Here is a 288,358-nt window from a genome sequence, read left to right as displayed (position 1 = left end):
CACTGAGCTTGCCCATTTCAAACCCCACCATCATCTCACTGACCAAAGTACATGGCATGGTCAAAGTCAAGGGTGAAGATGTGCAGTCTGTCTTTAGTAGGAGGGACCACAAAGTCGTGTTGCAAAGGGTGTGGGGAAGGGTAAAGAATTGGGGCCATTTATTACCATGTGCCATACTTAATTCTGTTCTGTTTTAGAACTCTCTCTGTATGACTGTGTTAAGCTCAAATAATACCACAACACAGCATTGCCCAGTGTTGGCCTCTTTTAAGTGACCATTAAATACTGGCTGATTAGTTTCTTAAATCTCAAGACTACCCTGGGGTTCTGAGAAAGTGTTTTCTTGGACAGCTTAGGCTGGAAGACAATTTGGGTGCAGCTTCATCCACATGGGTCTGGCTTGACCCTCCTTTGTCCTCTCCCCCCTCTGTGTAGTTAAGACTGTCTTCAGGTGGTGTGTAGACAGCGAGTTGCTACGGAAACATCATTTGATCAGCCCAGAAGATTACTACAATGATACCTTGCCATTTTGCCCTGCACCTAAAGGTAATGCTTGTTCTCCCCAAGCTTCAGGTATCATTCCAGGGACATTCCATAGTAGCAGGGCCACATCAGCCACCTTCATTGCCATTTCTTCATTCATAGGGTTTTATTTCCCTTTAATTTTTATAGTGATAATTGGGAGGGTCAAATCTGAGTGTGCCACTTTTTCCCTCTCTCACTGCCTGCAAGACAGAAGTTTCAGCTCTTTCACATGGATTATGATGTCCTCATCAGTTGCCCAAACACCCAGATACCCCCAAATTTTTAGATGTAATTGAGTAGATCTAAAAAGGGAGGGACTAAAGGCATTGATAAGCAGGAGAGCAAGTTCCTGATGAGGCAGGAGCAGTTTTTTACCCACTGAAAATGGGAAGGAGGATGAGTTGGGAGGAAGAGAAGGTGTATGTTTGTGTGATGTTGGGGCCAGTTTCCTGTGATCAGGGAGGCAAGATCTTCTGATAATGGAAGAGTCATTCTCTGAATCCTGTGGCCAGGCATTAGGATTGCCTAGTGGTGCCATGCTCTCCAGCAGCCCCAGTTAGTGGGAGTGTGTGATGATGTCTGGGGGTTTTGGAGCTTAGAAGGCATTTGGGGTGGGAGTTCCTGATCCAGGAAGGGTTAGTAGAATCAAGTGTCATGGGTACTAGGACACTCAGTATTTTAATTAGTTGGATACTCACTATTTTATGCATGTAAATAAGGATGGAGTTGGTGCATATGAAGGATTTGTGCTCAGAAGTGGGATGGGGGAACCAATTTTCATTGTATTCTTGCTGCAACGAATGTTCTCATTTAGCTTTTTGGGGATGATCTTATTGATGTTAAGAAGCTAATGCAAAACTTGATTCCTCATGTCAGCTTTTTAAAAGGCACGTTCTGGGTTATGTGTATGTGACAATGGTCCACTCATGTTCTTTGGGTTGGAAAATTGAAAGATATTTTAACCCTCTAGTTCTAAATTGGAAGTACAAGGAATAAGTTCCAAGAGTAATTCATATGTTGACGAGCAATTACTTCTGGGGCAGGAGTCAGCCAAGCTGACTGTGGCTTTGGTGGTGTGGTCATCTCAGAAGCACCCACCTCCTCATCTCAGTTAGGGTAGGTAACTCAATTTGTTTCTTTGGTGCCCTAGGCACCTCCGTCCCAGAATGTTCGAAACTGAGGTTCAGGTGTGAGAAGAATTTTACCCCCAAAGGAGTGCAGGGCAAGAAGCTTGCAGTGCCCTTCAGGGAGAAGCTTGCTGCATTTGGAGATGAGTTTGACTACACCATGGACAGCCTGGAGTGGGACTCAATTCCTAAGGGCAAACAAAGGACCAAAGACACTGTCAAGGTTAGTTTTCAGACCTGTGCACAGCAGTGCATGTGGGCAGTGGAGACAGGGAGGTGGTAAGGGGAAGGGAGTTCAGATGATGCCAAAAGTTGTGATGAATCCACAGCAAATTAGAGTTTGGGTTGGCCTTGGTGTTTCATGCCAAGATGTCAACATGCACAGTCCCTTTGCCTGTTGTTGACTATTCTTCTGTGTGTTTCAAAGAAAACAAGACCACCAAAGAATAAAAACTGGATGAAACACTTACATGTGCCCCAGAGAGAACTAGAGCGACTTCTTCTCGCCAGAATGGAGAGTCGAAACCACTTCCTAAGAAACCCTCGCTTTTTCCCTCCTAACACTCCACATGGGGGCAAGTCTCTTATTTTTCCTCCAGTTAAGCCGGCACTGATGGGAGATCCCCCGAGTCCAGAGCTGGAACAGAGGTACGTCTTTCCCGGACTTACACTCTCAGACAACCTGACTCTCAGTAGTAAAACCCGGAAGGTCCTGGGTCTGGTCTGGCTGTGGTGGCCCCTAGAGTTTTGGAGAGGGTAGCAGTATCTGTACAGAGCAGGGGCTCTCTCCAGAGTCTTGGTCTTATACTTTTCTGACCTGTCAGAGTCATAAATAGGGGCACGGAGAAAATGGAGGTTGGTGTTGGTTCTCTGTTGACAATGGAACAGTCTGGGTCCCTAAGAGGCATCGCCATAGCTATGCACTCCTTCCGTGGAATTCATGTGTCTTGGATAATACCAATGCTTACAATTTGATTAGTTAAAGGCAATTAGTGCAAATTGTGATGCTTTCTTCAAGAGAGTACCTTCGCCTATATTTTCAGTCACTGTCCTAATGAAGGGAACAAATTGCTTCATAGGTATGTAATTTTAATGGACTTAAAACTATTAGCATTTTTTAAATTAGACAACTCATATTTTTGTATAAAAAATACTGGCAAAGACTAACATTTGAAAATAAAAACTGTGTTAAAAACCTAGTTAACATATTGACATTTAAGCTTCCAGAGTTTTCCCTGTGCATTTTGAAAGCCACATACATGGCTACGTATGTCTTCACAAGGATTGGATCATGTGTTAAAATGATTTTCTAACCTGTTTAAACAACAACAATCAAAAACCCCAAGAAGCGACATACTATGAATCTTTGCTGGCCGTGTGTGTTTGTCTTTGCATCAATGTCACTGCATAATATTTTGTCATGTAGAAGAAACTCACAGCCTTTCTCTCCCCTGTTTCCTTCCCACAGTTACATGGATGCTCCAGTGTTTCTAGCTAAACCATCAATTGGATTTTTCACAGATTATGAAATTGGACCAGTTTATGAGGTAGAAATGTTGATTCTTTATCGATCCCACCTCATTTCTTTCCTTATTAAAAAAATCCTTATGGAATTTAAAAAATATGAACCATACACATAACTAGGAAAAATATGGTAATGAACCATACACATAACTAGGGAAAATATGGTAATGAACCCTCATGTGCCCATTACCCAGTGTAGATAACTTCAGCAGTTATCTGCATATTGCAAATTTGGTTTCATCTGTCACCCCTACAGCTTCTTCATGTGTGTGTCCACGTGCACGCTCACAAGCTGGCATATTGTGAGAGGAAGCTTACACAGCACATTCTTCTTCAATTAATAATTAAGTATCTCTAACAGACAAGGACTTTTAAAAAGCAACCATAATTTCATTATCACACTCAGCCATACTAGCCATGATTCCTTAATATAGACTAATAACCCATCAATGTTTGATCTTCCTCCAGTTGATTAAAAAGTCAGTTGATTTATTTGAACCAGAATCTAAACATTGCTTTTGGCTGAAGATGATTCTTTGTTCTCCCTTAGTTGAGAATAATTTCTCCCCCCTATCTAACTTTTTTAAAATGCCATTTATTTGTTGAAGGAACTTAATTTTTTGCATTCTAGATTTGGCCAATTGCCTTCTTATTGGTGACATTCAACCTGTTCCTTTATTCTCTACCTTTTACATAAACTGGTAATTAAATGTAGAGGTTTGATTAGATGATTACATTCAGATTCTTTTTCTTGGTCAAGAATACTTCTTTGGTGGTACCATGTATTTCTTATTGCTGAGGAGGAAACATTCTCTCTGGGGTCAGGTGTAAGCCTCTCTAAAGTTCTTATCAGCCTCTGACTTCCTGTTTAGCAGCACTGGATGATTGTTGCCTACGTTTCTCTTAATTGGGGGGTTACAAAATAGCCATTTCTAGTTTTGTTTTTCCTTTTGCATTCATTAGCTATGATTTTCTATTAAAAAGACAAAACAGAACAAAACAACTTTCCCTCTAACTTCTATTCCCACCTCCTCTTCATTGTACTCTCTTTACCTTGGCAGGTAATGATTTCTATTGGTATAGTTTCCTTTTGGAGCCATAAGCAAATATGTATGTATCTTTTTTTTTTTTTTTTTCTACAGAAAACATACAGAGACTTTTTATCTCTGAGCCCCTTTCCTTCTTACTCTCCTCTGCCCCTTAACAGCACAGCCAGTAATTCCTCTAAGAGCCACACATTGAGATTTCCTTATCTCTTTTCCCAACTTCTGTCTTAATGCTGGCCTCCCACCACTCTGGGGAATCAGGTCAAGACCGCACTTAGCTCCACCCACTAGGTGCAAATGCAACGGGGGCCTGGGGACAACAGCCCCTTCACAGGCAGCGGATTGCATGTTAGAGTTTAAAGAGCTTGTGCATGTCCATAATCTTTAGGAACTTCTCAACCATTCATGGCAAAAGCACACACAGGAGCACACACACCTTAGTGACTGGGTGTAGCAAGGTTCTAGAAGAGCGTGGGGGACCAGAAGTATCACTGTAGCCATTTGTGGAAAATATAATCGGCCAATCTGAATTTTATCTAGTGAGGCCCCTTGAGAATCATCATGTGTCCATTGGGCCTATGACTGTGCACATCAGTATTAACCAGCTACACTATGAAGTTTAAGGATGTTTCAGATTTTCAGAACCTTTTTAAAAAATGTATGTCCCATGCACACTGAAACTCCCAGAGAACATGCCTCAAAGAAGTGAGTGAACCAAGGCAGATGAAGACATGGAACATGGAAAGAGATCCAACACAGGGCAGGGGTAAGGGAATCCCCAGTTTAAAAATTATCTGGGAATTTTGGGGGTGGTCATTGTTGCTACAAAGCAGATTTCTCGAAATTTATAGACAAATGCTCATGGGTTCTTTGGGTCAGAAATTTGGGCAGGACACAGTGGGAATGATTTATTCTATAATGTTTTAAGACCATACCTGGCAAGTCAGTGCTTAGGGGTGACTTGAAAGTTCGGGGGGCTGGAATTATTGGAGGATTTCACTCACATGGGTGGTGATGCTGAGGTCGGCGACCAGAGCACTGACCCGGAACTTGTCTACCCAGCCTGGGCTTCCTCACAGGGTAGTGACCTCAGATAATCAGACTTTTACACAACAACATGAAGTGAGCATCCTAGTAAGCCAGATGACTTTTATGACATAACCTTGGCAGCTACACAGCACTTCTTCCTCTGCATGCTTTGGGTTGCAAGCAAGTCACCATATTTGGTCCAGATTCAAGAGGAAGATACCTAGATCTCAAGTCTCAATGGGAGGAGTGTCAGAGAACCTGTGTGTGTCTCAAAAACTGCTATGGGGGTCATCCTGTTTGAAAGCTTACAAGTGGGCAACCAGCCCAGATTAGAAGAGGTCAGAAGGCCCTAGGAGAGGTTAATTTATGGAGGAGACATGGCTAATCAGAGTCCCTGATACATCTGGGTGTATTGGGAAGAGATTTGTGGAGTAGTGGAGAGGGACTGAGTTATTGATTAAGTAGACAACAAAGAAAATAATTAGTTGATTATTAACTTCAGAAAAAAATTTGCACGAGGTAGGGAAAGGATACGGCTTGACTCTTGCTGAGCTGGGAATAGCATTTAAAGAGGACCTTTAATGCACTCATTACTGACCTAACCAGTAATACGATGAGACTATATTGGGAAGATGAGGGAAGGGAAAGTCACGCATCGAACTGGGAGAAGAAAGAGAGCATATCCATATCATCCATCTACTGTTAATACCTAAAACTTAAGGGGGAAAACCTTCAGAGACGTGGAAATAAATAAGAGAATAATCAGCTGAGGGTGGAAAATGGCAGGGTGGAGACCAGGGGAAGAGGAAGGATTTCTATTTTTAAAACCTTGTAGAACTTTCTGTCTCTTCAAACTATGAGACTGTTCAACTCTGATGAAAATAACTTTGAAAAGCACTTTCCATATAAAATAAAACAAAAACACCAGGCCTAGATCATTGTACAGATGTATGCTACCATTCAAGTGACTGCCTACGGTGTATAAATTTGAATTATAAATTTTAAAATTAATTTATATAAATTTTATATAAATTGTTTTAGAGGCTAGAAAAAGAGGGACCCTGCCTTCATTTTAGATAATGAGCCTAAGATTGCCTTGGCACTAAATGAGAAAGCATAATCTTTCTGAAGAACGTAGATACAGAAATAGTAGGTAAAAAGCAGCAAACCAGATCAAGCAGGAGTTAAAAAACAAGCACACACACAGGAGCAAGTGTAACTCAGGAATGCAAAGAATGTCTTGGTGGGGCTGAGTCGTATTTTTCCCTACAAGCCTTCTAGTGCTGATAAGGAAAGCCAACCCACTTCACACTCCATATCATTATCACTGCCTCAGACCTTCCAGCCTCCCAGCTACCACTTGTCACTGCCTGACCATCTACCTGTTCCCATCCCAGCTGATCACTGGTAGAAACATTAATAATTGGGATGTCACCGTGTTAGGAGCCTCACACCCTTTTTCCTGCCAGCTAGAGTTCTTTCTGCCACCAGACTGGTGAGTAAGCCAACTCCAGAATGGCATGCTAAGGGTCTACTATTTTAGGACTCTTTGTTCTGACTGTATCGGCTTAGATTTCCTTAAAGCAGAGCCTGAGATGGTGAGATTATTTATTATCATTTACAATTCCAATGAGGAAAGAAGGAAAGGGGATAAAGGAGGGAGAGCTAATTTGAGAATGTACTATAGAGCTGACCACCATTAAGCACAATTGATTATTTTGTCTTGTGGGACATCCCCTGAGAAGCCTATAACCCCCCAGCTCTTGCCTTTCCCTAGTGGGAGGTTTGCCTCGTGTGGCTGGAAGCAAAGCATGACTCAGCTGATGTGAACAGGTCCTGCCAGGAGCACCTCAATGTATAATGACAGGAGTAGCTGCAACTAGCTCTGTGACTGAGGGATCAGTACATGCTCTTGCCAGGGCACATCCGTGGATGTGTGCAGACCTGCCAATGGAAAATAAGTTAATCCCTACCTCACTCCATACTCCAAACCAAGAGTTTTCAGTAAAGCTCTCAAGGTAAAAGAGCTATTTTTTAGTAAAAAATATAGGGTTTATGCAAAGATTTCTTGAAACTAAAGCACAAACCATAAAAGGTTGATAAATTACATATTAAAATTTTAGAAACTGAGGCTGAGGGTGTAGCTCAGAGGTTAAGTGTGCACTTAGCATGCATAAGGCCCTGGGTTCAGTTCCTAGCACGTGTGCATGCGCACGCGCACACACACACACACACACCAATAAAATACAAAATAAAAAATAAATAAAATTTGAAAAACCATACATCAAAAGATAATGCAAGTTTGTAAACTGGTAGATGTTTGTAACATCTACTTTAGAAAGAATTAGTTTCCAGCATATATAAAAAACCCTTACAAGTCAACAAGAAAAAAAAAAAAAAATCTCTGCAGTGGCAAGAGGTAAGAAGATATGAATAAACAATTCACAAAAGAGTAAACCCAAATAGCAAATAAACATGAAAAGGTGCTCACTATCATTAATAACAGAGGAATGAAAACTAAAAACATAAAATGGTTCTCTCCAAATTATGGCCTGGTTCACAGGTGAATTGATCCAAAATGTTGTACTGGTCAACAGTGAACTTAAGGAGCTAGGGATGTAGCACCCAGCACCTGCCTAGCATATTACAAGACCTGGATTCAATCCCAAGCACTGGGAAAAAAAACTTAGATGCAATATATACCTGTGACTTAAAATACGAAGACATATTTCAAATCTGTGTAGATGCTATCTGATGGGGAGCTGGTAGAGGGCTTCAACTGAATTTATAATGTTTTGTTTCTTAAGTTAGGTAATGGAAACATGGCTTTTATTATGTTATAATTGATACATTTTTTTCTAGTATTATATTTCACAAAATCGAAGCAAAAGATGTGTACATGTTCCCTCCAGTGCTAGGCAGTGTGCTGGGTGCTGTTGTGGTTTAGTTTCAAGCTTACCCTTAGGGACCTCCCACTGTGAGGCAGGGAGAGAAGGCTGGGTTTAACAGGGGCTGGATAGGTTGAATGGTGGAGAGAGGCCCAGTTGCAACCCTGACACACAGGTGCCCGTGATATCCCTTGACTGGGCCTATGGGAAGACGTAGCTCAAAGGACAATGTGGGGAAGAGACAATACATGAGGTGAGGTGGTCAAAACGCTGGAGCCAGATGTCCTGGGCTTGAATCTCTACATTGTTGCTCATGGGTGAAGGAGCCTCTTTGCACTTCATGTTCTTCAGCTGTCAAATAGAGACAGTGCCCACCTTTCCTGGTTGTTGAGAAGTTGAGGAGGCACAGAGTAAATGCTCAACAATGAGTGCGATCAGCCTTCTGCATCTGTAAGTTCCATATCCATGGATTCAGCCAAGAATGGATTGAAATATCACTCCCCCTAAATTTTTGAAAGTTCCATAAAACCAAACTTGAATTTGCTGCGTGCTGAGCACAGCGCTGAATCCTTGCATATGCAGGGATAGATAGATAGGCGGATCTTGCCATAGCATCCCATCATTTCACTTTGAGCATTGTTCACCTTGAGTCTTGTTCACATACTATTTAATTAGGCCTACAAGGTTGCATTCGTACTGAACACACAGATGTTTTTCTTGTCATTGTTCCCTAAATAATATAGTGTACTATTTTACATAGACCTTACGTTGTATGAAGTGCCATAAGTAATCTAGAGATGATGTGCACTTGATCCTAGCCCAAAGGCCGAGAAGTGATAGAGATGGCTAAAAGTGTAGGGGAGGATATGTGTAGGTCATATGTCAGTATATAAAATACTGAGCCATTTTATAAAAGGGATCTGATAAAGGATCTGCAGGGTTTAGTTATCCACTGGGGTCCTGGAACCAACCCCCAAGGATACAGAGAGGCAATAGGACATTTTTACCTTTTTTTGTTTGTTTTGTTTTTACTGTGGAAACTTCCTGAAACAAACAAAAATAGACAGAGTAACATAATGAATCCCATATGCCTATCTCCGAACTCCACTAGTCACTTACACGTGGCCAGGTTTATTTCATTTATGCCTCCTCCCTTTCCATATTATTTAAAGTAAGTCCCAGCACCATATTGCCATGTCCTTAAATGGTGCTGCCTAACAGAGATTGCCCTTGCCTTTGAACAGATGGTCATCTCCCTGCAGAACACCACCTCTGCCAGCCGCTACCTGCGAGTCCTCCCACCTTCTACTCCACACTTTGCTCTGGGATTGGGTGAGTTCAGCATAGTAACTTTCTAGACGGCTTCAAAATTATGTGCTGGGCTGGCTGCCCCTCCCGAGCTACCTGGTCCTCCTGACTCCCTGTCCTGGGCTCAGGGCTTCTCCCTCAGCCATCACTGGAGGCCCTCCTGCTAGGCTGACAGCCTCCCAGGGATACCCCAGCGCCTCTTTCCTGATCTCCTCCCTCAAGGCACAGGTTCTGCCACCTCCCACCCTTCCTGCTGTCACTGCCCTTAGTCAGGCCCTCCTCTTGCTCATGTCCCCACAGCAGCTGCCCAGCTTCAATGTGAGTGTTGGTCTCAATAACAACCCCAGCATGTCACTCCTGCTCAGAATCTCAAAGGACTCCCTGCCTCCCACAAAATAAATTTCAAGCCATATGAGCCAGGCTGACCATTCCAGATGGGTCATGGCACTCCCCCTTGGACCCTAGCATTTTTGCCTGAAGTCCCTACCCTCGAAGCCTGACCCTTCGCATACCCTGGTGGTTCTGCCATCAGCCTGGCCTTGACCTGGAAGGGATTCCCTCACAGAGCCAGTCCCAGCCGTGGCTGGTCTGAGGCAGCCAGGCTCAGCTAGGGTGGTTGGTCACTGGTGGCTTTTGTCGTGCACAGGGATGTTCCCAGGAAAAGGCGGAATGGTGGCTCCTGGAATGACTTGCCAGTACACGATACAGTTTATCCCCGACTGTCTCGGGGATTTTGATGATTTCATTCTAGTCGAGACCCAGTCCCCCCACACGCTCCTGATTCCCCTGCAGGCCCGGAGGCCACCCCCCGTGCTGACCTGTGAGTGTGTGCTGCTGTTCCCAGGGATTCAGTCAGGGCCAAGGGATCCCCGCCCATCCCTTAGCAACACAGAGCTTGGTCCTCCTGGGCTTCTGGGTGGGGAACTGCCAAGCAGCTTCCACACCACCTTCCAGAATGTCAGGTTCTGATTTTACTGCTTGCTTTTGGATGCCCCCTGAAGGTTGATTCATACCAGGGTGGGAAGGCCTGCAGCCAGCTAACCCCATCAGAGAGGTAGCCAGCTGCTGAACACCCTGAAGCCATAGTGAGGCAAGGAGCAGGTGCCTGGGCACCCTGAGAGCCTGCAGTAGATGTCTCTGTGGCCATGGGGTGGGCTCCGGTGGAAGAACTTCTATTGGGCACGCTCCCTTATGAGCCTTTTCAGCTCGGTGCAGGTGGAATTTGGGACTCTGACCCCCCTCACTTCTGCTACAACCCCTAGGGTCATGCTGGGTGGCCCTGGACAAGGCAGGAGTCCACAGCGTGTGCGGCTCCCACAGCTCTGGCTGGGAGTAGACAGAGTAGACATGGTGCTACTGCCATGTGGCCCAGAGCAGCCTGAGCAGAACCCAAGTGGTACAGGGTCAGGTGTGTCCCCTTTATACTCTCTGCTTGGGGTGCTGGCCTGGGGGCCTCCAGGTCCTTCTGCCACTGCTCTCAGCTCTGGCTGACCCTCAGGACAACAAGGACAAGGCCCACTCTTCGTGACCTGTTGCCTCTCTTGTGCATCTTCTCCTGTGACTGCAGTGTCACCAGTGTTGGACTGTGGTTACTGCCTCATTGGGGGAGTAAAGATAACCAGGTTCATCTGCAAAAATGTAGGCTTCAGCACTGGCAAATTCTGCATTATGCCCAAGAAGAGTTGGCCACCGCCAAGTTTCAGGGTGAGTGATAATAGATTGCTACCTCTAAAAAGAACAAATCCTCAAAAGAAATAACCCCCTAGAGGGAGTTGCTAGACTTGCCCATAGTTGGAAACACACAAAAGCAGAATGGTGTAACACCGTGGCTGAGTCAGAATGGACGTGTATGGAGACCAGGGAGGTAATTCTGGTCATGGCACTAACACTATGACCCTGTCAGCCAGGGCTGAGAGGCAGGGTCTGTGCACTCTGTTCCATTGGCCTGGCTTCACCATTGTCCAGGTAGCTCCAGCCCAACACCATTTGATCATCATGAGCACACTGTTATTTGTATTTTAGTGGAGAGAGACCTCTGTACTCTTATGTCCCAAAAACGTGGTAGATCCAGAGGAGCTCATATCCCAAGAAGCATATTTTACTCCCTCCAGATACCTGCCAGGGTCTTCAGGCATGGGTTTGTATCCCTGGCATGCTCAGTAGCTTCTTGTGTAGGCACCAGGGCTGCAGCTCTGCTAACAAGATGGCGGCTGCCCCCCATGAGCCAGAAGCATAGAGCCAGGGGTGTGATGGGAATGGAGGCCAACACACAGGCACCACCAATAGGAGGCTGTGGCAGGGAAAGGACGATGTACCTTGGGAGGACCTTCTCACACACCTCCTGCTTCTGTCCCAGGCACTTGTCCATGGCATTCCTTGTACCTGCTGCCAGCAGTCAGCTCTTTAAAGATGCTTTATGACTAACTCATCTTTAACCTTCAGAATCTTGTACCTGGCACCTGGTAAAAGGCAAGAAAATGCATGCTGAATGAGGGAGTCAGAGATTCTTTGCTGACATGACACTGGATGATCCTTAAGATCCCTCAGATAGCAAAATGAATGATAGGAGAGAAGTTTGCAATGTGAGCACTGGGTTTTACACTTTTCCCCTCACCTTGGTGTGATCTGCTTTTCTTTAAGGCGGTTGCAACCACCGGCTTTGTTGAGCAGCCTCCCTTTGGAGTCATGCCATCTGTGTTTGAGCTGGCCCCAGGTTTTGCCGTGTTAGTGGAGGTAGGTAATGAGACACTGGCTCATGGTCCTTCCGCTCTATGATTGCTCATGGCTATTTTCCTCCACTGCTCTATGATTGTGTTTGCCTGTGATTTCATGACCCAAGTGTCCACTGCTGTCCCAAGTTCCAGCCTTAGTGGGTTCTGGATAAGTGCATGTTCCTGCATCTTGTAGGGTGTTGTATTTGGCTGTCCTTTGACCTCTCTTGCAAAGCAGATGGAGCTGCCATTTCCATTGCAGTCCCTGAACATCTCTTGTCAGCTCTGTTAGTTGGAATTCACCTCCACCAAGGTCTCAGCTGCCTCCAGGAGTTGACAGTGGCTTTGTTCTCACTCTCATGTTTATGTAGTCAGCAAGGCCCATCTGCCTTTGGTCTTCTAAACCTCTTCAGAATCATCCAGAGGTCTGATCCCCTGTCCCCTTTCAGCATTCCTTTGGGTTCATCGTACCTCCTTGCTGGTTTCTAGAAGTGCCTGTGAGAAATGGTGATGCTTTCTGCCCTGTGGTTCCACGTTGCCACCCTCCCCATCTCCCTGGTCCCAGAGTCATTCTGTGCCATCATGTGACTTGGTGTGGGGGCTGTGACACACATACTTGGGCTTCCTCACTAGCTTGTTAAGGATAGTCCAGGCAGAAAAACTGGCAGATCCAAGAACCACAGGTTCTTAAACTCAACCACACTTCGCATTCTCCCAGGGAACTTGGAAACGTGCCTCTGTCTGGGCTTCAGCCCTGAGGTTCTGAGTCCATTGGTCTGGAGTGTGGCCTGGTGCAGGACTTTTAAAACTTTTTAGATGATGCTGCGTGAGGCTGACAGCCCTTCGCTTCTTTGTCGTGGTGTAAGCAATGGCTCCCTTTGGCCAGCGCCGTTCAAGTGTCGAGTGCAGGTTAGCACTGGGCTGTGGTTCTCCAGTTTATGCTCATGCTGACCCGATCCCCCTTGAGAGCCTAGTTCTCAGGGTTGGGACTGGGGCAATTCAGGGGCACTGTAGGGCTTTGTCGGCCCTTGCCTGCTGTTGAGGGGCAGGTAGGCTCTGCAAGGCTTCAGGCTCTCTCTGCTCTGGGCCTGGTGCAGTCTAGGCCTTGATGGAGCCTTGAAGTGGCTTTAAAGAATTGGGGCTCGAATCCCCCGTTTCCTCTCATCCTGACCTCCTGTGATCTCCAAGGAGGTAATGAGAGCAATGAGACTCCAGGGAGCAGTGAGGCAGTAGGGGGGTTTTCCCCACCGGAGGCATTTGAAGAGATAACCTATGAGTGGATAAAAGATTTGCAAATTATACATCTGATAAGGGGTTAATGTTTAAAGTATATAAGGAATTCAAACAACTTCATAGCAAGAAAAAATGTTTGTTTATTTGTTTGTTTGTTTCATTACTGGGGATGAAACCCAGAGACTCACTCATGTTAGACAAGTGCTCTATCCCTGAGCTACCTCCCCAGTTCTTTTTATTTTAATTTGAGACAGTATCTTGCTGAATTGCCCAGGTGGTCCTTGAACTTGTAATCCTTCTGCCTCGGCATCTGGGATTACAACTGGGATTACAACCATGCCCAGATATCAATCTGATTTTTTGTATGGCAAAGGACCTATGTAGACTAATCATCAGGGAAATAACAATTAAAACCACAATGAGCTATCATCTCATACCTGTTGGAATAGCTGTTGTCAAACAGATGAAAGGCAAACAGCATTGGTGAAGATGTAGAGAAAGGGAAAGCTAGCATACTGTTGCTGAGGATGTAAATTAATGTAGCCACTATAGAAAACAGTATGCAGGTTTCTCCAAAATTAACAATAGAACTACCTGTGCTCTAGCAGTCCCACTGCTGGGTATATACACAAAGAAATGAACTCAGTATGTCGAAGAGGCATCTGCGCTCCCATGTCCTGGGCAGCACTAGTCACAAAAACCAAGATAGGGAATCAACCTAAGCGCTCATCGATGGATGAATGGATAAAGAAAATGTGGTATATATATATGCAAAGGAATATTATCCAGCCTTTAAAAAAAGGAGCAAAGTCGGTCATTTGGGATAACGTGGATGAACCTGGGAGACGTTATGCTGAGTGGCATGAACCAAGCATAGAAGGACAAGTACTGCATGATCTCACTTAACTGTTGACTCTTAAATAAGTAGAGCTTGGAGTAACAAAAGAGTAGAATGGGGGTTATCAGGGCCTCGGGCTGGAGAGAAGCTGGGGAAAATATAGGGCACAACGAATCACAGAGTGAACTTTCTGCTCTGTGCCAGTATCATGAGGAAAAAAAAAAAAAAACTGTCCTGGGTGGTTTTCATTTATGTTTCTTTTATTTGAAGTGAGGTCACATATTGTCCTTTGTTTTTTGAACTTTCTTTTCACACCCTTTCATTCTGCTTCCTGCATTACTCTGGGCTGGAGCCTGGACTGAAACCTCTAGGCTTGGGTCAAGTGGGGAGGTTGGGGAGCAGAGAGCAAAGGGAGGGTGCGTACCTGAGGAAAGGAAGAAGGGAAGTGGGGGTGGCAGCCCCTGATGGCGGGTGACAGGGCACCCTCTCCTCCCCCAGGTCTTGTTCCTCCCAGTGAGCCTAGAAAAGGCAGAGCAGACCTTCATCATCGTGTGTGACAACTGCCAAGTCAAGGAGCTGGTGATCACAGGTGGGCTTGTGTGCGCTGCCGGTGCCTGGTGGGCACAGACGCTGCGCTAGGCACTACTCTTGATGCACTAGCACCAGCAGCGGCCCGGCTTCACGCTTCAGCACCCTGTGTCAGGCAGCCATGGGGGATGCTGGGGTCACCAGGTGCCAGGCGCTGGCTTTTGGCCCTTCACTCTTGGGAGTACCCAAACCAGTGTGGCCTCCAGGACAATCCAAGGAACCTTTTAGTGAGGAACAGATGGAAACCTGGGGTGAAATCTCATAATTTCACTTTGGAACTCACTGTGATCTCATTTGGGGATTTGCCAGCAACACACAGAAACCACCAGAGGCACCTCTAGGTTTCTGGAAGGTTAGAAGGGGCTTCCTGCTGAACTGCCCTCCCTCCCTTCCTCCCTCCCTCCCTCCCTCCCTCCTTCCTTCCTTCCTTCCTTCCTTCCTTCCTTCCTTCCTTCCTTCCTTCCTTCCTTCCTTCCTTCCTTCCTTCCTTCTTCCTTCCTTCCCCCCTTCCTCCCTTCCCCTTCCTCCCTTCCTTCCCTCCCTCCCTCCCTCCCTCCCTCCCTTCCTCCCTTCCTCCCTCCCTCCCTCCCTTCCTCCCTTCCTCCCTTCCTTCCTTCCTTCCTTCCTTCCTTCCTTCCTTCCTTCCTTCCCTCCTTCCCTCCTTCCCCCCTCCCTTCCTTCCTTCCTTCCTTCCTTCCTTCCTTCCTTCCCTCCCTCCCTCCCTCCCTCCCTCCCTCCCTTCCTCCCTTCCTTCCTTCCTTCCTTCCTTCCTTCCCTCCTTCCCCCCTTCCCTCCTTCCTTCCTTCCTTCCTTCCTTCCTTCCCTCCCTCCCTCCCTCCCTCCCTTCCTTCCCTCCTTCCTCCCTCCCTTCCTCCCTTCCTCCCTTCCTTCCTTCCTTCCCTCCTTCCTCCCTTCCTTCCTTCCTTCCTTCCTTCCTTCCTTCCTTCCTTCTTTCCTCCCAGTTTCACTTGGCAGGCATTAACTGAGTGCTTGCTGTATTCAAAGTTCTCAAAATCCCCTCCTTTTTGTCTGTGAAGAGGAGGGGACATGGGTAAGTGTGCTAATGGCTCTTTCCCCTCTTGTGTATGCTTCTGGGAATCAGGGTCAAGGCCACAGTGAGTGTGGGTGGTGGTGTGATCCTGTGGCAGCCTTTGACCACAGTCCTGCCTTCAGCCTCCTGGAGCATCTCTAAACTCACTACCCTACTTGGTCAGGAACAGGGCAGCTGATTGCTTTGGATCTAATCTATATTTCTGGTGAAAAAAGTCAACCCGACCCTGGAGAGCTCACAGACTTAACAGCTCAGCACTTCATACGCTTCAAGCCTGAAAACCTTCGATCCACAGCGAGGAAACAGCTGATTATCCGAAATGCTACGTGAGCTGCCCTTGGGCATGTCCTCATCACATACCCCTTGTCCTTCCTCACCTGGCCCTGAATTCCTAGTGAGCCAGGAGCTTCCTTCCAAGGGCCGAGGGATTCTGATCCCAGAATGGATCCAGATTGGATGGAAAGATCCAGATTTACACTGTCCATCATGGTAGTCACTAGGCACATATGGATTTTAAATCTAAATCAGTTAAAATTAAATAAAATTATAGTCTCCTTCTAGGGGCACTAGCCACATTTTAAGAGCTCAATATCCACAGGTTAGGTAGTGGCTACCCTATTGGAGAGTGCAGCTCTCTAAGACTTCTATTGCTTTAGGAAGCTCACTCTCACAGTGCTGCTCTGAGCCATTTCAGACCACCCTGAGCCAAGAATAGTTTTCCAGAGAGATCTGGCGGTGCCTATGCTGGGGAAGAAATCTTGATCCCCAGCAGTACGTATGTGGATTCAGCTCTCATTGTCATTTATTTCCCGACCAGCCTCTGAGCACCACCATTGGTCAGGACCAACTTTAGGGACCCTCCAGCCCAGGCTACCTGGTAACCCCAGATGCTGACACCTGCCTGTCCACAACATGCCTACAGTCCTGCCCCTCCTACTGCCAGGGGGTTTTCACTGTTCCTATTGGCAGTCAAGAGGCACATATCTCTTAGGACATAGCTGTCCTGGGAGGCAATAGCTGGAGGCAGCGGGCAGGGATGGGTGGATATGGCAAACAGTGGAAACTCTCATGTGATCGAAGATAGTGCCGAGGATTTTCCTAATATTTTACAGGGGTGGAGGGTCAGGGTGGGCTAGATTGCTTCAGTTTAATGGTTAGAGCACGATTTCCTGAGTTGTCCATTTCCCCTGATTTGCTGTGGGTCCAGCCTCCAGAGCTGTGGGTAGGAAGAAGTGGATCTCTTACATGGCCTCTAGCTTGGACACCCTGACCCATCGACTATCCTTATGTAGTTTTCCCTAGGCTCCTTCATGGGAAGGGCTTGAAGACTGACCTGGTTACTTCCTGTTTCTGGATGTTTTCCTGGAGCAAGGCAGGCCAAGCATGGGGTGGGAGGACCTGGTCCTGGAAGAACTGGAACATAGCCTTGTATCTGCTGCCCACTGTCATGATTGCCCCCATAGACACGTGGAGCTGGCTTTCCACTGGCAGATCATGAAGCCCAACCTGCAGCCCCTGATGCCTGGAGAAACCTACAGCATGGACAGCATCAAGTACCACCCTGACAGGGAGACCGCCTTCTCCATCATGCCTGAGAAGGGGGTTCTGTGCCCCCACACTGACCAGGAGTTCGTCCTGAGCTTTTCTCCTTCTAAGGTTAAAATGCTATCATCTCGTTAGCCACACATGATTGTGTCATGATGTTTTGTCCCTGAATCCACGTTCTTTAATGACATCAAAGCCATAACTGGGCCTGACCAAGGTACCTGGGCATCCTGCAGAGGTTGGCACATGGATGGCTAAGAGTGTCACTGGAGCATGTGCCTGGTGAGCAGGACAAAGCAGATCATATTGCCTGGTCCTGATCCCAGACACCCCATGCGGCAGGGCCCTAGGCTTGTTCCACAGCCCCAGTGTCTTCCACAGTTTTGTTGTATCGAAGCGCATTACCATCCCTACCCATGTTACATCAGCATCTAGACAGAGTGAGGTGCAGGTTCCCAAGAGCCAGGTTAGCCCAGGGGCAGTCCTGAGCCCTTGCTGCTGGTCCTTGGACCTGGGTGAGCAGGGCTGCCTCCAGAGCCAGCATGCAGCCACCTCGCCGTCTGTCTGGGAGTCTGTGGTGCTTCAGACATCATGGCCCTGCCCAGGGCTCATGTCAGCCTCGGGGAACCTTTTCTTCTTGTTCCCTGAGTCAGGTTCCTGAGTCATGGCTCCTGTCCTGGCAGCAACCCCATTTTCTCTAGAGTGGGCAGGAGGTGGCAAGGAAGCAGCCCGAGTCTTTTGGAGGGCATTTCTAGCACTGGCTAAGGGGAGGAGAAGCTCCTGCCAGCTCCTGCCTTCTCCAGGTAACCTGCTGTGTTTTCAGGGTGCTGTTTTTCCTTGCAGCTGGGGAGCTTCCACAGTGTGCTGCAGATGGTGCTGGAAGAAGTTCCCGAGCCCTTGAAGTGAGCAGGGCCTAGGCTGAAGTCAGCGGGGCCTGACCTCCCCTGGGGACGCTTCGGAGGAAGGTTCCAGACAGGGTGGATAAGCAACTTGGTCCCAGCAGGCTTTGGGGGCCATGAGCATTTTGCATTGCCCTGTCGATCCAGCTTAGTTAGAACGGGCACAGGATACAGGGAGCAGAGGGTGCTATGAGTGCCACAGGCCTCCCCAGGAACCTCGGGGCTCCAGGCTCACTGCCAACCCTTGGATAACCAAGCTGGAGGCACCTAGGTGGTGCTGAGGAAAGGTTTTGCCATGATGCACTGGCCAGGTATGGGGCTCCAGTCAGCCTAGTACAGAGATCCCAGGCTGGGACTACGGTCTCATCCCTGGAGGCAGCAGGGCAGTGCCCTGTCTTGAGGCCTGCTGTCACAGCACAGGCATTCCTAGCCCTCCAGGGCACTGACTGACAGTCCTGACTGTAGCAGGTTGGAAGCTGTGGGTAGGAGAGAATTTTCTTTTCACAAGGCTGACGATGTGGGACAAAGGCAGGGACAAGCAGAGATGTGCTCCCAGGCTGTGTCAGCGCCGAGCTCATGGAGGGTTCGTGTTCAGTTCAGAGGTGAAGAACCTGGAGGACTACACGTACTCTGTGGATGACGTGATTGTCTTGGAGGTTGAGGTGAAAGGCTCAGCAGAACCCTTCCAGGTTCTCTTAGAACCCTACGCCCTCATCATACCAGGGGAGAACTACATTGGCATAAATGTGAAGAAGGATTTTAAGGTATGTCATCATCTGTCCCCTGTGTGGACTAACTGAAGTGGTGTGGCACTTGGGAAGGACAGAGCTGGAATAGTCACTATATGGAACCTGAGACTATCCCCAGGGCCCTGAACCCAACATGGTTCGCATACGTGCCTGGAGCCAGGCGAGTCTGTTTTATTTTATCAGTGTTCCAGAATCCTCTGAAGTCAGGGCTGTGGAACCTTTTCCCAGGTTCACAAATGGCAGGTACCCTCATCCTGCAGCATGGGGTGAGGGTGCCATGAGTTGGGAAGGCTGTGGCTTTTGATGGCCAGGAGTTAGTCAGGAGGGTGTCAAGTGGACCCTTTGTGACCCCCTCAATCCCACAGTCCTTCAGCAGTACAGATTTGACATGAAAGAGCAGTACTGCGGCAGCCCACATTGGGGTGTATCTTTCAGATGTGGAACAACAGCAAGTCACCCATCAGTTACACGTGGGGGAAGATCAGCCACTGCCACATCATTGAAGTGGAACCCTGCACAGGGGTCATAGGTACCTTGGGGACTGCAGGGGGTACATTCTACCTTGGGTGACTGCAGGAGGTTTTAGAGTTTAAGGGGCCTGCACAAGGCCCTTGGTGTTCTGTGATCAGCTCCAGCGTGGCCTGGGGCGCAGAGTAGACAAGAAATGAGTGAAGGCCAGACGTCTGGGCCCAGCCACAGAAGGAAGCTGCCCTGCTTCTGTTCTCCACCTCACTTTCCCCTCTCTCCAGAGCCCAACGAGGTTGGGGATTTTGAGTTGAACTTCACCGGGGGTGTCCCTGGTCCAGCAAGCCAGGACCTGCTGTGTGAGATCAGAGACTCACCCTCGCCAGTGGTGTTACACATCGAGGCGGCCTTTAAGGTGCTGCAGATGGGGGCTGGGCTGCAGGTTGGGCCCAGAGAGGGGGCAGGGGTAGGACACAGAGCCAACTACTGGCAGCTCAGTAACAGGCCCCTCCGGGTGTCTCAGGGACCTGCACTCGTCATCAACGTCTCAGCCCTTCAGTTTGGTCTGCTCCGCCTGGGGCAGAAAGTCACCAACTGTATCCAGATCCAGAATGTCAGCCAGCTCTCAGCTGTGTGGCACATGAGAGAGAGTCCCATCTGCCTGGAAGAAAGGCATGACGATGTAAGTCAGCAGCTGCTGGCTCCTGGGGTGCCACCTCCCCGCCAGGCCACTTCACCTTGGCTCAGGTCTGAACTGGGACCTGTGCACTGTGCTTTCCAATCAGAGCCCTGGGGTTGCAAGAGAAAGACACACCTGGCAACTGCCCCCTGGCAGTGTCTCCATTTCTCCCCACCAGGAGGAAGCTCTTCTCCCCAGAATGAATTCCCCCACCAGTCCAACGGGTGGCTCTGTTCCTTTTCTACCGGCAGATGCAGAACAGGACATGAGCTTCTGCCCTGACTGAGCAGTCTGAGTTGGGAAGCACAGGGACAGCTGCTTTGGGCAGAGGTCATGTTCTGCCTGGCTCCCCCAGGGCTCTGATCCTTCTGGGGCCTGTGCCTGCAGTGGGTACTACCAGCAGGTGGCGCTCGGGCACAGGCGTGGGGCCCGAATCTGAAGACTTAAAAAAAAGAAAAATCTAGATTTATTTGCATTCCTTAGCCTTTTCTTTAGCTGAACTTGAACCCCAAACGCCAATGCCTGAACTCTAATGAGCACAAAGACTTCTTTTCTATGACAGAGAGTCCTGCGCAGCCCCCACTAAGGGCCAGGGAGGTGGGAGCTCAGAAGCAGGAGGCCACAGCACCAGGCCAACCCTGAGGGCATGGCAGCCTGGGTGGGGTGGGGGAGGGAGAGGGCAAGTCAGACCGCTTGGCACCTTCAGGCAGGTGCGGGCCCTTGTGAGGTTCTCATGGAAGGGAGAGACCCAAGAGAAGGATAAAGTCCCTTTCCATGTAACACTTTCAATGTCCAGTAACACCCTGCTATCCAGTGTGACCCACCCTGGGTCCCAGGGTTACTCAGTCAAAAGAGTGCCCCATTTCTCATGAGACAGGAAGAACAGAATGGAGAGAGCCCCTTCCTAGGTTCTTCCCTTCCACTCTCCATCTGTCCAGGTCAACATACCTGCTGTGAGGGGAGGGACAGACCTGCCAGGTGAAGGAGCCCAATCCTCCAAGGGAGGAGAGGGTGGAGAACAGGCCATCTGGGTGCAAAGGAGAAATCTGTGACTTCATGGTAGTTTTCTCCTCCAATCTAGTGACCTGATGGCTCTTCTCAATTGAAGCTGTCAGGGTCCTGACCTAGGGCTGCTGCCTCTCCCTGCAGGGCTCACAGGCTCTCCTCCTGCTCCCCAGCTGGAGTATCCATCTACCTTCTCTCCTCTCCCCACTTCCCAGGCTCCTCCCTCTGCCTTCCGCCTCTCAGATCTGGGCCAGAGTGTGGGCACCTGTCTCTGCATTCCTGTGCTTGGAGACTCACTTGTTATCTTCAGTCTTAAGACCCTTGCCCAGCCGTAGTCCCCCACATGCTTGCCCCCTTCTGGATCCCAGATGACTCTGAGAGCCAGGGGCTCTTGGAGGAAGCAAGTTGGGCATGGCTGGCCCCCAGGGCCTCTGCAATGTCACACATCCTTACTCCTCATCCTTCTGGATTGCCACCAGGCATCTCCCTTCAACATTGAGCCTTCAAGTGGTTACCTTCACCCTCTGGGGGAGTGCCAGGTGACCGTCACCTTGGAGGCCTTGTGCTGCCAGCGTCTGCAGACTGTACTGGAGCTGGAAGTGGAAAAAGGGACCTGGAGGTATGGGATGGGGGGGCATGGGAAGATTACAACAGACCGTGCCCTTTTACAGCATGTTTATTTATAGTATGTGCAAGGATGCAGTTATCTAGAGGCATTTCTGAATTTAAAACAATGGACACATGTTTTTTCCTATAAAATTTAGAAATTGCCCAAAAGAAAATAATGAAGATGACCCATAATCCGTTACCTAGAAATAGTGCACTGATAATATTTTGGGGTGTGTCTTTCTAGGATGTGTGTGCTGAAGGAATGTACATTAGTTCACCTACCTTCCAAACCACTTTATTATTTCCTGGTAAGGTGTGACATAACATGAAAACCTAGAAACCCCCAATGTTCATCAACAGGAGAAGGAGCACAAAAATAGTGACATGTCTCAATGTGCAAATACTTTTGTCTTTTGGGAGGGACATACTAAGGTTTCAAAGGTAGTGGTAGTCCTTTTCTTTCTTTCTTTCTTTCTTTCTTTCTTTCTTTCTTTCTTTCTTTCTTTCTTTCTTTCTTTCTTTCTTTCTTTCTTTCTTTCTTTTTCTTTCTTTCCTTCTTTCTTTCTCTCTCTCTCTCTCTCTCTCTCTCTCTCTCTCTCTCTTTCTTTCTTTTTTGTACCGAGCCACATCCCCAACCCCCCCCCCCTTTTTTTTTAACTGCTAACATATTTTATTTTTATTGTAAACAAATGGGATACATGTTGTTTCTCTGTTTGTACATGGAGTCAAGGCATACCATTTGTGTAATCATAAATTTACATAGGGTAATGTTGTTTGATTCATTCTGTTATTTTTTTCCCTTCCCCCCCACCCCTCCCACCCCTCTTTTCCCTCTATACAGTCCTTCCTTTCTCCATTCTTACCACCCTCCTTATCCCTAACCCTAAACCTAACCCTAACCCTAACGTTAACCCCTCCCACCCCCCATTATATGCCCTCATCCGCTTATCAGTGAGATCATTCGTCCTTTAGTTTTTTGAGATTGGCTTATCTCACTTAGCATGATATCCTCCAATTTCATCCATTTGCCTGCAAATGCCATAATTTTATCATTCTTCATGGTGAAGTAATATTCCATTGTATATATATGCCACAGTTTCTTTATCCATTCATCAACTGAAGGTCATCTAGGTTGGTTCCATAATCTGGCTATTGTGAATTGAGCAGCTATGAACATTGATGTGGCTGTTTCTCTGTAGTATGCTGACTTTAAGTCCTTTGGGTATAGGCCAAGGAGTGGGATAGCTGGGTCAAATGGTGGTTCCATTCCAAGCTTTCTGAGGAATCTCCATACTGCTTTCCAGAGTGGCTGCACTAATTGGCAACCCCACCAGCAATGCATGAGTGTACCTTTTTCCCCACATCCTCGCCAACACCTATCCCAACCCTTTTTATATTTTATTTAGAGACAGGGTCTCGCTAAGTTGCTTAGAGCCTCACTAAATTACTCAGGCTGGCTTTGAATTCATGATCCTCCTACTTCAGCCTCCTGAGCAGCTGGGATTACAGGCACGGTACCAACTCCTCTGCCCTTTTCCCTCCCCCCTCTCTTTCTTGCTTTCTAGTGGAAAATTTCTCACCTATATAAAAATAGAGAGAATAGTATAATAAGCACCCATGAACTCGTCACCTACCTTCAAAAGTTACCAGCTCACTGCAAATAACATTTCCTTCACATCCCCCATCCACTCCTACCAAAATTACTTTCCCAAATTACTCAGAAGTAAAATATTTTCTTAAGCCTGGTGGTAATATTTGGTGTCTGAAGCTGGGCAGGGGTGCACCTAAGTCTTCTTTTCACTATTATTCTTTATATATAGCTGTATATGTTTAAGCTGTGCATGTTTAATACTCATTTTTGCATGTATTTTTGTATTCATTATAAAAACATTTCAATGCTCATTTAAAACCTGTATAGACACTCTGGAATTCTCCTCCAAAAAAACTCTGTCCCACTTGACACTTCCTCCTGCAGGGCAGAGACGGGGCCTTACCCCACACTTTCACGATGACAGATATTATCTGGCTTTTGTACTTTGCCTATCTGATGGGGAGGGGTGATGCCACCAGGGTCCCGTTGGAAGTCCTTTACTCTGATGACCAGTGTGGGTCTGAGTGTGACTCTTTTTCCCTGCTGGTCCTGCAGGGCACTTTGTGGGCTTCCGGGAACATGGCTTCCTTGGAGTCTTTGCTTATTCCCTTTCCTTCCCTGTCTCTGTTCTTTCTTCTGAAAGGCCCTCGTAGGAACCAAAACCTTCACAGTTGCAGGTGATGGAGCTGCAGGCTGCGCCAGCTTGGGCAAGGAAGGAAAAGCATCCCTGCCTTGCCATTCTGAGGGCCAAAACTCTTCCCTTTGTCTGCTCTTCTGCTTCCTCCTGTCCTCCATCCTCCTTCCCTCTCGCAACCTCCAACCCAGTCCCAACCCTCAACTCTGCTTCTCTTTGTTGGCCTTTCCCTTCCCTGCTGGTAGAGGCCCTTAGCCTCTTTGCCTGGGGAGGCACACCTTAGAGCTCCAGGCTCCCCCTGTGCAAAGTGAACCTGCTTTTTCCAGAGATGGGCCCTGATGGGTCCTCTCCTTCCTCAGGGTGGGGGTTTAGGATGGAGGTGAGGGGTGGGGATCTGTCTCCAGAAGAAGAAAGAGTGGAAAGCTTGCTGGGCTCCCACAGCCCACCCAACACCTGCCAGAAACTTGCGACATGATTTTAACCGACTTCCCATATTCCCGTTTCTCAGGGGATTGCTCCTCACTCGGGGAAGATGCCCTTGACCTTGCAGCTCACTCTGTCTGTCTTTGGTGATATGCCCTTCTTTTGGCAATCATGCTTTTAAATTTTAGGTTTTTGGTTTGGGGATTTTGGGGTGTTTTTTTTTTTTTGTACTTGGGATTGAACCCAGGGGCACTTACCCACTGAGTCACATCCCCAGCCCATTTTTTAAAAATTTTAATTTATTTTTATTGTAAACAAATGGGATACATGTTGTTTCTGTTTGTACATGGAGTAACAGCATACCATTTGTGTAATCATACATTTACATAGAGTAATGATGTTTGATTCATTCAGTTATATTTTTCCTTTCCCCTTCACCCCTCCCACCTCTCTTTTCCCTCTATATAGTCCCTCCTTCCTCCATTCTTGCTCCCCTCCCACCCCCCATTATGTGTCATCATCAGCTTATCAGTGAGATCATTCACCTTTTGGATTTTTGAGATTGACTTATCTCACTTAGCATGATATTTTCCAATTTCATCCATTTGCCTGCAAATGCCATAATTTTATTATTCTTTATAGCTGAGTAATATTCCATTGTATATATATACCACAGTTTCTTTATCCATTCATTAGTTGAAGGACATCTAGGTTGGTTCCACATTCTGGCTATTGTGAATTGAGCAGCTATGAACATTGATGTGGCTGTATCTCTGTAGTATGCTGATTTTAAGTCCTTTGGGTATAGGCCGAGGAGTGGGATAGCTGGGTCAAATGGTGGGTCCATTCCAAGTTTTCTAAGGAATCTCCACACTGCTTTCCAGAGTGCCCAGTCCTTTTTTGTATTTTATTTAGAGACAGAGTTGCTTAGGGCCTTGCTTATTTGCTGAGGCTGGCTTTGAACTCTCAATCCTCCTGCCTCAGCCTCCTGAGCCAGTGGGATTACAGGCATGTTTCACTGCACTGGGCTCTGGGGGATGTTCTTTTCTAATAGAAATCTGTTAGTGTCTTGTGCATACAAAGTCTCACACGTTCCCCCAAGGAACCTAATTTCTCTTTTCTTGGGTGTTTGGAGGCCTTCTCCCTCTGTTTTTTAGTTTTCTTCTATAATGGCTGTCCATTACTATTTCTGAGGATCTAGCTGATTTGCACACAGAACTGGTGGCATCAGTTTCTCTGAGCACGTGGGTATAGGCATGGCAAGTGCCCCTCTTCCAAGGAGTGGAGAGTAGGTGAGCGTGTTGCCCCAGAGCACACTAATAGCCCCAATCCCCTGAGATCAAGGGGCCTTCGGAGGAAGCAGCCAAGACAGACAGCAGAGGAAGCCCCCATTGGCTGGCCACACAAAGCAGTCCATTCCTTCCTTCATAAATAGAAATGAGGGGCTGGGATCAATTTGGTTGTTTTCCCTCCTGGACAGTCGAGAGGCCCAGGGGTACTGCAGGCTCTGCTCTGGCCTCTCTCCAGCCCACACCCATGTTCTCCAGGGGTGGCAAGTACTATAGCCCGTCTCCGATGTGTGGCCTGAGCTAGGGGAGTGGGCAGGCCCACTCAGGCCAAGCTGATCACGCTCCCAGCCATCCGTGCGTGGTCCCAGTTCTTTGCCAGAGTCCACTCCTGCCCTTTGACTCCTCTCAGTGGCAGCTTCACCTGTGGAGGGCCTCTGTTCAGGGGTTTTGGAAAGCAGCGTTGTTCTCCTCTGTTTTGTCAGTGAATCTGATCACCTCTCCCTCTGCTCCTTCTCTTTCTTTCCATGGAATGGCTTTACACTTACCCCACCCCCCTCTTCCTTCTGTGCTGGGTGTTGAACCCAGGGCCTCACTCATACTAAGCACATGCCCTCCCACTGACCCACAACACTCTCTTTTCCCTCCATTTGTAAACTTTCACAGGTGGTGCATGTGCTGGATATCTCGGCTGCTGGTCCTAACCACTCTCTGTCCTCCCCGCTGCTCTTCTGATCCTCCACATCCTTACTGATAGCTTTCCAGTGAATTCTTCCCAGTGACAGAACCACCCCTGGAAAGGAAGCCAAAGCATTGGCCTTCCCCAAATACACGCTTTCCCAGTGACAGGAGGATGGGACCCTGAAGAGGGGAGGAGATAAACTCTGAGCACTGACCCTCGGCCCTCCATTCTTCTCCAAGTAAAAATATTGCCCAGTAAAAACAAATTTTCAAATTCTCACAAACCCGTTTCCTGAGTGCCCAAACTGATATGTTCACTAGACAGCCCCTCAAAACAACCTATATAAACCCACTTCCTATCTTTGTTCAGTGGCTCATTTTCTACCAGGAAAGTGGGTCCACCGGCACCATTTCATCCCTGCATCCCCTGTTGTGGTGTGGAACTTTGGTCCTGAACAAATAGCTGAGACGATTCGTGACGTTTGCGTCCTGCCGGATCTTTCTGTGCTAACACTTGCCTGCACTTGAGATTCTCTCTTTCTGGTGGCTGTCATCCCAGCATGAGAGGCGGTATTTCCCTGAGGATTTGATTTGCATTTTCCTTTGGCCAGTGATGCTGAGCATCTTTTCACGCACTCTTAGGTCGTCTGTGTCAATTCTGGAGAAACATCCTGATCCATTTCAAGTTAATTTTTGTATATGGTGCAAAAAAAAAAAAGGGGGGGTGTCCAATTTTATTCCTTTCCATGTAGATAACCAGTTGTCCCAGCACCATTTCTTAAAAACACTATTCTTTCCCCCCACTGACTTGTTTTGACACACTTGTCAAAAATCAACTGATGTATGCGTGAGGGTTTATTTCTGGACTCTTGGTTCTGTTTCACTGATCTATATGTCTGTCCTTGTGCCAAGTGCCACACTGTGGATCGCTCTGACTTTGTAGTAAATTTGAAAATTGGGAAATATGAATTCTTCAACTTTTTCTTTTTTAGGATTGTTTTGGCCATTCTGGGTCCTTTGAATTTCCATATGAATTTTATGCCATCTCCATGTGAATCAGTTTCAATTGCTGTGAAAAGCCAGCTGGGGAGTGTCACCATCTCTGCAGTATTCTCATCCATGACGACAAAGTGTCTTGCCACTTAGCTTCTTGTTCATTTACTTCTATGATATTTTGTTGTTTTCAGTGTACAGACTCTTATATCTCTTTTATTAAATTTTTCCTAAGTATTTTATGCTTTTCACTGCTTTTTGGAAATAGAACTATTTTCTCGATTTCGTTTTCTGATTGTTCATCACTGCTGCATAGAAATACAAATGTTCTAGCATATTGGACATCTATCCTGCAACCATGCTAACCTCATTTATTAGTTGTAATATTTTTCTAAAAGGAAGGTCATGTTATTTGCATAGAGATAATTTATTTTATTATTTCTTCCTCTTTGGGTTTCATTTGCTCTTTCTCTAGTTTTTTAGATGGGAGCTTAGGCATTGATATTTTTTAAAAATATTGGCATTCAGAAATGTAAATTTTCCTCTGTGTGTTGCTTTAGCTGCATCCTATCAGCTTTCAGAGGCTGTTTTCAATTTCATTGACATAAAATATTTTCTAACTTCTTTTGTGATTTTTTTTGACCCTAGATTTTTTACTTGTTTGTTTATAAGTGTGTTGTTTGATTTACAATATTTTTTTTTCTCTGATTTCTTTCTGTTGTTGATATCTAACTGAATTCCGTTGTTATTAGAGAATATACTTTATATGATTACAGTCCTTTAAAGCTCACTTAAACTTGTTTTATGGGCTATCTTGTTCTCCATTCTGGAAATGTTTTATATGCCCTTAAGAAAAATATGTATTCTGCTATTGTTGGGCAAAGTGTTATATATGTCCATTGGGTCTATTTGGTAATTGTGTTGTTTAACTCTTTCCTTTCCTTCCTTTGTACAATTGCTGTCATACAGATTTCATTTTCATACACTGAAATCCCAACACAGTTTTACAGTTGCTGGTTTATGCAATTGTCTTTTAAATCAGAAGGAAAGAATTTCAATAAAATATATTTATTCTATCTTTTATAGCTACCTGTGTATTACTATAACGCAGTTGTAACAGTCAGGGTTCCACCAGAAATTTATCGCAAAGATTTGGCTTACATGACTGTGACTGGCCAGGCAATTCTGGAATCCACAGGGCAGGTCTTCAGGAACCAGGAGCTGAGGCTGCTTAGCACACACAGAATGTCTTTCTCTGGGTAATTTAATTTCAACTGATGAACTCAGGCCCACCCACATTACCTAGTAAAATCTCCTTTGTTTGCTCTAGATTGAATGTTAATCATGCTGACAAAATATCTTCAGATGTCCATCCATGTAGAACACCTATTTGTTGACCTTTGCCCTCACCACAAGAAGAAACTAAACCAACTGAAAATCATTGACTTCTTAGATCCATCAGAGAATTGAGGTCATAGGATAAATAACAACCCCCAGACCTAGAGGGAGAGGCAAATACAGAATACAGATCAATTGACCTGAAGCAGAAGCTATTGGGGTCATCAATGGAAGGAACCCTTAAAAAGTAGCTTCAGCAAATTTTAGAAGCTAAATGTGGACTAGCTATAGGTTCACTAGGTTCTCATGGAGACTGGAAAAATTCCCTTTTGTTTTGCCAGGGTAGTGCAGGGACATGAAGTGAGCATTCTGGAAAATTAACCACTTTAAAATAAGCCTGGCGTATTCTCTATATGATTTCTCTTACACCTCAGCATTTCAATTTGGAGCAATTATAAATGGTATTGTATTTTCACTCCAGTCCTTGTGTTCATTATTAGTATGTAAACTCATGGTTGGTCTTCATGTGTTGATCTTATCCCCTGTAACTTTGCTGAACTTAGTTCTAGGTGTTTTTAAAACAGAGTCCTCCGAATTTTCTACATAGACCATCATGTCATCTGTAAACAGGGGCAGTTTTGTTCTTCTTTTCTAATGGGTATGCCTTTTGTCCCCTTGCGTTCCAGCTACCTTCCTGTGTATGCTGAGGTACAGGAGCCCCATGTGTACCTGCAGAGCAGCCAGGTGGAGTTCAGCAACCTCTACGTGGGGGTGCCCACAAAGTCAACCATCACGCTCGTCAACGGCACGCTCCTGTTCACACGGTTTCACTGGGGCAAGGTGCGTGGGCCTGTACCATCCAGCAGCAGTCTGCAGCCCTCAGACCTAGGTGGCCCCCCAAATCCTTCCCACAGCCTATGTCAGCCTCCCTCCCGCAGCCTGTCCGTAACTCCAGAGCCCACACCTCTGGTCTGGCTCTTCATGATCATGCCTTCAGGGAACTCCAGCTCCTGCCCGAGAAGGAGTTTCTGGTAAACACAGCTGGAGCCTCCAGCCAGCATAGTCTGCGGCTGCTCCACACAGCCGTTGGAGCCCAGCTGGGGTACTGCTCTGAGATCTGGGGAACATGGAGCCGCATTCACGAACATCAGAGGCAACTGCCTTCTGCTCCCCCTCACTCTGGCCTCTCAGGGCAGCTTATTTAGCCCATGGAACCCCCTGACAGGTGGTGAAGACCCTCCAGGGTTGGGGAGGAAAGAAGGGACCTGTGGGATCTGCTGGGGGTCCCAGGCTCAGCCAGCAGTGAGCACTCTGGACTCTGGTCCCTCTGGGAGCCTCATACGACAGGCCCACCCCTGTGTCTGTCTGCCAGCTCCTGGGGCACCAAGCAGACTCCTGCACAGCAACAGTCTCTCCCAAACGTGGCCTGCTGGGCCCCGGTGAGGAGTGCCAGCTCAACTTGGAGTTGACCACCCACACCAAGGTGAGTACAGTGATGTGAGGGCCTGAGTGACTAAGATACCTGCCAGCAGTTTGCGCCTGTGCCTCAGGGAGGTCCTGCCCCTGGCTCCTGGTCCTTGTGGGTAGGAGGGAAGGGATTTCTTGCATTTGGGTGTAGGATCCCATTTGGGTGTAGGGTTCAAGCTGGGCCTACTTTCTAAGAACACAAGGTCAGAGAGCCTGAAGCAGGCCTACGTGGGCCCTGAGAACTGCTATTTTGGCACTAGCTTTAACCTCCTCCAGACCATTCTTTGTGTCTGAGGTGGGTCCAGCTTTCCAATATGCCCAGAGGCCCAGGGCAGGGCTACTGCTCAAGGCAAACATTGTGCCAGAAGCTGCTGTAGGAGGCCACTGGGGAGCCAAGACCCACCTGGGGGAGGCACAACTTTTCTCTGGAGTGGCCCAGAAGGAGACCCTCAGGGTGGAACATGCTTAGTACTTGGGCATTGCTGGTTATTTCTGAGTGGTTCCTCTGGGGGAGAAATTTCTTCCTTGCAAAGACTTGCAGACTCATATCCCAGTTCCTTACTGGCAAACATGGGGACAATGAACTTTCCTGCACAACTAATCCTGACAGACCAGGCCTGGCATGGTGGAGACCGCACTTAGGAAGGCTGTTACATCTATTGTAGTAGCAGCATCAGAAAGGAGGCACAGCTCTCCAGAGGTCACTTTGAGGGATCTTCCTTTCTGTGGACATGCACGGAGTTTCAGGAAGACTCAGACAGCCATAAGTCCTGGGGAAGGGGCCAGGCCTCTGGGGACTGGCTGGGCTTACTAGAGGCACCTGAGAGCCCTTTCTCAGAGATGAGCCTGGTCAAAAGTCAAGGCCTTCACGTCAAGCCCCTCACAGAAACCACCTCTACTGTTGAAGACCATCTGGACCTACCTCTGAGGCCTTGGGTCTGAGTCTGACCCCTGGATGGGTTTTCTTGTAGGAAGAACTGACAGATCTGGCCCTCCCTTGTCACGTGTCAGGAATGAAAAAGCCACTAGCCCTCGGTATCTCTGGGAAACCCCAGGGACTGCACGTGACCATCACTGTCTCTGTGAAGGGCTCTGATATCAGGTGAGCCCAGGGTGGGAGCAGCTACACAAAGGACCAGCATCGTATTAAGTGTCCACTCCCAGCTGATTCCTGCCACAGGAAGAGGCCATAGCATTGTCATGGGTCCTCACTACTTCTGCAGGAGCAGACCCTTCATCCCACCCCTATCCTCCGTGTGTCCGGGCAGGCAGGACATGGCAGGCAACAGGGCTGCAGGCTCCTTGGGCTTTCCCATACGAGGCCCAATAACCTGGAGACCTGCCAGTCTGTCCCCAGACAGGGACTGTTGATAGGGCTCCAGGCCTCTCTTAGCACAGTGGTAGACATTTAGAAGGGTGGACTCGGGCTTCCAGCTCCATGAGGAAGGAGTTGAAGATGAAGCCAGGTTCCTGGGCAGCTCTGTACCCCTACTCAGGGTGGCTCTCTGAGTAGGTCTAAGGATGGTGGGTAACATAGTGCCCATGCACGTGGGGCAATGTTTTCAGCACAAAGCGGTGGCCAGGCGACCTGGAGGAGCTACACCTGGACTTTGGCTTGACGGTGCCACTGAGGACCCAAGTGAACGGCCAGCTCATTCTGACCAATTGCTCCCCAGTGCAGACCTCTTTCACCCTCAATTTTGAGTACTTTGGGAGCCCCCCAAACAGCCTGACCACAAACACCAGCCTGTAAGTCTTGTTTCTTTTGGAGACTGTTCCCAGGGTGGGTGTGGCCCCGTGGAGCTTACTCCGTTGGGCCTCCTGTGGCTTAGGTGACCAGAGGCTGATTGGCATGAGAAGAGAGCATGTGTGACTTCACAGGTAGATGTAGGGAACACAGAGAGGAGATGACTTTTTGCTACCCACTTCTCTGATCTTGACTGGGCCTGTGAGAAAGGCTGGGAACAACACCCCCTCCTCCTCAGCCTGGCCTGTGACATGGGGAGCTTTAGAGACCAGGCAGGAGGAGCCCATGGATGAGGGAGAAGTTACTGTGGAGCAAGAACCAGGCAAAGGTGTGTGAGTGAGGAGTCAAGAATGGGGAGTGTTTTGGGGACATTGAATAGTGTGGTTGGACTGACATGTGGAGAAGTGAGCTGGGGAAGATGTTCAGTAGAGGAGACAGATCAGCAGAGTCGTGTCCCCCCCCCCCCCCCGTCTTGATCGCGCGCGCACACACACACACGCTGGTGTGCCAGAATCAGCTGGTACTGGCTCAGGAGAGCCAATTGTTAAATAGTCAGGCATTTTACAAGGATGTTACTTAAAACAATCTGGGATGAAAGTATTTACACCACAGATATTGGCCACAACTTTGGTTTAGGACATCTTTTTTTGGAGGCAATTTGCCAGCACACCTCTATGTGAAACCTCCCTGCCTCATCTTTGAGGAAGGGGAGCCCAACTTAAAACCACTGCCATGGGGGTGGCAGGAGAGCCATGAACAGTGTCTAATCCATTGACTCTCTACAGTGTGCATCCAGCACTGGACAGAGGTCAGCAGGGTAGACTGGAAGTGGGCCTGTTGCAGAAGTCTGGGCAAGAGAGTGGACACTGGGCTGGGTTTACATCCCAGGTAACCAGGGCACAGCCTGGTGCAAGGTTATCACTGCCCCAGAGCCCTCCCGGATTTCTTGGGGGATAATCTGTTTGACTTGGGGTGTAGCCTGCAGCTGGGGATACTTTCAGTGGTAGAGGTGCAGTAAGGGCAAAGACAAGAGAAGGAGGTAAAGAAAGGACTTGACCAGCTCTTCCCTGGGAGGAGCAGGCAGGGCTTGCTTCCTCTACTGGGTATAGTGCTGGTTGCCTTGGGACATGGCTCAGGTCCTGGGAAAGGCATAGCTGTTTTCATGCTGGTTGTTTGTTTGCCTCCATTTGTAAAGCCCGGATTTGCCTCCTGCCCTACTAAAGACATCGCGGATCCGAGAGCACTTGGCCAAGCAAGAACAGCTGGGTAAGAGCCACCAGGGTGGAGGCTGCAGGCCCAGGCCTGGCCTTCTGAGATGTGGGCCAGCAGCTGCCATGGAAGGGGACCAGGACCAGGCAGGCCCTTCTCAGTGTCTCTCCTAGCTAGATCCTCAAGATGGCAATGGCTCTTCACATAACAGTCTCCTGCTCTTGAATGAGGTCATTTTCTTGCTAGGGCATAACCTCATGTACAGGGTCTGAACTAGATTTGGGCTACATGGTGGCTTATAAAGGAGGGCTCCTGCTGAGCTCTGGACTCTCAGGAGAGAAGAGAGGTGGCCAGGCAGGGCTCTGAGCTGCTGGCCCCTGAGCTAGCCTACTGACCAAGGAGAGGCTGTGGGGTGACTTGTCTGGGACAGTGGATTACTAACACCTGAGGGTTTGGACCTCACTCTACCCCAGCCTCATGAGTCCTCATTCCTGATTCTCCCCCAGATTTTATGGAAAGCATGTTATCTCCAGGGAAAGGAGCTGCATTCTTCCCCCACACTTCCAAGGGCACGCTGGGGGCCTACCAGAAGCTGAGCATCAACATCACAGGCTGTGCCAACATGTGGGGCGAGTACTGGGACAACCTGATTTGCCAGGTAAGGGCACACAGGCGGGCACACCCCTTCGGGCTTCTTTTCCTCCAACCTCTAGTCCTCAGTCGCTCAAAGCTCACCAAGTTGCAAGGTGCCTACTGATCCTGGGACCCCTGCTGCAACCTCTGGGATAGAGGCTGGGATGGTTTAGCAGGAGGGGCCCTTGTGAGCAGTAGAACCTTCTGCACTTTCCCCTTGAGGTGCAGGGCTGGGATGACAGCAAGGACAGAGGCATTAGCAGGCTGCCTGGCTATGCCAGGACCCAAGACCTGGAGAGAGGAGTAAGGAATAGAGGGAGTAACAGCCCCCCAGAGCCACGCCCTCGCCTGGCCTTCTGTGCATTCCTTCATTACTCCATGGTCCATTCATCTGCTCCTTCACTCAGCACACATGGAGCCCCTACTGTGTACCGGTTCCTGGACAGCCCGTGATACTGTGGCGGATACAAGGGTGAATGCAACCATCAGCCAGGAGACAATGCCAGCAAGGAGCCCCCTGGTTTCCCATGGCAGGATGAAACACGTGTACATTACTCTACACTGTTCAGTTGTTGCATAGATTTTCAAGAACTCGTTAGAAGTGGAACAGGTTCATTATAGTAGATATTTGCTTTAAGTTGCTTATATCATTTATGACAAATGGTTGCTTACATGAATACACAGATAACACTAAGGGGGAAATAAAGCATTCCAAGTGGGCAAAGGGTTTGAATAGGTGATTTGAAGAAAGACAAATCCAAATCGCCAATACATACTTTAAAAATGTTGTCATCACAGAAGTTAAAGAAATGCAAAGAGCAATAATCACAAAATTCTGTTTTCTTTTTCTTTTCTTTTTTTTTTTTTCAGATTAGCAAGGTTTAAAAGCTGTTGGTGAAGGTGAGGGAAAGGGCACTTCTTCTCAGCCCAGTAGGTGGAGAGGTGGTAAATACCACTGATCCTTGGGAGCACTTGAGACTGTGCCATGTACTTGTTTAAAGTGTCTCCAAGAACACATCTGTAGATTGTGTACAAAGGACTTCACATTAGGCTTCCTTTTCTTCTCAGCATTACTTGTAATTGGGGGTGGGAGGAAACAACCTATGGGTTTGTGTCCAGCTGCAGAAGATTAGACAAACTGTTGGGCTACATCCCTACTGTGGAATTCTGCAAAGCCTAATCTGTGATGTTGTGAATCTGTTTTAGTAGAATTATGTCATTCAGAGAAAAGAGAAGGTTATAAAAGAAAAACATGCCTGGCATGCTGCCTCTCCGTACCTGTGTCTTATGAACACAAAGGAAGGGTGGAAAGAGAGGTGCTAAGATGGCAGCCATGAGTCCAGCAGGGGAAGGATTATGGGTGGTTAGTACACCAAGTTTTTTCTAGAAATAAGTATTTATTAAGTAACAGAGAAGAATAAGTTTCTCCTTTTCCCATTTAAAAGATATAGAGGTCTGTGAGGTGGCAGGCTGGGAGGGAAGCCCAGGCAGGGCTGTCTGGAGAGGGAGTCAGTGGGGAATGAGGCTGGGCCCACCAAGCTTGGTGTCCTTGAGCTGGTTGGAGGGAATGCAGTGGCAGCTGGTAACAGGGGTGACAAAGGGTGTGTTTGCAGGTGGGAGACCTGCCACCAGCAGTGATCCCCGTGCACATGGCAGTGGTGGGCTGCCCCATCAGCTCTCGGCGGGCCACCTCCTACACGGCTGACAAGTTTCAGAAGGAGCCCGTCATCAGGTGCCCACCCTTGTTCTCATCCTCTCCTCCCTGGCGGCTCCCCAAACCCTCTGACCTCCAGCCTGGACTTCCCATTCAGCTCAGTGTTCTCCACATGGCCTGGGGCCACCTGGTGCTGCCCACAAGGAGTTCCCAAGTTAGGTTATCACGGGGGCAGAGAGGCCTCAAGGGACGTGGCCACCACGTACGAGTCTCTGAGGGATTTGCGGGGGCAGAAATAGTGAGTAGTCAGTGTAACTCAAGGTCAGTACACAGATGAGCTGGGATCAATTTGATCAGCACAATTCAGGGGATTTCCAGAGCATGAGCTGCCCCTGGTCACAGGCCATCAGTCACTGCACAGCCCCTCCAGCCCTGGGTCTCAGGGTCACCAAGGTAAGGACAGCCCACTGTGGAGCTCCCGCGGCCTGGGTCCTTATCCTGCACCCCTCTCTGCAGTGCCCCTGCCCGTTAGGCGTATACTGGCTGTGGCTGTGCTGAATCCCATCTCTTGCCTCCAGGTTCGGGACCCAGGTCTCTGGAGGAGCCACAGTCATGCGGAAACTTCGCCTGAATAACTCCAGCCCCTGTGGTGAGACGGTCACGAGATAACCTGGGGTGATGCTGGGGGAACCTGAGGCCCTGAACAGGATGTGGGGGCCTGTGGCTACTGAGGGAGGCCCACAAGGATCAAGAAGGAGCAGTGACCATGGCGGTCCAGGGTTGCCAGAGAGCCACTTCCGTCATTGAGGACAGGATTGGCTCTTACCCAGCCTTTGGTCTCCCAGTATCCAAGGAACCACAGAGCCCTGCTGTCATTGGAGTCACTGGGCCTAGGGACACTTCCAGGGGACCCCACTACTCATTCCTTCAACCAGCAGGACCTGAACTCTATCCAGGATCTGTGCAAGGGTCTGGGGATGCAGAAGGAACAGGACAAAAGGGTCTCTGCCTAGGACCACTGTCCTGTGACTGAGTATGACCAAGTGTGCAGGCCAGCACCTGAGGATCAAGGGGCCTGCACATCCTCATGGAGGAGCACTTAGCTGGGTCTGGAAGGAAAGTGAGCCAGTGTCACCTGGGGCAGTGTGTGGTGACAGAGTATTCTGGGCCATCGGAAGAGCTGTAGGTAGCTCAGAGACTGGAGGGAGACTGCAGGATCAGCGTGGCCTCAGTGAATCTTCTGGGAGGTGTTTGAGGCGTCCCCAGGTTGGGCCCCCCTGGGCCGACGGAGCCTGTGGCCAGTGGCAGGGCCTGGTGCTCTCGGGTGTAAGCTGCCTGCAGGAGATGTGCTGTTCTAGAACGGCTAGATCTCTGCAGCTCTGAAGGTGTTGGCAGTCTACCCTCTCACCATGTTTTAAATCAGTGTCCCCTTGTGTTTCTACTAGTTTCTCTTTACGTTTTTAGCTGCTGGTTTGGTCAGTGCATTTGAACCCAGGATGTTCTTCTCAAATTGAATCTTTTACCATCTGTTTTGTTCCTCTGACCCATGGAGTTGAGCCCCACTGGCTAAATTGCAGTTGCCCTCTATAGCGCTGCTCTCCTTGGTGTCTTTCATTGGCATTCACTGGCAGCTCCTTGCCCATTCCTTCATTGTCACCCTTTATGACTTTGATGTGTATTTTTGTGAACAATGGACAGCTGAGTTTTTTTTTAAAACACAACCTGACATTCTCTAGTTAATGGGAAAAGTCAGTCTATCCATAAATTTCATCCATCTTATTTTAAGATTGATTTTGCTTTATTTGTTTTTCTAGTTCCTTCTTTTTGCGGCCTTTGTCTATCTTCCCTGTTCACTTTGGAATTTTGCTTCAGCTTCCCTTCCCTCTGGTGGTCCCTTCCCTTCCTTGGGCTTGTAATCACATGCACATTTCTCTATCTTTACCTGAAAGGTTGTCCACTGGGCTTCAGGGTTGTGGTGTAATGGATGACCTTGGTAAGAGGCAGGTGCTAAGTAGGGAGTAAACATAAGACACGAGATCAGGAACCCCGGGTGTGTTTCTGCCAGGTATTCACCAGGGCCCAGCCCAGTGGCTGGCATTGTAAGTTCAAATAAATCAAGTGCTAACAGGGGAGTGGGTGAGAGAGAGAGGGCAGAGACGGCGTGTGGGTAACTGGTCCTAGCGGCTGTGAGAGGGAGAAGGGGAACTGAGGAGGTGGGCGGGCAGAGGGCAGCTTGTTCATCTTTTTTTTTTTTGGCGGTGCTGGGGATTGAACCCAGGGCCCTGTGCTTATAAGGCAAGCACTTTACCAACTGAGCTCTCTCCCCAGCCCTGCAGCTTGTTCATGATGGTGGACCTGAACTTGTTTCAATGCTGTCGAAAAGCAGTTAGATGTGATACAAGTTGGTTATACAGGAGAGGGGATACTCGACATGGCGGGTCCCTAGTTAAGGGGGTTAGGAGCAGGGTTGAAGGAGGAGCAGGGGAGGGTGGGACAGATGCAGACAGACATGTAGTGTGGGGACAGGTCTTCAGGGAACTTCTGGGAGATGAGGTAGGGTATCGGGTTCAGATGGAGGTGTCGTGGGAGAGCAGGGACAACTTGTTGTCATGGTTGGGAGGGAAGGCAGTGGGGGGGCAAATTTACAGGTGTGGCAATCTCTTCAACTTGGAGACTTTCTCCAGTGGTGCCCAGGAGGGGACAGTGCAGTTCAGTTTTTCCAGGACTCGGCCTTGCCAGGTGAATGGGAAGATGCAGGAGTAGACAGGAGATCGTCATCAAGGCAGAGGTTGAAATGGAGGCTCCCAAAGACTCACCTGACTGGGGAAGGAAGTGAAAGCAAACAGAGGCTGATAGATGGAGGGAGAGAAGGTAGCGGGTACACGGGGTCGGAGGGCCCATCCTGACAGCAAACAGGCTGTGGTACCACAAACCGCTGCTTGCCCCAGCGCTGCTTCAAGCGGCTCCAGTTACGGAGGAAAACCGCGGCTTCTTTGCCCAGCTTGCTCCAAGCGGTTTGGCACGGCTTCTTGCTCCTTTCGCTTACCTAAAACCGCTGCTTCTCGGGCTTATGGCCGGACCAGCGGGACAGAAGACGCCTACACTTCAAAGGTTCATCAAGCAGCTTCCCGTTTATTCAAATAACACCCTCAATATATAAGCAGTCTCATGCCTAAGCAATTGTAACCAGATATGTCCATCCAATCCTGTTAAAGGTCAAGCAGTCACTTGCTCAAGCATACATGTAAAGTATATCTGTCCACGCGCTAGGCGGCTGAACTGATTATAATACAGCCAATTGTAAACGCCTTCTGCTTTTCTCCATGCATAATCAGAACGCCGTTTGCTCTCTGCCAGTCGCCATCTTTAGATGCACGTGGCGTAACCCTGGGCCCCGGGTTCCGCCCACCACACTGTGGTGAGAGTGGAGTGTCTGGGTCCATGCAGGTGGACATGAAGTTCTGGTATTGTGATCATGAGGGCTTCAGATGATTGAACCAGATGGCGTAAGTGTGTGAAGACTATTTTTTTAAAGCAAGAAGTGCCTGGAGGTGGTATTAGAAAGACAGTGAGGTCCCCTCCACCATGGGCATGGGAGAACAGGAAGGTGGAGGCTCCAGGGAGACCCCTGGCTCCTCCTTTGTTCCTTGCTCTCTCCCCATGTCTGCCCCAGACATCCGCCTAGACTGGGTCACCTATGTTCCAGAAGAGAAGGAGGACAAACTGGTGGATCTGCTAGTGTTTTATGGACCACCATTCCCACTGTGGGACCAAGCCGGAAATGAGGTCACATATCCTGAGACCCCTGAGAGTAGCAGCTTACTCTGGTCCCCAAGTCCCTCCAGTGTGTCAGATTCCAGCCATGCAGCTACTTCATTGGTGAGCAGGGGTATGGGGGCAGGGGAGTTGGTCACTCAGGGTTGCTGTATAGCCCAGGGTCCAGCCGAGCCTGTGCGAGCGACTCTTGGTGACAGGTGGAGACCCACTCCAGTGCCAGCAACAGGGCTGCAGAGCCGATCATCTCAGTCATACTGCAGGGGCATGAGGGGGTGCCCTCCAACCTCCCATACTATGTCAGCCCCAAGCAGGTGGTGAGTGAGTCTAGATGGACCTATTTCTGTGGGTTTGCCCTGACATCTCAGCAGGTACAGGGCAGTGCTAAAGCTGCTATATCCATGCAGGTGGTCCCTGCTGGAGGAAATTGTACCATCTGCATCTCCTTCACACCCATGGTGCTCAGCCCCCACATCCAGCAGAAGGTGAAGTGTACTGGCTATGCCCTGGGTTTCATGAGCTTGGACAATGAGGTGAGCCTCCTGGCCTGGGATGGGGGCCATAGCCACTGTTTCTCTCCTGGGTGAGGAGAGAGACAGGTCCAGGGACCACGATAGTGATCAATGGTGAATTGGGCTTGGTAGGTAGAAAGAGAGATTCCCGGAAGGATGCGTCGCCTACAGGACTTTGCCGTGGGACCCCTGAGACTGGACCTGCATGGGCACGTGAGGCGTGCGCAGTGAGTGGCTGGGTGGTCCCTTTCCTCTCCATCCCCCTGTGGGGACGCCCTCACTGTCACTGGTGGGGCCTCAAGGTTATTGGAATCAAAGGATAAAACTTCTTCTTGGGCTTCTAGAGTAAACTATGCTAGGATATTCCCAGGAGTAGAACAGGAATCCACTCCTAGAGTAGAACTCCCTGAGAAAGCTCCCACCCAGGCTGACTCCCCTCCTGCTGGGGGCTGAGGGGAGGAGAAGCCAGCTGGGAAGCCCAGGGAAAGGCTGGTCAGAGACCAGGTGAGCAGAGAGGAGCAGCCTAGAGGCCCCAGATACCTGCTGCCCCAGCAGTGTCTGTTGCTGGGCAGACTAAGCGTGGAGCTGGACAGCAGTGGCAACTTGGAGTTCTGGTGTCAGGCCAGTGACCTCATCCCCGAGCAGCCCTGCTCTGGGGTAAGTGTGCTGCTTCCCCACCCCTGGCCCAGCCAGTTGACCTGGACCCTGCTGGGGCACTGGCCTTACAGCCCCAAATCCCCTCCCCAGAGCCGCAGGGTCAGATGAACCCCAGCTTTCCCACTTCTGTGGCCACCCAGGTGCTGAGTGAGCTGCTGACGACCCGCCACCTGAAGCTGATCAACACTACGGAAATTCCACAATACTTCCAGCTCCTGGTCTCCAGGCCCTTCTTTGTTTCTCAAGGCCAGGCTAGCCAGGGCCACAGAGCTGGCTCTGGCCAGGAGCAGGAGTATGGGGAGACAGTGTCGGAGGTCATGCCACTGGAGCTCCACCCACAGGAGAACATGCTGGTCAGTGGAGGGATGCATGGCTCTGGCCTCACTACGTGCTCGCGCTGCACAGCCGGCACCTGCATACCACCCCAGGCACACGTCCTCTGCACAGATGGCTTTCGCATGTGTGGAGAGGCTGGACAGAGCACACCAGCCACACGCCTTCTCCAGACACACCCAGACTCTCCCTCCATCCCTCACACTGCTGTGTCCTGGGGGAGGCCCACGCATTCCTATGAGCACCTTCTCTTCACACCCGACTCCCTCCCTTCTCATGTGCCCCCAAGAACCTCCTCACGGAAGTAGAGGAGCCAGACACAGATCTGCGGAAGATGGTGGGTGAGCTCCTTGGTCATTCCTCCTTCTGGGACTGCTTGGAGGGGAGATAGGGAGACCAGGGCACAGCTACAGGTCCCCTCCACCACAGCCCCAGAGCTCTGCCAGAAGACTCTGGGCTTAAGTATTTAAAAACCCTTGGGTGGCTCTGAGGAGGCCCCACAGCTCCCGGAAAAGGACATTACACAGTGGCACTGCCTCTCACACTGTGTGCAGATATGCTCAGGCATCTGACTCCTGGGCAGAACACTCTCCTCAGTTCTAGATCCAAACTCAAACTGTAAAACCAAATTCCCCATAACCCTCCAGACCCTGCCCCACTCCAAACTCCAGCCTTCCTTTTGCAGTGGCTTTTCATCTCAGCAAGTACTACCTGCCCCCAGTGCCCAGGTCAGAGCTCTCTGTCCCCTTCTTGAACCAATTGCCAAGCCCTATGGATGCCCCTAACTCTCAGTGCTTCTCAATTGTCCTCATCTCTACATGCATATCTTGTTCTATAAGAATGGTTTCCAAGTCTGGCAACACATCAGTGGCCTTTAAAAATCTTGTTAAAAATACAAGCTCTCAGGCTGTACTTCCAGAGAGGTCATGATCTTGGCTAAGGTCCAGCAATCTATGTTTATAAAAAGTGCCTCAGTTGATGCTTATAAGCTGGCACCAAGGAACTGTCTGGGAGCCAGGAGTTCAAGCCCCATCCTGCTGGCCTCAACCCACGAGTGCTCCTGAAGCCCATCTCCCCACAGCAGCCAGAGTGACCCTGTGGGAGGCAAAGCTGACTTGGGCACACCCTTGCATGAAACCCATTATGTCCTCACTGTCCTCAACCAGAACCCAGCCCTAGTCATGCTGGGAAGGGGCAATCTGCTTATTGTCCCTCACTCTAACCTCTGACTCCTGAGGGCACCAACAGGGGAGTGCTGGATGCATGCAGCACAGGTGCAAGGCAGCACTTGTGGGAACAAATGTGCCAGGCGGGGACACTGCGGAGCTGTTTGAGGGGCAGCCTGGACCAGGCTGGGCCCTGCAGGCTGCACTAAGCCAGGGCTGAAGAGACAGATCTTGCTGGGCCTTCAGAGGCTCAGGGGTTGGGGGAGCAGGATACAGCTCCAGATGGGGAAGCAGTGCCTGCCTGCAGCAGCTTGAGGTGATGGCTGTCCATGTCTGTACAGGTAGATGTGTCCTTCTCGCTGTCCCTGGAGCTGCTCTCCTACCAGAGACTTCCGCTTGACCAGATGCTGCCTGGAGTGGACATCCAGCAGAGCACAAGTGGAGAGAAAGAGATGGTGTTTACTCAGGATCTGCTCCTGGCGTTTACTAACCAGACCACTCAGGCTAGTCCCAGAGGGTTCCCCAGGGCAGCGGAAGGGGTGGGACCTAGCTGGGAGCTGCTCCCTGGAATGAGGAAGATACCACCAGGCAGGGCCCTCATGTACGAGGAGCTCAATCCACTGCCCTGAGGGCACAGTCTGCATGGAGAGAGAAGTCCTTATCCTCACCTGTCTCAGGAGTGCAGAGTCAGGTGAGGGGCTGGAGGGTGGGAAATGAGGGAAGGCTCCCTGGAGGAGGCGACAAGTGAAGCCTCTCTTTGAGGGAGAAGAGAAACCACATGAATAGTCAGGCTGAAGAAGTGGCCTGAGGCTGTTGTGAAGGCTCCTGTGGGGCTCCCCTGGCCAGAAGGTCATGGGCCATGGTGTCGAGCCGAGGGGAGCAGGGAGCCCAGGTGTAAGAAGGAATGGTGGGGGTGCCGGAGTCCAGAGAGGTCAGAAGCCAGGGACAGAGCAGGAAAGTCAGAGCACTCCTGCGCAGAGCTGGGCAGCTGCTGGGGCGAGGGCTCTGGCAGGCAGGGCACGGGTGGGGAACCTGAAGGTCAGGGCCAAGGCGGGATGGCTCAGGATCTGAAGAACTGAAGGCTGGGGAGGGAAGAGGAAGAGCGGAGGAAAGAGGCTGACCTCCAAGGGAGCAAGGCTGGCACCAATGGAAGGAGAGCCGAGAGTGCTGTTATGGCCTGTCACTGTGCAGAACCCCACCAGCAACCCCTGGCTTCTGATGGCAGTGCCAGCCCCTGCTGCCCACTGTGCTTCTGCCACTGCTCTGCTCAGAGGCATTGGTGCTTGGGGGCACCAGTGTTCCCTGTGATCCAGTGACCCTGGCTCAGACCAGTGGGCAAGGCCACTTCATTCCCCACCAAGTTGGAGTCTCTGTTCCCCAGGTTGTGCCCCTGCGGGCCACTGTGGCAGTGCCTGAGCTGCAGCTCTCCAGCAGCTGGGTGGACTTTGGAACCTGCTTTGTGAACCAGCAGGCAGCCCGAGAGATCTATCTGATGAACCTCAGTGGCTGCCGGAGCTACTGGGCTGTGCTGATGGGTATGTCGGGCCACATATTTGCCCCCTGTTCCCACTATAGACTGGCACTTCCGGGCTCATATCACCTAGAATTTCTAGAGACAGCCAGTCCCCCAAACTTGTGACCACAGGCTTCCCTGTCCTATGGTGGTGGCAAGACCAGAGGCGACTGCTGAGATGGGCTGACTGGGGACAAGTGAAGCCTTCTGGCGTAACACATGGATTTGCCTGTGCCCATGTGTGTCTTCCCTTCCCCTTGATGCAGGACAGCAGAGTGCCACCGAGGAGGCTAAAGAATTTGGGGTCTCCCCAGGCAGTGGGTTGCTAGAGGCACGACCCACCAATGCACCCCCAACCTCTATCACCCTGCAGGTGTTCTTCACTCCCAGGTACAGCCCCTCCCCACCTTCTGGCACTACCCCCGGGGCTGCCCAGGGCCCTGTGAATCTCACCCCCTCCTCTCCCACAGGAGCAATGAGCTCTATGAGTCCACGATGGTGGTTGAAGGCATGATGGGCGAGAAGTCCTGCGCCCTACGGCTCCGGGGCCAAGGCTCTTACGATGAGACATTCATGGAACCTAAGCAGCTCTGAGGCTCATCCCGCCCCACAGCCCCAGACCCAGCCGAGGGAATGAGATGGCACAGGTTGAGGAATAGGCGTGCTGGGCAGGGGCACGGACTGGGGAGTTCTGAGCAGGTCCTGGTACGGAGGAGCCCCCTCCAGGGTAATGGTCTTGGCCTAGGCCCTGCATCGTAAGTCCCCATAGCTAACACAAAAAACAGCCCAAGCCACCGTGGAAACCATGGCAGTTCAGACGCACTACTCAGATGGAGCACACCGAGGTCCAGCAAGGAAAACACAAACCCTTGGAAAAATCCAGAGCCACCAAGATGAGGTAACACACGTTTATTATGTCCATTGTACCTCATTCATGAGGCCACAGTTCCCTACGATTTGCATGATCGCCTTGTAGCCTGGGTGACCCAGAAGACTTTGTCTGGCCCAGCTAGAGGAGGCCGGGTCGTATGGCCCAACACGCTGCCTGTTCCTGTACTGCATCATCAGTGTTCACAGTTTCCAAATTAGTGGACGTGCTTTCATTTGTCACCACCATGCTGAATGTCCCAGGTGGATTTGTTCCCTAGAGTCACTCTCTGGCGGCCAGAGCAGGGCCATCTGGGTAGTGCCTTGAGCGAGGGACTCAGTTCCCAGGGTATTCGAAGACAGCGGCGGCTCCCATTCCAGTGCCGATGCACATGGACACCACTCCATATGCCCTGGCAAAGGGAACTGCGTTGGCGGCACAGGCACTCTGGGCCCAACCACCAAACCCCCCACCAAGGCCTCCTGACAGGGGATGCAAAACCAGAAGATCAGATCTGTGGGAAATCAGTCCCCTGACACCCCACCTCGGCACACAATCACAGTGGCAGATGCCCTCTGAGACCAGAGGCTCTTTCAAGGCTGACCCTCAGGGACACCAGGGATCATGCCCCTGTATGCCCAGTTCAAAGTGCATATGCGTGAATGTTGACCTCCCCAGCCCCCCGTGTCGACACCCCAGTTCAGCATCCCCCACAACACCCCAGGACACCCCATGGGGAGCAGCCTCACCTCTTCCCACGGCGCTTCAGCTCATTGAGCAGCGTGATGACCTGTCGTGCCCCAGTGCAGCCCAGCGGGTGGCCCAGAGCCACGGCACCTCCCAGAGGGTTCACCTTCTCAGGGGGGATTCCTAGCTTCTCCACACAGTAGACAGCCTGGAAGGAGCCAGAGCAGTGCCTAGAGACTCTGGCCGCCTCCGCTGAGCAACTTGTCCACTGGCTCCCACTGGGTGCCCAGGGCCCAAGCAATGATGAGACTAAGACTCACCTGGCTTGCAAAGGCCTCATTGATCTCAAAGATGTCCACATCATTCACTGTCAGCCCTGCAGGCAAGGTACAGACCTGAGGTGATAGAGGTACCTGGCAGGCATCTGAGTCTCCCCAGACCCATGCAGGCCCACAATTGCCTAGTGTGCTTGGAACTTTGGGACAGGTGAATGGGTCCCAGCTATGGGTCACGAAGGCCTTGGGTATAGGGTGCCAGTCTGTCCCACCTTCACTCTGCAGCACCCACAGGGCCTCCCCCAGTACCGAGCAGCAGGACATGAGGGGACTCAGGCCTAGGGTGGGAAGGAGAGGACTGACCTGCTTTCTCCAAGGCTGCAGGGATGGCATATGCAGGTCCAATGCCCATGATGTCAGGTGGGACCCCAACCACTGCATAGGACCTCAGGACTCCGAGGATGGGGAGGCCCAACTCTTCTGCCTTGGACCGCCGGGCCAGCAAGATGGCAGCCGCCCCATCGCTCACCTGGCTAGAGTTTCCTGGGGAGGAAGTATTGGGGTGAGGAGGCATCAGGGCCAAACAGAGGAGAATCTGACCTCCCATGCGTCCTTGCTGAGGGACCTGGTCTACTCCAGGCTCCACAGTAGAAGAGCTAGCCCAGTGGCAGTGCCTGGTGGCAGCCCCTGTTCCAGCCATGGCCCAGTCCGGGTCTGGCCCATGCTCACCAGCTGTGGTGGAGCCCCCATCCTTGAATGCGGGCTTCAGTTTGGCCAGGCCCTCCATGGTGGTGTTGGGGCGGATTCCCTCATCCTGGGACACAGTGATGCTCCTCTTGGTGCCCTTGTCATCGTGGATGGTGGTGGTCACAGGCACAATCTCAGCACGGAAACAGCCCCTGCTCTGGGCTCTTGCTGCCCTGCCAGCAGCAGACAGCAGGCTCAGCTCCCTGGAGCTCCCTTCCTCATGTCCCCACTCTGGCCCACTGTGGCAGACACGCAACTTTAGCCTGCTGAATTCAGGGACATGTCTAGTCCTAGGGGACACCTGAGGAACTGGCTGGACGTCCTGAGGAAACCCTGCCCTAGGGAGGGGGAGGCTTGCCTGGGGTAATCCGGCGCCTCCTTTGCTGCCGACCCCAGGTACCCACATCATGGCCAATGCCAAACTCAAGTGGGAGAAGGGAGCCCTTCGTCCAAGAACTGAGCCTGTCGGTTGCCTCTGCTCCACTGAGGTTGGAGCCTCAGGAACATTCGTGATGGCTTCTGCCAGCTTTCCTGGTTGACCCCAACATCTGAATTGCACCCCTTCCCTAGGACCCCCAAATCGAAAGTGACGTATTCCATACTCCTTGACTTCTTTTCCAATTCAAACAGAGTTGAACCCCAAGGCATTTAGGGTTACCCTTAACAACCCTATGAAACTACAACACCTAGGGGCATTTCAATGGGAGGAACCCAGAGCTTCCAACAAAGCCCACATGCCTACCTGACCCAAGAGGCTAACTGTCCCTGCCTTGGAGAAGCCCACCCGGCCGGGGCACCACTCCATCTCTGCTGTCCTTCCTCAGCCTTGTCAGGGTTGCCCACCCAGTCTGTTGCTGCCCCAAAGGCCTGAGCCCCTGGGATCCTGTGATGTCAGCACCTGCCCTGGGCTCGGGATGCTCAGGCTGACCCAGGCCTGCTCAAGAAGCTAACAGAGCAAGTCCACGGCATCGTTGGTCCCACACTCCAGGTCCCCAGGAAGCCTCTAGCTACCACGTTCAGTTCCCGCGCAGTGGCTAATTAGAGAGGAGTTCTGGTTCTAATGCCCCTAAGAACAGAGGGGGAACTGAGGCCCAGATAGGGAGAAGGCACTCAGCACGGGCAGTCAGCTAGGCAACAGGGAAAGGCCACCAGCTCAGAATGGCACTGCTTCCTTTCCATTTTCCAGCTAGAGGAGACTTGCAACCCCCTAGTACGCTACTGTACCCTTGGGACCAGTCCACCTCAGACCTCAGACCACTCAGGATGGCCTCACAATCTCACCCTCCAGCCCTGGCAAGGTCCCACCCCAAGCAGCACTCACTTCTGCTGGGAGGCCAGCGCAAAGGTATCCTGCTTCTCCCGTGAAATGCCAAACCGCTCAGCCACATTCTCCGAGGTTATCCTAGGACAAAATAGTACCCCAGCTGGGCATAGCTCTGGCATCCTGGGGACCAGGGTCATGCATGCCACAGAGACAGTAGTGAGGAATCAGGCAATGTCACCCCACTCCCAGCATGGGCATGGGGCAGATAGGAGTCACCACTGCTGGCCAGATGCTCAGAGTTCATACATCAAAGACACCCTCTCACAAAAGAGGGAGGGCAGCCTGCATTTGCAGCACAGCTGGGTGAGCTGCCTCAGCACAGAGGAGAGGGGAAGGAAGGTTTATTGGGGCACTCACTGCCACACTTGGCCAGCTTCCCCTATGCCTCAAGGGCAAGCGCTTTCACATGGGGTGATGAGAATGCCACCTGGCCTTTGGAAAGGCCAAACCTTGGCTTTCTGCTCCCCATGGCTGGGCCTGTCCTGATCCTAGGAGCCCAGATCCATAGCTAGGCCTTGGAGCCTGAGCTTCTGCTTTTCAGACTGTCCTTGGAGATTCAGTGTGTGGACCAAGACAGAGTCCTCTCCAGCCTCAATCTCCTCATACATCCATGGGAGGCAGGCCTCCCTGCCCACAGGCCCTGTAGATGCACAGAATTTAATGGCACTGGCTGCTGACCAAGGTGCTGGACCAATGCAGCGTACTTCACAGGTTGCATCTGACAGGCCCTAGGTCCCTCACCAGCATGTTCAGGGATCAAAAGCTCCCAGCTTTCAACACTCTAGGCTCCCAAGGATTGGAGGGATACTGCTATCTGCCTACTTGTCACTGAGCACCTCAGAGGGGGCATGACAGGGTGGGCTATGTTTGGAAACTCAGGTTCAGAGATTTGGGGGCCTGAGGAACAGGAAGCATAAACAACATCAAGTGCCATATTCAGAGTCCCTAAAGAGCAGATGCCAAAAACAGGAAGTAGGCCAAGCCTTGGCACTGCCAGTCACAGATGAGAAAGTTCTTCAGTACCTGCACATACATGGCCAAATAAGACTGTTCAGGGGTTGAAGATACTCTGCAGGAATGAGATTAGACTCCCAAAGTCTACTACTGACATATGCCCTGCTTGACTATCTAGTGCCTGCTCCTAGAGAGACAGAGCCTGGGGGCACAGGTACATGGAGCTACAGATGGGCACTCACCCCATGGGGATCAAGCAATCTCTGGCCTTCTCATTCTCCAGCAAGCGTGAAGTAATATTTCCAGGGTTCCCTCTGTCAGCCAGGGACATGGACTCCACCCTAAGAAGGAGGAGGAGGAGGAGGGAGCTGAGTTCCAACAGAAGCATACCCAAGGATACAGGGCATGTGGCAAGTATTGAGAAATAGCCAGGAAGTGCAGTGCCCACGAGACAAGCAAGGCAGAGCTGGGTCTGGGTGTCTGTCTCTACCTCCACCCCAGACCACACTCCAAGGGGCATACTTCCCTATATGTCTATTGAACCAGCCAATTGGTAGTTCCCACAGAAAGCTTTGAAATATACATCACAGTCCAGAAAACATATGCAATAAGTGCAGGCCTTGCCCCCAAAGTCCACAATTCAGATGGAAAAGAGAAAAATATATTTAAAGTCAGGACAAAGATCACATCTAAGAGCAAACTGATTTGCAATGCAGGAGATATGATGGGGTTGAGAGGAAAGCCAGGTAGCCTCTATAAGTGCTGTGAGGAGGGAGGCATAAATCTTCAAGACTAATACCAGATGACCTTGACAGAGTGGTGCTCACACCACTAGTTTCAAATCTTTTTCAGGCATGAAAGCTCTGTAGTATCAGCCACAGGGCACACATCCTGTGGTGTTAGAGATGTTTCTGATTCCATTTAATCCTCTTAAAATCCTTGACAGAGCTGAGGTAGGTATCCCCTTTTAGAGATGGTAACACTGAGGTCCTGTGTGCTAAGGAATTGAGGATTGTCACCTAGCTTGGATTCCATCTTAGGCACTCTGGCTCCAGAGTTCACTCCCAAGCCCAATGCTAAGGCCCAAATCATCAGTCTCCTAGTGCCACATTCCATAACCTGATTGGGAACAGATGCTCCCGTAGGAACTTGTGAGGACAACACCACTTCTCCTCAATTTACTTCCCCTCACCCGCTGCTCTACCCCAGTAAGAAAGGGACACGAAAAACATCAAAGGGCAGGCTGGGATGTGGCTCTTGCCCTGTCAAAGTCCCTGGTTCTGGTGTTGGCTCTCATCCAACTAGGACATAGGTCAGGAAAACTCCAGTACAGGTCAGCATGAACCTGGATAGGGGCCAGCAATGTTTCCTGTCAATAAACACAGAAAAGCAGTCGAAACATGTCAACCCGGGCTGGTCACCTCCTGAGCCTGCCAAGGCCTACCTCAGCCTGTCTTAAAAGCATCAGAAACCCCCATCCCCTGGCCCAAACCTGCAGGCACTAAAAAAAAATTCTGGAGTTACATTTCCTGCAAGAAAAGATGGAGACATGGTTTGGGTGTTGGAGACAGTGACCATATCATTAGATATCTGACTATGTCCCTCAGAAGTCAGTATGGAGCCAGAAACCTAGGTAAGTACAAGGGGACAGACACCTGAGAAAATGAACAAATAATCAAAAATGAAGGACTGTTCCCAGTTTTAGGGAACTAAAACTTCCACTTCTCCCAGTATAATCAAAAATCAGTAAGAGCTGGAGAAGAAAGTCCAATGGCTATATGTTCCCATTATTCTGCCCACACACTCCAGCCAGACAAATTTCCAAGAGAGAGAGAGCTTGGAGGCTACCTGCCCTCCCTTGCTAGTGTTCAGATGTGAGCTTTTCCTGAGCAGTAAGAGTTGGGGGCCACTCCTAGACTGCATCCAGAGGGACCCACACCAAGCCAGCTGCCTAAAGGAGCCAGAGGATGATCCTGAAATCAAGGCCTCTGCGAACTGAGGACAGGGAAATTAGTTTGATTGTCATTGTTGGTTAAGGAGCTCTGGCAGAAAGAAATTCTTACCCACAGGCCATGCCAATGTCATAAGACCCATTTCTGATGCCACCTGCAACAAAAGCATTTTATAACCATCCTTGACCAAGGTCTGTCTGTCCTGGGAGCAGCAGAGCCCCTGTCCCACCTGCTCTCTAGGTGACACTCAGCCCAGCCCCAGAGACAAACACCCAAGAGGGTCCTGGAGATGTGGGACAGTGGCGAGGGAAGCTCCTGCAAGTGTTTTGGGCTCAGAGTCCTCTCAGAAATGCTCACTGCTGGCCCAGGGGACAGCAACATCACTGACCCTAACCCTCAGGGGCAGGACCAGGCCCTGGCTCTGGCCGAGGGCGCCACCCAGTCCCAACTTACCAGCTATGTTGGCCACTGCCTGCAGCCCTGATGAGCACTGTCTGTTGACAGTGGACAGAGGCACAGTCTCTGGGATGCCACTGGAACAGAAGATGAGAGGCGCAATCAGCAACCCTGCCTGCCAAGCTCTCATGGACAGCAGGCCTGTGCTCCAGGACCATGTGACTGCCCCATTCAGAGGGTGCAAAGATCAGGGGAACAACCTGGTAACCCTGAGCCCATGCCAGGCCGATCCAGGGGACAGGGGTGGACAGAACTCATCTTTACAGGTGCATGACTCGCCCCACCAGGCCCCACAAGCACATCCTTCAATCTTATGATTCTCCTTAAGCCGAGGCACAGAAGCCTGATCAGGCCATAGAGGTCCTACTTTTTCTCTCTCTGATGATTGAACAAATACAACTAGACCTCTCTGCTTCCCCCAGAGAACAGAGCAGTGGACTTGTTGCTGGGACAGGCCACCAGAGTAAAAGCCAAGTCTCAAATATAGGCCAGCAACCATCCCCACCCTCCCCAGCCTTACTAGTAACCACAAGGTTGAACTTGCATGTCCCATTCTCTCCTCTTGGGCCTGTTCCCATCTGGATGGGCACCACTGTTCTAATATCCCTTGCCCCAGGACTCCCATGCTCTCACACTGGGCTCAGCTTGGGGCTAGGAGGGCTGGTCTTTCAGGTGAAACCTGCCTAGGCCAACAATACAAAGACCTGGGGACATTTCCAGGCCCTCCTCATACATAACTAGAACTTTAGAAAGTGAATGCACCTGGTGATTCTGGGGTGCAGCTTGGAAAGTCCTGAGATACTGCCCAGGCCAGACTCTGCAGAGGGCCTCCCAGGTGGATGGCTCTCTAGGCCTGTGCAACCCAGCCCAGCTCCACTCATCCCATAACACCAGTTACCACTCTTCACTGATTCCACCAAGTTTTCCCAAAATCCCTACTGAGTATGGGGATCCACTGGTGTCATGCTGAGGTGCTACAGTACCATGCCCTAGAGGAGGTCTGACCAACACACAGAGCATATATACTAGTGGAGAAGAAGAGCAAGGCCAGATGTCACAGCAGCATCACAGGGAAACACAAGGCTACCTACTGGAGAGGAAGGTCTCTCACTGTAAGCCTGAGAGCTTAGGGAAGCCATGTCCAAGTGGTGAGGCTGTGTTTTGGGCAGGATTTAGCTGGGGCAGAGACAGGAGGTAGGGGCAGCACTCCATGGGGACAGAATGGGCAGAGCAGGGAGGACAGGAAGCAGATAGTTTAACTGACTGAGGAAAAGTCAAGGAGTGAGCAGCTGGGAGATGAGGCTGGGGGTTGTTCTGGAGACAGGCAGTGGGAGACCCTGAACTACAGGCTCAGCAGTGTGAGCCTCTGCCAGTTCCTAGAGGTTTGGTTTCTTTTCCTGTTCTGTCCCTATTATTTCAACTCCATACAGACTCGAAGGACAAAGACAATGGGGTCAGAGGCTACAGGTAGAAACAATGGAACACCCCCGGCCCATCTGGGAGAGCAAGTGGTGAGGGGCCAGATGATCAGGGCTCTGCCCAGGCTCCCCCTTCCCCAGAGTCCTCCAAATCTCCCAGTCTCTACTGATGGGATGGGTCTGTAGTTCCCAGCTTGCTCAACTAGCTAGGAAGCAAAGTCACTGTTCAAGGTGTTCACGTGGTCACGTACCTAACAGAGGAGGAGAGTCCACACTGCCAAAAAGTACGCAACAGATTGTTCTGAATAAAAATCAGGCCACAGAAAACCTTTGCTCCAGTCCCACAGACCTGTATGTCTTGGCTCTGATCTGCATAACACACCCTTTCCCCTCCCAAAGAAGGGGAAAGTTTGGGTCCAAAGAGCAGGATCCCAAGCATTCTGGTTGCCCTGACATCTTTTGACATCTGGTTTCCATCCTGATCCCCACTCCCAATGGGCTGAATTTTCAGGGTCCAGGACCCACTAAGGAGTCACAATGGCCAACCCAGAGGTAAAAGTAGAAAGGGTTACCTCAGAAACTGGGCAATTCGTGCCATGATGGCCCCAGCTCCAGGTTGAAGCACATTTCCTGTGGGAGGGAAAAAAGAAAACCTTTATTGAATGAGACTGGTGTCCTGGGAATTGGGGCGCTGCTGTGAACCAGAGAGAAAACATTCCAAATCTTTCTTTCTAGTCATTGGTAGGCTCACTTGAGACTTTGGAATTTCCAAGTATGGAGTAGGGGGAGTCAGACATACAATTTATTCAGGTCATATATAAGCCTACATGTTGTAGGGTTCCAAGCTCACTGGTCAGTGCAAATTGCTGTTCCAAAATCAGCACAAGCTGGGTAGTTGTCCTCTTCCACATAACATGGAAGATATAAGGGAAAGAGGGACACAGTGCAAAGCTTAAGGCCACATTGGTGTTTGGGCAAGGGAAATATTCTGAATATGTACACTTCCCCCAAGTCATCCTGCTCCAAGAACTATTGTCACTGTGAAGAGGAGGAACGGTAATTAGTGGCTTAAGTGAAGAATCATTGGATGAAATGGCGTCATATACTATGTTGCTATAGTTCAAGGGAAGAGCTGTAGGGGTGGAAAGCAATGTTGGATCACAGCTCAAGGCCCTATGTTCAATACTGTGTTGCAAAATTTGCAACTCCCATCCCAGTGTCTCCATCTGCAAATAAGGTGCTGAACTTGATAGGTTTTGGCATTCCCTCATCTCTGTTCTGGCACAGAGCATATAGAGAACCTTGGCTTCAGGTCTCCTGAGAGTTCTGGAATCCCTTGACACTAGAATTTCTGCACTTGGGACACCTACTTTTCTCATACTTATTAGGCAGAATACATGAGGAGGAGCAAAATGTGTGCGGTTGGGGCTGTACTGGCTCACAGGAGGAGATCACATTGAAGTCAGTGGACTTCAATAGTTCCCTTCGGTGACAAGATAACTCGGGAACTGGAAGACAGGACTTTGGAGGGACAGGAAGACCAGGAGGCCCCAGCGCAGCGTCTGGGTGGTGCACTCACCCACGGAGATGTCCCCCAGCTGCTCAGGCCTCAGCTTTACGTCCTGGAGAACCGCAGTCAAGACGGCCGACAGAAGCTCATCTGGGGTGGTGTCCTGCAGCGAAACGCGCAGCTGCGGTGAGCCTGGCTCGCTACATCCACCGCAGCGAGAGAAAGAGACTGCAGCTTTCGTGCCGACCGCCTCCGGCCCAGGGCTACCGAGTTTACGACCCGGCCCCAACTCCCACCGTCTCACCCCAGGGGCCAACCCCGGAGGCCTCACCTTGAAGCCGCCGCGGCCCGCTTTGCCGATGGCAGTCCGCCGTCCGTGCACCACCACCACGTCTGCGGCGGAGGCTTGCGGGAAGCTACCGAAGCACGGCGCGGCCTGCGGCGCAGGGCGCCACTCAGGTCGGCCCTTGAGGTGGCCCAGAACAACCTGCAGCCTGAACATCACACCGCCAGGATCGTTCGACTAGTCTTGGGCCTCGCCGGCAGACAGTAGGAAATAAAACTCTCCCGCGCAGGCGCGGATCCGCCCCTGGGTCTTTAGAGCCTCAATGCCACCGACAGCACTGCCCGACGGATGCGATAGGTCCTCCCAGGGTCCCGCCCACTCTGCTTCAGCCAACCAGAAGGGGCGTCTCCTGAGGACGCGCCCTCGCCTTCTACCCGGCCCTCCAAAGCAGAGCCCAGAGGCACCGGGAGGAACCGCCTTCTGCTCAAGGTCCCATCTATTATTTCAGGACCAGTCAGGATGCGGACAATTGTAAAGCTCCGTCCATAGATACTCTGGAAACCTTTCCACCTTTGTCAAGATTTTTGCAGCCAAACCGGAGGCGTGTCCCTAACACCCTGTATTTTTCTTGAAATAAACTGGACCTCAACAGGAGTCCCTTCCTCCAAATCTCTGCCCACTGCCGCCTGTCAGTTAGAAGGCCAGATCACCTGGAGCCCCCTTCGTGGTCTTTTGCTTTGGTTAGAGCTAGTCGTGAATTTCTGTTCCCCCATCCCAGTTAATCTGCTCTGCTGAGCTCTGGATCCCAGCACCCAATCCTGAGGACCTGAATATTTCTGATACCTAGTCCTCCTCCAGAGAACTCAGGTTTTTCCAAAAAGTCTTTCCAGAAGAAAGCAGGCAGTCTGCTTACTTGGATTCCTGGCCAACGCAGAAAAAGGATTTTATGAAGTGCTGACGTGTGACAAGCTCTCTGGACAGAGGACATCCCTTCCCACACTTAAACGCCAATTTGACATCCGTTTGGAATGATTCGATTGGTGCCTATCCTCTCCTTCGGGAGGGGTCCACACTAAGGCAGAGAGGATCCGTTGTCCCTGGAACCTTCAATGTGCTTGACACTTAGTAGGTGATCAATAAAGACCTGATTAACTATTGAGCAAACCAGGGCTCCTCCAGTATGTACTATGTCTTAAACCCTAAAGGGCAAGGTCAGGTGAATTCCTACTCTGGAGGTGAAAGCTGGCCCATTGGGTGGGTTCCAAGGGGTTTGGCAGAGGCTTCCAGACAGCTGGGCCCCTCCTTGTGGGCTCAGGCCTCAGTAGACAGAACCAGGAGTACCAGCTTCAGCTGCAGCTGCTTAGGAGCCTGCTGCCCACCACCAGGTTGGGGTGACCATGGGTGTGCCACATCCCAGGTCCTGGCCTTGCCAGTGGACTGCTCTTCTCGAATCTGAGAACCTGATTCCAGCCACACATCTTCTGATATGTGGAGATCAGTTGTGTCCTGACATCTTCCTTAGGATTATCTGTTGATCTAAAGCTATTGATCTGTTTTTAAGGAAAGTACATTGTTTTTGCACTTTTCATTCTAGAAAAATTGAGAAGTATATTTGTAAAAAGCATCTATTATCCTAACCCCAGAAACAAACTCTAGTGGCATTTCAGCATGCTCAGACATTATCAGTGACTGCAGCTTTCTCGCAGTGTCAATGTGTTATGTCAGACTGGTTCCTGGGCCACTTAGCTTCTGAGAGCTCCCCAGCCTTACTCTGCGTGGGTTCTGGATATGCAAGATAGCCCTGAGGTATGACATTCCTCTCCAGCATCCCCTGAGCAGCAGAGCCCCAGTATGACAGTGCCCCCAGGATCTGCCCAATTCTTCCCAGGAGGCAGTCCTGGCTCTGCTTGCAAAGGGAAAAGTCATAGTTGGAAAGTAGATTGGTGGGGGTTGGCGGCAGGGAAGGAATGAGAAGTTATTGTTCAATGGATACGGTTTGAGTTTTACAAGCTGAAAAGACTTCTAGAGGCTGTCAAAACATGTGAATAGGAGCTGACGGAGAGGGCCGCCGCCCAGCAGTAGACACTGTGTGAGTCCGCGGAGCTGCACTTTCAGCAGAGTGTGAGAGAGCCCGGGTCCGGTTCCCTCTCCCGCCGCTGCCAAGGACTGCACGTTGAGCGCCAAAGACAAGGCGGCGGTGGAGCGGAGCAAGTTGATCGACCGCGATTTGCGGGAGGACGGGGAGAAAGCGACCAAAGAAGTGAAGCTGCTGCTACTCGGTGCTGGAGAATCTGGTAAAAGTACCATTGTGAAACACATGAAAATCATTCATGAGGATGGTTATTCAGAGGAAGAACGTAAACAGTATAAAATCGTTGTCTACAGCAATGCTATACAGTCTATCATTGCGATCATCAGAGCCAGGGGGCCGCTAAAGATTGATTTTGGGGAAACTGCCAGAGCAGATGATGCTCGCCAATTATTTGTTTTAGCTGGCAGTGCTGAAGAAGGAGTCATGACTTCAGAACTAGCAGGAGTAATTAAACGGTTATGGCGAGATGGTGGGGTGCAGGCATGCTTCAACAGGTCCAGGGAGTATCAGCTTAATGATTCTGCTTCATATTACCTAAATGATCTGGATAGAATAAACCAAACCAACTACATTCCAACTCAGCAAGATGTTCTTCGGACAAGAGTAAAGACTGCAGGCATTGTGGAAACACATTTCACCTTCAAAGATTTATACTTCGAGATGTTTGATGTAGGTAGCCAAAGATCAGAATGAAAACAGTGGATTCACTGTTTTGAGGGGGTAACAGCAATTATCTTCTGTGTGGCCCTCAGTGATTATGACCTTGTTTTGGCTGAGGATGAGGAGATGAACCGAATGCATGAAAGCATGAAACTGTTTGACAGCATTTGTAACAACAAATGGTTCACAGACACTTCAATCATTCTCTTCCTTAACAAGAAAGACCTTTTTGAAGAAAAAATAAAGAGGAGTCCATTAACTATCTGTTATCCAGAATATACAGGTTCTAATACATATGAAGAGGCAGCTGCTTACATCCAGTGCCAGTTTGAAGATCTGAACAGAAGAAAAGATACCAAGGAGATCTACACTCACTTCACCTGTGCCACAGACACCAAAAACGTGCAGTTTGTTTTTGATGCTGTTACAGATGTCATCATTAAAAGCAACTTAAAGGAATGTGGACTTTATTGAAGAGGGTGGATGTTAGTAAAAGCTACAGCAGTATGGAGTGTTGAGACCAGACATCTTTTGCTGTCTCATGGGGCAGCTGCAAGCATGACGGGACCAGGGAATGGCAGAAGCATGCAGAATCTTAGCACTCTTTAGCACAATCTTCTGTATTAGGGAACATTTAATTGACATGAGATACTCAATTCAGACATTGGAATTGGAACAGCTATACAGCATGGTTTCCTCATCAAGACATCACTTGGATTTTATAATCTCAAATGTTTAGGGCAGATCTGAAGTTGAGGTGCTGCATTCTAGAACAATATGTGGCTTAACTTTTTTTTTTTCCTTCTTAACAAATCACCAGTAGTTCATTTCTAAAATTTTTTTCATCAAGAGAAGAATAACTCATCTACTAAATTTTACTTCTTTATTTGCAAATAATCTTTATTAAAACACAGTCTTAACTATGTATATGATGTCACCAGATCATCTTGAAAATATTCCTTTTAGTAGGAACTCTTCGTTTTTAACTCTTGGTGTGCTCAGAATATATATCCATAATTACTTAAAATTCTCTCCAGTTATAGGGGCTATAAATGCAGCTTTTTTAAAAATAAATTTATGTTACTATTATGTTGAAAGTAAACCGTGGTGGTTTCTAAATGGTAATTACATTTGAGAGGTCTGCAATAAAAAAAATGTGAATATATAACACTATTGATCTTTACACATAAAAATGGTTAAGGTGATGAATGTTATGCCATGTATATTTTGCTACAACAATAAAAAGACATTATTGAGACAAATGGAGAAATTGAGTATTAAATGATGCAAAAGCATGACAGATTTTGCTAAACATGATAGCATACTCAGAGTTCAATTGGTCTGTCAAAGACCAATTCTAAAGCATATTGGTATGAAATGACCCTGTGACTTGGGCATTTGAAATACCTAAGCAAATCAGGAGAGAAAAATTTAAAAGGATATAGGAAGTAAATGTGACCATATATTATTAGTTGCTAAATCAGAGATCATCTCTTCTATATTTTTAATCATAATAAAAACTGTTACACAGCACACTACCCGGGTCGGAACCACTCCCCTCGCCATGCCCACCATGGCCACCATTCAGCAGCCGGAAGGAAGATGGCACCTGGTGGACAGCAAAGGCTTGGATGACTACATGGAAGAACTAGGAGTGGGATGGACTATGCGGAAATGGGCACAATGCCAAACCAGATTGTGTCACTACCCTTGAAGGCCAGAAGCTCAACATAAAAACTGAAAGCACTTTGAAAACAACACAGTTTTCTTGTACCCTGGGAGAGAAGTTTGAAGAAACTACAGCTGATGGCAGAAAAACTCAGACGGTGCATTGGTTCAGCATCAGGAATGGGATGGGAAGGAAAGCACAATAAAGAGAAAATCGAAAGATGGGAAGTTAGTGGTGGAGTGTGTCATGAATAATATCACCTGTACTCAGGTCTATGAGAAATTAGAATAAAAATTCCATCTTCAATGGCGGGGCCCAAATGATGCATCCTTAGACTGGCTTTCCATCATCGTTCCCTATTTTTCTCTTTCCTACATCCCACTTCTGTTTCATGGGTCAGCTCCTAAAAAAGCAGTCTGTGCATACAAGATATCTTCTTCTTTTCTTTTTCTTTCTTTCTTTCTTTTTTCTTTTTTTTTTTTTTTTTTTGCTTTGATACATATTGCCTAATTTCCTAGTTTTTTTTTTTTTTTTTGGAAGAGGGGAGGACTTATTTTCTGGTTTCTATCCATCACCCATTGGCCAGGGGATGTGAACTTCTTCACACTCCCAGGTTTGTGCGAACATCACAGCAATGAGTGTTCTAAGAGGCATCCCATGGGGTGACAATGGAGACTCCCCAGAGGAAGAGATAAAAGGAACTAGACAGCTGAGATGGGTTGTTATCAGGATACACAAGTTAAACCCATGTGGAACAGGCTGCCATGAAACTGGAATGAAATGGTGGATTAGCATGATGGAAATCTGGATGCGAGAGTTGTGTGATAGAAGCATGGATAGGAAGTGAAATTAAGATGGTAGAAATAAACCCGAATTTAGTAGAATCCACAACAATGCAAAAAGGCTCAACCCTTCAATTAAAAGAGATTTAAACATTAAAAAAAAAAAAATTCCATCTTCAGTTTGGACCGGAATTAGCTGCAAGAATGAAGAAGCTCAGTTCAATGAGCAAATCTCCACATTGCTGCTGCTGCTGCTGCTGCTTCTTCTTCTTCTTCTTTTTTTACTGTGTTCAATTATCTCTATCACAAATATTTTACATGCAACTATTTCAAAGTGTTGGTTTAACTAAGCTTATCCCTTTGGTTAGTAAATAAATGTGTTTGTGCTAATAATAATAATAATAAAGAACTGTTTTAGCCAGGTAGGGTGGCATATGCCTATAATCTCAGTGACTCTGGAGGCTGAGGCCAATCTCAGGAAAGCAACTTAGTGAAATTCTGTCTCAAATAAAATAATAATAATAGAAAAATTTAAAAGCCTGGGGATGTGCCTCTAGGCTAATCCCCAGTACCCCCCACCAAATGTTTTAAATTGAAAAGTACAAGCACATAGTCCCTTTGGACAAACATCTCGCTTGCTGACTTTCTCTAAAGTAGTTAGTCTAAAATTATGAATTAGGAATGAAAAAAATAAAAAATAATCTTTTCCTACCTGGGTGGGGAAATAGAGGGGAAGTTTGAAAATATCTTGAGACATCTGAATATCTCACGGCAATTGTTTTTTCATTCAAAAAATTTTTTTAGAAAAAAATGTCCCCAAATACATTTTTTCAGTCAAAATCTTTCCAACTTTAGCTTAGACTCTCAGAAATAAGAACAGGGAGCCAGAAGAACCAGATCCCCTGGTCCCAGAGCAGTCACTCTGGGAGCCTCACATGTAACCAAGGATAATTCTGCTCCTCAGCTGGTCCTCGTACCAGGAATGGACTTCTCTTCCTCACCAAAGCCTTTGGGCCTCTGGTGGATGGAGAAATTTGAGTGGTGGGACTGGGTATTGGTAAACAGTGGCAGTTAGAGAATGCCTGTTCAGACCAGGCGAGAGTGACTCCCAATTTCCCCAAGGTGCACTTAGAATCACTGAGCACAGCACAGCCAGGGCCACTGGGCTATGAAGGAAGAAGAGAGGACTCACTATCAGTTCAGCACAAGTTGTTTCCAAATGGCCAGCTGCCATGTGCTGAATGATGCAGAACAAATGCTTTCCAACCCCACAGGACAATCCCTGTTTCCTCTGATATGTACTATGAAACACCTTCAACATTATTATAATACAAACAATCCCTGAAAGGAGGAGAGAAGATGGAATGGTTAGAGAAGCTGGACCTGTGAGATGACCAGGCACTGTTCCCAGGTTTTCTTTTCTCCTCATATATCTCAGAGTGCACTGCAAAAAGTAGCAACCCAGAAACTAATGAGTACAAAGAAAAAAAAGGAAAGCCTGCTCTCTCTAGCCAAAGGACCAGAAAATAACTGTGAAGAGAGGAAGGAAGAGAGAAAATTTTAGACAATAACAATTCTACTCCAGCAGAGCCACAGAAGAAAATGGCCCTACTACCCACTTCCAGGCAGCAAAAGCTGAATGGGGAGCCGACACTTTGCTCTGCTCCCCCTGCTGGAGTGTCAGAGGAAGGCTTGGGGAGAGCAGACTTTCACCTCCGCTCAGCGGTAGCACGCTGCCCCAAGGCTCAATGGAGCCCACTTGGGGAGCAATGGCCCCTCTGCCAGGCTGGTGCCATCGGGGACATAGTTGGTCCAATGCACCACCCTACTCCAGCAGGAAAGAGGCACCTTTCCCTCTGCTTTGCACCCCTGACCTGGGATGTTACCTGAAGAACCTGACCCTCTCCCTGACCTGACAGAGACCACTAGCAAAAACAGAACATAGAAATAAGCTCCAGAGACTCAGAATAGAGTAAAACAGGGCCTGGGTTCAATCTCCAGTACCATAAAAACACAAACATGACAAAACAACCAAGCCAGGTGTAGTGGTGCAGGCCTGTAATCCCAACTACTTGGAGGCTGAGGTAGGAGGATACATGTTTGAAAGCAGCCAGGGCAACTTAGTGAGACCCTGTCCCAGAAGAACATAGAAAGGCTGAGGATGTAGTTCAATTCCTGCCTGGCACATGGGAAGTTGTGGGTTCAATCACTAGTACCAGGAATCATCATCATCATCAATTCAGCAAAGAAATAGAAGGTGGAAAGAACTAAATTGAAATTTTAGAACTTAGAGTAAAATAAGCAAAATAAAAGCCTCACAGGATGGGGTTCTACTGCATATGGACACAGAGGAAAAAATCTATGAACTTGAGGATAGAACAGTAGGAAGAATGCAATCAAAACAACAGAAAGAATATAGATTGAAAAAATAATAATAACAGTCTGTAGCATGTGTGCCATCAGAGTCCCAAAAGGAGAGGAGAAAGACATTGGACCTAAAAAAGTGCTCAAAGAAATACAACAGAGGATGTGGAAATATTATAAGAGAGAGAAATATTCAAGCTGAGCAAATTTCAACCATGATGAAGTCAAAGAAATCCACACCAAGACCCATCATCGTCCAGCTCTGAAAACTGAAGACAAAAAAAAAAAAAAAAAATCTTGAAAGCAGCTTGGGACAAATGGTGTCTTAGAAATATTTTAACAACCTCATATTTCCATTCATCAGCTGTGGGGGTGAGAAAGCAGGGACTCAACCTCACTCAAGTGCCGTGAAGAAAGAACTGTCCCTCAAAATTCTTCACCCAGTGAAAACAGTGCTCAGAAATGAAGAGGAAATCAAGATGTTCTCAGATGGAAATCTCCAAGACTTGTCAACAGCAGACCTACCCTAAGAGAAGAACTACAGGAAGTTCTTGAAACAGAAAAGAGAAGAGGAGGAATCTTAGAACACTAAGAAAGAAGAACTAAAGAAAGAGTAAAAAGAGGAGCAAGTCCAAAGTCTTGCCTTCTTAGATGTTTTGGAAGTTCTACTTGTTAATTCTTTTCCAGTCTTTTTTCTGTCTACTGTTCAGATTAGGGGCTGTTTTACTATTCTATACAAAAGAATAGTTAGCAGTTGTGCTCAAGATAGATTAAGGAACAGGAAAAGTATAGTGGTAATTTCTGCCTCAGGTGACTTCACTAATGAAAAGGGAAAGGAAATGACTGATTGTGGGATCCCCAGAATTTCCTTCTTCCTCAGAAGATCGAACCCCACCAGCTCCCCTGTCCTAAGCACTGTGCATTGTGCTGTGGCTTCAGTTTGTGTAGAGGAAATATTTAAGATGATTACAGGATACATGGAGCGGTGGGTGTGGGGACTTTGCAGTGTGACCCTATCTACCCATGTGATAAAATGGCCCAGAGCTACACATGCATTCTACCAGTGTCACCTTCCTGGTCTTGATATTGTCCGCAGTTACAGTCAATGGTTCACTGGGGGAGACGTAATGAAGAATACAATGTTTGCGATTTCCTGCAAATTCTCCAATTATCTAAAAATGAAAAGGGTTTTTAAAAAAATGTTATTATAAAGCTAAAAACCAAGCCCCTGGGTGCCTAAGCAATCACTAAAGTCTAGTTTTCTATCCTGTTTTTTTTAATGAACATTTCATTATAAAAGTTATCACTGACAACTCATCTCATTTCATGAACTCATTTCTGGAGGACCTGCTTCTTTTATTGGTCTAAACCAGGCAGACTATGAAGGAAAACCAAGCATGGCCCTGTCCTCAAGGAATTTAAGACCCGATGGAAGAATCAAGACACGAAGCAGGAACCTGAGTGACTCAAGAAGTCAGATAGCAGAGGCCTGGGCAGCAAGTCCTACCAGTCCTGAGGACAGGCCTCTGTGGGCCACTTGCCTGGAAAGGGCCCCTGAAAGCAGATGACCCTGAGGTGGGCTATGACAGGCGGTGGAATGGGCAGGGTGGACCAAGAGGGGAGAAGGAGATTCAAGCAGAAAGGGAATCATTTAAGTGAATGAGAAAACAAGAGGCACAGCTGGAGAGGAGAATAGACTGGTGGGCTAGAACCCTTGGAGTTTGTCAAGGATGACCAGGGTCCCAGGATTTAGGCTTCAACGCTGAGTCTGGCAGTGCAGGGCTGCTGAACCTCAGCATGGAGAGCCTAGCTGGGTGGCTGCATGCAAGGTGGATTAAGGAAGTGGAAAAGCTTGGTGGCACTTTCTGCTTCAGGCAGTTGCACACACAAAAATGAGCAAGGAAGTGACACTGACTTGCAGGAGGGACTCTGTGGTCTCTGAATTTCCTCTTTCCCCACACAAACCCCACTGGGTCCATCCAAGAAGCCCTTGACCCACGGACACAGGCCTCAGTTCCACTTGCCATGACCTGCCCCCAGGGCCTGAGGGAGGGTGGAGTGCAGGGACGCGAGGGAAGTCTGTGCGCTCTGGGCAGTTAGGCTCCTTGGGTTCTGACCCGAGTGGAAACGAATGTGCGCTCAGAGCGCCAGCCTCGCTTCAAGAATTAGCTCTTTCTGGTGGAGCGCTAGTCAGCAGACATGGCATCTGAGCCACATACGTGGTTTTAAATTTCCTAGTAGCCACACTAAAAAGGTAAAAGGAAGCAGGTAAAATGAATGTGAGCCAATACTTCAAGTCTTACTGCTGAGATTTTCAGGTACGTGAGGTAGCAAATTCCGTTTGTTTAAACTAGATGATGCACTCATATGCTACTATTGTCTTTCTTCTCCTCTTGGGCTCTAACAGGCTCCCAAAATGCTGACCTTTAAGGAATATAGCAGCAGGCTCTCCTTGCCCTCTGGTTTGCTGTTGGTTGGGCTTGGCCCTTGCAAGGAACCAGCAGATCAGAGGTCCAGTCTGACTGAGGGCAGTGGCTAATATGTGGGCCAGCTGGTCAGGTATTTGCAAAAATAGACTGGAAGATTGATGACAAGGAGGTCAAGGGGAAAGATATATGGATGGACTTCTTGCAATCTACAGAGTGTGACCATAGTCATGTCCTGTGTAACTGCTCATCCAAGGGCATCTGTTTTGGAGGTGAATTTATCATCAGGAGGGCAAGTTGGATGATCCAACCTGGGGACATCAGTTGGCCTTGTCCTCAGGCACTATAGTGCCAGCTCCATAGGCCCATTTACAAAGCATGCACGATGCCCAGGTAAGAGCCTTGCATGGCGTCACAGCCTGGGCTTGTCCCCACCACCCTCATATGGTTGCTGTACTTTTTCCTTTGTGGGAAGGATTTTAACTACAAAATGTTTTTAATAAATGTAGGTCTATAGGTCGCCTATTCTCAAGACAGCTTTGATAGTTGTGTCTTGCAAGGAATTTATCCATTTCATCTCAAGTGTTAAATGTATAGTCATAAAGTCATTCATAATATTCCCATTTATCCATTTACTATCTGTACAGTTCAGCTGGACTGATGTCCTCTCTTTCATTCCTGATACTGATCATTTGTGTCTTCTTTTTCTTTCTTCCCAGTCTGGCTAGAGGATTAACAATGTTATAGATTTTACTTTTAGAAGAACCAGATTTGGGGGCTGGGTTGTAGCTCAATAGTAGACTTGCCTAGCATGTGTGAGGCACTGGGTTTAATTCTCAGCACCATATATAAGTAAAATAAAGGTCCACTGACAACTAAAAAAATATTAAAAAAAAAAAAAAAAAAAAAGGAAGAACCAGATTTGGGTTTCACTGAATTTTTTTGTTTACTATTTAATTGATTTCTACTGTGGTTATTATTCTTTTCCTTTGCTTATTTTGAGCTCCATCTACTCTTTCTCTTAAAATGGAAGCCAAGGTCATTTGATTTGTAACTCTCCTTTTTTCGTAACATCGGCATTTGTTTTCCCCCCAGCCCTGCTGTTATGTGCCCAGCACTTTTGTTCAGAGGCTGTGCTGAGCCCAGAAATGGCACCATTTCCACAGGACACAGTCAGACTCCTGATTCTTGGTCCCCTTTCAGTTTCCTGGGGAAGTTATTTGCCTTTGCAGGAATAGGCACATATTTTGGGTATGTGTTTGCCTCCCTTGGCTGCACCATTTCCACCAGCACTATCAGTTTGTGGTATTGCAGAATGCCTTTTCTGTGACCACGATATCTCGCATGACCCTGCCCTCCCAGAGGGACATTATTTTTTTGGCAGTGTGACAAAAACCTCACTCTCTCAGAATCCCTGGTCTTATTGTATGCCCTATGATCCAGAGACAGCTGGTTTGGTAGGACAGTGGATGGGACTGTTGAAGTTTCAATTCATAAACCTAAGATCTAGAGCAATTAAGTTCTTGGGCAGAGCACTCTACAGGACAGCTCATATAATTCTGTGTAAAGGGTCAATGTGGGGCTTTCTTGTACTCAGGCCCCATTAGACAATATGGATGTGGGGTGAAGAATGGGGACAAAGGTGCTAATTGGATTAGCATTTACCTGTGAGAGACCAATTTAGCACCAAAAGGTAATACCTTCTGGATTAGGTAATACCTGCTGAATTAGGAGGTCAGGGCTTAGAACTCCACCCTAAGGTCTTGGGATCATGTCATGGTCCATTGTCATTCAGCAGAAAAGCACCCAGGAAGCTTTGGACAACGGAAGATAATCTCCTCTTTAGGCAGATTGCTCATAGCTGTATGTGCAGAGGATTGCTCATTAATATTTATTATGCATTGCATGGTTTAGAGCTAGAGCACATTTGAGCAATAAGGTGTATGATCCACCCTGAAGGTAGAGGTGTGCTGGGCTAGAAGGCCTGCACCTTGTGACTTGCAGGCCAAGGTGCTTAGTGCAAGAACAGGAGTCACCTTGCCAGTTCTGAGGCTCTTGCCCACCTCTCCACTGAGTCTCCAGATGTGAAAATAAACATGGCTCATGAGCAGGTCTGGATAAGGCCACAGATTAAGGCAGTCTGGTAAAAACTGGAAGAGGATGAGCTGGTACCTCCAGCCTTCAGTTACTTGAATCATCCCCTGCAAGGGAGGATGTCCTTCTAAAAGGACAACATATGATACAATTGAAGATGCAAAGGAGAAAAAAAAAAAGCCTCCTGGAAAATTAGAAATAGTAAGGCATTTCCTTATTGTAATCATGGCTAGTTACACAAACTACAAAAAGCATCTCAGTGTTGAAACAGAAACTGCTTTCCCTTTAAACCAGAAGTCAGGCTTTCTGTTTCATCCTGCTTGCATGGATTATTTTTCAGGCTGTCCTAGAGGAAGCAGCTGTGCAGTTGGGCAAGAAAAATAAACAGAAGACTTAACAACAAGAAAGCAAGATAGCATTTGACAAGGGTATAAAATCAAGATAAGAAAAGTTAATTGTACTTCTCACTATTAGCAACTAGTGGAAAATAAAATTAAGAAAAAAACCCATAAAAGTCAATATTTACAATACCTAGGGATTGTTTTTTTTTAAAAAAATATCAGTGACCAGGAATAAATTTTTAAGATATATAAGGCTTCTTACGGAAACTAAAACTTTATCAAAGAACTTCAGAGAGCTAAATAAATGTAGAGATAATCTAGCACGTTCTTTAATTGGAAGAACTGATATTGTAAATTGTTCTATAGACTCACCATAATCCTGACTAAAATCTCAGCAAGTTTTTTTTCTTCATTTTTGTCATGGAACTTATCAAACTGGCTCTGAGATTTGTATGGAAGCACAGAAAGATAAGAAAAACAATGTGGAAATATTTTCTCTACTGGATATCAAGACTTTAACACAATGTAGTACTTAAGAAAATGTGGTATTGGCTAATAAATATTAGACATACCAATGAAGCAAAATGGAAAACTCAGAATCAAACCCACTGACCAGTCACTTGGTTTATGATGGCACTGAAAACACTGGGAAAAGGCTGTCTTTCCAACAAAGGATCCTGGAAAAATCAGGCAGGTATACACACAAATGTGAAGAGTGAGTGAAAAATGAAAATAAAAATAAAATCAGATAAATAGTGTTAGGCAAATCCAAGGGGGAGAAGGTTTTGCAACATAACATATAAATGACAAGGGACTCATGGCAGGAATATCTGAGGTACCCTCTGAATCTCTCAAGAACAAGGATAGGAGCTGGGGTTGTGGCTCAGTGGTAGAGCACTTGCCTAGCATGAGTGAGGCCCTGGGTTCAATCCTCAGCACCACATAAAAATAAAATAAAGGTATTGTGTCCATCTACAACAACAACAACAAAACCAAAAAGAACAAGGACAGAACAATGTAAAAAGGGGTGAAAGACTTAAAACAGGTACTTTACAAAATAGGAAATCCACGTGACCAATAAATTTATGAAAATATGCCTGTATTAGTCAGCTTTCCTTCATATAATACCTGAGATAGACAATTTTTGAGGAAAAGAGATTTATTTAGTCCAGAGTCTTGGAGGCTAAAAGTCCAAATGGCAGAGCACGGGCTCTAATGTGAGTCCCTCTCTCAGTTGTGTTAATCTGTGGTAGATGGCAATGGTAAGAACCCATGTAGGACAAGTGATCACATCACCAAAAGGAAGCAAAAGAGAACTGGGTTGGCCAAGTTTGCTCCTTTTATAACAATTCTCTATGGAGAACCAACTCATATCCCCCAAGAATACTTTAACCCCTTCCAAGGGTACACCTTTGATGACCTTAAGACCTTCCACGAGGCCCCACCTTTTAAAGGTACCATTAAGCTTCCAACACATGAACCTTTGGGCATCACACTTAAATCACATCCAAATGATATCTGTGCTCCACCTTCTCAGGAATTAGGGAAACACAAATTTAAACCCCCAAATATCACTACACAAACACAGATTGTATAAAATAAGAAAAGTATTAGCCAAGATATAACTCACAGGGATTCTCTGCTGCTTTTTGAAAGTGTAAATTGAAACATTCCTTTGGATAATGGCTTTGCATATCAAGGTTGAAGTGATATATATTCTGACCCAGGAATCTTGCTCCCAGGTCAAGAATCTAGAGAATTCAAGGTTTATAGAAGCATTATTCATCATAGCTCATTTTCACCATTTAGGAACAACCCCAAATTGCTCATGAATAAACTGTGATACATTCATATAATGGAATATGGTACAATATAGAAACAAATTATTGTGTGTGACATGGATGAATCTTACAGTTGAGTAGAAGCCATACACAAGAGTTCAAACAGACTCCTCTTACAAAGTTCAAATATGGGCAAAAGTAATGTATGTTGTCAGGGGTGAATAATCATCTCTAAAGAAGCAGATTGGTGACTGGAAAGCAAGAGGTGGGTGGGGCTTATAGGTTATAGATGTATTGGTATAGGTATGAACCTTATGATAACTCAAGACCATACATCAAATGATTCACATGCTTATTTGGATATTATTCTTCAATTTAAAAGTTTAAAAGACTGGTATGAAATAGTATCAGGCAAAATAGTGCTTATGGCAAAAAGCATTAATAGAAACAGGGATAATATTTCATGATAAAAGAATCAAACCAAAGAATATTCAAACAATTCATTGTATCTATTCTAATTTCACTTCTTTGTTACTTTCCACTTCAGTCACTATATTGTTCATTTCTAGGATTTATAGGTGTCATTTTTTAAGTTCATGTTTTAGGAGTTGCATTATTTCATCTCTGAACAGTTTAAACACATGTTGAGTAGTCTTCAGGGAGTTCTATCACTACTTGTTCATTGGTGGAAAACCCTCCATTTATTGATTCTGCTGTCATCTCCTTTGTTTCTTCACATGCTCAGTAATTTTTACTTACAAGTTCATTTTCATTGAAGTTTGCATTCCTCAGAAAACTCTATGCGGTTTGCATTGTTGTGGCAACCTTCCTATGAATTGATTGTTTGCTTCTGTCAAGACTTTAACAGGATTCCCAGGTCTTTACATTTATTGCTGGATTTGAGGCTTGGCTTTCATGGGGTTGAGTTTTCTGCCCATGTTTTGGGGACCTAGCCCAGTCCTGAGCTCCTTCACACTCACCATGTATAGTCCCTCACCACAAACTCATGTCCTCTGGTAAATTGTGAGCAGCATCCCATGTCAGGGGTGGGGATAGAAGGGAATGTCATGGGATAAGGTCTGGGTCTCACAGTGGTGGAAGTATATGAGCCACTGAAAGATGAAGATGAGATATTTCACATAACTGGTAATCAGTGACCAAAGAAATGAGAGTCCCAGAATTCCCAGGCATCTGCATGTACCATCACAAGTTGCGGCATTACTTACCTGTCTCTTTGCACACAGGGAGACCCCTGCTAACATGTTTGATCCTTTCTAGTATATCATGAAAATATCAGGTTTGTGGGAGAGAAAATTTGTTAACAATATCTAATTTCATACAATTTTGGCATTTAATTGTCAGTGTTAGACTAAGACACCTGTATGGTAAGAATAATGTATGAGATCATAGGGTCTTGCTGTCCTGACTCTGTGAGAACTGAAAGGTTATTCTGTCCTCCTCCACCTCAGAAGCTCCTAGGAATTAGAGCAAAGCTGCTCCTTACAAGTTCATAATCTTCCAACAAACTGGGCAAGAGTGGAGGAGATGAATCAGGTAGTGACCTCAGGAACTCCTTGCCCAGGGAGAGATGTTGTCAGGGCCTGACCCCAGGGCTTCCCAGTCTAGCTAATGGATGATGAGTCCTAGGCCCACCCGGAGTAGCCCCATGCTGGCTGGGGAGGGAAGATTGATCCAGGGCTGTTGGGACTGTGACTTGGCGTATGGGGCTTATCTCAGAGACCAGCTAGACTAGAACCTCTATGAAGCCATTCCCCGGGGTGAGGACTGAGTTTTGGAAATATAAAAGGAAAACAAGTAAGAAACTTGGGACATGGGACAGATGTGAGAAGTTCTCATTATTCCTCTACATTCTCCCCCTGCATGAAGAGCCCATTCTCGCCCTGCGTTTGAACTAGGAGCCCAACACACTGACAGATGTCTGGGCAGAAGGGTTGGTTGATACAGAGCCATAGTCAGTTTCGCTCTTGCTCCACCTCTAGCCCACAGAGACATTGACCACCCTACCCCTACCCTATCTAGAGAGCACTTCACCGTCCCTGAGTTTAGCCAAAGGCACTCAGGAGTATGGGGAGCCTCTCTGACTCCTTCCTCCAGGCAGGGCTTTTGGGTTCTCTGACACAGCCAACTTTGACCTAGCCATCTCAAGACCAACATGGTACCTTTATTGGAATGAATCACAGTCAAGTTCCCCTAAAAGGGGCCATTTTTTGATCTCAAGGACTGGCCTCAGAGCAAGACCGATCCTTGCCCTCCCACTGGGCTGGGTCTGGAATTCATGGCCTGGAATCCACAGTCTCGTACCCAACCACTCATCTCCAACCCGAGATGGTCTGGGGGCTGCCCCTCAGGAAACCTGGTTGTTTGTTTGCTCTTCTCTGGATTTCTCCAAGGTGGTGTTGGGGAAAGAATTTGGGTCCAATCTCAGAACCTGGGCATTGAGAATGGTGTTCTTTGCCACTTCTTCCGACATATCATCGAAGGCATCCTCAGGCACCACAGTGTCCTTCCTCTTCTTGAAGTTGCTGTCAGAGTGCTGAATCGAATCTTTCTGTAAGCTGAGACAAAGTGGCTACCTTGAGGCACCTTCAGCCATGCCGAGCTCTGCACTCTGGGAAGTGGGGCTCTCTCACTTCCACATGCACAGGAGGGATCCTGGCCTCCCAGAGCAGGCTGGTTCTATCTCCTGGCCTCAGCTAGACCCTTCCCTTTGCTAGCACTTACTGAGCACCTGCCATATGCCAGACCCTGTGCCAACTTTATTTGACTTTAACTCTCTCAAAAGCTCTATGGAAGAGGAAGTCTGGACTATATGACTTTACCTCTCTGTGCCTCAATTTCCTCAACTGCAAAAGGGTGATAGTGACAGGTCCTACTTCACACTTGGTTCATTTGAGGACAAAGTGAGAGAAGGCACACATAGAACGGGACCTGACACATGGTAAACGTGCAATAAGTGTTTGCTAGAGTCGTTACTATGTTCTCGTTCCATTTTGCAAATGAAGAAACTAGGCTTTAGAAGTGTTAGGTAATTTCTTGTGCACACACTAGGAAGCAGTAGCAAAAAAATTGAAATCCAGGCCCTTTGACTACAGAACCCACGCTCATCACTGCTATGCTATGTTGCTCAGCCTCATTTTATTTTCCTTCTCTACAGTGGGGCAACCTCCTATCTATACTTCAGGTTCTGCATGAATATCAGTTCCTCTGTGACATTTTCCCCAACTCCTATCTGTGCTTCAGGTTCTGCATGAATATCAGTTCCTCTGTGACATTTTCCCCAACTCCCCAAATAAAGTTCTTCCTTCCTGGGCTCTTATAGTAGGTTCTATACATCCCACTCTCAGAGACCACTGTTTGCATATCTATCTCCCCATTAACTATGACTTGTTGAAAGGTGAGGACCTCTGACCTCTGATAGCTCAGCCCTGAAATAATTCTTTGCATTGATGGTCCAATAAAAGTTTAAGGGGGTCAGGGGAGAAGGAGACTAGCGGAAAGGAGGGCAGAGGAAAGCCAGAGGCAGCAACTCCTAAGGTACAGAGCAGAGGGTACTATAGGACCTCAGGTGACCTCTGCCCCTCACTGCTGCTCAGGTCCCCTCAGGTCCAGGGAAACGGTGATGGCCTCTGTTGGCCCAAATCCCAGAAGAGATGGTTCTGCCAATTATGACAAATTGTATCCAGGGGACACTTAGGGGATTAGAGACCAGAACTTCCTAAGGGAATGAAGCTCAGTTCCCAAATAGGGTCCTGGGTTATTGGGGCTAAGAGTCCAGAATCATTAATCAAGCCTGGGTCCTTTATGAGGGAGTAGGGGTTCAGACAGAAAAGGAGAGGTACTCGACAGATAATTCCAAGTCAGTCGCCTGTGTCTGGGGAGGGAAGGAGGCCAGGGTACCTCTGGAGTATCCCTGGAGGGCAGTATTCCAGTCCAGACAGGCAAATGAAACAGGGAAAAAGAGAGCCAAGCAGGGTAGGAGCTGCCAGAGGCTGGGCTGGACCCCAATGAGTTGCAGCACCCCAAGGTCTGGGGAGGCTGCTATGGACACAGGGTGTTCCTGGTACCACAGGCCCTCTGGCAAAGGGGTAGAAATGGACAGTGCCTGACATATTCTCACTGCTAAAGGCTTTAAATCAGGGGGTCTCACCCACCTACCTTGCTCTTGAAAATTGCTCCAGACTGTCAGAGAGGAGCTGGTTTTGTGTTTCTGGCAGCAGGAAGGAAAAACACAAAGCTACCATAGATGAGATGAAGCAGAGAAAGACGGGCAGGAGGGTCGGGAGCTGGCTAATGACTGTCAGGGACAAGATAACTCCACCTGATGAGGCCAGAGACATCAGCCCCAGACCTGTGGACCTGAAAAGTGAAGGTGAGAACGGGTCTGGAAGGCTCCTCAGACCCACAGACCAGGTAGGGTAGGGGAGAAGCTACCTGAAACCCCACACCCTTCAGCCTCCACCCACTCCAGTTCACTCTGTGGCCTTGGGGAATTTAGTTCTCCGTGGATTCAAATAGGTAGTTATTCTTTAGCCCTCTTTCATGGGTGTCAGGAGAGAGAGAGGTCAGAACCACAGGGTACTGTGGGAGGTGCAGGGAGAGGACACAGCCAGCAGTGCTGGGTGGGCAGGAGGACACAGCTGCTGTCACAGAGGGCTCTTGCAGGGTGGGGGCTGAGCCTCAGGTGGCCCAAACACATTCTAGCCAGTGAGTGTGAGGCAGGGACTGGAGTCAGATCCACCCAGCCTGAATCCTCACCCTGCCACTTGCTATGTCTCACCTAGAACAAGTGCCCTGATCTCTTTGCTTTGATTATTTAAAACATGCTTAATGATGGCATTTGGGAGATCTTTTGGTGAGGGTTGAGTGAGACCATTTACATGAACTGCCTGGCCAGCAGGAGGATGCTCACTCTTAGCTGCTGTGTTAACCTTGTCATTGTCCCATACTGCTCTCCATGGTCTCCACCGTCCCCTCACCTACCAGACCCCATACCTGAGGATGGTGGGGAAGAGCTCAGCAGTGTAGATGAAGACCACAGTGACAGTGACAGCCAGGCTGCACCCTCCAAGCATAAGCAACAAGATTAAGGTGGATTTTAAACCTGTGTCCAGAAAAAACAACTGCCTGAGTCTGGGGCCATCTTCCCCTCAGTACCTATCGGTCCTCGATCCCTCACAGAAAGCGTTTGAGCAGTCCACCCCTACCTCCTGGTCAGCTGGCCTGCAGACCCAGGCACTCTGTCAGAGGAGGGTCAGTCTGTAGAGGCCCAGCCAGGCCAGAAGTTAGTGTATTTGCTGTAGGAGAATTGGCCAGGAAGTTGGAGAGGCTCCTCTGGAAACCCAAAGGCCTCTCAGGCCACTGACCACCATGCTGGGCCACGCCCCCACATCTCTGCCTATAGGGCTGTTTTTATTCTACATCCTCAACCAGCTGTAGCTCCTTGGTCATCGCTCACACCCAGTTCCCCACTCAGGGTTCCCACTTGTGCTGTGCAAGGTGGACTGGGCAGGGGATGTTGGGTCCCTGGGGCCTGCATGGCTGGGATTGATCCTAAACACTCCAGGATGCCTGCCTATGGCAGCTAGACATGCGCTCTGAAGGAGAAACGAAAGACTCAGCATCTAGGGGACAGTCCCTCAGCAGGTGCAGCGGGGCTGGAACCCTTGTTCACTGCCTGCCAGGTTGCCAGCTCTTCCTGTCACCCTCTGCAGGGTCCTGCTTCAGCTCTGCTCCCCACCTAATCCCACCTTTCTTGGCTCTGGGATGAAATCAAGATTGACAACTTTTATCTTTTGGGGATCTTTTTCCTAGTTTTTCTCACACATGTGAGAGTTTTAAATGTTTCTGCTTGACTCAGTGTGGGCTTGCTTTTTAAAATAACCACTAAGCAGTAGAAATCTAATAATGAATTTGTTCATCCATTTTCCTTTAGTCCATCAACATCCGCCAACATTTGGGAGAGGAAGGGTCTCAGCAGAGACATATACAATTCCAGCAACCAGAGAAAGGGAGGAAGCCCTGAGGGGCAGACCCCAGACATTACCTTTCCTGCCTGGGCCCCGGCGGCTGAAGGGGCTCCTGCGGTCAGCAATTCCAAGTAGGCGTACACTGACACTGCAGGCCTGCCTGCTGCAACCCTAGAACCTCAAGCCTGTTCATTGTCGAAGGTTCTTTGAAATGTTGAAAATACTGCCAGGTCTCCCCTGCCTCCTTTCCTGAACCCAGAAAGCTAGCCCTGGGCCTCTGGGAAGGAAAGGCTTTTGAACAAGAACTGTTCACCCAGATTTCAGTGAGTAGGTTATTCCTGAAGTCACAGATAACAACAGGTGCTTCCCAGTCAGAGGGGCTGTAAATGAGAGGCAGGGCCCGGGGTAGCAACTGAAGGAGTTATCTGCCTTCCTTCATTCACACTGAACCACTAGATCTGCTTCTGATGTGGCCTGGAATCAGGTGGTCTGCCCTCCTGCACCGGGATGATTTCTCTGAACAGCACACCCTCCTTTCCGAGCCCCCTGAGAATGTATGGGTGTTCTTTCTTAAAGACTCCCACTAGCAACCTGCTTGTGAGGGGCTAGGGCTTCCTCAGGGTGGGTGGGCTGTGCCTGCAGGAAGCCAGATCATGGGTGCCTCGCCAGCTAGCCAGGACAGAAGGCACCAGGAGGGTTTTAAGAAAGCAGGAAGGCTGAAGGCACCCCATCAGGGCAGGGCGGGCTGTACCTTGCGGGAGAAGAAGCATAAGCAAGCACATTAAGGCGGCTTGGATGACAGTCTGAGCCAGGCTCCACTTCCTCCCCATCTGCTCGAGGAGAAAGATGCTGCACAGCCGGGCAGGCACCTCCAAGATGCCAGGGATCACCTGTCTGAAGTGGATGCTCACTCCAAACTCTCTCAACTTGAGGCTCATTGTAAAATAGCTGTAACTGACAGTAAGCCTGGAACATATACACACACACAGGCACAGGGAGAGATGGAGCCAGGAACAGAGGCAGAGGCAGAACAGAGATGGGCGGGGAGGATTGGAGAAAAGAAGTAAGCATAGAGACCTGCGAGAGGTGTCCCTAGACCTTGCTCCTCTTGCAGCCCAACCCTCCCCGATGCTCACCCCAGAGCTCGAGGCTTGCACGACAGTCTTCTGTCCCCGCCAGCCCGCCATAAATACTCACCACACGCAGCCCATCACCAAGGTCACCTTACAGAGGTACTTATTGCTGCAGAAGTCTACGGCAGAGGCCTTAGTCGCCTTCTTTCCAGGCAGCTGCAGCTATAGGACAAGCAGGACTAGCCAGAGGCAGGGCTGAGACCCCCAGCTGGCTCCACGCCCCCACAGGATCCACAAGGCCAGCATTCCCCCACCCCCACTCTGGCCTGCCCTGGTGGGGCTTAGTTCTGTTATCATCATTCACCTGGAAGGATGAGGGTCTTCCCCCAGCCCACTGCCCTGGCCCCGCTCCGGCCCCAAACCTCTTACCTCATCCAGCAGGTTTAGAGGAATGGTCTTCTTGTTCACTTCCGCCGCGTAGCACAATATCTCCTTGGCCTCTTTCACCTTCCCTTTCATCATCAGCCACCGTGGGGACTCTGGGAGAATCCTGTGTGGCCCACCCCTCTTCTGATCATTCCAGGACACCCAGGAGAGTCAAGATGGCCACATCCTAGCCTCAGCTGTGGCCATCTGGCTCCAGCATGAGATGATTGAGGAGCCTCCAAGGTCACTGCCAACCTCAGGCACCCTCTGCCCATCTCTGGCAGTCAGTTCTTCCTCTGTCTAATATACACACAGCCACTTGCTGCCTCTGCCCTGAAAGCCACCTTCACCCTCAGTCTCTACGAGCTCTCTCCTTCCCTACTTCAGGGGTCATCGCCATCTGCCCACATGTGCCAAGGGATGCCCTCCATGCCCATGTCCTCTACGAGATCCCTTCTTCTCATAGTTGGAGTTCTTTCTGTTCCCTCTCAGCCTCCTTAACAGCCTGGAGAGTATGGGGGCAGGATCCTGGCTCTGATCCAAGAGCCAAGCACCCTGCCTGGGTGAATGGAGGAGTGAGTGAACTTCTCTGCTGTGTCCCATCTCTCCCTGGCCACACCTTGCTGCCTTTGACCTCAGAATAACTCACCCCTCTCTGCTTTTCCTAATCCTCTTTGGCTAAAGCACATCATAAGTGTCAGGGATTGTGCTCTGTGCCCTTGTATATATCATCTTGTTTAATCCTTGCCCATCCCTAGAGCTATGTGATAATCCCATATGATTCCCAGCCTCAGGGAGTAAGGACTTGGCCCAGGTCACAGGCAGAGCTGGTAAAACCTGGGTCCCCTGCTAAGGCATTCTCTACAGAGCTTTGCCATCACCCATGGCTGCACTGTCACTGTCTCCAGGGCCTGGACTTGTGACTGGCTGATTATTACAGATATACACCCAGGACACTGGGGACCACTTTATCTGCCCTGTTCCTACCCTCCTCCCACAGGGTCCAGAAATCAGGCATTCTTTTCTACTGGAAGACTATGGAACTGTTCTCATGAAAGTCCTAAGACTGGGACTTCAAAGAAGATAGGGGATTGATTGCATGTCCCCTAGAAAACAAGAATGAAAACAATCGACTCTCAAGGACAGAGAGAATGAGGGAGGACACAGGGGGAGAGAGATAACAAGTGAACTGAAGCCTCAAAGTGGGTAAGAGAGTACTTCTGACTGAGTCAGGGGGTGCTGTGGTCTGAATGTCTGTGTCCCCCATAATTCACATATTGAATCTTTTCCCCAGTGGAAGAGTAGTAAGAGGTGGGACCTTCAGGAGGCAATGAGGTTATAAGGGCAGAGCGCTGCTGAAATGGGGTCAGTGGCCTCGTAAAAGAGGCCCAAAAGGAGCTTGCTTGTCCCTTCTGCCATGTGCAAACCCATAGATGGTTCTCATCCATAAGAAACAGGCTCCAACCACACACCAAATCTGCTGGGTCTTGATCTCGGGTTTCCCAGCCTCCAGAACTGGGAGTGAGAAGTTTTTGTTTATAAACTACCTGGTCTAAAGGATTTTAGCAGCCTGACAGACTCATACGCAGGCAAAACCTGTGTTACGTGGAATACTGTGGGAGATGCGGGGGACTGTCCTGACCCTGAGTCCCCAGTTCCCACAAATGGGTCTGTTCTGCTCCCTCTGTAGTGCACACCTAGAACATAAGGAAGGCAGGGGAAATTAAAGACAGCGGCAGGGACAAGGGACAAGGCAGGGACAAGGGACAAGGCAGGGACAAGGGACAAGGCAAGGACAAGGGCTGAGGACAGACCCAGGGAGTTAAGAGAAGATTCTCATGATGACAGAGTCCCAGCCCCCAGTTTCAGTGGGGAGCACAGATCCTGGAGCCTGGCGATGACCTAGCTTTGGGATCCTCCAAGAACCAGCCCCTGACAGGAATGTGGTCACCAAAGTAGCAAGAGCAATGCAGATTCTCAGGCACCACCCAGGCCTGCAGATGCAGAAACTGGGAGGAAGTCCTGCCCCCACCCCCACACCTTAACAAGCTTCCATTTGATGCTGATGTTCACACAAATTTGAGATCCATTCTCCTAAAGCCAGTTTGCTGCGCTTCATAGTTTCCCTTTAGCTCGTTAGTGACTCTCTATTAAGTATGAAGGAATGACCCAAGATGACTGGATAGTGAAGAAAACCTCCCAAATTTAAGAGTCTGCAAAACAATCAAACAAAAATGACCAGGAAGGACATAGATAATTTAGGGAATGGGAGGAAAAAAGTAAATGAGATTCTAACTTGTATTCTTCAAGAACATCTGAGAATGTTTTGCAATTTCATATTCATAAAGATTCAAATGCTTTTTTTGAGGGGAAAAAATTCAGAGAATAAGGAATCACAGTGTAACAGAATGGTAAGTGAACTTTTCTGTCCTGGGATTTCAGCTGCAGCTCCAAATCTGGGAACAATGGATAAAAACCTCACATTCTAAAAAGAGGTATAACCACATTAAGGAGTGGAGCTGCTAAAAACAAAAAACAAACAAACAGAAACAACCAAAACATGACCCAGTGGCCATTGCCCCTGCTGGAAACTTCAGTTAATGGCAGTAAAGGGTCTTGAATATCATCTCCCCATCATGTTGTTCTCATCTACTCTGGCCAGGCCAAGGGGAGTCCAGGCAAACTCCGTAGATTTAGGGACTGTCTTCCAGAAAGGGGGTCTGCCCTCCCACTGGCTGGCTGGAGTTTGCCGAGTCAGAAACTCAAGGTCTTGCCCTGGTACTCCAGACAGGAAGAGGGCTTACAGGAGGGCCAACAGGCGTCTCCTGAAGCTTGAGGGCTACACAGACCTAGAGAATGGTGTGCTCCCTCATCTGGCTAAGAGGAAGGCAGGAAGTTTTTGAGAGCAACCGGGTCAGGGTGGGGACTGAGGGACAGCAAGTTTTTCAGCCAGTGAACCCTGCAGTCTTGCAGGCATGCTAGTGCTAGGGTGAGGAGACTTCTACAGAAGAAGGTATGAATTGAACTGCCAGGGGCAGGAGTTGGGGGAGGGGGGAAAGGAATCACAAAGAAGGCAGGACCATCAGGAAACTCCAATGCCCAGAAGATTCACTGGAAATTTGAAGATCTCGCCGGAAGAGGACACTGACAGATCACAATAGCTCTTGTCATGCAAGTGTTTGTTTTCTTTTCTCTGGTGCCCCATCCCCTTCCTAGAATCTGGAAAATCAAAGGAGGGAGACAGGAGGAAGAAGATGGCAGCGACTGATCTCATGGCCTTAGGCCACTAGCCTGAGCAGGGATCAGGGAGAAGCAAAGGATTTAAGATAAGCTGAGGTTTCAAGTTGCACTGAACTGGATTTTTTAGTGGCTGACATTGAGTCTTTATTATCAAAATGAGACTAGTTCTAATAACTAAGAATGATTGGAAAGAGATGGAATCTGCCCAACATATTATCGCCATGTGTCAGGGGAAGGACAGCTGGTGGGACATGTCTGAAGACTGTAGAAGAAGAAAAATGTCTCCCAGAGAATTCAACCCATCCAAAAATCTGGCTGCTCTGAGCACCCGGGGGCTACAAAGACATCTACCAGAACAAGGAGCTAAGAATTCAGAGTGATGGCTTCTAGAAAAGGAACTAGGGATTGTGGGGAAAGGAAACCAGGAACTTATTTCTCATCGCAAACCTTTCTATATTATTTAATTTGCAGACATATCCTTCTGTTACATTAAAACGTTTCCAAAAATGTTTTTAGGTCAAGTTATGCATGAACCTCTATTTCCCAGCTACAAGACAAGGACATGCTCCACACTCCCTGAGGTATATCAAGGACTGTCAGTGATGGTCTCTAGCTTCTGCAGAACTGGGAAAGTCCCTGAGCCACATCCATGCTCTCCCTCCTAACTAGTAACCCCACCTCTTATAATCCATCCTGTGTATGGTGCAGTGGTTAAAGCAAAGGGGCTCTGGAGCCAGACAAATTGAGTTTAAATCCCAGGTCCCCCACTTTCTAGCCATGTGATCCTGGACTCATCATTTGAAGCCTTGGTTTTCCACCCCCGTGCCTATCTTTCAGGGTTATCAAGATTAAATGAGATAATGTCCAGATTAAATATGGTGATTTCTTCACAGACATCTGCCTAACCCTTAACAGGTGGGTTATGGCGGCTCCCTCCCCTCAGCTCCTGGGCCTTCTGTTCCTCTCCTGTCTCACTGCCCATATCCTCTCCCCGCTCCTTTACCAAATCAGGTGTTTCCCAGGTGACTCCTTTCCTGCAGCTTCTACTCCTCCACTCCTGCCACTCTGAAGGTCACCTCAAGGTCACCAAGGCCCGCCCACCCTTCCTCACTCACCTCTCCTGCCTCCACCCTGACCATTCCCTGACCTTGGGCTTTGCCCTTTAGCCGACTTCCTCCTGGCCTTCTGACATCTCTCTGACATCTCTTTGAGGGTGTCCTCTGAGGAGGGGTGAGTGCTGGGGTTCCAGAGACCCTGCTCCTCATCTGGTCCACCTGCACCCCCCCACACCCCGGGGAGCCCTGCCGTTCCCGCAGCCACGAGGACCCTCGGCACCCTCCATCTCTGCCCATCAGACCCGGCTTCACGCACACCCTGAACTCAAGTGCTCACCAAATGTAGGAGATGAGGGGGAACACAGGTGCCCCGCCCACCAGGAACAGCAGCCGCCAGTGGGGAAGGTTGTAAGCCAGCCCCGTCAGGAACATGACCCCCACAGAGAAAAAGCAGTGCTCCAGGATGACCGCGTGGGCCCGGTGCTCCCCCACGAGCCACTCGGTGACTGCATAGAAGTAAAAGGACAAAAGCGCACTCAGCTCAGGGTCCCTTGGACCACCCCTGCACCCAGCCACCAAAACACCCTGCCATGTCAACAACAGTTCTTGGGCCTGCTTATGATCCAGCTCTATCCTGTTGGCTTCCAGTAGGTTTGTGCCAGCCCACCCTTGCTCCCCGAGGTCTAAGACACCCCTCACAACCAGGCAGACGGCCTCTGTGACTTCCCACCAGGGCGCACGCTGGGCCTCCCAACACACTCATGCCTTTCGTCTCTCCTCACCCTGGCTGCTGCCTCCCACCTGCTGCCTGACCAGTGCCTCTCATCAAGAAGGCACCACAGACTTCACCTAGCTTGTCACATAGCCAGGCAAGCAATCGCTATCTTTGTCTTGGCATACACTCATGTTTTCGTCACCCAGACCTGTTCCCTCTGGCAGGCTCCCAATAAGAAGAGGTCTTTTGCCAGAGAAACCTGAGGACTCCAGGAATTTCAGGTATAAGATTCTAGGCACCAAAGCCCTTGAGGCTAGGATATGGGGACTGGGGACTTTTAACACCACATAGGCCTACTTTGAAACCCCAGCTCCTTACTGCCGTGGGACCCTGAGAAAGTTGGCTAACTTCTCTGAGGCTCAAATATCCTCTTCGGCTAACGGAATGATAGAATAGTGCCTACCAAAGAGTATTGTTGGGGTGAAATGAGCCAATGCAGATAAAAAGGTTCAGCAGCTCCTTACCCTGAAGGGCTCGATAGATATAAGCTATGTTGGGGGAGGGGGACACAAGGGGAATGTGAGTGATGCAGGGGACTAGAATGCAGGACAAGGGTGGAAGGGCAGTCTGAGCACTGGTTCTCTGGCATCTCCAGGCAGCAGGAGTGGAAATTTCTTTCACCCCTACCTTCCCTGGTTAGCTTCCCCAAGGTTGATCCAGCTCACTCTTGGTCCCACCCCTGCCTTGCCTGGGGTCCCTGCTCCCATCCCACCCTGATTTTAAGGCCCAGTCTCACCTAATGTCAGGCTGACAATGGCATAGCCCATCACGGCCTGGGAGACGCCAAAGCGGAAGAACAGATACTGGTGAAAGCTGTTCACGAAGGCTGTCCCGAAGCCAAAGAACAGCAGCCCCAGCAGTGACAGCAGGATGGTAGGGTAGCGGCCCAGCCTACAAGCATTGAGGGGAGGCTGCACCAAGGGCCCCACCTCCCTGGCTGGCCCCCACTGGACACCTGAGTCAGGCTCTGAGCTGTCCCAGGCCCCCAGAGCAGCCCTACCTGTGCCTCCCCAAGCTTGAGATTCTTCAACTCTGAATACCCTCGAGTAGGAGGCAGGGCATCCCAGGGACCAAAGGGAACTCCAGGAGACTCACTTGTCACTCAATAACCCGAAGATGAGAGACCCTAACAGTTGGCCCGTCATGAACATGGTCTGCACGGTTTCCTTTTTCGGTTCCTTGCCACATACGAGGTCAAACTGGGGGTTAGACATAGAGATTGGCCACAGACCTTCCACCCAGAATCAGTCTTTTGGTTCCAGAGACTGACCCTGGCTTGGGTGGACTTACAGGCAGAGGGTACCTGTGATAGGGGTAGATAATTGTGGGTATTATCTGTGTATCTCATCCTGTGCCTAGCAGACCCTGGGAGTTAGACCTGGAGAGAGGGACCAGAGGCACAGACCAAGAAGTGGGATGGGTAGGGAGGTAACCATGCACAGTCATGAATCACTAAAGGTCCTTTCCTAAACACAGGTGCTGGGCATGTCTGTGCTGAAAGGACTTGGGTTGTAAAACCCTGTGAGAAACACCTGAAAGAAGTTGCACAAACTTGAATGCAATTCCCTGGACAGATAGTAAACTCTGCCATCTATCACCTGCCTCTATCCCACAATGTGCTCTAGCTTCCAGTCTAAGGTAAGCATGGTCAAGGGTGGACATTAGGAATTCTGATTTTTGGCCCAGGTCCCACCTCTGCAGAGAAACTTCAAGGCAATTGCTGACCCTCTGATACTTAGTTTCCCCACCTGTTCAGGCAGGGTGGGGCATGTCTCTGGCATGGTGTGGGCATAGGTACAGACAAGCCGGGACAAAGCACACCTCACTGATAAGCGATCTCTTCTTGGACTCAGGGTAGATCCATCCATTTTCACACGGGTTTGTGGAGTTGAGGCCAAACTGAATGATAGACTCGAGATCCCAGGACACGGGCAAGTACATGAGACAGGTCAGAAAACTTCCATTGGGTGCTCGGGGCAGGGTCAGGTTCATCTGCTCAGCCTCTGAGAGGTTGGGGTCCAATGCCAGGATCCAGCTGGTATTGCAATAGGGCTTCTCTTCTGAGAACACGAAGTGGTCAGCAAACATGAAGAAGGCCGACAAGATATTGGGAATAAAAGTGAGGGCTATCAGCCTCCGCTGGAACGTGCCAAACTCCCCCACTGCATCCAGGACATCAGCAAACTTGTCATCCTTCTTGGATTCCATGGCCCTCAACCTCTGTAACAGAGTATCCAGGCTCCAGGAATGGGAAGTCCCTGAGGTTCCACACCTGTTCGAGCTCCCAGGAACCTGAGAGTCATCCTCTGCCTCAGAGTTCTTTTCTCCTGACATCTGTCCAAAGAAAGGATGCAGCTCAGTTTCCTGTTACCACTTCCCAGACATCAGACACCAGCAAAGGAGCCACTTACCAGAACACGGCATCTGGCTTGGAACAAGGTGGATTCCATGGTTCCCTCCTTTCTTTCTGGAGTTTCTTAGTTCATATAGAGTGTTGCCTCCCACCCACCTTGGCTAAGCCATCCCTGGTTTTTAGCATTTTTAAATTTTTAATGTTTTAGAAAATGTTTGTGCTTCTGTTGCCATGGGTAAGTTCTAAAGAACTCTCTTGCAGTTTCTCCGCAACAGAAACATTTTTTGCACACATACTGAAGTACCACTGGAGTTGCAAGAGGTAGGACAGGGCCTTTCCTTCAATAACAAATACCTGCATCCATGGCAAAGATCAGAGACGCAGGTGAGTAGCTGGAGCCTTGGTTAAGAGATAGGGCTGAGGTGAGTGGCCAGAGACTTTGGCCAAGAGCTAAGGGGGGCAAGGGTTAGTAGGGGGCACCAAAACAGTGGGATACAGCCATAATGGAGAGGCAGGTAAGTGGAAGACTGACTAAGGGTGTTACCTTGGGATAGCAGCAAGGGGTGGAAACTGAGCTCAACACTGTTTTGAACCAAAATACACAGCAGGGCTTAAAGAGGTCCTGGGTCAGGCCACCACTTGGCCACCAGCAGAAGCAGAGACAAGACTTCTCTGAGGAAAATTTCACCCAGTTAAGTCTACAAGAAGATGAAGTTAAGTCTAACTTCAAAGATGAGTAAGAAAGAAACCTAAAGCTAGAAACACTGATGTGCAGCCATAGGACTCTGGTGATAAAGTGTGAAACACAGCTCGAGAAAAGCAGCACCACAGACTGGCGGACAGCCACACGAACCTGACTCCAGTTGCCACTCAGTTAATCCCATCATGGAGTAATTCATTGATTAGGTTAAGGTGATAGCCCAATCATTTCACCTCCAAATCTTCTGGCATTGTCTCACATATGAGCTTTTGGGGAATACCACATCTAAACCATAATATTCTGCCCCAACCCGCCAAAAGCTCATACTCGTCTGACAACGCGAAATACATTCAGTCCATTCCCAAGAGTCCCCACAATCTCAACAATCCTAAGAGAGAACCTTACATTCAACTGCTGCAGAGTACACTTTTTTCTCATTGGCAATGGAACATTCTCGAGGATAGAGGACATGTTAGGCCACAAAACATGTCTCAGCAAATTTTTAAAAATGCAATCATAACTCATATCTTCTCTGAGCACAATGGGAAATCAGTAAGAGAAAGTTTAGAAATTGTACAAATATGGAAATCAAACAATATTCTTTTGAATGACCAACGGGTCAATAGAGAAATCTAAAAATTTCTTGAAATGAAAACAAAACACAACATACCAAGACCTATTGGATACCCTGAAAACAGTACTAAGAGAGAAGCTTATAGCAATAAGAACCTGCATCAAGATAGTAGTAAAATCTAACAGGAAGAACTAAAACAACTCAAGGAACTAGAAAGTTAACAAAAAGTCAATCTCAAAATTAGTAGAAAGAAAGAAATTGTGAGGAGCAGAAATAAATGGTATAGAGACCACAAAAATACAAAACAATCAGTGAAATGAAGAGTTTTTAAAATACAAGTAAATTGATGCCCCTTTATTTAGACTGACCAAGAGAAAGAGAAGTTTCAAATAAATGAAATCAGAGATGCAAAAGGAGACAAGACAACAATTACTAGAGAAATACAAAGGATAATTAGGGACTATTATAAACAACTATATGGACACTAGAAAACCTGCAGAAAAAAAATCAGTGAATTTCTGGATACATATAATCCACCAAAATTGAACCACAAGGACATAAAAAATCTGAACAGACTAACAGGTAACAAGATTGAATCAGTAATAAAGTCTCCCGATAAAGGAAAGCCCAGAACCATAGTGATGACTTTCCTACTGAATTTTATTCAACTTTTAAAGAACTAAAACAAATTCTTCTCAAACTATTCTAAAACTTTAAAAGAGAACCCTTTTCAAAGTCATTCTACAAGGCCAGCATTATCCTGATACCCAAACAAGATGAGTATACAACCAACAAGCTAACTTCTAGCAATTTCCCTACTGAACATAGATGGAAAATTTTAAACAAAACACTAGCAAATCAAATCCAACAGCCCATAAAAAAGAATATACACCATGACCAAGTGGAATTTCTCCCAGAGACACAGGATGGTTCAACATATGCAAATCAGTAAATATAATAATCACACCACCAGAATGAAGGATAAAAATTTTATGATCATCTCATGAGATGAAAATAAAGCACTTAATAAAATTTAACATCACTTCCTAATAAAAATTCTCAAAAATTAGGTGTAGAAGTAATTATTTCAGCATAATAAAATCTATATATGACAATTCCACAGCCTATAGCACACTGAATGGGAAAAAAAATGAAAACATTTCCTCTAAGATCAGGAACAAGCTCAGGGTGTTCACTTTGCCCACTCTTACTCAATATAGCATTAGAAGTCTTAGCCACAGCAATAGGAAAAGAGAAAGAAACAAGAGACATCCAAATAGAAAAGGAGCATGTCAAATAATTCCTGTTTGCAGAAGACATATTGTTATATAGAGAAAGACTTAAAGTCTCCACCAAAAACTGTTAGAACCTATAAACAAATTCAGTAAGGTCACAGGATAAAAAAGCAACGTATAAAAAGAAGTAGCATTTTTATGCAACAATGAAGAAATTGCTGAGAAATTGACAGTGATTCCATTTACATTATCTACAAAAATAAAGTAAAATAAAATACATAGGAATAAATTTAACAAAGGAAATGAATGATCCCTAAAATGATAATTACAAAATATTGATGAAAGAAATTGAAGAGGACACACAAAAAATCCAATTTTCATACATTAGAAGATTGTTAACACTAGACATCTATCTGCTCTCTCAGAATCATTTCTGCTCCTACCATGGCCACCTTCTTGGAGCTTAACACCAAAGCCATGATGCCCATTTTGGGTTTGGGTATCTGGGAGACTCCCCGACAAGTAGATTTAAAGAAGCCATGAAGTTGGCCATTGATGCAGGATATCACCACATAGATTGTGCCTGTATCTATCAGAATGAGACTCAGGAGGAAGAAGCCATCCAGAAGATCCAAGAGAAGGTGGTGAAGCAGGGGGACCTCTTTATTGTTAGCAAGGTGTGGTGCACCTTCTTTGAGAGAAACCTTGTGAAAGAAGCCTGTTGGAAGACCCTCCAGAATCTAAAACTGGACTATCTGGATGTCTGTCTTATTTATTCACTAGTCCCAGGGATTTCAGTCTGGCAAGGACTTATTCCCCAAAGATGCAACCTCATCAGTAAATTAACATTCTTGGGTGCCTGGGAAGTCATGGAGGAGCTGGAGGATGAGGGGTTGGTGAAATCCCTTGGTGTCTTCAACTTTAACCACTTCCAGATTGAAAGAATCTTGAACAAGCCTGGACTCAAATATAAACCAGTGACTAATCAAGTTGAGTGTCACCCATACCTCACCTAGGAGAAACTGATCCAGTACTGTCACTCCAAGGGCATCACTGTCACAGCCTATAGCCCCCTGGATTCTTCAGATAGACCTTGGGCCAAACCAGAAATCCTCCAGGTCACTAAGGGAGGACTCCAATATTAAGGAGATTGCCGCAAAGTAAAAACAAATCCTTGACCCTGGTTCTGATCCAGTTCCAGATCTAGAGGAATGTGATAGTGATCTCCAAGTCTGTGACACCAGAATGCATTGTTGAGAACTTTCAGGTTTTTGACTTCAAATTGAGTGATGAGGAGGCAGTGCTTATACTCAGCTTTGACAGAAACTGAGGGGCCCATGTCCTGGCTGACCAGGCTCCTTGGGTGGAATACCCCCTCAATGCTGAGTACTGAAGCTAAATCTCCTTATGAGACACTAGTGGATTCTTTCTCTTCACTAAAGTGGACTTGCTCCCCATAAGTCCTGTTATAGCCAAGTTTATGTGAAATCATACTGTACCTGACCTTGTTATAGGTCAGAATCTAAGCAAGGCTTTTAAATTTTTTTATTAGAGCATTATAATTAACATAATGGGATCAGTCATGCCCTATCATACATGCACGTAACGTTAGTTACCCAATCTCCTTCCCAGAATATTCTTTTCCCTTCCCTTCTCCCTCCCCCTAGGCAAGGTTTTATTTAGATCCATATGAACCAGGAGATCAGTCTTAGGAAGTATGACTCAGATGAGTCTATTTCTTCCACTTATTGATCTGACTAAATGTTTATTTAACAGATCTTTGTTAACATTGAGGATGCAAAAATGAAAAGAATTTTAAAACAATAAAAGTTAAAAAAAAGAATATTGTTAAAACATTCATAGTATCCAAAGTGAGCTGCAGATTCAGTGTAATTCCTATCAAAATATTGATGACATTCTTCACAGAAAAAAATCACAAAATTCACATGGAAACATAAAAGTATGGAATAACCAAAGCAATCAGGAGCAAGGAACAAAACTGGAAGTGTCATAATATCTGATTTCAAAATATACTACAAAGCCACACTGACCAAAATAGCATGGTACTGGCATAAAAACAGATGTACAGACCAATGGCACAGAATAGAGAAAACAAAAAATAAATCTGTGAATTTACCACCACCTAATTTTCAACAGAGGCAGAAAGTACATACATTGGAGAGAAGACACTTTCTTCAATAAATGGAGTTGGCGAAGCTGTATATCCAATGCAGAAGGAAACAGACCTCTATGTAACCCTTATGCACAAATCAACTCAAAACTAATTAAAAAATCTAAATGTAAGAACTGAATTATGAAATTACTAGAAGAAAACAAGGAAAAACAGTTTAAGAAATTGGTTTGGCAAAAAAAAAACTTTTTAGATAAAGCCCCAAATAGCACAGGTAACAAAATAAAAAATGGACCAATGGGATTATATCAAACTAAAGAAGCTTCTGTACAGCAAAGGAAACAATCTGTAAAGTGAAGAGAAACCTCACAGAATGGGAGAAAAGCCTGCAAAAGATTTATCTGAGAAGGGTTTAATATCCAGAATATGTAAAGAACTAAAAACATTCAACAATGACAACAAAACAATAATAATCCAGTTAAAAATGGGCTAATGATTTGAGTAGGTATTTCTCAAAAGAGAACACACAAATGGCCAAAGCATATGAAAAAAAATGTTCAACGTCACACTTTATCAGGGCAATGCAAATCAAAACCATGATGAGGTATGCCTCACTCCAGTTAGAGTGTCTATGATTAAAAAATTAAAAAAAAAATAACATGCCAATGAGGATTCAACTACACTGCTGGTAGGAAAGTAAATTATTACAGCCACTGTGGGAAATCATCTGTAGTTCCTCCGAAAGCTACCAACAGAACTACGTATGATCTACTACTGGGTATGTACCCAGAGGAGATGAAATCAGTATGTCAAAGAACAGCACTATTTGCAAGACTGAGCTATGAATCAGACTAGTGTCCACCAATGGATGAATGGATAAAGAAACTACAGTGTGTGTGTTCCATCAAGTATTACTATGGAGTATTAGTCAGCCATAAAAGAACAAAATTCCATCATTTGCAACAACAATGGGTAGAACTGAAGGACATTACATTAGGTAAGATAAGTCAGGCGCAGAAAGACAAACACCCCATGTTCTCATTTATGCACAAGGCAAAGTTGATCTTGAAGAATTAGAAAATTGAGGAGTAGAAGTAGAAAACTAAGTAGTCCAGAGCTTGGACAGGTGGGGGAGAAGGAGGTGGAGGGAGGATGGTTAATGGGTACAGGGGTGCAGGTGGATAGGAGGAATAACATTTATTGTTCTACAGCATAGCAGGAGAACTGTGGTTGCCAACAATTAATTGAATATTTCAAGATACCTGATAGAGAGGATTTATATTTATTTATTTATTAAGAAATGATATATGTCTAAGGTGGTGGATACATCGATTACCCTGATATAATCATTACACATTGTATATATGCTTTGAAGTGCCACACTATACCCCATAAAAATGTGCAATTACTGTGTCAATTAAAAATATTAATCAAGTAAATAAAATAAAAAGGCAAAAAAAAAAATGAAGTCAGTGTTATTTTTTTTTTTAAAGCATGGCCAATGTTCCCCAGTTTCCCCAGAACTTACCCTGTCTATTTTACTTTTGCTGGTGTGGTCATTCATCTTGCTGCTTTCCCTCTCAAAAGTGTCGTGATGTGGATAACAATTTGGTCACCCTGTAAGAAGGCACACTTAAAACAAGGTCACAAAAAGGCAGGGGGTAAAAAGATGGGAAAAATTATATTAAGGAAACATTAATCAAAAGACAGCTAATGTACCTCTCCTATTACTAGCAAGCAAAATAAATGTGAAAATAAAGCATCATTGGGAATAGAGAGATTCACTACCTGAAGATAAACTTTCAGCACACCAAAAGTGTTAATTTTTAAAATATTTGGCCTAATAAATGTCTTTGAATACTTAAAATGGTAATAAGTAGAACAGGAGAAACACAGTCCCAATATAATAATGAGAGATTTTAATGCATCTTTTTCAAGAGGTCAAATATATAAAACTTTAGCAAACTTATAGATGGAATAACATCATGGAGAAGCTTATCTAATGGTCATTTATAAAAGTCTTCATCTAATAACTAGAGAAAACATTTTCCTCAAGCTTATTTGGGCATTTGCAAAACTTTATTGTGTGGTAGGCAAGTAAAACAAAACTTCAACAAATTTCAAAGAAAAGATTCATATAGACCTGTCTTCTGAAACAATGGCAATTAAATTATAATCAATAACCATTTAAAGAGCTGGATTTAAAATTTGTATTATTTTTTAATATTTTTTGAAATAGAGTTTAGGATTCATTTGTCAACAATTTGCACTCCATCCCAAGGGATTCCTCCACTCCTTGAAGATTTTTTAAAAATTTTATACATTCAAGGTTCACCCTGAGTGGTGGGGGAAATAGAAGTTCAGAGGATTAGACAAAGGGGAATGAAGGGAAGGGAGGTGAGATGGGAATAGGAAAAACAGTGGAATAAATCTGACATAATTTTCCTATGTACATGTGTGAATATGCCCCAGTGAATCTCAACATTGTGTACATCCACAAGACTGGGATCCTAATTACAATAACATATATTCATATATTCCAGGCTTGTATAAATATATCAAAATAGATTCTACTGTCATATATAACTAAGAACCACCAAAAAAAGTTTCACCTTTTGTGTGATAAAATTCTATGGGTTTTGCAAATGCACAGGGTAATATATTCACCATGAAAATATACAGTAGCAGCTCTGGAGACGGAAGCAGAAGGATTGCAAGTTCAAAGTCAGCCTCAGCAACGTAGCCAGGCCCTAAGTAACTTAGCAAACCCTGTCTCTAAATAAAAAATAAAAAGGGCTGGGGATGTTGCTCAGTGGTTAAGCTCCCCTGGATTTAATCCCCCGTGCAAAAAAAAAAAAAAAAAAAAAAAAAAAAGGTATCATCATATAGAAGTTTCACAGCCCTAAAAACCCTTGTGCTGCCTGTTAAACCTCCTCTCCCCTCTCAAACCCCTGGCAACTAGTGATGTTTTACTGCGTACTTTGCCTTTTCCACAATGTCAATCCTTGCAGACTGGCTTCTTTCACTTAGTGATATGCATTAAGGGTATCCATGTCTTTTAACTAGAGAAAACATTTTCTCAAGCTTATTTGGAGCATTTGCAAAACTTTATCTTTTTGTGGCTTAATACTACTTTTTAAAAAAATCACTGAATATTCCTCTTTCGTATTCATGTACCACAGATTTTGCTCACCCTTTCATCTCTATTGAAGACATCTTGGTTGCTTCCACTGTTTGGCAATTGTGAATAAAACTGTATAAATTCAAAACTTGTGTGGACATAAATGTTCAAAGCAGTTGGGTGAATAATCTAGTCTCACGAATGCTGAATCATATGGTAAGAATATGTTTACTTTGTTAGAAACTGCCAACTGTCTTCCAAACTGTCTGTACCGTTTGCATTTACACAGCAATGAATAAGAATTCATGTTGCTCTGGTTCCTGATTAGAAACTGATATTGTCAGTTTACTGGGTTAAAAGTCCACTCTAATAGATGTGTGGTGGTATCTTATTGTTGTAGTAAATTGCACTCTCTAGTGACAAATAATGTTGACTGTCTTTCATATGCTTAATTACCATTGGTAATCTGCTTTGATGGCTTAGCTCTTCAGATTTTTTGCCTATTTTTAAATTTTTGAAATTCAGTTTTGAAGTCTTTGTACATGTTTTATATAAGTCCTTATCAGGAAATGTTTTCCAAATATTTTCTCCCAGCCTGTGACTTGCCTTTTCTTTCTTTTAACCGTGTCTTTGCAGAGCAGACGTTTTTAACTTTATAAAGTCAAATTATCTATATTTCTGTAATTCTGCTCTTAGTGTTGTTTCTAAAAACCTTCGTTGTGAAACCCAAGGTCATCTGGATTTCTGTACGTTTTCTTCTTGAGGTTTCATAGTTTTATTTTACATTTAGGTTTCTGAATCTAATTTGAGTTAATTTTGTAAAAGGTCTGAGATCTATATCTATGTGAACATTTTTGCATAGGTACATCCAATTGTTCTACTACCATTTATTGAAATGTCTGTCCTTTCTCTACAGAATGAATGGCTTTTGTGCCTTTGTCAAAGATTGTGAACTGTATTTGCGTGGGTCTATTCTATCCCAGAAATCTATGTGTATATACTTTGGTCAATACCATGCAATCTTGATTGTGGTAGCTTTATAGTAATAAGTCTTGAAATAAGACAGTGTGAGTCATCTAACTTGGTTTTTCCTCACTATTATGGTGGCTTTCCTAGGTTTTTTGATTTACTATGTGAACTTTAGGACCAGTTTGTTATCTACAGAACAGCTTGCTGTGTTTTTGATTGAGACTGTATTTAATCTATAGGTGGGGTGGGGGGGAGAATTAGCATTTTAACATGAGGAGTGGTAATTCAGTCTATGGACATGAGATAAAGACAGATATAGATATCTCCATATATTTTAAGAAAAAAAAAAAAAAGGATCTTGTTGTTCCCTCACAAATCAAAGAAGAAATCATAATGGAAATTTTAAAATATTTACCAATGAGTAATAACATAACTTACAACATGTCAAAAGTTGTGGCTGGTAATAAAAAGTGATACTTTATGAAAACTTATAGCTTTAACTGCTTTTAATAGAAAAACAGAAAGACTGAAAATTGATCATCATCACAAGGAATTTAAAATACCCAAAGAATAAATCAAATTAAGAAGGAAATAATGAAGTCAAGACAAAAATAAAGGAAATAGAAAAATAGAGGATCAACAAGGTCCAATATTGATTTTTCAATAGATTCATAAAAGAGACAAAACTTTCATGAAATTAAGGAATAAATAAAAAGGCAGAAGTTATAAGTGAGATTTCTATATATGCAAACAAGAATATCCAAATTTGGTAAAATTTAAAATATTAACTGAATACTAACATCAACTTTAAGCCAGGTATGGTGGCATATGCCTGTAATCCCAGTGGCTGGGGAGGCTGAGGCAGAAGGATTGAGAGTTCAAAGCCAGCCTCAGCAAAAGTGAGGCGCTAAGCAACTCAGTGAGACCCTGTCTCTAAATAAAATACAAAATAGGGCTGGGGATGTAGCTCAGTGGTCAAGTGCCTGAGTTCAATCCCCAGTACCCCCAAAAAATTACTAACATCAACTTTATGCTAAGACTATGAAAACTTAGGCAAGTTAAATTCCTAAACAAAATTAATCAAAACAGATCATTAAGCTCTATAAGGCTTAAAGAAATAGAAGTCTTAAAATTTCTATTGATGAAACAAATTATAAAAGTGAAGAAATCTTCCTACAAAGAAACACCAATCTATGAAACTTTATGGAACGGATAGGAAAAGATGGATTGACAATGGAAGTTTCTGTAAAATTACTTTGATTCAAAAATTATAAAACCTATATTATAAGAAAGGGAATTATTGATTCATTTCATTCATAGAAATAGATGTGAACACGCTAAAGGTAATATTAGTAAATCAAGGTTTTATATTGTTTTTAAAGAAAACTATGCTATCTATATTAATAGATGAGTGGAAAAAAACATGATCATGTTTACAGGTGAAGAAAATACATTTGGAAAAATTCAACATTGATTTATGGTTTTTAAAAAAGAATCCTGAAAATTGGACACAGTGACACATGCCTATAATCCCAGTGACTCTAGAGGTTGAGGCAGAAGGATCAGAAGTTCAAGGCCAGCCTTTATCCATTTGCCTAAATGGATAAAGTTGGAGAATATCATGCTAAGTGAGATAAACCAATCCCAATAAACCAAAGGACAAATGATCTCACTGATAAGTGGATGATGATACATAATGGGGGGGGGGGTGGGAGGAGGAGGGAGCAAGAATGGAGGAAGGAGGGACTATATAGAGGAAAAAGAGGCGTGGGAGGGGAGGGGGGAAAGGAAAATAAAGAATGAAGACAAACACCATTACCCTAGGTATGTATGATTACACAAATGTGATACTCTACTTCATGTACAACCAGAGAAACAAGTTGTACCCCATTTGTTTACAATGCATCAAATAAATAAATTTTTAAAAAGTTTAGTTAGAACTAAAATTTAAAAAAAAAATTTGCCTAGCATGGTGTAAGACCTGGGTTTACTCCCTAATAACACCCCCAAAAAAAATCCTGGAAAAAGTGGAATGTCTTTGATTTACTAAGAGAAACTATCTGCCCCCTCCCAACAACAACAACAAAATCCTAAAATGGAAACAGAATTATTCCCTTTAAAATCAGAGGGAAGCCAATCCTTGACTGGCTTCTGGGTACTGAGCTCCTTGGAATGCTCCCTGTGCTACAAGAATAGTGTTTTGCATCCTTAGCCACCTTGATTCACACTATACTGACTTGTCTAAATAGTTTGTGTCTCCTGCTGAACAGCTGCTTTCCTGCTTGAGGTCTGAATTGGACAGTGAAAGTTTCCGTAACTACAGTTGGTCATAAGGCCTGTGTGCCCACGTGACCAACTCCCAATAAAACCCTGGAAGCTTAGGCCCCGAAGGTTCTCTGGCAGAAAAGACCTCACACAAATTGCCATAGATCATTGCTCAGGGAGCGAGGGCACCCATAATTCCCATGGGAGAGGTCTACTGAAGGTGGCATCCAGTATCATCTAAACTCCACCCAATGCACCTTTTCTCCGTATAGATTTTGCCACATGCCTTTCTTGCTGTAAGAAATTATAACTGTGACGATAATTAATTTTTGAGGCCCATGAAATCTTCTAGTGAATCACAGAAGAATGGGGATGGTCTTAGGAACCACTGACATACATCCCTACAAAAACTATGGGTGTACTTATATTTTGACTTAGCAATCCCCCTGCTAGAATTTACCCTGAAGATAAGCTTACAGAATAAGAAAATACCATATTCACCAGGTTATTCACCATGCACTGAATGTGATTTAAAGTACTGGAAACAACCTAGATGTCCACACTCAGAGAAGCGGTTCATCCACAAACCCAGTGTGAGGCAGCTGTGGAAACGGACAAGGAAAACGCAGGGGCAGGGACGTGGCTGGGTGGTAGAGCACTTGCTTAGCATGCATAGAGCCCTGAGTTCACTCACCCTAGCAAACCCTGCCACCCAATAGGAAAATGTCTATGAACTGATAAAGAATGATTCCGGGTGATATTGATAAGTGAGAAAAGCAATAGGTCAAGAGTGTCTATGGGATGCTACCCCTCGGGTAAGCAAAAGAAAATATCGGTCTGCTCATTTGTAAAAAAAATACAGGAAGATAAGTCACAGTCTAATCAGACTAGTATCTGCAAGGGCTAGTAGGTTGGGAAACAGGTGAAAAGGATGGAGGGGTGGGAGGAGGGGTGGTGCAGGGGAGGAGAGTAACACTTCTCTAAGCATGGCTTTTCCCTGCTAATTCTAGTTCTAGGAAACTAGCTAAGTTTCATACACAGGCCCTCCCCAAAGAGATCATTAATTAAAACCAACCAGGATGAGGAGAGAACCCAAACAGTAACAAATAAAGCTAACCGTAACACAAATAGGCATCATAACCATGTTAAAGGAGGAGGGGGAAGAAAAGAACTCATCTAAATAACCAAAAAATAGTATGTTGACTGTATATTGCAAAGCTATTTTTTAAAGATAAAAAGAACTATAGACCAAATATTGTTACTCTAGTAAGTGAATTTATTACTAACTCAGTTAGTGCAGATTCTCCTTGACTTACAGTGGGGATAAATTCATGCTGATGAATTCAATCATAAGTGAAAATATACTAAGTTGAAAATGTATTTAATACTCTGAGAAGCCTGTTGTACAGTAAACAATATTGTACATTGGACCATCAAAAGTCAGGGGCCATCTGTACATTGTAGACAAGAGCTGGGTTTCTGCCAGAGAAAGGAGTCACAGCTAAGACAGGTGAAGCCGCAGGCATTGGGCTGGAATCAAAGGTATCAGTAGGAACTCAAGATTAGCTACACAGAGGTTGTGTGTGTGTGTGTGTGTGTGTGTGTGTGTGTGTGTGTGTGTGTTTTCCAGCTCTGTCCACTGAGATGGCCTAGACACAATAATGCCTTAGCAGTAATGAGCACACCTAGTACTCAGATCTTTATAAACAAAAATAGAGTTATTCAGAGAAGTGGTTGATTCCAGGCCTGGGCCTGGGAAAACACAAGATGAATATGAAATATATTATGGTATCAGAAAGTAAGGAAGTGCCCCCAATATGTCAAAGGAAACAGGAGGCAAACCAAAGGAGTCCCCAGCTGCCAAATACAGGACAATTTTAGCAACAAAATAATGATAGCAGTAGATAATAACCCATAGAAAAATATAAGTGAGTCCATAAATAAATAACTGAATAAATAAATAGGAAAAAAAGGAACATTTTTTCATTACTGTAGAATATTTGTATTTTCTATTAAAAGTATTTGTCTTAAAACTTAAGTATTTAATAAGACTGTGAATTTTATGATGTGAAAATTCAGTTTAATTATTTTTATTTACTGATCTGTCATGCCCCCCCCCCCCCCCACATATTGAAACTTTGCACAAATATATTTCTGGGCTTTCTATCTTATAGAAGATACTCTATCTTCTTTCTACCTAACTCTTATCTATAATATTTAAATTAGAGAATGAAAATATGATGGGAAACAAATTTTTGCACAGTCTCAAAGCCTGTCCCCATAAGATATTCCTCATTTACACAGAAGAAAATAATAAAAAATTTTATAGCAAAAAACTTGGCAATATCACCTCAACCAAGGGATCAAAATTAAAAACCACCAGGAACAGAACAACAGCTGATACACTTAGTCTTCGTAGGATGCACTAAGGATGCACATCTCTTCTGAGGAACTCTTACCAACTATGCATAACCTTAAATTAATTGTGAGAAAACACCAAAGAAATTTGGGCATTCTACAAAATTGCTGGCCATTATTTTTCAAAAGTGCCAAAGCAAAAAAGATGAAGGCTGAAGACTTTTGAGGTTGGAGGACATTAAGACATGGTAACTGGCTTCAGAGGTGTGAGACCCTGACTGGTCAAATGCAAGTAAAATCTGTGGATTATTTAATAGTTTCAGGTGAATGTTAATTTCCTGGTAGAGATCACTAAGATGCTAACCTTAAGGGAAGCTGAGTATAGGATAATGAGAATTCTATGTACATTTTTGACAACTCTTTATAACTCTAAATATTATTTCATACTAACGAGATTTTTTAAAACAGGGAAAACCAAAAAAAGACATCATTTATAATACTAAAATATACATTAAGAACAAACCTAATAAGATATATGCAAGACACCCATGGGGATGGTTTATTAACAAAAACCAAAATAAGTGTTGGTGAGGATGTAGAGAAATTAGAACCTGTGTGCACTGCTGGTAGAAATGTAAAATGGTGCAGCCACTGCAGAAAAGCAATATGATAATTCCCAACAGTATGAAAGAGAGTTTCCAATCAGTCCAACAATCTTCTGGGAATAGACACAAAAGACTAGAAAGCAAGACTCAAACTGATATTTGCACACTCATGTCCATAGTGGCCTCATTCACAACAGCCCGCTGGTGGAAACAACTCAGCTGTCCATTATCAGGTGCACAGATAAACAAAATGTGGTGTATACATACCATGGAATATTACTCAGTCTTAAAAAAAAAGTTAAATCCTGATATCTGCTACCATAGGGATGAAACTGGAAAAGACATTTGCAAAGTGAAATAAGCCAATCACAAAGAGACACAACACCACATGATTCCACCTCCATGAAGTACTTTTAGTAATTAAATTTATAGAGACAGAAAGGAGAACGTGACTGTCAGGGGCAGGAGGAGGAGGAAAGGAGAATCATGTTCAATGGTACAGGTCTTCAGTGGAGGAGAATGAAATCGTTCTGGAGATGGTGGTGGTAATGTCTGCAGAGCAAGGTGAATGTACTTCCTGCCACCAAACTGCACATTTAAATGGTTAAGGTGGTAAATTTTATGCTGTGTACTTTTTACTACAATTTTAGAAAATGGCTTAAAATATGTGTAAGACTGTGAGTATAAAATAAAACTTACAGAAATGTGATAAAGAAGAAAAATAAATGAAAAGATAGCTGATGGGCATGAACAAAAGCTGTCGATTCTTCCCTTTTTTGATCTACAGATTCACTAAAACTTCAGTCAAAACCCTAAATGTATTTTTCATTAAATAACTTGGCAAGATGTTCCTAAAATTTATATGGAAAAAAAAGGGTATAAATACCTAAGAGAATTCTACTGAATAGTAAAGAGGAATGATTTGCATCATTATCTAAATAATTAAAATTTGTTAAAAAGTTATATTAATTATAGACACGGTGGTATTAACCGAGGACTACTAAAGAGAAAGCCTAGAAATATAACTTTGCAAAGTTTCAATATATGAAACAGAGAAAGTGGCATGACAGATATAAATAAGTAAAATAAAATAAAAATAATTAAAATTAGATTTTTCACTTCATAAAATTCCCAGTCCTATTAAGGGCTTAAGTTTTAAGACAAAGACTTTCAGTAGAAAACACAGAGAAATGTATTTCTAACTTTTGGATGAGGAAAGTTTTTTTTAAATCAGAACACAAAGTTATGCTATTTTATGCTAACGATAAAATTTAAAAATAAATCCAACTACTTAAAAAGTAGAAAAAAACAAGCCTCAACTGGGAGAAGATATTTATACACACACGAACTAAAAAGGATGGGGATCAAGAATACGTAAAGAACCCCCACAAATCAATAAGAAGATGATAGTAAAATGGGCAAGAGCCATGAACAGGCATTTCAAGAAGAGGAAGCTTGTGTGACCCACAAACTTAGAAAGAGATGCTCAGCCTCTTTAATAATGAGGGGGTAAGCAAATCCATAAGATTTTTTTCCATAAGATTTTTATACTTATTTGACTGAGAAAACCTGAGAGGTTTGATAATTCTGACTAATGGAATATATCTGTCACTCACAAGAATGAAAATATCCACGACACACTCAAATAAGGGGGTGGGAGAAAGAGCTCAAATGCCCATCAACAGCAGGCCTACACTGCGATGTCTTAAGGCAGTGACATACAGCAGTGAAAATCAATCAACTTCAGCTCCATCTAGCAACATGGTGAGTCTAAAAACAAGTTGGGTGTTTGAGCTTTTAATAAAGTTCAAAAGCAAGTCAAACTACTTGTTGGTTAGGTATGCTTTGCAATAAACCTGCAAGTTTTTTGACAGCAAGGATGAAATGCAGGGTAATCGTCTCTTGGGGGAGACAGGGATAACTTGGAGAAGAGGTGGATTTAGTTATTAGTAATGCGCTGGTTCTTTGGTTCACAGGTGCACAAGGACCCTTTCCTAAAAGGCACATTCTCACCCTTTCTGCAGGACCTCTCACCCTCTGATGGAGATGGATGGAGGTGGCAGGGACACCCTGTGATTTAGGGTGTGCTTTGTCCTGTGAGATTCTGCCTGCTCCTCCTCACTGTCATTGTTTTCCAGTCTGAACTCATCTTCACGGTGACCTCGTTACTGGTTGCAGTTTTCATTAAGGGATTGTTTACTTCGTCTTTACTGCTAGGTATCAGGGTTTCCACTCGGGCTTCTTGGCATCCCAGATAACCCTTCTGTATCCATCATTGTGCACAGGGCTCTCTGTCCCCTGGGCTTGTGTCCAAGAACTAGGGCCAGTCCTATAACCTCTTGTACCTTATGTTCAGGTGTCCTCCAAAAGGAGCAAACTATTTCAGCCCACCGCTGTTTATGACGTGGGTATTTCCTTATGGTCGCCCCAGCACTGGGCTTTATAACTTGTATTGATTTGGGGGTCATTTCATAGGTATGATGGGACACCTTATCTCTACCATTGTGTTTCTTTTTATTCTGATGGAGGCCGAGCACCCACATTGTCAGGCCAGGTCCTCTGAAGGGACATCCTTCTATGTGTTCACACCTGCCCGATGCTCTGGCCTTTAGCAGAAACTCGTTTCCTGAGCACTGAACAAGACACGCTGAGACATACGTAGTTCAGATGATGAACTGAGGCATCTCTTCCAAGTTCTTCCTTTCATTTCTGTCAATCTCCCTGCAGACTCTGTATTCCAGAAAGTTTCTCCAGAAAGGTCTTTCAAGGAGGGTCTTGGCTCTTGCCTGGCTGGGGCTAGCACAGTGGTGGGGCCGGAGGGTGAGAAGCTGTAGGAACATCAAACTGCACACACCAAATCTCTCCCCTTAAGCCAGGTTCCTGAGGAGTGGCCCAGCCTGGTGGTCAGTCCTCATGTGGTCCTCACCTAGCATGTTCCCAAACTGCCCTGGTAGCTCCAGCTAGGGCTATGACCACTTTCAGAAGCCACGGTAAGCCCTGCACTCCACTCTGGGACAGAGTGGACAGGACTGGAGAAGAGCTTGCTCTCTGCTTAGGGAGAAGGGGTCAGGTGTGATTTTTGAACACAGGCTCAAGGACATATCCCTTTCCATCTTGGGGCCCTAGTTTCCTACCAGCCACACTAGAAGGCTGCCTCCCTCTCAGATGGTGATTCTGCTGTTCTATAATCCAAGCAAGAGGGCTCCAACTTGTTGCTTACTGGACAAATCCAGCCCACAGACACATGTCCTTTGGCTACTCCCTGTTGAGGCTTCTCTCTGTCTTACAGAGTGAACTAGCTGCCAACAGATTTCCCATAAATTCGGCATCTTCTTTTTGAATTTTGGTTAATGGGACAGCATTCCCACATGGCAAAGCTGATAGGGTCCACTTCTTTAGACTGAGGAGCCACTTTGCTCAGCATGGGTTGTGCTTCTTCTGATTTGTTGCAACAGGAGCCCCGGCAGCATCTGGCATCATTATCCCTTTTTACTGTCTACACCTCCTTCCTAGCCCCTGAGCCTGGGATCCCTCTCAATAGGAATAGAAGGGATACGAGAAGCAGAGAACACATGAGGAAGAGCATTCTTGGATGCGGAAATGGAGTTGGTTGACTGAGTTACTGGCCATGCCAAAGATGTCCACGTCCTAATCCCCAGAAACTATGATTACGTCCACTTACCTGACAAGGGAGACTGAAGCTGAAGATGAAATTAAGGTTACTAATCATTTGACTTTAAAAGAAAGAGATTATCCTGAGCCAAGTGAGCCCAATGTAATCTTGAGGTCCTTGAATGTGGAAGATGAGGCAGGAGGGTCAGAAGCAGAGAAAGGCAGCATTCAAAAGATTCGACTGGCCATTGCTAGCTTTGAAGATGGAAGGAGGCCACAAGCCAAGGAATGCAGCAGCCAGCTGAAGCTGGAAAAGGTCAGGAAACAGAGTCTCCCCAGGGTCTCCAGAAAGGAATGCAGCCCTGTAGACACCTTGACTGGAGAATCGTAAGGTATTCATGCATGTGAGAGTAGGCTGCAGCAGCCATAGGAAACCAAGGCACTGCGTGCACAGACAGAACTGGAGGGAGGGAGGAGGATGGGGTGACTGCCATAGAAACAGGGAGGGAATCTCTGCTCTCCTAACAGATTTGACTTCTAAACCAGACCCAGCTGTACCCGCCTCCCGCTCCAGGATCCCTTTCAGTGTTCCCTAGCACCACCTGAATACCCACAGAGGCTGACCATGTGCAAGACCCCAGAGCACTCTCTCCCTCTACTGAGGCCACCAGTCCTCGGCCAGGTGGGCAGGCCCCAGGCAAACGCCTCTCAACATACGAGCAAGGAAGCTGAGGCCTGGGAGAGGTACGGCCCGGAGGAACACTCCACCTGGGGCAGGAAATGGCCAGATGCCACGCCTGGGGACTCACGCTTTCTGTGAGGGCAGCCTGCTCTTTCCACAGACTCCCCACAGCCGAACAGGCCCAGGCAGGCTCCTGTCCACATCTGTGCTGAGAACATGGCCGCGCAACTGCCGGCTGTTATCATAATTGACACCCTCTGCCCCCTCCCGGGCCCTCCTCCCCAGAGATAGGAGCACAGCCAAAGCCAGGGCCCACCTGACCACAGTCCAGGCCCAGCCAGACCCTTGGAAGCAGAATCCTTGGGTTCCATTGGTGATTGGGGGGTGGTGGTGTCACAATGGGGTGGAGAGGGTGGGCTGGGAATGGTGAGAGCAGAATTCTACTTCAGGGGCACAACTGGCAGAGCCCCTAGGGACAGAATGGGACAAGGCCGGTTGTGCACATGAACCAGCTCTGTGCCTTTGTGCAAAGTGTTTCCTGTACCTGCAACATCCACCCTCCCATAAGGGCCCTACCTCCACTCAGGGAAATTCTCTCATCTTTCTAGGTACCACTCAGTTGTCAGCTGTCCTTCAAGCCTTCCTGATCCCACAGCTGGGAACGGCTTATCCCTGCCCCCTACGCCTCTGCTCTGTCTGACGCAGCCAACCAGCCTTGGTCGGAGCCACCTGCCTCTGACCCATCTCACCACGAGCCAGAGGCCTCCTCTGCCAGCTTGTGGGCCAGGGCTCCAGTCTTGGTGCTGAGTAGAGGTGGGGAATAAACATAGGGCCATTAGGAGGCAGATCCTGGAGGGAGACTGAAGAACTCTTGCTGAAGAAGAGAAAGCTTTATATCTCTGAACAGCCTAAGCCGAGAAGGACAGAGCCCCCACATGCCCTACAGCTCCTGGGTGCCACTCTGCTTCCTGAGGTTACAGTAACAGAGAGCTCTCTCCACCTCCCACTACCCAGGACAGGGCCCAGAGAGCTCCAGAGAGAAATGGGAACAGCAAGGGAGCCTTAGACTCAGGCCTGCCTGATTCCCTGATCAGCAAACACAGCTTGTACTCAGGATGCCGGCAAAACTGGAGCACCAAAATACATTGAAAAAACTTTTTGGAAGTATTTACTATATTTGAGAAAAGTCACAGAAATTTTAATCATGGGGAAACCTCCCTCCGGTGACTTTGAGGTTCACTCTGGCTTCAGTCTTCATGTGTTGAGGCAGGTTTTGCTACCCTCCCTCTTTCACCAGGTCTCCCTGATGTCTGTGGGGCACCTGATCAGCTGGTCCTAGTCCCCTTAGGTTCCTCTGAGTTCCCCAGTCTTAAGAACAGCACTGCTGGGGCCAAAGGGACCAAGCTGGTGTCACCTAGCTGTCATCCATGAGGCTGATGACTAGGGCAGAGAGTCCCCTTTGCACTGGTTATAAGAGACCACCTTGTCTTCTGGCCCAGTCTCTGGATAGAGAGAGCCCTAATGACAGAATTTTCTATCAACTCAGTGAGGCAGAGGTGTGTAATCCAAAGAAACATACTATTTATTACACATATGAGTTTATTTATACTAGCTACAGATGTTAATATATCTGTATTTAAAATTCATGAGGTCATTTCTTTCTCTTGATCAGAGACTGAGAAAATTAGTAATTTACACTCACCTGAGCTGAATACTCAGGATTGATGGTCACCATTACCTTAATCTCAAAGGAGGGAGGCAACCAGGCACCAGGGACCTCCACCTACACGGGAAAGGGAGGTCAGCACCAGGGAAGCCCTGGGCATGTGCTGGCTGCTTGGGAGCTGGACTCTTCCCAACCCTGATACAGATGACCATCAGGGCCTGTCCCAGGCCCCTCTGTAGGCAAGTGACCTGGACTCTCTGTCTGTTGGTGATCCTGGCTCGGTAGAGAACCATTGACTCATCTGGAGACCAGTGAGATCCGGAAAAACTCCAGAAGTTGAAGTTTCTCACCTCCTCGGAACTCAGGGGCAAAAGCAAATCCAATTCAGAGGTCCCCACAAACTTGCCTGATGTCTAGTACGCTCGCCTAAGATGGAGGTCAGAGAGAAGAGAGTCTGATGAGGAAAAGGCCCTACCTTCAGCAGCTCCCAGGCCTTGTGGTGTCGGAGGGGGAAGCAGAGGAAAGGGTCTTGCCCTCAGTGGGGTCACTGCCACCTCTGTGCAGGATGGTTCCTTCAGGTAGCCACAGGGAACAATGAGGTGGTGGGCAGTCCAGGGTACTGACACACAGTGGCCCCCTGTTTCTAAAAGGAGGAGAAGGTGCTTTCAACTAGGAAGTGGGGGATGGGAAGCACACCAGGTGGAGGTTAGAAACGGCCACTTTAGACGAAAGGTAAGCTAGCTAGGAAACCCTGGCAGGGAGGCTGGCGACCATGAATCCGTAGGGAAACAGACTTGCCCAGTATGTAACTCCCTAGCAAAGACCAGCGGTCTGGGGTACAGGGATAGAGCAGGCAAGCAATTGGGCTCGTATGCTGCTGGGGTTTTGCTAGTTGAATACAACCACAGGGTAAAAGAAAGTGTACGGCATTGGCAACAGAGATGGAAATGATCTCTCTCAAAGGGAATTAAAAGGTTGACTCCATCCTCTCATCTGAGTAGAGAGGATAGAGAGATGTGGGGAGAAAGTAAAGGGTCAACAGACCAGAGGGCCCAATGAGACCAAAGACAGTGTTATAGGGAGAATATTTGTGTGTTCCCCTGCTTCCAAATTCACATATAGAAGCCCTAACCCCCAATGTTGTAGTATTTGGAGATTGGAGCTTGGGGAGGTAATTAAGTTTAGATAAGTCATAAGGGTGGGACCCTCCTGATGAAATTAGTGGCCTCATGAAAAAAAAGAGAAATTTCTTTCCATGCACATGTACCCAAGAAAGGCCATGTGAGGGCATAGAGAGAAGGTAGCCATCTACAAGCCAGGAAGAGGACCCTCACCAGAACCTAACCATGCTGCACCCTGATTTCAGACTTCTAGCATCTAGAACTTTGAGAAAATAAATATGTTTTTAAGGCACTGTCTATGATATTTTGCTGTGGCAGCCCTAGATGATTAGGTCGGTTGAGAATAATGAAGCAGACTGACCAGGAGAGAATGCAGTGGCCAGAAGGCAAGATGTCGAGTTAGAGGGCCATTCATCTATTCATTTACACACCAGAAATATTTTTTTAAGAATTGGAGGTGGAGAGGGATTTCCCTAAGAGGATGGCAGGGCTGGAGGAGAAGGGATGACTGAAGCAGGCAGCAGAGTTTAAGATAAATGGGATTGTGTGATCTGGAGGTCAAGAGATAGGAGCAAGGGAGAGAAACAGGCTGCCACAAAGAGGGGGTTTACAAGGAGACAGGGGCATGATGGTGGAGAAGCAGTGGAGAGTGAAGAGCCCTTTTTATAGCTGTGAACAAGAAAAGGCAGGGGATGCAAAGTCTTCCAGGAAGGGCTGAAGATGCAGGGGCATCTGCTGGCAGTTCCAGAGACACAGCAGCATTGTTTGGATATGATGCATTCCTCAAAGACTTATATTGAAGGCCTTGTCCCCAGTGCAGCAATGTTCAGAGGCGAGAATTTGGGGAAGCCATTGGATTGACAGCTTTAATTTCATCAATGTATTTATCCATTGATGGATTTGTGATTTGATGGCATTATTGGGAGGTATTGGGAAATGGTGTGACCTAGTTGAAGAGAGTGAGTGCTTTGGGATGTGCCTTTGGGGACTATAGCTTGACCCGGCTGTTTCTTCTCTGCTTCTTGGCTGCCATCAGACAAGCATCTCTGTTCTGTCATGTGCTTCCCCTGCCATGATGCTCTGCCTTCCCACAAGCCCACAATTATGGGAACATGGGACTATGGACCTCTAAAACCATGAACCAAAAAATTTTTTCTCCTCTGAGCATCTTTTTCTCAAGTGTTTTGTCACAGTGATGAAAAGCTAACTAACATGTGCAAGTTGCGCCTATGGGTAGAACTAGATGAGGTGGAAGATAGGTTAGTGGGGACAGTGTCAAGGTAGAGGTGCAATTGTCTGGGGAAGTATGGGGACACCTTAGGTTTTGAATATGGAAGCAGAGAACACAAGATGAGTGGAATGGTGGTTTTAATCTGAGGTCCCCCTGACAAGGGCACATTGCTAGACTCCTTTGCTTTCCATGCCCCATCGGGGCTCCCAAGATTATAATCTTGGAGAATTAGTGCAAAGGGACCCATGAAATCAACCACTCTTTTTCTCTTTTAGGGGGGTGGTGATGGTGGTTGGTGGTGGAGCTAGGGATTGAACCCAGGGCCTCAGACATGCTAGCATTCTAAAATGGGAAGGCTGAGACCCACCATGGGAGGCTCCTGCCAGCAAGGCTGGAGATCCAAGTCCTGCACCAAACCCTACAAAGCCAACTGTAACATTGGTAGGTCCATTGCTAGCATGTTCCATAAATATGGGTTGTTCTGTGTTCAATAGCACCCTTTGGAGGACAGCCACAGTTTGGCACATGGCCACTGCTTAGCACAGTGAGATCCCCTTTCTGCTGTGCTCCTCAGGGCCAAGACGAGATCAGGCTACACATCTGCTTCCCTTAGAGTCCTACAAGTCTCAGCTACTGACCTCCCATCAGCAAATGGTGAAAGGTAAACATTTACTCATTAATCAGAATAAGCCATGGGATACTTGAATACTTGTAAATACATATAGAAAGATCTTTTATCTCCAACCACCCATAATTCCTAAAACAAACAAACAAACAAAAAAAGTCTTCAAATACCCCCCAAAGCAATAGGTGGAATCTTTGCATTTACACTTGTAAAGGGACAAAGGGTCCCTTTAAGGTTCTTCCAGGAATGACAAGCACTTTGCCTCAAAGGAAGCATGTGTCCAGAATCTTAGGGAAGGAAACTACCTGCAGTTCTGAAATAGTCCTTCCCTAATTCTATCCAGTTTTTTTTTTTTTTTTTCACCCTCACATTTTGGATATTTCAACCTGGGTGGCACATTGTGAAAAGGAAGACTTGTGTGTGTCCCTAAGAGGAGAGTTTTGCTTGGGATTTCATGAATTTGTATGCTATAGAAAGCTAAATAGAACATTTACCCATTACTTCAAAGCTGAGAACTGTATGAAATATCCATGTATTTGAAAGAGAGGTGCTGGACACTTCCATGCTGGATTCACAAAAAACTGGTCCATCACTGACCACCCCTTCAGGTTATAGAAGTAAAGGTAAGTGTGAGGGAGGAAGTTTCTGGAAGAACCTGTCATGGTTCGGAAATGGTTTCAGTACCATCCCCACTGAGGGTTCGTGTGTTGGAATCTTGGTCCAAAGTATGGCAATATGAGAGGTGGCAGGACCTTCAAGAGATGGGGCCTAGTGGCCCCTCCCCAGTTTCTGGTTTGTGATGTGATCTCTCACTCTCCCCCACCCTGCCACCACTGTGATGCCATCTACCATGAAGTCGTTACCAGATCCAAGCAGATACTGACATAATGCCCTTGAACCTCCAGAACTGTGAGCTCAATAAATTTATTTTCTTTATAAAGTTACCCAATCTCAGGTATCTCATTATAGTAATGAAAAGACACTAATATAGAACCCTTCTTAGGGATAGGGGTGCCTATGACAAAGAAAACTAAAATCTTCTGCCTGTTGGTAGGTGAGTTGGAACAAGGGTTGAGGGAAATAGATGAGCAAGCTCTTTTTCCACCACTTGGTGACACAATGATACATAGTGTTCTTATGGGTCAAACAGATTCTGGGGAAGAACCTGACTTGAAGCAGCTTGCTAGGAGTCCGCTACCCAAGAAAGTGGTCTTTTAAAGTTAGGCGATGCCAGCAGTAACACTATAAGGAACAATGCTGGGGTGGGAACTAAAGAGGGGTCTAAAGAGGTCAGTTATGAGGAGGTCACTCATATTAAGGAACAACACAGTGGCCCAGAGAAGATCTCTGACAGGCTCATGAATATGGTCCCTTGGAAGAACCAGAGGTAAGAAGCCTGTCAAAATGTACTGGAAGATCAGTGAAAGCCTGGAAAGAATGACCAGTGGCCAGGTAAAAAGACCTCTGTCCTTTTCCCTTCCCTGCCTTGGCCCTGAAGGAACCAGAAGCAGCAGAGCACAATGGGTTAGCGCAGAGCCATTTTTCCTCCCTCCCTTGTGCTCATCCCTGAGCCAATGTAGGTTAGGTGAGAGCTGAGTGTAGGGCAAGGGATGGGGCATCTTCAAAGAGAATGCAGGATAGTCTTCTCTTAGCAGGATCAAACGTCCTCACACCTTAGCCAGAGGAGCCTGGTCCAGCCACTGGGAGAAACTACAACCTTCTCTTCATCCACAGCCCTTTATCTACCTGCCAGGTAGAGTCCATAACTTCAAAATGTATTTCTTCTCCAGTTGGTCCCACTACTCAGGAAGGCCCTACCTAGTGCTCTGCTCTGGGTTTGACTATGTTTGGGGGGCAGAGCTACTCCAGATTGAGGGGACCAGGGATGCCATAGCACCACAAACTATCAGAAAACAAACGAAGCCCATGACACACCTAAGACCCTACCCAGGGCATTGGGAGTGGGACTTTGGGAATGAGAGAGGAGAAGGAAGGAGGAGTCCTGTCCCAGTGGCTTCCAGGATTGGACTCAGCAGTGGCAGGGGCTGGGGCCATGTTATGGTGTGCTGCCTCTATAAACAAGGCTGATCTGTAATGGTCGTGGGGACACAAGGGAATGTGTAGGCAGTTCCCTGCTGCTGGTGGTCTGATTCTTAGAGACCACAATTAGAAGCATGTGCTGCTCACAGTGGTCACCCCTGGACTAGAAGTTCTTCCCGTGGCCTCCATTTCTTTTTCTGGGGGCATTGCCACCAGGGACCTGCAGGGAACAGAAGGCAGTCATTGGTTGTCCAGAAATTGGTCCCATGGCATAATCCCTCACCATCTCCCTTCTGAAAGTAGGGGAAATCTGACCCAAAGTCAGTAAGATGTCTGGTTCCACAGGGACCCAGCTTGGCCTCTAAGCAATGATGGACTAATGGTGAGGAGGAGGTCTAGTCTCTGGCAGAGGGGCCTCTGATGTGGGGCCCAGGTCCTGGGCTTCAGAGTAAGCAAGCTGCTCACCGTGTGTGGAGCCCCTGATCCAGTTCCTGGATGGTGTCCTTCAGAGCCTGGCCACGTGTCTCTGGCAGTAGAATACAGAGTATTCCTGCCCCGATGGGGAAGCTGCCATAGATGAGCATAGGGAGTCCCTTATAGTACTCGCCCAGCAGGACCACAAGTGGTGTGATGATGCCACCCAATCTTGAGAAGATGCTCACCAGTCCCATGCCTGTTTGTCTGGGGGAAGGCCAGTACAAGTTGAGCAGAACCAGCCTCAACCTGGAGTCACAGCACAGCTCCACCTCCAGACCCCTTATGGTGACACGCCCCCCCCAAAGGCCAGCAGGGTCTCCAGTCTCCTCTGGCCTATCCAGCACTCCTGCCCCTACATGCACCTCCCACCTCCAGGCCTCCCTGTCTGCCTGCTCCCTGTCTAACCTGCCCCATCTAAGGTCAAAGTCTGTGACTGCCCACCACCTCTCCCCTTATCAGAGTGTTCCTTCTCCTGGGTCATTCATTCTGAGACTGCCCATATTCCTGTCCCAACAAGGTCAGGCCATGGCCTATATCCATGTCTGTCTTCCACCAGCCTGGAGACATCTTGGGAGCTTGTACTACAGTTCTAGTTGTCAGGGCCCCAGAATCAGTCTCATTAACTATCTGTGGACTGGTAATGAGGGTAGCAGAGGACTGGCCAAAATCAGGGCCCTAGAAGCAGAAGAGCAAGAGTCATACCAGCAGCTCTTACCGGACAACTGTGGGAAAGAGCTCAACAGTGTACAAGTAGGAGATGGTAAAGCCAGCAGAAGTGGCGAACTTCCCCACCACAGCCAGCGTGGTGACTACCAAGGGCAGATCTGCAGGAAGATGCTGGTCAACCACATGGAAGGTAAGCCGCCCACTCCCTAGGCCCTGCCCACCCAAACTCCTCACCTCTTCTGTACCCAAACCCGGGGGAAGCCTATACTCCTGAGAGGGGAGTGATGGCCCTTGGTCCAGCCCCTTCAGCAGGGGTGGGGGAGGGAGGGAAATGGCCAGCTCATACCTTCTGGGATAAAGATGATAATGATACACATGAGGCCACCCAGAATCAGAGTCCCCATCTGACTCCACTTGCGGCCAAACTTCTCCATCATGAAGATGCTGAGAAGACGGGCAGGTACCTCGATGGCTCCAAATATTAGCTGTGTCAGGTAGATGTCCAGGCCAAAGTCTCCCACTTGGAGGCTGAGGCCATAGTACCCCAGACTGTCCACAAACCTATAAGGCATCCAAGGGTCCCTGTCACAGTTGGTGTGTAACACCATCACACCCAGAGGAAGAACCTGCCTTGGTCAGTGTCACAAAAGGAGACACTGGCACGCTAGGGACAGAGCACCCAACCTGAGAGCCATCATCCCACTACTCTCCTGACACAAAGGGAAGTGGCCAAGGAAGGGGCTGTGCTTTGGCACTGTCCTCAGGGAAGTGCATGAATACTGGACAACTCACCAGACACAGATGAGAATCAGGGTCACCTTCCGGAGATGGGGGTGTCTAAAAAGATCCAAGGCATTCCCTGAGGAGGCTGTCTTTTCTGGGGCCAACTGGAAGGAGAAGCAGAGTGAGGGGTCATGCAGAGGCTCTGTGGGGGTCAGCTTTAGGGACAGGGTCAAGCCCTGGCCTGCTGGAAGTACCTGGTTTAGGAACTCCAGGGAGATTTTCCGCCTGTTGACTGAGGCTGCCTTCTGGACCAGTTGTCTGGCTTCCTCTATCCTTCCCTGGGTGAGGAGCCACCGAGCAGATTCTGGCAGAGCCCTGTTGACCAGAAGCAGCTGTGACCTTGGGGTCTGAAGTCCTGTGGAGCTCTCCCAGCCCTTCCAGTACACGGGGAACCACACACCTGCACACTTAAGAGACTCCCACTCCCAGACTAGCCTCTGACTGCCCCCATGAGGTAAGTGTGAGCACTGCTCCCCCCCACAAAGCATAGCCAGCCTAGGGGTGGTTTGCTCCTGGCAAGTGGCTCCTCACCAGATGTAGAAGAAGAGCAGCAACATAGGTGCAGCACCAGCAATCTGCAGGAGCCTCCAGTTGCGGACACCATATGCAAGTCCAGCTAGCACCATTTGCCCAAAGGCGAAAGTGACCTGAGTCAGGATCACAGCCCGAGTCCTCCATGAGGGGCTCACCCACTCTGAAACTGTGGGGACAGAAAGGCTGAGGCTGAACCTCACCCTGCCCATTCACTCCCTGCTACTCCCCAGATGCCACCAGTCAGCATGGGGGCCTCAGTCCCTCCATGAGAAGCTCCACGGGCACTGCCTCAGGTATGGGATGCCTACAAGACCCCCACAGGCAGGGCCCAGAGACTTACTCAGGACAACGGTGCTTAAGATAAATCCTGAGATAGCAGTAGCCACAACAAAGCGCAGGGCCATGTATAACTCAAAGCTGGGCACAAAGGCGGTGACTAGGCCCACGACGGTAGTCAGGAGCAGCTGTACCAGGAGAGATGTTTTGCGGCCAATCCTGAGGTAAAAAAGCACAGCTCTGTGTGAGGAGGGAAGGGAACTGATAGGAAGCAGAGGAAACCCCGCAGGCCAGACCTGGGCTGTCTGAGGGAGAAGACACGGCCTTTCTCTGGGAGCCCCATTGGAGGGTGGAAGAAAACAGGCCTTTTCCCGGAGGCCAGCATGAGGGGCACAAGGGGAAACTTGGGCCTGTACCAGAAACCTAAGAGCATGCTAGGCCAGGGGAGAGCTGGTCAGGATTCATACCAGTCACAGAGGGGCCCAAAGACGAGGGCCCCAACGAGGAGTCCGGACATGAACACCGACTGCGAAGTCTCCTTCAGGTGCTTCCGATGGCACACCAGGTTGAACTGAGGCAACCACAGGCAGATGTGAGTGTGGGGGAAGTACTGAGGGCAAGTCCTTCACCACCTAGCCCGCAACAGAGCTCTTAGGGCTCATGCCTATGGTTTCCAAACTGTGTTCCAAGGCACGCCAGGGCACCACAGTGAACTCACTGGGCACAGCACAGTATATTTAAAGGGAAATAAATACAGTGATATTTAAAATCTGTCTGACATCACACAAACTACTAGCCAAGGATAGTCTATGCTTCAACTTATCTTCTCATCTTAATCTCTGCGAAGTCCTGTTTCAGGCAGCAACTGTGAAAAAAAAGCAAACCGTGTACAAATCAGCATGGAACTGGAAATGGACCTAGCAGTGTCCAAGGGCTGCGAAGTGCCCAAGGTGTGCTCAGGGGCCACACACGTTCCATTAGTGAGCTGTTGCATGACTGATGTGATCCTGCAATACGTATAATCAGAAAAATGAGAGATTACCCTCTATTTATCTATGATCTATCAAAGTGTCTACATGCATTCTCCAGTCATGTACAACAAATTAGAACAAAAAAAAATTTTTTTAATTTTTAAAAAAAGGATTAAATAAAATGTTTTTCTCTTTCAATTTATGTGTACTACGTGTACTATTCTTTAAAACAACTAGTAAATTGTCAGGACATAAACACGTATTATGCTTTGGCAGTAACAATACATAGAACTATAAGCTATTTCTTTTAGACTAAGGGTGCCATATAAAATTCCTGACACACTAAGGATTTAAAATTTGAGCATCTATGACAGTCCACTGATGGCTCATCCTGACAGGAAGGGTCTCTTCCCCTCAGCTCAGACATCCTTGCGACCCACTTGGCCCTCTCCAAATTTTCCCATCTGGTTTCAAAATCTCCCTGAAACACTCACCAATCACAGGCAATCAGAATCCTAAGGAGCATTCACACACACCTTCTGTTTGGAACAGAGGAGCATGCACACAGAGTGGGAGAAGGTGGGAGCGGGGGTGGGAGAGTATATCTGTGCAAAAGATGCCAATCCACCTGGAGGCTTAGAGACAGCCTGATCCACAGTCTAGGAAATGAAGTGGAAAAAATATGTGGATCCACCCAGCTCTGCACACATGTCCACTGTATGTGCACATGCAGTACACATGACTGCCTCAGGGGGGTTCTGCACCCCTTGCACACGACTCAGCCTCATACATGATTGCCTCAGATAATTGGCACAACTGTCATGGATTTATTATTATTTTCCCCTGAGGGAGGGGAGGTTAGCAGCTAATCCCAGGTCCCACAGTTGCATGGTATCTGGTGGAATCGACACATCTCTATTGCCCTAGACAGGGAACGAAACTGAGTAAAGTCTAAGAGAATGTTTGCTGAAAATGAGCAAATGAACTAAGGCCAACACCTAGCTAACTAGTCAATCACCATCAGTTAAATAAACTTTAGCAAGAAATTAGCTAATCCAGGAGTTACCATTGTGCTCATACTTCTGTTCTCAAGGACAACTGTTAATTTTTAAGGACTTTCAGTATGTGTCAAATGATTAACTGATTACCCCTGAGAATGACGTGGGATAGGACAGGACTCTTAACTGTTGTTCCATCTTGTTTGGTTTTTGTCTAGCAACTGCAGATTGTCCTTGTAGTAAAATACCGTTTAAAATAAATAAAGGCTTATTATCACCAGAACTGAGTGGCTTTGTGTGACCTTGAGCTTATTAGCCTATGTATCTGTGTCTTGGTTTCCCACCAGTACAAAAATGGTGATAAAATCCACTATATAGTATCATCTGATTGGATTAAAGGAACTAACAGGTGCTTCCTTAATGTGACCTGCTCAGCTTGGTGGATGTTACACAGGTGATGTCAGCTAGGCTGGCTGCACTGGCCCTGTGCTCATGAGGCTCTCAGGGCTACAGTGCTCACTGGCATGAATGTCAAGCAATGGGGGTCTTCCAAGTCTGGCACCCCTGGTCAGACTCATTACCTCCCTGTAGTTTATACCCCTTATGTCATTCAATCCTCACTCCAACCCCAGGAAGGCTTATTCCATTGTTCAGCAACTGAGACTGAGTCTTGGAGAGGTGCCAAGGTAAACCAAACTCATGTGGCATCCTCATTTTGCAGATGGCAAGGAGATGAAGAGGGATGCACTTGGGATGCCAGTCATCCACCTCCCTAACACCAACAGTGTTGGTTCTATTCAGGGACAGCCATAGTGGCCTGCAGAATTCCACCCTCATTTCTTAGAGCACATCCTACCACATCTCTCTTCCTTCTTCTAAAACCCTCAGTGGTCCTCTTTGATCTCTAGTAGAAAGCCCACATTCTTTAGCACTCTCCCTATGACCCTATGAGAATTGGCTCTTATCTATTTCCAAACATCTTTTATGTCAGTGTTCCTCAAATATGCCAGACATTTTCATGCCTCCAGACCCTAAAAATTACCTTCTCTCTGCTTCTCCTCCTTTGCCATTCCAACCTCGTCCTCAATCCCAGAACAGATGATGCAATTGCTGCTATTCATTGACAGTCTGTTTCCCTCCCCTTCAGAGTTCTATATGGACAGGGCCATGAGTCACCTTTTCCTTTTACCAAGGATGGGCACCCAGGAAATGTTGCACTGATAAGTTGAGAAATAGAAACGTACTATGACCTTCAAGGGCATGTATCCTTAAGGAAATGTTCTTTCTTTTCAGATTAGTGTGTTTTTTTATTTTGGCTTGAGTATGAAACTACTGGTTATACTAAGGACATTTGGGGTGTCCACTTGGATAGGACCTTCTGCATCAGTGTGCAGAGCTCCTCCTTATAGATTTTTTAAAAAAGCAGAAGCAGAAGATCTCATTCCAAGGGAGCTCTGCTCTGGAACTGAGTTTGGATTGTCCTGTGGCACAGGTCACAAAGTCCCAAAGTTATATATTTCCTTGAGAGTCACAGTTCTTGGGAGGGTGGAAGTGGGAGGAAGAGTGCCCAAGAAAGTAAGAGGTCCAAGGCCCAACCCAGTCAGCATGGACTAGGTTGCTGACTGAGGCCAAATAGAAGCTCTGAGAGCTGCCAATAAGCCAGTGGAGAAGTTGAGGTAAGCTTCAAGTTAGTGTGTGTTGGACCAAGGGGATACAAAACAATTTCAATGATGGAGACAACTGAATGTATTGCTGTGAGCAGTGATACCATTGGTAAAACTTGACTACTAGTATTCAATACATCCAACAAATCTCCACCTGAGTGTGTGCTGTTTTTGAAAACTATGTAGTCACAAGATTGGTGGAGAGTCATAGACTCTTGACTTTTTGACACTGTAGGACAAGCAGAGTATGAGAGATTATGGCAATTGAGCATCCACAAATGAACGTATTTCTTCTCCTGTTTTCAGGAGTCTCTGACCTTACTAGAAGTGAAAGAAAATGGGATGCCTGAGATAATGCACCATGTCCAGTGATGACTATCTTGCTTGTTGAGACACAGATTGATCTCAGAGATGACCCCTCTCCTATTGAGAAACTTGCCAAGAGCAAACAGAAGCCTACCATTCCAGAAACTGCTGAAAAGCTGTCCTTGACCAAAGGGCTATCAAGGGGGGTATTCTATACACACATGAAAAGGTCTAATGAATGTGTTAGAGTAATATTAGTTGCCCTGGAGCCTCTATAGCTGAACAAGAGCTTCAGGTGTGTGCTGCCATTTATTAATATATTCCTAATGTTAGTCAATTTTCCATCTGCTATGACAAAATACCTGAGAAAATCAACTTAAAGGAGGAAAGATTCATTTTGGCTCATGGTTTCAGTCCATAGTCACTTGGACTCATTGCTGTGGGCTTGTAGTGAGACAGAATGTCCTGACAGGGGCCATGTGGTAGAGCAAACTCTCTTAACTTCCTGGTCCTAAGGGCATGCCCCCAAGGAGGCACTCCCTTCTACTAGGGCCCACTTCCTACAGTTTGTACCACTCTCCAGGAGTCCATTTGGCTATGAATACACCAATGAACTATCCATTAATGAGTTTGGAACCCTGGTGATCCAATCACTTCCCAAAGTTCCACCTCTGAACATCACTACTTTAAGGATCAGGCCTTCAAAGCCTATGGGGGACATTTCTAGATCCAAACTATAACATTCCTTGACAGTTGCCTTTTCTTTCCACCCTTGAGTAGAGCCAGTGTTTGATGAAACTCATGACTATAACTTTCAAGGAAATTTGTCATTTGCTAGGTTTTTCAAAGGGGAAGTTAATTTTTAACTTCTTTCACTGATAAACGATCGCACCTTTTGAGACACACCAAATGGATGGTGTTCATAACTTAAAACAATCGTTACCTGTTGGTGGTCTTATATGCTTAGTGTAGATATACAGTCCAATAGTGGGTGATATGATGCTCCTAACACCCAGCTGAAGGCCTGGGACAGAGGAAGGACACAAGTGTTTCCAGAGAACAGTTCTGTGGGAGGAACTGCATCCTCTTTTACCTTGGGAGGATGCAGGTCTGTAGCACTGAGAAGCCAGAAGTGGGTGGGTTTAGGGAGAATACTTGACATATGGGGGCAGACAGGGAAATCCCCACATGTCTGCTTTATACATGAGGAACCCTAGGGTAGCCAGATGGGGCTCTCTAGTTTCATAGACATCATGGAAAGAGTCTTATGAAGGTTTTTCATAAGTAGATTAACAAGGATTTTATCAGTTTATTTTGATTACAGTTTCCAATTGTTTTCAATGTTCATGTTATCTTTTCTACCTTCCCCAAATCCTAATTTTAAAGCTCACTTGGTGTTGACAAATGTGTCAGTTATTTATATGGGCACTCTGTTTAAACAAACAGCAACAAAGGTGCAAATCCTTGAAAATACCCCATGCCATTCACATATCCCTGCTACCCTTATTCCAAACACACAAAGTTACCTACTCCTTGAAAACCACCTCTTTCTGATTGCTATTCTGTCTGCAAAGGACTTTCATCTTCTCTGTCAACATTTTTGAGCATCTTGTTGCCCAGCTCACATTACCAGTTCATTTAGGAAGTTGTCTACAGGAGAAAGCAAATTCTGGGCCTCAGAGGCCACCCAGCCCTTTATTCCTGCACAAGGGGTCCAGATCTTCCCTGACCACCCGGCGTCCTTGGAGAAGGGAAACAGGGGGCTGCCTTCTCTGTTTCCTACAGTTAATACTCAGTGGGCTTTGGCTGGATGAAGTTGCATGAATAATCTAATATAGGCTGTGAACAAGGGAGAGAATGGGCTCAGAGTAATATAAAAGATTTTGTGGGCTTTAAGGATTCTGATATTTGACCAGGTGGACAGAGGGTTTATGAGGACCTGAAGTTACACCCACAACCTTTGAGGGCTAGTGAAGGCCAGAATCCACCACAGGGGTGGTGCTGGGGGGTGGTCAAGATACCAGTAAGGGTCTGACCAGCTAGGCTGAGCTAGATACAGAGACTGGGAGAGTCCCCGGGCCACTTTGTTCCTGTGAGTGGGACAGGCAGGACCCACCTTGAAGCTGCCAGGGTTCTGGAGTTTAAAAAGTGAATGTTTGACTTTGGTTAAAACATTGGTTTTGAAAGTCTCTAAAAGTGAATATTTTTTCAAATATGTGTGTGTGGTGGGAGAGTAAATGTTTAATCTCTGGGCTCCAGATTTACAATCAACAACCTCAACAACTTATGCCTCTCAGGTTTCTGGACTGTCCATGCCAGGTCCTGCTGCTGCAGGGATCAGCACAGCAGGAGTTCAGCATCGGGGGAGGCAGCTCCATGCTTGGCTCACTGTGTTGCCATCACCAAGTCACCTCCTCACTCTGTGTCTAAACCTTACCACCTGGGAAGCCACAACAGCAAGGAGCTAGAGGCTTTTGAAGGCCTCTCTTACTCAGAAGTGGCTAAAGGGAGGAAATCTTTCTGTACATGGACCCCAGTCTCTCCTAAGAGAATGAAGTCAGTAAGAGCAAGTGCTTAATTATCCACAGGACAAGTCTTAGAGCCCAGAGTGTTCTCCAGCTTCCCAGAGGCTGGGATGTACAGAGGGAGGCTGGAAAGTAGGAAGCCCAAGTCAAGCAAGCAGGATGGAGAAAAAGTGGACAGGGAAAGCAACAGCCTGAGAGTTAGGAAAGCACAGGACAGGTCATCAGGCAGACGTGCAGGGGTGGACAGAAAGACAAGGGGAAAAGAGACAGTTGGGAACACTGGGTAGAGAGAAGCAGCATGAGAGCAGGAAAACAGAGGACAGGCTTAAAGGCAGGCCACTGGGCAGACAGACAGAGGGACAAGGCAGGACAGAGAAAGAAACAAAAGGACAGGCAAACCTTATATAGGAAAAATAGAGAGGTGGATGGACCAACAGGCAGAAAAAGAGGATGACTGGCAAAAGGTAAAACAGGCATACGCATGGTCAGCCATACAGGCACAGGAACAGTTACAGAGACAGCAACAAGCCAGGACTGAAGGCACCGGGACAGGCAGAGGGACCAATGGACCCAAAACAAGTGGACAGATAGGCAAAAGGCCAGCAGTACCTCATTCATCAGGGATTGGGGCCTGTCCTCAGGATAGTGCCAGCTGGTCTCACAAGGTTGTGTCTCATTGAAGCGGTGGCTGAGGACGTCCTCCAGGCTGGCGTTATTGGGGGGTGGCCGGAACATGAGGCAGGACTCAGGTCTGCCCTCAGCATCCAAAGGCACACTCAGTGCCAACTGCTCAGCTACACTCAGGTTGAGTGTGTGGTTCTTGACCCAAGCCACTGAACAGTAGTGGGTCTCATCCAGGACCATGAAGGCCTGGCAAAATATGTAGAAGGGAGACAGGAAATTGGGAATACTCGTCAGGATCGTTAACTGTATCTGGAAGCGACCAAAGTCACCTATTTCAGCTAGAACCTGGGCAAATTGAGCCATGACTGCTAGTCACCAGTCCTCAGGTAACTCTGGAGATTAGCTCTAGGGTGCTTGTTCCTCTGGACAGTGGTAACAACTGCATTAATGTTTAATCCAGCCTTGCCTAGATCCACCTGTCACACAGCTCCCTAGTTGTGATCTGAGAAGAGTAGAACGTAATAAAAAAAAAAAAAAAAAAAAAAAAAAAAATCATCCAGTCCAGCTTGTAGCCTCTGAGGCTATTTTATTTACTGCAAGCAGGCATCAAAAGAGGAATCAAGAGCAGCTTCTTGGGCCCTGAGCTTTAGCCAAACATTAATACAGCTTACAGTAGCCAATCCCACCCCATCTCCAATTGCAACACCCTAAACCACCAGCTCAATATCTCCATTTGCTGAAGAATCCAAATTCTGAGACAACTGTCTCTGAGAAACAGAACAGAAGGCTGGTCGGTCCCTAGAGCCACTTTGCTCATGAGCCCCTTGGGTGGTGACATTAGGCTGTGTAGGATAAGTCAGGAGGACAGCAAGAAATCAGCCTGGGGATCTCCTGGGGATTGCAGAAGTAGTGGTGTTTGGTGCCATGTTATGTTGGGGTAAAGGGCACATAGTGACTTCTGGATTGGACATGTGGATGGATTCTTAAAGCCTCTCTTGAAGTATGCATGTCTTTTGGTAATAGAAGCAGCAATGCACCTTACCTGCAGTAAGAAAAATGGAAATGGAAATCGAAACGACTTTCTCCCACTTCTCAGAACCTAGACCCCTGTGTGGTCCAAAGAATGATATTCAAGGACATTCACTGCTCTAGTGAAAGTACAAGATTGGTGAGAACTTAATGTCCAGGACCAAGAACTGAATAGACAGTGAGCATGTCTGTACTGAGGCATTCTAGGCACCTCAGAGGAACCAAGCTCCTGTCTGCACTGATGAAGAGCTCCAAATTAAGGATCGAATGTGTGAGAGAAGTACAGTGAGAGGATGTCCCCAACACATGAATTTCATGACCATGTGCTCTTGGTGCACTTTGTTTCCTGTGAAGCCTGTTCCTGCATCAGAAGTGTGCTACAAAGCATGCCCTGCTGATGGACATGGCATTCCATGAGCCCACGGATGGTGTTCTTGGCAGAAGCAGTGCATTCAGGTTAGACAGATCCAAATCCAAAATGTCGTTCCAGGAAGAACAATACGCTGCCCCTTCCATGAGGGAAGTGATCCAAAGTAATCCACCTGTCCCCAGGTGATCGGATGGTCACCTGAGAAATCATGGCCCAGGGAGGCTCGGTGCTAGTCTCTGCTGCTGGCAGATTGTTTGGGCCCTCAGCAGTGGCTGTGGCCAGGGTGGTCTTAGTGAGAGGAAGACCATGTTGCTGAGCCCATGCATAACCTCCATTCCTATCACCATGGCCACTTTGTTCATGAACCCCTTAGGTGGTGACATAGGTGACTAGAGAGAGATGCTGACTGTTATCCACAGATCAGGTTGTCCTGTACTCTTGACTATTGAAAGCTTCCTCAGCTGAGGTCTGCCTTTGGAAAGCATTCACATGGGACATAATTATTTTCTCATATTTTTCCATTAATAACTTGGTACTCCATTGCCAAGTATTCCTGTAAGAAGGACTTATGCTGTTCAGTTTTGCCTGCATCTCTGCCTCCATTTTGTATCTGACTCCTTTGTTCAGGAACAACAGGTCTGGTCAATAGTATCTTGTGATTAGTCAAAACTAAGGGAAAAAAAAAATAGCATGTATAGTAACTCTGCCAACAATCTAACCCAACCTCTTAACCCTGATGAGCTTCTTCTTCTCCTGTGGACCTCTGGTATGTGGTGGTCTGCAACACCAGCCAGTCCAGGTGGCAGTAGGTATGTCAGAAGATTCACCTCCACAGGCACAGGTGCCCTTTCTTTTCAGCACCATACACAATCTAAGAGTGCAAAGCAAATACATGCAAAAACCATGAGTTGCATTTGGAGTACTCATCAATGAAGAAACTGTTATCATTTCCAAGAAAACAATAAACACAAGCTGCCCTAGGTCAGTGCTGAGGAGATCCCACATAATCTCAGTGATAACAGGAACACAGGACAAAGTCTCCCTCCACCACACTCCAGACACATGGCACACATATATACCACAGCACATGCACACACAATCTGCTCGTGCGTACATGGGAAAGGCTCTTCATGCTATGAATCTGAACCATCTTAAAAGACGGCACAGGAGCTCGAGTAGAGAAAACACAAGGAAGCAAGATTATGCAGGGCAGTCCTGGATACTGTGTGCCTGTATTGCCTCCTAGCTGGCCCAGCTGGTGAAGGCAGGTCAGACTGTGAAGGACAAAGACAGAGCCTTCCAGGTTGCATAAGGAGAGCACTTTCCTATTGGCCCCATCCCAAATTCCCTGATCAGGCTCATCACTGTCCCCAGCTCTATCATTTCCTCTACCTAGCCTGCTGGAATGTTCTTCTCAGCATCACCTCTACTGAATTGCCCAGAAAATGGTTGCTAGGAGGTAGGAAGCCTGGGTTCTGCTATTGATTCATCCTGAATCTGCCCCTTCCCACCTCTGAGCCTCAATTTTCCTGTCTGTGTAAAGGAAAAGCTTCAACTAGACAGCCTGCAATTCTTCCATTTCTTGGATACAGAGAGAGAAAATGATTAGAAAACCTCCAACAGGAAAGTAAGACATGACTAAACACCTTCCTAGAATTTGTCTCCGGTTGGAACAATGATCCCCAAATCTTGGTACTGAGACAATGGATGTTCTAGTCAACTTTCTCACCACTGTGACTAACAGACCCAACCAGAACACTTTTAGGGGAGGAAAATTTTCTTTAGGGACTCATGGTTTCAGAAGTCTCAATCCATAGAGAGCAGGCTCCATTCCTCAGGGCTCGAGGTGAGACAGGACATCTTGGTGGAAGAGTGTGGAAGAAGGAAACAGCTCACATGATGATCTGGAAGCAGAGAGAGAGGTCTCCACTTGCCAGATACAAATATATATCCCCGAAGTCATGCCCCAATTCCCGCCTCCTCCAGCCATACCCTGTCACTTCAGTTACCACTCAGATAAATCCCTATCAGGGGATTAAATCACAACCCAATCATTTCTCCTCCAGACCTTCTTGCATTGTCTCACATGTAAACTTTTGGGGGACACCTCACAGCCAAATCATAACAATGTATGTCACTGGACTCATTTTGCTTCTAATAGTCCTCAAATCCTAATTTTTGGGGTTTACTTCTTTCTCCTATTAACCTTGCCCTCCCCAATTCCAGTGATTGTGGAAGACTCCTTATGATGTTTCAAGGTCCAGAACAGTTTTCCTCTTGAAGGAAGCCCTCCCCAGATATTTTTTAAAATTTATTTTTATTGTAAACAAATGGAATACCTGTTGTTTCTCTGTACATGAAGTAAAGGCATACCATTTGTGTAATCATACCTCTACCTCTACATAGGGTAATGATGTTTGATTCATTGTTGTTTTTTCCTTTCTCCGCACCCCTCTCACCCCTCTTTTCCCTCTATACAGTCCCTCCTTCCTCCATTCTTGTCCCACTCCCACCCCCCATTATGTATCATCATCTGCTTATCAGCGAGATCATTTGTCCTTTGGTTTTTTGAAATTGGCTTATCTCACTTAGTATGATATTCTCCAATTTCATCCATTTGCCTGCAAATGCCATAATTTTATTATTCTTTATAGTTGAGTAATATTCCATTGTATATATATACCACAGTTTCTTTATCCATTCATCAATTGAAGGGCATCTAGGTTGGTTCCATAGTCTGGCTATTGTGAATTGAGCAGCTATGAACATTGATATGGCTGCATCTCTGTAGTATGCTGATTTTAAGTCCTTTGGCTATAGGCCAAGGAGTGGGATAGCTGGGTCAAATGGTGGTTCCATTCCTAGCTTTCTGAAGAATCCACACTGCTTTCCATAGTGGCTGCACTAACTTGCAACCCCACCAGCAATGTATGAGTGTACCTTTTTCCCCACATCCTCTCCAACACCTATTGTTGCTTGTATTCTTGATAATCGCCATTCTCATTGAGGTGAGATGGAATCTTAGTGTAGTTTTGATTTGCATTTCTCTTATTACTAGAGATGTTGAACATTTTTTCATATATCTGTTGATTGCTTGTAGATCTTCTGTGAAGTGTCTGTTCATTTCCTTAGCCCATTTGTTGATTGGGTTATTTGTATTCTTGGTGTAGAGTTTTTTGAGTTCTTTATATATTTTGGAAATTAGCGCTCTATCTGAAGTATGAGTGGCAAAGATATTCTCCCACTCTGTAGGCTCTCTCTTCCCATTGCTGATAGTTTCCTTTGCTGAGAGAAAGCTATTCAGTTTGAATCTATCCCAGTTATTGATTCTTGCTTTTATTTCTTGTGCTATGGGAGTCCTGTTAAGGAAGTCTGATCCTGGGCTGACATGTTGAAGATTTGGACCTACTTTTTCTTCTATAAGGTGTAGGGTCTCTGGTCTGATTCTGAGGTCCTTGATCCATTTTGAGTTGAATTTTGTGCAGGGTGAGAGATAGGGGTTTAGTTTCATTCTACTGCATATGGATTTCCAGTTTTCCCAGCACCATTTGTTGAAGAGGCTATCTTTTCTCCATTGCATATTTTTTGCCCCTTTGTCTAGTATGAGAAAATTGTATTTATTTGGGTTTGTGTCTGTGTCCTCTATTCTGTACCATTGATCTACCTATTTTGGTGCCAATACCATGCCATTTTTGTTACTATTGCTTTGTAGTATAGTTGAAGTTCTGGTATTGCGATACTCCCTGCTTCACTCTTCCTGCTAAGGATTGCTTTAGCTATTCTGGGTTTCTTATTCTTCCAGATGAATTTCATGATTGCTTGTTCTATTTCTGTAAGGTACATCATTGGGATTTTTATTGGATTTGCATTGAATCTGTATAGCACTTTTGGTAGTATGGCCATTTTGACAATATTAATTCTACCTATCCAAGAACATGGGAGACATTTCCATCTTCTAAGATTTTCTTTAATTTCTTTCTTTAGTGTTCTGTAGTTCTCATTGTAGAGGTCTTTCACCTCTTTGGTTAGATTAATTCCCAAGTATTTAATTTTTTTTCGAGGCTATTGTGAATGGGGTAGTTTTCCTGACTTCTCTTTCTGAAGATTCATCACTTATGTATAAAAATGCATTAGATTTATGAGCATTGATCTTATAACCTGCTACTTTACTGAATTCACTTATGAGTTCTAAAAGTTTTCTGGTGGAATTTCCTGATTCCTCTAAATATATAATCATGTCATCAGCAAATAGGGATAGTTTGAGTTCTTCTTTTCCTATTCGTATCCCTTTAATTTCTTTGGTCTGTCTAATTGCTCTCGCTAGAGTTTCAAGGACAATGTTGAGTAGAAGTGGTGAAAGAGGGCATCCCTGCCTTGTTCCAGTTTTTAGGGGAAATGCTTTCAGTTTTTCACCATTTAGAATGATATTTGCCATGGGCTTAGCATAAATGGCCTTTACAATGTTAAGGAATGTTCCCACTATCCCTATTTTTTTCTAGTGTTTTGAGCATGAAGGGATGCTGCATTTTATCAAAATTTTTTTCTGCATCTATTGAAATAATCATGTGATTCTTGACTTTAAGTCTGTTGATATGATGAATTACATTTATTGATTTCCAGATGTTGAACCAGCCTTGCATCCCTAGGGATAAAACCCACTTGATCATGGTGCACTATCTTTTTAATATATTTTTGTATATAATTTGCTAAGATTTTGTTGAGAATTTTTGCGTCGATGTTCATTAAGGATATTGGTCTGAAATTTTCTTTCCTAGATATGTCTCTGTCTGGTTTAGGTATCAGGGTGATATTGGCTTCATAGAATGAGTTTGGGAGGGTTCCCTCCTCTTCTGTTTCATGGAATACTTTGAGGAGTATTGGAATGAGCTCTTCTTTAAAGGTTTTGTAGAACTCGGCTGAGAACCCATCTGGTCCCGGACTTTTCTTTGTTGGTAGGCTTTTGATGACTTCTTCTATTTCATTACTTGAAATTGATCTATTTAAATTGTGTATGTCCTCGTTCGGTTTAGGTAATTCATATGTCTCTAGAAACCTGTTGATGTCTTTGTGATTTTCTGTTTTGTTGGAGTATAGATTTTCAAAATAGTTTCTAATTATATTTTGTATTTCAATCATGTCTGTTGTGATATTTCCTTGTTCATTCCGAATTTTAGTAATTTGAGTTTTCTCTCTCCTTCTCTTTGTTAGTGTGGCTAAGGGTTTATCAATTTTGTTTATTTTTTCAAAGAACCAACTATTTATTTTGTCAATTTTTTAAAAATTTATTTTTATTGTAAACAAATCGGATACATGTTGTTTCTGTTTGTACATGGTGTAACAGCATCATTTGCATATTCATAAATTTACAGACAGTAATGATGTTTGATTCATTCCATTATTTTTTCCTTCCACCCCACCCCTCCCACCTCTCTTTTCCCTCTATACAGTCCCTCCTTCCTCCATTCTTGTCCCACTCCCACCCCCCATTAAGAGTCATTATCCGCTTATCAGTGAGATCATTCCTCTTTTGGATTTTTGAGATTGGCTTATCTCACTTAACATGATATTCTCCAATTTCATCCATTTGCCTGCAAATTCCATAATTTCATTATTCTTTATAGCTGAGTAATATTCCATTGTATATATATACCACAGTCTCTTTATCCATTCATCAATTGAAGGGCATCTAGGTTGGTTCCATAGTCTGGCTATTGTGAATTGAGCCGCTATGAACATTGATGTGGCTGTATCTCTGTAGTGTGCTGATTTTAAGTCCTTTGGGTATAGGCCAAGGAGTGGGATAGCTGGGTCAAATGGTAGGTCCATTCCAAGTTTTCTAAGGAATCTCCACACTGCTTTCCATAGTGGCTGCACTAATTTGCAGTCCCACCAGCAATGTATGAGTGTACCTCTTTCCCCACATCCTCTCCAACACCTATTGTTGCTTGTGTTCTTGATAATTGCCATTATAATTGGGGTGAGATGGAATCTTAGTGTAGTTTTGATTTGCATTTCTCTTATTACTAAAGATGGTGAACATTTTTTCATATGTCTGTTGATTGCTTGTACATCTTCTTCTGTGAAGTGTCTGTTCATTTCCTTAGCCCATTTGTTGATTGGGTTATTTGTATTCTTGGTGTAGAGTTTTTTGAGTTCCTTATATATTCTGGAAATTAGTGCTCTATCTGAAGTATGAGTGGCAAAGATATTCTCCCACTCTGTAGGCTCTCTCTTCCCATTGCTGATAGTTTCCTTTGCTGAGAGAAAGCTATTCAGTTTGAATCTATCCCAGTTATTGATTCTTGCTTTTATTTCTTGTGCTATGGGAGTCCTGTTAAGGAAGTCTGATCCTAAGCCAACAAGGTGAAGGTTTGGACCTACTTTTTCTTCTATAAGATGCAGGGTCTCTGGTCTGATTTCAAGGTCCTTGATCCATTGTGAGTTGAGTTTTGTGCAGGCTGAGAGATAGGGGTTTAGTTTCATTCTACTGCATATGGATTTCCAGTTTTTCCAGCACCATTTGTTGAAGAGACTATCTTTTCTCCATTGCATATTTTTTGCCCCTTTGTCTAGTATGAGAAAATTGTATTTATTTGGGTTTGTGTCTGTGTCCTCTATTCTGTACCATTGATCTACCTGTCTATTTTGGTGCCAATACCATGCCATTTTTGTTACTATTGCTTTGTAGTATAGTTGAAGTTCTGGTATTGCGATACCCCCTGTTTCATTCTTCCTGCTAAGGATTGCTTTAGCTATTCTGGGTTTCTTATTCTTCCAGATGAATTTCATGATTGCTTGCTCTATTTCTGTGAGGTACGTCATTGGGATTTTAATTGGAATTGCATTGAATCTCTATAGCACTTTTGGTAGTATGGCCATTTTGATGATATTAATTCTGCCTATCCAAGAACATGGGAGATCTTTCCATCTTCTAAGGTCTTCCTTAATTTCTTTCTTCAGTGTTTTGTAGTTTTCATGGTAGAGATCTTTTACCTCTTTGGTTAGATTGATACCCAAGTATTTTATTTTTTTTGAGGCTATTGCAAATGGAGTTGTTTTCCTCATTTCTCTTTCAGCTGTTTCATCGCTTGTGTATAAAAATGCTGTAGGTATATGCGTGTTGCTTTTATAGCCTGCTATTTTGCTGAATTCATTGATGAGGTCTAGAAGTTTTCTGGAGGAGGTTTTTGGATCCTCTAAATATAGAATCATGTCATCCTCAAATAGTGACAGCTTAAGTTCCTCTTTTCCTGTTCATATCCCTTTAATTTCTTTAGTCTGCCTAATTGCTCTGGCTAGAGTTTCGAGGACAATGTTGAATAGAAGTGGTGAAAGAGGACATCCCTGTCTTGTTTCTGTTTTTAAAGGGAATGGTTTCAGTTCTTCTCCATTAAGAATGATATTGGCCATGGGCTTAGCATAAATAGCCTTTACAATGTTCAGGTATGTTCCTACTATCCCTATTTTTTCTAGTGTTTTCAGCATGAAGGGGTGTTGTATATTGTCAAATGCTTTTTCTGCATCAATTGAAATAACCATATGATTCTTATCCTTAAATCTATTGACATGATGGATTATGTTTATTGATTTATGAATGTTAAACCATCCTTGCATTCCAGGAATGAACCCCACTTGATCATGGTGCACAATTTTCTTAATATGTTGTTGGATACGGTTTGCCAATATTTTGTTAATGATCTTAGCACCTATAGTCATCAAGGATATTGGTCTAAAATGTTCTTTCCTTGATGTATCTTTTCCTGGTTTGGGTATGAGGGTGATATTAGCTTCATAGAATGAGTTCGGTAGGGTACCCTCCTTTTCTATTTCCTGGAATACTTTGAGAAGTATTGGAATGAGTTCTTCTTTGAAAGTCTTGTAGAACTCGGCTGAGAATCCATCTGGTCCTGGGCTTTTCTTGGATGGTAGATTTTTAATGGCTTCTTCTATTTCATTGCTTGATATTGATCTGTTTAAATCGTGTATGTACATCTGGTTCAGTTTGGGAGGAGCATATGTCTCTAGAAATTTGTCAATGTCTTTGGTAGTTTCTATTTTGTTGGAATATAGATTTTCAAAGTAGCTTCTCATTATGTTCTGTATCTCAGTGGTGTCTGTTGTGATATTTCCTTTTACATCATGTATTTTAGTAATTTGAGTCTTCTCTCTCCTTCTCTTTGTTATTGTGGCTAAGGGTTTATCTATTTTGTTTACTTTCTCTAAGAACCAACTTTTTGTTATGTCAATTTTTTGAATAGTTTCTTTTGTTTCAATTTCATTGATTTCAGCTCTGATTTTAATTATTTCCTGTCTTCTACTACTTTTGCTGTTATCCTGTTCTTCTTTTTCTAGGGCTTTGAGCTGTAATGTTAGGTCATTTAATTGTTGACTTTTCATTCTTTTCTGGAATGAGCTCCATGCAATGAATTTTCCTCTTAGTACCACTTTCATAGTGTCCCAGAGATTTTGATATGTTGTATCATCATTCTCATTGACCTCTAAGAATTTTTTAATCTCCTCCCTGATGTTTTTTGTTATCCATGTTTCATTCAATAGCATATTATTTAGAGTCCAAGTGTTGGAGTAATTTCCTTTTTTTACTATGTCATTGATTTCTACTCTCAGTCTATTATGATCTGATAGAACACAAGGCATTATCTCTATTTTTTTGCATTTCCTAAGGGCTGCTTTGTGGCATAACATATGGTCTATTTTTGAGAAGTTTCCATATGCTGCTGAGAAGAAAGTGTATCCGCTCGTTGATGGATGGAATATTCTATATATGTCTATTAAGTCTAGGTTATTGATTGTGTTATTGAGTTCTATGGTTTCTTTGGTTGGATTTTGTTTGGAAGATCTATCAAGTGGTGACAGCAGTGTGTTAAAGTCGCCCAGAATTATTGTGTTGTGGTCTATGTGATTCTTGAAATTGAGAAGGATTTGTTTGATGTACAGTGATGTACCATTGTTTGGGGCATAAATATTTACTATTGTTATGTCTTCCTGATTTATGGTTCCCTTAAGCAGTATGAAATGTCCTTCTTTATCCCTTCTGACTAACTTTGGCTTGAAGTCCACTTTATCTGATATAAGGATGGAAACCCCCACTTTTTTTTACTGGGTCCATGTGGGTGGTAGGTTTTTTCCCATCCTTTCACCTTTAGTCTGTGGATGTCTTTTTCTATGAGATGAGTCTCTTGCAGGCAGCATATTGTTGGGTCTTTCTTTTTAATCCATTCTGCCAGTCTATGTCTTTTGATTGAGGAGTTTAGGCCATTAATGTTCAGGGTTATTATTGAGAAATGATTTGTATTCCCAGTCATTTGGCTTATTTTTGGTCTTTAAGTTGGCTTGGTTTCTCCTTTGAGTGGTTTTTCTCTAAGGTAGTTCCTCCCTTTGCTGACCTACATTGTTGTTTTTCATTTCCTCCTCATGGAATATTTTGTTGAGAACATTCTGTAGTGCAGGCTTTCTATTTGTAAATTCTTTTAACTTTTGTTTATCATGGAAGGATTTTATTTCATCTTCAAATCTGAAGGTTAGTTTTGCTGGGTATAGGATTCTTGGTTGGCAACCATGTTCTTTCAGAGCTTGAAATATGTTGGTCCAGGCCCTTCTAGCTTTTAGAATCTGGGTTGAGAAGTCTGCTGCTATCCGTGTTGGTCTCCCCCTATATGTAATCTGATGCTTTTCTCTCGCGGCCTTCAAAATCCTATCTTTATTTTGAATGTTAGGCATTTTCATTATAATGTGCCTTGGTGTGGCTCTGTTGTGATTCTGTGCCTTTGGTGTTCTGTAAGCCTCTTGTAGCTGATTTTCCATTTCATTCTTCAGGTTTGAGAAATTTTCTGATATTATTTCATTGAATAGGTTGTTCATTCCTTTGGTTTGTATCTCTGTGCCTTCCTCAATCCCAATAATTCTTAAATTTGGTCTTTTCATGATGTCCCATAGTTCTTGGAGATTCTGTTCATGATTTCTTACCATCTTCTCTGTTTGGGCAACTTTATTTTCAAGATTCAATATTTTGTCTTCATTGTCTGAGGTTCTGTCTTCCAAGTGGTCTAGTCTGTTGGTGATGCTTTCCATTGAGTTTTTTATTTGGTTTATTGTCTCCTTCATTTCAAGGATTTCCATTTTTTGTTTTGTTTTGTTTTGTTTTGTTTTGAGAATCTCTATCTCTTTGTTGAAATGATCTTTTGCTTCCTGCAGGTGCTCTTTCAGCTTATTGGTATTACCATTCATTGCCTGCAATTGCTCTCTTATCTCATCCTTTGCTTCGTGAATCATCTTAATCATGTATAATCTGAAGTCCTTTTCTGACATTTCTTCTGACATACTGTCATTGAATTCTATTACTATAGAATCTAGATTTGCTTAGATCATTTTCTTCCCTTGTTTTTTCATGTTTTTCATGTATCTTCCCCTCTAGCGCTGCAGATCTGGGGGTATTGCAGATTTCCCCCTATAGGCTTATAGTGGCCCTATAGGTTTCCAAAACCCTTTCTTTAAGGGGAGATCAATATTAGCAGTGCCCAAACCAGACACTATGCAATCCTAGACCAAATAGCCCCTATGGGGACAATAACATCATGTAAATACGGGAGAAAGCGACTCTGAGGGAACAGGTTAACAGAAGGAAAAGAAAGCAAGAAACATAAAGAAATAAAAACTTAAATTTTTTTTTAAAAAGGAGAAATAAGAAAATCTACTGTATAATAGTCATATTGTAATGAAACCTCCCAGTGTTCAGTAGCCCGATGTATGAGAGGTACCTGAGAATGAGCTTCAAGCCTCCAGCAGGCGTCGCAGGATGGGATTTGCCCCACCCGAAGATCGGAGCTACAGCTTCCAGGATTATCCAAGATGGCTGCTCTGGCTTCCAAATGTGTTGGCAAATGGGGAGCTGCAGCTCAGGGGTGGACGTGGTCAGCTGGAGGACCTGGAGACAGGATGCAGTTGGTCCAGCAGGGATCCTGGAGGCTGGGTGCAATCCGTCAGTCTGGGGTCCCGGTGATAGGGTGCAGTCAGTTGGTCTGGGGGTCCTGGTGGCAGGGAGCAGTCAGTTGATGTGAGGGCCCCAGAGGCAGGGAGTGATCGGTCGGGCTGAGGGATCCTGGAGACGGGACTCGGTCAGTCCGGCCAGGGGTCCTACAAGGGCCTGGCTGTTGTCTCAAAATGGCAGCAGCCACATGTAATCAAACCTGCAGGTACTGCAACAGTGAACTTCCAGGCAGCAGCAGGCAGCTGGTTCTCCACTGGTGGTCCACAGTCAGTCTGCTGGCAGCTGTCGGACGATCCGGAGGTGAACCTCGATCGTTGGGTGATGGATAGGGGTAAGGCAGGTGATGGACAGGTGAGAGGCAGGCAAATGGTGGATGATAGACGCCTGACAGTGAGCAATCTTCTCAAAAAAGGTGTCGATATGCTGGCAAACTGCAGGTGATCACAGGAGACAAATGGGGTAAAGAGTAGGGGATCGTTAAGCAGCAAAAACTGCCTCACCGAGAAACAGATATCCTCTGCTTGAATCCGGCGTTGCCGAGCGACAAGCAACGCAGCCTTCCTCTAGACCGCCATCTTGGATCCCTATTTTGTCAATTTTTTTTATGTTTCTTTTGTTTCAATTTCATTGATTTCAGCTCTGATTTTAACTATTTCCTGTCTTCTACTACTTTTGGTGTTGGTCTGCTCTTCTTTTTCTAGGGCTTTGAGCTGTAGTGTTAAGTTGTTTATTTGTTGATTTTTTCTTCTTTTATTGAATGTGCTCCATGAAATAAATTTTCCTCTAAGTACTGCTTTCATAGTGTCCCAGAGATTTTGATATGATGTATCTTTGTTCTCATTTACTTCTAAGAATTTTTTTTATTTCCCTCCTGATATCTTCTGTTATCCATTCATCATACAATAGCATATTATTTAATCTCCAGGTGTTGGAGTAGTTTCTGCTTTTTATTCAGTCACTTATTTCTAATTTCAATCCATTATGATCTGATAGAATACAAGGTAGTATCTCTATCTTCTTTATTTGCTAACAGTAGCTTTATGGCATAAAATATGGTCTACTTTAGAGAAGGTTCTATGTGCTGCTGAGAAGAAAGTGTATTCTCTCTTTGTTGGATGGTATAGTCTATATATGTCCATTAAGTCTAAATTATTGATTGTGCTATTGAGATCTATAGTTTCTTTGTTCAATTTTAGTTTGGAAGATCTGTCCAGTGGTGAGAGAGGTGTGTTAAAATCGCCTAGTATTACTGTGTTGTGGTCTATTTGATTTCTGGAATTGAGAAGGATTTGTTTGATGTACAAGGATGAGCCAATGTTTGGGGCATAGATATTTATGATTGTTATGTCTTGCTGATTTATGCTTCCCTTAAGCAGTATGAAATGTCCTTCTTTATCCCTTCTGACTAACTTTGTCTTGAAGTCCACATTTTCTGTTATGAGGATGGATACTCTGGCTTTTCACTGAGTCCATGTGCATGGTATGTTTTCACTTTTAGTCTGTGGGTATTTCTTTCTATGAGATGAGTCTCTTGCAGGCAGCATATTGTTGGATCTTTCTTTTTAATCCAATCTGCCAGGTTATGTCTTTTGACTGATGAATTCAGGCCATTAACATTCAGGGTTATTATTGAGATATGATTTGTATTCCCAGTCATTTGGCTCATTTTTGTTTTTTGACACGACTTGGTTTTTCCTTTATTTGGCTATTCCTTTAAGATAGTTTCTCCCTTTGCTGATTTGCATCATTGTTTTTCATCTCTTCCTCATGGAATATTTTGCAGAGAATGTTCTGTAGTGCCAGCTTTCTTTTTGTAAATTCTTTTAGCTTTTGTTTATCATGGAAGGATTTTATATCATCGTCAAATGTGAAGGTAAGTTTTGCTGGGTATAAGATTCTTGGTTGGCATCCATTTTCTTTTAGGGCTTGAAAAATGTTGTTCCAGGCCTTTCTAGCTTTTAGGGTCTGGATTGAAAATCTGCTGATATCCATATTGGTTTCCCCTGAATGTAATTTGATTCTTTTCTCTTGCAGTCTTTAAAATTCTGTCTTTATTTTGTATGTTAGGTATTTTCATTATAATGTGCCTTGGTGTTGGTCTGTTGTAATTTTGTATATTTAGAGTGCTATAAGCCTCTTGTACTTGATTTTCTATTTTATTCTTCAGATTTGGGAAATTTTCTGATATTATTTCATTGAATAGATTGTTCATTCCTTTGGTTTGTTTCTCTGTGCCTTCCTCAATCCCAATAATTCTTAAATTTGGCCTTTTCATGATATCCCATAATTCTTGTAGATTCTGTTCATGATTTCTTACCATCTTCTCTGTTTGGTCACCTTTCTTTTCAAGATTAAATATTTTGTCTTCAATGTCTGAGGTTCTGTCTTCCAGGTATTCTATCCTATTGGTTATGCTTTCTATGGAATTTTTAACTTGGTTTATTGTTTCCTTCATTTCAAGGATTTCTGTTTGTTTTTTTCAGTATCTCTCTTTATTGAAATGATCTTTTTCTTCCCATATTTGCTCTTTTAACTGTTGATTGGGGTGGTCATTCAATGCCTGCATTTGCTCTTTCATCTCATCATTCAATGTCTGCATTTGCTCTTTCATCTCATCGTTTGCTTCCCTGATTGTTTTAATTATGTACATTCTGAACTCCCTTTCTGACATTTCTTTGCCATGTTGTCATTGGATTATATTGATATAGCATCTAGATTTGTTTGGAGTATTTTCTTCCCTTGCTTTCTCATATTGGTCAGGTATCAGTGGAACTCTGAGATATTGCAGATTTTCTCTATTGGCTTATAGTGTCCCTGTAGATTTCCAGTATATCACTGCCTAACCTTCAGTAGCCTGAAGTCTTGGAGGAACTTGATAATGCAGTGCTCCACAAGAAAGCTGCCCCTCATGTGGGGTATAATCCCTGCTAGTGGGCAGAGGTGCCTCCACTTGTTGACTGATGATCTGCCAAAGGGGAACTAGACTGTGGGCTGGGGCATGGCTGGTCTGGGCCTGTGTCCAGCTGCCACCCAGGCCAGGGGAGCCTAGTTGTGCACAGAAGCCTCTCGCTGGCCAGCCCTGCTCCGAGAAGGTTGCTGCAATCTGGGCCTGCCGCCGGGGCTGAGGGAAGCCTGGCTGTTCATAGAAGCCTCTTGCTGGCCGGCCCTGCTTTAAGTGATTTAGACTTAATGGACATAAAGAAAGTACTTCATCCATCATTGATGAAATACACTTTCTTCTCAGCAGCACATGGGTCCTTCTCTAAAATAGACCATATGTTATGCCACAAAGCAACTCTCAGCAAATTAAAAAAAAAAAAAAATAGAAATACTACCCTGCATTCTATCAGATCATAATAGAATGAAATTAGAAATCAATGATAAAATTAAAAAATAGAAGCTACTCCAACACCTGACAACTAAATAGCATGCTACTGAATGATGAATGAATAAAAGAAGAAATCAAGGAGGAAATAAAAAAAAATACTTAGAGGTAAATGAGAACCACAATACAACATATCAAAATCTCTGGGATGCTATAAAGGCAGAGGTAAGAGGAAGGTTCATTGCATTGATCTTATACATTAAAAGAATAAAAAGTCAACAAATAAATGACCAAACATTACATCTGAAGGCCCTAGAAAAGAAGAGCAAATCAACACCAAAAACAGCAGAAGACAGAAAATAATTAAAATCAGAGTTAAAATCAATGAAACTTAAACAAAAGAAACAATTGAAAAACTTGACAAAACAAAAAGTTGGTTCTTTGAAAAAAATAAATAACATTGATAAACTTTTAGCCACACTAACAAAGAGAAAGAGAGAAAACTCAAGTTACTAAAATTTGTGATGAAAAAGGAGATATCATGATGGACAATACTGAAATACTAATTATTTTGAAAGTTTATACTCAAATAACATAGAAAAACTTGAAGACATCTACACATTTCTAAAGACATAAGAGCTACACAAATTGATGCAGGAGGACATACACAATTTAAACAGATCAATTTTAAGCAATGAAATAGAAGACACCTATCAAAAACCTACCAACCAAGAAAAGTTCAGGAACAGACAGATTCTCAGCTAAGTTCTACAAGACCTTCAAAGAAGAATTAACACTAATACCACTCAAAGTAGTCCATGAAATAGAGAAGGAGGAAATTCCTGCAACTCATTCTATGAGGCTAGTATCACCCTTATACCAAAAACAGACAAAGACACATCAAGAAAAGAAAACTTCATTCAGACCAATATCCCTGTTGAACATAGATGCAAAAATTATCAACAAAATTCTGGCAAATTGCATACAAAAACATATTAAAAAGATAGGGCACCATGATCAAGTATGATTCATCCCTGGAATGCAAGGTTGGTTCAACATATAGGAATCAAAAAACCTAATATATCACATCAATAGACTTAAAGACAAAAATTATATGATCATCTCAATAGATGCAGACAAAGCATTTGACAAAATATAGCACCTCTTCATGTTGAAAACAGTAGAAAAAACAGGAATAGTAGGAACATACCTCAACATTGTAAAAGCTATCTGTACTAAGCCCATGGCCAAATGGAGAAAATCTGAAAGCATTCCCTCTAAAAACTGGAAAAAAGACAGGGATGCCCTCTTTTATCACTTCTATTCATCATTGTACTTGAAACTCTAGCCAGAGCTATCAGACAGATGAAAGAAATTAAAGGGATATGAATAGAAAAAGAAGAACTCAAACTATCATTATTTGCTGATGGCATGATTATATTTAGAAGATCCAAAAATTCCACCAGAGAACTTCGAGCACTCATAAATGAATTCAGCAAAATAGCAGGATATAAAATCAATACCCATAAATCAAATGCATTTCTGTACATAAGCAATGAATCCACTGCAAGAGAAATTAGGAAAACGACCCCATTCACAATAACCTCAACAAAAATAAAATACTTGGGAATCAATCTAACAAAAGAGGTGAAAGAACTCTACATTAAAAACTATAGAATATTGAAGAAAAAAATTGAAGAAGAATTTAGAAGATGGAAAGATCTTCCATGCTCTTGGATAGGTAGAATTAATATTGTCAAAATGGTCATCCTACCAAAGGTATTATACAGATCCAATGCAATTCCTATTAAAATCCCAATGACATTCTTCATGTAAATCATAAAATTCATTTGGAAAAATGAGAGACCCAGAATAGCTAAAGCAATCCTTAGCAAGAAGAGTACAACAGGAGACATCGTGATACCAGACCTTAAGCTATATTACAGAGCACTAGTAACAAAAATGGCATGGTATTGGCACCAAAATAGACATGTAGACCAGTGGTGCAAAATAGAAGACACAGAGACAAAACCACAGAAATAGGGTTATCTCATACTTGACAAAGGTGCCAAAAATATACATTGAAGAAAAGATAGTCTATTCAATAAATGGTGCTGGGAAAACTGGAAATCTATATGTAACAAAATTTAATTAAACCTCTATCTCTCCACCCTGCACAAAAATCAACTTGAAGTGGATCAAAGACTTAGGCATTAGGACAGAAACCTGTGCCTAATAGAAAAACAAGAAGGCTCAAATCTTCATGATGTCAGCTTAGGACCTGACTTCCTAGACTCCTAAAGTGCAAGAAGTAAAATTAAGAATCAGTTAATGTGATGGATTCAAACTAAAAAGCTTCTCCTCAGCAAAGGAAACAATCAATAACATGAAGAGAGAGCCTACAGAATGAGAAAAAATCTTTACCACACTCACCTCAGATAGAGCACTAATCTCCAAGATGTATAAAGAACTCAAAAAACTTAACACCAAAAAAAACCAAATAACCCAGTCAATAAATGGGCTAAGGAACTGAACACCTCACAGAAGAAGAAATACAATCAATCAACAAACATATGAAAAATGTTCATCATCCCTTACAATTAGAGAAATGCAAATCAAAACTACTCTAAGACTTCATCTCACTCCAGTCAGAATAGCAATTATCAATAAAAGCAATAATAAGTGTTGGTAAGGATATGGGGGAAGAGGTACACTCATACATTGTTGATGGGACTGCAGATTGGTGCAACCACTTTGGAAAGCAATATGGAAATTGTTCAGAAACCTTGGAATGAAACCACCATTTGACCCAGCTATTCCAATCCTTGATTTATACCCAAAGGACTTAAAATCAGCATACTACAGTGACACAGTCATATCACTGTTTATAGAAGCCTAATTCACAATAACTAAACTATGGAACCAACCTAGATGCCTTTTAACAGGTGAATGGATAAAGAAAATGTGGTACATATACACAATGTAATATTACTCAGCCTTAAAGAAGAATAAAATTATGACCAAAATGAATGGAACTGGAGACCATCATGCTAAGTGAAATAAGCCAATCCCAAAAAAACCAAAGACTGAATGTTTTCTCTGATATGTGAATGCTGATCCATAGTGGGGGGGGGGGGTGGATAAGGAAGAATGAAAAAAACATTGGATGATACAGATGGGAGTTAGAGGAGGGGTGAGGCAGTGGGGATGGGAAGGACAGTAGAATGAGATAGGCATTATTACCCTACATGTGTGGGAAAAATTTTTTTAATAAAAAAATTAAAAAGTATTTTGTTTAATCTGTTTTTTAATAGTTTTTCTTGTCATTGGTTTCTAATCTCATTATATTATAAGATGCAAGACATTATAAAGGCTTTTTCATATGTACTAAGACTTGCTTTGTGTCATAAAGTATGGTTTATTGTGGAGAACATTCCATGAGCAGCTGAGAAGAAATTATATTTATGTGTTGTTGAATGAAATAATCTGAAGATATGTTGTCCATTTTATTTATAGTATGTTTTAGGTCTAAAGTATCTATTGATTTTATGTCTAGATGACTTACCTTTCGGTAAGAGAGTTGTTGAAATCACCTAGCAGTGTTGTATTGGTATCTGAGACTTTATGTTGAATGTTGTTTATGTAATTAGGTGCTCTGATATCTGGGGCATAAATCTTTACTATTATAATATCTTCTTATTGAATTTTTCCCTTTATAAGTATGCAATGACCTTGTCTCTTCTGATTAATTTTGGCATGAAGTCTTGTCAGACATGAGAGTAGCTACTCCTGCTTGCTTTGGGACTCCATTTGCATGGAACTAGATTTTCCATTTTCCATACTTTCACTTTCAGTCTATGGATAGCTTTACTTGTGAGGTGTGTCTCTTGAAAACAACATAGAACCAGGGCTTATTTTCTAATTCAATCTGCCAGTTTACGTCTTTGAAAAGTTGAGACCATTTACATACAGTGTTATAGAAGGCATTTATTACTTCCAGCCATTTTGATCTACTTCTGATATTTAATTTGATCTTAATTCTACTTTGCTTAACTACTCTTCTAATGGGACATATCATTTCTTGAGCTCTGTTGTTTGATATTATTTTCTTCTGTGTGTAGGATTTAAATATCTTCTGCAATGGTGGCTTACAAGTCATGAATTCTTTTACTTTATGCTTATTTTGAAAGGTTTCAAAATTTCTTCTTCAGTTCTAAAGAATTTCTTTGATGTGTAAAGCAATCTCAGTTATTTTCTTTCAGGACTTGAAACACATCATTGCAAGCCCTCCTGGATTTTAAGCTTTCTTCTGAGAAATATGTTATTCTGATTGACTTATCTCTAAATGTGACCTTATGTTTTAAAGTTTTTAGAAATCTGTCCTTTTTTGGATCTTGTCTATTTGGGGTTCTCAATGCATTCTGTATCTGAATGTTCACCAATATTATCCCCCAGGTTTGGAAAAATTCCTGCTATTATTTCATTGAATAGATTATCAATGTCATTAACCTGTATCTCTACTTCCTTTATTCTAGTGATCCTTAAATTTGGTCTTTAATGTCCCAGAGTTCTTGTGTATTCTAATCATGTTTTTTCCCCCTTTTCTTTCTTTTAGAGTGTTCAAGTTCACATACCTTGTCTTCAAGATCTAAAATTTTGTCCTCTATGTGACTTAATATATTGACTTTTTATTTGGGGTTTTCATTTCTGATTGATTTTTTTTCAGAATGTCTATTCTCTTATTGAAATCCTTTCATATCCTGAATTTTCTCCCTTAATTCTTTACATTTTCACATCAACTTTTAAAATTTTTTATTCACTTCAATAATAATGTGATCAGTTACTAGAGTGTTATAAACTTTTGGTGGCATCTTATTACCTCATTTTCTCATGTTACCTGTATTTGTGTTGATTTTTTGCACACCTGCTGGAATGATTATCTATCTCTTCTACTATTGTATGTGCCCCGTCTGGGTGTATTTCTAAGAGTAAGACTTCCACTTACGGTGATCACAATGCTATGTTCAGTCTCTTAACAGTTTTGATAAGAAATAATAATCCTGGTAACAGCAAACACTTTAGAACAAAGGCATGTACTATTAAAAACCTTTAAAAACTCATTGAAAACATTCTCAAACTCCATTTACCCAAGTGGAAAATGGGAGTGATGCTCTAGAGTAGGCTGAGAAATTGGGTATTAAAAAATAAAATTACTATTAAACCTACAGGGAATAAAAAGGAAAAAGAAAAATGAGGAGGAATAAATGTAGGATCAGATAATGCAAGAAGAGACAAGAGGAGTGAGTACAAATATGAACAAGGAGAAAAAGACTAATTCCAACTAACACTAAAACATTAGAAGACATAAATAAAATTGGATTAAGGAATGTAATATCAAATAATAAGGGAAATCTATCAAACCAACATAGAAGATAATATCTGTGAAATAAGAAACTGACATTATAGAGTTCTATGTTATTCCATGCTGGGCTATCTGAGATGGAGAGACTTCTTATTGGGTCTTCCTGATTTGGATTCCATCAGGTTTTAGGAGGCCTAGTAAATGCCCACTCCTCCTTGGTTTTGCCTTTAAGTTTCTCTGGGAGTAGAAGAGCAACCTCACCCATCCACATCTGATGTAAATCTACGAGGCTTGCTCAGTTTTTTGGTGTTTCCAGGCACACATAGGTTTCTGAAGGGTCAAAGGAGACAACCTGTAATTATCTGTGGTTATGGGCTCACCTACAGAAACGCTTCAAGTGTAAGCTTGCTTATTTAGGTTTCAGGTTTCCTGGAGTGCAATGGCCTATAGCGGAGTCATAGCAATCTAGTGGTAGTGGCACAGGGTGTCCGTCAGGGTGGCTGTGTTGGAAGAGCATGACGACTTCCCCTAGTCGGAGTACCTGTGGCCATGGGCCAACATCTGGCCCTTGGTAGGGATGGTGTCTGGGATGCACGTCTGTGGTCCACCTCTGTAGGGCACACAGTGTTGCTGGGGTACAAGCTCTACAAGCTGCTAGGGGCTTGTGAAGCTACTACAGTGGGATTGTGCAACTTCTGCCTGTGCTGGGTCCATGCCTGGCATAGGCTGGGGTCTGTGGAGCTTGCACTGTGGGTTGCCACTGTGAGGTTTACAAAACTGCTGAGGTGTGTGTGTAGGGAGGACTTCTGTTGGTTATGGATCCTGCAGCTGTGGCCAGCAGCTAAGGCACTTGCCACTCCCCAGGTATCACACTTGCTGATAGTGACTTACTTTCTGTTCTGCTCCACCCTACTGCTCTTCAGTTTCAGCAAACTTTAGCTAGCAGTTATCTCCCCAAAGGTTAATGGGACAGCCCATATCAAAAGTGTTTTCCCTATGATAGGATTTGCTGCTGTGTACAGATAGGATGAAGCTGTATAGATTTAATTTCTTCTAGGGAGGAAGACTTAAGTGTGACCTCAACAAGATGGCTGCCCAGCAGTTTTTCAGCAAATTTGGGATAAGCTGTACACTTCTTGCTCACTAAGAGGCTTTGCAGTTCCTGTCCTGATTTAACACTTTCTTTTCTACTATTGTTGCCAAAGTAAGCTTGTCTCCTCTGCCTCCCCTTCTTTCTTTGTTACTCTTCCCCCATGACCCACCCTTAGACTGGTTTAGGGTAATGAATTCTTTTCTGTTTTCTATTCTAGTAGCCAGAATTTCTGATTCCCTCCAGGTCACTGACTGTCCACTATTATGTATTAGTGCATTCTCTCTGTCCCACCTCTCTGATCAGTTGCTCTCTCACTATTTCAATTCTGGACTGCAGAGGAATAGAGATTTGCTGCCTAATTCCACTCTGCCATTTTGCTCCTCCCTCCAGATTGGGGGCTTAAAACCATGAATGAGATGTTAAGGGATCCAGTTGATAATAGCAAAAAAGAAGGGCAATGTAAGCAGACATGGAAATTCTAACAACCAAATTCTAGAGATAAAAAAACATTGTAACAAATGAAGAATGCATTTTTGAAACAGGGGTTTACTAAATTGCCCAGGCTGGCCTTGAATTTGTAATCTTCCTGCCTCAGCTCCAAACAGCAGGGATTACAGCTCATAGATCCACATCCAGCCTGAAGAATGCCCTGCATGGACCTATTGGTGGACTAAACGTGGTTGAGGAAAGACACTCTTTTTTTGAGCTTGAGGATGCCATCAATGGAAACTGCCCAAACTGAAAAACTAAGTTGGGGGCGGGGGAGACGGGGGTGGTGTGGAGAGCCAAAATCAAAAACAGAAAAGACTATCTAAGAACTGTGGGACAATTACCAAAGGTGTAAATACATGTAATGAGAATGAAGAGTGAAAGAAGAAATATTTGAAAAAATAGTAACTTAGAATTTCCCCAAATTAATGTCAAGACACCAAACCACAGATCCAGGAAGCTCAGAGAACACCAAGCAAAATAAATGTTAAAAAAAAAAAAATCTACTACTTATTAGATAAAGGCTTTTTAAAAGTAGTATTAATGATACACTAAGAAAAGAAAGAAAAGGGAGTGATATGAAAATCTCAAAAAGTGGAAGGCAAAGTACAAAGTACAAAAAATAAGGTAGATATTAATTAATTCAACTACATCGATAGTTAACCACCTTACGTGTCAATGGTCTGAACACATCAATTAAATGACAGAGATTATCAGACTGGATCAAATGAAACAAACATCAAGACCCAAGAATGTGTTTTCTACAAGAATCCCACTTTTAATATAGAGACACATATAGATTAAAAGGGATCAAAAAGATGAACCATTTTAACACCAATTAATAGAAAGTGGGGTTGGCTGTGGTGGCACACACCTGTAATCCCAGCTACTTGGAAGATTGAAGCAGGAGGACCACAAGTTCAAGGCCAGCCTGGGCAACTTAGTGAGGACCTGCCTCAAAATAAAAAATTTAAAGAGGACTCAGTGGTAGATAGAGTGCTTGCCTAACACGTACAAGGCCTTGGGCTCAATCCCAGTGCATGCACACATGCATGAATGCATGCGTGCACACTGCACACATGCATGAATGCACGCGCGCACACGCACACACGCGCACACACACACACACACAGTGGAAGTAGTTAGATTAATTTCAGGCAGAGAAGACTTCAGAACAAGGAAAGTTACCAAGGAAAAAGAGTAATACATAATGATAACAGGATCAATACTCTAAGAAGCTATAATAATCCTTAAGGTATATGTGCCTATCAAAATACAACAGATAAAAATTGATAGAAGTGCAAATAGAAATAGATGAATATCTACTATTGTATTTGGAGACTTTTATCAACCTTCTGTCAGAAATGGAAAGATTCGACAGTCAGAAAAATCAGTAGAAGCATGGTGGAACTCAACACCACCATCAATCAATTGGATATAACAGACACATGTACATTATTTCAATCAACAATTGCAGAATACATATTCTTCTTAAGATCACATGCAACATTCCCTAAAGTTGACCACACATGGCCATATCTGAACAAATAGAACAAAAATCATACAATGTCTGTTCTTAGACCACAACAGAATTAACCTAGAAATCAAAATAGGAAGATAGCTGGAAAATATCAAAACACTTAGAAATCAAACATACACCCTTCTGAGTAACACTTGTGTAAAATGTTTTTAAAAACTCAAGAGAAATTTTTTATAATATTTTGAACAATATTAAAACATCAAAATTTGTGGGATACAGAAGTAACAGCGCTTACAGAGAAATACAGTTATATATATGAAAGACCTAAATTAACAATCTAAACTTTCAACCTTAGGAAACTAGAAAAGGGCAAATTACATCTAAACAGAAAAAATAACAAAAAAAAAATAAAACAAATCAATGAAATTAAAAAGAGGAAAACAAAATCAGAGACCAAAAGCTGATTCTTTGAAAAGAAAATTGATAAAAGCATCTAAAGTGTAATTGAGAAAAAGACAAAAATTGCTAACATCAGAAATGTTACTACAGATTTCATGAATATAAGAGATAATAAGGGAATATCATATGTCCACAAATTTGTAACCTAGATAAAATAGCCCAATCCCTTGAAAAATACAATGTTAAGACCCATAGAAGAATGGACAATTTAAGCTAGGCACAGGGGTACATGCCTGTATTACCAGCTACTCAGAAGGTTGAGGTAGGAGGATTGTTTGAGCCCAGGAGTTCAGGACCAGCTTGGGCAACATTTGAAATCCTGTCTCTTAATAATAATAATTTTAAAAATAAGGGAAAATTAGAATAGGCCCATATCTATTAAAGAAATTAAATCAATAGTAATATCCAAAACAGAAAGCACCTGGCCCAGATGGATTCACAGGTGAATTCCCCCAAACACTGAAAGAAATCATACCAGTTCTGTGTAATTCCTTGCAGGAGACGGCAGCAGAGGGAATACTTCCTAACACACTCTGTGTGGCCAGCATTACCCTAAACCAATATCAAAGACATCAGACAAAAACTATATGGAGCAGAATCTCATGAACATGGAGGGAAGTCCTCAATGAAATATTGGCCAATGAAATCCAATAATGTATAGAAGAATTATACATCACAATCAAATGGGACTTTCAGGTATATGGTTAACACTCGAAAATCAATGTGATCCATCCCACCAACGGGCTTAAGAAAGAAAAACAATCATGTCAGTATATCCAGAAAAATCATTTGACAAAAATCCAACATCCACTCGTGACAAAAACTTGGCAAACTAGGAACAGAAGGGAATGTCTTCAATTTGGTGAAGAACAAAAAGCCTTTAGTTAACATCATACTTAATGGTTAAAAACTAGAAGTCTTTCCTCTATGGTCAGCAATAACACTAGAATATCCCCTATCACCACTCCTTTTCAACACTGTACTGTGAGTCCTAGGTAATGCAATAAAACAAAATGTATATAAATTGTATAGTAGTCATCTTTGTGTTACTACAACGGAATACCTAAGACAGATTCCTTGTGAAGAAAAGAAAGTTTATTTAGCTCAAGTTTTGGAGGTTCAAGATCATTGCCCCACTGCTTTGTGATGCTGGTAAAGAAAGCAGAGAGCAATGACAATAGTGTGTGGCAGACAAGTAGTCACATCTTAAGCCAGGAAAGAGAGAATGGGGTCCCCCAATTCCCTAAAAGGGTATGTCCCAATGACCTAAGGACCTCCACTAGGCCCACATCCTAAAGTTCTATAGTACAGTCATTCCAAGGGCCAATTCTTTATTATGTACCTTTGGGGACAAATTTTACCCAGACCATAGCAGATTGGGAAGGAAAAATAAAACCTTCCTTGACTATAGAGGATGCATTGTCTATACAGAAAACTCATAAGAATAATGGCAATAAAAACCTCCTGGAATGAGAGATTATAGCGAGATTTCAGAATATGAGGTTAATATACAAAAATTGATTGCTTCTGATATGCCAGCAAAGAGCAAATGGAATTTGAAATTAAAAGCACAATACCACCAAGCAAAATAAAGCTCAGTGGTACAGCACATGTCCAGTGTGCATGAGGCCTGGGACCAGAAATGTAGCAGTAGTGAAGCAACTGAAAAGTTGCATTGGGTCTGTAGATCAGTCAGTGGTACCATATCAGTGTCAATGTCCTGATTTTGATAACTCTATGTTGTTATGTAAGATGTTTACTTTTGGAGAAGCTAGAGAACAGGTAAAGGGGTATTCATTGTACTGTTTTTATACTATTTTTTCTAAGTCTGAGATTACTTAAAAATAAAAAGATAAAATATGAAAAAAACACAGAATATGTACTTCACTGAAGATGTTCATTTTATATGCAAAAAGCACATAAAAAGATGTCAACAACATTATGCATTATGGAACTAGAAATTAAAATATGACACCACTTTGCACCTACTAGAATGGCCAAATCCAACATACTCTTAACACCAAATACTGTCAAGGATGTGGTGCATCAGGAACCCTCACTCACTGCTGGTGGGAACGCAAAATTGCAGGCACTTTGGATGAAAGTTTGGCAGTTCCTTACAAAATTAAATATACCATTATCATATGATCCAGTAGTTATGCTCCTTGGTAATTTAGCCAAATGAGTTGAAAACTTATATCCACACAAAAACCTGCACATGGATATTTTCAGCAGCTTTATTTATAATTGCTAAAACTTAAAGCAATAAGGATGTCCTTTAGTAGCTAACCAGATAAATTATGCAACTATGGAATCCAGTGCTAAAGAGCTATGAAGACATGGAGGAACTTTAAATGTGTATTACTAAGGAGCCAACCTGAAAAGGCTGCACACTGTGATGCTGCCCACATGACAAGGCAGGGACAGTAAGAAAGATCAGTGGTTCCCTGGGGAGAGTTGGGGAGGGAGGGCTGAGACACCATTCTGTGTATTACAGTGGTGGCTACATGTTGTTATTCATTTGTCAAAACCCACAGACTGTACTGCACTGAGTGGACTCTAATGTAAACTACTGACCTTTGGTGATAATGACGAGTCAACATAGTTTATCAATTGTACCAAAGGTAGCTACTAGCACCTTGTTGTGGGATGCTGATAGCAGTGAAGGTTGTTCCTGGGTGAAATCTGAGAATAAGCTGGAACTCTCTATACTTTCAATTTTACTGTGAAACTGCTCTAAAAAAGTCTTTTATAAAAGCAAATGGGGTAAATGATCTGAACCCAAAGGAGGAACCCTTGAACTGAACACAACAGCTACAGGCTATATGGGGCTATTCATGCCAGACACCACAGCCTGTGCTCTGAAATACTGGGACCCACATGTAGGCCTACCATATATTTTGGCCACTTCTCTTGGGAAGGATTATGATCAGGGATATGAGATAATTCATCTAGTAGTTAAGGGACAGGAATACAAAGGAGCCTAAAATCTTATATGAAATTCAACTATTTCAGTATCAAAGCTGAGCAGGGGCAGGTTTAGTCCTGCTAAACACTTTCTGAAAGGGATTTCCAAGGGCTTGACCCTGGCATCTTTCCACTGCCCCAAAGCATAAGCAGAACCAGTGAATCAGAAAAGATCAAAACATAGTATGAGTTCCATATCCCAGCTTGTCAGATTTCCTTGGGCAGACCTCATCCTTACCTTTTGGGATTCAAGTTTCCCCAAATGACAATGGTTTTAAGCTATTCTAGGCAATCTGTAGGTCAATAAACACATTTTATATAGCTTGTATGCACTTTGGTGTTTGCTTATTCACATGAAAAATTGAAGTCAGTAGTAACTCCATGACCTACTCCCCACAGCTCCCAACCAACAGTCACTGAAGTAAAGGATCCACACAACACTAAGGACAATTTATTTTTTATTGATTAAAAATGAAGAAAACATGCAGTAAAATACAAAGTCAAAAAAAGGGAGGAAAGTTGAATATTTTACATCTTTCATAATCTAGCATCATGTCATAAGAAGGAACCTCCACTTATTGATACATCATTATTCTATCCTCAAGATTATTAAATAATATCAGGCTGGCTCTAGGATTTGGTTTAAAACTTAAGCAAAAAACCCAAACAAATCCATTAGTAATTTAGAAAGACCATATGTTTCACAAATAGCATTGGCACATATTACCTTGTGCTAGTTAGTCCCTACTCCAGGGACAGGGGTATTCTGGGGACCTAGTAACAGAGGTACACCCTGAACCACTACTACTGGAAAGGAGTGAGGAGGCTCCCTAGGACACATGCTATCTCAACTGGGCAGTTTCTGTTCACCTGTTTTCTCAGCATCACTGCACAAGCCGGCAGAGGGAATTCACCACACATCATGCAGAAGAAGAAATAACACTGTCATGGGACTTGGTGTTTGTCTCCTAATTCCCAGCAAGGCAAACAATGAACTGAAAAAAAAAAAAAAGATAAAGCACCAGCCCCCACCTCTATTGTCATGCCTATCCCACTGCAGTTCAAAGCTATTGGTGGGCTGGAGAAAGTGAACAAGACTGCTCACTCCCAGCCTGGGCCAGACCACCTCCAAATGAAAAGCTAGAACAGAGTGATGCCACCCTCACCGTGGGTTCATAAATAGATTATAATGGGCTTGTCTGAAAGAAAAAAGGACTCTAGTTGGCAAGCAACTAGCCTGTGTCTAAGAGGAAGGACACTGTACCTTCTTCATACCTCATTACCAACTGCCTATCCTTGCTTTTCCATCCCTCACCACCGCCACCATCACCGTCAACACTACCACCATCAAAAAAGGAAAAGAAAAAGCTAAATATTTTTCCAGTAAGCTGGTCAATCTCTTTTCTCCCTCCTGATTCAGCAAACTCCCTTCTCTTACCAATCATGCTGGGACCTTGGACTTTGGTGTCTAATCTTCTAATATTTCCTCCCAATCCCCATCCCAAATCCAACTCCTCTCACACTCCCCAACATCCACCCCTTTACCAACATGCCTTTACACCTGAAGCAGGTAAAGAAAGCCCATGACTAAAACTGTAGACTCAGAATGAATGACATAAAGGTACATCAAGTCAGTTATGGGGAAAGCTTTCAGGTGTGTTCCAAGAGAAAACCAGGTCATCTTGTTCAGACCAACAACAATGGAAAGGGCTCGAGAGATTCTGTATAAGTCAACTCTCCCCTTTCCATGGGTCCAGAGCCCATCTTTGTGTGTCTCTTTAAGGCCAGATTGAATATCTCATTCATACATAAAACTTGGTAACTTGGCAGGGTTATTAGCACTTATACAAGTCTGACTATGAAATAGGAAAAAAGAAAACTCAATCCTACTGATTATTCACATATTGCATTATGAGTGCTCTTTTTTAAACCTAAAGAATAATTTATATAATTTCTGTAGAAAATCAAATGAACACTGTCTACTCATAAAACCTAAAGGTCACGGCACATGTGGTTTCGCTTTCCATCTTGAGTCAGGTTCAGCACACAGGGTCCCCCTCCACCGAGTCAGAGAAGGAGAGGGATGGAAGCCGGGCCTCTAGCCCAGTGTGAGTCTCCGTTATTGCTGTAGTAATCTCAGCCTTTTACACCCACTTCCTTCCTCATGACTTGAAGGCCAGGTGCACTGATTTTTGTAGGAGGATCGAGGAGCAGTTTTTCTTCAATTTAATTTCTTAGAATTTGAAAATAAATACTTCCCCAGTGATATGAGTTTTTTTTTTCCTGTTCAAAAACCACCTCTGGCAAAATTTACTTTTACAAGCTATTACTTGATGTATTCTGCAAAAACAGTTCAAAGTTCCACTTTGAAGGATCTGATGGCTGAAGTTTGACTACAGTCAGATGTTTTGCACCAGCTGAAGTTAAGGCTAGCAACCCTTTCTGGAGGGAGCAATGAAGGGGGTGCCTGAGAGCAGCTTTAGCAAAACACTTAGAGACACCATGAACAAAAACAAGAACACAGTTTAGGCTGCCTCCGTCTGAGGCTGTGCTTTTTCCTAACAAAGGTTGCTAGAATTCACATCAGTACAAAGAAAAAAAAAACACTAATTAAATTCTCTGGGCTCCAGCTAAACAATCAACTTTTAATTGCTACTTCAGTGGTAGAGATATCCCAAGATGCCCACCTCCTGGCAGGTGTGGCAGGACGAGGATGCCCAACGTAGCTGCTACTTTCCACCTGGGCCATTACTGGAGTAAGGCAAGAATGAGCTGAGCGATCTCCCTCCTGGCCTTGAGGCACACGGGCCACTTCTCAGATGGCAGAAGAAAGGGGACATGTGCAGCACATTTACTAACGGAACTCTTTGAGGGGATGCTGGCCACTGGTGATCCAACTTTACTTTCCCTGTGGGAAAAAGGGGAATGATGGCAAGAAGAACACAAAGAAAGAATTCTAAAGCTCCTAGCCGGGAGGTTCTTTGCTGGGTTCTTTGGCAGTAGTGGGTTTAGGCCAATAGAAGCAACAGAGATACGCATGTGTGGAATCTCCTTAGGCCGCCTCTTCCAGGGCTGTGTTTTAGCTGATGCTGAGCTGGGCAAATCCTATTAGTTTGCCATCATCAGGAATATCTGAGCCTTCAACACCAGATGCCTGAGGACCAAACAAAATGACAAGTTGTGGCTATTTATAAACAAAATTGCAGGTAACAATTAAAACTAATATGGAACTATGGGAAGGCAGGCAGTGGGCAATGGGTCCCTGGGACACAAATGGGAGGTGGATGAAAGTGTTTCTTCCAGAAAAGACGGGATATACAGCTGAAGTCAGACTGGCTTATAATTTCACTTCAGAACAGTTAAGGGCCTAGGGTTGGAGGCTTCTGGAAGTAGAGAGAAGTCAGGGGAGTCTGTAGGGGAGAGGCAGTCAAAGGAGACATAAGAGATCAGCCCAGAGTTTCCGGGAGATTAAATGAACAATGCCATATTTTAATATTCTCATTATTCAGGGAATACAAAAGCTTGTTTACAGAGATTGCTGATGTGTAAAAGGTTAAGATGGTTTAATAAGGAGAAAAGGATGAATACCAGCTTGAAAGTGACAGATCGATTTGACTGAGGTTCTTCCACAATTTTCTGCAAATTAGCTGCCACTGTAATCAAACAGAGAAAAGCAATGAGAAGTTATTACATAAATTCACTTTCAAAGAAGTTAAATGGTGGTTAAGCTTTGTACAATCAAAATGGAAGCAGAAAGATCAATCATTTCCCAAAAGAAAGCATCTTTTAAACTCATTCCCCATGGTACACACAATGAATAACTGGCAAATTAACTTCACTTAAAATGTAACAACTAGGCTAGGAAAGACAGGTATGTTTTGCCTGTTAATAGACCAGAAATTCCAGAATGGAAGCCAATAAAGTATGAACTATGGTCTGGTTTTGTTCCACCTGCAAACTAAGAATAAGAATGGTTTAAAAATGACGGACTACAACATGGCCTGCAAAGCCTAAATGATCCATTGTCTGGCTTTTTGCAGGAAAACTGTTCACCTTTTCAACGTGATGGTCTTCCCATCAGTAATGTACCTGTGGCCTACCTGTGCCTTTTCCCTTTCTTCTTGTTTTTTCAAAACAGATGAAAAATGACCAAGCTCCTGTTTTGTGACTTTACCATCACCTTTACCAGAGTATCCCAGAGACCTGCGTGTGTTTTCGTTTACTACCTTTGGAAGTCACAAAAACTCAAAAGTGGGATGTTTTTGTTTGGCAGAAAATGTCCTCAGACCTGTAATTTTGGCCAAGCCAAGAAGCATTTCAAGAGTCATCAGACCTATTCAGTGGAAAGCAGTCCTGATTTTCCTGGTACTAAGTATACAGAGACACGGGGCACAAGGCAGAGCACAGTATAGTTACCTATTACTAAATCCCTTCCATCGACCAGGCCAGCAGAAATGAGTTCCTGAGAGACACCCTCCGCTGTATCTGAAAAGGACAAATAAGAAGGCATTCCAATTCTTGTGCACATATGTCACTGCTAACGCTCAAAGCCAGTATGTGTGACAGCACTGCTAGATCCAAACAAGCTACTAAGCCCACAAAACCAAGGCTGTCTGGGTCCTGGTTCCACTGGCAATTATCTCAACTGAGAAATTTTCATACATCTGACTAGAAGGCAGAATTGATGTGAACCAAATATCAGTTCGATGTACAGATAACTTTTTAAATGGTGGAATGTAGAGGGTTAAGGCCCATGTCAGAACAGCCATTAACAGTGACTCTACAGAGAAAAATCCTATTTTTGAGCACAACCTTAGACTTGAGCTCTAAGCTCTTAGATAAGATGTTGAATGTGGAAGATCTCCAGTGCTAGTAAAACAGAACATTTATTCTCAAAATTTGAGAGAACAAATTATAATCTCTTCTCTTTTGGTATTGTATTTCAAGTTTTTTCCTAAAATAATTTTCCTATTTATCTTGTGAATTTCTCCTTACCTAGTGGTCCCAGGTAGTATAATTTGAGCAATGGGTGTAAAGATAAAGTAAAAAAGATGAGGATGGACTACCCCAATTCATTTCATTTTCAACTGACTCAGTGGTGCTGGTTCAAGGGCTGGACTAAGCCCAGGGAGGGAAAAGGAGAGCTAATGGGGAGGAAGTACACACATATTTACATAGACAACCAGCAGTTTCAATTAATTTCTGAATATATGAGTTTACATGATTCTAAAAAAGTGAAACAGACACACCTCAGTACATTTGCATCTGTTCTCTTTAATGGCCAGATGCCAATACTGAGACAGCAACTGTGAGATGTAATAAAGGTAACTGCTGATTTTTGGTCACTCAAATCAGAATGTTGAGTGACAACAGCAAAAAAACAAAAACAAAAACAAAAACCAAGCCTTGTTCCAGGTTGCAGTTCACAATCAGAAACAGTATATACCAAGGTTCAATTTCTGCTTGAGATGAAGGGAGAATGGAGGTGGTTTCTTCTTTACTACCACACAGAACAAGCATGTACAGTGAGATAAGAACGAGAACTATGAACTCAGATCTTTTTCAACTTCAGCTACCTCTCTGGATCAGTGTGACCTTGAACAAGTTACTTTTCTCTCTCTCTAATGCCTGAAATTATCATCTAGTAAATGGGGATAATAATTTTTTCTTAGAAGGTTGTTGCAAGAATTTAGTGAGCTAATGTTTATTAGCAAAATACCTGGTCAGTTAATAAAAGCTATATGCAGTAAACAAGAGCTACATTCATTTCCATTTGTATTATTAATTAGGTTTTCTAAGTGAGTTTAGTAGTAAGAAACTCTTATTTTATTTCATTCTATTCATTTGTCCCCCAAAACCTAAACCAAGAAATTTTTACCATCTTAAAAAAGCAAAATATGTCTAAAAGACAAAATCTTCACACTTGATTAAACAACACATTAGAAGTTAATCTACTTTAATGGTTTTGATGCCTCACCTCTCCCAGGAGTAAATTCAAATCGAATATCATTTAGTTCTTTTTTGGAATTCCTGTGGGGGGAAAAAAGAATTAGATAAAATAAGAATTTCTGAATTTATGCATAAAGGTCTGCCAATATATATCAGGAAAGGTGTGCCTTGGAAAGATTAGTCTGTTCCCACAGGTTATATGACTTGTTCTGGTGTGCTGACACTGCAGGGCTCAGAGCCAACAATTCAGAATTATCATCTAGCTGTCCTAAGTCATTGAATTTATGTCTCCTGTTGAACAATATAAAAAATCTCACACTTCTACCAATGCACTGGGTTGTTTTGTACTGGGGATTTAACCACTGGGTGCTTAACCACTGAGTCACATCCTCAGTCCTTTTTTATTTTTTATTTTGAGACATGGTCTCACTAAGTTGCTTAGGGCCTTGCTAAGTTGCTAAGACTGGCCTTGAACTTGTGATCCTCTTGCCTCAGCCTTCCAAGTCACTGGGATTACAGGTCAGGAGGGCTCTGCCCTTATTAGATTGATTAATGTTGTTAAAGCAGGAGTGGGTTCATTATCATGAGTGAGTCTGTCATAATGTGAGTTTGGCCCCCACTTGCTATCTTGTCCTTCCACCAAGGGATGAGGTAGTGCAAAGGCCCTCACCAAATGTAGGGCCTTCAACTTTGAACTTTGCAGTCTTCAGAACTGTAAAAATAAACCTGTTCTGACAGATGATCATATAAAACTAAGGAAAAAACCTATATGAGCACAGGGAGGTATGATTAAAATGACATAGGATGCCCTTTTCATCCTCATTCCCATTCTCACACGCCCATCATGCCTAGGAGGGTTCCTTGCCCACCATCAGTGACCATCAATGATCACTCATAGCAGACTTGTGAAACTAAATACAAGATGCTCTCTCAAATCCCACAGGAATTCAGAGAATACACAAGACTAGGATGATGAAGGAAAGTCTCGAAGGTAGCTTTTAGACAGGACTTAATAGAAGGATTTGGGTAGACAGAGGACAGGGAAAGGAATCAGGCCCAGAATGACCACAGAGTTAATATATGGCTCTGAGAATTTAAACATGTGATTGGTGAGGTATAGTGATCATCACACCACATACTGAAGCTAACCAGGTTCCCTAGATGTTCTGGTTGAAGGTGGAGAAATTGGAACATTATGTGTAAAAGAGATATGCCTCATCACTTAAGACTCAAATCTATTTTATCTAAACAAGGTAGAGGGTTTAGGTCTACTTGACAAATAATATACTTGAGGATATTTCTAAAATTGTGCTTTAAATAGAACAAGTCATATAACCTGTGGGAACAGACTAATCTTTCCAAGGCACACCTTTCCTGATATATATTGGCAGACTTTTATGCATAAATTCAGAACCTGCTCCCAAATGATTTCCCCTTGCAATACCTTATCTCTATACTTGTACATAAAGACTCACACTGATGCAGGTATACTACCCAAAAGTGCCTTAACTGCATAAGTGGATCCTACAAATCAACATCCTACCTAGACTTGAATATCAAAAAAGAGGCATTTAACTTTCTCTTTTCTTGGTGTTCTTCCACAGTAACTAGGAGCACTATACATTGTTCTTTTTTATTGGGAGGTAGGGTCCCAGGAATTGAACCCAGGGACCCTTTTATAAAAGCCCAGGGTCTTGCTAAGTTGCTGAGGCTGGCTTTCAACTCCTGATCCTCATGCCTCATCCTTCTGAGCTGCTGGGATTGCTCACATGCATCACCAGACCCAGCATAGTCTGTTCTTACTACGTAATTCTTTATTCTTTCTGGAAGCTGAATAAATTAAGATAGAAATGTTCAGCACAAGTTTAGTGATTTAATTGGTGTGGTAGGCACAAACAAAATAATATTTTACTTCCAAAACCAGTCTGGAACATTAGTCATTAAAAGTTCTCCAAAGAACTCTAACTGCTTCTATCTCTATTATGGCCTTATAGGGAATGCAACTCAGAATTCATATGCAGAAGTGGGGTTAGTCAATACTAAATCAGTGGAATTCTTTTTTAAAATGTTAGTAATAGTTAAAGTGGGCTTGGGCTGTCTCAAATGACACTTTTTCAATACTAATTTTTTCAAAGGCATTTATGAATTGAAAGAGACCTAACTGGAACAATACAACAATCAGATATTTTGATAAGAAAATTCTGGAATCCTAATTCAGGGTTCCTAATCTCCTGTCAGGGGTTAAGGGGTTGAGGGGTGTTTAAAATGAACAAATTGCTACCCAGGGCACTTACTGCTGAGCAGTCCACCAAGACCACTTTGTATACCCCCACCAGAACTACCAACATTTGCCATATAACACAGGAACAAAGTAGGATATATTTAGAGGTTTTCCTTTTCATCTTTATTTGATCCATCAGAATCACAAAGCACTCCCCTCCTGAGTTAGTCCTAGAGTCCGTGATTCTTATATGGTCACATTTTAAGACTAAACTTCGGATAAACCAGTTAGTGCTGCTCCCCTAAAACTGTTTCTCAATTACAGACTACACTTTCTAATTCCAACTAGCTATGCTACAAATGTACACATTTTTCACTATTAATGAAGAAACTGAGAGGATATGCGCATCAGTTAGTCACATCAACTGCTAAAGCCTGGCCTCACGCCGTTGCTATTACTTCTAAGAAATTAATATAGCATCACATTAACACCTACTGATACTGGGGGGACACAATGCTGTCTAGCTACTCTCAGCATGGATTATTACATCTACAAGGAACTCACAAAACATAAAATGTCCTCTTACCTTAATCTCAGTACTAGACTGATTGGGATCTTGGTTTCTTGTGAACCTGAAGACAGAGCCTAAAATGCATTGAAAAGTATAAAGTCATTGCCTGGAACATTAAGCGTGGAGGTAACTCCAGAGGAATCATCCACTGGCAGCAATTCTCTTCCTCTCCAGCTGAGGTCATCCTCCTCCCTAAGACACTCCCTGCTGTTGCAGGACATGCATTCCACAGCAGCAACAAAAGCTAAACATCAACCTGTATCAAACATAATTAAAGAATTCTCAAACCCAGATGAAATTCCATATATTTTATATTTTTCATGCCCCTGTTCCCCTATACAAGGGTGAAAAACTAGATTTTTCACTTTAAAAAATCTGCCAGTATACCATATGGCAACACACAAGTAGGGCCTAAACTAGTTGCCACCCAATGCCATTCAATGGAAGATTCCAGGTCTTTCTATTAAATCTCTCTGAACACTGTTTAGGTATCTCTTGCTTATCGGAGGACATAAACTCTAAGTTACTTATAACCTAATTCTAGTCATTGGTTTTTTCCAAAAGAACTGTATATTTTTCCCATATGATGGGAAGAAATGGAAAGCTGGAAGGATGAAAAGGTTACAAGTAGTTATACCCATGACTAACTGGGCATGCCCAGGGCACTGGTCTTCAAAGTTAGAACACAAGATGATACACTGGCTACAAAAGGAAATATCAGAACTTTTTTTTTTTAATTTACTTTAAAAAAATTTTTATTTTTTTGTTCTAATTAGTTGTACGTAACAGTAAGATGCATTTATACATTTTGAAAGATCATATATAAACTTTCATTTATTTTTCATCTAAAATGTTGGGGGGGGGACAACTTCTAACACTTAATAAAGAAACTGACACAAAACCCTTACTTTATCAATATGGCATAAGGTCACATATGCTGTATCAGAGGTTTTCCTGAAGAGAGCATGAGTGTTACTTAGCACATAGGGATTCACAGAGAGGCCTTCGCTCACTCAGCTACTTTCAGCATACAATTTAATGAAGTTGTGCGTATTTGACTAAATTTATACATTACATTGCCTATTTTAACAAAATCAACTCTCACAAAACTGACATCGTAAAAGGAATAATTTAGAAAACCACGGGCTGTAGAAACACAAATAAATGATACAAGCAAAAATAAGCAAAACAAAACAGTACAGCAGATGATTCTCCTAGTTCCAGCATGAACTCCATCAGTTGCATTTTCAAGTTAATAATGATCTGATACAGAGACAACAAGAAATTAGCCAAAGAATTCTAATGTTTCAAATGTTTTCAAACTTAACTTATTGTTGCTTAAAAGCCTATGTGATCCTTATAAAACTCTTTTATCTTCATGTGAGTATTCAAAACTATGAAGACAGTATTTACAACTTGTTCCAAAATCTACTAAGACAACAACCTGAGCACGTTAGGCTGTTTCACATTAATATATGATTTTCTAATCTACCGGTACTAGATGGCCATTAGAGGACATCCCTGCTTTACCTGAGCTGTTTTCGCTGGCTCTGCAGGTGGTGGGAGAGAGACTTGAGTTGGCTGTGTAGGCATCTGTCCAGATGGTTGAGGTAGATGAGCAGAAATCTGTTCTGGAACTTGGAGCAAAGTACCCATGGGATCCGTTGTTGAAAAGAGCTATAATAAAACCATGCATACAGTGCTGTTTTAACTTGAGTGAAAAGGGAGGGAGATTTACTGATAAACAGAGACTTACAGGGTGATATTTTCAAAGTAGTTTTTACAATGTACTGGCTTGTTGACACTTCTCTAAATAAACATATCAAACAAATAAAATATTTCTAGGTTTTTTAGTTTTTACCAACTTTGAGATACAATTTACATGCTTTTAAATTCATGCTTTTAAATTTTAAATTCATTTTAAGTATATAATTCAATGATTTTTGCACAATTTATAGAACTGTACAATTATCACCACAATGCAGTTTCATCACCCCCAAAAATTCACCTGTCTTTAATTCTTGCTTCCACATTCAGGCCTACACAACACTAATTAACTTGCAGTTTCTGTAAATTTGCCTTTTCTGGGCATTTTGTATAAATGGAGCATCTAACAGTCTATTGTGTCTGGCTTCTTTCACTTTGCATCATATTTATTTTTAACCACATTTATTCCATTCCTTTCACACAGCAAAACAGCATCTCCAAAATAAAGAGTTAAGTAGGTAAAGTATTTAAAGTATGTATAGTGTTTCTGTAAGAAATCACTGAAGCTATATTTTTCTACACATGATACTACGGTTTGATCCTGGCAAAATTTATGTTGAGGCTTAATTCCCCAATATAGTGGTATTGAAAAGGGTGAAACCTTTAGGAGGTGGGGCCTAGGAGGAGGTTAACGGGTCGTGTCTGCCCTTGTGAAGAGACTGATGCTGGTCTTGTAGGAGTGGGTTAGCTTCTGTCAGAGTGGGCTGTTATAAAACAGACAGCCTGACCCCTCCAGGAATCTTGCCATGTGATCTCTCTCATACACACTCCATGCTTCCATCATTGATGCCATTTGCCATGCTACAATGCAGCCAGAAAGCCCTCACCAGAGGCCAACCACAGGGAACTGCATCATCTTGAGCTTTCAGCCTCTGAAACTGAGAGCTAAATAAATCTCTTTTCTTTACAAATTATCCAGCTTTAAGTATTTTGTTATAGCAACACAAACTGGGTTATGACATATGGGAACTTTTACTACTTATAAAGAAAGATAATCAACCAATAATTCCTTAACACACCTAAAAATGCATTTCAAAAATGGGCATGAAACTATAACTAAATTGTACAGATATATATTATCTTGCATTTTTAAATATTTCATAATTTTAAATTATGGACTTTTGGGAAAAAACTGATGTTGAGTAAAAAAAAAAAAACTTTCAAAACTTTCAAAACTTTCAAAACTTTCAGAGGTCTAATAGCTAATAAAAGTAAAATAAAGAAGATCAGAAGTAAAATTTTATATCATTAATTTCATACATAAGAGGAAGTAAAAAGTTCCTCATTGGTTCTAGATTTTGACAGAAATATAGCACATTAAGATTAGTCAGTATGAAAGTAGAAGGGCGACTTTCAGGGAAGAGGAGGGAAAGTAGAGGTAGAAGGGAGGCAGGGAAGAGGGGAGGGCAAGGAGGACAGAAGGGAAATAGGGCATGATCAAAGCACAATATATGCATGTATGTAAACATCACAGTGAAGTCCCTTAATTTGTACAATATGTTAATAATTATAATTAAAAAGATTAATTTCAAAAGGTTAGCTTCCAAACTGAATACACATGTTTATCTATAATAAAGACAAAAAGGATACAGAAAACAAAGCAATAAGATGTGAAGAAACTGGAATCCCAGTTCACTGTTAGTGGAAATGTGAAATCATGCAAGCTCTATGAAAATAGTATGGCCATTCCTTAAAAAGTTAAACACAGAATTACCTCATGATCCAGCAATTCTACTTCTAGGTCTATACCCAAAAGAATTAGAAGCAAGGTTTTTAACAGATATGTGTATACCCATGTTCACAGCACCATTAATGCACAATAGCCAAACGACAAAAGCAGTTCAAGTGTTCACTGACAGGTGAATAAACAAAAGGTGGTGTACACATACAGTGCAGTAATAGTTGACCTTAATATGAAAAGACATTTTGACATGGTACAACATGGATGAACCCTGAGGACACTGTGCTAAGTGAAATAAACCAGAGAGAAAAGGATAAATACTGCATGAATCCTCTTATATGAAATACACAGAACAGTCAAAATTTATGGAAACTGAAAGTAGAAGGGTGGCTGCCAAAGGACAGATGTGGAAGAAAATGAAGAGTTACTGTTCAATGGGTAGAGTTTTAGTTTGAGAAGATTAAAAAGTTCTTCAGATGGCAGTGACGGTTTTATTCCAGCATGACATAACTATATTTAATGCCAATGAACTAAAAAATGATTAAGACAATAAACTTTAATGTCATATAAATTTGTTACAACTAAGTTAAAAAACAATGTAGTGAACATGAGAATATGAGTAAGAATTCACATGGAGAAGTTATTTAGGCAAAGGCACAAGTAGAACACTAAAAAGAAAAACTAAATAATCTATGAAATACCTTCTCAATTTCTAAAAATTAGTCAAGGTGGGCTTAATTAGAAGTAACAAATAATTCTAAAACGTCAGCAGATTTAAACAATGAAAGTTATTCTTACACACACTTCAAGTATATTTCTGACCAGCATGAGTTCATCCCTTCATTCAGTCAGGGATGCAGATTATCACAGACTGACTCCTCTTCTGCTAAGTTTACACTGGCCAAAAGAACTGACACGACCACACATAATTTCAAGGGTCAAGGAAGTACAATTCTATTGATGTACCAAGAAGAGGAGGCAGAAATATTAGTGAACAATGGTTCCACAATAAGTTATCAAATATTGGTCTGCTAATATATTAATGTACAGACTTGTACATTGCTAGTGATACTGCAGAATACTTCAACCACTCTAGAAAGCAGTAAGGAGATTCCTCAAAAAACTAGGAATGGAATCATCATATGATCCAGGTATCTCATTCCTTGGTATTTATCCAAAAGAACTAAAATCAGCATACTATAGCAATACAGCCACCTTAATGTTTATAGCAGCACAATTCACAAAAGGCAAATTATGTAATTAATCCAGATGCCTATCAATAATAGATAAATGAAGAAAATGTGTAGTTTTACTCAGTGACAAAAAAGAATGAAATTATAGCATCTGCTTGTAAATGGATGGAAATGGAGAACATCATGCTAAATGAAATGAGCCAGTCTCAGACAATCAAGGGTCGAATGTGTTCTCTCCTATGTGTGAGCTAGAGCAAGCTATTCTCCTCTTCTTTCCTAAGGACAGAATATCATAAAGACATAGGGAAGATTAGCAGAGCAGAAGAAGGAGACTGAGAGGGAGAGGGAAGGGATGGAAAAGGAGAGGAAATGCAGAATGAATTTTTAAAAAATCGAGCTATGTTCATACATAAATACATCACAGGGAATTCCACCTTTATGTGTAAGTACAAAGAACAAATCAAAAATAAGTAAGTAGATAAGCAAAAGGAAGACCAGTAGGAAGATCATGCATGTACAAATTTGTGGAGATGAGCCCAACTACTACTTATAACTATAATGCTCTAATAAAACAATGAAGGATAAGTCCCCAAAAATATATATATTAAGGTACAGAATTTATTTTCTTTTCATATTTTGGTGTTTTTTTGTTTTGTTTTGTTTTGTTTGGTTTTTTTTGTACCAGAGCTTGAATCCAGGATGCTTTACCATTGAGCTACATCCCCAGCACTTTTTATTTTTTATTTTGAGGCAGGGTCTCACTAAGTTGCTGAGTCTGGTTTTGAACTTGTGATTCTTCTGTCTCAGGTTCCCAAGTAGCTGGGAGTACAGGTGTGCACCACTGCACCAGCTCATTCCTAAATAATAAGGTTCTATATACATGAATCAGGTATATAATTGTACACACAAATTGTGTGCTATGTACACAAATGAAGTGGAAATACTTTATTAAGAGATATACTTGCCTTTAAACCAAATACTAACTGGAAGATGCTACCAGAGGAAGAATATGTGACATAATGGACTCATGAAATTATTTTCCTCAGGTAGTGAAAAGAAAGAAACCCAACCTAACTGGATTCTGTTTGGTAGGATTTCCTATCACACTGAGGCAGAAACTACAGAAAACAAAATTTACTTGACAAGAGAAAAGGCTTAAAAAAATTTCACAAATGTAGTAATGTGACAAATTCCTAGGCAAATTAATGCATAAAGATCATTTCCCACTTCAAGCAGCACAAGTCAAAAGAGCAAGTCATAAAGTTAAGCAAGCAACCAACTTTTAAAATGTAACTGGTATTAAGGCTCATTCCCATTTAGGCACACATATAAAGGTCCTTAAAATTAGAACTAAAATAAAACAAAAGCTTGTATAAAACAACAAGGATTTAATAATTGCAATTACTTACCTCAGAATTTGTTAATGATTCTTTCACTCGAGGAGACTAAAAGAATACAGAAAAGGATGCTTGTTAACTTGGACTTAGGTTACTTATAGGAAGTTCCAAATAACTACAAGTAATGTTGAATGCAACCAACTTTATTTCATTCTGATTCATAAACTAACTTATAAGTTACCATAGTGAGTCTTCTGAAAAAAAAGAAAGCTGCTGTGATACTATTGTATTTTTTTATCCAATTAGTCTATAATGAATACATCAGTATACTTACTGTATTTAAAATTTTTACAGTTTTGGCTATGTAAGTAAAGATGATGGGGACTGTCCTCAGTTCTCAGGCAGCAGGGAAGTCACATTCAAAGTAACTCTTCCTACTGACTATGAAAATATTGTGCACCTAAGATCCCAGACCAAAAAAACCTTCAGGCTAACTATCCAACACACTCTCAAAGCACAGTAATGGATTATGGATTAATGGAGAAAAGTCTTGAACCAAAATTACAGAACAATGATCTGAAAGTTGCTTTTCAATAGTCTACAACCTACAAACAAAGTCAACTGGGATGGATAATAGTGATGACTAAAGACTGGGAAAGTTATGGTGGTGTGGAGGCAGCAGATAGCACGAGACTGGATAACCAGTACCCAAACAGTTAAGACAGAAGTGTTAAGTTCTAGTGTTATACAGAACAATAGAGTGGCTAAGATTTCACAAAAAGCAATTATGTGTTTTATGTATAACTAGAAGAGCTTGAAAGCTCAAAACACAAAGGACTGATAAGGGGACAGAAACATTCAACTACCCTAATTTGATCAATACATGCAATATGCAAAAATTTTAAAAAGAAATGGGAATGAGAATGTTAATACCCTGATTTGATCATTATTCTCTAAACATGTATCTAATTATCTGTATCCCATAATTTTGGCTATTAAAATAATAATTTTTAAAAAGTAAGGGGAGGCTGGTATGGTGGCATATGCCCGTAATCCTAGCAAGGTGGCTGGTTGAGGCAGAAGGATCACAAGTTTGAGGCCAGACTGGGCAATTCAGTGAGGCCCTGTCTCAAAAGAAAAAAACCCCAAAAAACAAAAAAAGCTTGGGATATGGCTCAGCCATAGAGCCCCTCTGGGTTCCATCACTAGTACTACTAAAAAGAAAGAAAAAGAGAGAAAGTAAGGAGGGGTGGTGCCTCCTACTATCCCTTACTCTTATTGTTAGAAATCTGGAGATCTGGTACATAAATAAATGTTGATGGTCTGAAAATAAAGAATGTCTAGAGGAAAAAAACTGGCACATTAATACGAATTAACGTAAGATCTCAAGTACCTGGTAGAGACCAATATTTATTTGAAAATGACCAATTACAATCTGCCACATGAAAACCTAAGCTAAGTTTATTTAGAAAATCATAACGGCTGGAAATGATTCTGGGATCCAGACATTATAGTTTCAAAAAGAACTTACCTCTACACAATCATTAATGTATGGCAAATCCTACCAACTATGGATTCAGTCAGGCTGCTTGAAAGACCAACTTAGGTTTTGTAATTTTCATCACCATTTTATTAAGTAGAATCAAGGTTCAGATAAAAGGTTAAGTTGTTATAGCAAATAAGTGGTCAGACCAAAACCTTTTTAAAAAATTTCTCTATTTGAGGGCTCTGGGGATAGGGTGTAACCCAGTGAGAGAGTGTTTGTCTAACATGAGCGAGGCCCTGGGTTCAATCTCTAGTACTGCTGAGGCAGGGGATTTTATATTGGGAAATAATTTCAAGTTTTCTTTCTCTTTCTTTTATAGAAAAGATGCTACAATAAGAACAATACAAAAGACACTATTATTGACCTTTTTTTTATCATGTACTAAAGTTTGGGTGCACACTTTCTAAATATATATACATATATATATTTTTTTTAAATCACTTTTCCTGTACTATGTGAGAATAAGCTGCATATACCATGGTGGTTTACCACTTAAGAGAATGTGATTTCCTAAGAACGGAGATATTTTCTTAAAAAAATTTCAGTACTTTTTCAACTTCAGTAAATTCAACAAAGATGAGGTCTAGGATCATGTACTACGATTACATTGTCACTATCTCTTTAGATTTTTAAAATCTGAAATATTAATATTTTTAAAAATATAGAATGTGCCACCCTACCATTACTTTAACAGAATATTATTCACTTGGGATATGTTTGCTGTTTCTTCATGATTAGACTTATATGAACTTCCAGTTGGAAATCTGCATAGTGATATGTCTTTCATAGGGTATTTAATGTTCATCTGCCATCCCTGGTGAAAGTTAATTTTAATCACCTGGCTAAAGCGTTTTCTAAATTCTCCAGTAGATAGTAACTATTTTCTTGTCTGGCAACTAAAAGGTAAATCTTAAAAATATCCTGCTCCTCAAAATTCCCCCTGTATTTAGCACCCACTGATGATTCCTTCCTGATCCAATGACAATGGTTATAAAATGATGATTCTTCTATCTCTAATCTTCCTCTCCACATTTACCAGCCAGCACTTGGCAGTCTAGTGTAATGAAGAACCATCTTCCTCCTCATTTGTTTATGTATTTATTTATAATTGGTATAGACTCACATATTCCTATTTTTTATTCCTATTTTTAAGGTAATTATTTGAATGGTTATATTGTATCACTGTTTCAAGCTGACTTCTGTCATTCATTCCCTCACATTTTTCTTTCTTTTGTGTAAGTTTTTTTTTTTAACTGATAAAAAGAAGATATTCATGATTCATCTAATATTTTCCCTGCCCTGGAACCATCATTTTCCAGAGTTCTTTTAATAGGAGATGACATCAGAAAATATTTTCTGGGCATAAGGTGTGCTCACTGTTATTGTTTCTTGGCCTTTCAGTAAACAAAGCTTGAAAATGCACACAAGCATGTATATACTTACATGTTAGAGTCTTCTCTACCATCTCTAAGACTGAAAAAAGATAGTCAATTACTGTTTTAAATTACTTGGATTAGTTCTTTTCATACCTCTTCAGAAGTTTCATTTTCCCTTAAAATATAATGTAGACTCCACTTCTGTCAACAATAGATAACAAGGGGCTAGATTTACCCTTCTGCCTGAAACAATAACAAAAAGAAGAAGAAAGAGAGAGAGAGAGAGAGAGAGAGAGAGAGAAAGAAAGAAAAAAAGAAAGAAAGAAAGAAAGAAAGAAAGAAAGAAAGAAAGAAAGAAAGAAAGAAAGAAAAAAAAAGAAAGAAAGAAAGAAAAAAGAAAGAAAGAAAGGATGGATGAAAAGAAAAGAAGAAAGGAAATCAAGAAGAGTAAAGCAAAGAAAAAGACAATACATGAAGCAAAGGTTTTCAAGACACTGGATAACAGTCAAAGAAAGAGTGTGATCCCTGAAACATAGGAAACCAAAGGGTGTAAACTGCACCTCAGAATATGCCCTGAGAGTTTTGGGGATGCTATGGCATAGGGAAGGGGAACCCAGGTGGAATCCAATTAACTTCCTGAACTGTGGAAACACAGCTACAAGCCCAAGGAGATCAAGATAATAAGACTACCAGGGAAGAGCGAGCTACGTAATGAGAGAACCCTCGGGATCTGAAGAGGGTTCCTTCTGAATATACAGCAGAACACTTATTAATGTGTGTGAGAAAACAACCTGCCTCTGGGGAAAAACACATTTTCAACTTACTTTACTGTAACTCAGATTATAGCTCAAGAAGATCTACCAGAATACAAAATAAGTGCCAGGCGACACAGTAAAACTCATGACGCCTGGTATCCAGTCAAAAATCACCAGGTATGAAGACGTGAGAAAACACTCCCTGTACCAATATGAAGAGAGTTATCAATCAAACAAAATCAATCCAGAACTGACATGGATGTTAGAATTAGCAGAAAAGGCCGTTAAAATAGTTATTATAAGTGTATTACATATCTTTAAAAGGTAGAGATACGGAAGATGTAAAATAAAAAAAAAAATCAAACTTCTAGATTATTAGAACACCTGACATGAAATACAGACTGAATGAAATTAGTAGCAGATTAGATATTATAAAAGAAAGCATAAATGAACTTGAAGGATAGCATAGAAACTATGTAAAATTAAAAGAATTTTTAAAAAATAAAAAAGAATGAGCTCTGACACCACTTTGAGCTGCTTAATATACATGTTATTAGAAGACAGAAAAAAATATTTGAAGATATAATGGCTAAAAATTTTCCAAACTTGATAAAACCTATAAATCCACAGATCTAAGAAACTCAACAAACCCCAAGCACAAGAAACATGAAGAAAACTACACATAAGCATATTGTAATCAAATTCCTTGAAACCATTTAAAAGAAGAAAAATCTTCAAAGAAGCCAGAACAAAAAGATACAGAACTGAAAAGACAAGAAGAAAAGATGTAGTCAAATTTCTCAGTGGAAGTATGAAAGTGAAAAGATGGTGGGAAAACATTTTTAAAATACTGAATACGAAATACAAATTATGTATTTCAAAATAACTAGAAGAGTATAAAAATTCCCAGCACATAAAAATGATTAATATTTGAGGAGATGAAAGTGCTGGTTACCCTGACTAAACCATTACACATTGTATATACATATTGAATTACTGTACTATATAAGATGTATAATTATGTCTAAATAAAATATATATTTCTAAGTCACAATAAAATTAGAGTTTATTAAAAAATATTATTTATAGTGGGATAAGAGGCAACATATTAATATATTTTAAAGTTTTTAGTTATAAATTTTTAGTCCTGTACCATGATAGGGTTTGATTAATGTAAACCTAGAAAAGATCTAATTAAAATTCACAACACAATAAAATAAACATTAAACAATGGCCACATAACAAATACAAAATTGACTAAAAATGGAATAAACACTCTGTAAAGACATTTATTGCTGGGTGTGGTGGCACATGCCTGTAATGCCAGATGCTCAGGAGGCTGAGACAGGAGGATCGCGAGTTCAAAGTGAGCCTCAGCAACAGTGAGGCACTAAGTAACCCTGTCTCTAAATAAAATACAAAAGGGCTGGGGATGTGGCTCCGTGTTTGAGTGCCTCTGAGTTCAATCCCCAGTACCAAAAGAAAAAAAAAAAAAAAACTTGGAAGAATATCTGACATATGGTGTCATAAATAACGTGTAAGAGTATCTGACATGTGGCATAATAAATATTTGTTGATTGAAAAAATACTGGAAGAAAAAGATGTCAATCAAGAATTCTACAATCTGCAAACCTACTTGTTTTAAAACAAAGGTGAATGAGAGATGTTTTCAGTCATAAAACCTTAAAGAAATCCTCACCAGCAGATCCACAACACACACACCCACATTAAAGGAAGTTCTGTGGGTGTAAGAAAAATAACAACAGTAGAAATTTAGATCTGTACAGTCTTTATTATGAATATGAACTTTGTCAATGGCTTTGACAAAATAAAAATTTATGAAAATAACAATACTTTTTGTCTTCTTAGATCTGTTAATATTGTGAGTTTTCTTAACACTGAACCCATCATCATCCCTTACCCCACTAGATCATAGTGTGACTTCTCTCTTTTTTTCCCCCCTGCTGGGGATTGAACCCAGGAACTCACATGTTAGGTAAGTGCTCTACCACTGAGCTACATCTTCAGCTTCTATCATAATATATTCTTTTCTTAATATAGTTCAACTTAGATTCGTTTTCTTAGAATTTATGGTCTCAAAGACATCTATAAATAAAACATAAAAATTACTGAACATAAAGTTACTTATGTGGTGGATAAGCATATAATTTCCTATGCTATTTAGACACTGGGTGTTAGGTTATGAAAAAGCTAGTGTAACTAATTTGGAAGTACTAAATTTCTCTTACAGATAGGTAGCAGGTAATAATCAGATAGTGAAAAGCTATAATTTATCTTTCCAAATATTTGTTAGAGGGAAAATAACATCATCATCTCTTTCATAGGGAAGTAGAACTACAAGGTTCATGTAGCTCTAGCTTCCATTGGTAGCTTTAATGTAACATCACATAAGAGCATTGATGTGACCAGAGAGGACTCACGTGAAATGGTAAGGAAAAGAGGATGCCATGATCTCACATCTGTTAAACAGTAAACTCACAATCACATGTAAACAAACGTTTATATTTCTTACCTTTTACAGAGCTTTTCCAAGCTTAGAGCTTAATAAAGTTTTGCCAGTTTTCACTGCCAAGGTCTTAACAAATAGCTCTGCAAAAGGACTAGACTCCAAGGCTTCAATGGATAAACAAGTCCAACAAACACTCAAGGTTAAGGGCTCTCATCAAAATAGAACCTAAAAGCAGGCAGTGGTATACCATTATACAATATCCATCTCACAAAAAAGATACTGAGCAGGCAAGGGTATGATACCCTCAAACACCTTTACACACACTTCCGTTCTTGAGAATGAGTCCTGACGATCAACTTGAGGCATTAATTTTAGATAAGAATGACGAAACAAACCAAAAGGAAGACCCTTATTTTGACGCTTCTAACAAACACCAATACATACAAACACATACCCCAGGATACCAACTAACGAAGAGATACGCTATTCTTCCTCAGGTAGAGAGATACAGACTTCAGGGACAAAGTTTTTTACCGGCAGGCCTTCAAGTTCACTATTCTCTTGTGCAATGTCTAATTACCCATTAACCCTACCTAGTGTATTTTTTCATCTCAAACAGTTTTCATCTCTAAATCTGGCTTCTGTTTTGTTTTTGTTTTTGTTTTGAGATAGGGTCTCGCTAAATTGCTGAGGCTGGCTCTGATCACTGGGATTACAGGTGTGCATCACGATGCCCAGTGTAAATTTGGGTCATTTTTATATAGCCTAAATACTATCATATTCAAACAGATACACCAAGTCCAATTTTCCATGCAGAATGAATCAGACCCCTGTCAAATAAAACTCTGCCAGTACTCTACATTTTAGCTGCTTAAGCTGAACAAGAATCCCAGTTAAAATACAGTTTAACAAAACTTACCCTGAGTTGTGAAATTGCTGCTTTTCCTTCCTCACTTTCTTCATCAAATTCATCATCACTCCATTCCCAACCTCCATCCTCTGTTTTATGAAGACGGCCACTGGAACCTGGTACTCTCCGAACCTGCTCATTAGAAAGAGATGTGGACTGTTTAACATTTATGAAGCAGAAAATATAACCATATTTCCCTCCCCTTCTATCACTTCAACCCACTAAATGAATGATTACTGTCCTCATGAGTAAGTGTTCCCATTAAGCTAATACCCTCCAAACCTCACTTGCTTCTATTCACAATCTCCACCACCCGTCTTTAGTCACAACCTTCTATACTGAGCCCAAACAACATAAAAACTTTTTATGTGGTGCTTCAAATCTGAGTAATGTGTTTAAAGCCCTGAGACATTTAATAAAAGGTTTTGAATCCCAAAAATAAAGCCAAGATTAACAATATTCTTTTTAAAGTATTTTTTAGATGTCGGTTGATTTTTATTTTATTCATTTATTTATATGTGGTGCTGAGAATCAAACCTAGTGCCTCACACATGCTAGGCAAGCACTCTTCCACTGAGCCCACAACCCTAGCCCCTAAACAGTATTATTCTATCTTTTCAATTTCTTAAATCAAAATTACCCTTGCAAATAGTTTACTTTCAACTCATTTTAGCTTATTATTTTAAAATAATGTGTGTGTCACATTACTACTTTTTTGGTTTTAGGAATTATCTATGGAACTTCCCACTATGGAACATGACAATTTAACTGTATTGTCAATCCCCTACTCTTTTCTCCAGATACACTGTAATTCTGGTTAGATCAATATTTGGTATTTATATCACATGATTATATACACATATCACTCCTAAGCCTTACTGAATATAATTATTAGTTCTCTTTGCTATGTATCTTGTTTTCCTTGAAGTTAACATCTACTCTCTCAGTTGGGTAGATCTCCTCTCACCATATTAAAATACACTAGGCATTCTATTGGTGTCATCTTGAAGTCCTCCTCCAACAGGACCTCCTAATATACTCCAGCCAGTCAAGCCTGGCTTCACCCCAGGACTAATTCAGATTGTGCTCTACCATAATGCAAAGGATTATACTTCCTGGATCATACAACTGCCCTGATGTTAGTTAAGTACTTCCTCCACATTTATTAAAGCCAGGCATTTCTAAACATATCCAGATTGCATCCCCACATTTCAGTCATGATTTGGTAGAAAAAAGAAGTCTAAGTTAGAAATAACTTTTTTCCCACAATTTTCAAGATATCTGTTCCACTGCAATCTGGCTTACTGAGGTCACTGTGACTCCTGATCTTTCTTGTGACATTTCCTCCCTTCTCTAGAAAGCTTCTTTTTGCCTCCAGTATTCTGACCTTTTACAGCAATGTACATCAGTATTAGTTCATTTTTGTTCATTATGCTGGGTACTCAGGCTCATTCAATCTGGAAATTTATGACCATCAGTTATGGATATTTTTCTTGAATTATTTCTTCAATGGTTTCTTTTCTTTTAGTTCTCCTTTTCTGGAACTCCTTTTACTCAAATGCTAAAACTTCTTAAATGATCCTTTAATGTCCATCTTTTCTCTTATTTACTTCTGGGCCTTTAGGCTCTTTCTGGGAAATTTCCTCAACTTTAGCCTACAAACAGAGTATTGAAATTCTTCTCTTTTTAATTTCTCAGAGCTCTTTGTTTGTAAAGGTACCCATTCTCTAAAAGCTCTCCTTTAAAAGAAAAAAAACAGCTTAACTGAGATATAATTTATCTATCATACAATTGAGCCACTGAAAGTATATAATTCAATAATTTTTAGTAATATTGAGTTGTGCAATCATTACTACAATCAAATTTAGAACATTGTCATCACCACTCCCAAAGCATATAATATCGTTAGTAGTCACTATTCATTCTCTCCAATCCAAGTACTAGGCAACCATTAATCTACTTAGTCTCTATATATTTGCCTATTTTAAACATTTCACATAGATGAAATCATATAATACATGGTCTTTTGTAACTGGCTTCTTCTTTCACTAGTATAATGTTTTAAAGGTTGATCTGTACCATTTGTCTGTTAGAGGTACTCCTAGACTTCTGATGAGGTTGTGCTCCAATAAGCCTATTTTATGAACATATTGTAAGAAAAATGTATTCAACATATCTACTACCAAACACCATAGCTTAGCGAAACAGTACACTATAGATTATCAGTTGTTTATTCTTTTTTTTTCTTTTTTTTCTATTGTAAACAAATGGGATACATGTTGTTTCTGTTTGTACATGGAGTAACAGCATACCATCTGCATATTCATATTTACATAGAGTAGTGATATTTGATTCATTCCGTTATTTCACCCCCCTACCCCTCCCACCTCTCTTTTCCCTCTATACAATCCCTCCTTCCTCCATTCTTGCCCCTCTCCCACCCCCCATTACGTGTCATCATCCGCTTATCAGTGAGATCATTCGTCTTTTGGATTTTTTAGATTGGCTTATCTCACTTAGCATGATATTCTCCAATTTCATCCATTTGCCTGCAAATGCCATAATTTTATTATTCTTTATGGCTAAGTAATATTCCATTGTGTATATATATATATATATATATATATATATATACACACCACAGTTTCTTTATCCATTCATCAATTGAAGGGCATCTAGGTTGGTTCCATAGTCTGGCTATTGTGAATTGAGCAGCTATGAACGTTGATGTGGCTGCATCTCTGTGTATGCTGATTTTAAGTCCTTTGGATATAGGCCGAGGAGTGGGATACCTGGGTCCAATGGAGGGTCCATTCCAAGTTTTCTAAGGAATCTCCACACTGCTTTCCAGAGTGGCTGCGCTAATTTGCAGCCCCACCAGCAATGTATGAGTGTACCTTTTTCCCCACATCCTCGCCAACACCTATTGTTGCTTGTATTCTTGATAATTGCCATTCTAATTGGGGTGAGATGGAATCTCAGCGTAGTTTTGATTTGCATTTCTCTTATTACTAAAGATGGTGAACATTTTTTCATATGTTTGTTGATTGCTTGTAGATCTCCATTGGTGAAGTGTCTGTTCATTTCCTTAGCCCATTTGTTGACTGGGTTATTTGTATTCTTGGTGTAGAGTTTTTTAAGTTCCTTATATATTCTGGAAATTAGTGCTCTATCTGAAGTATGAGTGGCAAAGATTTTCTCCCACTCTGTAGGCTCTCTCTTCACATTGCTGATAGTTTCCTTTGCTGAGAGAAAGCTTTTTAGTTTGAATCTATCCCAGTTATTGATTCTTGCTTTTCTTTTATTTCTTGTGCTATGGGAGTCCTGTTAAGGAAGTCTGATCCTAAGCCAACAAGGTGAAGGTTTGGACCTACTTTTTCTTCTATAAGATGCAGGGTCTCTGGTCTGATTTCAAGGTCCTTGATCCACTGTGAGTTGAGTTTTGTGCAGGGTGAGAGATAGGGGTTTAGTTTCATTCTACTGCATATGGATTTCCAGTTTTCCCAGCACCATTTGTTGAAGAGGCTATCTTTTCTCCATTGCATATTTTTTGCCCCTTTGTCTAGTATGAGAAAATTGTATTTATTTGGGTTTGTGTCTGTGTCCTCTATTCTGTACCATTGATCTACCTGTCTATTTTGGTGCCAATACCATGCCGTTTTTGTTACTACTGCTTTGTAGTATAGTTGAAGTTCTGGTATTGCGATACCCCCTGTTTCATTCTTCCTGCTAAAGATTGCTTTAGCTATTCTGGGTTTCTTATTCTTCCAGATCAATTTCATGATTGCTTGCTCTATTTCTGTGAGGTACGTCATTGGGATTTTAATTGGAATTGCACTGAATCTGTATAGCACTTTTGGTAGTATGGCCATTTTGACGATATTAATTCTGCCTATCCAAGAACATGGGAGATCTTTCCATCTTCTAAGGTCTTCCTTAATTTCTTTCTTCAATGTTTTGTAGTTTTCATCGTAGAAATCTTTTACCTCTTTGGTTAGATGGATGCCCAAGTATTTTTTTTTTTTTTGAGGCTATTGCAAATGGAGTTGTTTTCCTCATTTCCCTTTCAGCTGTTTTGTCGCTTGCATATAAAAATGCTTTAGATTTATGCATGTTGATTTTATAGCCTGCTATTTTGCTGAATTCATTGATGAGGTCTAGAAGTTTTCTGGAGGAGGTTTTTGGATCCTCTAAATATAGAATCATGTCATCCGCAAATAGTGACAGCTTAAGTTCCTCTTTTCCTATTCGTATCCCTTTAATCTCTTTAGTCTGCCTAATTGCTCTGGCTAGAGTTTCGAGGACTACGTTGAATAGAAGTGGTGAAAGAGGACATCCCTGTCTTGTTCCCGTTTTTAAAGGGAATGGTTTCAGTTCTTCTCCATTAAGAATGATGTTGGCCATGGGCTTAGCATAAATAGCCTTTACAACTTTCAGGTATGTTCCTACTATCCCTATTTTTTCTAGTGTTTTGAGCATGAAAGGGTGTTGTATTTTGCCGAATGCTTTTTCTGTGTCAATTGAAATAACCATATGATTCTTATCCTTAAGTCTATTGACATAGTTGTTTATTCTTATGATTGTATAGCTGACTGGGAGCTGAGGCTGCCCAGCATCTTAAGAGAGTACTGTATAAATACTGCTAGTACAGGAAAAGATCAAATTTCAAAACCACAGTATGGTTTCTATTGAGTGCCTATTACTTAAACACAATCATAAAGTTGAAAAAAAAAATCCCTAAGTTGAAAACCATCTGTACTTCATTCTTTTTATTCCTGAATGATATTCCGTTGCATGGACACACCAAATTTTATGTATTCATTCATCAGTTGATGGACATTTGAGTTGTTTCCATTTTTCAGTTACTATGAATAATGCTGCTATGAACATCTGTGCACATTTTTGTGTGTATATGTGTTGTTAATGGATATGCCTAGGCATAGAAGAGCTGGGTTGCATAACAACTCTGGCCATTTCAGGAACTCCCAGGATATTTTCCAAAACAGTTGCTCATTTTACATTTCCGTCAGCAGTGTATAAGGTCCAGTTTCACCATAGCTTTACTCACACTTGTTACTTTTTCTAATGATAGCCGTATTAGTTGGTATAAAGTATATTACTGTTATTTTAATTTACATTTCTCTGAAGGTAAATGATATTGAGCATCTTTTAACGTGTTTATTAGCCATCTGTGTATCTTCTTTGAAGAGATTTCTACCAAAATCCCTTTGCCCATTTTTTCAATTGAGTTGTCTTTTCATACAGAATTGAAGGAGTTCTCTATAAAGTCTAGATAAAATTATGTGCCAATATTTTCATCCATTTGGTAAGCTTCTTTTCACTTTCTTGATGGTATCTACTGAAACACAAAAGTTTTTCATTCTGATGAAGTTAATTTATCCATTTTTTCTTTTATTATATTTTTAGTTCATATGTTGGAAAGCTTTGCCTAACTCAAGATTCCAAAGATTTATGCCTATGAACAAGTCCCTCTTTCCCATAAGGAATATATTCCAAGACCCCCAATGGATTCTTGAAACCAAAGATAATACCTAATCCTATATATACTGTTTATTCATATAAAGACACCTATGATAAAGTTTAATTTATAAATTATGCACAGTAATAGATTAACAATAACTAATACTAAAATAAAACAACTATAACAACATGCTTTGATAAAATTGCCGGCATCATTACTCTTTGTTTTAGGTCTATTATCAAGTAAAATAATGGTTAAACACAAGTACTGCAATACCATGATAGTTAATCTGATAACTGAGATGGCACTAACTGATTAATAGGCTGGTAGCATACATAGCATGGATATCCTAGACAAAGAGATGATTCACACCTGGGACAGAACAGGACAAAGCATGATTTCATCGTGCAGAATTTTAAACTTATGAATTTTTTCTGCAATTTTCCATTTAATATTTTCACACTGCTTATCGTGGATAACCAAAGCTGAGGAAAATACAACTGCAGGTGAGGGGACTATTGTATTTTCTTCTAAGAGTTAAAACTTTAGCTCTTACATTTAGGTCTACAATCTAATCTTAGCTAACTTATTTGTATGGTGGGAGGGAAAGACCCAACTTCATTCTTCTGTGTGTGAACACCCAGCTGTCCCAGCACCATCTGTTGAAGACTGTTCTTTACTAATTGAATTGTCTTGGCACAAATGCTTCTTTTTTAATAGTATCATGTTCTTGTTTTATGAAGGTAGATTCTTACCTCTGAAGGATTATGATTTTATTTAAACTGTCTTTCTATATAATCCGTTTTCTCTAAGTTTTTTTTCCTTTTTTCCCTGCGTTCATTTGTCCTGTGTGGGGTTTCGTTGTTGTTTTTTGGGTTTGGGGGATTTTTCTGTTTGTTTTAGCTTTGGTATTAAGAGGTTTTCCTCATACACCTTTTGTTCCTCGATTTTTGAACTCAGATCCAGAAACTAAAAAAACAATTGGAAGCACTATGCTTTTAAGGGGGCAGAGATAGCTAATTATGAGTTTTGCTGTAGAAAGATCTGGGTGGGCATTTCACAGGGAAACCCCATCAGTACCTTTTAAATCTTTCCTCGGGCTAGTCAGATTGATCTTGATTAGATCTTCCAATATTCTGTCTCTGAAGGCTAATAAGCTTTCATGCTCATGTTCAAGTAACTGAATAAAGTAGTGTGATTGGAGATTCTTAACATTCAGTATGTACACATTCAATGAAATGCCCATTTTCAGTAAGTTACTTCAGTCTTCAACTGTGCTTGGTATCTTTTAGTTTAGACACCATTTCTTTTATCTTTCCGCAGAATAAACCTCCATACAATGTTTAGTGTACAGTGTGGAATGAGGAACAGGAACTAGAGTCTAACTCTATCTTAATACTGTCAACCAATCTTCCTGCTTTTGGCCCTACTCGTACTCTAAAGGTACCTGGTACTGCTAACTGCCTAGGTTGGGGGGTCTGCTGTGTGAGGTAGGGTCTAAACTTTCTTCAATGCTGATTTAGCAATTGGAGTCCTCTGATTTGCCAAGTCCCCTACCACTAGCTTACTGGCATCATAATTTTGAAATCTTGGTTGCAGCTTTCATTTCTCTCATATTTTGTCAGTTTGGGGTTTATGAGTTTTCTTTTTATTTTCTTAACCTTTCTTAACCTTTATTAGGTAGAGTGGGAATAAATGTAGATATTCACTGTACTATCTTTTTGAGGCTCACTCTTCCTAAATAAATCAGCCTGCAAGATATTAAACACATCTCTATGTTGTTACTGCAAATAATTATAAGCATGTAGATTTTAATATGCATTCACATTATTTACAGAATATCTACAGAGTGTCAGAAACTGATCTAGGCCTATTGAAGACACAGAAACAAACAAAAGTCCTTGATCTCAGTAAGCTTTTGTTCTAGTGAAAGACTGTAAAATGTGAGATGGTGCTAGGTTCTTTAAAGAAAAATAGAGTAGGGTAAAATAATAGAAAGTTATGGGAGGGTACTATTTTAAGATATAGTTCAGAAAAAACTATTTTGAGGAAAAGCTTAAGCAGAGACCTGAATGAAGCGGAAGAATGAGTGTTTGACCAAGTGGCTATCCATGAAGAGTAATCTTCCAGATTCCATTTTCCTGGAGATCTGATTTAATCGGTTTGGGATTACACTACTTATGATGCTTGTTTTGTTTTTTTGTTTTTTGTTTTTTTTTAAGTCCCAAGGTGATTCAGATGTGTAATAATGAATAATAACCACTGAAAAAGGATAACAGAAGTATAGCAAGTAAAAAGATCCTGAGGCAGATGGGGGAAATTTTTGCAGAAGGGAGGAAGTATAACTCTTTTAGGCACAGGTCAAAGAGCTAGAAAACAGTCAGGTGCAGTGGTGCACATAGGCTGAGGCAGGAGGATCGAGAATTCGAAGTCAGCTTCAGCAAAAGCAAGGTGCTAAGCAACTCAGTGAGACCCTATCTCTAAATAAAATATGAAATAGGGCTGAGGATATGGCTTACTGGCCAAGTGCCCCTGAGTTCAATCCCCAGTACCCCTCTCCCTGCCAACCCAAAAAGTTAGAAAACAGTAAACTGATGCTTTTCAATAATGTCTTAGGAAGAAAAGAAGGACCCTGGTTGTTTGTGTATGTGTTGCTTGTTTGGTTGGTTGGTACCAGGAATTAAACCCAGGGGCACTTAACCACTCAGTCACATGACAACCCTTTCTTATATTTTATTTAGAAACAGGGTCTTGCTAAATTACTTAGGACCTCACTCAATTGCTGAGGCTGACTTTGAATGCATGATCCTCCTGCATCAGCCTCCAGAGCTGCTGGGATTATAGGCAGGGGCCACCACACCCAGCAAGAAGGACCCTTAATAACAAGATTGAAGTATCCAAGTCTGCAGAAGATATATCTCTAAAGTAGAGACAATTGTGCTACCAGTGCTAAGAATATCATTTCAAAGTGTTTAATATACTTTTCTGATTCTTTATTAATCAAAACCTTCTGAATAATATCAGAATTCCCAAGTACTGAAGCCTATGGAAGTAAAAAGTCACTTAATAGATTTACTCAAACTTCCCAGACAATCCTACTACCATGGTCCATGAGATACAGTACCTTTACCTTCTCCCTAAAGTCTAACATCAGCAGAAGCCAGTTGGCCTCACTTCCTTTACATTGGCTAAGTCTGTATTAAGGAAGAGAAGGGAAAGGGAAGAAGAGGCGTTTCCCTACTGGAAGGAAAAACTCATATTTTGCCCAAACTGAGACCTTAATGGATTTCTGTGTTCACATTCTGACCAAAGTTCTTGGAAATGACTTATGTGTAACAAAGTTCTTTTGGTCTTTCAGTCAAAGCAACAAAAAGTTTGGAGTTAGAAGGTACTGCAGATATAAATGCTACATAAAATCACTACTCACTCTGGAAGCTGGAAACAGTGATTAAACAGGGGTCAGAATTACTCACCAATTACTGTCCAGCATACCTTTGTATTCTAGTAGATAGCAGAGTAATGCCCTAGCATATGATATACCAATGATATTTGCTGAATGAATATATCAAAGAATGCTTTAGAAAAGGTTGAGAGAAAATGAATAATCCTGCTTCTTCTGTTAATAGAATATTACTTAACATTTACTTTTGAAATCAAAAATAGGGGTTTGGCTATAGTTCAGTGGTAAAGCACTTGCCTAAAACGTGTGAGGCACTGGGTTCAATCCTCAGCACCACATAAGAAAATAAAGATATTGTATCCATCTACAACTAAAAGAAAAAAAAAATCAAAAATAAATCAACTCTATAAAATTTCCTAAGAAAACTGATTAGACCCTCATTTACCTTTTTAGCTCTTTCAGAAATGGTAGGAGCTCTCTGCAATATTTTCTCTTGAAGAAATTCTTTATTCTGGAGGGGGAAAATAAGTATTTTTTCTTTTATAAGAAGTTTTTGTTGAACCAATAAAATCGACATAGAAATGTTCATCACAATTAATATGTTTTATGAAGAAGTATGAAACTACCATAGAACATTACTACCAGGGTTTTAGAAACAGAAACACAGCTTCAATGTGCTGAATGAACCATTATGAAAAGTTTGCTTTATTGTATGTCCTTTGTTGGTCCTGAATTTCCAGCTATAATAACATACCACTATCTTTGGGAAATGAGATATTCACAAACTAAGTAGTAAACCTTGAAATGAGAGTTCAATGTTTTTCACAGATTATAATGGCAAAAATTAATATTCATTATTGCTGTAAGTTTAACTTGACATTTAATTTATACCAAAAAAAATTTACTAAATTCCAAAGCAAGTGTCTTACATACCAAAAATTATATACATAATGCCCTTGGTGATTTTTTTAATCTTCTAGCATTCTTCCACACATAATCATCTTAAGAAATACAACTTATGAACACTGAAAATAAATATGCATAATTAAGGAGCATTATATGAACACATGAAAACAAAAGCTAGAATCTCCTACCTTAGCTTTCTGGAAAAATTTGTGCCTTAATAGCTCTGCTGCTGTTGGTCTAAAACCAGAAAAGAAAGTTATTGTAATTAATTCAAGTGTAATGTGAGTTTCCATCTTCGAAAATGAGAAAATGATTTCATGAGCAGCAAAATAAAAACTGAGTACACTCTACTTTCCTTAACCTGCTAAAAAACAAAAAGTAGGTTAACCTGGGTATAAGACATGGAGTAGAATAAACAAACACTCAAATAGAAATGTTTTGATAATAATTAAGACATTCTTTGAAAATTTCATTAGTGAAATGTTGCTTCTAGAAGAATGGCATTTTAGTGGCTTCGAACATATTTGCTTTAATATTATTTCCCAAGAAGTCAGACAATCTATTATTTTTAGCAAAGCATAAATATATATTTAAGATCATAAAGAGGAAATGGTCCTAATAGAGTTTTCTGCTTCTTGTCACAAGGCTGCCTGACAGGTTTCAGCTTAAGGCAACTAGATTCCACAATTTCCCTTTAAAAACTGAAGATCTGGGCTGGGAACGTAGCTCAGTAGTAGAGTACTTGCCTAGCATGTACAAGGCCCTAACTTCAATCTCAATATCAGAAAGAGAAAGAGAGAAGAGAAGGGGAGGGGAGGAGAGGGGAAGAAGATCTAAAGATTTCAAAAAGTAAAAGAATATACCCCAAATTTAACCAAAGTCAATTTTTAATTCAACTGTGCACAGTCTTTCTGCACAGTTTTGACTAAATTCACCATTAATTTGAAAAGCTTTTAAAAATATATCATTTCAGAATAAAGAATTTTACACATAAAAGCCCATACCTGATTTTGTCACATACTTACCATGTAATTCTATAAAAATCGCAATTTCTCTAAGGTACACTGTTACCTAGCCAAGCCTATAAGAGCAGCAGGGGTCCTTTTGTTTCTTTGTTTTTGCATGCTGAAGATCAAACACAGGGCCTCACACACGCTAGGCAAACACTGTGCCACTGAGCTACATTCCCAACCTGAGCAGCAGTCTTTAATCACTGCTGTGCGTTAAGAGTATCCAAGGTATTTATAAATACCAGTGAACAATGAAAGAAAATGTATTGGAGTAAAACCCAGGTATCAGCAGTTTTGTTTTTGTTTTTAACTATCCAGGTCATTTCAATGTGCATTCAAGCTTAAGAACCAGTGCCCCTGAGGACTATTATGAAGATTAAGTAAACAAGGCGAGGAGTACAGTTCAGTAGTAGAGGGCTTGCTTAGTATGCCTGAAGCCATAGATTTGATGGGGGAGGGAATTTAAGAAAGCAGTTAAATGTGAAATCAGACAAGATTTCAATGTTTCAACAATTTGCCCAAGATGGCTCCTTACTATTTTTTCCTTTTTTGTAGGCTCATTTCCTTCTTTTTAAAGTACACCTCCTTTTTTCCCCAGCATTAGGGACTAAATCCAGGGGAACTGAGTTGCATCCCTAGCCCTTTTTATTTTGAGACAAGATGCTGCTAAATTGCCCAAATTGATCCCAAACTTGCAATCCTCCTGTGTGTCTGGGATTAAAGGTGTGTACCATGGCACCCTGCTTTTATTTATTTATTTACTGTAAACAAATGGGGGCATCCTGCTTTTAAGTACCAATTTTGTTAAGAGTTAAGTGAAAGGATGTGATTGAAAAGCAATGTTTGTGTGAAAAATATCTTAATTTCATGCTCTTTAGCATACTAGTTTGCTAGCTCTTTAAAGAATCAGTTAACTAGTTCTTTAATGCTCCTCTGACTAGATGGTGAACTCTGGGTTAACAGTTAACTTCTCTCAGCATTATTTAACTATATGTTGGCCTCAATTATTGTTATGGGGAAGTAGTTTTCAGTCAACCCGCTATTCCTCAGTAGGTAATCTGTTCCCTGAGGCTGAATGTAGAAAGTTTTGGAACACTGGAAAAGGGAGACAATGCCTGGAATCTGGGGGAGATGATTCTTTAATCTGAGGTTACAGTGTTCAATATTGAAAAAAATGTTCAGACATTATTTCTTTGACTATTGCTTCCCCTATATTCTCTCTAGTTTTTCCTGGCTAGTCCATATATGTGTATATGTAAATATTTGTGTTTATATGTATCTATATTAAGCATCCCTAATTCAAAAATCTAAAATCTAAAATGCTCCAAAATCCAAAATTTGAGTGCTACCATAATGCCACAAGTAGAAAATTCCACACCACGAAACTGCTTCATCCACAATATTAACAATACTGCATAAAATTATCTTTAGGCTATGTGTATGTTATATAAGAAATAAAAACAGATTTTGGTTTAGACTTGGATCCCATTCCTAAGATATCTCATTATTAAATGCAAATATTCCAAAATAAAAAAAAAAACCCTGAAATCCAAAATTCTCTGATTCCAAGCATTTCAGACAAGAGACACTCCAACCTGTATACATATATTCATAAACACATACATGCTCTCTGAATTTTCTCATCCTTTGAATGTTAATCTCTTTCATATTTCCACCATTCATTTTTTCATGCTATATTTTGAGCAATTTCTTTAGTACAGTGTAATGACATAAAAAGCGGCACTCTGAAATCAAATTGCATAGGTCAAAATCCTAACTCCACCATTTTTTAGATGTGTGACTTTATGCAAGGTTACTTAACCTCTGATTCAATTTTTCCTCTTGTAAAACAGAAAAAAAAGAAAGCCACCCTCATGGGATGGCATGAGAATTAAATGAGAGACATACACTAAGTGTTTATAACAATGCCTGGTACATGCTAAGCCAATAGTTATCTTTTCTACTGGGCTCTTTCATTTAACCAGTCCATTTAGGGTTCTTGTGTTTTATCTTAGAAATGGCCTATATCTTAAAATGCCCTAAACAAAGTTTAATTTTGGTTTAAAAAACAGAAACTAGATTTTCTATACTCCCAAGGTTTTTTTTTTTCTTTTTTTAACGTCATTTTATAACAATTTCAGACTTACAGAAGAGTTGCCAATATAGTATGAAGTTCCCACATAACCTTTCACCAGCTTCCGTTAATGTTAACATTTTACATTACCATGGTCTAATTATCAGGCCATTAACTAAAATATTAACATTGGTACAAAATAAAGTACAGACTTCAATAGATTCTCCAGTTTTTCCACTACTTTCATTTTTCTACTGCAGCATCTAATGTAGGATACCCTGTTGCATTGAGTCACCATTTCTCTATCATCTTCCCCAAACAGTGACTGTTTCTCAGTCTCTCCTTTCCTTGATAACTTTTAAAAGTACTGGCCAGGTATCTTGTAGAATACTACTCGATTTGGATTTGTGTGATTGTTTTCTAGTTATAAACTGAAATTACAAATTCAAAGAAAGAATACTTTATAGGTGATGTGCCCTTCTAATTGCATCATAAGGTACATAATACCATCATGTCTTATTAATGGTGATGTTAACCATTAATTAGTGGTGTTACGATCAAGTTTCTTCTCTGTAAAATTGCTATTTTTTCCTTTTTCATACTTTAATCAGAAACAAGTCACAATCCAGTCCACACTCAAGGGAATCCATTAAGCTTTACATTTTAATTACTATATTTTTTTATTTCTAACAGTGCTACTTACACTTTTATCATGCTCAAACTCTTTTCTTGTGGGTTCTGATTTCTTTTATGATTTTAATTATTTTACTAGACTTATTTTATAGTCTTTTCAGATAGCATTGCATTATCTTAATATCTTGGAAAACTAATGCTTCTACTTAACACCTGCCAACTTTAGTTCATAGTGTATTGCAATTTTAGACTGTGATCATATCTTTAGTGGGACATTATGTGCAGGGATCACGGGACCTGTAATTTGGAAATGTTCTTCCAGTGCATTTCTCTGAGAATGCTTCAGTCAAAAGTAAAACTGGCTTGGCAACATTTTTTTTTTTTTTTTTAACTTTCTAATACTGTGGGTTTCTGGGCAAAACAGGTAGTATGAATTGAGACTCCTTAGATACTCAGCTTGTGGAATGTCAAGGTTGAGGGTTTGACATTATTCAGGAGAGATTTCTGTTTTCTCTTGATGATGACATGATGGACAGTTCTATGCTAGTCTACCGTTTTACTGAGTTTGTAGACTTCTGAAAGTCTTAGCTTCAAGCAGAATGTCAGTTCAAAATTCCCTCTGGGGCTGAGATTTCAATTCCAGTCATAACATGGGAGTTAGAAATCCAAAACCTAGCAGGTTGCTGAAATGAACAGTTCAACTGAAGGCAGCTGGTTACTGGATTAGTTCATAAAATTTCTTCCCTAATCTATGGTTACCTCATTATTTCTGGCATCCAGGGACCTTTAAGTTTGATCGCTTTTCTCTGGCATTTCTAATTATCTGTAATAAAAGAATTTCTTCTTTTTGTTCACTAACTTGGCAAAAGCAAGTGTTCCCTACCTTTTTTAACCATTGACTCAGAAACAGAAAAAAATTCTAAAACATAGGTATGAACTTTGCTGATTCTTTTTCTTACCCTTTCCAATAATTCCAAGAGTAAATTCTGAAACCCCATTATATATACTTGAGATATGATCAAGGACGTCAAAGTCTTACTTTTGCCGACCTTTACAGAAGACAAAATTAAAGAACTTTTAGTGATAAGAAACTCAGTGGAATACAGAGTTGTCCCTTGGTATTCCAGGAGAATTGGTTCCCGAACCTCATGACTACCAAAATCTACTGATGCTAAAGTCCTCTATAAGAAATGACATAGTATTTGCATATAACCTATACACATCCTCCCATATACTTTAAACCATCTACAGATTACTTATAATATCCAATAAAGTGTAAATGCTATGTATAGTTTTTATACTATACTGCTTATAGAATAACTATAAGAAAATGTCTATGTATTCAGTAAAGTTTTACTTTTTTCCCAGAATACTTCTGATCCATTGTTGGCTGAACCTATAAATGTGAAACCTGTCTCTCTGGAGAACTAACTAATATATGAAACAGAAAAACAACGTATAGAATAGAGCCCTAAATTATAACTCTAGATTTTTGGATTCAAGTCCCACCCCTATGACTAGGCATCTGGGTGACCACAAAGAGAAAAGGTTGTATTCAATGATATCCAACATTCTATAATGCTATTTAATAGTCAGAGATACACACATTGGATATTCTTATTTATTTGTTCACTTGCCACTCAATCTGTCTAGTACCAACAAAGAAGCTACTTGAAATTCTGGTCCACTTACTAAAATCTTTCTAACATGAAAAGAAGTACTATTATTTGACACTAAATATAAACTTGCTATGTGTATTTCTTTTGTTATTAAATCATAAATATTATTAGGATATTTGTTTACTTAAAAATTTTAAGTGCAAAGTAAAAACAAACATCTCCCATTAATCTGGCTTTTTACTAATACAGCATTCACAATATATAATTTTGTAGCTTCAAAACACTTACTTATAAATAGTTAAACTATTTCATGTACACTATATACTAAAAAGAAGATAGAAATCAAGACATTGTAAAACGGTCTTTATAAAGTAGTCTCTGTATACTTTTTTAAACTTTATAGTTAGTCCTTCAGATATGAATCTCAGATGGTTTACATATCAAATGAACAGAAAAGTACAATTTCTCTCATATTTTACCTTTTTTCTGGATCCTTTTGAAGGCACAATGAAATCATTTTTCTAAATGATTTTCCATATTTTTTCAGCATTTCTTTATCTTGAACACCAGTTTCCAAAGAAGGAGGATCATTCTGCAGTGTTAGCATTAAAACCTGTAAAAATTTTCAATACAGTATAAACTTCTGATGACTCAATGAAATTTAATTAACAACTGTGGTCAAGAATTTTCAATACAGGCATACTTTCCCTCCTCCAAATAAAAGCAGATTCACATTAGGGGGCTGGGGATGTGGCTCAGTAGTAGAGCACTTGCCTAGCATGTGCATGGTCCCAGGTTTAATTCCCAGCACTGCTAGCTAAATAAATAAATTATATGTTCATATTAGACCAGTTGTTTAGAACTCAGAGTTATTTGTGACTTCCACTGTAATAAAATGCTACACATAGCTGGCTCTCCAGACAGCTTGCTCACATGGGCCTACTGTATCAACATTGTTGTTATTTAGTTAGAATCCTTTATTTCTTGTCCCCAAGTTCTAATTAGTATACTACCAAACTACCTTTAAAAAAAAATTAAAACCACAACAAAATTAAGAGCGTGGGCTTACTAAAGTACTTCACGTATTCATGGCCCAGCTTCTCCTTGACTCCTTGTACTGTGGCCTCTCTTTCTAGAACTCCTTAAAAACTTTTACCACAGAAATCACCAGTGATACCTGAGTTAACAAAGCTACAGAAGTTCTTAGTCCACATTCTTTCTACTTCCCCTGCAGCAACTGACAATCTTGATTATTCTGTCCATCCTACATTCCTTCCCACTTTGGCTTTCATGACAATTTACCAGCTTGATGGACAGAGATATAAGGAATGAAAGTTTTATTTATATGGAAGGATTTGAGTTATTTGTATATTTCTGTATTGCTAGATTTTTTGTATAAAAGCATGCAACAATTTTTAAAATATAAAATCAACACAAAAAATAAAAGGGGCCCATATCAATGTTATTATTTGCTCCTCTGATTCAATATAAACTTACAGAAATGAAATCAGTAAGGCTGGCAATGTTTTTTATTTTGAGCAAATAGGTTAACCTTTATGTCCAGCCAGAACTGCAGGAATAATAATCTACAATGGATGATAAGTAGACCTCACTTACTACCACCTTTTTAAAAATAAGTCATCTCATTGGCCTAAAAATAACCTCCCAGCTTGCAGCTGTAAAAATATGTACTTTTAAACAAATAGAGAAATAGAGGGTTTTCATAAAATTCTTTTACTGGTTTTATTCCTCTCTATACTGTTAACAGCATTACAGAGACAGAATCACATCTTTTCTTAAGGTTCTAGAGTACACCAAGATGATACAGATGCAGTATCGACATGACAGTTTACAATGGTGGTCATCTACATGGCATCTTTTGCAGTGGAAAAGCAGAAAAATAACTGCCACAGTTATGAAGAGAAAAACGGAATTCATGTACATATTATAACTAGAGGACAACCACACAGATAAATGGTTACCAACATTCTTGACAGAACCATACTACAACACAAAAACTCATTCTGTCACTAATGTTGGCAGGATTAATAACCACATTTCCCATAACTACTAGATCAGTACACAATGACAGGACATTTAATAAAAGATGCATAGTATTCAACCACAAAGCAAAATTTGTATTAATTTCTATCTAATAAATAATGAAAATAATAAGTATATCTAGCATATGAACACCATGCATGGATTATTATATGAAAAGCAATTAAAACAGTGCCTGACACAGAAAATTATGTAAAACATGTTAGCTATATTTACAAAATATGCAACCTTCCCTAAAACCTTATGAAGTAGAAATGATCATCATCCCCTTGAAGCTGCTTGTAAATGAGACTATAGGAAAATGAGAGATGCTGGTCTATAATTTTATCAAACCAAGACTCAAGAGATGGAAAGGCATAACATAAAAAAGACAACTATACTATAAACTCATCCAATGCCAAGCACCTACATTGTATTTTAATGTCTGATTCATACTGTACCTGTTATAGAGATTTGAAGGAGTATATCACAGAACACTATGGGGGTAAGATGGTGGAACAGGAAGTACCATGAGTCTCTTTCTACACACCTAGACAACTATACTAGATAATCTCTCTGAAGTAATGATTTTGGAACTCTGAATTCTACTAAAGGCTTTCAAATTCTAAGGAAAAGCTTGGACAGTGAAGTAAATTTCGGTCTATTTCAACTAATAGAAAAGAAAAAGCTACCCATCCCCACCTCCAACTCTAGGGTAGGGAACTGTTACATGTCCCCAGAGCAACTGCACTGTTATGGTTTAGATATTAGGTTTCCCTACAAAAGCTCATGTTGAGAAAATGCAAGAAGGTTTAGAGGAGAAATGATCTGCTTATGAGAGCCTTAATCCAATCAGTGAATTGATCCCCTGATGGGATTAACTGAGTGGTCACTGAAAGCAAGTCAGGTGTGGCTAGAGGAGGTGGGTCATTGGGGGCATACCTTTGGGGTATATATTTTGTATCTGGCGAGTACAGTCTCTCTCTATGCTTCCTGATCATGTGAGCTGCTTCCCTCTGGCACACTTGTCTACCATGATGCTCTGCCTCACCTCAAGACCCCAAAGAATGGAACTGGCTGTCAATGGACTGAGACCTCTGAAACTATGAACCCTCAAAATAAACTTTTCCTCCTTAAAATTGTTCTTGTCAGGTCTTTTAGTCACAGCAGTGAAAAAGCTGATTAAAACACACATGGTATGAAGATCCGAAGTGAAGAATAAAAGACTATGTTTTTTAAATATTGTAGATTGGTGCTCTCACTGCTGACTACGTTTGATCACAGAGGTGCATGTAAAGAGCCCAGCTGTCCATGTTGGTATAAGTCCTTTCCCCTCCAGCTAAAGTGACTTCCAGTGGATTTAAAGAGCCAATATCGTATTACCACACCTTTCATGTTTCTTTTTCCCTTTTTGACACTCAAATATCAAACACTAGGAAAAAAACTACATACACAGAGAAAATTAAAAAGACATCACACAAACTCAAGAAAAAATTCTAAGAATAGACCTGAGAAGGCATTAAGATTATACCCAAGGCTCTTTGTCACAGAGGCAGCTAGAGTAATTAAAAATAAAAATAATAGCAAAAAGTCAGTAAATCTTTTGGAAGAAGACTCTGATTTCCAGAGTTACCACATTATTAGATTTAAATGTACAGTTTTCGACAAGAAACACACATACACACACACACACACACACACAAACCCAAAGCATACAAACCGGAAAGTTCAAGGAATGAAATAAAATGTCCCTGAAAAACACCTGATAGAAGATTAATTAGACAAAGATTTTAAAACAACTATCTTAAAGATGCTCAAAAACTAAAGGAAGAAAGATAGGAGGAAAATCAGGAAAAGAAAGCTTGAACAAAATAGAAATGTCAATTTCTATTATGAGATGAGATGAGATTTAAAAAACCTCAAAAGAAACCAAAAAGTTTTCTGACACCAAGTACAACTGAAAGGGGGGGGGGGGGGGGACTCACTAGATGATTCAAAGGCAGATTTCAGCAAGCAGAAGGAACAATCAATTACTTTGAAGACAGAACAATGGAAGTTACTGAGTCTAAGAAACAGTCTAAGAGACTTCTGAAATATCATTAAGAGGACCAACATATGCATTTTGGGAAGCTCGGAAGATGACAGAGAAAAGTACAGAAGTGATACTGTTAAAATATTTTCAAATTTGATTAAAGAAATAAATGTACACAATTAAGAAGATCAATAAATTACAAGTAAGATGAGCATAAAGAGATTCACATGAACCAACCATATGCCTTACACAAGAGAGATACTTTAGACTCAAAGATATAAATTGAAGGTAAAAAGTTGGAGGGAAAAAAAAACACTGGATGCATATAAAATAGACTTTAAATCTAAGTGTTAATAAAAACAAAAAGAATTGCATTATGTATTAACAGAATGTTCAATGACAATATAATGATTATAAACATTCATACATCTGATGATAAAAATCAAAATGACACAAAAACTGAGAAACAGTTCTGCAATAATATTTGGAGACTTCAATATCTTCTCTTAATAAAAGAACAACCAGACAGAAGATTAAGTAAGGGAATATAGAACTTGAACAACACAATAAGCCAAGTAGATCTAACAGACACAGAATGCAAAAATGGCAAAATGAATGTTCTGCTCAAGTATACATGGGACAATTTCCAGGATACACTATATGTTAGACTACAAATTAATTCTCAATACATTCCAAAGACAGATATCATACAAAGCATCTTCCCTGACTACAAAGGGTCGATTTAGAATTCAATAACAGATCTAATACTGAGAAATTCACAAAACTATGAAAATTAAAACACATACATTTGAATGACAGATGTATCAAAGAAACCACAAGGGAAATTAGAATACTTAGAGATGAATGAAAATGAAAAGAGCATACTGATACTTATAGAAGACAGCAAAAGCAACATTCAGTGGGAAATATATAGCTGTAAGTGCTTACGTTAAAACACATAGTGGTACACACTTGTAATCCCACACAGTTGGCTGGGCAGGAGGATCACAAATTTAAGGCTAGCATGGGCAAAAAATAAAAAGGAATAGGGATATAGCTCAGGGGTAGAATACTCTGGGTTCAATTCCCAGTACTAAAATTAAAATAAAACTTTAAAAACCACAAGAAAGATGTTAAATCAACCACCTCATAACTAAAGGAACTAGGAAAACCTATCTAAATTCAAAGCTGGCCAAAGGAAGGAAATTATAAAAGATTAGAGCCGAGATAAAGAAATTAGAGAACAGAAAAACAGGAGAGAAAAATCAATAAAATCAAAAGTTAGCTTTTGAAAAGATCAACTGCCACCATGAAAGCATGACCACTAGAAGAACAAATACACAACACAGAAAAAGTAACAAACTGTATCACTATAGATCACCACCTCACCACAAAGATAAACAACAGGAGAAAAGAAAGGAACAAAGGATGTACTAAACAACCAGAAAAAAAATTACCAAATGACAGGAGTAAGCCCTTGCCTGTCAATAATAATCTTGACTGTAACTGGATTTAATCCCCCCAGTTGAAAGATTTAGAATAATGAATTTTAAAAAACAAACAAATCTCAATTATACACCGCCTACAATAAACTCACCTCACCAGTAAAGACACACAGAGACTGAAATGGAAAAGATATTCCACACAAATAAAAACCAAAAGCAAGCATGAGCAGCTATACAAATAAAATAGACTTTAAGTCAAAAGTTGTAAAAAGGGACAGAGAAGGTCACTATATAATGATGTAGACTATTTCAACAATAATGGGATAATAATTGTAAATATACAGGCACCCAATGCTGAAGCAATCAATTTTAAAGCTAATAACTATTAGATGTAAAGCTAGAGATTCCAATACAAAAATAATTACCATCTTCAACAACTACTTTCATTAATGGTCAGATCAAGACAAAAAAAAAAATCAAACAAACATGAAAGTTATATTATATTATAGACTAAATGGACCTAACAGATATTTATAGAACATTTCATTCAATAGCTGGAGAATATACTTTCTTCTCATCATCACAATGAAATATTCTTCAGATTAAACCATATATTAATCTATAAAACAAGTCTTGGCAAATTCAAAACCTAAAATCATATCACATATCTTCTCTGAATACAACAGAATAAGACAAGAAATCAACAAGAAGAACTTAGAAATTACACAGATAATGGTTAATTAAATAACATGCTCTGGAACAATCAATTGGTAAAAAGAAATGAAGAGAGAAAGTACAAAATTTCTCGAAACAAATAAAAATGGAAGCAATATATCAAAACCTATAGAATACAGCAACAGCAAAGAGAAAAGTTAAAGAGAAAGTTTATAGCAATAAGCACCTACATCCAAAAACAGCGGGTGGGTCTGGGGTTGTGACTCAGTAGTTCTATCCTCAGCAACACATAAAAATAAATAAATGCAATAAAGGTTTTGTGTCCACCTGCAACTAAAACATATATTAAAAAAAAATCCCAAATAAACATCCTACTGATGCAACTCAGGAAACCAGAAAAGAACAAGTCAAACCCAAAATTAGTAGAAGCAAAGAAATAATAAAGACCAGAGCAGAAATAAATGAAAGGGAAGCTAAAAAATGATACAAAAGAACAGAATTTTTTGAAAGATAAATAGAAATCGACTTTTATTTGGTTAATGAAGAAAAAAAAAAAAGGTTCAAATAAACAAAACTGGAAATCAAAGAGGGCACATTACTGATACCATGAAAGACCATTAGGTGCTGTTATGACCAACTATACACCAAGAACTGGAAAACCTGAAAGAAATAAATTTCTGGAAACATAACCTACCAGAATTGAACCATGAGAACCTAGAAAGGATAGTATAGATCAGTAACAAGCAACAAGACTGAATCAGTACTATCTCCCAACAAAGAAAAGCACAGAACTCAATGGCTTTACTGCTGAATGTTACCAAACTTTTATAGAAGAACTAACTCCAACTCTTCTCAAACTATTCTAAAAATCTGAAAGGAAGGAAACCCTTTCAAACTCATTCTACATGACAAGCGAGTATTACCCTAATATCAAAACCAGATAGGATACAATAATAACAAAAGAACTGCAGAGAAATATCCCTGAAGAACATAGGTGCAAAAAGTCTCAATAAAATACTAGCAAACCAAATCCAATATCACATCAAAAAAGACTGTACACTATGATCAAGTGGTATCCATCTCAAGGATGCAAGGAGAATTCAACATACACAAACCATTAAACAACATATCATGTGACAGAATGAAGGACAAAACCATCATCTCAATAGGTCTAGAAAAATCCATTCAGTAAAATTTAACATCACTTCCTGATAAAAACTCAGCCAAGTACAGAAAGAACATATCTCAACATAACGTTGTTGTTATTATTATGACAACATCACAGTGAATAGGGAAACAATGTAACATTTTCTCTAAAATCAGAAAGAAGTAAGAAATGTGCACTTTTACCACTCTTTTTCAACATAATATTGGAAGTCTTGGCCAGAGCAATCAGGCAAGAGAAAGAAAGAAAGGAAGGTAAATAATCCCTGTGTGTTCATCAACTTCAAATTACTATAACAAAATACCTAAATTAGTTAACTTATATAGAGAAAAGGTTACTTTTAGCTCATAGTACTAGAGATTCCCATGAAAGATTGGGCAATTTATTTGCTTTGGGCCTCTGGAAAGGACGGCACATCATGATGGCAGAATAAAGCAGAGCAAATCACTCAACTCATGAGCCAGGAAGCAAAAAGAAGAGAAAGAGTTACACACAATCCCTTTTGAGGACCCAGTAACCTAAGGACTGTCTACAAGGCCCAGTCTCAAATAGTCTCACCACCTCCTAATAGCACCAATCTGGGAACCAAGACTTTTAATACATGGACCTTTGGATAATATTCAACATCTAAACTATAGCACAGTATCTGCAAATGACATGATCTTACATATGGAAAGCTGTAAAGACCTCATTCAAAAAAACTGTTAGAACTGCTAAATTTAATCAGCCTAAAGAACAAAAAATCAGGTGTTGCTGTTATTGTTTACAGTACTGGGGACTGAACCCAGGCCAGTATCATTTCTATACACCAAGAAAAACCTGCTGAAAAAGAAATCAAGAGTTGAGTGGCAGTGGTACATGCCTGTTAGCCCAGCAACATGGAAGCTGAGGCAGGAGGATCACAAGTTCAAGGCCAGTCTCTGAAACCAAGCGAGACCCTGTCTCAGTTTTTAAAAGGGCCAGCAGTGTACCTCAGTGGTAATAGGCCTGTGGGTTCAATACTCAGTGCCACAAAAAGAAAGAAACAGAAAGGAAGGAAGAAAGGAAGGGAGGGAGGGAGGGATCCCATTTATAATAGCTACAAAAATATCTAAGAATTATTTAACCAAGGAAATGAAATATTTCTCTAGTGAAAATTATAAAACACTGATGTAGAAAACTGAAGAGGACATACAAAAAATGGAAAAACATCTTATACAAGAACTAACTCTAGAGAACTATAGAGAAATATCCCTGGAGAACATCATGGATTGGAAGAATTAATACTGTTAACATGTAAATACCACTCAAAACAATTTACAGAGTCAATGCAATCCAAAATACCAAAGGCATTCTTCACAGAAAAAAACAATCCTAAAATTCATATGGAACCTCAAAAGACCCTGAATTGTCAAAGTAATCTTAAACAAAGTTGGAGGTGTCATGATACCTGACTTCGCAACACACTACAAAGCTATAGTAACCATAACAGGTGGTACTGGCATAAAAACAGACAAACAGATCAACAGAACAAAACAGAACTCTGAAATAAATCTACCCATCTACAACTGATTTTCAACAAAAGTGCCAAAAGCATACATTAGAAAAGGGACACCTTCAAAAAACTGGTGCTGAGAGAACTGGATATTCATATGCAGAAGAATAAAACCAGAACCCCTCTCACGATATTAAAATTTTTTTTCAATTCCCAATACTTACTCTACCCAAAAATCAACCCAAGTTAATCAAAGACCTAACTGTAAGAACTGAAACCCCATCACAAAAAAAAAAAAAACAGACATTGACAGTGAAGATATTTTCACATTATGAATATATTCAGCATCACTTAACTATACACTCACAAATGGTTAAGATGAAAATTTTATGGTATTGTTACATATATTTTGTCACAATAAAAAAAAAAAAAAACACTGGAAAAACAGAGCAAATACTGTGGGTAAGACTGGCAAATGAAGAAAAGCTCTGAAAAGAAATGGGAACTTGAACTAGTATAGTATTTTGAATATAAGCTTCACCTTCATTGGTGGATACTTATGATAAGGAGCTGCCCCTGTGGCCAGTTCAATTGCTGTAATTCCAAAACTCCAGATATCAGCTTTGAAATCATAACCTCGGACCTGCAAAGAACAGAGAAATGTACATGATTACTTTAACCAATCTAAAAGCACTTTTAAAATTTTTTCATTCTTAAAAGGTAGTTTCTATTATATGTTCAGAACAATGAAAAGCATTCACAAGCATTAAAGCAATAAAATAAAGTAGGCAAAAACTAAATACACTTGGTAATGGGGAAAGAGGCAACCTGAATGTTCACCAACAACAGAGAAACTGTTATCTATGGTATAGTAACTTATAAGAATATTACATAATCAATTAAAAGCAATGCTTACTAATTCTATATGAAAATAGAAAAACCATTTGTGATAAAACATGAAGAAATAAATAATATGAGACTGTCACAAGTTTGACACAATAAAGAGTTATTATGTCATCTTTTTTTGTTGTTTTGTTTTTGGTACTGGGGATTGAACTCAGGGGTGCTCCACCACTGAGTCCTATCTGCAGTCCTTTCTTTTATTTTATTTAAAGACAGAGTCTTGCTGAGTTGCTAAGGCTGGCTTTGAACTTATGATCATCCTGGCCTCAGCCTCCCAAACCACTGGGATTATAGGCGTGCACCATGACACAGCATCTTTTTTTTTTTTTTTTTTTTTAAAGAAAGGGCTGCTGCGCCCCGGTGGCGTGTGAGTGCGCCTCTGCCTTGGTCCTCCGTGGTGCTCCTGGAGCGCTCCAGGTCGTTGCTCGAGGTGCGTGAGGCCGAGCTAGGGTGTGCAGTTCCTGTTCCCGGCACCACTGCCGTGGTCATCGCCTCACATTTGGTTTCCCCCAGTCCGTGGGGGTTTCCGCGGTCGACCAGTAATCACAAAAGGACCAAGGTCAACCAGTTGTCCTGATTTGAACCAATCATGGGATGTAATTCACTGGTTACTTTGAAACTTAGTCATTTCTGAAATCCTCTGATATCATTCCCCCCAATCTGGATTACTTCATTCCTATCGTGGGTATATACTCAAGGACAGATAAATCTGCCTAAAATCGGGAAGAAAGACAATTGCTCATGCTGACATCAAACTTGACATCCTCTTCTCTCAGCCAGCCTGGAATGCCAGGACATTCGGCTGTCTCTCCTTCCTTCTGCAAACGATGTTGGCATGGCGTGAATAGGTGACGGTGTCGGAGAAGTGGAACGTTTTTCTCCTGGACCTCTGTCAAACGTCAAACCTGCAGTAGGACACATCTGTTCATCCCACGGTGGAGGATTCCTAAAGGATCTTCGAGGAAAACATGGAATAGGATGGAGTCCCAGAGACTCTTCCCATAAGACAAACACCTCTCTCCCTCTCTCTCAATCCCTTCTTCCCTCCCTCACTCCCTCCCTGCCCCCTTTTTTTTTTCTCCCCACTCTTTTCTTCTGGGAAAAGAGAACCCAGAATTGAAATAAAGAACAACAAACAGCAAAAAAAAAAAAAAAAAAAAAAAGACTAGAAAGAGCTGAAACAAAATGTTTTGCAGTGATCCTAAGTCTTTTATTTTCCAATGAAAAAAATTACAAAAGGTGTGTATATTTTAAAATCATTGGTGTAAATATGTTGCCAGCTTTCTCTCCTTTTATACTGCTACCAGCATAATATATAGTTATACATTCTCATTTTCTCCCCTAAGCAATATATAAGAAAGAGGTTTCAAGAGGTTTTGGTATAGGAATTAAAATTAGGACTCAATATTATGTGCTACTCTGCCATCTGGTAAAACAGGAGGGCTTCTAATGACTTCAAAGCAAGTTCCCTTCCCAAATGCTCCTGTGCATTATATCCCCTAGCTCAACAACCATCTTTATCAAACAAACCATGTGTAATTCTTGCCTATCCCTCAGTATCATGTCTTAGCTCCCTGCCAGTCAACCACACACTCCCAAGAAAATGAAGAGGCATCTCTCTCAGTACTGCAAAGCCTTTCCCCCACAGGCCAAGTTTGTTCATCCTGTTCCTGAGTACAATGTGGGCCCTCATACTTCCAGGAGAAAACAACATTGAAAAAGCTAAGGAAGTGAATGAAGTTGGAATGCTCCCAATTTCAAATGCCACCATGGGGACAAGTAAGATAAGAAATAAGCACTGGATTTGAGAATCAGCAGAGTTTTCTTAAAGTGATGGGATAAGTGACAATAGGTTGCAGTTATGTGAAATTCAAAAGAGAAATGGGGATGTGGAGATCACTAGACATTCAAGAACACCAACAAAAATCACCTGCATAACTACTAGGTCATTTATTTTGTACTAAGAAAAAATTTCTTAAAAATCTTTCTTATATTATTCCTAAGATGGTCTTGGGTGAGTTTCATATGTCCTTTGTAAAGTTCTGAGGTATGTTTGAGGACTTTTTGTTTAGATTCTTTTGGGGGGTTTTACAGCCATGGTGCACACCTATATTCCCAGCTACACAGGAGGCTGAGGCAAGAGAATCCTAAGTTTGAGGCCAGTCTGGGAAACTCAGTGAGACCCTGTCTCAAAATAAAAAATAAAAAAGGCTGGGGGCATAATTCAATGGTACAGTACTTGACTAGCACACATAAAGCCCTGGGTTCAATCCCCAGCACCACACACACAAAAAAGAGTAGACTAAAGTTTTAACCAAGGAGGAGAGATACACATTTCTTAAAACTAACCTGGTATATATGCCAAACAAAAGCAAACATTTAGTTAATTCAGTTTCATCACAAAAACCTAAGCCATTTTTTTTAAGACAAAAATCATAGTACCTGTTCCATAACTTCGGGTGCCATCCAGCAAGGGGTGCCAACAAAGGTCTTTCTCACTTTATTTCGGGTAATATCACCTCCAGTTGCTAGAAAAGCACTAACCCCAAAGTCTGAAATAGAATACAACAGCACAGTATTATAAGATCAGTAGCAATCATAAACCAGTAGGAAACCAATATGATGTTAGTCATCATTCTATACATAAATAAGACAAATATAGACCAATTTGCTGGACTTTGTGGCTAAATTAAGGTATAGCTTAACAGGTCCTTCACTCCATTCCTCTCCACTCCTACAAATTATCATCTCATATTCTGCTCCTTGTTCCAATCCATTCTACATACCAGGATCAGATTCATCTTTCCATCTCTCCTTCTTTCCTTCCTTCCTTTTCCTTTCCTTTCCTACTATCATTCTGACCTGGCTCTTTTAACTCAAAAAATTCTACAGATTCAAAAAGCTCTCAGGAAGATGGTTTCAAATAAATAGGAGTTAGTAATCCTAATTTAATACTCCAACTTGACCTCTTGATAGTTGTGTAACATTGGTAAACTCAAGTTTATCATCTCTCCAAGTCTGATTTTCTCCACAAAAATTTTATTCCAAAATACTGAAGTCAAAGTCACTGATGAGGAGGATTCCTGCCTCACCAATATTCCTTCTTTTATAATAGTTCTGGTCATGTAACTGTGGTTCTGTGATGTTGACACCAGGCCATAGCTGATTTGAACCAGGTTTAGCCACCTTAATCCAAGCTTGATCAATCATAGCTCCTGGCTAAAGCCTGAATGGAAAAACAAGAAAACTGAGGGTCATTGGGGTCAAGTCATGTTAACAGAAGAATCTGGTTCACTAGCACAACTGGGTTCTTGTTCATTCTGAAGCTTAGTTGTTGGTCGATTCTTTGTGTACTTCAGCATATTCAAAAAATTCCTGCTTTGTTAAGTTAGCCAGTGATAATTTCTGATGCAACCAAAGAACCTTACCTAATACAGTGAGAGTTTTATATACTTAAGTCAACACCTTATCCAATTCTCTTCTTGCTACATTCCTGCAGTATATAAAATGGGTCTATATTTGAAAATAAATTATAGACAAACCCAGTGTGAGAAAGAATAATTCCAGCATTGCAAGCTCTAAAATTCCAGATTTTGAATCACTCATCTTGAAGTGATTATTTGCTCATCTCTAAGTAAGACAGCACATTTACAGAAAACATATTTTTTTAGAAAATTGATCTTAATAATTCTTAAAGCTCCGAAACTGGTGAATATCTAGGCACTTTAAATGTTGCTCCATTTGTAACGATAAAAAAAAATAAAATAAACATTTTAAAGTACATTCCAGAGGGGGAAAAAAAAAACTTCAGTGCATTCAGCTCTGCCACTTGCCAGCTGAATTTGAGCAGTTACTTTCCATCTTTGTTCTACGGTTTCTTCTATAAAAAGTGGGTAAATAATAGTACCACCTTAATATGGTTGTTGTTAAGGAATAAATCTATTATAATATACTTAGAAAAGTCCCTGTAAAATACCAGGCACTCAATTAAGTTGAGCATTTTTACTAATGGAACAAACCTATGCCTTAAAATTCTTAAGCATAAAATACTACTCAAGTTATGTAAACTATATCTTTAGGTTCAATTATGAGACTTCTGATTTTTTAAAACTTATTCGAAACCTTCTAGTAGCTTTAAAATATCCAGAATTCTAAATCCAGAATTTAATGATTCAAAATTTTTGAAACCTTCCATTTACATACCTCTCTTATTCCAAGACTTACCAACCCTGAAGACTTGAGTTAAAACTGTCAGTTAAGGCATGCAAATGACAGCACCCACTTTACTAAAATGTCCACTGTTACTTCAACCATAAAGAATAGATATCAAGCAGCAAAAACCCTACTTGCCTCAATTTAAATTGCCAACTAAAAAGAAAGAGTAACTAAAATTTGAAAGAAACCATTTTAGTTCCTTTGCTAACAATTTCAATAAAGTACAATGGAATTTGGTGCCTACTAAATAACAGGATCAAAAGTAAGGATCAAGGGAGACATGGTTCCTACCTTTGTGCACCTTCTCATATAGAAGGTAGAATCAGGTAATTAGAATACACTGTAATAAATGCTATAAAGTATGAAAAAATTGTAAGCCCAAAACTATTTTAAAAAAAAAACAGGGAAAATGCTTAATAACATTGGATTTGGCAATGATTTGTTAAATATGATACCAAATCCCAGTAAACAGAAGAAAGCAGACAAATTAGACTTCATCAAATTTTTTTCATCATTTTTTTAAAAAGGTCATTCTCAACGGAGTGCAAAAGGTACCCACGAATCTGGAGAAATATTTGTAAACCATACATTTCATATGGGATGGATATCCAGAATAAAGAACTCCGTACTTTAACAGTTTTTTAAAATCCAATTTTAAAATGGCAAAGAACTTAAGTAGCTATTTCACCAAAATGGCCAATAAACATGAAAAGATGTTCAATATTTCTAATTGTCAGGCAAATAACTAATCAAAACCACAATGAGGTAGATACCAACTCATACCCATTAGAAAGGCTACCATTAATTGAAAAAAAAAAAAAAAAAAAGTAGGGTACATGGCATAAACCTGTAATCCCAGAAACCTGGAGGCTGAGGCAGAAGGCTAGCAAGTTTGAGGTCAGCCTAGGGAACTTAGGGAAACCCTGTCTCAAAGTAAAAAATAGAGGATGTGAGTGTAACTCAGCAATAGAGCACTTGCTTAGCATGAGCAAGGCTCTGGGTTTGATCTCCAGCAACACAAAAAAATAAATAGGAAGTAAAGACTGGGGTTATAGCACAGTGGTAGAGTAACCCTTAGTTCAACTCCCAGCACAAAACAAAACAAAAACAGCAGCTGATGTGAAAATAAATTGTCAATTCCTCAAAAAAAAAAAAAAAAAAAAAAAAAAAAACAGAATTATCTATTACATGATCCAGTAATTCTACTTATGAGCATATACCCAAAAGAAATGAAAAAACAGGGACTGATATTCATATACATTTGTTCATATAGCATGAATCACAATAGATAAAAGGTAGAAGAAACAACCTAAATATTCATTGATGGATGAACTAACAAATATAGCACATACATACAATGGAATTATTATTCAGTCTTAAAAAGTAATGAAAATCCACAATGTGCTATAAGATGGATTAACCTCAAAGATATTATGCTAAATAAAATAAGCCAATCACAAAAGAATATTGTATGATTCCATTTATGATGTACTTACAGTAGTTAAATTCTACTTAGAGGCAGAAATTAAAATCATAATTGTTCAGAATCGGGGTGACAATGTAATGGGAAACTACTTTTTAATAGGTACACAGTTTTAGATGAAAAAGTTCCAGAAATGGATGGTTGTGATGGATGCACAACATGAATGTACTTAATGCCAGAATCACATACTTAAGAATGGTAAAATGGTAATTTTACATTACATTTTACCACAATAAAAAAAATCTGAAAGAACTGGTAGTATAGCTTAATGGTAGAGCACCTGCCTAGCATGTGGCAGGTTGTGGGCTCAATACCTAGCACCATACATACAAAAACAAACAAATAAATATATAAAAATGAAAAAATATTTAAAGTTATCTAAGGGGGCAGTATCTACCTGGAGATCAACTGGACACAGATGAAAGAAAGAGAGGCAGTAAAGTTGTTCCTAAATTCCTGGTGTATATAGATCTCTGGCCATAGTGCCATTCACACTGTGAACAGTGACATCCACATCCAGTCTCTCACCTTATATTGTAATTTTATGACTAATACTTTTGTATGTCACTGCAGATCTGTTCATTTTCCTCACTATATAGTATTCTGGTGTATATAAATTAGTCAGAATTTATTTTTATATACTCTAATGAAGTGACGAATTTTTTCAAACTTATAATGATTAAGATCACTGAGGTAAACATCCAGGTGAGTTTTTCTGGGCAGGAATCACAGTCTTACAAAATCTTCAGTTTTAATAAAATGGTTCTATTCATTTATACCCCATCATCAGTGTATAAATCACCAACAACTGACTGGTACTGCCAGATGTTTTCACAAAGCCAGTCAATTAAGAATATTATTCCAATGTGATTATACTTTTCTTTTAACAGATTTTATATTTATGTTTGGATTTCTTCATTTAGGAAGTGCCTAGGCCAGTCTTTTGTCCATTTATTATCTGTTTTTTTCCCTAGTGAGTTATTTATGTGTACTAAATTTGATCCCTGTTAATTATTCATGCTGCAAATATCTACTCTGTGGCTTGCCTTTTTATCATAGTCATAAAACTGCTTGTTCCTCTTCTGATAAACAAAATTGCCACTTTTAAAGGAGTCAAATTTATGTTAGAGCATTATGTGACTTGGTTACAATATTTCCTTACTTCAAGGACATGAAGATATTTGCCTAAATTATCTTCTAAAGGTGAAAGAAATAATTTAAGGTCTGGGTCATCACCTTTTCCCTGCCAAACATTTGACTGTTTTAGCAGCCTGGGACCAACCTGAAGGAGGCAGCCTGGGATAACCTGAAGTTAGCCACCTTTGGCAGGCCTTGGCCTCCAGCTCTTATTATCCCACAGCTATGAAACTGCCAAAAGTACACTTCCACTTCTCAGATTCCTCTTGCTAACTGACAAATATTCTTTTTCCCAGAAAAAAAAAAATACAGCTCTACACTACCTCTGTACAGCACATTTATTCTTCAACACAGTGAGGATTCTTGACTACTTCTCCCTTAAAGCAAAATACAAATGCTATGAGAACCCAAAGCAGAAGACCCTGATGGGGGTGAGGTAAGGACAACTGGAAAGGAATGAGTAATGGTCAGAAAAATGTCTAAGATCAGAAATGAGGGATGAGTAGTAGAAGGTATCTTCAGTGTCAGCAGGGATGTACTAACACAGGATGCTTGAATACAGATTGTCCAGAGAACAGGAGAAAATACTGATTAACATAAAAGATATGTAATTTGGTTCTACTGACTACTAAGTCAAAATAAAAAGAAATACTAATCATTACCTGCAATCTGTACCGAGCCATCCTCTCCAAGAAGAATATTTCCAGCTTTCACATCTCTTTAAGGAAAAAAAAATTCACATCTCAAAAAACATATATTCTTTGAAGTAACATAATTTAAGCAATTGTTTACTGTATTTACATAATGCAAGCACTATTTACATGTTTTATTTTGTATTAAGGCCAATAGTAAACTTTTTATTTTTCACTTGTACCAGAATCCAAATATTAAACAGAAAAACACAATAAGGTATAGCTTATTTAACTACTTTAGGTAGTTAAGTATTCTTGACTGGGATAACAGTGGTCAAAGAACATGACCCACATCTACCCTCACCTAATACTAGCTTTGAAATATACTAATTTTTTTCTACTAAACACTTTTAAAATATACTAGATCATTCTCTTTCTGGAACCTCAACACTCAACACCCCTCCCCCAATTCCTAACTATATCAGTTTTGTTAAAATAATCAGCATGCACTTGAAAATAGGGGCTATTCTATGCTCATAGCATAAAGTCAGAAATTATTTAGACCCATGATACTTTATTTATTTATTCATTCATTCATTGATTCATTTATTTACTCACTCATGCATTCTGGTAAAAGGTACTGAAATCAGGGGCACTTGACCACTAAGTCACACCCCCAGCCCCACTCTGTATTTTATTTAGAGACAGGGTCTCACTGAGTTGCTTAGCGCCTTGCTTTTGCTGAGGCTGGTTTTGAACTCAAGATCCTCCTGTCTTAGCCTCCCAAGCTACTGGGATCGAAGGTGTGCGTCACTGCACCTGGCTCCACTATACTTTTACTGCTAACTATTTATAACGAAACAAGTAATAAATGAATACATTTTTGTTATAAAAAGAATTAAACATCACTAAGAAAGTCAAAGTTCTTGACCATTATTCTTAAGTCTAGTATTCTCTCCAAAGTTGTCAACTGTTATTAGTCCAATTAACAAATATATACCCACAGTTTACCTGGACATTTCCCCTGATATTATACTATCCACTTAAGTCTACAGCTTGTTTTCTTTGGTATTCCAATGTATCAGTACAATCTAACAAAATTAAAAATCCCTAAAACCTAAAAGCAGCAAATCCATCTCTTGATACCTAGAAAAAGTCTCACAGTATACACAAGGATTCCACTGCAGCACTGTTTGTAATAACTAACAAAAAAAACAGCAATAACCTAGACAGCCAACTACAGTGGAAAGGTTAAATTAATTATGCTACATCCATGAAACAATATCTATCAACAGATTGTGACATGAAATGCCTTCTAACACACATTTTAAATGAACAAGTCAAATAGGACAGTACCTTTTATATGGCTGTTTTACTTACATGTACACACACACACACACACACACGCACACACACACACCCTTTAATGGTTTCTTCCGTGGGGATGAATGGGGTTGAAGTTAAGGGGAATATTGTTCACATATCTTCTAGGAATGTACTCATGAAGTCATTTTGCAATTAGAACAAATATAACTAAATAAACAAAAGAAAGGCAGTGCTTACGGCTAGATAAGAAAGAAAAGCAAGGCCAGCTCATGGAGGAAGTCTTTGTCTGTCAGGAAAGGAGTCAGAGAAACATATGTCATCTCCTCCTGTCCATGTTATTTTTTCCTCCATCTTTAGATAATCATTCTCTAGCAAACAATAAAACAGTTTCAAAACTGTGTGCAGCAGCATCATACCACAGTATATAATGCCGGAAATTGTGTTCTTGAGTGTTGTATACTGCTCAGAAACCAAGCAAGTTAGAAGTGTTTTCCCAGTGGCTGATTCAGTACACTGGAGGCTGACTTGCTTTTGCTCCATGAACCTAGAGTCTCTTGACTTTAGTTACTACAAACAGGAACAAATTCAGGACATTCCCTTCCGTTAGTGACAAAGACCATCCAACTGAGTCAACCACTAACTTCTAAATCCCTTTTCTGAGCTATCAAAAGCTGGGGGTTGGGGGAGGAGTATAGATTAGCCACTCCCTCCTCTGTTTTTACAGCAGGCTATATTATTGTATTATTATATATCCAGGTCTGCCTCCCCATTTCACCATGAGCTACATCTGGACCTATATCTTATTTGGCACCTCCCAGATATTCATCAAACAGATTTAAGTAACTATGCAGGAGACTACCTGACTCAAATACTCTTCTGAAAAGAAGTGGATTATCAATGAAATAAGTAAATAAAAATGTCAACTAAACAACATTAAAAAAAAACCAAACCCTAGATTTTACCCTCCCTGATGCCCAAACCCCCATCCTCGCTCGACCTAATACACTTCATAGGATGGGAGCAACCTAAACACTGCATCAGTAAGAAACCAATTAAGCTGTGGCACATCTCATCCATACCATGAAATACTATGTATAACCAATGAATACCTGTGTTTACCCTGTTTTTGATGTTCTTGGCAGTTCTGGGAAGCAACAGTCAAATTTTTGGTCAAATACTCTTCTAATGAATTTATATGTTGTTTTTCCGGTGTTATGGGTTTGGAAGGAAACCTATGAGTGTCATTTTTATCACATCATGTCGAGGTATATGGTATCAACATAACTCAGCAGAGATGAGGCTGAAAAGATTTGCTTTTTACCATACACCATTTTTTTTAGCTGTTTCAATGTTTTAAGTCATGTATACGTATTACCTAGTCAAATGTTTTCTAAGTCTGTCTTTCATAAGTAAAAACACAGTAATCCATTTTTTCAGGAGAGCTTGCACTTTGTCTATTTTTCCTGATTAATTCTCCATATAATCAATTATGTTTCCCTTTTAAATCAAAAGTGCAAGCTGCAGAACAGTCTCTGGGAGTAAAAGTTGAGGAAAATCATGACCCACTGTATAATCAAATACACCACAGTCTATACTCACACACACAGGATAATGGAACTTTCAAGGAAAAAGATCTGTAACTATATATCTGGAAACCAATCTAAGGCCTCAGGCTAAAGAATTTTTTACTTCATCATAAATAATTATCAAGCAACTCAGCAGTCCCAACAGTTGAATCCTCCACCTACTCTTATTTAGCAGGAATAGTGAGTTTTGTTTTTCACTGCTTACTGTCATTTCTCACATGTCACTGCTGCCCAAAAGTTACACATTCCTCCTAAAATTAAAAAGAATATCACAGAAATGTTTGGCTTTCTCATAAGTACAGAACATTGAGTTTGTGCTCATAACATTTTTATTACTCATCAATAGGCACAGTTTATGGAAAACTTGAAAAAAGGTCAAGAAAAGTAATGAATCAAAACCAAAGTTGGAAATATACTACATTTAAGCATCCTAAAATATGCAACATTTCTGTTAGAGCTAAATAATGGGGAAAATATTTGGATAGGTAGAAAGAGAGAAAAGTCTAATTTAGAGATATGTTTATCCTTATCAAAATCTCTAAAGCCTAGAGAGTCAGGGGAAAACAGCAGAAATGGAAGAAATGATGTGACCTGATCCAGCAGGCTAACACACAAATCCACCTACAGTAACAACTGGACCTTAAACATAAGAAGTAGCAAAACCTACTAAAAATATCCATCTCTATGTCCAAATACAATTTTCTCCTAAACTTGTATAAGTACTGGTGTATTTCAGAGTGGTCACTGCTAAAGTCTAAGTAGTAGTTTTCTGCCTTGGCTGCTTGTTATAATTACCAGGGGAGCTTTTAAGAGCCTCAGTGCCATGGCTTTATTCCAGATCAATTAAACAAATTTCTGGCAGCAGACCAAGCAGCAATACATTGTAAAGCTTTCCAGGTAATTCCACAGTGTTTGAAAGGTTAAATCTCTGATTTAAAGTGTGAGACAGAAGCTAGGCATGGTGCACAGCCATAATCCCAGAAAACCAGGAGGCTGAGGCAAGAGGATCCTAAGTTCAAGGTCAGCCTGGGCAAGTTAGCAAGAAGACCCTGCTGTTTTTGAGACCCTGCCTCAATATAAAAAAAAAAAAGAGAGAGAGAGAGATAGGGGTGGTGATAGGGCTCATGGTAGAGCTCTCCTGGATTCAACAGCCATGGTGGGTGAGTGGGCGGGGGCATGGGGGTGGGGTATGAGATAGAAAATTCCCATTCCAAACATCGCACAACTGCACAGAAAGCAGAGACCTTCATTACTACTTCCCAGGCTCCTGCCCCAAAACACCCTTCACTGCTACAAAGAAATCCTGAATAAATGAGGGAAAAAATTACCAAGTAGATGAACATGAAACAAATAAGTACTCAAGATTAAAAAATGAGAGAGACATTTTAAGAGGCAGAACAGTAAGTCTTGAGAGAGAGAACAAAGACCCTACCCACATGGATAGGGGGCTCATTTTCAAATTTACACCTAAACATAGCACTGGGCTAACTTAAGGTTAGGAACTACAAGTGAAACCTTTAAGGAAGCCAGGACACAGGGAAGACTGAGCACAATGAAAGATACACTTAACAAAAGCAAGTTGGTATAACTATGTTAAAATGAAATATGATTGTCTTTAATATAAGCACATTTTTAGGAGTAAAAGGGATCATTATGTAATAACACAAGGAAAAATTCATCAGGAAAATAACAATCCTGAATATGTATGTCCCAATAGCATACCTCCAATCACAGAGAATTATAATTCAAAGGGATCATTAGAGCTATAGAACACCCAAACAGAAACTGTCACAGCTTGCGAGACAGCTTCCAAGATGCAACCTGATACTTTTGACCGCCCCCCCAACGAAGGATACTAATTTGCAGGTTAGCTGATATGAAGGACCAGTAGCATACCCAAGTGAGGTACACTCTGTCTGTAACCCAATGGGTTCAACAGAGTGCTAGGTCTTCTTTTGGGCAGTTATAGTGGAGACTGGGGTTTTCCTTAACTGCCAGATAATTGAGCATTCTGAATCTGTCCAAATAGTTCTATGAAAATTTAAGGGATTATAAGTGAAAGATCTTCATGTCTTAGACCTTATTTAAGAAGTCTCTAGGGAAACCAAAGATAGCAAGGGGGGACAAAAATTTTAAAATAAGCCAAAGAAAACACTTTATTATAGGAGAGCAAAAAAGAATTACATCCACCTTCTCTTCAAGAAATCATGCATGCAAGAAACAGTGGAAGTGAAATATTGAAAATGTTGAGAGAAAACCCCCACCAACCTACAATTTATTATCTGGTAAAATTATCTTTCAAAAGTGAAATAAAAACTTTCTTAGACAAGAATCAAGGAACTGTTAATTAAGGAACTCAGTATCTTCCTTGCTTAAGAAATGTTAAAAGAAGCTCTTCGAGAGGGAAAACTGATATGCATAAGAAATGCTAACCTACATAGAGAATGAAGGTTATATTTTTAGAGAAAGAATAAAATGGATAAAAGTGTTAGAATAAAACTGATATTAAGTTCAGGCACAAAGAAGTCCAGACAGCTTTATTTTGTATGACTACAATATCTATTTCGTTCAGTGTGTCAGTTCTCAATTAGTTAAATGAGCATCAGCCCTTTTAACAGTTACCTAAGAGGCTGCCATTTAAAGAACATTACTTTGACATAAATCACTGCCAAAAATATCTTTGAAATTCCCACTCAGAATGGTCCTCAAAATTAGTTTATAAGTCACTGAAAAACTTCTTTATAGACCCATTTTTGTAAGCTTAAGCAAATCCCCTAACTTAATAAGGCTCATTTTCTTTAGTTGCAAAGTGAGAATAATAATAGCAACACAGGGCTGGGGTTGCAGATCAGTGGTAAAGCACTTGCCTAGCATGTGTGAGGCCCTGGGTTCAATCCTCAGCGCAACATATAAATAAATAAATAAAATAAAGGTTTAAAAAAATAATAGCAACATATTATCCATGCATGTGGCAATATATAAATTTTCTTATTTAGAAATTAATTTTAAAAATACAAAATATAGAGGCATACTGCTTTCATCTATGTGTCAAGTCACAGGCGGACTTCCAGGAGGAGATATCCCAGAATGGCATTGTGCAAGTGACCTACATCTAGGAATTCCATGGGCTAACTTTTGTTGGTTGTGTTAGGATCAGATTATTCATGACAACCTAAAGAAGTACTGTTTATGTAAAATCTCCTGAGTGAGAGTTTTGGAAGCACAAGAAAAGCATTTGAGGAGGAAGTAAGGAAAACTTACAAGCTAGGACGAGGAGAAATCTTTTAATGCCCTGGTTTGTTCACTGAAAAATGCACTGGGGTGTCCAACCAAGACTGGCTTTCTCCTACAAACTACTGCCAGCAGCATACATTTAGCTACAATGGGTATCAGAAGTTTGTTTTTATCAGGCCTCTAGCAAGCATTCCGTTAGTGAGCTTTTATATCATAACGAAAATTCAAAAGTTGTCCTCAAAATGGGAGGCAGAGTAAGGAAAATGGCAGCAGAGTAAGAAAAACAATACCATTTGTTTTTCCTTCCTCTTATTTTATATATAATTTTATTTTATTCATATTATATATAAGATCAATCAGATTGCCATTTGGACTCTGGTTGTAGGTGGGCAGGGCTGGAGTAGCCCCAGGCAGTCAGCAGGCAGGGTGTTTAAGATAGACATGGGTTCTGAACACCCAGCTACCACGGCACTTTCCCAACTGCTCAGCAGGTTCCTGCCAGCTCCTGGCCATGGAAACCTAGCCAAGCATGGCTCTTTTCTGGTCTCCTCTATGCTTTGTAGCCAATCTCACTCTTAGTTTAGAAGCTCAAGTCTGAGAGAGTAGTGTACACCCTGTATCATCACTCCAATCCTGCTCTAGATCTACAAAAAAAATTACGGGAGCCATACATACTAACTTCCAATTTCCCTTTTGTTAGTCACATATGGACTAGAAAAGCTATACAAGTATCCAACCATAAAAATGAAGGCTAAGTAGAATGAAAGAGTGCAGACATAAATGGATTACCAACAAGAAGACCAACAAACCTTAGATAAAAAGAAAAACTACAACAATTTTCCCAAAGGATCGCAATTGTTTTAAAAATGAACCTGATAATATGAAGCAAAACACTTTCATTGTTTCTGATATTTTTTTTCTGAGATATGAACTCAGGATAATTAGATATTTACTTGATACTAATCAGGAAATACATGGTATTAATATTTAAAATGTATTTTACTTAATGACCTTGTCCCTGAGTTCTTTTTTCCTTAAAATGGCTACCATTTCTATTGCTGTAGCTTTAATAATATGAGTAAATATAAGGGCTGTGCCAGAAGACATTTTGTTACTAAATCAGCACTTAAAAACCTTAGGCCTTTAGCATTCATTCATATGAATTTGACTACTATTTGTTCAAAGTTCTTTAGGCTCTACTCTGAGTGGAGTACAATTTCACTGTGAAATAGTACAAATGATGATGCAAAACATAGAGATATAATTACTGTCCAACACAATGAAGCAGCTTATCCATGAAAGCAGTAATTACTATTCTTTGCTCTGAGGAAGACAGAAATGATAGGGAAATAGAGAAACTTCTTTGAAAATAAAAGCAACATCTTTAACATAAATGTCTATTATAGAATTCTAATCCTTTTTTGATTCCTTTCAATCCCACAAATGGATTAAACATTCAGTTTAAAAAGAAAAATTCCATCCACGCTGCCATCCACCTTTAACCATTTTCTCTCCTCCCTCTTTGTTGCTGCCATCAGTTTCCCAGTTGTTCATTAAAGGCCTGCTTTCCAAATCATCTTGCCATTATTCTAAGAACTTCAACAATCACATAGATGATCATCCAATGCCCTGTTTCTCAGTTCACTGATGCCACCTCTACAGACCTCCTCCTCCCCCTTAGTCATCTACTTGCTCAGTTTTTAATCTTTTTATCAAAACAGTCAACTACAAAATTACCACTCTCTAACCATAACCTCCTATTTTTCTAGGTAACCATTCAACTACTCCACTATTACTACTCTTTGACTTCAATGATGTGTGTGTATGTACGGAAGTAAGTGCACCTCCAATCCATCAACCCATTTTGATTTTCTATCAACCCATCCGTTTTCCAGATCTTTTTTTTTTTTTTTCTTTTTCTTTCTTTCTTTTTTCTTTCTTTTTTTTTGTGGTGCTTTGTGCTTGCAAGGCAAGCACTCTACCAACTGAGCTATATCCCCAGCCCAGTTTTCTAGATCTTAATCACACTCTGACAGCCTCATTCCCTCTTGCCCTGTTATTCTACAAGTTGACCAAGACTCAAATAGCACATCTTTTAGCAAAACTAAGGTGAAAACTGAGAAAAAGCCATTCTGAATACATAAGAAGTTCAGAATAATCAAAGCAGCCATGAAATCCCCAAATAAAAGCAGGCAAAAGTCACAAACATTTCACAAGAGGAAACATGAACTACTCCACACAAATCTATGTTTAAGCTAATAATCCAGGATATCAAAATTAATACTATTCCTCCTTCATCAAAATTAGCAAATTGAAATTTTAATAGGCAAGGTTAGCAAAGGTCCAATGAATCTACCATTTACATAAACTGCTAATAGGGGAATAAATCTGTATATTTCTGAAAAGAATGTGGCAATATCTTTTTATAAAATGTTTTCCCTTTGATGCCTTGACTCTTTATAGAAAGCCAGATTTAAAAATAAAAATCACAGAGGAAGATGTTCATTACAATGTTGAAAATATAAACAGAATATATTCAGAAAATGGACCCATATAATGTGTAAGAACCTGTCATATCATACTCAAATTCATGATTCTTAAATTGTGAATGAAATAGATTTAAAAAAAAATCATGGTGACATCCCAAATCTAGGGACTTGTTCCAATTCCAAACAAAATAATATAAATTTAGTTTTCCCTGTTCCTTCTCTTTATGTACAAGTAAAATTTCCAGACATAATTCAACAATCACAAAAGAACTCTGAAATGTGAAAAGAGAAAGGCAGAGTATCTAATGGCTTAGGATTTGAAAAGCAACAGGTCATTAAGTTTCCTAAGCTTTCTTTTAATCGTCTACATCCTCAACTGGGCACTTAAGAGTCCTGAAACTCTCAATAAACATAGGTCAAAAAAAGCCCCAACCATGCTTTCTCTAATCAAAGGAGCAGTAAAGGGGCAGCATAGCAGAGTACTAGAGGAGGCGTCACCCTAGACTCCATAATTCTAGTTGCAAGAGGGCCCACTATTCCAGAACTAATGAAGACCAAATCAGGGAACTTTATATCCTGTCCCACCCCAAGGGCAGCAGGTAGGCCCATACCACCCTCATCGGTCACACCAATAGGCATAGCTAGCATCTCACAGCCCTCCATTTGACAGCAGAGGACAACTCAGGCCTAGTATCTCCTGAACCTTTGTCCAATAGCAAAGGACAGCAGTAGGCCCAGTGTGTCCCAATACCCCACACAATACCAAAAAATGGCCCAAGGAAAAAAACTTCCATTTCCACAGGTAAAGGCAAATGGGATTGAATGAGGGCTCCACCTGCACCATATGGCAACCCACATAATGGGCCTGGGAGAGTGCTCAAAAATCCCCGTACCCAGAATCCTGCTCTCACTATTTGCTTAGCAGCACAAGAACCAGTTTATGATATTTATTTGAAAAGAAAGGGAAAAAAAGTTTTAATAAAAAAAATTTATTTTACTAAGAACTTTTCATCATTTGGGGAAAATACTGAAAATAGAAAACAAAACAAGAAAAGTAACAGACAAAATTATATGTCCAGTATTACCTTAGGTATTTTTAAGCACATAAAAGAAAATGGAAAACAATGTTCCAAATGTTATCAATAACTGCCTCCCAGTAAGAAATTATTAATTTTTCCTGGTTTTATGTTTTCTGATTTTATTAAAGTACTTGTAACTTTCTTAATACTTACTAGCTATATAATTAAAGGTCTAACCACAATGTACTGAAGCTAGTGGTACAGAGAGCCTTGACAACACTTAGAGCTATGAGTAACTCCTTACAGGAATGAGACTGGCCTCTATGAGATGATACAGCACTTCAACTATCCAAAGGACAAGAGTATTGCCTTTTGCGTACCTGTGAATCTGCCCATTTTTATGCAGGTATTCCAACCCTTCTAATACTTCTCGAAGGATGGTAGCAATGGTAGGTTCATCCAGGACTCCACTTTTGTGTTCCCCCTTTGCTACAATATGCTTAATAATATCCAAAACAGAACCTGAAAACAGAAAACACAGTTCATGAAAACTTGTTCAGTATAAGTCACTCCATTATGGAATCAAAACACATTTAAACCTTTTCATAAAATTACTTATGTAGGAAAGAAAGGAAAAAATAGTAAACATGAGGAAATAGAAACATTTAGAAGTAATCATTTATTTCCAATTTCATTCTAAAACACAAAGTAGCTGGCTAACATCCAAACAGTACATTAGGACCAGCGTCTTTAAACTTTTAATGTGAATTTAGAAGTAGGGAAAGACTTTCAGCCACATCTGTAGACTTCCCAGGTAAACCATGCCCATCAGTAATATTTCACAAACCAATATAAACCTCCAATACCAGACTGGAGTATGCAGTGTTGTATGTCTAAAGATATTGATCTCCAGCGAAAATGAAGATCAGACTTGTATACAAAGTAACTCAAACACTTAAGTTTTCAGGTTAATAAATTATAAAAATAAAATAGGTAAAGACAAACATGAAAAGAATAACAATGGAAGTTCTCTTTAAATAATACCCCAGATGTCTTATCAATCCTATTCTTCCTAGGACAGGAAATAATGCTCCTATTAAAGAATGAGGGGGGATGAAGGGAAAAGATAGTAATTAAAATCACAAAATACTGACTACAAAAACTGATAAGTATATTTAAAAAAAAAGGCATGCCAGAAGTTCCTAAGGTTTCTGGAATATACTGGCTTATAAAGATCATAGAAACAAAACAAAACAATCTTTACTATTAGAAACTATGCCAAGAACTATGAAACAGAAGACATACTATACCAGAAAGATTCAATATCCATTTTTTGGTACAAAACCTCAATAATCAAGACTAAAAATCATTTCTTAATCCTGATGACAACTTATCCTATCAGATGATTTTATTTCACTCACTTAAAAAGAAAAAATATATAATTCCAAATACATGGAAAGAAGTGGTCTAGGTAAGATCCTCAAAAATAAAAAGAATTGGGGGGCTGGGGAGATAGCTCAGTCGGTAGAATGCTTGCCTTGTAAGCACAAGGCCCTGGGTTCAATCCCCAGTATCCCCCCCAAAAAGAAATACAAAGAATTGGGGCCTGGGTATAGCTCAGTAGTAGGACACCCTGAGCTCAATTCCCAGAATTCATGAAGGACTAAATATAAGTTCACTTTAGCTCCCACTTAAAATCTAGTAGCTTGATAAACTAGATTTTTTTAAAAAGTGCATAAATCCAGGATGAACAAAGAACAGGAAAGAGCGGGAGAGAGATGGCAACAATATTATGGAAAAAAGAAAGCAAGAAAAATAAAAAGTAACTGACTAAACAAAGCGAAGAAATTTTATTTTCAGTGCCTGCAGAGGAGGTATACATTTAAGAAAAAGTGATCTTTCTGGAGTTCTGGCTCCAGAAAGGCCAGACCTACACACAAGTACCACATAAGATGTGAGAGGGAGTGAAAGAAAGAACTGAAAACTAGAAAACTATTTTTGTCTTTGGTTTTCTTCATAGTGCTGGGGAACAAACCCAGGGCCTCAAACATGCTAGGCAAGCACCATACCACTGAGCTATATCCTGAGTCCTAAAACTGATTGAAAATTCAAATAAAAGAGTAGGATTTTTCATATCTCTCCTCCCCTGTAAAAGCCAAAGTTTATTTTCTCAAGATGATGAACCACAGAGGCTCCAAATTCTAGATAGCATTTCCTTTTCTAGTTTTTTTGGTACCAGGGATTAAACCCAGAGGCACTTTATCCCAGTCCTTTTTATTTTTCTTTTGAAACAGGGTCTCACTAAGTTGCTGAGGCTGCCCTCGAATTTGCAATTCTCCTGCCTCAGCCTCCTGAGTCACTGGGATCACAGGCAGGCACTGTGCATCCAGCTTAGAGAGCACTTCCTAGCATATTATTAAACTAGTTCTTTCCCCTCTTTATTGCTGGGATTCACAAGTTTGTGATAAGGAAACAGCGAGGCCTAAGAGAGAAATTTGGTTCAGTTTAGTTAAATCAATCACACACAATTTAGTTTAATCAATCACACATTAATCCCTAAAGCAAAATGATTACACCAATGGGTCACATATTTCATTCTTTTGAGAATTTCAACCCCTGTAAATACTGCTTAGCAAGAGGATATTTATATAATCACTGATCAAGTTGCATGTTTGTAACTTTAACAATATCTAACATGGGAAAAGCCAAGGAAAACGTTCCTACTAGGAATTTAAAATTAACAGTTTTTCACTCCAATTAGAATGGTGATTATTAAGAATACTAGCGACAATAGGTGTTGGAGAGGATGTGGGGAAAAAGGTACACTCATACATTGCTGGTGGGACTGCAAATTAGTGTAACCACTCTGGAAAGCAGTGTGGAGATTCCTTAGAAAACTTGGAATGGACCCACCATTTTACCCAGCTATCCCACTCCTCGGCCTATACCCAAAGGACTTAAAATCAGCATACTACAGAGATACAGCCACATCAATGTTCATAGCTGCTCAATTCACCATAGCCAGACTATGGAACCAACCTAGATGTCCTTCAACTGATGAATGGATAAAGAAACTGTGGTATATATATACAATGGAATATTACTCAGCCATAAAGAATAATAAAATTATGGCATTTGCAGGCAAATGGATGTAATTGGAGAATATCATGCTAAGTAAGATAAGCCAATCTCAAAAATCCAAAAGGCGAATGATCTCACTGATAAGCGGATGATGACACATAATGGGGGGTGGGAGGGAGGCAAGAATGGAGGAAGGAGGGACTGTATAGAGGGAAAAGAGGGATGGGGGCGTGGAATTAACAGAATTTTTAAAGAATTAAACAGCAGCCAGAAGTGATGGCAAAAACCTGTAATCCTAGCAGCTCGGGAGGCTGAGACAGGAGATTGCAAGTTCAAAGACAGCTTCAGCAACTCAGTAAGACTCTGTCTCAAAAAAAAAAAAAAAAAAAAACATAAAAAGGGCTTGGGATGTGGCTCAGTGGTTAAGCACCCCTGGGTTCAATCCCTGGTACCAAAAAAAAAAAAAAAGTAATCAGTTATTATATTCAAGATCTAGAACTGGGTGCCACAGAATATGACAAGAGATAGTTGACATGACTACGTACTTTCAGGGAACTTCCAGACTGATAGCTCAAAAAAAAGAAGCCACAAAAACCTTAGAGTGCATCTAAAATATTAGTTCTATATTTTGAAAGAGTGTAAAGTAGGAGCTCCTTTTCAAAATTACAGACTTTAAAACTAATTTCACACCATCCAATAATCAATGGGGAAAGCAGAACAATGAACATCCCAGTCTATGTCCAGATCAGGCATCTGAACAAGGCTTACAGAAGAAACCCTCCCTTCCTTGGTGTAACTATTTCTTTTCTGTTTCAGTCTCCTCCCAGCAATAAATTTTACAAGTGGCAGACCTTCATCCTTAACTGACAGATATTATTTCTAGAGTCTCCCCCATCCTTCTTATCCATTTGATTTCCTTGGCATCACAAGATGCTTACAAAGCATTTAACTCAATGATGATGCTTATAATCCTCGCTCCTCAAACATCAAAACCATACAATTTAAGTGTTAACTAAGAGAAAACTGAAGGTAAAGCATGCTAAAGCAAAAGGAGACTGCAGATTATCACTGATAACTTGATCAATAACTAAAAAAAAGTAGGAACAAAAGGGAAAGTTATAATAGTGTATACAATATTGTGTCTTCAAGCACAATCTGGAAAAAAAAATTCTGCTAGGATAAACAGTTCTTGAACTCTAGTACATGAAGGAATTGCTTGCCAAGGTAGTAAAAGATGCAAACTCTAAATACTGTCATTCAAGATATCTGAGCCCAAGAGATTGCATTTTCAGACATTTTAACAACCTATGCTACTTTGATAAAAGTTGTCCATTAAAATTTAACCATTTCTCAAAATAAAGGCAAATAAAACAAATAGAAAAATAAAAGGATCTGGTACAAATTCTGTAACACAAAGCAAAAAGTTAAAACACAGATCATCTATTCCCCCAAAAAACTGTATTCTACATCTTCATAACCTGTGGCACAGAACATTTAAAAAACAGTGCAATGCTGGACGTGGTGGCACACACCTGTAATCCCAGGGACCAGGGAGGCTGAGACAGGAGGATCACAAGTTTAAGGCCAGCCTCAGCAACTTAGCAAAGTCCTAAGCAACTCAGCAAGACCCTGTCTCAAAATAATAAATAAAAAGGGTTGGGGATGTGGCTTAGTCATGAAGCATCCCTGCATTCAATTCCCAGTAACCAGCTTCCCCGCCCCAAAAAAAGAAAATTTGCAAAACTTTAACTGTCCAAGAAAAATCATTGTGATAAAATAATATTGACAAAGTAGTGAAGGAGTGGCTGGTTTAAAATTCTTGTTAAACTGACAATACAACTCTAATCACTCAGTCAACACATTAATTTCCTCATTTACTTTTATGAAAAGGCACTCTGCCAGGCAAAGTGGCAAAAGCCTGTACTCCCGGCTGCGTGGGAGCCTGAGGGAAGAGGACTGCAAGTTTAAGGCCAGCCTGGGCAACTTAGCAAGACCCTGTCTCTAGATTCAAAAAACTAAAATGGCTGGGAAGGAGCCCAGTGGTAGAGTACCCTGGTTTCACTACCCAGTAAAGCGGGGGACGGGTGGAGGGGCGGGACACAACACTCTTTGAATACAAAATCAACTCATTTGATTTATTTACAAGTGCTTCTACTATGAAGTTTTAATCAATCTTTAGCCACTAGGCTATGTCTTCCTGAGTCATGCAGGTTTCAAAGGGGCCAAAATTGGCATGGTCAGGTATTCCATTTCAGGTCCCTAGAAGTTGCAGAAGTTTAAAAACCCTCCACTGTTGACTGTCTCTTTAAAACTGGTCTATAAATATTTGATATGTTACCTGTGTCCTGTTTAGACCAAGGAAGTACTCACACTCTTTATCTCTTAGAAAATAACTAACTGCAGGGTGTGGTGGTGCACGCCTGTAATCCCAGCAGCTTGGGAGGCTGAGATAGGAGGATTCCAAGCTCAAAGTCAGCCTCAGCAAAAGCAAAGTGCTAAGCAATTCAGAGAGATCCTGAATAAAATACAAAATAGGGCTGGAGATGTGGTTCAGTGGTTGAGTATCTCTGAGTTCAATCCCTGGTACCAAAAAGGAAAATGACAAAACTGAGGGGATTCCTAAACAACAAAATACCTCACTCTCTAGGGCAGTGCACTTACATTTGATTTCTTCATTTCTATACTTAAACCTTTAATTACTACAGGTACTTCTTTCTAGTCCTCTCAGAAGTTTCCTTAATTACTTGGATTTCTAAACAAACTCACATGACAGTTTGGTGCTTATAAATTGTGTAAACAGTTATTTAGACAAAACGTGCTTCTAATTTCTAAAGAGTCATTAGAGTACTAACAAATTCCAACATTCAACATCAGGTTTTAACTAGCACAATATAAGAATATTACTGTTATAAGGAAGCATTATAAAATAATTACAATATTGACATACTTAATGAAACTCATTTTGTTTTGTTTTTATGTTACTGGGGATTGAATCCAGGAGTACTCTACCACTGAACTACATACCCCTTTTGTATTTTATTTTGAGAGTTTCACTAAGTTGCCAAGTTTGGACTCAAACTTGTGATCCTCCTGACTCATCCTCCCAAGTAGCTAGGATGACAGGCAATGTGCTACCACATCTAGCTAACAAAACTTATTTTAACCATGATGTTCACCTGGTTGCTTATTTAAGAGTGTCCATTACTGTTTATTTTATGATATATTTAGTTTATTAAATTCTACATTAGTACAATGTTGCTAAATCAAAAATATGCTTTTGTTTTAAATACTCTGGCTGAAGAAGCTGATGTAGAAGATATCATACACATATTTCCGTTTTCTGGTAATTTATATTTTTTTAAATTATTCCCCCAAAAGTTCTCCCAACTCCTCCTCTGGCTGTGACACCCAGATACCCAGATTCTTGAGGTACCCCCACACTCCTCCATCTTTGTTCCATTCCTCTTCAGAGTGTTCTCTATGTGGATCGCTTCTCCCATCCTTCCCCTGATACAACCTCCATCCCTCATTTCACCTGGCTAATTATTGCTTATTCTTTAAATCTCAGCTAGATGTTACTTCTTAAGGGAAGCCTCTGTTAATGCCAGTGCACCCATTCTCTGTCAATAAGGTTAGGTTCTCCTATAACGTGTTCCCATGGCACTTGGTACTTTTTCATGGCACTCTACACACTTATAATTATTTAGTTATTATTTATTATCAGCTGTTAAGGTCCATGAGAGCAAGGAACTATCCATTTTAATTCACCAATGTACTGGTGTTCAATAAATATTTGATGAATGGTATTTTAGTTGTACTATAAATACTCATGTAATAATTTCCTCAATTTAAAAAAATTTTAAGTTATACTTAGTTCTAGCTTTTGTTTTCTAAATATTGTTTAATATATCTCTTCAGTTCAAATGTTTATTTGCTTAATACTAACACAAGCAAGATTTTCATTTCCCCCCAAAAAATGCAAAAATTTTAATATTTAAGAAGTTTAGATGTAAAGATTATGTTTACTCTTAAAAATGTGATGATTATAAGAGTTATGATTGGGACATGTTTGGAAATTATCCTCCAGGAAATTTCTCAGTATAAAGTTGGAAAAACGAGACACTATCTCAGGAAATCAAAGACCAGAAGGGACAAAGAGCTACATTTAAAAGACATTTCACTCATCTACATGTCCTGCCCTTTCTGTGATCAGAACATTTACTCATTAACAGAAGAATAGGAATCTTTAAAAAGAAAAAAATAAATAAGAGTCAATCTGCTTAAAAGTAGCAGAAAAGATGGGTTAGCATACAAGAGAATTATGTAGACAATTTATTCCCATATCAGAGAATTTTTCTGCAAAACATTAAAAACTCTGTATTATACATTTTTGTAAATTACAAATAAATTATACCACAGGTGATCAATAAGGAAAGATACAGTATTACCTAATGTTCCCATATCTGTCCATACAGAAAGAACCAAGCTTGACCACCATCTTGAAAGGTGGTTGGTGTTAGCAAGGCTTCCAACCATCATATGAACAGGGCTTTAACAAAGCAATCCAGTTTCTCCAGTGTGTCACTAATGGGATTGAAACAAAAAGGTGATTCTGGCTACACTGAAAAGCATCAAAATATAGCAAGGGAACATTATTACTAATGAATAAAATTTCTTGTGCAACTCTTACACGTCAGCACAGTAGTAGATGCTTTACATTCATCATCTTATTTATTCCTCCACCAATACACTAAAATGCAGAAAAGGTATCCTCATTTAACAGACAAGTTATCCAAAAACCTATCCTTTTTTCTTTACATCTTCTCTGGAGAAGGACAGTATTCAGTTAGGGACAGTGTTAAAATTGCAAACTAAATAAATATGGATTCTTTTTTCTGTAACTCTACATTCTAAAATAAAAAATCCTACTCCCTTACAAAATACATAGGAAAATAAAACCAAGCAGCCAGAGGTGGGAAGTCTGGAATGGCTCCATCACCAATGAGTCCTACCAATCTTGCCACATATTTCAAATTTGGGCCCTGGCAAAATAACTAATTTATCATATGGCATGGACCTTCAGGTAATGTTAACAAAATTTTCAATCTATTCATGCCCAAATCCCCTGTTTGCAATTAGCAATATTTATATTTTACTGTAAGGATAAAGTAGAAATAATAGCATGTGTTTGTTGTGTGTGTGTGTCTGTCCGCAGAACTTATTTAAAGCACACGGCACACATGTGATTATGTTAATGTTGCAGAACAAGATTTTTTGTGTAAGAGAAGAGATTCAAGTATAATATTAAAGAAGTTTTAGAAGTCTATATTAAACTTTGAATTGGAAATATAAATGTCAAATTATTATTTGTAATGTACATTATTTACAATGTATATTATATTTCCAAGTTCTAGAAGCACCAACATGGTAGTAGCAATGAGTATACCAAGTACTTAAGTTATGTTTTCTAAATATCATTCCCTAGAAAAAATATCAGAGCTGCTTAGAGTATTAGCCGATTCTGGGTCTGGAAAAAAATAATATAAATGTGAACCTAAGAAATCTTCAATAAAAAAGGAAGAATGTAACCAAAGATCAAAGGGCTCATGTCAAAAGAATACAAGAGGGGTCATAAAGGATTTTCACTGACAGAATCTGGACAACCCAAACAGCAAAGAGAACCAAGTATAACTGACTGAAAGACACTGCCGACGTAAAAACCTCCAGTCATAATGATATGCAAAAAAATGAAGGCACAACTAGAAAAAAGGGGGGGCAAACACCCTCTCATTTGCTACCATTGGAAGTGATTTTTGAGCAACTTTTACTCTGAAAATTGGTTTATAAAACTCTCCTTTTCAGTTAAAACTACAGTACAGATTAAGTAAAGAGTGTCAGTTGGTAAGGCAAAGTTCTTCTTCACAAAAGAATGACAATTTATAATTGCAAAAGAAATGACACAATAAGAAAAACCACATTTTATAACCCTTGATGAACTAATTGATGTAAACAAGGATTATTAATGGATGCTAAAGTCATTTTAAAAGACATGGGGGCTAGATACTCATAGTGCCAAAGTATCATTTCAGAGATAACTTGCTGGATACAAAGGGAAAAAAGTTAACTTTTCCAGGGAAGGTCTGACTGTCATAATTTTAAGCTAACAAAATTAAAATCACTATTAAAGATACAACCAGGCAGCAAATATTTCCTGACCAATGCAATATCAAGTGTCCAGCATCATCTACAAAGTATTCTGCCCAAAAATACTTAACTTGAATTTAATTATTTAGTTCTAATTTTCAAGAAATAAATCTAGATCAAATTAAACATCAACAAGAAGAAATAATCAAATAAATCCAGAATGTGGAAACTTCTACAAGATAACTGAATCAGACTCTTCAGTAAATTTATGGCATGGAAAGCAGGAAGGGGAAGGGAGTCATCCTAAATTAAGAAAGATTTAAAAGGCATAACAACCCAATGCAATGTGTGAAATCTGTCTCAGCTCATATATTATCCTCTTTAACAGATAATACATTCTCAGTATCTCTTCGCACATGTCCATGAAATCAAATCAGGATAAAAAGAAGGAAATTGGGGGGTCTGGGGATATAGCTCGGTTGGTAGAATGTTTGCCTTGCAAGCACAAGGCCCTGGGTTCAATCCCCAGTACAACAACAACAACAACAAAAAAAAAAAAAAAAAAAAAGGAAATTTTTATTAACTTTTCAACCTATGGAACAGAACATTTTACTGCATGCTACTCACCTCCACTTAGCAGCTTCATGACTAGCCACAGTTCATCTTTTACCACAAAAGATGTGTAGTAAGACACAATATTAGGATGATGGCATTGACTCATGGCTTGAATTTCTTTCTACAAACAGAAAACATGATAATTCATTATATGCAAGCTTAAAACAAACACTGCAAGTTAGCAAATACAGACAGGGAGCCCAAGACTGTCGCCACGTTTTCAGAACCTCCACAGCCCTGATCTCTTCAAGAATGGTTAAGCCAAAAAAACTACTTGCTTTCTGACAATTCATCCCCATCCGATTTTCATTCACTACATTAGTCATCCTTGAAACCAGAAACACACACTATATATCACACCCTGGTACAACACCACAAGAGTCCTCTACTGGGACACACATTTTTAATTCAAGGTGTCCTTAAAGAACCATTTTGGGAAATATGGTTTCATAGCCACAGAGAGTAATTACTGATAAATAGAGAGTAGGGGTTTTTGTTTATGTGGAATATTTTTGTTTTTGTCTTGTTAAAATATTGTTTTACTCCATTTTGGTGAAATGATTACCAATTCTCACCCTAAAGAGAAACATCCTGAAAAAGGACAAGGTAATATACCAAAACCAGAGTAGAAACCTGAGCCAGATATCTAAGCTTACCCTACCTTAGTTTATGAAATTAGAGTTGGTATGATAAAATGCCTTAGAAAGCCCTGAGTATGATCAGGGCCCTGTTTAACACTCTGGTTTCATTCCTACCCAGCTCTGACCCCAGTACGATGATCCAGCCCAGAAAACTTGGAAGTTTGTCATGCTTCTTCTAACTCTGGACTTTTTACCCTTTTGCTCCCTATATCTGAAATACAATTACTCCATCATCTTTACCTGAGCTGCTTCTTCCTTCTAATCTCAATCTATCAATTCCTCCCAAGTTTGTTAGGTGCCCAGTTTTTTAGCTTCCAAGTACAGTGTCTCTCATTTCATCACCCCATATAATGTACTAGATAACACATTGTGTGCTTATTCACCTCTCACTCCTAGACTGAGAGCCACATGAAGGCAAATACGTTAACAGTGGATTCCCAAGCCCTGTGGAACTGATTATCCTATACTATAACTGCCTATTTATATTTTGCATCCCACACAAAACTGTAAGTTCAGTGAAAACTAAGATTATTCTTGGAGCTCATCATTGCACCCAGCACACAACACACCTTCAATAAATATTTGCTGAGTGAATAAAATCCGATAGCACTTTATATAGCTTCTCACTTACTCATGTCCTTGCACTATGTCCTTGGTATCTGTTCAATAAGATCAACTGTGTAAAAGTTGCTCATAATTCCTGATTCATAAGAAGTGCTCAAACAAAAGCCAGTTTTCATCTTCTCAACTTCTACTTGAATATAAACTCATTTATGTCAAAGACTTTGTTGTATACATTGTGCAAACCCCAAATTCACTTGCATGGTCTTCTACACTAAAAGCTAAGTAAATATGAAAGAAAAGGAATAAGGAACTGAAGTAAGCACTTGCCTATTGACATAGTTACACAGGATTTGAAGAGATAAGATATGTACATAAAAGAGGGAACTGAAAGGACAGCACATATGTGCCAAAGGAGTAATAAATATATTAAATGTTACAAGAATTCATATAGGAAAGAACAGTTACAGTAGGCAAATGTGACCAAAGAAGTCTTTATAGAGGAGGTGAGAACCAGGTTCATCTCTACAGGCTATGGGGAAAGGATAACAGTATAAGGTGCAAGGTAAAGTGATTTTTAAATAAAAGGAAATATGTAGGATACACTTAAAACACAATAAATAAATCTGCCTATGGTAGACAATGAAATATTTTTACAGATATTTATTCTGTGCCTACTATCCCGTCTGCATGACAGGCACTGTGCTAGTTAATTGACCACAATGTTGAATCCTCACAAAACGAAGAGTCTGGTGAAGTCAGATAATAGTTAAAGCACAGAATAGTAAATATAATTTTGAGAGAGAAATACTAGATATTATATAAGTTCAGTGGAGAATCATATTAAGAAAAAATAGGAGTCATCATCAGCGAAGACTTTTAAGTTTTAGATTCCTTATAATAGGAAAGATAAGTAGGTTTTTAAGGTTTTTGATTGTTTAATTACCTGGAACCAGAACATAAAGGACCTTGTAAGTATGTTAAAGAAGTTAGTCTTCATCCTAACAGCTAGGGAAAGGCATAAAAAGTTTAACCATATTTATATTTTCATAAATCACTCTTGCTACAACACAGGAAGTAAATGAAGGCAAGACTAGAGGCAAAGACTTTTCAGGCTATTATTGCCACCACCTAGGTTAGAGATGATGGAGGAATGATAAAACAGCTAATTTCTCAGTTCTGTTAACTATCCTACAGTTATGTTAATATTAGAGAAAGCTGGATGCAAAGCACATGGGAACTCTGTACTACAACTGCAACTTTTTTTGTTAAAGTTTTCTCAAAATAAAAGGTTTAAAAAATAAGTGTCTGGGGACGTAGCCCAGTGGTGGAACATTTATCTAGTAAGCATAAGGCCTTGTTCTATTCCCTGCACTACAAAAAAAAAAAAAAAAAAAAAAAAAAAAAAAGAGCTACTTTAAACAAGAGGATTTAGTGACTTAGTGACAGGGGGTAAGGGGAAAAAGAATTACACAGGAGACTGACAACAGTGCAAAGATGGGATAAACTGTGGAAGGTTTTACATGTAAAGCTAAGAATTTTCAGCTTTAACTTGAAAAGGGGTTACTACAAAGGGTTCTCCAACAGGAAACTATCAAAGAACCAAAAAATTCAAACATGAAGAAGGCCTTAAATATTCCTTTTCTTTCCCTCTATTCCTTTAAAGGAGGAGTGACGATTTTCCTCAACCCTAACTCCCACTAAAATTAAACTTTTTCTTCTTTCAAAAGGAAAAATAAATATAGAAATGCTTTGCAGGAGTGATATATTCATTCTGACTCAAATTTCCCAGCAGCTTCCTCAACAACTTTTAGTAGGGGTAAATTCTACCCCTACTAATGAAACTGCTTTCTTGAAAGTCCTTTATTAGTCCATTATGTAAGGTTTTCTGTTAGAACGTTTGAGTTCTCCACCTAAGCCTCCTTCTTACTTTAATAATGACTTTTCATTCCTTTGTGAAACCCAGTCATCTTGATTTCTAGCATTTACACTCTAAAGTTTTCTAATTACTAAAGAGTAGGCAGTTTTCCTCCATTTCACACAATTCAGTTAGTCCCCCAAGTAATGTTATTGTATTCATTCACTCATATCAAATAAAGCCTCTGCTCTCATTTAACTATAAACAAAATTTTCATCTAAGAAACCTGTATCTTCCTTTCCTCTACAACTGTCGCTACCTGAATACAGTCTCAATACCTCTGAGAATAGCCCAGTACACCTCAAATTCTGAGTTGTAACCTATTTATGGGTCACGAAATCAATTTAGAAAGTTGCATTAACAAAAATAATAGAAAAGAAAATAAGAGTATGTTCCACACAATCAAGAACTATTTCATGAGAATGTTGTTTCAGTTATATTAACATTTATATCTAAAAGAAATGTATTATATTTCTTTCTACAAAAAAAAGAAAACATGATAATTCATTATAAAATTAGAGTATTAGCTAATTCTGGCATTCTTTATATTCCTGACATTTCTTCAAGTCTAGTGGGAACTTACTTGCTTGTTTCCCCAACTCCCTAAAAAGCCAATTATTTTAAACTTGTTTTATTAAAAGTCACCTTCCCTCCTTTTACATATCTGCTAAGTATATATGTACTATACTTGTATACTTGCAATTTAAAACTTTATTAAAATATTTGGATAGCTGGCGTGGTGGCACACTCCTGTAATCCCAGCAGCTCAGGAGGCTGAGGCAGGAGGCTCACAAATTCAAGGCCAGCCTCAGCAGTTTAGCAAGGCCCTAAGCAATTTAGCAAGACCCTGTCTCAAAATAAAAAATAAAAAGGTCTGGGGATGTGGCTCAGTGGTTATGTACCCTGGGTTCAATCCCTGCTGCATATATATATATATACACACACACACACACACACACACACACACACACACACACACAATTTAGAGATTTCTAACCAATTTTTTTTCTTTTGAGAAATCAAATCTGTATTCCTCTAAAAGTAAGGTCTTGGCATAAAAACAAAAATATTGCTTTCCAGAATGTTTTATGCTATTTAAGAAGAGATGTTCTACTTTTGAACTAAAATTAAAATCAATATACTAAGCAGAATAGAACAGACTTGAGTCAGAAAAACCTGACTCTGCCTCTCATATGATTTACTTCCCTCATCTATGAAATAACACTGCTACCTATCTTAGACATGTTTGAGGTTAATATACTCAAATATGTTTGCTATCACCATCATGTGAACTTAGCCAAGTTTTTTAAGCTTTGAACCTCAGTTTCTTTAGTTATAAAGTAGAAAATAATAAGACTTTTATTAACCTTGTCTCTATCTTTACAGACAATAAATAAATGGTAAATGATGAGTATTCAAATTGGGCTTCTCAAATCCTAGTATTGCCAGGCACAGTGGGGCACATCTGTAATCCCAGTGGCTTGGGAGGCTGAGACAGGAGAATTTCAAGTTCACAGCCAGAATCAGCAAAAGGGAGGTGCTAACCAACTCTGTGAAACACTGTCTCTCAATAAAATACAAAATAGACCTAGAAATGTGGTTCAATACCCAGTATCCACCTCCAAAAATCAAATTCCAGTATTAATATGTAGGTTAAAAGTTTTGTTTTGCTTTAACAGAATTAATTTACAATTTACAGGCTTCCTTTATCATCACTGCAGTTCTAATGTCCAATCTAGATCTTCAAAGATCTTCGAGATCTTCTCAACCAAAGATGGCACAAGATCATTCCAGTAACTCACTCCAGTTTCTGTGCATGTGTTACCAACTCCTGAAGAAATACATACATCATACTTGCTAGAAATTCAATATAATTCTACTGCTACTACTACTCTTTTTTTGTTGTTGTTTCAATTACTATGTAATACTCAGTACAGACAACATCAGAAATTAAATCCAACTTGGGACAGTGAAAGGCTGGGGTTGTAGCTCAGTGGTGAAGCGGTTGCCTAGCTGAGAGGTCCTGGGCTCTATCATCCCGAGCATCAGGAAAAAAGAAAGAAGAGAAACAATTTGGGCCCATGGAAAACTTCTGGACAGGCAGGTCATCCCAGATAAGTTCTTCCTTTTCTACTACTAGTTTTATACAATCTTAGAGATATTACTTAATAAAATAACAATTTAGTACATTTTGTGTAGCACCTTATAGCTTTCAAATACTGTATTTCATGGGTTGCAAGAAAAACCTCATGAGATATCCTAAACAGGTATTACTATTTCCATTTGAGACCAAGAAACAGGATTTAAAACATTAAATGATTTTTGAAGCATTTTCCTTGCTGAGCACTTACTAAATATTTAAAACTATTGTAGGTGTCACAGTGTACAAAAGAAGTACAAAACAATTCCTATATGATGACATTTTATTTTATTTATTTCTTTATGATGACATTTTTAAAAAATACTTTTAGGTGTAAATGGACATAATATCTTTATTTATGTGGTGCTGAGAACTGAACCCCGTGCCTCACACATGCCAGGCAAGCATTCCACCACTGAGTCACAACCCCAGCCCAATGATGACATTTTAATCTCTTACAGTTATTGATCCTAGGGACTCACATTTCTTCTTTCTTTCCCTATCCTCTGGAGAAGACAATGCTGCCTGGGGAGAATTATTCTCTCAATTTGCATTAATAGCCATAATACCAAGTGGTACCATGTTATTAGGGAATCAAAGTCTTTTAAAAGAATATTCCACTTGATCCAGGAATCACAATACCATATTATTTAAGGGAACAGAGAACTAAGCAAGCATTATTTATACCAAGAAGAAAAGAAGAACCATGGTAATCATCCAGTACCAAAGAACAAATAGTCATCTATCGACAGAAAGCATAATAATGCTGAAAACAATATTAAATCCATGTTTACAGACATACAAAGAGTGGTATAATAAATTGTTCAATAAAAAAAGTAAGCACATGATTACCTTACCATTAAAAAAAAAGATGTTATATATTTTGTTTATTGTGGTGCTGACAATCAACCCCAGGGCCTTGCTCAAGCTAGACAAGTCTTCTACCACTGAGCTATATCCCTAGCCTGGAAGATATTTAAATGTTCACAGTTTGAAAGATTATATAGCAAATGTTAATCTCAGAGTGAGAGAACTGTAATTTTTTCTACTTACCTGGGTTTTATAAATTTTAAAATAAACATTATTTATTAATGAATAGGCAATAAAGCTCAGCCAGGCATTGGGAGGCACACCTGTAATCCTAGTTACTTAGCAAGCTCAGGCAGGAGGATTGCAAGTTCAAGGCCAGCATGGACAACTTAGCAAGACTCTGTCTAAAAATTAAAAAAATAAAAAAGGGCTGGGGATGTAGCTCAGAGATGGAACACTTGTCTAGCATGCACAAGGCTCTGGGTTCAATCCAAGTAACACAAAATAAGTAAGTAAGTAAGTAAATAAATAAATAAATATAAACTTTTTTTTTTAAGAATAAACCAAAAATTCATTTTTTCCCACTCTCACATAAATATACAGGAGTATATTCCTCCATTTAAGAAATGAGATGTGCATACCAGGAGTTCATCCATGCTAGTCTGACATTTTTCAAGGTTTATCCGTTTGATTGCCACTTTCTCCTTTTTAGGGGCACAATAAGCTGCTTGGACCACAGCAGTTGCTCCACTCCCTAAAAATAAATACATAAAATGAGTAAATAAATGTACACATAGACATGACACTTCTAATTCCCACACAATTTAAACAAGAGTAATATATTATTCCTACAATGAACAACAGTTGCAAAGAAACACTCTAAACAGCAGAGTGAATAAAAGTAAAAGCATTAACCACTTCATATTTATTGATAATAAATACCAAGGCAAAAAAAAAAAAAATCAAAACTGCTAGGGTATAAGTTCTAGAATATGATGGACCAGGTCCACATTTTCCTGCTCTTTATAATACAACTGAATACTCTAAAACAACAAAACACACTATAAGGACTCTGAAAGTTAGAAAGAAGGCAGAAGATAATCTAGGGACCTCAGGACTTGAGGAAAACATTATTGTGAGTTCACTGGGTTTTCCTTTTATCTTCACATATCCCAGACTGAACATCAGAGAGGATTGCAACTTGGAACCAACAATGGTAAGGGAAGTGGGTGAGTGGGTGCATGTACGGACAGATAAATGAGAAAATGCTGTTCTCTGGTCAAAGGACTATGAAAGGGACAGGTCAGCAGAGACCTAGGGGGGAGAAACATTCCCTAGTCCTCATGAAAGACAGTGGTGTGCCAGCTCCAATGCAGCACCAGCAGGGTCCTCCATCCAACACCTAAAACAGTGTCAGGGCAGATACACTGCAGGGCAGCTGCACTCCCGTCCCATACCAGTAGCAAGGCCAAGTCAATCTGCCCTTAGCAGTAGTGAAGCCAGGGCCCCACTGCCACCAGACAGCCAGGGCAGCATCTAAAGGGATGGGACATTGGTGCCAAGAGAATAAAGCAGAAGAGAACAGCAATGCAAGAGCTCTGAAAACTAAATCACCATAGGAATTACAGCTCACAAAAGTAGGACAGGAGCTACACGCTAAACCTAAACAGGGAACTGCTAAATTAGAAGATTTAAATAGAATCAAGAATGTTCTAACATAATAACCTAAATGTCCAGGATACAACTGAAAAATGACATGTCCATGAAGAACCAGGAAAAAAAAATCTGAACAATCATACTGACACTAACACCAATATCAATCAGAGACATTGGAATTCTCTGATAAAAATCTTAAAGCACACATGGCGAGGTGGCGCACATCTGCAATCCCAGCAGCTCAGGAGGCTGAGGCAGGAGAATGATGAGTTCAAAGTCAGCCTCAGCAACTTACTGAGGCGCTTAAGCAACTTGTCAAGTAAGAAACTGTCTCAAAATAAAAATGTTTTTAAGAAGAGCTGGGATGTGGTTCCGTGGTTGAGCACCCGAGTTCAACTCCTAGTACCAAAAAAAAAGTAGTCATCATAAAAATGATTCAATAAACTATTTTGAATTCTGAAACAACAACCAAAAAATCTCAGCAAAGAAATGGAATCTCGAGGGAGGGGATTAAACCCAGGGTCTCACATACACCATGCATATGCTCTAGCACTAAGTTAAACCCCAGCCCCAGGAGATATTCTTAAAAGTATTAGATGGAAATTATACAACTAAAATTTATGATTACTGAGCTAAAACCTTTCCTGGAAAAGCTCAACAAGAGAGTGGAGGATAAATTCAGTGGATTTAGGGACAAGATCAGTAGTGTACTCAATCTCTAAACCAAAGAAAATAGACTGAAAAAAAGAACACAGCCTTAGGGAGCAGTGAAATAATGACAAAAAGATCGGAAATTTATGTGGTATATAAAAATAATGCTTCCCACACCAAGATGTATATATTTTAATTCCTGAAATCTGTTAATATGTTACTTATATAGCAAAAGGGACTTTTCAGATGTTATTATATTAAGGATCCTGAGAAGAGATTACCTTGAATTACCTGGGTGGGCACACTGTAATCACAGGGATCCTAATGTGAAAGAGGGAAACAGAAGGGTCAGAGTCAGAGAAAAAGATGAAATAATGAAAGCAAAGGTTGGAGTGATGCAGGCATGAGCCAACGAACAAATACTGACACATCTCCAACATGGAGAAACCTTGAGAACATCACGCTAATTAAGAAAGAGAAGCTGGGCACAAACACTCGCACACTATTTGATTCCATTTATATGAAATGTTCGGAATAGGCAAATCCAAAGAAAAAATAGATTAGGGGTTGTCAGGGGCTGGGAGGAGAGGGAATGAAAGTGACTACTTACTGAACCTGGGCTTTTTTCTTTCTGGGGTGATAAAAATACTCTGGAATTAGATTTTGGTACACTAAAAATCTAATGAAGTGTACTTTAAAATGGTAAAATCTTATTTCATTTGAAGAAAATAAGGATAAGACAATACTACAAACAACTTTAGCTGGTAATTCAATGAATTAGAAAAAATGGACCAATTCTTCAAAAACAACTGCCAAGATGTAATAACATGACTATTTTGAAAATTAAATTTGTAATTTTAAAGTTCCACAAAAAATCTCCAGGTAGGCTGAAGATATAGCTCAGTTGGTAGAGTGCTTGCCTCACATGCACAAGGCCCCGGGTTTGATCCCCAGCACCGCAAAAAAAAAAAAAAAAAAAAAATCATGCTTGGGCTGGGATTGTGGCTCAATGGCAGAGTACTTGCCTAGAACATTTGAGGCACTGGGTTTGAACCCAGACACCACATAAAAATAAATAAAATAAGGGCATTTTCTACTGCTACAACTACAAAAAAATTTTTTTAAAACAATGAAACAAACAAAAATCTCTAGGCCCAAATGGTTTCACATTAAAAGAATTAGTACCCATTTTACACAATGTTTTCTAGAAACAGAGGAGGCAGAAGCACTTCCGAATTCATTTTATGAGGCCATTTTACCAATAGTAAACCCAGATAAAGACAAGAAAACTACACACCAATATCTCTCATGAATTTAAGATGCAAAATCTTTAACAAAAATATTTTCTAATTGAATGTACCAACACAGAATACATCACAACCAAGTCAAATGTATTCTAGATATACGAGTCTGGTAAAACATTCAAAATTCAATGTAATATACCATAGCAACACACTACAGAAGAAAAATTCTATAATCACATCAACTGGCATTGAAAAAGTTTTTGAAACATTCTGACATAAACATGATAAAAAGCCTTTGCTAGGAATAGAGAACATATGGCCAACTTCATCAAGAATATCTAAAAAATAAATAACTTACAGTTAACATCCTATTTAATAATGAAAGACTATTTTCCCTTTAAGATGGAGAACACAGTAAGAATATCCATTCTTAAATTTTCCTTGACAAAGTATTGGAAGTCCTACCTACCACAATAAATCAAGAGAAAGAAATAAAAGTCATCCATATCAGAAAGGAAGAAATAAAAACAATTTGTATTTGCAGATGACAGAGCTATAAGGTTCATACAACTAGTAAGCAAGTTTGGCAAGGCTGCAACATATAATACCAATGCACAAAAATCAATTTCATTATACACTAACAATAAATGAATAGAAGCAAATTTTAAAACAATAATACCATTTATAATTGCTCCCCCCAAAATTTAATACTTATAAGTCTAATAAAAACATGTACAGGATCTCATGTATGCTGAAAATTACAAAATACTGATGAAAAACTTTCATCTTAAAAGTCTTTCAAGTTTGAACACTGGAGATATTTACCTGTATTTGTAGATTAGAAGACTCAACATAGCAAAGGTATCAATACTCCCCAAATTAATGCAATAGAATCTTAATTCCAACAAAGTATTTCACAGACAAGTTTATCCTAAAGTTTATATGGAAAAGGAAAGACCCTAAAATAACTGTTATATTTAGGTCTGGAATGTACCCCAAAAGCTCATGTGTTGACAGTATGGACCCCAATGCAGCAAGGTTCATAGGTGGGGCTGTTTAGACAATGTCTGGATCATGAGAGCTCTGACCTCTTCCGTGAATTAACCCATTGATAGTGGAATGGATTACTGGGAGATGGGTCTTGGATGGAGGAAGCAGATCATTGACAGAGTGCCCTGGAAGTGTATATCTTGTCCCTGGTCCCTTCTGTGCCACCCCCTCCCACCCACGGCTAAGCAGGTTTCCTCCATCATACCCTCTGCCACGATGTTTCTGCTGTGGAGTACAACAACGTATGGACTAACCTCTGAAACCATACACCAAAATTAACCTTTCCTCCTAAGTAGCTCTTATCAGACGTTTAGTCACTGCAATGAAAAGCTGACTAACATATTAGCCAAAACACTAATGAAGAATTGGTCTGGGGATGTGGCTCAGTGGTTGAGCCTAGCATGCATGAGGCACTGGGTTCAATTCCCAGCACCATCACCAAAAAAAAAAAAAAAAAAAAAGCTGAAAGACTCACTACCCAATTTCAAGACTTATACAGTTACAGTAATCAAGACTGGTACTGGCAGAAGGATAGACACACAAAACATAAAGAACCCAGAAATAGAGTCACATACATGTGCCCCATTTTTAGCAAAGGTAAAAAAGCATTCAATGGAATTAGAAAGCCTTGTCAATAAATGATGCTGGAACAGTTAGATATGGAAAGGCAAAAAAATGAACCTCAACCTAAACTTCATATTTTATACAAAACAACTCAAAATAGATCACGAACTTAACAGAAGACTAAAAATTAAAGAACACAGAAGAAAACCTGTGGAACCTAGGGCTAGACAGCATTCTTAGGCATAAAATCGAAAGCACAATCCATAAAAAGAAAACCTAATCAACTTAACTATCAAAATTAAAAACCCAGGAGGCTGAGACAGGAGGATCACAAGTTTGAGGCCAGCTTCAGCAACTTAATGAGGCCTTAACTAAGTGAGACCTTGTCTCAAAATAAAAAACAAAAAGGTCTGGGGATATTGCTCAGTGGTTAAACAAGCCCCTGCATTCAATTCCCAGCACGGAAAAAAAAAAAAAAAAAAAAAAAAAAAGAAAAGAAAAAAAAAAATGAGACAAAGAAATGTGACATTTAGTCAGAGGACATACAGATAACAAATAAGGACATGAAAAAGAAGTTCAACAGCCTAGCCATTAAGGAAATACAAATTAAAACTACAATGAGATACCACCACACAATACCAAAATGGCTTTAAAAAATAATAACAGCACCAAATGCTGGTCAGGAAGAAGTGAAACTAGATTATCACTTATACACTGCTGGTAGGAATGTAAAAAACGGTATAATCACTCTGGAAAATAGTTTGGCCATTTCTATTAAAACAAAAAAATGGACTTGTCATATGACTCATCATTTGTACTCCTGGACGTGTATCCCAGAGAAATGAAAACTTATGTTCACATAGAAACTTGCATATGAATGTTGACATCAGTTTTATTTTTAATAGCTCAAACATGGAACTTATCCAGATATCCTTCAACAGGTAAATGGTTAAACAAATATGGTACAGCTGCACCATGGAATACAATTCAGCAATAAAAAGGAATGAACTATTGGTATACACAATAACTTGGATGAACCTCTAGTACAGTATGCTGAATTAAAAAAGTAATCTTAAAAAGTTACGTATTTTATGATCCACTTGTAAAACACTTTTGAAATAACAAAACAATAGAAATAGAGAACAGATCAGTGGTTGTCAGGAGTTAGGGTTTTGGGGAGAGGGGCAGATAGGACTCTAAAGGGATAGCCCAAGAGCCCTGTGGTGAGTTGCGATTCTATTATGTTAACTTTAGTGTTAATTACATGCAGCTACCCATGTAATAAAACTGCATATAACTATATACACACGCAAACAATTAAGTATATCTGTGCATGTGTGCATAGTTAATATACAACACCAAATGCTAATAAAATCTGTTTAAGTCCTATGGATTGTTTTTTTTTTTTTTTTAATTTGCCTAGGTCTCAATTCATCCACTACCATTAATGAAATAATCTTCACCATTTGCACAATGGCGCACCTCAAGATCTCTAAACCACAGCAGCTACTTGACATTATACTTGATAACTGAACAAGTTAACTTATTTCCAGACCTTAAATACAATTAATTTTATCCCATCTCCACACCTCTGTGCAAGTCACAGAGCACACACCCTGCTTTCTATATATTAATCTCTACATTACCTTTCTTTCAAAGCCCAACTCAAAAAACACCTATCTTCAGGAAGGTCCAAGGAAAACAGACTTAAACTTCAGCTTTACAACTATTAGCAAATTTCCATTTCCTGACTATGTGCCTGGACATAACAATACTCAATAAATGGTTGCTATTTTTCACTTGTTTATCCATTACCTAACTTTTAATCATTTAAACTGTTCAAAAATATTTCTGTCTCCACAGTTATTTAGCAAGGGTAGTTTTATCATTTCCAAAAGTACTTGAATCTGTACCAAAATGCAGGAGGGTAAATTATTCCCACCAACTCTCCACCTTTACCCCTTCTGCTAAAAGGTTTCTTTTTTTATTTTTCGTCATTTTAATCACTGGTGTGACCATAACTAAACGATTTCTGTACAAACATCAAGTCCTAGACAGAAAGGAATTGTAAACATTAATGGAAAAATGTTCAATCATTAAATTTTTTTCCCCTCCTTCTCCATTATCTCATCCTCTTCCCAAATAAAAAGTGATTTTGCCAAAATGTTAACAAAAGAGTAGAGGGACAAAGGAAAAAAATGCTGGATGTATTACATGGTAGTTGTATTAAGAGAAAAGAAGTTTTCAGCAGAATGCTTGATATAAATCCCAACATGCTTTCAAAATTCTGGTGAATTCTAGACTCTCTCATAGAAAACATTTCACTCTGGGGAGTGATATTACTTTAAAAAGATTTAAGGGGCTGGAGCTGTAGCTCAGTGGTACAGCACTTGCCTAGCACATGCAAGGCCCTGGGTTCGATCCCCAGTACTGCAAAAACAAAACAAGAGAGATTTTAGTTGGACGTGGTGGCACATGCCTATAATCCCAGCTACTCAAGAGGCTGGGGCAGGATCATCACAAGCTCTAGGTCAGCCTTGGCAATTTAGCAAGACCCTGTTTCAAAATAAAATTAAAAAGAGCTCCAGATATATCTCAGTGGTAAAGCACCCCTGGGTTCAATCCCCAGTACCATAAAAATGGGTGGGTGGGGGAGAGGGGAGGGGAAGGGCTAGATATAGATATCAGACCACCATTCTAAATCGGTTTCTATTGTTAAAGCATCAAGTGAAGCTAATGCAGATCATCTATAGCACATCTCTCCAATAATCTGAAGTTACATTTTTCAGTCCAAAACTCTGGGCCAATTGTTAATAATTCCAAGGCTCTCCTCAAAATGTTTCCATGGCAATCTGTGGTTGTTTCCTTTAAAGATGGAACCTGAACTGGGCTCAGTAGCACACACCTTTAATCCTATGGACTTCTGAGTCTTAGGCAAAAGGATGTCAAGTTTGAAATCAGCCTCAACAACTTAGTGAGGCCCTAAACAGCATAGCCAGACCCTGTGTTACAATAAAAATTAAAAAGTGCTAATAAGGATATGGCACAGTGGCAAAGTGCCCTCAATTCAATCCCCAGTATGAAGAAGAGGAAGAACAGGAGAAAAACGAAAGGAGAAAAATTTAAAAAGTTATCTCAGAGGATTTTTTATATCAGCCTATAAAACAAAATGATGACATAATCTAATAAAAGTATATGCTTTGAAACTTGAACTTCTAGCCACGTGTGGTAGTACACGCCTGTAATTCCAGCAGCTCAGGAGGCTGAGGCAGGAGGATCATGAGTTCTAAGCCAGCCTAAGCAAAAGCAACCCAGCGAGACCCTGTCTCTAAACAAAATACAAAAAAAGGGCTGGGGATGTGGCTCAATGGTTAAGTACCCCTGAGTTCCATTCTCAGTTGGGGGGGGGGGGGGGGCGGATATCTAAGGGGTAAAAAGCAAAGGCAAAAGTAAAAAGCCTATGTTACTGTTGTTGTTTCTGCAGTGCTGGGGATTAAACCCAAGAACTGGCATATACTAGGTAAGCACTCTATCACTGAGTTACACCTCTAGTCCCTCCCGTATAAAAGGATACACATGTTTAAGTTTTCTAAGAGGACGTACAAGAAACCATTAAAGGTGTTTAACACTCAGTTGGCAAAGAGTATCTTATCATCAGCAAAACACCAGATTAAAAAATAGTACTGTCCACTGAGGCAGGAAGAGTGCAAGTTCAAGGTCAGCCTTAGGAACTTAGCAGACTCTGGCTCAATAAAAAATGAAAAAGGGCTGAGGATGTAGCTCAGTGGTTAAAGGGCCCTGGGTTCAATCCCTGGCACCAAAAACAGAGAAAGTCCTGTCTATAGATGTCAATGCACTGAAGCATAATTTAAAAGGAAGTCCTTTTTTCCCCAATGAACAAGTCATATTTTTATTTCTACTACAAGAAATGCATATTTTTATTTTCTATTACATTTTATTGAAATAAAATATTCAAATCATCTAGAAGTTTTCTAAATTTCTAGCAAAGAATCCACATTGTAGTAGCAGAAGAACCTTGATAATTTTGTAATCATTCTGAATTACAAGTCAACTCAGATAAACATCAGAACAGGGCAGGGACTACCTTAAACACGCCTTGTTTACATAATCTAACAGTAAAAATCTTGAAGGGTCAGACTCAGAGTAATTTGAATTTATTCTTTCAAATTTTAATTTTCGGTATTACTATCTTTTCATTATATTTATTATTCCTATGTATTCATTCAAAAAATAAAATTAACATATTATATGCAGTGTATAAAACTTCCTAATAGAGTTTTCAATTTTAAAAATCCATTTCACAAAACTGTAAGCTACAACTTCACACTCACTAGGATGGGTAAATCAAAAAGACAATAGTAAGTGCTGGTAAGGATGTGAAAAAACTGGAATCCTCCTATATTGCTGGTAGGGTTGTAAAATGGCACCGCTACTTTAGGAAAAGTTTGGCAATTCCTCAACATGTTAAACACAGAGTTATCACAGGACTTAGCAATTTCATTCCTAAGTATATACCCGAAAGAACAGAAAATATGAGTCAAAAAGTGATAATGCAAATGTCCATCAACTAATGAATGGCAATAAGTACTGATACATCCTACAACACTGAAGAACTCTGAAAACACACTAAGTGAAACTAGACACAAAGGCCATATATAGTATGATTCCATATGATTACATTTGTATAAAACATCCAGAAGAGGCAATCCATTTGGAGAAGAAAGTAAATTAGCAGTTTCCAAGGACTGTAGGGACAGAAAAATGGAGAGTGCTGTTCAGGGGAATGGAGTTTCTTTTGGGGGTTATGAAAATGTTCTGGAATTAGATAGTGGTGATGGTTGCACAACTATGCAAATATACTGAATTGTATATTTTAAAAGGCTGAATTTTATGATATGTGATTTATATCTCAATAAAGCTATTATTTAAAATCCTTTTAAGTGTCAAATTTCTAAATTAATGTGCTTCAAACATTAAAAACTGCAAATGATACACATATACAACTATATAGTTCAATAGAATATGCATGTGTTACACTGAAATCCATTTGAAAAATCCCTAACTAAAACCACACACACATAACCATAGTCAACAATGACATAGATAAACCCAAATCTCAATAACAAAATAAAAACTGCAAAAAAAAACACATAATGCAAAATTTAAAGAGATCCAATATTTAAGAACACATTTACATTCCATAGCATCATCCAATATTATAATTGAACAATTTTTACAACTGCTTAGGAGCACTAACCCATTGTTTAATAAAAGTAATTCAACGGGTTTATTGAAACTGTTTAGTTTGCTTCTTAGCTGAACATCCTCTATTATGCATATGAGTATAGGATAGAAGCAAGCAGAAAAGTAGAGCTTCCAATTAAGCTCCCTCCCTCTCACATCCTTTAAGCAGTCACTGAGTGACTCTTGGAAACACCACAGAAGGATCATGGAACACGATGTGGTCTCTACAAGGTACCTCTGGCCCTAGATAACAGACATCTTCTTACATATAGATGTGTTCATTGATTATTAATTTTTAAAAATGTACAATCTTTTAAGTCCTTTAGGTATAACTGAGGAGTGGGCTAGCTGGGTCAAACGGTGGGTTCACTCCAAATTTTCGGAGGAATCTCCATACTGCTTTCCAGAGTGGCTGCACCAATTTGCAACTCCACCAGCAATGTATGAGTGTGCCTTTTTCCCCACATCCACACCAACACTTACTATTGCTTGTGTTCTTGATAATAGCCATTCTAATTGGAGTTAGATAAAATCTTAGGGTGGTTTTAATTTGTATTTCTCTAATTACTAGGGATAATGAGCACTTTTTCATATATTTGTTGATCACCTGTATATCTTCTTCTGTGAAATGTCTGCCCATTTCCTTAGCCTATTTATTGACTGGGTTCTTTGTATTTGGGGTGTAAAGTTTTTTAAGTTATTTATAAACTTTGGAGATGAATGCGCAGTCTGAAGTGTGTGTGGAGATGATTTTCTCCCACTCTATAGGCTCTCTTTTCACATTATTGATTGTTTACTGTGCTGAGAAAAAACTTTTTAGTTTGAATCTATCCCATTTATTGATTCTTGCTTTTATTTCTTGCGCTATGGGGGTCTTGTTAAGGAAATCTGGTCCTACGCCAATGTGATGGAGATTCAGGCCTACTACAGTGATGCAGCCACATTGATGTTCATAGCAGTTCAATTCACAATTGCTAGATTGTGGAACCAACCTAGATGCCCTTCAATTGATGACTGGATAAAGAAATTGTGATATATATACACAGTGGAATACTACTCAGCCATAAAGAATAAAATTATGGCGTCTGCTGGTAAATGGATGAAGTTGGAAAATATCATGCTAAGTGAAATAGGCCAAACCCAAAAAACCAAAGGCTGAATGTTTTCTCTGATAAGTGCATGACAATATATAACGGGGGGGCAGCAGCAATAAAGGAACTTTGGAAGGTGTAGAGGGTGGAAGCGGGTGGAGGACAGAAAGATAGTAGAATGAAACAGACAGTATTACCCTATGTATATGTATGATTATATGAATGGTGTTAATCTACATTGTGTACAACCACAGAAATGAAAAGTTGTACCCCATTTGTGTACAATGAATCAAAATGCAGTCTGTAAAAATAAAAAAGATTTTAATAATAAAAAAATGTACAATCTTGTACTATTCTTTTAACCAGTGTTAAATTCCCACATCTATCTGGGTAACCCAACACACACCAAACCTGAAATACCTGCCTTAAATATATTAATATATTAATGTCATGCATATGTAAACCGGAACCATGCCAATGTTAAAAATACAGTACTCTCCCTTCATCCACAAGAAGACAAATTCCAAGGCCCCCAGAGGATGCTTGCAATCATGCATAGTTCTAATCCCTATATATGTTTTTTCTTATACGTACATACTTATGATAAGGTTTATTTAACAACTTAGGTACAGTAAGAGATTAAACAATAAATAAAAGAACATCATAACATGCTTTTCCTTTCTTCATAATTTCAGACAGAAGATTCATTCTTACCATATATCTTAGCAACATTTGTTTAAATTAAGAATCTTTACTTTTTTTGCATAAAGGAAGCACTTTGTGTCTTCTCTTTGGCATATTCACATTGCCAACATCTTGCACTTTTGAGCCATTACTGAGTAAACTAAGGATTACTTTAACACAAGCACTACAATACCTTGACATTAAACATGATAATCTCTGATAAACAAGATGGCTACTTAGTAACTAACGGGCAAGTGGACAGGCAGCAAATACCAATTGGAAACGCTGAACAAGGGAATGATTCATATTGGGGACAGGTGACATGATATTTCATCATGCTACTCAGAACAGTGCACAATTCAAAACTTGTGAACTGTTTTATTCTGGAATTTTCCATGTAAAACTTTCAGACCTCAGCTGACTTCAGTTAACTGAAACTGTAGAAAGAACCACAGATAAGGAAAGACTACTGCACAGATAAACGAATAAGTTGACTCCCACCAATAATAAAACACCAAACCCAGGTATTATCAATCATAATTGTTCATCTACTAAAGTATCTTTCTTTCAAAAATTCACTCACTTAATGAATAAATCTCCCTACAAGCAAAATATTAAGTTCTGGTATGACTTAACAAATAGCCAAATTGCTAAGATTTCACCAAACCCAATATTAAAAAGAGACTTGCAAACTCCAGTTCTATCCAACAATCACTTTCATCCATCATCATAAGATTTTCCCCAAAACAAAAACAGTTTAAAGTTCTAATACAAAGAAGTACAGTAATGCAATTAAAAACTCAATACTTTCAACACCATTAATTAGGAATAGCCAATAGTGTTCTTTCATTAAAAAAAAAAAAAATTTACTGCATAGAAAATATCAATTTAGCTGGGCATGGTGGCACACACCTGAACTCCCAGAGAACTGGAAGGATGAGGCAGAAGGATTGCAAGTTCAAAGTCAGCCTCAGCAATTGAGCAAGGCCCTAAGCAACTTATCAAGACCCTGTCTCAAAATAAAAAATAAAAAGGGGTGGGGATGTAGCTTAATGGTTAAGCACCCCTGGGTTCAATCTCCAGAATCAAAAAAGAAAATACCAATTAATAAGGTAAATAGGAGGATAAAAGAAAAATACCTAAAACTTTTATTCATAATTATTGATTCTCCAATATTTTTCAAAATTCTAGTAACAAAAGAATTGCAGAAACGATTTTTAAATGCTTTATCTCTATTTTTTTAAAATATTTTTTGGTTGCCAATGAACCTTTATTTTATTTATTTATATTCCGTGCTGAGACTCAAACCCAGTGCCTCACATATGCTACGCAAGCGCTCTACCACTGAGCCACAATCCCAGCCCCAATTTGTCTTTTCTTTAAAGTAGGTTTCTTAATGTAGTTTTTTTCAACCACAGGCCTATTTACTGAGCTTCCCATCATTTCTCTTAGTATGAATAGAATCAGTAAGCACTGCACACAGAAAACATAAATGTTACTTTGTAAAAACTGCATGCATATGGGTAAGAAATATTACTTAGGAATGATTTCAAAGTGTGAAAAGCAACCTCCATGATGTGCCCTCTGCTAAGCACTCACCTGACCTGATACAAAGAAAATTTTAAAGCAATTCCCAATAAAACACCCTAAGTCAGACTTTCACTATTTTTACACTGGTTTGTATTCTCCCAACTTCTGTCCTTTCCTAGTTATTAATTCTTTAACCGCAATATCAGTGTACATATCAGAACATACTAATGTGCAAAAATAGAAGTACAGCGTTCTCCTAAAACCCTTCAAAATGGACACTAAAGTTCTGAGTCTTTCTACAATTTACCAGACCCAAAAATTTGAGAGAAAGTAAACATGGACACTACTCCTACCTGTGAGGAAAACTAAAAAGTCAAACGAGTCAGATCAATTGAAGATATTTTCCCCAAAACTTTGGTCACAACTCTAACAGGTAAATATTCTAAAGACAATTTAAAATAATTCTTAGTAAGGTTTTACATTTACTAAGGGAATGAGCCAACCCAGAATGTTCATTCTAAAAGGCAAACAAGGCATTGTCAGTCCAACTATGGAAAACACAATTGGTAATTTTGTAAGCCCTTTTCTAAATAAGAGCTCTTGTCAGAGTCATGTTAAAAATTAAGGCTCCTAGAACTGGCGAAATAGGTGTAAGAACAGGCATCATCATAAAAATCATGCTATTCTCTCCACAAAGATGAAAATAAAGACATATTGCCATATGTGTTGAGTAATCATTCAAACAGTATGATGGTCCTGCAGTGAATCATCCCTCGCCCTCCTCCTCACTCTGGTGATCTCCCAGCTCAGGAGATGGCAACACCATCCTTCCTGACACTCCAGCCAAAAACCGTGGAGTCGTTTTATCTCCCCTTTCTCTCATATCTAATCCAACAGCAAATCCTCTAACTTCAAAATATATCACACCCAGAGTCTGATGGACAGATACCACCTACTCTACCACACTTCCTTCTCCCCATGATAATCTCTCCTGCCACCCTTACAAAAACTATTTTCACAACTATTTTAAAATATAAATTAGGTCAGGTCTAACCTCTGCTCAAAATCCTGCAATGGAAAATCCTAAATTTTCAATCTTACTCAAAGTAAAAGCCAAATTCTGACAATGACTTACTGATAAGGACCATGCATCTGAAACACTTACCTTTCTGACCTGTTCACCTGTCACTTTACCCTATCTCCCCCTACTCTGGCCACCCTCACCTCCTTCCTATTCCTTAATCCCATGAGCATGCTTCTACTTCAGAGCCTGTGCTCTTCCTGTTCCCTCTACTCGGAACAAGGTTCCCGTAGATAACCACATCAAGCACTTCTCACCTCCTTCAGGTCTTTCCTCAAATGTCACCTTCTCAGTGTGGCTTTCCCTGACCTATTTAAAACCACACCCCACCTCCATCCCTAGCAGTCCCCAGTCCCTATTCCTGCTCCATTTTTCTCCTTCACTACCACCACTAGATTATGAACTCCATGAAAGTGGGGATTTGTATCTGTTTTATTGCTTTATCTCCAGCATCCAGAATAGTGCCTGGCATTTAACAGGAGTTCAGCAAATAATTCTTTAATGAATTTATCAATCAAGTAGTAGAATATATTTTCAAGGAAAAAAAAAAAAAAAAAAAACTACTTGCTTGGGTCAGAACAAACGCAAAAATAACCCAGTCACCATAGGCGTGACCTCACTGCTACCATCAAGAATGGTAACATTTATTGTGTACTTACTCTGTATACCAAACACTATGCTGACCACTTTCTTTACTTGTATCCTTTTTTTCATCTAATTATTAAAATAATCTCATGAGTTAGGTATTACTGATTTTATAAACAGTGTAAGCAAAGGTAAGACTTAGGTCACACAGTAAGAAGCAGTGTAGGGCCTAGAAACCAAAACTACATGATGTCTCAATACTATGTTTTTAAATACTAGGCAATTACCTCTTCAGATTCGAGGTTTTTTTGTTTTGTTTTGTTTTCTTTTGGTACTAGGGATTGAACACCAGGCACTTACACTACTGAGCTACATCCCCAGTCCTTTTTATCTTATTTTATTTTTTGAGACAGGATCTCACTAAGTTGCTGAGGCCGGCCTCGAACTTGCAATCTTCCCACCCTTTACTTTAGGAGTTGCTGGGAATATAGATACTCACCACTACATCCAGCCATCTCTTCAGATTAAAGGTAACATTTATTAACTCATTACTATGTGTCGGGTTAATTATTTACTTGCAATGTCTTATTTAACTATTTTAAATTTAAAAAAAAAAAAAACCCAAGGCCAACATTTTTAGTTGCTTATCCAACATAAAATCTCCTCTTCTTTAATAAGAGAACCCCAACCTATTTTGTTTGAAGAAAGAATGTACTACTCAGCTAAAAAGCTTCATTTACCAACCACCCTTGCAAAAAAAAAAAAAAAAAAAAAAAAATTACACAGTTCAGGCCAATAAAATAGAAGTGGAAATCACTGAGTAAGGCAGGAAGCCCTTTGAACGGGAGCCAATTTAGCTGTCATGTGTCTTTGTCCTTTTGCCACATTCTTCTTCTGGCCTATCTGCTATATGCAAGCATGAAGCTAAAGGTGGAACAATTAACTATCTTGCAGCCATGAGAATGAGAGCTCAGAGCAATGATATGAAAAACCAGGATCACTGGTACCTCACAGTCCGAACTAGACTGGAGAGTCTTCTTGTTACATAAGGGGAAAAAGAATTTATTAAGCCATTGCTATGCCTGATTTGCATTACATGCAGACAAATATACTCCCTATTTTATAGAACCTTATGAGGCTGTTGCCCAATGCCAGCCTCCCTGAAAATGTTTCTGTAGCACAGAGTCCCCCAATCCAGGAGAAAATATACCATTAGGCATCACTCTATTGATAGAGCATAAAGATTCTCACATTTATGAAATTAGAGGTGAAGCCCTGAAATCTGTATTTGGAAACCACTACTTAAATGTCAATATGTGTAGCTAATGAAAAGTTAATAAAACTAAAAAGAAAAGAGGAAAGTAGAGAATAAAGCTAATGGGTTGCCTTCAGTAAAGCCAAGTGAATCATAATCATGCCCATCTTAAAAATAAATAAATAAATAAAAACCTTAAACCTAGACTGAAGTTTTCAATTTTCTAAACCTAGACTGAGGTATATACTAAATACTTATTGAGGTTTTCAAGATATGTCAATAAAAGCTACATGGTGCAGACTGGTTTTCATCTTTGCTATCATACTGCACTGTAGGCAATACCATGGTGGCAGGCCTTACACAGGTATACCACCATGTCTAACATAAATCCATCCAAATTTTAATAAGACCTGGAACTGAAAAAGAAAAAGATGAAGGAATGTTCCAATACACAAAAACAAATTCAAATATTTAAGTGTTACAGTTTTAAAAGATTATAAATCACACAGTATTTTATATTTCATGTCAATACCAAAATTTGAAAAATGTAAATACAAAAAGAAAGGTGAAAAATTTTGGATATAACAACCACTTTATGGATCACTTTTATGAGCTAAACACTTTCTACAATCAACCTATGTAACAGCCCCAATGATACAGGTACTATTATTCCTATTTTAGAAAAAGAGCTCACACTAAGACCAGTTATATAATTTGCCCAAGATCACAAAGCTAGTAAAAGCCAGGATTTAAATTCCAGTCAGTCCATACTTTTCAATAAAAGCCCACACTTTCACAACTGTCAAATACAGTATAACATACTCAAAAGTTTCAATGCAAAACTACAGGCTAGGAATGAGCTCAAAAATACTAAAGAGATGATTAATTATAAGAAGAACACTTTTTTATAAATAATTATACACAGATAACTTCAAATCTTACAAAAACATACTTAAGATGATAACATTCTTTAAAAGAAAGTCCTCTGAATTCCCAATCTGTACACTTTTAATATGTTCCTAGGGAGAGAGATTTTTTTTTTCATCTGTAGGATTTTATCATGAAAAGGGAGAACAAAATAGAATTAGAACAATAATTAACACCATAAATATCATCATGCTAAGTAGTATATGTGAAAAATACTTCCTTTTTTTCTAAATTCCAATCATTTGTCTCCTGAAAGGGAATAAAATCTAAAAGAATCATGAAATTCATTTAAAGATTATAGTTCATTACAAAATCACTGTGTTTCTGGGGTGGGAAGTGTAGCTCAGTGGTAGAGCCTTTGCTTAGAGTACACGAGTCCCTAGGTTCAATCCCCAATACTGCCAAAATATAAAAATAAATAAACAAAAAAGTGACAAATCAAACTTCATCAAAACTTCTGTATTTTAAAAGACACCACCAAGAAAATGAAGATAGGGCTGAGTTGGCTCAGTGGGACAGAACTTGCCTAGTATGTGTGAGGTCCTGGGTTCAATTCTCAGCACCACAAAAAAAAAAAAAAAAAAAAAGAAAAAAGAAAAAAAAGGAAGACAAATAAGAATACTTGTACTGAAATCATATATCAGATGAAGGATGCATATGAAGAATGAATACGCACATATCACCCTCTTTCACTCTCCTATAAATCTATAAATAAGAAAACAAAACATTCCAATGGGGTAATCCAGATAGGCAAAAGATGTTCACCATCATCAGTCATTAGGGAAATAAAAATCAAAACCACAGTGAAATACCACTTCATATCCACTAGGATGGCCAGAATCAAAAAGACAGGGCTGGGAATGTAGCTCAGTGGGAGAATACATGTGAGGCCCCAGGTTGGATGCCCAGCACCACACAGATATATACAAGATAGCAAACAGACAACAAAGCTGACCAGAATGCTGACCAGAATGGGAATTTTCATACATTAGTTAGTAGAATGTAAAATGGTATGACTACTTTGAAAAAAGAGTGGCAGTATCTTAAAAAATTAACAAATTTACCATATGACCAAACCATTCCACTACTGGGATATACTCAAGAAAAGGAAACACTTTCACATGAAGATTTAATGTGAATTCTGATAGCCGCCTTATTCCAAATAGCCAAAAGCAGAAACAATCCAAAGTCCATCAATTGATGTCCAATAAAAAGGAACCAGGTACTGCAAAAACATTATACAAAAAAATAAACATATAAGCACAAAAGACTAAATATTATATGATTGCATTTATAAGAAACATCCAGGAAAAATCTACAGAGACAGAAAAAAGATTTGTGGTTGCCTGGAGCTAGGGGTGGGTATAGGGAGTTACTACAAATGGACATGAGACATCTTTTTGGCATGATGGAAATGTTCTAAAACTGGCCTGTGGTGATGACTGAACAACTCTGTAAATTTACTAAAAATTTACTTAATTGTACACTAATCTGGTAGACTTCATAGAATATGAATTATACCTAAATAAAACTGTTTTAAACAATGAAAAAAATAGTATGTTAAATGAAAGAAGCCAAAACACAAAAAATTGCATGTTGTAGGAATTCCGTGTATGTGAAAAGTTCAAAAAAAAACTAAATCTATAGAGGAAAAAATAGATTTGTGGTTACCTGAGACTGGGAAAGGGAAGAGAGATCAACTATAAAAAGGAATAAGGGAATTTCATTGGGTTGACAGAAATATTCTAAAGCTGGGTGATGGTAATGGTTATGTAGCAAATTTACTAAAACTCCGTTACATTTTATAAATTAAATGAGAACACTTTATGGTATTAAATAATACTTCTGTAAAGTAGTTTTTAAAAAATAATGTGATCAAGGGCTGGGGATGTAGCTCAGTTGGTAGAGTGCTTGCCTCGTAAGTACAAGGCCCTGGGTTCAATCCCCAGCACCGCAAAAATAAATAAATAAATAAATAAATAAATAAAGTGATCAAATCACATTGGAGTTTTTAACCTTTGATGAGCCATGGACCACTCTGTGATAAACCTGGTAAGAAGTAACCCTATCCTGGAGGACTCAGTGCCAATCTCCCTTGTCCACTCACAGACAACTTATAGTTCTGAGGACACCAAATTAACAATATCACTAAATCTCTAGAGCCCTTGCAACTCTGAAATTCCACGTCACCTTAACAGCAAAAGTACTAAGAATGTCTACAGTCACCCTTTTCACCCCAGAAAGATGTATACCCTACCAAAAAAGAAAGCAAAATTCCTCTTCTAAAGCAATCGTAGGGACCCCTTTATTTTTCTGGTATCATTTTGGAATCTCCCATTGAATCCCTTCCTTCAATATGAAACCCTGATCTCAATGGCAAGGTGGCACAGGCCTGTAATCCCAGCTACTTGGAAGGCTGAGCAGGAGGATAGCAAGTTTGAGGACAGTCTGGCAACTTAGTAAAACACTGACTCAATTTTTTTTTTTTTTTTTTTAAAGGCTGAGACGTAGTTTAATAGTAAAGACTCCCAAGGCTCAATTCCCAGCACCCCTCCTCAAAAAAAATCTAACTAGCTCAATCAGTACATGTCAAAAAACCCAACAAGTAGCAAGGACATAGACCCATGAAGTGACTTAAAGTAAAGGGTACAGTGTCTTTTAGATAAAACTTAGACCAGGTTGTTTTAAAACAAGAGGCAAAGCCAAGCATGGTGGCACAAGCCTGTAATCCCAGCAACTCAGGAGGCTGAGGCACAAGAATCACAAGTTCAAAGCCAGCCTCAGCAACTTAGCAAGGCCCTGTCTCAAAAAACAAAAAAGGCTAGGGATATGGTTCAGTGGTTAAGTGCCCCTAGGTTCAATCCCCAGCACAGAAACAAACAAAACAAAACCAAGAGGCAAGGAAAGGGGAGGGGGGAGAATTTGACATTTCTTTAAAACACAGACACAATGTGACAACACTGACATCCCCAAGACAGCACAAGAGTCTTCAGTTGCTCTTTGTTATAAACCTAATTTTAGAACAGCATGCTGGCAAAGTAGACAATTTTTCCTCCAATACACAGGGGTCTGCTCGAGTCAGCTGACTGTGCCTCTGTTTAGCTAAACCCACCCCCTTTTGATTTCTAAGGTCATCTGAGTTATTGTTGTCCAACAAACAGTCCCCTCATCCATAGTCCCCCGCCTCCCCCTTATCACTAAGCCTGAGAATTACAATCCACGTTTGTGAAAGTTTTGATCTCTGCCACTAGTATTCCTGGACCCTCTTCAAATTCACTCCATGCACGGCAGTCAGATCTATCAGATCATGTCATGTCCCTGGTTGACACTTAAAATAAAATTTCAAAATCCTTACATGGCTAAGAAGGTCCCTAAGATCTGGCTCCCCGTTCTCTTATCTATGACAGCCTTCCTTAGGGTCCTAAAACATATCAAGCTCTTTCCCTCCCCGGGGCCTTTGCATTTCCTCATCTCTCAATAAGGGAAAAAAGTCTTCCCTAGGCTCTTTTAAGACTCACTTCTCATGCTTCAGAGCTCAATTTAAATATCATTGCCTCAAAAAAAAAAAAAAAAAAGAATTTTCCCTGAAATCACCCTAACCTGGTCTCCAGGTTATTCTCTATCAAAACATCTTATTTCCTTCCCACCACCTGCCTAAACCTGTTTTTTAAATTCTTTTTTGACTACTTGGTTAATGTCTACCTCCCTGACCATCAAGTCCGTTGCAAGGAAACAGAAGTTGGGTCTACCTTCCTCAGAGCAGTACCTGTAGCTTCCCCAGCAACGTCTGGCACTTCCTGGTACTCAAGGGGTTCTCGCATGGTGCGGGAATGAACCTCTCACAATACCAGAAATAGATGGCTCTGCCCACAACTCCAATATCCCATTTCTCCACACGACCTCAAAAAGGCCTCTCCCCCACCTGCACTTTTCTTTCTCTTCAAGACACATCTGTCGCTCGCGTTCAAGCATCTGTCAAATGTACACTAATCTTCCACGAGCCCCTCAAGCCCCACCCCGCCCCGCCTCACAGGTGCACTTCTCAAACCCCCTCCCCGCCTCACACGCGCTCCACCAACCCCGTGCTTCACACGCGCGCCCTACAAACCTCTCGTCCCACGAGCGCCCTTCCAACTCCCGTGAATGCTGCAAGCCTCCAGCTCCCGCGGTTCCCCACGTTCCCGCGTGTGACCCGCCGCCCAGTGCGGCGCCTCCCCCCTCAGCGGCGCCTGCTCTCACCGATCACCTCCTGCAGCTCATAATCGTCCCTGTTGATGGACCAGGGCAGGGCGCTCGAGTCCTCAGTCATGACGGCGGCAGCGGCTCTCGGTCCTCCCTCAAACTCGCTGACCTCTCCCGTCTCCTCGCCGCGCGTCTCCCCACCCCCAACCGCCGCCGCCGCGCCCCCACCAACTGCCTAGCGAACAGCCGCGGGTCGGACAGCGCCTGGGTGCGGGGTCACTGCACCGCAAAGAGACAGGGGTTCACAGCTCCGGCGGATCTCGCCTCCTGGTCCTCCGCGTCCAGCACTCCCCGACCCGGTCCACGTCCCAGCCTAGACCTCCGCAGCAGCCGCAAAAGAAGATTCTCCCGGGCCCAACCCCTCTGTCCCGCCCTCCACCCAAGCCCCACGCACGGGCCAAACTTTGCCTTCTCCCTCCACCTGCCGACACGCAGCGCGCTGACGTCACCGCGCCGGTCACGCCCCGCCTCGGCCCCGCCTCCAGCTGCCATCTCAAGTGTGGCTGGTTACTTAGTGAGCAAGTAAAAACCCCAAGAAGTTTTAAGTTGAGGATGGAAGGAAAGAAACGTGAAAGAAGGAGTTCGTCAAGGGCATCAGAAAGCCAAAGAAGAGACGAAAACAGTAAAAAAGTGGAAATGGCCACACTAAGCATGGCGACCTGAGTGGCCAAGTGGAGAGGGCGGAGCCATTTCTAGAAGACGGGGCACGTTGCCTTCTCCGTCGTCGCATTCATTGGTTGGTTTGAGAAGGAATGAAAAAGGCAACGGGTGTTTGTGGATGCCAGTCATGAGTTTAGTCCCGCCTCCAGGCTCTCAGCTAGAGTCTTGGTGTTAGAATTCCAGTCGTTCGAGATGCCCGGTATCTTGCGCTCCTAACCCCTTTATCCGCAGTGACGTCACGGCGTAACCGTCACACCCTCGAGACGTGCAAACTGCTCCTCAGGGTGTGGAGAAACCCAAGGGAGCGGCTTTCGAGCGTGGACAACTGCCAACTAGGATTAAAGGCCTTGAGCTTCCAGACTGAGTGGAACCGGAAGTTTGCCCTGTGACGACATTTTTTTTCAAGGCGGAAGTTCTCTGCCGCGTCCGACACGGCGCGCCCTCCAGCGTCTTCTCTGCTGTTCAGAGAACGAGTTCTGTGGGTTCTCAGCTTCGGGACTGGAGCTCAAATGAGCACCTTCCGTGGGAGCCTCGAGAATCTGTTTTCTCCCCGTGACGCGGCTGGAGCTGTTAAACGGAGAGCCGGCTCATGCGGCTTGGGGGCGTTTCAGAGGCCTTGAATTTGTGCACCTTAATTAACCTCACTTTTCTGGAGCCATTGAACAACGCGTTTGGTAGAATTGCAAAAAAGAAAACAAGCCTCAGCTGATAGGACTAGGTGCGAAACTTCTCAACACCTCAGTCCAAACACAATCACTGAAGGAAGAGACCTCCACCGAGCTGCGCATTGGAAACCCTGCTGAGCTATCCTATAGGTCTCCACTTGTTTGATGGGATTGGAGAATGTTTCAATGGAAGCACTGGCATTTGAGCCAGACCGTGGGAAGCTAACATGATGGAAGTTGAGAGGCGAAACTATTTCAGTCACTGCAAAGGTGCCAGACTTCCAGAAAGTATGGCCCAGCCCTTACTATAGAAATTGGTTTCGGCCATTACTACTGACACCTTCGTTACTGCACATGCTGCCTTTGTTCTTTTTGCAGGGAAAAGAGGAGCTAAATCTGATGGTAAAGATTAGGAATCTCAAAATTTGTGCCAATAGAAAGACCCACAAACCAAAGATAACTTGGGATTGTTGGGCTGTGTGGTCCATGGACAGACCAGATTTTTTTTTTTTTTTTTTAACCACGTATGTAATGTTGACAGACATCACATACAAGATGTTGACAAGGAAAGATTTTAAAAACCTTCCACTCTTCCCCTTCCCCCCATGGAAAGGAACTACTAATCCCGTGGTGAAAATTAAAGACGTTATTTGGCCCACATATTTGGGCAGTCACTGTATGTTGTCTTCCTCCTGAACACACATAGATGCATTATTCAAGCCAGAACCTGCTTTGCAGATCTGGTCATTTTATTTCCCCTGTCTCTGACTTTTCCTATGTGGCTTGCTAGAGGTTACAATCCTGATTTTAATGAGCAAAGACCTGGTGACTATTCTAGGCCAGAAGCCCACACCTCAACCCCTTTCTTAGCCTGTGGAGGATCTTCCCATGTGAGAATGCTGTCATACATGGAATACAATGGTGACTAAGGTAGTCTTAGTTCCTCTTTTTGTGGAGCATATGGTTTTCCTAGAAAAGAGTAAACAAACATATAAACAGTTAAGTAATTGTAAGTTACAAAGTATCATGCAGGAAAAGGCAATTAAACTATGATAGAGAAGAATTAGGAAGCCAGCCAGGCAAAAAGTGCGGGTTTTTGTTGTTTTTCTGCTTTTGTACCACGGATTGAATCCAGGGGCCACTGAGCCACATCCCTAGCCCTTTTAATTTTGAGACAGGATCTCGCTAAGTCTTTTGAGGCCTTGCTAAGTTCCTGAGCCTGGCTTTGAACTTGCCATCCTCCAGCCTCGGCCTCCTGAGCTGCTGGGATTACAAGTGTGTGCTGCTGCATCCAGCTAAGAAAGTTTTTTGTTTTGTTTTAAAAACAGTGTTCAGAGGGGATTTAGGCACATTTGAAGCTATTAATACTTGTATTCCATTTGTGTTGCTGGTTCTTGCATATGGTTCTCTCAGTAATTATTTTAGGGAAGAAAGGAAAGAGACGGTAGGGTAATTCTGGAACCCTGGTCCTTATATCAAAATTTCCCCCAACTACCCAGGATTCTTGAAATTATGACCTATTTTCCTGGAGAGAGGGACCTTGTTTTCCCCCATATTGTCAAACGAGTCCCTGGTGTAGTTTCAGTTTCCCCTAAAATCAGGCTCTGAGACTGACCAGGATTTGGGTGCAAATGATTTGTCCAAGAGGTGACCCCACAAGGTGCTCTATAGGAATGGAGTAGTGACAGGAAGGGAAGGATAGTTGTTAAAGGATGCATTAACAAGGAGTTACTATGTGGATATTGGGCTCAATTATGCTGGGAGGCACCTAAGAAACCAAAACACCTCAGAATGGTTCCACCTGACAAAGAAGGTAAGTTTTTAAATCACAAACTCCTTTTCATCTCTTAAAAGTTAACACTTGGGGAAAAAAAGTTAACACTTGGACTGGAGTTGTAGCTCAATAATAGAGTGCTTGCCTAGCGTGCAGGTAGGCCGTGGGTTCAATCCCCACTACCATCAAAAAAGAAGAAAATACTCCTGCGCCTCTACCCAGCTCAGTTCTTAGAAGAGCACATTTCTAAGGTCAGAGGAAAGCATACAGGCAGTCATAGATGCTCCTTCTCATGTACTAGGACACTGAAAGCAAACTTTGCACTAGGCCCAAAGACTATGAGCAGGGTATAGATAGCATCTACCACCGTGTGCAGACCTAAAAGATGAGAATTACTATCTAGTTCAAGAAAACAAGAGTAAAAATGTACTCATGCTTTGCCTTCTTACTATTGCCCCTATTCAACTTACCTGCCTTCTTGCTTTGCTTTTACACCTGCAAGATAGAGGGAGAAAAACTAGGGATGTCCTCAGCAATCACTAGTAATTATAGAGCTATAATAATTCAATTTTTATAGGTGCTGTGTGTGTGTGTGGTACTGGGGATTCAACTCAGGGCCTCACATATGCTAGACAAGTATTTTATTGCTAAGCCTTATCCCCATCCTGTTTTTTTTTTTTGTTTTGTTTTTTTTTTGTTTTTTTTTTTTGAGACAGTTACTAAGTTGCCCAGGCTGTCCTTGAACTTGCAGTCCTCCTGCATCAGCCTCCTAAATAGCTGGGTTTACAGAAATGTTCCACCATGTGCCTGCCTTTATAGACCCTTTAATGAAAGAAACTGAAGTCTGAATATTAATGCCTACCCTATGTGAGAAAGCAAATAAGAAAAGCACAATTTTAAGTTGCTGTAATGCACTGACTTTCTCAGTTCCCTGTCAGTATTTGGACTAACAATAGTCTCTTATAAGCTGTTCCCTACCATCAATCTCTTTAACATATCAGGTGTAGTGTGATGTCATCCCTTGTTATGAGAAGGGAAAGTAACTTTGCATAGTGTACTCTCTGCTTAGCATTCAGAACAGTGTCATGTAAAGGCACACATTCAGTCACAGTGTTAATTAAACAGTTTAAGAGTGGAAAAGATATATATAAGCTTGGAACCTGAAGCCCAATGAGAAACTGACATCTTGATAAATTCAGAAAACAAATGTCCAAGGTGACAAGGCCTTAGGGTCTGCAAGATAGGTAGGTGTATAGATTATTTTAGGTGGGTGAGTGGGAATCAGTCCATACAAGAAATCTCATCATTAGCTAGACTTGGAGCCAGAGAGGGGCTTCAGAGTCTCCCAAGCTGGCATCAGCTTCAGCTGAATTGAGCAGAAGGTAGGAAATACGTGACTGAGGTAGAGTGGGTTCCTAAGTGCCATCAACATTTCAAACGTATCTTTTAAAGGTTTCATGTGTCTATGCCAGGCATGGTGGTGGTGCATGTCTGTAATCCTTGCTACTTGGGAGGCTGAGGCAGGAGGATTACAAGCTCAAGACCAGCCTGGGAAACGTAGTAGACCTCATCTCAAAATTCTCAAAATCAATTTTTTTTTACTTTTAGAAAAAGGCCCGAAGTGTAGCTCAGTGGTAGAGCACTTGCCTAGCATAGGCAAGGCCATGGGTTCCATCCCCAGTAACACACATACACTCACACACAAAAGTGTAACATGACTAAAAATATACTTCATTAAGATATTTATTATAGCACTATTATAGTAGGGGGAAATTGGAAACAACCTAAGAACCCTTAAACATAAACCTTGGCTACATTTATAATCAAGAAAATGCAAATTAAGGGCTCTTTTTTCTTTTGGAAATGGTGTCTCACTATGTTGCCTCCAACTTGTGACCCTTCTGCCTCAGCCTCTGAAGTAGCTGGAATTATAGGCACGTGCCACCATACTGGCTATCTTCCATATTTTAAATGACTGATCTTCATATTGTTTTCAGCCTATATTTAACTAAGAAAATTATTTTATTTCTGTGATTACTTTCCAAATTACTTAACATAAAATGTCATATAAAAATTGTTCTTTTAATAGGTAATATTTGGACTTCTACAGTTTCAAAATGTACAAGTATATTGTCTTTCTACTTTTATCCTCAACAAGTCAGTACCCTTAACCTGTAGGCAACCAAAGTTAGCAGGTGTAGCAAATTGGTCAACTGCTCACATGTACCATCAGCTGCTTCTTCCTGAGCACATAGGAAACCATTTCCTAGTTTCCTTGACTTGGGATGGAGTCAAGAGACTGGGTCTGAACAATACAACATGGAAAAAAATAAGGGACACAGCTTCTAGTCTTGGCCCAAGTTTGTAATGTTCTTTGAACTGATGGGCTGACTGAATGCAAAGGATCTAGTAGAGGAGTTCAAAGAGGCCTTAGGAGATGGTAGTGTCACAAGATGAAAGGAGTCCAGAAATGATTCTCTTCTTGGAAGAGGGGGACCAGGAACATCTACACTGAACTTCATACCTGTGAAAACTAAGATTTTTCGGTTTTACTTCCGCTAGCATTAATTACACTAACACAAAAGCATTTTATGTATCCTAATATTTCAGCCCCCACTAAATGGGCAAAAAATTTAAGGCCTCAGAATACTAGGTATTGGCCAAGATAAGGAACAACAGAATCTGCCATCCTCTGCTGTTTGGAATGTAAATTGATGCAAGTCTTTGGAAAACAATTTGATATTACCTAGCAAAGTAGAACCTATACTGCCCCTACAGCCCTACAATAGTATTCCTAAATGTCTACCTAAAATAAACTCTTGTATATTCCAAGTAACATTATTACATATGTTTTGTTATGACTGAGGAAACCACAGGAACAAAATACTAAAATATTCATACAATGGATATTATAAACCAGCAGAAATGTACAACAGCTATGCAAAATAAATCAGATAAATCTGAAAACAATGCTGATAGAAACGAAGTAGCAGCATGGGGGTGAAGTTCATTGCTGGAGCCAATACGTTCAGTCCCCCATCTCAAAAAGGAAATAATAGACAAATATATAGGGTACAATTCCAGTCACAAAAAATAAAAGATCAAAAGCAGGTACAATTGGATGATTTTTTAAAAATTATATACTTGAGAAAGAGAACAAAATTCAGTTTGGTGATTAGCTGTGAGGGAAGGAAGGCTATATACTCACAGTAGAGCACACTGAGGACTTAATAGAGATGTCCCATTTCTCAAATGCTCAAGTATTCATATTAATATGCTCTTTTTAGGTATGTTTCACAATTTGTAAAGTTTGGTTTCTCACATCTCAGGTAGCAGTAATGTTTATGGCACTCACACTACAGCTCTTCCCCTCTTTCAGAGGGAGGGAACTTCAACACTCTCCAGGCTGGTCGCACTGTGCCTGCCTCAACCTGTGGCTCAGGAATGCCACTTCACTTCAGTCCCACCTGTCCAGGTCTTGGGTCTTACTTACTCTTCCAGGTGCAGCAATGGCCCACCCTCCACTCCTACCCCACCCACCCACAGGAATGCTTTTTCTGAGAGTGTTCCAACCTGGAGGACAATCCTGAGTGCTTACTTCCTCTTTCTGGGCACTTGGTCTGTGCTGCCTGGTACCCATAGTCTGTGTGTGTGTGTGTTTGTGTGTGTGTGTGTGTCAATTTTCTGTATTTCAAATTAAGTTGTGGGTGGCCTGGGAGGACTGAGGATATTTATGACAGGAAGTAAAGAATTGTGTGTGTGTGTGTGTGTGTGTGTGTGTGTGTGTGTGTGTGTGTTTGTGTGTGTGTTGCTAGGGGGTTGAACCCAGGGCCTTGTGCATTCAAAGCAAGCACTCTATCAACTGAGCTATATCCCCAGCCTACCTATGCCATGCCAGTACAAGGGCAGTCTGAAAATTTATAAAGAGCTGCTTTTCTCCCCTATTTTAGAAAAATTGGCAAATTTTATATACCAGTTTTCAATCACAAGAGTATCAGAATCTCTGGGGGAAAGGGGTGTAATTTATAAAAAACATTCAAAAATGAAGATATCTATCACTATCTAAACCAGGAACTGAATACTCATTTAACTTCTGATAACTAGATATCTTCCACTCTCTGAACTCAGGAACTGAATAAATTCAGACAGCGTAAAATATCATGACTAGTTTCATAATATAAATTCAGAGAAAAAGCCAAATAAGACCTTCATGGCAACAATTAAATTGTCAGGCAATATAAATACTTCTATTCAGTAAAATAGCCTTGTGAGGTTTTTATGCCAGTTTTATAGGTGAGGAAACAAACTTAGAAAGTCCAAGAAACTTGCCTTCAGAAATTCCTGGAAATGCTGAGCAATAGCACCTGTCTTATTTTGAGAGCTCAGTTGCTATTTATCAGTTAGTGGGAATAGAGTAAGAGCGTTATGAAGACAGAGGTTGAACGACAGTGCTACATGGTTTGATTCAGGTCTGCTCACTCTGGAAAAACAGGTTTCAGCCACCATCTGCAGAATGTCACCAATCACTGCTGTATCACTGCTTGCCCAGTTTCTTATTGCAAAATCTGATTAAGGAAAGCTTTTCTCCTTGATTCCTAGTGGATTTGAAACCTTGCTAGCATCCAACCTGAATGATTGGATTAGGGTTGTGGAGCTATAAATATTAGAGTTCTCTGCCCATCTGACCATTGAGTTGGAAATCTTAGGACACCAAGAAACAGGGACTTAGGTGCTCCTCAGTCTCAATCAAAGGCAGTGCATAAACATTTATGAATTATTCTTCATGTGCACAACTGTGACAAATTAGTCTAAAAGGTAGATCATCTTCCATCATCCAGAAGAACTGGGGCTGCTTTCCTGGTAAAGAGCAATGGACCATGACAGAGGGAGGGTCCCCTAGGGACCTTACAGGGGAGTCTAAGTTCTCACCTCCCCTAATCGCCTAATAGGTAAATTTAAGATTACCCTGTCTACCCAGCTAAACAGGGGCTCATGGGAAAGGGGAGATTTTTAGGAAGCAAAGAAGCCAAAAGGACAGCTGCAAATCAAATGACCTCAGCTTCTACCTTAAGAAATAGGAGGAGAGGCAGGGGGAGCAGCAGAGAATTGAATTCAAAATAAGGAAAAGACATAATGACACTGAAAATCATTGAAATATTTCATAACCAACTAAACCAAAATCAGGTTCTTGAAGAAATAAAATCTTTGAAATTGTTGAACCTCTATTCAGAGTAATCAAGAAGGAAAAGAAGACACAAATTACCTGGATCAGGAATGAAAGAGGTGACATCATTTCAGGTTTCACAGATATTGAAAGGGTAAATTTAAGTATAAATTTAACAACTGAGATGAAATGGATAAATTCCTTGCAGGAAACAAACTATCAAAGTTTACCTGAGTATAAATAGACAACCTATAGACCTATATTTATTCAAATATTTTGTTTTGTAAACCGAGCAGACTGGCACATGCCTGTTATCCCAGGTACTCAGGAAACTGAGGTAGGAGCTTCCAAAGTTTTAGGCCAGTCTGGGCAAACTTCACAAGACCTTCAGCAACTTAGCAAGATCCTGTTTCATTTTTTTTCTTTTCTGTTCTTTCCTTTTTCTGTACTGAGAATCAAATTCAGGGTGCTTTTACCACTGAGCTACATCCCCATTTCTTTTTATTTCCTATTTTGAGACAGGGTCTCACTAAGTTGCCCAAACTGGCCTCCAGCTTATGAACCTCCTGCCTCAGTCCCCTGAGCAGCTAGGATTATAGGCATGAACCACCATACCTGTCCCTGTCTCAAACTTTAGAGAGGGCTGGGGATATAACTCATTGGTGGTAGAACCCCTGGACTCAATCCCCAGTACACCACCCCCCATCAAAAGTAAAAAGGAAATATTTTGGTTTGTAGTTAAAATCCCTCTCACAAAGAAAACAGCATCCAGATGAGGGTGATGGGGACAAACCCATGTTGTGATGTCGTGTGAGACTCATGCTTTGTAAACGGGCCTATGAAGCTGCCACCAGAGCACCTGGGGTGAGGCCAACTGATGTCCCCTTGGGTGCTATTCATCCTGTCTTCCCAATGATTAAGTCTCCTTCATAACAAATATCCTTGGATGAGCATTTACTCAGGACATGATTATGGTCATACTCTGCAGTTCATCAATATATCTTTCCCCTTGGCTTCCTTGTCAGGAACCTTCCAGTCTGTTCTTTGCAAATCTGTGACCAGCTGGCCCACCTACTAGCTGCTGCCCTCAAGTCAAGTCAGATTTGAACCTCTGGTAGATGTGCAACCAAGCTGCATGCTGGGAGGCCTCCCTTCACCATGGGCTTTTGAAGCCACTTCAGAGAGGACTGGTGCAACAGCTGTTTCTTCTGGCTGGTTCCAGCACACTACACAGATTCCTTTCAGAAAGAGGCCTCTGCTTGCTTACTTTTCCTCCACTATGTGATCATTCTGTTCCCTTTGGGGCACCAGTGGAATGCTAGAGGAGACACTGGCAGGCAGTGGGGTTATATGTGAGAAGAGATCACTGGGCCTTTGCACCTGCTCAGTGTACACCATCTCCATTGCACAAGAGCACGTTGAGGTGCCTGTCCAACCTGATGGACCGGTGCACCATGTAACATCCAGGTCAGGGCAGGTACTAAGGATTGATCAACTATCCCCAAGCCTTTGTACCACCAGTGATCATTGGCTTGTTTGCAATGATATGGCACACCATGGATTGTCAGGATGCCAGCAAGGAGGCTATCCTTGCCCTCCTCAAACACATGAACAACTCAATCCTATTTTAACAGAATCCTATTTTAAGGTCATTCCTCATATCAATCATTGTGCCAGTCAGGGGCCAACAAGAAATGAATGGTGCAGTCAGAAGGGATAATCTGAGAACAGTTTCATAGTGGAGCTATTTGTAAAGTCAAGGGCAGAGTGGAGGGAAACCAAAAGGATGAGTATCATACTCCAGGGCTAATGACCTCTGAGAGCCATGACCACACAGAACCCTGAAGGAGCAATGAACAGAGGACTCCAGGAGCCAGTAGGGGAAAGAGAAAGAGAGCGACCTGAAAGCAGCTGCACCTTTGGTAGACAGAATTTGTCGGCTGTCAGCAACCCCACAAGAGGATAAATACCCTGACCTCATTCACTTCCTGCTCTCCGATCGCCTGCTGGTTCCACCCAAGGCCCAAGCCCAATAGCAAACCAGAGGGCAAGGGGAGCACAGAGCCTGCTGGAGAACAAGGGGAGAAGATGTGGAGGAGAAGAAAGACAATATTAGCCCATGAGCCCATGTAATTTAAACAAACAGGGAATTTGCTGTCTCACCTACCTGAAAATCCCAGAAGTAAGGCTAGAAGCAGGGGTTCACATAATGTTGTTGGTGGCGGACACTGGGAACTTTGACTCAATGAGAAGAGAGATAAAATCAAGTCAGTCAAATAAGTACAAATACACAGGCAAAGACTTTATTGAGACCTCCTCTTGAGAAAAGAGACACAGCTGGAATAAGAAGATATCTGCCTGGTTTACTGCATCAACAAAAGAAGCTAGTGCTATTTTATTGGCTGCTCAAATGAGTGGAGTATAGGACTGTTGCCCGGATGAGGGAAGTGAAAGGACCCTGACTCTAATGCTATACCTGGTACTGTTTGAGGGTGGATGAATGAGGAAAATTTCCTATCTGACAAACTAACGGTTAGGGTGGGACCTTATAAATGGCTGTCAGGTTATGCATCAAGGCTCAGGACTATATCTGCTCTTTGGCCCTCCTCCTCCATCATCAGTGTCTGGTTTGCTTCTCTTTGCAGGTTCCTTACACAGTGTGTCCCATCATGTTCCAAAGTGACTCCAGAACTCAACCTTTTTCATTCAAGCACACTGGGATCTGTCAAGGGCTTCAGTGTATCTTATTGACTGGGTCTCATGACATGCTTGAACCCATCAGAGAGCTCAGAAGAAGGAGAGGTGCTGCTTGGTGTAGGTCTATGCCTGGAGCTGGGGCTGAGGAAGATTATGGTAGGAAACCTGAAGAAGAAAGAGGGATGTTGATGCCTGGTACCAAACACCACCACCCTACAACTCCCTTCCTGCATGTATGTGGTGGAGCTTCTCAACCTTTCTGCACCTATGAATCACTGGGGGAACCTACTAAAGTGCAGAATCTAATGTGTTAGGTCTGAAGTGGAACATGAGAGAGTCCTCTATTTTTTCTTTTTTTTTTTTTTCGGAACCAGGGATTGAACCCAAGGGTACTGAACCACTAAGCCACATCCCCAGCCCATATATATATATGGGCTATATATATATTATTTAGAGACAGAGTCTCATTGAGTTGCTTAGGTCCCTGCTAAGTCTCTGAGGCTGGCCCTGAACTCATGATTCTCCTGACTCAACCTCCTGAGCCACTGTAATTACAGGTATGCACCACCATACTCAACTGAGAGTCCTCATTTCTAATAGGGGATGTCAGTGCTACTGGTCCAGGGACCACACTTTGAGTAGCAGGGTTCCACAGAAGCTCAATCTTGTCCCTAGTGTGGCTAGTAGTCACAATAGGGATTGAACCCTTAAAACATGACTGCTCCAGATTGAAATGTGCTGAAAGCATAAAATATATACCAGATTAGTAAGACACAATAAGAAAATAAATGTAAAATCTCATCAGTTGTTTTCATATGTTTTACATGTTGAGACGCTACTTTAGATAGAGTGAACTAAACAAAATAAATTATTTAAATTCATTTCTCCTGCTTCCTTTTACCTTTTTAGTGTGGCTACTAGGAAATTTAAAACCACGTATGTGGCTCAGACACCATGTCTGCTGACTAGCGCTCCACCAGAAAGAGCTAATTCTTGAAGCGAGGCTGGCGCTCTGAGCGCACATTCGTTTCCACTCGGGTCAGAACCCAAGGAGCCTAACTGCCCAGAGCGCACAGACTTCCCTCGGGTCCCTGCACTCCACCTTCCCTCAGGCCCTAGGGGCAGGTCATGGCAAGTGGAACTGAGGCCTGTGTCCATGGGTCAAGGGCTTCTTGGATGGACCCAGTAGGGTTTGCGTGGGGAAAGAAGAAATTCAGAGACCACAGAGTCCCTCCTTCCAGTCAGTGTCACTTCCTCACTCATTTTTGAGTGTGCAACTGCCTGAAGCAGAAAGTGCCACCAAGCTTATCCACTTCCTTAATCCACCTTGCATGCAGCCACCCAGCTAGGCTCTCCGTGCTGAGGTTCAGCAGCCCTGCACTGCCAGACTCAGCGTTGAAGCCTAAATCCTGGGACCCTGGTCATCCTTGACAAACTCCAAGGGTTCTAGCCCACCAGTCTGTTCTCCTCTCCAGCTGTGCCTCTTGTTTTCCCGTCCACTTAAATGATTCCCTTTCTGCTTGAATCTCCTTCTCCTGCCTTGGTCTGCCCTGCCCATTCCACTACCTGTCAGAGCCCACCTCAGGGCCATCTGCCTCCAGGGGCCCTTTCCTGGCAAGTGGCACACAGAGGCCTGTCTTCAGGACTGGTAGGACTTGCTGCCCAGGCCTCTGCTATCTGACTTCTTGAGTCACTCAGGTTCCTGCTTCGTGTCTTGATTCTCCCATTGGGTCTTAATTTCCTTGAGGACAGGGCCATGCTTGGTTTTCCTTCATAGTCTGCCTGGTTTAGACCAATAAAAGAAGCAGGTCCTCCAGAAATAAGTTCATGAAATGAAATGGTATTTGGAAACAATACTTGTATAGATACAAAAATATGTGTTATCAGTGACCACTTTTATAATGAAGTATTCTTAAAAAAAAACATGATGGAAAACTAAGCTTTAGTCATTGCTTAGGGACCCAGTGGCTTTGGTTTTTACCTTGATTTTTACTATATTAACAATTTTTTTAAAAAACTTTTCATTTTTAGGTAATTGGAGATTTGCAGGAAATTGCAAAGCTATTCCAAAAGAAGTTCCTATATCCTTCTCACGATCTTCCCCAGTGAATAATTGAATGTAACTCTAGGATAATATCAAGACCAACAAGATGACATTGGCAGAATATACATTTACACCTTTGGGTCATCTTATCACATGGGAAGATTGTCATACCACAATCGAACTCCCTAACAATCACAACCATACAGTTTTGCTCCAGCCACCTATTCAGTCCTTCCTCCCCTCCCTGACCAGCCCTAGGCCCTGGCATCTCTGATTACTTCTCCATCTCTGTAATTTCAGTCTTGTTGAGCAGAATTTCACTGGGTTTTTTTTTTGTAGTGCTGTGAGAGTACCTCCGCGTGTAGGATTTCATAGCTCTGGGGCGAACATTCCCTGTAGCTAATGTGTCACAGTTCTACCTGTGTCGGCGGTGTACCAGTCAGGTACACTGTTAGGTTATAGTTAGGGGTAAGGAGGCCTGTGCTCCCTTTGGGACACTTGACTCACCCTGTTTATCATGTAGCCATTTTAAGTATTCCTCTGCATGAATTGAAGCCACGTCACAACACACAGTGCTTAGAACAGGGTAGCTGGTGGAGTTTGATCTTCTGAGGAAGGAGGAAGTTCCAGGGACTCCACAATCAGTCACTTCCTTTCTCTTTTTCATTAGTGAAGTTGCCTGAGGCAGAAATAGCCACTGCACTTCTCCTGTTCCTTAATCTATCTCGCACGCAACCCCTAACTATTCTTTGGGATAGAACAGTAAAAAGCCCCAAATCTGAACAGCAGACAGAAAGTAGACTGAGAAAGAATTGACAGGTAGAACTTCCAAAACATCTAGGAAGGCAAAGGACTTTGGATTTGTACCTATTTTTACTCTTTCTTCTTCCTGATGTTCTAAGATTCCTCCTCTTATCTTTCCCTTTCTGTTTCAAGAATTTCAAGGGGCTGGAGTTGTGGCTCAGGGGTAGAGCGTTTGCTTGGCAGGTGTGAGGTCCCAGGTTTGATTCTCAGCACCGTGTGTAAATAAATAAAGTCCATTGACAGCTTAAAAATATATTTTAAAAAAAGAAGAACTTCCCCTAGCCCTTCTTTTAGGGTTAGGTCTGCTGTTGACAAATCTTGCAGATTTCCATCTGAGAACATCTTGACTTCCTCTTCATTTCTGAAGACTTTTTGCTGGGTGAAGGATTTTTGGGGGGGTGGTGAAGGATTTTGAGTTGACAGTTCTTTCTTCCCGGCACTTGAGTGAGGTTGAACCCCTGCTTTCCCACCCCCACAGCTGTTGAATGGAAATCTGAGGTTGTTCAAATATTTCTAAGATCCCATTTGTCCTGACCGCTTTCAAGATTTTTTTTTCTTCGTCTTTGATTTTCAGAGCTGGACTATGATGTGTCTTGGTGTGGATTTCTTCAGCTTCTTCATGGTTGGGGTTTGTGCAGCTTCTTGTTTGATGCCTATTGTCATTTTTGTAGTTTCAACCATAATTCTTTTGAATTCTTTTTTTAGCTTCAATTTCTTTTCCTCTCCTTTTCAGACTTCAATGGCATACAGACTGGATCTTTCCTTGTACATAGTCTCACAAAGTCCTGAGATCCTGTTAATTATTTTCCAGTCTTTATGTTCAGGTTGGGTGCTCCTGGTTCTGCATTCTGCCCTGTTGTGATTTGAGCCCTTGAGGAGGAGGGCTCTGGAAGCCCCTGCCAAGCCCTCTGGAACCCACTCAAACAGCCAGCTTTTCTTACTGGTAAGAATGCTACCCAGCTTACTGCTTCCAAACTTCTTTCCTATGTGTGTGTGAGTGCGCACACACACACACACACACACACACACACACACACACACACCTTCCCAAAATAGAATATTCTTTATTATAAACCCAGAATAGAGAAAGATAAATGACAAATACAGGCATTTCTCAGGTCTCTTTGAAATTCTCACAAATCATATGAAAGAGGGGTAAATAGTGCTTTCTTGAAATTACTATAAAATGTCCAATATCAAAGGGGGGACAGATGCAGGCATCTAAGTGCTTCACTGCAATCATGCAGTCAGTGGTCTCTATTCCTTCTTGGAATCCTATGGGAAGGCACCTTGCCCCAGCCTGGCCAAGGAGGAGCACAAAAGCAATTTGCTATCAGATTTAGGGCCTTGGGATCTGCCCTGGGGCACAAAGACCTGGAACCATGACATTTTCTCCCTCATAGAGAACTTGAGGGGAAGGTGCAAACCACCTTGGGAGGAAGAAAATGTCCACGCCTGCTGTGAGTTCAAGGAGCTCTTCCTACTCTGTCTGGCCTTCATTGAAGGAAAATGCTGGCAACTTGGACCCTTTCCAGACTTTGGTTTTAATGAATAGAGAAAATAGAAGAAAGAATTAAGAGCACCTATTCTTTTCCAGGAAGATGACCAGGCCCCCTTGATGGTGGGACTTTCCCATGCAGGTGTCCCTGGAAGATGCAAGGTATATGCAGAGAAACATGTACATGCAGGTACCTCTGTGTGTGAGGGTGCATGAGTCAACTTGTATGTGCCCATGTGTGAAAGATTATGGGTGCTCATGTGCCCACAGGCTTTGGGGAAGGATGCTCCTATGTGGCTTCTGTTTGTTGGTAAAAAAGGCAATGGAAATATAGAAAGACAGTGGGAAAGCTCTCTGTGGGTGACCCAGGGAGGAAGGTTCTGTGTTGACATGACCCTGGTGACTCAACCCCAGAGCCCTACCTGATGGTATGTCAGAAGCCAGGATGCCAACCCAGGCCAAGAAGAACTGAGGAGAGCTGACAGGCATCTGGATGAGTGGAAGTGAAAAGCAGCACCAGCTGCTCAGGATGGTCTCTTGGGGCAGAGGCTGGGAGGAGTCAAAGATGTAGCTGAGAGAAGACCCTTAGAGAATCAGGCTCGAGGCAGGATCTGCAATAAGGATCAGTCAGCTTCCTCAACTGCCCTACAGAGAGGAGGAAGTGGGTTGCGAGGTGGTGAATAGGTACCACTGTGGAAGCAGCTGTCCCAGCAGGCTCATGGTCCCACTGGTGGCCAGCATGTGGTCCACCCACAGTCAGCTCTCTCTCAGTCAGAGCAGTACTCAACCTTTTCCAGCAGTGATTTGAACACAGCTACCACCCAAACTCCACATCGTGCAGAAAGCGAGGTGGAAGATGTGTGAAAGGCTCAGAGGTGACTCAGCTACTCCTCTTCTTACTTAGAGCTGACCCTGGTTTTCATTGTCCTGGCTGATAACCACTCTTAGTGGTGGTTCCATTAGGACAGAAGAGATGGGGTCCACACAATGTCTGACTACGACAGATGTATCTGTGGAGTTGGCACTTCTAGGAACAGAGAGGTGAGTGGAGCACAGATTCCCACCACAATCCCAGAAGGAAGCACCAGCAGAAGCACATGGACGGGGAGACAGAGGGAGGCACTGCAGGGGTCCCAGAGTCTTCTTCAGGGCAGGGACAAGGCCTTGGCAAGGCGGGTCCAGAACCAGGACTGTGTGCAGGGGTTGGTGTAGTCGCAGACAGTGATGAACCGCAGGATGCTGGGGAACTCCTTCTTCATCGACTTGTACTTGATGGGGATCAGGCGCTTCTGATGGGCACCTGTAAGCAAGTGTCACAGCATTTTCACCAGGCCCTTGGCCCAGTCAGGAGATAACATCAGACCTCCCCAAGTTGGTACCATAACACCTATTTATTCATACAGAGGCATACAAGCTCAGGTGTGTACACAAGCTCAGGTGTGCAGAGACCCGTTTCTGGAGGCCCCATCTCCTCACTCCCCTCTGGCCAGGGCAGGACTGAGTTTACCTGGGGAGAGGCTGAGTGCAAACTTGGTCTGGAAGTCACATTCCTTGCTCTGCAAGTAATCATCTGACACAACTACCACCATCCGGCGACACCTATGGGAGAATGGGCAGGCTGCATATACTGTGGTAACTTACTTGAGGATATTCCCAGGTGACATTCTTAGAGGAGGGTCACTGTGACCAGGGTAAACAGGGCTAGCTGGCAGGAAAAGCCCAGCATCTGGACCCTTGAGCAAGTCTTCATGCACCCACTCACCCACCACTGGGCCCCTAGTCCACCTCTTTTCGATGAGCTCACTAGCGATGGACCAGACACAGGTGCCTGGCAGGACGTCACGGTCAGACACACACAACTTCAGCCGATATTCCGTCTGTTCCAGTTGCCGTATCATCTCCTGCACAAACTGGATGTCGCTGGGGCAGTAACAGATGAAGGCATCAAAACGCTCTGGCACTTTCCCTGAGAGCAGAGCACAAGGTGATGGTCAGAGTACCAAAGAAGCGGTGAAGGAACCCAGCCAAGAGTTCCTTGCACAGGCAACCTGGTCCTGGACCCTATACTCATCCCAAGATGACACAACTTGGAGAAAGTGCTCTTCTCAGGAAAGGAGAGATGAGGCCCCTGGGGGCCAAACCCTGGGTTAACCATCATTTCATGAGAGTCTCAAAGCAACATAGTGGTAGGACTATTAGTAGCCCCATTTTTTTGGTGGGAAAGCCAAGACTCAGAAACTAAATCTTGCCCAAGGACTCACAGCCCATCTGCTTTCAACATCAATGTTCTACATCGTAGACTGTCCTGTGGCTGTGGCCCACCCGTCTGACTGTGCCATGGGAACAATATTGGGCCCTTACCCATGGGGTCATCAAGTGTGGTGATGCCTGACAGTTCCTCTGTCCTTGGTACACTGCTGTCTACTCTGGCCACCTGTAAGGGCTTCTCTGATTCCTGCTGCTGCTGCTTCTTAAAGTACTTCTGGCAGTCCTCCTCTGTAGGGAAGAGACAGGGTGTGTTAGGTTGCCCAGCCCTCCACCCACAATCAGGATCCAGCCCTGTCCCACCTCTTTTGTTCCTTTTGGACTCCAGTCCTCCAGCCGCTGGTGCCATGAGCAGCTCCACAGCTCTGACAAGCCAAACACACACATGCACCCTCCCCGCTCCCCCACCACCAGGGCTCTGACTCTTTCAAAGGGATATTGTGGTGTTCTGGCCATCTAGGAAGCCAAGGTCAGGCATGCGTCCCTCTGTCCCTTGACCCCCTTTCTAGAGCTCCTGAGAATGGAATAAAGGTCTTTTTCCAGGATCCAGGGCCTGTGAGGAGGCCTGAGGACTGAGGGTTATGGGGCAGTGATGGGAATGACACCAACCCAGCAAGGTGTGCCTGTCTGGGCAGCTGGACTTCCTGTGCAAGTACCTTACATGAGTGCCAGTGCGCACAGAAGGGTTCTTTCCCCAGGCACCTGAAGTTTCCTAGAGCATCAGCTTCCAGTCCCTGGCTTCTCCTGTTCTCTACCTGAAACAGCTCAGAGGCTCCAGAGCAGCCTCAGACTAACATCTGGCCCAACCTGAGAGCCTTTGCTAAGCCTCAGGGTCTTTGCCGCTTTTCCTCTACCCTTATCTTGTCAGAGACCTTGACAAGGAACCTGATCATCTCCCTCTGCAGACTTCTCCAGCACCCCGCGCCCTCCCAGCCAGAACCAGGGTCGCTAGGGCTGGCTGCTGAGGCCTGTGAAAGTCAGCCTTCCTCCACCCTCGATAGGAGGCCTCACCGATGCTGGGTCCCAGCTCCACCAGTATGTCGTCACGGCCCAGCGTGGTGAGCAGCTCCAGCAGCCGCCCTACGGAAGCTCCAGGGCGGCCCTGCCAGGCGTCCAGCAGGCTGCCGGTTGGGTCTGGGCGCGCCTCAAACTGCCGAATCTCCAAGTACTCGAAACCCATCTCCTCAGCCAGCACGGTCCAGTCGGCTGCCACCTGTGTCCGCACGTTCAAGAAAAGCGACAGGCGGCGCCGCACTCGCACGTTGAGCGCAGCCAGGGGCAGGGAGGATGTAGAAGTGGCCAGGGGTGCAGACCCATCACTGGGGCCTCCCGCAGACATGACACAGGGCCGCTCTGAAGGAGCCTTGGTGCTGGAGGGTCGCGTCGCCTGTCGGGCTTCCTCCTTCTACGGCTCCCTCCGCTCTCGTGGCTGCTTTCGCTTTCTGAGAAGCGCCGCCCTGCGGTGGACTCCGGAGGCCCGCGCAATCGTGTCAAGTTGGAGCGCCCCACCCCTCACTGGGAGACTGGGGCGGTGAATAGAGAAATCCAGAACCTGCCCTTAGAGTTTCTTTTCTGCAATGCTGGGGATCCAACCCAAGGTCTGTCGTACGCTAGGAAAGCGCTCTACCACTGAGCTATATCCCCAAATCCGCCCCCTTTTAATTTTGAGTCAGGGTCTCGCTAAATAGAGTGGACTGGCCCGGAATATATGTTCCTCCTAGCTGAGACTCGGAAGTATCTAGAATTACAGGCGTGTCCCTCAGTACCCAGCAAAACCTCCTGCCCTTTGAGATCTGGATCTGTCCACTGACCTTCCTCGAGGAGTCTGGCGGTGGTGCTGGGTGGAGGACTAAGGAGAATGACCCTATTTTGGAAGTTGTGGGAAACCGCCCTAGCTCTATGGAATTTGATGGTGTCACATTCATTTAATCGGGGATCTAAGAGGTTCGTATGATTCTGCCCTAGAGGATGGTGGAAGAGGACAAGGAGAATCACCAGGTCTGTCCTCCCTGGTCTGTGAGGAACACACAATCCTGCCCATAGGAGAATGGGGAGAGACCAGTTCTGCACCGCGAAGTGGCAATGGAAAAGGACTTACTGCCTTAAGTCTGAGGCAGGCTATGACTGCTCTCAAAAGGCGAAGGGTTGTGATTGACAAGGCACGGCCTCTTGGTGTCCGAGGAAAACACAGTACTACTGGCACAGGTCTCAGGTAAACACACGGTCCTGCCATTGTCCATCAGGGAGTATTTAGCCTTGCTTTTTAGTGTTGGGGACCCAGTCCAGATCTGGGGAGCCTTGATTTGTTTCATTCATTCAACAAGTATTTATTTATCGCCTAGTATGTGTCAACTATATTGCAGGCTCCCTGACACAGGGTCCTCTCTGCCTTGGTGTGGCAGAGAGGGGAGGATGGACACTAATTAGATCGTCCCAAACCGTATAAAATTGGTGTAAGAAATGTGAGATGTTCTCTGTTAGAGAGTTTGCCACACTTCCGTACATTTGAAAAATCTGTGCTCAGCGCCGGCCAAGAATCTCAAATTGCCTAGTTCCGTAAAGACTTCCCGGAGAACCCGACCCCTTCGGAGTAAGAATTGAGAGCATCAGAAGTATTTAGGTCCTTGGGATTGGACGCTTGGGACCCCGAAGGGAACAGAGCAGAACGGGACCTCCTCCAACCTCAGCAAGAGGCGAGCTCCTGATGGCTCAGCCTTCTGTCTGGCGGCAGGTAGTGGACAGGGAGTTGGAGGAAGGGGCTCCTGTTGGAGGGCCGGGTATTTCAAGACATTTACAAAGTTCTAGGGACTCGCTTCAGGTTTGGTTGCAAAAATCTACCCAAAGTGGTTAAGTTTCGAGAAGGCATTTCTGGGCGAGGCTTCAGGAAGAGCCGCATCCTGATTGGCCGCGATAGGCCAAGTAGGCGGGACTTTGAGTGGAAAGGGTTTCCAGGTTGTGCTTCTGGGCCGGGCTTTGGAGCGCGGGGACAGAGGGGTGGTTCCGCGCCTGCGCGAGTGACAGTTTTTATTACCTACTGTCTGTCTTGAATCCCCAGACTGGTCTGCTTCCCAGCGTCGTGATGTGGAGGCTGCAGGTTGTTCTGGGTCATCTCGCTGGCCAGCCCGATCCCGGTTTGGCACTACGGGCAGCGCCGTGCTTCAGTAGCTTCCCGCAAGCCTCGGCTGCGGACGTGGTGGTGGTGCATGGACGGCGCACCGCCGTCTGCAAAGCGGGACGCGGAGGCTTCAAGGTGAGGCCCCCGGGGACTGGAGCCTGGGGTGAGACAGTGGAGGGCCGGGAGCCGTCATATGCCAGGTGGCCCCAGGGGTGCCGCAGGCAATGGGAATGCGAACTGCGGTCGCTTTCTCTCTCTGCGGTGGGTATAGCGAGTCAGGCTCACCGCAGTTTCGCGTCCCGCTACAGGACACCACCCCCGACGAGCTTCTGTCAGCGGTCTTGACCGCGGTTCTTCAGGATGTAAAGCTGAGGCCTGAGCAGCTGGGGGACATCTCCGTGGGTGAGTGCACCACCAGGCTCTGCGCTGGGGTCTCCCAGTCTTCCCATCCTTCCAAAGTCCTGCTTCCACGCCTCCAGTCCCTGAATTGTCTCTAAGGGGAAATATGGAGTCCACTGACTTCGACGAGATCTCCTCCTGATAGCAGACCTAGAGAGACACTATGTTCCTCTTCCTCGTGCCTTCTTATTAAGAATGAGAAAAAGCAGGCATCCCAAATGCAGCCAATCTAGTCTAGGGGTTCCAGGACATTCTGGGAGGCAGACCAGAATGTCTGTGTCCTGACATCCTGTCTGTGCCAGGACAGAAAAGAATGTCAAAACCATCTAGTTCACCCCATCCTTTACAGATGGAATGACTGAAGCCCAGTGAATTTGCCCCAGAGCTAGAACATGAACCCAGGGTCTTTCAGGCCAACCTTGGTTCCCACCCATTCACCTCTTCCCTTGAAATATGGCAACATAGTACTTGATACTGTTTCATCCGCCAGATGCCACCACTAGGTCAGGAATCACTGTTTCTTCTTTCTGCAGTGACAGCAGGGCCTGGAGGAAGACACTCAGATATACATTTTCAGAATCTCATTTCCCTTACCCAAATACCAATACTGTTGTCCTTCAATCTTTGCAGTGTGTTTCTTTTTTCCTTCAGTCTTCCATGTTACTTTGAAGGGTAGAACACATGCCTAGTCTGTGCTGATTTGAAAGAGCAGGGTGCATGGGCAAGTCATTTAAAACCCTCCAGCATGGGGTCTTGTATATGACATGGCACACTGATATATGTCTGGCTGCCCTTACTCTGGACCCTGAAAATCCTGAACATCAAGTGAGACTGCCAAAAATTCATGGTCCTGAAGAAAGATCTTGAGTGTTTCCTCTCTGGTACTCAGAGCTGTACTCTATTGCCCACACACCACCTGACATTGAATAAAGGCTTTTCTGTCCATAGGAAATGTTCTTCAGCCTGGGGCTGGGGCTGTCATGGCCCGGATCGCCCAGTTTCTGAGGTAATCTTTTCTACCACTAGCTATGAGTTGGCTGTTTTGACTCTTGAGTGGGTCCTGGACCCAGGGAACTCAGTCTGTGGGTGGTGGATAATCAAATTGGATACCATGTCAATAGATGTCTGGGAAACCTGAGTGCTTTGAATGCTGCTCTTATGGACCCCAACCTTTCTCCCACTTTGAGGTTGGGATGTTACTGGCTATGAGCCAGGACACACAGGCCTTTGGAGTAGAGAAAAGGTTATCTGTGCCCTGATTTTAGCCAAAGTTAACTTGTTGCTTGTGTTTTGAAAACGTGGACTCTGTCCTCATCTGCCAAGTAAATAATCATATAAACATGCTGAAGAGATCTTGCTTCCTTTGCTAGTTGAGCAAGCTGGAAACTGCATTTCAGAACCCTGGGGCAGTGAGGAACCCAGGGAGAGCCCTAGTTGTCTTGCTGTTTAGCACTTTCCCTCCCATGATGGGCAAGGAGTGACTGTTTTTTTCAGTTGTAGATTTAAGACCCACTTGTTCTTTTTTTTTTTTTTTTTTTTTTTTTTTTTTGGTGCTGGAGATTGAACCCAGGGTCTTGTGCTTGTGAGCAAGCTCTCTACAACTGAGCTATATCCCCAGCCCAAGACCCACTTGTCTTTATCTTTTCATTTGCATTGAGTAGAAATAATAGGTACAGTAGCCAGTAACAGAACAGGAAAACCTCTAGGAATTTGGAAAGCCTCAGGTTGCTTACCTGCAGTTCAGTGTCTCCCATTATTTGTCTCCAGACTAACCTTCCAGCCTCATCTCTCAACTGGTTACTCACCTTAATTTTTCCTCTTACTTTTTCTCCTTCTTCTCTTTTTGCTCTATCCACCTACTGACCTCCCTGCTCTCCTCATTCTGTGCCTGGGGAGTGTTGTACCTCTCTCTGCCCTAGCTAAACCCTGCCCAAACAATCTCACCACTTGGACCCTGCTTCTCCAAGTTCTCAGGCTTAACATGAGAGATCTTCCTCTTGGATAGGAGTCTTGTGCTTCCCTTTGATGTGGCCTTGCCATCTAGTCTTGCTATTTTAGTTTCCCCTTGTGGATTCATTTTCTCTGTGTTGGCCAAGCATCCTCTAGGCATTCTATAAACATCTAAGAACTCATGCCCATTAAGTATTTAGTTAAAACTTGGTGGATTGGCTAAAGAGGTGATAATCAGGTGGAATGGATTTAGGACATCTGGGAAAGGTTCAACAGGCCTAGGAAGTCCCTTCAGAATTTGACCCAATCAGTACCTCCAGGATTACCAAGCCTGGCTGCCCATCACAATCACCAGGATGCTCAGTGAACTCTCTGAAGTTTTAAGTGGATCTGAGTATGGCCTGAAAATGTCACTAGGGCTTTGTACTGTTTGCCAAGGAAGGATTCATTGAAAGGGTCAGTTCTCTATTACCTTCCAGGGTTAAGCCCATGGTGAGACCCTTAGAAGCTCCCAGTGGATGGGATGTTAGAACCCAGCAGAGCTCTTCTTCCAGGTGGGAACAGGCTCTTGGGGAAGAGAATAGGAACATAATACCCAGTCATGTAGTTACTAGTAAAGTTGGAGGGAGGATATGGCTGCTGGTCTCATACTTGACCATGGTTTTTGCTCTGGTAGCTTGTCCCAGCAAAATGCCCTCTCCTCTGAACTCTGGGAAAATAGATGATCAGTTTTCACTGTTGAAATTTCAGAGGGACAGAAAAAATGACCCCTGTGACCCAAACAGGCTTCCCTCTCTCTAGGTTGAAGAAACTCATAGGATGGAAGGATATGTGCTCGTAGGGCCTGGGGAGCAAGTGCCTGCAGAGATAAGGTCTGCCCAGTATCTGTCTACTCCCATCGCATGGATCTGGCCTGGCATGGGCTCAGGGTTACCAGGTTGTTCCCCTGATCTTTGCACCCTCTGAATGGGGCAGTCACATGGCCCTGGAGCACAGGCCTGCTGTCCATAAGAGCTTGGCAGGCAGGGTTGCTGACTGCGCCTCTCATCTTCTGTTCCAGTGGCATCCCAGAGACTGTGCCTCTGTCCACTGTCAACAGACAGTGCTCATCAGGGCTGCAGGCAGTGGCCAACATAGCTGGTAAGTTGGGACTGGGTAGTGCCCTCGGCCAGAGCTTGGACTTGGTCCTGCCCCTGAGGGTTAGGGTCAGTGATGTTGCTGTCCCCTAAGTCAGCAGTGAGCATTTCTGAGAGGACTCTGAGCACAGAAAGAGTGCAGGAGCTTACCTTGCCACTGCCCCACTCCTCTTCGGAATGCTCCTGTGTCTTCATTTCTGGGGCTGGGCTGCATGGCACCTGGAGAATAGGATGGGGGCTCTGCTGCTCCCAAGACAGACAGACCTTGGTCAAAGATGGTTATGAAATGCTTTTGTTGCAGGTGGCATCAGAAATGGGTCTTATGACATTGGCATGGCCTGTGGGTAAGACTTTCTTTCTGCCAGAGCTCCTTAACCAACAGTGACGATCAAACTAACTTCCCTGTCCTCAGTTCTCAGAGGCCTTGATTTCAGGATCATCCTCTGGCTCCTTTAGGCAGCCGGCTTGATGTGGGTCCCTCTGGATGCAGTCTAGGAGTGACCCCCAACTTGGGCTGCTCAGGAAAAGCTCACATCTAAGCACTTGCAGGGGAGGGCAGGTGGCCTCCAAGCTTTCTTTCTTGGAAATCTGTCAGACTGGAAATTGTGGGCAGCATGTTGGGAAAATATACCACTGGGGCTTCCTTCTGTGACTTTTGTTGATTTTCACTGCTATTGAGAGAGAAATGGAAGTTTCAGTTCTCCAAACCTAGGGACAGCTCCCTACTGTATGTCTCTTCCTTTCTCTAGGATGTCTTTATCCCTACCCTGATACCAAGGTGGAAACTTCTGATTGCCCACGAGTTCTCAGAGACATAGTCAAATCTCTGGTGATTTGGTCACTGTCACCTTTACCCACTGTGGCTCCATCTTTACCTGCAGCACATGGAGCCCTATGAGTTTGTGAAGAACCTCCAAGGAAGGGCAGGGTGCTGGACCCTGACTGGGGGCTTCTAATACTGGGTGGGCAGGCTGAGGAAGGCATTGGTAAACTGAGGAGGTGACCAGACCTGGTTCTGATGTCTTCTCACTGTCTTTCAAATTCTCTCTAGAATTTTTCTTGACAAAAAGTATCACTGTTCCTTAACTAGGTCCTAGTTGATCTGCGTGGGGTTGTCCCAACTTATGTTTCAAAGGAAGAGAGCAAATACTACAAATAGGGACTTTGTTATGACACAGGTCACTGCCCAGCCTGCCTTTTGATATCTTTCTTATTACACTCTTACTGGGGGAGAGCAGGTGTAGAAAATTGAGGTGAAGTCCTGGAGCCTTAATGAGTCCCATAGGGGGCTTCTGATTCCCAAGCAGGATGAGGATTCTTGTGCTTGCGCACTAAAGATCTGGAACAAGGCAACACCCATATCCAATCTGACAGTCTTCAAGGGTTTGAACATGTAGTATTGCCCAGAGCATCCTAGGTAGAAGGGAGCTCCTGGGCTAAGCTGCATAAATTGGGGTCAAGGCTGAATGATCATGGGCAAATTACTTACTCTCTGGACCCCCATGTCCTAGCTATAATAGGAGGTACTACCTGAGCTTCGTCAATGCTTATGAGAATATTAAATGAGGTCAGGTGTGGTGGCACACGCCTGTAATCCCAAGAACTTCCACTGACTCTGGAGGCTGAGGGAGGAGGATTGTAAGTTCCAGACCAGTTTCAGATACACAGCAAGACCCTGTCTCAAAGTAAAAAATAGGCACAGTGGTGCGTACCTGCCAGCGACTGAGGAGACTGAGGCAGGAGGATCACAAGTTGGAGAACAGCTCCAGCAAAAAGAGAAAAAGAAGAAGAGGAGGAGGAGGAGGAGGGGGGGGGGAGGAGAAAGTGGAATCATAACCTAGCTAATACTTTGGGGTGTATAGCATGGGGTAGACACTGTTTGAAGCCTGAAAAGAGTTCAAACTAATGCTGGTAACACAAAGCACTAGTCAAGGTCATCTGTTATCATTTTTGAGGTCTCCCCTTCCCTGGTCCTTCTTGATCCTTTTACACTGGCCACCTCACTTTCCTCTCAGAACATTGCACCTCCTTGTCTGTGCACGTCAGATTGCTCTTTGATGTGAGTTTTTATGTCTTCTCCCCTCTGAATTCATAGGCCCTGGAGACGGGGCCTGGGCATATTGGATATGTTTGTGGTAATGTGGTATATACTAGAAAGCTTTCCTCAAAAACTGATAATTGGCTGGTTCCGCAGATGTATAGGGAAGTAAGCTTCCACCCCTGGAAGTACAGACTGTGCAGTGTGCTCTGTCCTGGGGTGGAGGTAGAGACAGGGCTCAGCAGCCTGCCAGCTCAAGCTCTGCCTTGCTTGTCTGTGTCTCCTAGACATGGCACTGCACTTCCCAAGGGCTCCCTGGCTATTTTCCAACACTTGCCACATGCCCCATATCCTTGGGTGTGTTCCTGTTAGGGCTCAGCTCCTTCTTCCTTCTCCTCCTCCTTAGGGTAGAGTCCATGTCCCTGGCTAACAGAGGGAACCCTGGAAATATTACTTCGCGCTTGCTGGAGAATGAGAAGGCCAGAGATTGCTTGATCCCCATGGGGTGAGTGCCCATCTGTAGCTCCATGTACCTGTGCCCCCAGGCTCTGTCTCTCTAGGAGCAGGCACTAGATAGTCAAGCAGGGCATATGTCAGTAGTAGACTTTGGGAGTCTAATCTCATTCCTGCAGAGTATCTTCAACCCCTGAACAGTCTTATTTGGCCATGTATGTGCAGGTCCTGAGGAACTTTCTCATCTGTGACTGGCAGTGCCAAGGCTTGGCCTACTTCCTGTTTTTGGCATCTGCTCTTTAGGGACTCTGAATATGGCACTTGATGTTGTTTATGCTTCCTGTTCCTCAGGCCCCCAAATCTCTGAACCTGAGTTTCCAAACATAGCCCACCCTGTCATGCCCCCTCTGAGGTGCTCAGTGACAAGTAGGCAGATAGCAGTATCCCTCCAATCCTTGGGAGCCTAGAGTGTTGAAAGCTGGGAGCTTTTGATCCCTGAACATGCTGGTGAGGGACCTGGGGCCTGTCAGATGCAACCTGTGAAGTACGCTGCATTGGTCCAGCACCTTGGTCAGCAGCCAGTGCCATTAAATTCTGTGCATCTACAGGGCCTGTGGGCAGGGAGGCCTGCCTCCCATGGATGTATGAGGAGATTGAGGCTGGAGAGGACTCTGTCTTAGCTTGGTCCACACACTGAATCTCCAAGGACAGTCTGAAAAACAGAAGCTCAGGCTCCAAGGCCTAGCTATGGATCTGGGCTCCTAGGATCAGGACAGGCCCAGCCATGGGGAGCAGAAAGCCAAGGTTTGGCCTTTCCAAAGGCCAGGTGGCATTCTCATCACCCCATGTGAAAGCGCTTGCCCTTGAGGCATAGGGGAAGCTGGCCAAGTGTGGCAGTGAGTGCCCCAATAAACCTTCCTTCCCCTCTCCTCTGTGCTGAGGCAGCTCACCCAGCTGTGCTGCAAATGCAGGCTGCCCTCCCTCTTTTGTGAGAGGGTGTCTTTGATGTATGAACTCTGAGCATCTGGCCAGCAGTGGTGACTCCTATCTGCCCCATGCCCATGCTGGGAGTGGGGTGACATTGCCTGATTCCTCACTACTGTCTCTGTGGCATGCATGGCCCTGGTCCCCAGGATGCCAGAGCTATGCCCAGCTGGGGAACTATTTTGTCCTAGGATAACCTCGGAGAATGTGGCTGAGCGGTTTGGCATTTCACGGGAGAAGCAGGATACCTTTGCGCTGGCCTCCCAGCAGAAGTGAGTGCTGCTTGGGGTGGGACCTTGCCAGGGCTGGAAGGTGAGATTGTGAGGCCATCCTGAGTGGTCTGAGGTCTGAGGTGGACTGGTCCCAAGGGTACAGTAGCGTACTAGGGGGTTGCAAGTCTCCTCTAGCTGGAAAATGGAAAGGAAGCAGTGCCATTCTGAGCTGGTGGCCCTTCCCTGTTGCCCAGCTGACTGCCCGTGCTGAGTGCCTTCTCCCTATCTGGGCCTCAGTTCCCCCTCTGTTCTTAGGGGCATTAGAACCAGAACTCCTCTCTAATTAGCCACTGTGCGGGAACTGAACGTGGTAGCTAGAGGCTTCCTGGGGACCTGGAGTGTGGGACCAACGATGCTGTGGACTTGCTCTGTTAGCTTCTTGAGCAGGCCTGGGTCAGCCTGAGCATCCCGAGCCCAGGGCAGGTGCTGACATCACAGAATCCCAGGGGCTCAGGCCTTTGGGGCAGCAACAGACTGGGTGGGCAACCCTGACAAGGCTGAGGAAGGACAGCAGAGATGGAGTGGTGCCCCGGCCAGGTGGGCTTCTCCAAGGCAGGGACAGTTAGCCTCTTGGGTCAGGTAGGCATGTGGGCTTTGTTGGAAGCTCTGGATTCCTCCCATTGAAATGCCCCTAGGTGTTGTAGTATCATAGGGTCGTAAGGGTAACCCTAAATGCCTTGGGGTTCAACTCTGTTTGAATTGGAAAAGAAGTCAAGGAGTATGGAATACGTCACTTTAGATTTGGGGGTCCTAGGGAAGGGGTGCAATTCAGATGTTGGGGTCAACCAGGAAAGCTGGCAGAAGCCATCACGAATGTTCCTGAGGCTCCAACCTCAGTGGAGCAGAGGCAACCGACAAGCTCAGTTCTTGGATGAAGGGCTCCCTTCTCCCACTTGAGTTTGGCATTGGCCATGATGTGGGTACCTGGGGTCGGCAGCAAAGGAGGCACCGGATCACCCCAGGCAAGCCTCCCCCTCCCTAGGGCAGGGTTTCCTCAGGACATCCAGCCAGTTCCTCAGGTGTTCCCTAGGACTAGACATGTCCCTGAATTCAGCAGGCTAAAGTTGCGTGTCTGCCACAGTGGGCCAGAGTGGGGACATGAGGAAGGGAGCTCCAGGGAGCTGAGCCTGCTGTCTGCTGCTGGCAGGGCAGCAAGAGCCCAGAGCAGGGGCTGTTTCCGTGCTGAGATTGTGCCTGTGACCACCACCATCCACGATGACAAGGGCACCAAGAGGAGCATCACTGTGTCCCAGGATGAGGGAATCCGCCCCAACACCACCATGGAGGGCCTGGCCAAACTGAAGCCCGCATTCAAGGATGGGGGCTCCACCACAGCTGGTGAGCATGGGCCAGACCCGGACTGGGCCATGGCTGGAACAGGGGCTGCCACCAGGCACTGCCACTGGGCTAGCTCTTCTACTGTGGAGCCTGGAGTAGACCAGGTCCCTCAGCAAGGACGCATGGGAGGTCAGATTCTCCTCTGTTTGGCCCTGATGCCTCCTCACCCCAATACTTCCTCCCCAGGAAACTCTAGCCAGGTGAGCGATGGGGCGGCTGCCATCTTGCTGGCCCGGCGGTCCAAAGCAGAAGAGTTGGGCCTCCCCATCCTCGGAGTCCTGAGGTCCTATGCAGTGGTTGGGGTCCCACCTGACATCATGGGCATTGGACCTGCATATGCCATCCCTGCAGCCTTGGAGAAAGCAGGTCAGTCCTCTCCTTCCCACCCTAGGCCTGAGTCCCCTCATGTCCTGCTGCTGGGTACTGGGGGAGGCCCTGTGGGTGCTGCAGAGTGAAGGTGGGGCAGACTGGCACCCTATACCCAAGGCCTTCGTGACCCATAGCTGGGACCCATTCACCTGTCCCAAAGTTCCAAGCACACTAGGCAATTGTGGGCCTGCATGGGTCTGGGGAGACTCAGATGCCTGCCAGGTACCTCTATCACCTCAGGTCTGTACCTTGCCTGCAGGGCTGACAGTGAATGATGTGGACATCTTTGAGATCAATGAGGCCTTTGCAAGCCAGGTGAGTCTTAGTCTCACCATTGCTTGGGCCCTGGGCACCCAGTGGGAGCCAGTGGACAAGCTGCTCAGCGGAGGCGGCCAGAGTCTCTAGGCACTGCTCTGGCTCCTTCCAGGCTGTCTACTGTGTGGAGAAGCTAGGAATCCCCCCTGAGAAGGTGAACCCTCTGGGAGGTGCCGTGGCTCTGGGCCACCCGCTGGGCTGCACTGGGGCACGACAGGCCATCACGCTGCTCAATGAGCTGAAGCGCCGTGGGAAGAGGTGAGGCTGCTCCCCATGGGGTGTCCTGGGGTGTTGTGGGGGATGCTGAACTGGGGTGTCGACACGGGGGGCTGGGGAGGTCAACATTCACGCATATGCACTTTGAACTGGGCATACAGGGGCATGATCCCTGGTGTCCCTGAGGGTCAGCCTTGAAAGAGCCTCTGGTCTCAGAGGGCATCTGCCACTGTGATTGTGTGCCGAGGTGGGGTGTCAGGGGACTGATTTCCCACAGATCTGATCTTCTGGTTTTGCATCCCCTGTCAGGAGGCCTTGGTGGGGGGTTTGGTGGTTGGGCCCAGAGTGCCTGTGCCGCCAACGCAGTTCCCTTTGCCAGGGCGTATGGAGTGGTGTCCATGTGCATCGGCACTGGAATGGGAGCCGCCGCTGTCTTCGAATACCCTGGGAACTGAGTCCCTCGCTCAAGGCACTACCCAGATGGCCCTGCTCTGGCCGCCAGAGAGTGACTCTAGGGAACAAATCCACCTGGGACATTCAGCACTGGTGGTTGCAGTGGGGACAAATGAAGGCACGTCCACTATTTCAAAACTGTGAACACTGATGATGCAGTACAAGAAGGGGTGGCATATTGGGCCATACCACCAGGTCCCCTCTAGCTGGGCCAGACAAAGTCAGTGTGCATCACCCAGGCCACAATGCCATGCAAATCGTAGGGAACTGTGGCCTCATGAATGCGGTACAGCGACATAGTAAATGTGTGGTATCTCATCTTGGTGGCTCTGGATTTTTCCAAGGGTTTGTGTTTTCCTTGCTGGATCTCTGTGTGCTCCAAGTGGTGAGTCTGAACTGCCATGGTCTCCATGGTGGTGTGGCCTGTTTTTTGTGTTAGGTCTGGGAACTTATGAAGCAAGGCCTAGGCCAAGACCATTGCTCTGGACGGGGCTTTTCCATTCCAGGAGCTGCTCAGAACTCCCCAATCCATGTCCCCATCCAGCACACCTGTTCCTTAACCTGCACCATCTTGTTCCCTCAGCTCGGTCTGGGGCTGAGGGGTGGGATGAGCCTCAGAGCCTGTGAGGTTCCATGAATCTCTCTTTGTAGGAACCTGGCCCTGGAGCCTTGGGCACAGGACTTCTCGCCTAGCATTCCTTCTACCACCAGTGTGGACTCATATAGCTCATTGCTCCTTGGGAGAGGTGGGGCTTAGGTCAACAGAGTCCTGAGTCCTGTGACAGTGTCAGGGAAGTGAGGAAGAGTTGTACCTAGGAGTGAAGAACATCTGAATGGTGATGGACATTGGGGTCGCATTGGTGGGTAGCACCTCCAGCAACCCACTCCCTGGGGAGACCCCAAAGCCCTCAGCCTTCTTGGTGGTGATCCTACGTCAAGAGGAAGATCCTACGTCCTACGTCAAGAGGAAGGGAAGACACACAAGGGGACAAGCAGCTCCATGTGTTATGCTGGAGGCCTTCACTTGCTCCAGGTCAGCCCATCCTCTCAGGAGTCACCTTTGGTCTTACCAACACCACAGTGCAAGACAAATGGGTGTCACCAGCCCTAGTGTACCATACTGCACAGATTGGACACATGGTCACAGGACGTGGGTTTGGACCCAGCTCCACCAGAAGCAGTAAGCAAGTTGACCATCAGCATGGCCCAGTAGCTCCTCAGCTGCTGAGATTTATAGGTAGACTTCCCAGACTCTGTTGGTTTACAAAACAGGTTCCAAAGTCCACCTCGCTGGTGGAGAGCTACAGCTTGGGCACAGCCACAATGACTGACAGGGTTACTACCTGGGGGACAAAGCCTTTGACTCAGCAGGGAATGGAGCAACCTCATCCACTGCTGTAGGATCTGAGCTTGAGAGTCACTGGGACACAGGAAACCTCGCAGTCTGCAAGCATCCATAGTTCTAAGCAGAGCACCAGCAGCAGCATAGTTAGTGGCAGAGTCCACATCTCCATCAAGAACAAGAGGTGGTTATCATTATGATTGGAAAGAGGCCACAATGGCAGCATCTGTTCTCCCTACTGTCCCTTCCAACTTCACTGTTATAGAGCTTTGTGCTCTGCTTCAGGTTGGTAGGTCGGTCAACCATAGGGTTTCCTTCTCCTCTCCTTTCTCCTCCCTCTTCCTTCCCAAAGAGCCCAAGGCATTTTCTCAGGTTGCTAAAAGTAGGTGATACTTTCACATTTGGAGCTGAGTTCTGTTTTTCCCTTCTTTGCCTACTGCAGGCCCAGGAAAGTCTGGCTCAGCCCCTATCCCAGCTCAGCCTGCTGGGACCCAGACTAGTCCAGGATGCCTGGGTAACAGCCCAGCAGCGCCCCCACCTGGACATTCATTCCGCAAGTGCTGCCCCACACCTTTTTCTGTGCCCAGAATCTTTTTGTTGCAGAGACAGCCCTGCTCACCCTGAAGAATCAGAGGCTAGAGGAGAGGGACAATAAGCAAACCACCCTTTGCTATCCAGAATGACCAGGGCTGAGTTCTGGCCACCTGTAGGCTGAGGAAGGACTTTGTCTTTACCCTAAGGCCAGTGAGGGGCCTGTGATGAGTTTGAAGCAGGGGTGTGTCCAAGTCTGCTTTGCTTTCTATAAGATCTCTCTGGCTGCTGTTGGGAGGTAGGCAGAAGGAGCACGAGTGGGTTGAGGACATCAGTCAAGTGGCCAAGACCAAAAAGACCTGCAGGATGAGGCATGGTCTCCTGCCTCCCAAAGACAAGTCTGTGGACCTAGCTCAACAGATTTCCCCAAGGAACCTGTTGGCAACACAAATTCCTGGACCCTAAGGTCAACAGCAAGTCAGTAAGATTCTTTATTAAGATCTTAGAAATATTTGATTGTGTCTCCTAGATCTTTTCAACTATACCAATACAATTTCATGTAAGCGGCTGCAATGTTCTATACCAGTGTTGTCAAATTCAGTGACCAATAGCCACATGCAGTGTGAGGACTTGAAATGTGGGTGGACAGTATGACAGAGAAATTGCATTTTAAAATGTATTTAAATTAAAGTGTCCATTTGTTACTAGTGGCTATTGTCATGCAGAATCCCCAGACATACTAAACGGAGACTTTGGAACTGGGCCCTACAAATTTATATTTTAACAAAGTGATTCTGATAAATGTTCAAGGTTGAGAATCACTAAGTTCAATAATAAAACTACCACTGAGGTACACCCTCAGCCCTTTTCATTTCTTATTTTGAGGAAGGGTCTTGCTAATGATATTTGGAAGTTTGAAACTTTCTAAACAATGCTAAGTTTAAGAAAAAAAAAATCACTGCAGAAATTATAAAAATATAGAACAGAATGATAACAACAACAAAAAGATTGTGTATCAAAACCAGTAGGTTATAACTAAAACAATAATAGGAGGAAATTTTAGTCCTTTTGCTTATATTAATAAAGAAGAAAGACCAAAAATCAATGAGGTAGGTATTTCAACTTAAGAAGTTAGAGCAGAATAGCTACATATGCCCATCAAATATGTAAAATAATGAGGATAAAAACTGGGGGTTGGGGGTGTAGAGGATGTGCTTACTATGGGTTCAATCTCCAGCACTGCAATCCACCCCCCCCCCCAAAGGAGAGAGAGAGAGTGAAATAAAAAAACAAAGATAAAAAAGGCCCCAAATTGGTTATTTGAAAAGATTAATTATATGGGCAAATACAAAAACATATGCCAATTCCAATTTTTTTCTTCTTCTTTTTTTATTTTATTTTATCTTATTTTATTGAGATGGGGTCTCACTGTTGCCCATGCCGGTCTCAAACTTGTGGGATCAAGTGTTCCTCTCACCTCAGTCCTCTTACTAGCGGGAACTATGTGCATGTGCCCCTGTACCTAGCAATTTCAGTTCTTTAAAAGAAAGATAAGTGAAGACCCAAGTAAACGAGATTAGGAATTAAAAAGGGAAAGTGAGGCCTGGGGACCAAGCCCATGGCCTCAAACATTCTAGGGGAGGCTAGGCTACCACTGGGCTACACTCCCAATCCCCAAATGTTTCTCTTCTTATAAGGACACTGGTCACAGGATTGGAGCCCATCCTAATCTAGTATGACCTTATCTATGAAGATCCCATTTCCAGATAAGATCACATTCACAGTACCAAGAGTTAGAACTTGAACATATTTTTTGGGGGTTACATAATTCTACCCACTACACAGCAATAGTTCATTTATTTTCACACGTTAATGAAAACATTCAAGAATGTGCATTTAGTATAGTTCAAATGTTCTAATAGGATGTTTTAATTTTCCTGCTTTCTGTACTAGGGATTGAACTTACATGCAATCTACCACTGAGCTACACCCTCAGCTCTTTTCATTTCTTATTTTGAGAGTGTCTTGCAAAATTGCCTGGGTCGGCCTTGAACTTGAGATCCTTCTGCCTCAGCCTCCTGAGTAGCTGGAATTGCAGGTGAACTCTATGGTGTCTAGTCATTTTCCTGCTTTCTAAATAGTGTGTTGTATTTTTATTTCCTTCTCTAACCCAGTAATTATTTAGGAGAATGATTTAAAAGTTCTAAGTAGTTCAACATCCCCTCAGTGATTGTCTTCTTTTTCTTTATTTTTTAGACCAAAACTTAACAATTCAGAGTGAATTAAAATGCAAAAATCATCCTATAGACACCAATTTCTAAATCTCATTCCCACCAATAAGTGTTATTGACAATACAGAGCTTATATTTCTGAACTTTTCTTTCATGTATACAGAATTACTGACCTCATTTAGTGCTCAGAGTGGGGGAAGGGTAGATTCTCAGGGAAGAATGAAAATGGAGCATATTCACAACATTTAATTTTCATAAACCAATTTGCCTCTAATGTGAGTACAAACACACAAACTGCAGGTATATTCACACTGGTAAAATAAACACTTTTGTCTTTAGAGCTCTTTATAGAGTGTTTGCTTAAACATAAAAGTCTACCCAACTTTTCTCCAGATATAAATGCAAAATCAGCTTTTTAAAAATCTTAACCTCAACTGCATGAATTACTTATTTAACTAGAGGCAGGCACACCCCCACCCTCAAACTTGAACAAACAAAACTGTGATGTTTGCCCTGCTGGGGGCTAGAGTCCAAAATATTTATTTTCACTCATAACAGCTTCCCATTGATTTTACAGATAACTTTACTGCCTTTGTGATAGAATAGACAGAAGAAATATTTCATTTCTAAGATAGCCCAGGATGAAATCCTCTGTATATAAATATTATAAAATTGCAGATACATATAATAAATTAATGAATCTGAATTACAACTGATTAGTCTATTTCTTTTCCTAATTTCTGGTTATTTTAATTCAGTAACTTTTTTTTCATTGTTGATGAACCTCCATTTTATTCATTTATTTATATGCAGTGCTAAGAATCAAACCTAGTGCCTCACATGTGCTAGGCAAGCACTACCACTGAGCTATAACCCCAGCCCTTAATTCAGCAACTTTATCTTGTAAGCAGAAGGCATAGGAATCAAACCTACTAATATACTCCCAATTTTTCACTTTAAGAACTACTTATTCATAAAAATAAATACATAACCCTGGATGGTTTCAATATTTATGGATACTAATAAACACAGATTCAGGGATGTGCTGGTTAAAAACAACTAGTCTACTATTTTTAAATTAATAGTAAAATATATTGGAATTTTAAAATAAGGTATTTTAGGAGTCTGGGGCAGGAGGATTATTTGACCGTGGGAGTTCAGGGCCAGCCTGGGCAAGGTAGGAGAAACCTAGTTGAAAAATAAATAATTAAATAAATAATAAAATAATGCATCTTTATGAAGACACACATTTTCCTAAGAATTTTTGTGAAGAAAAAGTTTTATGTAAAATCCATTGGATGTGGTTGCAGAAACTTCAAAGGAAGAACAGTGTTCTAGTGTTATTTCACTGGAGACCAGAAAACAAGAATTGGATTTACGTTTATCTCCACTTTCTTATTTTACAATGAGTTTTGCTATTCTATTTACTACATAAAGTTTTTTCTGTCTTTGAAAAGCTGATATCTAGTGCTTACTCCCAGATGAATTAATTCTCACTGATTTCTGTTCTGATGCAATTTATTCAACTGAAATACACCTAGATTCAAAAAAATGCAATAATTCAAAATCAAAGACTTTGCTAATAGAAGAAAATGCAGGCCAATGTCTTTGTAGAATATGTAGTAACAAATCTTTGTGGCCTTAGGGTAGGAAAGCACTTCATAAGCAAGATTAAATAGCCTGAAAAATAGGACCAACAAGTAGGGATTTTAATTGTATTCAAATTAAAGATTTCTAGTCAACAGAGGGTAGGATGGACGAAGCTAGTAGATAAATGGCATATTGGGAGAAGATATTTGCAACATATAAAACCTACAGGGATTTTACATCTTGAGATATAAGAAACTTTTGCAAATCCACAAGGAAAAAAATACTAGGTTTAAAATGTGAGCATAGGACCGGGTGTGGTAGCACATGCCTGTAATCCTAGCTGCTTGGGAAACTGAGACAGGAGAATGGCAAGTTCAAAACCAGGCACAGCAACTTAGCAATGCCCTAAGTCACTTAGTGAGACCCTGTATTTAAAAATTTAAAAAGGGCTGGGGAATGTGACTCAGTGTTTAAGCAACCCTGGGTCCAATCCCTGGTACCCAAAACAAGACAAAACAACAATAAAAACAAAACAAATCCAAAAAATCCAAACTGTGGAGAAAGGACAGAAGCAGAGAATTCACTGAATGGGAAACACAGTGGCTAAGGAATATACAGAGAGATGCCCAAATTAATCTATAATGAGAGAACTGCAAATTAAAACAATAAGAAGACATTGTCCCTCATTTATCAGTCTGGAAATAGAAGGTCGGAAATGCCAAATATTAAATATAGGATGTGGGCCTTGTATATTCCAGGTGGGAGTGTCTACTGCGTGGCATAGCCAACCTCAGAAGGCAGTTCAGCACCTCTTGGTCAAATCAGTTATGCACACATTATATAAACCCTACTGCCACATAAAACTCAGACACATTCTTTCACGTAGGTCCATAGGCCCATGGAGGAGGACATTCCATGAGCACTCTTTGCATTGAACTGGAGTTCCCACATGGACTGGGGGCCTGGGCAGTAAAATGTGGTGTCAGCTCACTATCAAATATGATCAAGTAGAATAGGAGTTCCCAAGATTTCTCCCTGCATAGCACCCTTAAAGTCTCAACAATTTTTTTAGGTGCTCCTTGGTCAAAAGAAATAACAGTTCTGGTTACTCATGGTGTTGTGCTATAAGCAGTTAGGTCCAAAGAGCTTAATTCATTTTTCATGTATCTTCCCCTCTAGCAGTGCAGATCTGGGGTATTGCAGATTTCCCCCAAAAGGCTTATAGTGGCCCTATAGGTTTCCAAAACCCTTTCTTTAAGGGGAGATCAATATTAGCAGTGCCCAAATCAGACACTATGCAATCCTAGACCAAATAGCCCCTATGGGGACAATAACAAAATTGTCATAATAAACAAAATGAGTTCAAATGTTATCTTCGGTAAAACAAACAGGTTTGCAGTAAGGTCTGCTTAATACATTTTTGTGTCCTAATAACAATACTATAACAAGGTCACTCCTTTGGAGTTGTCCTTTGCTCCCCTCTCCCTAATCCTTTTAGGTATCCTCCCTTTTGTCCAGCATTCTAAATTCTAGAAAGGCCACCTAATTGGTTAAGATAAGATGTTAACTGCAAAAACTTTTGTTAGGTTTACAGAGCACAACCTCTGGTGACTTTTGTACCACTTTGCCTTAGTCATTAGTTTTGGTTGGTTTTTGTTTGTTTTGGTTTTTGTTTTGGTACTTGGGATTGATCCCAGGGATCCTCTACTATGGACTACATCCCCAGCCCTTTTTTTCTTTTTTCTTTTTTTTGTGTTTTGAGACAGGGTCTCACTAAGTTGCTTAGGGCCTCACTAAGTTGCTGAGGTTGGCCTTGAACTTGCAATTCTCCTGTCTCAGCCTCCAGAGCAGCTGGGATTACAGGCTCTTGAACCGCCATGCCTGGCTTAACAAGACTTATTTATTCAGGGGATGTGTGGGCCCATTGGGCGCTGTATAATTTCTCAAATGTTTGGATCAAATTGGACACGGAGTCCTTATTTGCAGTCTCAACCTTTTATATAGTACTTACTTGTGAGTAATTGCTTGCAATTACTTTTTCTGTGGAGTGTGGGTGGTGGTGGTAAGTAATTGCTTGTAAATTGCTGAAGATACAGCTTCACAAATATACATTATGGAAAGGAATGTAGCACAGTCTAATCCTGGAACTCAACCACACTTCAGGTTAGTAGCTCACATGGTACCTGGCATGTTAAGTATTTGGGGGGCTTAAAAAAAGTGCCACCCCGAGGTCTAGCATTTGGCATGCTGAGCTGAAGAAACAGTCTTAGAATCCAGGTCTCTGACCTTCCCTTTTTTTTCTCCCTCATCATGGAAAGTGTATCAAGTGTATCTCCCTCTCTCTCTCTCTCTCTCTCTCTCTCTCTCTCTCTCTCTCTCTCTCTTTGAAGTTCCCTTATCTGATTAAGGAAACTTCTTCCAAAAGAAATGCAATTGTTTTAAACTCCCTCCCTAGGAATTTCATCAAATAAGTAGGAAAGATTAACCAGGAATGAATTCTTCTCTTAGAGGCAGCTCCTGAAATTACCTGGGAGGCTTTATCTGCATAGTAAGTCACCCTTTATTCCAAGTGAAAGACCACTCCTCACTTTATTATAATTTGTCACAGCACCTCTCTCCCCTATTGATATGTAGTAGATAGACAAGAGCTGCAGGGACAGCAAGTTAAGGGAATAATTCTATAGACTGACCTATGGACTCTACACATTTTCTTTTAAGAAGTCATTTACTCAAGGCCGTTCTGACTCTGGAGTGAGTCAATAGGCTGTATTACATTCCTTGACAAACAATATGTTACCCCCAGGCTTTTCTCAGGGTTGAGGAATGCATGTCCAAAAACTCCTCCTCTGATAAAATGAACAAAAGTTACCCTGACCCTTGCTCAACCAGGATGAAAAGGGGACATTTGTGACCTTTACACAGACCATTGATTCCAAGACTCAGGAAAACAGGATAATTAAAGGCAATGCTCACTGACTATAAAATCTGTAAAAACAAATTCCAATTAGGTCTGGTCAGTGCATCAAGGCGACTGAGAATTGCTTTAGATCTTTAGCATGTCATTTTAATCTTATTGTAGCCAGGTGCAGTGGTGCACCCCTGTAATCCCAGATATTCGGGAGACTGAAGCAGGAGGATTGCAAGTTCAAGGCCAGCCTAAGCAATTTAGTGAGGCCCTAAGCAACTTAATGAGACCCTGTCTCAAAATGAAAAAGAAAAGGGCTGGGGTTGTGATTCAGTGGTAAAGCATCTCTGAGTTCAATCCAGGTACCAAAAAAAGAAAGAAAGAAAGGAAAAAAAAAGAAAAAGAAAGAAAGAAAATTTCATTGTAATTGTAAATCCCCCCACCATGGGTTTTGCTTGGGATCTTATGGTTAAATCATGCATAGTAGGGGTTTAAAAATCTGATGCAATCTTACTGTCAGTCAAAAGGTAGTACCTGAGCGGTACTATCTAGAAAATTCCTCCTCCTACCCCAATAAAACTGAGCTCTCAAGGAAAGTAATGTCTACCTCGACTCTGAGATGACCCACTCTATTATCCTTTGAAGGTGATTTACTCCCTCCTCAAATAAACTTTACTATACTTTTATTCTATTTTTTTGTGTCTTACTTAAATTCTTCTCTTACAAGGACACAAAAGTGAAAAACTATGCAAACTCCAGTAACACTAAAAAGGTGTTTAAACTTTAACCACTGGGTTTTTCTTTGTATTTCATGTATTTATGGCTCCCGTGCACATGTTCACGTTCATAAATTTGTTATGCGCTTCTCTCGTTTACTTGTCTTTTGGTATAGGGATATTGGCTGCCACCCTTTATAATGGACAGGAAAGAGATCACCCCCTTTTCTGTCCCTGCAGAATCATGTGTTTCCTTAGAAAAAGAAAAATATTCTACAGTACCCTTGTAGGTTCCCTGCAGCTTTCCACAACACCTTGGTACACAGTTTGAGGAAACAGGATTGGATATATAGTTAATGATGTGAATATGTCTTCAAAACAGTGTGGGAAAAAAAATTACTTAATCTGAGCCAGGTGGCATAGGCTGTAATCCCAGTGATTTGGGAGGCTGAGGAAGGAAGATTGCAAGCTAAAGGCCAGTCTCAGCAATTGTTATGGTTTAGATATTAGGTGTCTCCCAAAAGCTCATGTGCCAGGCAGTGCAAGGAAGTTCAGAGGTGAAATGATTGGGTTATGAGAATCTTAACCTAATCCGTGCATTAATTGTCTGAAATGGATTAACTGGGTAGTGGCTATAGGCTGGTAGTGTGTGGCTGGAGGAGGAGGGTTATTGGGGTTTATACTTTGGACTATTTGGTTTATATTTTCTATAAACCTTTGAGGTTTATATTTTGTGGTTGGTGAAGGGAGTTCTCTCTTTCTCTCTGATTTCTGGTACCATGTCCTGTCTTGCTTTCCTCCACTGTACTCTTCTACCAGGACGTTCTTCCTCATCTCAGGCCGTCTATGGACTGAGACCTTGAAACTGTGAGTGCCAAAAAAACTTTTCCTCCTCTAATTGTTCTTATCAGGCCTTTTTGGTCACAGCAGTTAGAAAACTGACTAAAAAACAACTTAGGCCCTAAGTAACTCAACAAGACCCTGTGTCAAAATAAAAAATAGATCCAGGTACAGTGACATATCTGTAATCCCAACAACTCAGGAGCCTGAGGCAGGAGGATCACAAGTTTGAAGCCAGACTCAGCAATTGAGCAAGGCCCTAAGCAACTTAGTGAGACCTTATCTCAAAATACCCCCTTTCTGAACACAGCATCCTGAGCAAACTTCCTAATGTGCAGATCTGATCTAGGAATTCTCTTTACCCTCAGATTGGAGTATCAGGTAGTGACTAGATACGAGAAGGCACCTTACTGTGGAAGGTAGGCAATCTGGTTACTGTGATACCACCCAATTTCTGCTTTGTAACTAATTCTGTTCAGGGGTTTTTAACAGGTCCTGGGTAAGGAGGTGGGTTCAAGCTCAGAGCAAAACACCAGTCTCAGGCCATGGGGATTCCAACCACAGAGTGATGCTGAGGGGTTTCCCCAAACTTCTCACCTACGAGGTTGTCCTTTCAGGGATCAACAGGGAGTACAACTTGAGAGGGATTGACAACTTAGAATAAATATATCTGTCTTCCTTTCTCGATAAAGGATCAAATCAGCATTCTTCCTATTTTGGCAAATGAGTTCTATGACCTCA

General features: G+C 42.2%; 7 protein-coding genes, 2 long non-coding RNA genes and 3 pseudogenes across 24 annotated transcripts in view; 7 read left to right on the top strand and 5 right to left on the bottom strand.

Annotated features, from left to right (window-relative positions):
- DLEC1 (DLEC1 cilia and flagella associated protein) overlaps positions 1-44,180 on the top strand; it is a 52,470-nt gene extending 8,290 nt beyond the window's left edge. Inside the window, 35 exon segments of the mRNA XM_079116237.1 lie at positions 436-546; positions 1,676-1,875; positions 2,080-2,300; positions 3,121-3,199; positions 9,384-9,471; positions 10,094-10,267; positions 11,015-11,151; positions 12,088-12,180; positions 14,728-14,818; positions 16,032-16,194; positions 17,332-17,524; positions 18,257-18,315; positions 18,908-19,076; positions 19,497-19,590; positions 19,811-19,941; positions 20,050-20,208; positions 21,690-21,829; positions 29,452-29,605; positions 30,138-30,248; positions 31,204-31,334; positions 31,799-31,981; positions 33,175-33,245; positions 33,695-33,846; positions 35,435-35,553; positions 36,054-36,124; positions 39,149-39,354; positions 39,450-39,566; positions 39,657-39,782; positions 39,894-39,988; positions 40,334-40,418; positions 40,559-40,771; positions 42,259-42,420; positions 43,299-43,452; positions 43,697-43,863; positions 43,866-44,180. Of these exon segments, the coding sequence (XP_078972363.1) occupies positions 436-546; positions 1,676-1,875; positions 2,080-2,300; positions 3,121-3,199; positions 9,384-9,471; positions 10,094-10,267; positions 11,015-11,151; positions 12,088-12,180; positions 14,728-14,818; positions 16,032-16,194; positions 17,332-17,524; positions 18,257-18,315; positions 18,908-19,076; positions 19,497-19,590; positions 19,811-19,941; positions 20,050-20,208; positions 21,690-21,829; positions 29,452-29,605; positions 30,138-30,248; positions 31,204-31,334; positions 31,799-31,981; positions 33,175-33,245; positions 33,695-33,846; positions 35,435-35,553; positions 36,054-36,124; positions 39,149-39,354; positions 39,450-39,566; positions 39,657-39,782; positions 39,894-39,988; positions 40,334-40,418; positions 40,559-40,771; positions 42,259-42,420; positions 43,299-43,452; positions 43,697-43,863; positions 43,866-44,024 (4,778 nt within the window). The 3' untranslated portion in view covers positions 44,025-44,180.
- SLC22A14 (solute carrier family 22 member 14) overlaps positions 1-103,704 on the bottom strand; it is a 130,175-nt gene extending 26,471 nt beyond the window's left edge. Inside the window, exons 1-12 of one of the 6 annotated variants that reach the window (XM_079116249.1) lie at positions 102,980-103,704; positions 89,194-89,282; positions 82,494-83,006; positions 81,768-81,871; positions 81,409-81,563; positions 80,235-80,403; positions 75,606-75,726; positions 75,301-75,398; positions 74,855-75,069; positions 73,130-73,238; positions 72,293-72,493; positions 67,268-70,692 (exon numbers count right to left, since the gene is read on the bottom strand). In XM_079116249.1, coding sequence (XP_078972375.1) covers positions 70,482-70,692; positions 72,293-72,493; positions 73,130-73,238; positions 74,855-75,069; positions 75,301-75,398; positions 75,606-75,726; positions 80,235-80,403; positions 81,409-81,563; positions 81,768-81,871; positions 82,494-83,006; positions 89,194-89,229 — 1,932 coding nt within the window. In that variant the 5' untranslated portion in view covers positions 89,230-89,282; positions 102,980-103,704 and the 3' untranslated portion in view covers positions 67,268-70,481. Of the gene's footprint in view, positions 1-67,266; positions 70,693-71,893; positions 72,494-73,129; positions 73,239-74,246; positions 75,070-75,300; positions 75,399-75,605; positions 75,727-80,234; positions 80,404-81,408; positions 81,564-81,767; positions 81,872-82,493; positions 83,007-89,193; positions 89,283-102,979 lie in introns of those variants that run through there. The other 5 variants (XM_079116250.1, XM_079116252.1, XM_079116251.1 and 2 more) reach the window with 5 other exon arrangements.
- Positions 44,325-54,206, bottom strand: LOC306647199 (3-ketoacyl-CoA thiolase B, peroxisomal). Of its 3 annotated transcripts, none has more exons than XM_079116254.1 (12): positions 53,953-54,206; positions 53,691-53,784; positions 52,684-52,741; positions 50,691-50,770; positions 50,349-50,391; positions 48,528-48,626; positions 47,329-47,409; positions 45,990-46,246; positions 45,624-45,803; positions 45,306-45,361; positions 45,048-45,193; positions 44,325-44,710 (listed from the first exon to the last, which is right to left on the bottom strand). In XM_079116254.1, the coding sequence occupies exons 1-12, from the start codon at positions 54,121-54,123 to the stop codon at positions 44,635-44,637; spliced, it is 1,341 nt and encodes a 446-aa protein (XP_078972380.1). In that variant the 5' UTR covers positions 54,124-54,206; the 3' UTR covers positions 44,325-44,634. The 3 variants fall into 3 exon arrangements, with proteins under 3 accessions (XP_078972380.1, XP_078972381.1, XP_078972382.1); XM_079116255.1 differs by having other exon boundaries at positions 45,990-46,180; positions 53,953-54,204; XM_079116256.1 differs by having other exon boundaries at positions 53,691-53,821; positions 53,953-54,086.
- LOC306646742 (guanine nucleotide-binding protein G(i) subunit alpha-3-like) lies at positions 55,964-57,584 on the top strand (annotated as a pseudogene). Its single transcript has one exon. The product of its transcript is annotated as a guanine nucleotide-binding protein G(i) subunit alpha-3-like (transcript).
- On the top strand, positions 58,205-58,619 carry LOC306645840 (fatty acid-binding protein 5-like; annotated as a pseudogene). Its single transcript has one exon. The product of its transcript is annotated as a fatty acid-binding protein 5-like (transcript).
- LOC306647201 lies at positions 75,721-78,155 on the top strand. Its single transcript, XR_013760051.1, has 2 exons — positions 75,721-77,355; positions 77,392-78,155. It is a non-coding gene; the product is annotated as an uncharacterized lncRNA (long non-coding RNA).
- LOC306647200 (aldo-keto reductase family 1 member B10-like) lies at positions 84,656-87,074 on the top strand (annotated as a pseudogene). The gene has a single exon. The product of its transcript is annotated as an aldo-keto reductase family 1 member B10-like (transcript).
- Positions 103,705-107,611: 3,907 nt separating the features above from the next.
- Positions 107,612-118,200, bottom strand: SLC22A13 (solute carrier family 22 member 13). Its single transcript, XM_079116550.1, has 10 exons — positions 117,770-118,200; positions 111,164-111,267; positions 110,761-110,915; positions 110,418-110,586; positions 110,081-110,201; positions 109,896-109,990; positions 109,450-109,664; positions 109,153-109,261; positions 108,426-108,641; positions 107,612-108,180 (listed from the first exon to the last, which is right to left on the bottom strand). The coding sequence occupies exons 1-10, from the start codon at positions 118,145-118,147 to the stop codon at positions 108,087-108,089; spliced, it is 1,656 nt and encodes a 551-aa protein (XP_078972676.1). The 5' UTR covers positions 118,148-118,200; the 3' UTR covers positions 107,612-108,086.
- A 27,604-nt stretch (positions 118,201-145,804) lies between these two features.
- On the bottom strand, positions 145,805-247,249 carry OXSR1 (oxidative stress responsive kinase 1). 4 transcript variants are annotated; one of them, XR_013759986.1, is made up of 19 exons: positions 246,851-247,248; positions 225,670-225,782; positions 218,971-219,079; positions 209,499-209,640; positions 199,495-199,550; positions 194,440-194,549; positions 191,636-191,737; positions 182,743-182,876; positions 177,116-177,164; positions 176,467-176,532; positions 167,149-167,271; positions 160,155-160,190; positions 155,635-155,781; positions 154,120-154,178; positions 151,341-151,393; positions 149,780-149,848; positions 148,952-149,016; positions 148,051-148,517; positions 145,805-146,358 (listed from the first exon to the last, which is right to left on the bottom strand). XR_013759986.1 is itself a non-coding variant. In XM_079115619.1 (18 exons), the coding sequence occupies exons 1-18, from the start codon at positions 246,918-246,920 to the stop codon at positions 148,443-148,445; spliced, it is 1,578 nt and encodes a 525-aa protein (XP_078971745.1). In that variant the 5' UTR covers positions 246,921-247,248; the 3' UTR covers positions 145,805-148,442. The 4 variants fall into 4 exon arrangements, 3 of the variants coding, with proteins under 3 accessions (XP_078971745.1, XP_078971746.1, XP_078971747.1); XM_079115619.1 differs by having other exon boundaries at positions 145,805-148,517; XM_079115620.1 differs by lacking the exon at positions 246,851-247,248 and adding an exon at positions 216,648-216,783 and having other exon boundaries at positions 145,805-148,517; positions 225,670-225,687.
- Positions 247,250-257,911: 10,662 nt separating this feature from the next.
- LOC306646870 lies at positions 257,912-262,156 on the top strand. The gene is made up of 2 exons (XR_013759990.1): positions 257,912-257,997; positions 260,391-262,156. It is a non-coding gene; the product is annotated as an uncharacterized lncRNA (long non-coding RNA).
- On the bottom strand, positions 261,706-265,850 carry MYD88 (MYD88 innate immune signal transduction adaptor). Of its 2 annotated transcripts, none has more exons than XM_079115628.1 (5): positions 265,436-265,847; positions 264,521-264,655; positions 263,945-264,125; positions 263,667-263,758; positions 261,706-263,459 (listed from the first exon to the last, which is right to left on the bottom strand). In XM_079115628.1, exons 1-5 carry the CDS (start codon positions 265,761-265,763, stop codon positions 263,305-263,307), a joined length of 891 nt encoding a protein of 296 aa, XP_078971754.1. In that variant the 5' UTR covers positions 265,764-265,847; the 3' UTR covers positions 261,706-263,304. The 2 variants fall into 2 exon arrangements, 1 of the variants encoding a protein (XP_078971754.1); XR_013759988.1 differs by having other exon boundaries at positions 263,323-263,459; positions 263,964-264,125; positions 265,436-265,850.
- A 1,621-nt stretch (positions 265,851-267,471) lies between these two features.
- On the top strand, positions 267,472-277,780 carry ACAA1 (acetyl-CoA acyltransferase 1). Of its 2 annotated transcripts, none has more exons than XM_079115626.1 (12): positions 267,472-267,674; positions 267,848-267,941; positions 268,887-268,944; positions 270,949-271,028; positions 271,326-271,368; positions 273,469-273,567; positions 274,691-274,771; positions 275,853-276,109; positions 276,296-276,475; positions 276,738-276,793; positions 276,906-277,051; positions 277,389-277,780. In XM_079115626.1, the coding sequence occupies exons 1-12, from the start codon at positions 267,504-267,506 to the stop codon at positions 277,462-277,464; spliced, it is 1,341 nt and encodes a 446-aa protein (XP_078971752.1). In that variant the 5' UTR covers positions 267,472-267,503; the 3' UTR covers positions 277,465-277,780. The 2 variants fall into 2 exon arrangements, with proteins under 2 accessions (XP_078971752.1, XP_078971753.1); XM_079115627.1 differs by having other exon boundaries at positions 267,488-267,674; positions 275,919-276,109.
- The last annotated feature ends 10,578 nt before the right edge of the window (positions 277,781-288,358 follow it).

Source organism: Sciurus vulgaris (assembly GCF_902686455.1).
Source record: "Sciurus vulgaris genome assembly, chromosome: 16".
Lineage (NCBI taxonomy): Eukaryota > Metazoa > Chordata > Mammalia > Rodentia > Sciuridae > Sciurus > Sciurus vulgaris.
This window is presented reverse-complemented; position numbering and strand designations above follow the sequence as displayed.

Excerpts from the sequence above, each read along its gene's own strand:
- MYD88 (XM_079115628.1), bottom strand. The coding sequence starts at position 265,763 with ATGTCTGCGGGAGGCCCCAGTGATGGGTCTGCACCCCTGGCCACTTCT. Across the intron at positions 264,656-265,435 it reads GGAGCTGGGACCCAGCATCG|AGGAGGACTGCCAGAAGTAC; the intron begins GTGAGGCCTCCT and ends TCTTCCCTACAG. Across the intron at positions 263,759-263,944 it reads AGTGAGCTCATCGAAAAGAG|GTGTCGCCGGATGGTGGTAG; the intron begins GTGGACTAGGGG and ends ATTCTCCCATAG.
- LOC306647199 (XM_079116254.1), bottom strand. The coding sequence starts at position 54,123 with ATGTTCAGGCTGCAGGTTGTTCTGGGCCACCTCAAGGGCCGACCTGAG. Across the intron at positions 48,627-50,348 it reads GACATTGGCATGGCCTGTGG|GGTGGAGTCCATGTCCCTGG; the intron begins GTAAGAATTTCT and ends CCTCCTTCTTAG. Across the intron at positions 46,247-47,328 it reads GCGCTGGCCTCCCAGCAGAA|TGGGCCAGAGTGGGGACATG; the intron begins GTGAGTGCTGCT and ends TGTCTGCCACAG.
- OXSR1 (XM_079115619.1), bottom strand. The coding sequence starts at position 246,920 with ATGACTGAGGACTCGAGCGCCCTGCCCTGGTCCATCAACAGGGACGAT. Across the intron at positions 176,533-177,115 it reads AATTTTTCCAGAAAGCTAAG|AATAAAGAATTTCTTCAAGA; the intron begins GTAGGAGATTCT and ends TTCCCCCTCCAG. Across the intron at positions 149,849-151,340 it reads TGAATTTACTCCTGGGAGAG|ATACAGCGGAGGGTGTCTCT; the intron begins GTGAGGCATCAA and ends TGTCCTTTTCAG.
- SLC22A13 (XM_079116550.1), bottom strand. The coding sequence starts at position 118,147 with ATGGCTCAATTTGCCCAGGTTCTAGCTGAAATAGGTGACTTTGGTCGC. Across the intron at positions 110,916-111,163 it reads TTTGGGCCCCTCTGTGACTG|GATTGGCCGCAAAACATCTC; the intron begins GTATGAATCCTG and ends TTTTTACCTCAG. Across the intron at positions 109,991-110,080 it reads CCCTGGAGTTCCTAAACCAG|TTGGCCCCAGAAAAGACAGC; the intron begins GTACTTCCAGCA and ends TTCTCCTTCCAG.
- ACAA1 (XM_079115626.1), top strand. The coding sequence starts at position 267,504 with ATGTGGAGGCTGCAGGTTGTTCTGGGTCATCTCGCTGGCCAGCCCGAT. Across the intron at positions 274,772-275,852 it reads GCGCTGGCCTCCCAGCAGAA|TGGGCCAGAGTGGGGACATG; the intron begins GTGAGTGCTGCT and ends TGTCTGCCACAG. Across the intron at positions 276,794-276,905 it reads ATGAGGCCTTTGCAAGCCAG|GCTGTCTACTGTGTGGAGAA; the intron begins GTGAGTCTTAGT and ends GGCTCCTTCCAG.